This window comes from Perca fluviatilis, chromosome 22 (genome assembly GCF_010015445.1).
Source record: "Perca fluviatilis chromosome 22, GENO_Pfluv_1.0, whole genome shotgun sequence".
In the NCBI taxonomy this organism is placed as follows: Eukaryota; Metazoa; Chordata; class Actinopteri; order Perciformes; family Percidae; genus Perca; species Perca fluviatilis.
Genome location: NC_053133.1, coordinates 23,088,182 through 23,376,539, shown reverse-complemented (window position 1 = coordinate 23,376,539; position 288,358 = coordinate 23,088,182). Strand labels below are relative to the sequence as shown.

The 288,358-nt window shown below is 40.0% G+C and overlaps 1 protein-coding gene across 3 annotated transcripts; it reads left to right on the top strand.

The window, feature by feature from the left end:
• The first annotated feature begins 68,504 nt into the window (after positions 1 to 68,504).
• LOC120552656 (cadherin-18) lies at positions 68,505 to 247,896 on the top strand. 3 transcript variants are annotated; one of them, XM_039790844.1, is made up of 12 exons: positions 68,505 to 68,640; positions 177,328 to 177,889; positions 195,356 to 195,650; positions 200,159 to 200,278; positions 210,462 to 210,629; positions 211,841 to 212,028; positions 212,986 to 213,239; positions 218,366 to 218,502; positions 221,775 to 221,896; positions 223,953 to 224,070; positions 237,791 to 238,042; positions 247,060 to 247,896. In XM_039790844.1, the coding sequence occupies exons 2-12, from the start codon at positions 177,659 to 177,661 to the stop codon at positions 247,563 to 247,565; spliced, it is 2,391 nt and encodes a 796-aa protein (XP_039646778.1). In that variant the 5' UTR covers positions 68,505 to 68,640; positions 177,328 to 177,658; the 3' UTR covers positions 247,566 to 247,896. The 3 variants fall into 3 exon arrangements, with proteins under 3 accessions (XP_039646778.1, XP_039646777.1, XP_039646779.1); XM_039790843.1 differs by lacking the exon at positions 68,505 to 68,640 and adding an exon at positions 154,486 to 154,724; XM_039790845.1 differs by lacking the exon at positions 68,505 to 68,640 and adding an exon at positions 156,258 to 156,275.
• Positions 247,897 to 288,358: the final 40,462 nt, after the last annotated feature.

Genomic DNA, 288,358 nt, shown 5'->3' with positions numbered 1-288,358 from the left:
AAAGAGAGGGAATGACATGCAGCAAAGGGCCGCAGGTCGGGTCCAAACCCGTGGCGTCGAGGACTGAGCCTCTGTATAAGGGCATGCGCTCTACCAGGTGAGCTAACCAGGCGCCCACGACCTTATATCTAAACCAGAGAATGTAACAGTCACGGTTTTAAACACATCGTTGAGGTGTGAAACAGGCGCAGTTTGGTCAGGTTTAAGGACAAAAGCTACTTGGGTATGGGTTAAAATTAGGGCTGTCAATCAATTCAAATTTGTAATTGCGATTGGCCGCATGAATGTCCTAGTTACCTTTTTTTTTTAAAAATCTGTTCTAAATGTACTTTAAAAGGGATATTTTGGTAGCATGGCTTGGTAGCATTGCATTTCCCCTGACTCATTTCCTGGTTCTCCTTCTCCATAAACATCATGAAATCAAAGAGAGGGTTAACTTCTCCTGCTCCAGATTCCCCACCGTGGTCAGAAAGCTCAGGGGAGACACTTTGTTTCTCTCACTATGACTCTAGAGTCGCTACTGGCTCCGAAGCTAATCGCCGTCACTCTCTCACTTCTCCCTCGCTCTATCCCCCACTGCCCACACACACACACACAGACATGCCGGCACGACGCACACACCAGCGAACAAGTATAAACATCAGGCCACTTACGTAAGCTATGGCGAAAGCTCTGCGTGGAGCCTCCACAGAACCATAAACCAAGCTTTACAGTATGTGTGTTTTTCGGGGGAGGACCATCTTCTTTAGTTGAAATGTCCACACCAATCCTTCTGTACACCAAAATAACAGCGACAATGTTGGCTAGATAAAATTCCCTTATGCAGTTAGTGGCCATCCTTTCATGGCAGGTCTGTATATCTCAGTTCACTGTTGACAACAGTCAACTGCTGTGCAGCTGAAAATAGTTACGCATTGGCTCCAGAGCAATACCCTTTCAACAGTCCTCAACTTTTTTGCTTTTGTTCCGGCACCTTTGAGAGATCATTTCTTTTATTTCAGTTCCCTTAAGATGCCTCCTGAAATCATGTCAGTGTTGAAAGCAACTCAGGCTGATGCTGCCCTATTTCAATGACAAGACAGGCAAGGGAGCAGTATTCTACTCAAAAACAATGATCCGCTGTGGAGATACTCTCAATTCTGTCTTTTTGTGGGTTGTGAGTGTGGGAGAGCGGATTCACTCACAGTGCTACAAAGCTGAGCTTCAATAAAGTTTTGACTTGAAGAAGGAATCCCCTCACTCAAAAGACTATCTTTGAAAGTGACGTTCTTATCCTTCTCCGTTTGTGGCTTCTTAAACTGCGATATCATCCAGTCAGACTGCCAAACACTCAAACATGGTGAAGGAGAGACAAAAAAAAGCTTTGAAAGCAAACAAAGCTGACTTAGCCTACTGTAAAGCCATTTTCTGATGTGCCATCACTTTCTCTTCTCTAAACCTTCACCCTGCTCAACCCCATATTAGTCTTGTCTGAAAACCACCTTATGGCAGTGAAATTCACCACAGGCCACCCGCTGACACACTCTCCTCACGCAGGCTAAAATTAACAACAGTCCACTCTGTCCGCGCTCCAAAAGGAAGTTTTAAAGCCAAGTAATTATCGATGGAGGTTTTTATGCCAAGGGCAGCAGACTCTCTCTGTGAAGTCTGCTCAGGCTACAAAGCATTGTGACCTCTTATGCAACACACATATTGTGAAAGAAATGGAGTCTATGTGCTGCAGTGGTTTCAGCTTCATCATTTAGTGACGGAGCCAGAGCCTTTGAAGACTGTATTTTTTATTTTGAAGTGGCAGTTGGTTTTTGAAGGAATAGTTAATTTAGGGAAATACACTTGTCAGTCCCTCAAGAAAAACGCGATTATGTGACCGCATAATTCAATGCATAATCAGCCAAAGGCCGCATTTTTTCAAATACGCTGCACTTTCGCCGCATAAATTGCCGGTTTCCACGCAATATATGCGGAGCTTGCATGATTTCATAATCCCCGCATTTTCGTTGCAAAAAAGTCATATATATCTTAGCAGAAAGTTGAAAAATTTTGCGTTTACTTCACACAAGAGCAGCCATTTTCCCCTGTTGCCATGGGAACATCATGAAGTGTCGTAATTACGCAATGTGAACATCATGGAAAAGCAGGGTGTTAGGGGAATCACTTTTTTTTTCTCCTCTTTTTCATCAAACCGCAATTTTTGCAAGTTCCCGCAATTTTTGCAAGTTCCTGCAATTTCATTGCATAAAATGGCATAAATATCCTGCATATTCCATCGCATTTTTTAAGAAAATGTGCCGCGTAATCAAGGATTTTTGCCTGCAACAATCACAAAAAAACTCCGCAATTTTCTGGAAGAACTGACTCGTTTTCTCTCTTGCCCTGAGTTAGATGAGAAAATTTATGATATTTTGATAAAAAATGTGGCAAGAACCGATTCAGCCTGTTTTCATGAACCGTACGCTCAAAAAGCTAGGAAGCGTTATGTTATATAATTCGTAAGTATTCAAAAAAATATTTCCCGCTCTATGCACCACATTGACTGCTGCTGTGAAAGAACGGCAGCTGGTTGTGTACGGAGGAGGTCGGGGTGGATGGGTGGGCATTAAAGCACAGGACTTTTATGCCACACTTCCCGGGAAAATGTGTGTTCCTTGGGAGTGTTTTAATCCAAAACGCGACATTTTTCTAAACTTACCTAACTAACCCTAATCCCTAACCCTAACCCCCATATCACTCACTTTTTGTGGCCTAAACTTCACCGTAATGTCCGCCGAAACGACCGGCAGCTTGCTGCTACATCGGAGAACCATGCGGCGCACCGCAGCTGGCATCGCAGAGCTCTGTAGCAGCTAAACAAATCTGCTAACTGCTGCTGATACAGCCGAGCTGTGATCGAGGTCCGTAGCCGACGTCACAAAGCTCTGTAGTGGCTTAAAACAACTAGCAACTGCCGTTTGGCATCATGGAGATCGTAGCCAGCCACTGTAGCCTGTAGTGTCACGTTTCCTAGTTCCATTACAATATCTCACGTTTTGGTGTGCATACATGTTCGTTCCCGTTGAATGAGAATGCGTTGCCTGATTAGCTTAGCTAGCAGAAATACTGGAATAAAGGGGAACAGCTAGCCTGGCTCTGTCCAAGTACCAGCACCTCCAAAGCTAGCAAATTAACACATATCTTTTTTTGTTTAATCCATACAAAGTATAATGACAACGATTAACCCTTTCACGTGGGGAACTATTTTGCAGACACTTGGGATATTAGAATCTCAAAGAAGATTCTGGAAAAAGATGCATTCAAAAAAGACAGATGGCTAATTAAGTCAGTGTGGAGCGATCATTATTTTTTTATTCACAGAAAGGAATAATTGACATGCGTAATTTATTCATTACAAATGATTGTTACTATTTTAGTTTGTTTAAGTAAAGTTTACTTTCCTTGGTTTTGACAAATCAGGGAAGAAGTTGGGATTTAAGTTGGGATTGTAGGATAATTAGTAAACTAGAATTGGGAATGAGAGGTTTAATTACCTTACAGTTTTCCGAGTGCTGAAACTTCTGTCTTCCACTGCTTACTTGTGAAAATGTGCCAATTAGATGCCAACACAACCGGCACCACAGATCAGTCAGTGTTTTTAAATTGCATATTTTCCAATACAGATAGAAATGTGTCACAGAGTTCCATCTTAAGAGTGTTTTAAAGCACCACAAAGCATCCTGAGGTTATGTTCCAACACCTTATTTTGAATTACAGCCCACATTAACCATGATGCTGCTATGTTCCTGCTCATACTCTGTGTATTACATCCTTTAAACTGCAAGGCATTAAAGACATGCCATTACAAGAGACAGCATGCAGGCACTATAAGTGCACAGAGAATGTCAACCAATCAAGGCTAAATTAGCATTTTCCTCTACACCAGCATCACATATTTTAATTTCAAATGTGAAGAAGAAAGGGATCCATGTGAAAAAAAGACTTCTAACATGCAATGTTTGTTCATTTCAGGGCTAAATTTATGTTTAGCAGACACTATTGTCCTAGGAAACCTTTTTCCGAGTGTTCATATATAACTTTAATGAGAGCGAGGGTGCATATGAATATGAATTAGCATTACACTATAAAGTATAAAGGCAGGGTGGCGGCAGATGATGGGCAGCTGGTTAAGACGGATACCATACAGCTACAATGTTCCAGCTGGAGACCTTTGTTGCATTTCCATAAAAAAGAAATTGCAACAGAAGCCTCTATAGCACCATACTTTCCTTCTAATCCTCGTTGTGGGAAGATGAGAGAAAAGAACTGCTCATTTAAGCACGATCGTCTACCTCACTGGACATACTAGAAACATTTATTGCAAACAATGAATCATTAAAATGAAAGTTTTGAGAGCATGCATCGTTTCATTTTTAGGCCAACATGCAGTGATGTAGCTAATGAGATTTTGGTAATGGTTCAAATTCCCCCACTGGTGCTGTAATAGCTGTGTCTTCAACAGTTTTGGTGGAACCAGGAAATTGCTTCGCCGTAAGCTTCGTACCCCCATGAGCTTTGATATCTTCAACGGAAATGCAGCACCTTTATGATCTCCGGTCCTCTGAATGAGGGTTGCACGTCGCGAAGAAGCAGCACTTGTCACTTGTTTTGTGTGCCGCGCAGACCGATATAGCCATTTTGCTGTCTGAATGTCAATACCACAAAAAACATTTTTGGATTTATTCAAACAGTGGTGTTTCATCTGCTGTTATACTTGAAAATATGTCAAATATAACTCTCACAGCATGCAGATGCCACACAGATTGTGTGTTTCTGTCATTTTATGTTGAGATACTTTTAGAACATATTATAAATGAAAGAATGCATTTCACACCATTTTACATAGTTATTTAAAGCCAATTTGCCACCTTTTAATCATATTTCTGCCTAATTAGCCAATTGTCATTTCAAATTAAAGGTTTAGCTGCAGTAGCTGTGTACCGTACCTGTTTTTAGATTTATTTACACTTCCATGTTGTATTCCCTCGGCTATTCAGGAGCAATTCACAGACCTGAATCACATATATACATTGGAAACATAACAGCTGCTAACTGTCAAGCCCATCACGATTATGCAATTATAGAAACAATACATCAATCGATGTAGAATTAGATCAGAAGGAAGAGTTGATACCTGTGTTCAAGAGCCCCACACTTGTACTTTTTTATGACATGGATGGGGTAGACTGTAAAAATAAATTGCCCCTTGGTTTTCTGTATCTGTATTCTATTCTATTCTATCTTCTTTTCTTTCATTAATGAGATAATCTTGCTCCTATATCCTCTATACTGTATACATTTCACAATCATTCTGAAATGTTTCTTTTACAATTTAGATCCATTGTTTCCAAAAACCTTCTTCTTTCTTTGGAATGTATGAAATATCTAAGTGAACAGTGAAAGTCTCTATGGTGCTGTTTTACAAAGCGAACAAAATTAAAATTTGCCTCTCTAAGGACTTGCCAGCCAGTGTTTATTTATACAGTATGTTCCCAAAAACATTTGTGAAATATTTGGGAATCTTGTAAAATGGAAAACAGGCTTAACATTGAGTGTACTTAATCTGAAGCCTTGTTTCAATACATTCAAGCACAGTAAAATAACAAACAGGGGGTAGACATAATAACGTGCATGTTGCTGCATTGGATTGCATTACATTCCAAGTTGTTCCTGTTATCTTGTGCATGCTCTGTAGGTGGACATGGCTGCTGATCCTGCATATGTCCCACAGAACACCTCTGGGAACACGATTGCAAGCAGTGTTAAGATCCACAAAAACATATCTGGACTGGATTAGCAAATTCCCCTGACGTGAGCATTTGAAACTGTTCCAATTGTCAAACATTGTAAACATAAAAAACACACACTGTAAATCACATCATTTGTTGTGTTTTCCATCTGGATAAAAATTACACAAACTAAGATAATACAGAGAATAAAAAAGTACAGCCACTTGAGTGTGTCACTGCAGAGTGTGGGTTCCAAAGTCCTATTCATCTACATGTCACACAGCTTAATTGTCATTCAGACATAATAGCCTGGACTGGAGCATATGGGGCCAGCAAAACAGTGTGCAGAAGGTGCCAACACATGGCCACTTCATGAGCCTAACAAACAGTAAATCTCAGAGGAACTTGTGAAATGTGAATGGCCCAAAAAACTGACAGCTTTAAAACTTATTTAGAGAAGGCGCCTGAAGATTGCGCATCTGCTTGACCAAACATAAACTCAGCTTACATTTCATATAGCCTCCATCCTTTCTTCCTTCGGCGGTCACTCGAAACGAGTATGACTGTCCTCTCTGTCGGGTTGTCTTATTTGTGGATCCTCAGGTGGCTGTAAAGGCCGATCCGTGATCCACAGATTCTGCGGCAATGTGGGCATTGGAAGGTTGAGGTGGTGTGTGGTGGTGGAGCCTGTCTCTGTTTGTCCTTGCGGTGTTGCCGCTTTGCCTCTGCGGCACGGCGGAGTTCTGTTTCATGGTGTGCTGCACCTTCCTGCACAGCTTTTCTCCAGTAGTCCCTGTTCAAAAGAAGTGTACATGTGGGTAATCTGAAAGAAATCCCGATTTGTGTGTAGTTGTGTGTGTCGAGGTGTCACCCTTTACAGACAATAATAAACCTTTGTTTCAATGCTCAGAGTTCAGGTTTCTGGCAACAGACTCAACATAATCCCCCAAAATTCAAGCTGTGAAAGTCTGAATAATAGCATCAGTGAAGTGCATTTTGCTACCTAAACATCAAGGAATCCACATGACACAAGCCTTCCATAATCGCGCCCCCCCTCCTCCCTCCTCCACGCAGTTACTTCTAGCCAAGGAGGACACACAGGATTAAAAAAACAGGATGGACTCTTCAGAAGAGGTAATTATCTTCGCTTGATTTTCATTGCACGAAAGTCGCCGCATGAAACCTTTTTCTGAACATAGCCATACTGAGAAGAGAGTTGTGTGGAGCTGATAGTCTTAATTAGCTTTGGATCAACTCATTTGGCAATAGCTTGAATGTAACAGACGTTCATTAATATAAAAAGTTATGCAAGTTCAGAAATCGGAGGAGTTTTGGCGCTCGACGGTGTTTTAAGCCCCCAACGTCTCCTTCCAGGCAGCACTGCGACCATTGACTTCAAGGCACCTAACCCTAAACATAACCCTAACTTTAACCCAGACCCTAACCATTGCCTAATCCTAGTGCCTTCCAGGCAGCGCTGCCTGGAAGGAGATGTTGGGGGCTTAAAACACAGATAAACAGTTTTGGCTGAGTAATGTTAATACCCAAATGTTTTCATTTTAACTTTGCAATGGAAAATTACAGTTAAAGTCATGGAAAAGAGAATACAATATATATATATATATATGTATGTATGAATGGAACTATGAACTAATATTTTTGGTATGCAATGGACATAGCTCGGGAGTAATTTGGCAGTTGCGGTGGATATCCTCATATAGGAACTGGTGTCTGGGGTAGTGTGCACAACACTAATGAGATCATACCTGCATTGCCTTAGGGTCTGCAGCTTTACGAGACTCTCTGCAAGTCTCTGAATTATACATGTACAAACAGACACACAGGTGAATATGCATTCATTTGAACCCATATGCTGGTCATCATAATTAGAATTTTTAATTGGAGCTACAGCATGTTGCAGAAGGGATCCATGTTCAGCAGTGGCACAAATTCAAATTAACTCCATGAATCTTTTTTTCTCTGGAAATTAATCTAAAAGATTCTCAATACCTCTTGTGGTCATCATGCAGAGCCAGTCAGATAAAAAAAAAACAACCTCTCTCTCTCTCTCTTTATAAATATGGTGACAAAATATACAGTAGCAACAGGTGCTGTTTGACTACACGTCCCTTTAGAATAGTTTCGGTTTTTTGAATGCCAGCCACTGCACATGAATTCAAGTTGATTCAAATGAAATACCCAAATGAAAACAGTGTGCTGTGTTTATAAAGTATGTGCCCGAAAAGATTTGTGAGATATATGCAAACGGGAATCTTACTGTAAACTGGAAAACAGGCTTAACATTTATTGAACTTAATCTGAAGCCTTGTTTCAGTACATTCAACCACAGTAAAATAACAAACAGGGGGTAGACATAATAACATGTACATGTTGCTGCATTGGATTGCATTCAATTTCAAGTTGTTCCTGTTATTTTGTCCATACTCTGTAGTTGTACATGGATGCTTCTTGGCATAGTCTCTACACGTCTCTGGAACTCTGTGCTCTGCGACACGTTTGGCCCAAACTCAGATATATTAATATAATTATATATAATTTAAGATGATGGACTGTGTGTTTTTACTCAGATTTCTTAAAAAGAAATATTTTTAAACTGTCTTCATGTAATAAAACAAATTTATTTTTATTTAATTATTATTTAATATATGGATGTCTCACTAGTCTATATCCACGACGTTTCTTCCGGTGCCCAAGACGATTGTGATTGGTTTAAAGAAATGCCAATAAACCAGAGCATGTTTTTCTCCCATCCCGGAATGCTGTGTGGACTAGCCAGACCCTCTTCTGCCGCGTTGTGGAGGGAGGTCTGGCACAGACTTTGCAGATACCTGCACTGGTCTTTCCGCTTCAATATACAGCTGTGCAATACGGCAGTGAACACCTAACACTTCCCTCCAAAACAAAAAAACCTGCAATGAAATAAAATACAGATGCCTCTCTAGTCAAATTCTTCTATTAGCAAATTGAGCAGTCTTTGACTAAAGCTCCTGCCATCCGTGACCTAAAAATTAACCTTATTTCTAAGTTACTTAGATTTCAGAATCAAGAAGACCTGCTCTGCCTTTTATACGTGTAACAGAGCATGGTACAGTAGGTCTTTGTCTAATGGAATCATGCAGTAAAACTGTACAGATACATATGCTTTCATTTTGCTACTTAATTGACGTTCTTCCTTTAAATCAATTGTTAATTTTGGACCTTAAAAACATTGCATTAATTTTAGATTTTGGACAAAGTGTTCAAAAGGACAGGGTATCTGGGAAAATAAGGCTGAGGCATGTTAACAGTTTGTGTTGAGGCCTTTTTTATCAATGGTTTTTGGACTTCAGCAACAAGTTGACAAAGAGAAACATATTAAAGAGTGCACATTATGCATATATTCAGGTTCATAATTGTATTGTATGTAGAGGTTATATCCGAATAGGTTTACATGGTTTAATTTTCAACAAAACACCATATATGTGTTGTACTGCGCATTGCTGCAGCTCCTCTTTTCACCCTGTGTGTTGAGCTCTCTGTTTTAGCTACCGAGTGAGCAATCTCACTTGTATTCCATCTTTGTTGGCATGTTGTTGTGGTTGTTGTTGTTGTTGTTGTTGTTGTTGTTGTTATTGTTGTCATGTGCAGTAGCTAGGTAAGGACTACCAGCCAGTCAGAAGCAGAGTATGAGGGCGTGCCACGCTAGCAGCTAGGCGAGCATTATTCCGTTTGTCTCTGAAGTAAAGGCTGGACTACAACAGAGCTGTTTGGAGCAGTTTGTGAAAAGTGTTTTCTGTTGGAGATGGTAAGTCCCTTTGGGGTGGACTTTGGACTTTTTCACTTTGTAAACATATAACATGCACAAAAAAGATATACAACACAATGAAGGAAAGGGAAATAGCCAAAAAGTATGAGAGCTTTAAGAAATTTATAAATAATCCTCACCTCAACATCCGGTTACTACTTAAATGTGTACACCCTGTATTTTAATCTGACCTGAATCACTTGACTGGTTGTATCTCAGTAAAGGAACTTCATTCAAACACTTGAATGATTAAAGGTTCAGCAGTAAAAAAGGGAAAATATTTGGTTGAATGTTTTTGAACTTCTTAGAGGAAATCCAGGATAGGAGAGATAAGAGGAAGTTTTGATTTGGATGCGCAAAACTAGCAGTTCACTCACAAATGTAAAAAAAGATTATTCCAGGACAAATATGATAATTCAAATGCATAACAGAGACAGAAAAGTGTTATCCCTGACTTTTTGGATCTTGTTTTCAAATGTTACTACAAAATATCCTACGCCAAATTAGATTTTTGTTAGACCATACCAGAACATGACTTTGTGTGTCCCTCGCTTAGACTTGGTAATTATTTATTTCAAAGAAAAACCCTAGAGATCTTTAATATTGAAAGACCTCTCACCATACCAAGGAAGCATTTCACAGTTAATTTCGCTGAGCTACGTCTGTCAGAAAGGCGGCACTGTGTCAAAGACTTACATTTTTTATGAACGTTCATTAATTTGATTAAATAATTAAGCAATCGCTTTGATGGAAGCGACACCATTCTTGTTGCGCTCATGATTGTCAGTTTTCACACTTTGTCTAAACAAGAATACCCAAGTGCATTATGCAACCCACATGTGCTGTACGTGACCAATCAGGTTTTTCCATCAAGCTTGTTTGTCCTATTTTTGTTCTTATAATTTTAATTAGCTGTACAAAGGCCAGTATTTGATATGTCTGTCAAATTTAGAAATATCTTCAAATGATTATGTTGAAGATTGCAATAAAGATAGTTTAACAATATTTCTATATGATGCCTACATGATGTTAGGTGTTATTTTCTAGCTTAGAGCAGATTTGTAAGAGAAGGGTGAACTCCTCTCTGGAAAAATGACATATATTACTCTTATTCTTACATTTTCAGTCCTTGAGCAGGTCATTATAATTTCACAGGGAATATATATAGCTCATATAGACTTGTTCTGCATTAATATGTCAAGGTTTTCTCATCTTGTAGTTTTTGCCTCATTACTATCCCTCCATATTTTCCTCAGGAATAAAAAAATTATAAAGTTGAAACCATTCATGTGACCTTTTGCTAATAATATTGTCTCCAAACCAACACAGAGATTACTCAGTGCAGTCTAAACAAGTCTTTTTCTCTCCACATGTCGTCCTCTAATTTATGTTGGATTCACAAAAACAAAGTGATCCAGCATTATTGATATGAGAGGACATAATTATATTATGGATTTCTTTTTCCCATTTAATGCCATGCTGTCAGCCATGCCTGCTAACCCATGCCTGTTTGCAGCATCTCATGTGTGAAGATGATATGTACTGCTCTGTATCTGCTATAAAAAGCAAACTCCATGACAGAATCCAGACTTCCAGTGTTCCAATGTTTTCACCTTTTTCAGTCACATTGGCAGGCTCTCTACACTGCTGTAGATTGCATTGTAATAATTGAGAACTTGCCCTGTCCAGTCCAATAAACAAACTAAAGGAGCCTGCTCTGTGGGTGTGTGTAAAGAACTTTTTCTCAAACTCGCGGCCAATCCAATTGCAACCTTACACTCCACACAGCCCACCTATTCAGTGGTCTCTAACTTGATTTTCTCCAGACTTCTTGGAATGAGCCGGTGCTGTGGCTACGTCAGTTTACTGCTGGTGTGATAGATGGCCAAGCCGCTGATTGAACTGATTCAAAGTTTGTTTTTGAAGGGGAAAAATGTTTGTGCTTCCTCCACAGGAGTAACTTAAACTGTTTTGGTGAACCCTTTCTTTTTAGAAGTTTAATGGAATAAACGTAAAATACATTTTTGGTATATTCATCGCTTTATGTGTTCACAATCTGACTTAAATCCCTTCAACAACAATCACCTCTACTTATACTGTATAGGCTAAGGCTGATCAAGAATCCCTGTGTGCATGAAAATAAATGGTAGTCTGAGAAATTAAATGCACTTTTAACTATTTAGCAAATGGAGAATGCTGAATGGAGCTGAAACACTGTTCTCATCTTCAAGCAGATTGATACACTGCACACGGGGAGTTTTGATCTAGTGAAGTCAGTCTCGAGCCGACACTCTCCGTACAAGCTGTCTGCTTAACGAACTGCGTGCTCCCTGGGAAGTTGCAGGAAAATGCTTCTATTTTAATGGATCTTTAACTCACAGCCATAGGCCTGCATGTAACCTCATACCCCCCCCCCCCCATGCTTTCATCATTACACCTTGGCAGAGAATTTGTTTGTTTTGGATAGCAATGTCAGATGTGGTGTAGAAGAAACACAATTAAGCTTTAGTTTAAGAACCTCCAAAGACAGTGTTAACAAGCAGCCTTTTTTTTATTTTTTAATGATTGACTCAACGCCAAAGGGATAATTACTGTGGTGGACCAGCAGAAGATTAGAGATCAAAGTTTTGCTTAAAGTGCTTATATTATGCTTTTTGGCTTTTTCCCTTGCATGTGCGTGTTGCTCGATGGTGTTTTACGCCCCCCAACGTCTCCTTCCAGGCAGCGCTGCGACTGTTAACTTCAAGGTACCTAACCCTAACCCTAACCCTAACCATTGCCTAATCGACTTCAAGGCAGCGCTGCGACCGTTGACTTCAAGGCACCTAACCCTAACCATAACCATTGCCTGATCCTAGTGCCTTCCAGGCAGCGCTGCCTGGAAGGAGACACTAGGGGCTTAAAACACCAATAAACGTGCATGTTATAGGTTTACAAAGTGAAAAAGTCCACCCCAAAGGGAGTTACCATCTCCACAGAAAACACTTCACCAACTGCTCCAAACAGCTCTGTTGTAGTCCATCCTTTACTTCCGTGACGAACGTGCGTCACTTTGTAACACACGTTATAATGCTCGCCTAGCTGCTAGCGTGGCACGCCCTCATTCTCTGCTTCTTAATGGCTAGTTGTCCATATCTAGCTATTGTGCATGTGCGACTCCCAACAAAGATGGAACAGAAGTGTGATGCCTCACTTGGTAGCTAAAACAGAGAGCTCAACACACAGGGTGAAAAGAGGAGCTGCAGCAATGTGTAGTATGACAAAAATATGGTGTCTTTTGAAAATTAAACCATGTAAACCTATTCTGATATAACCTCTAAATACAATTATGAATCTGAAAATGAGCATAATATGAGCACATTATGTGGGTTTTTATGAGAGTTATAACACACACAGCCAGAGTGAAATACCTCATCCACGGGGAGAAGTGACATTGAATATGCAGACTGCCTTGACACGTTCCTACAATTTCTGATCCAAGCATTGTCATTTTCAAACTAAATGACAAAATAGGCTTTTGCGTGTTGTCTTTTATCAACTGGCACCCCTTTTGTCAGGTTAGGACGGATTTCCTGAATGTCAAAAAATTTATGAGTCACACAACCATTTTGTGATCTACCATGCTATGTTTGAAGTTTTGTGTAATACAAAAACTACTTTATTATTGTTATGAAAAGATTGTAAATTAGGGCTATAAGAAGGCAATGTCAATGGTTCGTAGTTTTGCAGGAGTATAAAAATGCCACTGTACTTTCCCTCAGAGATACAACACTATTGACGTACAGTATGTATCATTTTTTTTGCATTTGAACATGAGCCAATGCTGTTGGTTTGTAGTTTAACTGATACATCTGATAATAAGAAAAACATAATTTTATCTCGTTAGTAGATGGAAAGATTACAATGTTGCAAACCAACATTTATACTATGTACAATTGAAGCATAACAGTATATATATACTACAGCTGAATCTCTCACATAGTGTCAAGGGGGTTGCTCGGAGAGATTTCCAAATGCAAATGCTGTATAGGCAGAATATGAATAGGCTTATAAGTATGCAGAGCATATATGGAATTATTAGCCAGGGATCTTTATGAAAATGCTGCAGGTCAATGAAGCCTCAGTGTGAAAACTAGATCCCATAAGCTTTTATTGCTGCATTCATGTAACGTGTAGCATGTATAAACACTTTTTGGGGTTTTTGAAATGCTGCATATTTTACTCAAAATGAAAATGAGAAAATCCAAACGCCTTTACATATTTAAACAGCGTTAACGTTTGCAAACAGGTTCAATAATAGATTAGTGAATTGCTCAGGTGAACCAGGTGCTTCTTTTTATGACTCTAAGCCAATTTCATTGAAATAAAAGGATTATGAAAATGTGCATCAATGATATCTGATGCCCAGAAGCAGCAGAATGTACTACAAACATTCATGAGGCATTTTAAATCAAGGCTCAGCCATCGTCATTAAAATTACATCCACAGAATAAAGAACAGAAAAGGGAAAGACAATGGCCTCAGGCTGACCTTTTACCTTGGTGTGACATTGTCTGTGAGCACCCCCATTTGCCTGAAGATGTTCATATCCTATGTTCATATCTTATGTTTATATCCATGAGAGCTTCAAGGAAGCACTGCTGATTTTAATTTGTACCTGTGGGGGTGTTTCCCCAAACAGGTTCTGTTCTTGTTATTTTTTTATTTTTTATTTTTTCATTCATATCCCAGCGTACCAAATCTTCTTAACCTGAAGTAGAACAAGCAACAACCATTTCAGATGTAGCCGAGCAGTTCTTTTGAAACAAGGTTCATCGGCAATATTTCAGCGCTGTGTCTTTATTATTAATTTGCAAATGTCACATCTGTGACAAATCCCAATATATTGTAGTTAAAAAGGTTGTTTCTTTCCACTTGAGCAAATAAGTTTGGCAGAATAAACAATTGAATTCAAAGAACAGAGGTTGGGGATGGTGCTCTTATTATTAATATGTTGTGACATATGTGACAGGGATGGCTGGGTGGCTCCTATGGATTTTATTTTGATGCACCAACTTGTTCTCGTCAGAAATATCATGAAAGAGGGGCCTGACAGTTATTGGCGTCAATAACACAAAAAGGCTTGCATCGAGAAGTTTATGCTGACATATTACTTATATGTCAAGGACTAAGACCCCAAACAGAACATTATAAATATATTGTTCAGGATCCTGGAGACCCTAGGCCCTCTTTATCAGCTCAAAACATACATATTTCCTTTAAACGTGATTTAAACTGATATTTCAGATGTCCACTATGACAATTAGAAAATGACTGTACTTTAGAGATATCAGCCGTAAAACATTACAAAAAACATTCGATTTTCGTATGCAATATCCTGGATTAGGGTTGACAAGACTTTTTAAGCAGCAATACTATGAGGGTAGTGTTGCATGCTGCGTCCTAAGTCTATTTGGATTTATTTTATTGGAGTTTATTTGTCATCACCAGGTCTAACCAGTTTACAGGGAGTTAATACACTCCAAACATAAGTAATGTCACTACTGTATGTAGGATAACATACTGCATTTTAATGTCATAGCCCATATAACATATAAAACAAGAAACTGTTCTTTATTTGGTGTAATATGAAAACTGATTATTGATAAATTGTGGAAATGGAGCACAGGGTAAATTCTTTCGGGAAGACTTCTAAAGTGAATCACTTTTCTCTCTCTTCTAACTGATCAGCTGTTCACTTTAATTTTAACCAATCAGAAGCGGCCATGAATTTCACGAACCAATCAGAGCATGACATCCTTGTTTTAAACCTGTCTCTCTCTGCTGCTCAGTTGTCATTTCAGGCTAAGAGCACAACCCTCCTCCTCCCATTGCTCCTCCGGTCTTCTTCATGCACCTGGGTCCTCCTCCGGCAGGCCACTGACATTCGCTCCTCGGTTCGGTCTTCGGGTTCCTCACACCACCATCAGTGTCTAGACTCCTATAAAAAATATAATTTCATAACGATGGAGTCTAATCTCCAAAGACTGTACATTTCATATAATGCATATATACAATAAATCTTTGCATATCTGCAACAAAGTCTCTCCTGATTGAAATACTACTACTACTACCACCACTACTACAGTCTGACTAGTCTATATCGACAACGTTTCATTTCTAGGATTGTTCAGGTGCTGCCGGATACTCCGCTGAATGTCCCTCATTTCTACCGGATGTCACCTTCCACTTTCCTTGTGTTGGCATTCTAAACTCCGGTGGATTTAACTGTTCCTCAGATCTCTACAGGATAAATCCAGACAGCTAGCTAGACTATTTCCAATCTGAGTTTTCTGTTGTACGACTAAAACAACCTTTGAACTACACATGTTCCACCGTAACAAGCTCCTTTCCAGAGGCTATTTTGCAGAGGCACCGTTACTCCATCCAGCGCTTAGTGCCGCTCAAGACGATTGTGATTGGTTTAAAGAAATGGCAATAAACCAGGGCACGTTTTTCTCCCATCCCGGAATGCTGTGTGGAATCGCCTTCCTCCACAGCACCGCAGAGGAAGGTCTGGCAGTGCGAGACTACAGTCTGACTATATGTGGGGACACATTTCCTGTGTCTACTGTATGTAGGACAGATGTAATGTTGCTGGCTTTCCGGGGGCTGTGTGCACTGTATCAGATCTGTCCTTGCACACTGAGACAAGGAGGGGGAGGTCACATACGAGTCCCAGGAGAGAGCATCAGTGGCACGATGCATGTGCGCAATAGAGTGATGAAGCAAGAGGGAAGAAGAAGTCTGAGGGAATCGAAAAAGGTATAAAAGAGGATGGAGGGGACAGGGAAATAGGGAGGGGTGGGGGTGGGGTGGGGGTGGGGTGGTGGGGTGACCTCTCCTGTCCCTGTAAAGCTGCAGTTTACTTTTGTAATCCCCCGCAGAACCGCCAAGGGGGATATTCACACTGTGAGGAAATAAAGGTTACAGTGGGAATATTATTTTTTTGTGCTCCGTGGGTTAAATGTGAGATTGCTGCTCAGATAGTCATACTTTACTTGATTCCTGTAACTAGCACAGAAAATCTTCCAACTGACTTGCATACTTAATGTTAGAAATGACTAGTGGCTATATGAAAGTGAAAATAAACAATAAAACAATCACCATCCTTAATGAGCTGGAAATAGTGAATAGAGAAGTACAGTCAGCGTGCTTGCTTTGCATTTATAGCGTGGCTTGCTTGGTAATTGTTTTTCGATCTGTTCTGTGTGTCTATTATTATTCTAGTTTAGTAGCACCTTAACGCTGAGGCGCAGGTCTAATGAAAATCTCCCCAAGCTTGCCTGTAGCTAAAGATGCCAGATCTCCCCTTAACTATACGGTGTTCATATGGGCCTGTATGTATCCAGCCACTTTATTAATGTAAAAGGTTATCATCTACATAACGGTATAGAAACAGCACTACTTTGGAGTTGTATTTCAAAACTTCCTGTGCTTGAACCTGAATCACAGAGTATCCCATTCTAAATGCTCACATGAAATTGGAATTCACTGGAGCTGGGTCCCTAATCACTGTCATCCCTAAAATGAACCATAACAAGGTTTTGTTCGCAATCTCTTCTGCACTTGTAGCTACTCATCTATTCACTGCCCCGTTCTTTTTGACCTGCCAAAAGATGCGGCAAACAATTTCGCAGACAACTGCAGGGAAGGCGGTGGAGTTCAGCAACATCAAGGTGTTGCAATGAGATACCAGACAACTCAGCAAGGTTGATGTGCTGTAGTGGGGAGAAAGAGTAGAAATCTCTGGGAGCAGATCAGATCGGTCTCAAGCTGCATAACCCCCAAGAATCAGCTTAAAGAAAAAAAAATGTCAGCACTGGCAACTTGACATCAAAGTGGAATCTCCCCCTCAGATGTTTTTTTCTCCTTTTACCTGAAAGGCCACATGATGTTCCTCCTGTTGGAATGGAAAGAAAGTTGGCGAAAGCTTGCTCAACTATTGCAAAAAGAAACAGAATGCACAGAGTGAAATAAAATCTGATCACTCTCCATGAGATTAGTTATTGATTTGTCTTCCAAATGACTATAAAGCGATCTCTGTCTAGATGATGAGGTATTCTATACTTCATACCATTATTTCCTTTTCCCCCATGTCCAGCATGGATTCAAGAATCTGAAATGATTGCAGACCTTATGGCGTGGAAATGTGCATTCAAACTAAACAAAACAAGAACTCATTTTTATTTATTTATTCTTAGATGTGTTCATGCACCATACGCTTTTAGCCACTGTATGTACATTCATTGAATGTAACTGATTTCCTTTTCCTCTTTTTTTTTTTTTCTTTTCTTTTTTGGTTCTGCAGCTACTTCCCTTTGACAGAATCTGATGGAGGAGTTTAGCACGGCGCCGTGACCCTGAAGCGCTCTGCTTTTTAAATCTCATTTCTCCAGCCTGGTAGAGAAGGGATTACTCTGGAAAAAAAGAAAAGAAAGTAGTAATAACCACAGAATATGGTGAGTCACGTGGGCTAAGCACTTCATGGACAGTCGTCAAAAGAAGATGCATCAGCACATGAACTCGTGCTGAAGATCCAAAACTAAATGGCACGACAGCAGGGGCACAAAAGTGTGCTGATGAGTCATGGACGTGGGATAAGAGTCTATAGGAAGTTACGCAACTTTTTGCAAGGGAACATATCTCACTAGAACTTGACTAAGGTGAGTGATGGATTGATTGACTGACTGGTGCAGAAAACAAATATTTGGTTCCTTGCATTATTTGAGCTACTATATGCAAAGAAGCACCCTGATGCTGAATATACCAACCCTTCAGCTGTTTGCATATTATGAGTCATGAAACATTTTTGGCAGGTAATTCTAAGAGACCTAAGGTCCATACATTTTTCATGTGATTCATTTTTCCTGCAGCAGCGTGGTGGCTAAACAAAACAAATTACTCTTCTTCAAATAGGGACTTTTTTTGTGCACCTTAGTTTGTGAAATCAAAGCAGGAGCCAGTCTGGTTTCCTGTTCCTACTAAAAAGGTGAAAATAATAAACACGCTTTGACTTGTGTACATTCATGAGAAAGGTTTAATTGGACAGTGGCTTTAAGGTTTGGACAAGTTTCATTGCACTGATCAGAGATACACTTCATCCTTCTTTCCATGTAGAATGGGTTAATCAATAGTATTTCAAAGTATCTCTTGTCTGTATATGATACCATTCACCCAGATGCAATGAATATTGAGGCTATTTTCACACTTGTTTTGACAATAAAAAGTTGAATAGGGCGCTTTCGTAGTGAAAAAAAAAGCTGGCAGCGTTTTAATTACAAAAACCAGCAGAGGGCGTCTTTTGTTGCTATAACAACAGCTACTGCTACAGTATCCTAGCTAGAGCGCTAAGGTGTTAACGTTAGATAAAACAAAGCGGTGGAGCAAGCTAGAAAAAGGACAGATGGGGAAAGCGCTGCTAGCGTTACATAAAACAAAGCAAGTTCCCTGTACAGGGAGCACCCAGTCATACTCACTGTGCTCCGACTCCATTTTTTCTTGTTGTTATGAAAACGACAGGTCTGGCCACTCCGCTTGTCATTGGTCTGCTGTCAAAAAAGCGCTTGACCTTGGGCTTTTTTTTTTCAGAAAAGTTTAACTTTTACAACTTCACAAAGACGCTACGAGCTGCAAAAAAGAAGTTGGCGGTGGCGAATATAAAAGCGCTCCCGACCTTTTTGAAAACACAGTTTACTCGGTAGGATTTTAATGTAAAACAGACGTTGGCAGCTTAAAAAAAGACGCCAAGTGTGAACATAGCCTAAGACACATCTGTGCATTCATTATGTTTTCTACCAAGAAATCAGACACTAGGTGTCTTAAGTCGTATAGCTCAATTACTGGATGCCTATGGGATCATGATTGTGTTATCCGATATCATAGACACTCAGAAATTGAGCCAAGATAGCCTAATATGGCTGTTTGGAATAACTTCAGACTACACCACATATATTAAGCAGGTCTATCCTAAGGCATTTGTTTGTTTCTGACTGTAAATTTCCTCAAAACTGCTGTATCTCTGTAACCAAATCATACACATGTAGGCTATTCTATGTGATCTTCTTTTGATAACTAATATTTTTTTTCACTTTCATTTCCTGAGCCTCCCCTGAAACAGTTTGGAGCGTGTCTCCCGCTTTGAAACAACTGAAAATGATTATTCAAAATATACATATCTTTTTATTCCTTTGTGTGACAAAAGATTTAACTGAACATAATCCAGCCAGTGACTTTGTTTGCCACCAAAAGGTAAATGTGAGTAAACTATTTAGTACTATTAACATCATTTCTAGGAGATATGGTTGATGAATGAGTCTACACTGGGTTGAACACACATTCAAATGTCCCATGGACATCTGCTATATGGAAGGGGTACAAACCTCCAGAGATACTTAGCAAGTCTATGTGGTTGTTGTACAAACTGTACTGTCAGAATATGAACATATCACTTATCATTAAATTAAAAAATAACAAGGAGTTCCATAGCATGCCTTCAGAGGGTTAAACCGGAACCCCTTCTCATGGTACAGTATATTCCATCCGCTACTTTATTTTACTAAAGTGAAAGTGGCCACAGAGGAATCGTCCTTCACACGAGCCTGATCTCATTTCACAGTGACTGTCAGGCTGACACCATGTGCTTGTCTCGCCGCACCAGCTAGTATTGTCAAGACAGTCAAAAGTGCAGATTTTTCAATTCAGAGGAAGAAAAAAAAATATTTTGAGTGTAAATCAGAAGTGTGACAGCCTGTTCTCAATATAAGGGGGTGAATTATGAAGGACTTGTTTCACGGAGGTTAGTTTAGCTGCTTGAGTGGAGAGAGGGGGTTTGGAAATAAACAGTCAGTGCTGAGTGACCTAAATTAATTGACTAAATTAATACAGGGAACATTCTTGATTATTCCATTCATTGCAGCTATTTTGGAAGGGAAAAAGCAAAAGCATCACAGAAAACTACAAATGACACATGTCAACACTTCTGGAGGCTCAGCCTTTGTTTTTTCTTTCCTGTCTCCAATTATTTCAGGACATTTCCCCCCTCACTCACTGGCACCGTTTCAGCACACAGCAACCTTGGTGAACATCCTCAGGCTATTTTTGTCATTTTCTTTGCTTATTTATTGATGTAAACGAACATGCAGAGATGTGATGCGTGGGTTTGAGTGGCGGATGGTAAAGAGGAGTGTTTCCACAAAAAAGTGAGCAGATTATTATTATTTCTTTTTGGAAAAGAGCCAGCCTCATGTCGTCTACTATCAGGTTTTGAGAAAAAAAATGTTTTCCAATCACTGTGTAGTTTACAGAATAAGTGTCGGGTGTAGGGGAAAGTAATAAAAGCCATTTATCCAGGTGGCTTTCCACATCTCTGTGCTCTTGGAAAACCAGAGGAAGAAAAAAAAACAACCACAGTGCAGTTGCTATTTGACCCGTTTGAATTTCCTCTGAATTTAAGGAAAGATGCTTCTGTGTTTGAAAAGCTTTACATCTGATGTAAATCTTCTAATATGTTTAACTTATGCATGACAAATTAAATTGAAGTGAGGCACGTTCAAGTGCCAAAGAAAAAGCACACAGTGGATGAATTTCAATACCTTATTTAACCTGTATGCAGTATTGAGCGGGCCCTCACATCTTCCCACATGTCTAATGGCACGATAACACACCTTTAGATCTTCAAAACTGCGATTCATTCGGCAGAATGATGAGAATAATAATCCTATCAATTTCAATAGGGCCTTCCCTCACCACCGCTGTCGGGCCATGAATATTCCAAAAACAGAGTAAATATATATAAAAAAAAAAAATATATATATATATATATATATATATATATGTATGTATCCGTATGATATTGTACAAAAATGTGTGCACACCAAAACAGATGATATCCTACGAAATTAGGAGACCGCCGGCTGGTCACGTGACGGCGGGTGGTAAAGTGACGGCGGCTGGTCACGTGATGCCGTGTGGTCATGTGATGGCGGCTGTCTACTAGCTCCATGAGGCCGAGCGGCAGATGCTAGTTGTTCAACCCTCTACAGAGCTTCGTGACGCCAGCTACAGACCTCCGTTGCGTCAACCGTAGTTGGTGGTTCAGTTACCCGAAAATACATGACTTTGAGGTGGGTACAAAGCACCGCAAGCTGCCGGTCGTTTTGGCGGACATTGCGGTTAAATTTAGTCCACAAAATGTGAGCGTTTTGCCACAATGAAAATTAAGATTAAGCACAAAAACGTCCAGTTAAGATTAGGATAAAGATTGTGGTTTGGATTAAAACACGCATTTCCTTGGGTGAAAGGGTATAGTTTCCCCCAGGAAGCAAACTCCGCACTCTGCCTTGAAAGTCCTGTATGTTAACACCCACTCATCCACCCAGACCTTCTTACCTTTGCGGCCAGCCGCATTTGTGTACAGCGACCATCAATGTAGTGAATACAGGACGAAGAAAAAAACGTGGAATGTTTACGAATTACAGTGCTTAACTTTTCGGAGCTTTTTGAAGGAATGGTTCATGAGAACATGCTGATGTGATCTGCGTGTTTTTTCTGCCACCATGTGGTCTCAGCATACAGTTAGTTAAGTTTTATTTCTGTGTCATGCCAAACATTTTACAAGACACCACAAATTTAATTATTTAACAAACATCTTCCTGTCGCATATACAAATCATTCGGAGAAATACATTAATACAAATATATTCATATACACACACATATACACATACACATATGTATATACACGTACACACATACCACACACAAACAACAAATTCTCATCTACAATTCATCTCGATAAAGAGCGGTTTTCCTCTTCTCCCAAGCTTTATCTAGATAATTGGCTAATTTATATGTTTCATATGTGAACAGCCAATGGTTAGATGCTTCTGTGGTTCCTGTGAGATCAGTTATTAAATGACAGGGAAAGGTCAGTGTGGAGGAAGGTAAAAGGGAGGTGGAGTAGAAACATCCATGGCAAGCAGAGCCCCTACTATGGACTTCACATCTTGCCTTTGGCAACTGCTGGGAGAGGCTTACAGTGGAAACACATCCCCCTTACCTCATCATTATTTAGCTGTATACCACATACCCTTATTCCAATTCCAAAGGAAAAAAAAGGTTTAGAATTTCTCATCAGTACCAAACATGAAACCCCAGCTTCAGATATTATATGAAGCCCTGCTCTATATCAGATAGCGCTGATGAATAAATATAGACTAGGTGTTCCTTAGAAAAGGTGCATTATTCACTTTGAGGTGTTATCTTATAATGTGGACAGCTAGTGCAGAGCATGGATTTGCAGTGTTACTGGGCTGCTTCCGAGGACATCCCAGTCACACAGCAATCTGAAGAGGGATCCCAGGGAATATCATCCAAGCAGAATGTGGATTTGAAGCAAGGAGCCAGGAGATGCATCTGTGACTATCCAGCTGTATCCGTTACCCCTGTTGAATAAATATGGACAGAGTGTTCTTGGGAGAAAGTGCTCTTTTAAATGAGTGGGGTTTGTTGTACGAATAAGAAAAGCAGAACATTCCTACTGGCCCATTACTTATAGTGGCCAAATAATGATATCCGTCGGGCCATAGTTTCCATTCAGGATACTAAGGTCATGTCTGTTTTGGCGGTAGGTTACCTTCCTCATTTAGCAACTTAGACTGCTTTTAGGCCAAATGAATAATAAATAAGGCATAATAATGTTTCATCAAGGAGTTCCTGGCAGTGTGGAGAAGGTTGGAAATAAGAATAAGATCTTCATGAAGGGCAATACAATTTTCAGAAAGTAGTTTTGTAAATAAAATAAAAATAATAAGAAAAAAAATTTTGGTTTCTGGTCAAAACGCTTTGGGAGTACATTGGGAGAAAGGGACTCACATCCTCAGTATTTCTAAAATCATGGCTACGGCCCTGAGTATCTGCAAGTATGTTGTAGATCATAACAAATGAATTAACAATTACCTCATTAGGTGCTAAGATTTATAGTTTTCTAGCTTTCTAGTACTATATATTTTGGAACACAAACTTCTCAACCATGCAGCTTCAAAATAATTCCTGTCTTCATGGATGAAGAATGACACTGTGAGTGTCACAGAATATTGTATTCTCAAGAAAAAGGGGAGAATTGCAAAGTATTATTGTTGTCATGCTTGTATGGTGTGTTATCTCATTTCACTTATGGAAATGGATAATAAATAAATATATAATAAATAATGGAGTGCAAAATTATAATTTGTAGCACCTTTTTGAAAAGATATACAGATATACAGTTTTTGCATACTTTACAGACTTTATTGAGTGTTATTTACTGAAACATTTTTAGATTTATTTTGGAAAAAATATATAAAAGCCGTTTTTAAAAAAGAATAATATCAACAGTTTGATTGACATTCCTTTGAGTACACAAAAAATGATTAATAAAAATTGGAAAACGAAAAAGAATTGCGATATCTAATGAAACAACCCAACACCATTTTCATATTCCCTGGATTGCATACACAAAATTTTTTTTTTTGTTGGAAAATAAATAGAAAAGGATATATCTCATTTTGCAATTGAACCCGTCACACAATCAATTATAATTTCTTATATCAAATAATGGAAAGAGTCTACTTTTATCAAAGCTTACACATCTGCAAAATATTTATAAAAAAACACATTTTGGTTGAGGAAATAATCTCACTTCAGGGTTTTAACAGCTCTGGAGTGAATTTTGTACTTAAAAACACCAGAAATGAGACACCCGACAGTCACAGTGATAGTGAGACTCTTCAAGTGTTAAACTATGAACAGATTTTTCTCTGTCATAACACATTTTTATAATGGGTGATGCATAATAAATTAGTTTAGTTTGTACTGTTCAAAAATCCTGATGTGCTGTAATTTCTGCAAGTAAAAGGTTGGAACTACCTGGAAATAATAATAGTCTTCAGAACATAGGCAATAACAATGTACAGCCCTTGGGCTGTTTTTCAAACGAAAGGTTTGCCTTTAACTGACTTTCAGTTGTATAGTCAAGCCACACTGGGTAGTTACGTGTACTGTACATATAAGATAGAAAGATAGATGTTTGATTATCGAACATTTGACTGTCCTACCAGTTGCACCTCTTGATTTTTAACCAGAGTCAACGCATTCTATTCTTTGAGCAGGAGAGTTAGTCAGCAACTGCCTTGTCTGCCCAACGCACAAAACATATCACTTGAAAAGTGATCTTTTGGAACAAAACCACCCACAGTCCTGTGTTTAATTCATTGGTCTAGAGGTCAAAGTAAAAAGCAAACATTAGGGTTAAGGAAGCATCCTTTCAAATAAGGTCAGTCTGGGGTTAGTCTATATCGCCGAATATTCGGTGCCGTCAGAAATTCCGCTGGATGTCCCTCTTTTCGGCCGGATGTCCGTCACCTTCTGCTTTCTTTGTGCTGGAATTTTAAACTCTGGTGGATTTATGAGGACGATTTTTAAGTGCTCCTCAGATTTCTGCAGGGTAAATCCAGACAGCTAGCTAGACTGTCCAATCTGAGTTTTCTGTTCCACGACTAAAACAACCTTTGAACGTACACGTTCCACCAAAACAAGTTCCTTCCCGAGGCTATTTTGCAGAGGCACTGTGGCTCTGTCCGGTGCTTAGCGACGCCCATGACGATTGTGATTGGTTTAAAGAAATGCCAATATACCAGAGCACATTTTTCTCCCATCCTGGAATGCTGTGTGGAATAGCCAGACCCTCCTTCGCAACGCTGTGGAGGAAGGTCTGGCAAAGCAAGACTAGTCTGGGGTTGACAACAATAGGCCACTTACATTTTCTCACACATTTTACCAAGTTTATATGTTGAGATTGATTGGGAAAAAGTCTTTTGAACCCTTGCTCCATGCCCATGTCAACAAGGTATATTATTATTATTATTATTATTATTATTATTATTATTATTATTATAATATACTATTTTATTACATTTCTTAAAGTCTTTGCAAATCCTGGTCAACTAGACTCTCCTTTGGAATTAGGACCTGGTGGATGGCAGAAATCCAGCAACATCTCTACAGGACAAGGTATAGTAGAAGAACCATAGAAAGCATTTCTTGACAGTAAAAAGGGCCCAAACTATCCTCAATATTTTTACTGTTACTATTTACTCAATAACCCGAATCGGCTTTTATACATAGAAAAAAAAACAAAAAAAAAACTTTAATCCTTTATCACTCAATGTCATCCTGAGACTACTGCCAGAGCCCCGCTGGGAGCTAAACCTCCCCCCCCGGGAGAGGTGCACCTGCATCTTAACCTGTTCCTATTCATCAATCTTGGGCGACAAACCATCACAACAAAACACCCCCCTGCCTGTCCAAAGCACACACATACTGTATGGATGGATTTGAGCACATTCTTATACTTTGATTTGGCATTGAATTTGGTAATAAATGTTATTTGTGAGACTGTGAAGGTCCTCAGTACACACACACACACACACACACACACACACACACACACACACACACACACACACACACACACACACACACAGTTTTAGGTACATCCCTTCTGTATAAGGAGAGCTAACCAAGAACCTGCCCTACTTTTATAATTAAGCAGTTGTCACAAAATGACCCAGTGCCACTCGCTGGTCTGGAACAGTTCTCTCTAGATTTAGTACAGAGTAGTGCAGGATTTGGGAGTAATAAAATTAAAACGTTCGGTGAGGTGTGGGAGGATCAAGGGACAGGAACTTGGATCTGTTTTAGGCCATCGATGGCTGGAGGTGCAGATGGCCATGGCTACAGCGAAGGTGAATAGCTAGTAGACCTGTCAACCATTTCATTCCAGGGGGCTCCAGAACCACCTGCTTGACGATCTCCTCCATGTTGGAAATTCCCACCTGGAGCGACCACCTGCCAACTAAGAAAAGCTGCAATGCATAAAAAATGAATGAAAATGAAAAAAGCAATGCAATGCCAGGCATTCTAAAGTGCGTTCCATTTACCTCAGAACTCGGAAGCCGAAGCTGGGAATGACGACACACCCGAGTTGAATATGTTCCATTTACAAGTCGGACTTTCATTTTTTTCATTAGCTCTAGCCAGATTAGCCATTGTTAGCAATGCCAGTTTATAACAACGCATTACGCTGTTTTTTTGTGCATAGAAACAGCATAACAACATGTCCACCGATAGAATATGGACAGCGCTGGGTGTATGACTGATTTAGTGAGACACAAATAACACAGAAGTGCTAATAACGGTATGTTAGTACTGCTGTCACAACTGTTGATGCACGGAGCAGCCATGTTGGATATTTAGCTTGGGGTACTCGGTGGTTGCCGAGTTCCGAGCTCGGAAATCCGAGGTCAGGGGGTGTGTTTCCGAGTTCCGAGTACAAATGTAACGCACTATAACAAGCATCATTTGCTTTATTTAGACAGCCTTCACTCAAATCACTAAAATCTCAATTTTCTTCAAGTATTTCTTAAATTGGTGTCACTAGTTTGAAATAAGAAAACCGTATTAAAAAAAAAAGAATGAAAACATTTCAACGATCCGTTCCAAATGACACACATACATTGCAGTACACAGCACAGGGAAGAGGTTTAAGACTTGTTAAATGTGTGCTAGGCAAGTCTTTCATATAAAAATATGTGTCCTGTTAGATTTAATCTCAAAGTTGGGTCATCCTCATGATTTATGACCTTATATGTACCCTGTTGTCCTATATGCCAACTAATTACCTTTGTTTTTAATATATAAATATATATATATATATATATATATATATATATATATATATATATATATATATATATATATATATATATATATATAAAATCAGAGAAGTACACCTCCAGATATTAAAATTGAATTTTCATTTCAGCTGTGACATATTTGACCAGTTCTGGTGTGTAATGCATTAAAGGAGTTATTTAAAGTGCTGTAATTTACCATTTTGCTGGATCCACTTTCTCTCAAGCTGTCACAAATTATTCTGCACCAGGTAAGTAATAATATGCTATAAAGTTTTTGTCTTTCAATCATACAGTAATACATTATTTGTAAAAAAGAAAAGAAAAGAGGATTGGTGCATATGAGTGGCTGCTAATATATTTTTGGCATTGGCCTGGAGGTTGGCGTAAGTGTTGGGGGGGGGTCACTTTTGTTCTGCGGTTACTCCTTTTTGAGATCATGGATTCAAAAGTTTTTTTTCTCAATTTTTGAGTGCGACATTAAAACCAGAAAGTCGGGTGTTTCAATCTCAGATTAGAAATATTCACAACCAAACGGTACAATGGACCAAGGAATCTACAGAATGCCCATGTTGTTTATTTAGGCCCATTTATTTATTTTTAATCATCCAGTCACATCTGAGTGAGTGTGACGACTATTTAGGCTTTCCAGTTTCAGCAGTCCAGCGTGCTCTGCTGTTTATCATCACGTGGCTAGCCCCTGCAACTGAACTGTCAAATGCTGCAAATGCTGTATGATGTTTCTAGCATAATAACGTGGGAGCAGGATGGATGCAGACATACAGTATACAGATGTTGCGTCTGGTTCTGGCAGTGGAAGCTCAGCTTGTGGTCTGTTCTGCTGTGATAAAGGAGATAAAGATACAGACCAGCTTCATGAAGACACACAGTTCTGGCTTGAGCACAAAGATTAACACACAGTCGCAGCAGTCTTTACAATGCAGCCCAAAATCCTGATTCTAACATCTGAACAGCGTGTGACAGTCTTCTCTGCGTTGGTATGGAAAGATGCTGAAACTGAATTTCAGGTGTCAATACATTATATTTGCATCAGAGTGATTTAATGTGCACCTTATCCGAAACCTTGTCATGCTTGAATGGTTCTACTTTTGGCACAATCTCTTTTGCTATTTTTCTCTCTTCTTGATGCGATTATGAGAAGGGGGTTTTAAAATATTAATGGTGTTTGAATTTTGGTTTTGAAGGCGAAATAAAAAAGAGATGGACCAAAAGAAACCGGAGGTCCTTTGTTCTCCAGAGACACGTTGACAGGTTTATGTTTATTTGATGAATCTGAACTGAAACAGAAAAAAAGGAGCTCTGAAGCTGAGCTGGACATCCAGAATTGGATAGTTATGATCCCCATGACCATATGATAAAATGTGGTGGATATGAGGCTTAATACAGCATCCACTTCCATAATGGTTAATAGAGCTTCTGACACCTTAAATGTTTATGAGGATAGTTTACTGATACCAGAAATGGTGTGCTGCCTGTTTCCAGTATAAAAGGTGAAGTAAGCGAAGCAGCGCAAAGATTGTTGATATATTCAATTCAATTACATTTTTTCAATTCAATTTATTTATAGTATCAAATCATAAAAACAGTTATCTCGAGACACTTTACAGATAGAGTAGGTCTAGACCACACTCTATAATTTCCAAAGCCCCAACAATTACAGTAATTCCCTCAAGAGCAAGCATTAGCAGTGGCTGTTGCGACAGTGGCGAGGAAAAACTCCCTTTTAGGAAGAAACCTCGGCAGACCCAGACTCTTGGTAGGCAGTGTCTGACGGGGCCGGTTGGGGGTGTGATGAACAGTGGCAATAATAGTCACATTAAAGATAATGGAACAGTGACTTCGAAGGTAGTCGTTGTAGTTCATGTCATAGCAGGGCACATTGTGTCATACTGAGTAGTGCAGTCTCCTATACCGGATCCTGACTACTCTGTGTGTATGAACATCACGGGATGTAACGTGGCGCTGCAGAACACGGGTGGATGCAGCGGACGCAACAGGACGCGGCTGGGCATTGCAGGGAATCAAGAAAGAAGACACATAAGGAGCTAGGTTAGTAACAAGCAGTTCTGGGACAGGATGCATACAAAAGGAAACAAGTGAAAACAGAGATGAGAGAGCAGCTCAGTGTCTCATAGGAAGGAAGGAAGGAAGGAACTTCCCCGGTAGTCTAGAATTATAATAGCATAACTAAAAGAGGCAGGTTAGCTTAGAGAGAGGTGCTGGATCGGGCTTGAACTCTCCCCTGCCGGATCGGGCTGTACTGGCCTGCCTCCCTCTACTCTCACTATATTATTGATTATATGATAAATAAATCTGATGACTACGAAGAGAAGCAGGTGGGCCGGGTTAGGCGGACACCGCAACTCCTCACTCCCTAACTATAAGCTTTATCAAAGAGGAGGGTTTTCAGTTTACTCTTAAATCTGGTGACGGTGTCTGCCCCCCGAACCCAGACTGGGAGCTGGTTCCACAGGAGCGGAGCCTGATAGCTGAAGGCTCTGGCCCCCAGTCTACTGTGATATATGATATTTGATATTCTCAACTGCCAAACAAATACAACACCCCCCCTCCCCTTCAGAAGCTCCGGCCCCCCAGATTCACGGACAGATAACTACTGGCCGGCCGGCACATTCACACGCTGCCTTCCCCCTCCTGCCCTACCATCAGCTGCCACCGCCTGTTGCTGATTGGCTGGAATAGTGTTTTGTGGCTTGTGCTCTCCTGTGTATTAACACCAGTTTTTTTTATTGCAGCGTCCACAGAAAATAGAGAGCTAGGTGACCAGGAGGAGATATTCGCTGAATTTGACAAAAAGTGCATTGGATTAAAATCACTGACTATACCTTTTAACCGTCTGAAGGCTGAAGTGTGTACATGCTGAGCACAAGGAAATAATGCCAGCGATGATGCAGACGGTTTGATTACATACAATATTTAGGAAAAGTGGACATCAATTCATTATTAGTCACAACCATGTGGATGCTGCCTTGCTAAGGTTTTTTTTTTATTTTTATTTTTTTATTTGCCCATTTCATTATAAAATACAATACAACTATGCACCATACATTAAAAACAAACATCTTCAAATGTGAGCAATCTTTAGGTTTTTTAAATCATTTTTAAACTATAACTTTGTAAACCTCTTCTGCAGTGAAACCCTAAATCTATAAAAAGCTTTCAGGCAAGTTTGCACCAGTTTAATTTCTAAATCTATTCTTATGTTTTGGCCTGAAGATCTTCGGAGTTCCCAACCTATTATTCACAAATTTGTAGGTATTATTTCTGTATGTACCCTCTTATTAATGTCAGCTTATTTTTGTACTAATAAATGTGGATTTTGCATGAGAGGGCACAATATTTGCCTATCATGAACTTCTTGTTAATTGTATATTATTTTTGAATAGGCATACGTTTAGCTTTGTAGTTGTTTTTTTTTAGACAGTAAAAAGAATGGACACAGTGACCCCATAGACTCTGGACGGAGACCAGTGAAGGATATTAGAAGCACTTTTCTGGTGATGGCTGAGCGTTACTGCGCAGCCTCCAACTGAGAGAGACGATGTATATGTGAAGTTGTAGCTGTGCCAAGAGAAATCGCCATCATTCCAAATTTTGCAGAGACGGAGAGCGTAGGTATATGTTAGGAGAGAACATAGGCACAGGGTAATTATTGCTAACTAAAATGCTAGTTAACATTAGTAATTAAACTTAAACAGCTAATGTAAGTCGAAACTGCCTGCGAGCTTCTCCTGCACTATACGGTAATTCCTCTACTATGCGACAGTAAGTCACGTGGTTATGACACATTCGTTAGCCTATTTTTACAAAAACGTCTAATGGTGTAGACACATATAGCCGACGGGCGACCGTTGACAGAAAACCCCGTCGATATGATCAGTCGCGTCCCCGAGGTCCAAAAAACTGCCACAGAACAGACCAAAAAGACGAGAGGAGACGAGACTTAATACATCTCTATAACAGCAGGCGGCGCTAATCTGTAATGTTGCCCAAGAAATGAAAACCGGCAGCTGATTGGACGAACGCGTCACATGGGTTTGTTTTCTCCGGAAATTCAGAGCCAGACTGTCATGGCGGCCGTTCAGAATACGATCTCATATTGTACTAAAATAGTTCACTGAAACGTGTTTCTGAAAACATTTTAAGTGAGAAATAGGCCATGCAGTTGCTGAATCTGTCTTCATTTCAGCTCAACAAAGGTCAGTTTAAAAGATTTTCATCAGAGACTGTAGTCACCTCATTGCGCTCGTCATTTCCGGGTGAGTCCCGACTTCCCTGCCGCCGACCGAACATGTCAGGTCGGCCAAAATGAACGCCGACAGCCCCCCAGACGGACGACGGCACGGGACACACCGAACAGATTTGAGTCACTGACCTCGCCAGACTGTCCCACGGCCGATAATCGGCCTGATGTGTCCCGGCCTTAAGGAGCCATAACGTGAGATACAAGGTAATGGAACCTTTTATACAATGTCCTGTTTCTTTAGAAACAGGACATTGTATAAAATAAATAAAGTATAAATAAATAAAGTCTTTAAACGCTTCAGATGTAAAGTTATTCGCTGTCAAAGTGACGCCAAAATGAATGGCAGTCAATGGGATGCTAACCGGGGGTGATGGCTTGATATCAACAAAATGGCTCCATAGGAGGTGCGCTTTGTGGAGGCTGGCGTACCCCCTTGGTAGTTTCCGTACACTGCAGTTGTTGAATGAGTTCTTTTTTTTTTTTGGCTAGTTTAATAATCATACAATCATTTTATTATGTTGTATCTGAATACACTTCTGTGACTCTTTGGGGATATCAAAGAGGTGTGAGTGACTTTTACAGAAAAAACTTCTTTTGTATGCACCTCTGTTCAACCCTTAAGGCAGATGTTTTTTTTGTTTTAGCTCCTCCAAAACCCAAACTATGTTTTGGTGACAAAGAAAGAGGCACACTGGTGAGGATACTAACGGACAAAACAACACAAATTAATGCGGCCATCCTTCACCCAGACGACCCAGATTCAAGTGCTCATGACAGCTAAGTCCCTGCTGGAGTGTCCTTGAGCAGGACACTAAATCCCTACGAGGAGCGATCAATGAGTTTGGTCCTGCGAAAAAATGACCTTTTTAAAGGATTAATTTCCCCCTTGGGACATCACAGTATCAAATACATAAAATCACATTTTTAACTAAAAAGATGTAACTTTGTTGTTTATACTGTATCGGTCACAAGCTTCACAGAACTCTGGACTGTCTTTGACTACAATATTGTGCAATGTTTTCCTGTTATTACATCCACCACCTGCAGAGAGTTTCTATCCATCAATCTTTTTTCTTCCGTCACCACATCTTTTCAAACGGTCGCTTTGTCTTGTAGCGGGGAAAATCGCTCATGTGTTGTATCGACGTGGGGAAAACTACCTGACTATTTCATTGTCATTCTGTCATTCAATTGGAAAAACATGTTGCAACTGAAAGGATGACCCGCTGTCATCCCTGTCACTCGCTGTTAGAGTCTGTGTCCACTAGGAAAAACAGAGCTCCTACTATTATTAAAGGAAGGGATGCACTATAGTATATTCCCTGACAACCTTCATTTCTCTTACACGTTGGCTTCAGGCTGGGATCTGAGATACACAGGCTTATGTTGCATTATACTGACAGTTGGAAGTCAGACATTCACAGATGGAAGGTGGTATTTACAGCCTCTGTGCGTTACAGTGTTACAACTTGGAGAAAGAAAACAGGAGACAAACATGGATGCCCTTAACTTTCCCAACAAATATAATCCACTGTTTTCAACAGCAGTAGCTAAAAGAAAATCCCCAAAGGAAACTTCTAAACATCCACATTGTCCACAGCTACTCCTTTTTGTCCCCCACTGTGCTGATACATGTTGTTACTTATTTATTCTGGCTGTACATACATACTGTATAATTGAAGGTACACTTTAAAAAGATTATCCAAGAAACAAGGTCCAAAATTATCCAAGAGTTTAAGTATTTTTATTTAACAAGCCAGAAAAAAAATACATTTCTTATGCAACAATAACCATTAAATGTCTGTTAGAGTAACTTAATATGTGTCACCTCACCAAACACAGGCTCTTATTAACTGTTAAATAAATCTTATTAACTGTTAAATAAATTCAATTAAAACTAAATGGTCTCCTCAATTTAGTTTCAGGCAAAAATATAATAGCCGTAATTGCTTATTAAATCAAGTATGATTGATAGCTTACATCCTGTTCATTCTATTATTGAATCAAATGATTGACAGCTTACATCCGGTTCATTCACACAAAAGAAAAAGGTGAAGAGGGCTAAGGTTTGTTCTTATTTTAGTCAGTAAAAGAACTTTCTTCCAACGCTGAAGACAAGGACATCATCACTTATTATCTGAGTTTGGCATTAACAGAGGTTTTCTTTAACTTATAAGAATGACAGCAGCATAAAACAACATTGTTAATATTATAATTGGGCAGTTGGCAGCAGCTTGAGCCACTCTAGCCCCTGTGCATGCATGCCTGTCCCTGTGTTTACCAATATCCCACCAAATTTAACTTTCACAGTGTAACTTGTAAAATATCTTACCATAAAACTCGTCATTTTTAAATTTCAGTGAATATAACTTTCACAAAACGATAACGCTAAAAACAAAAAATGTGAAGGTAAAATAAAAGGACTGCTGGTGCAGCTTTTCAGTGAGAACTTTTGGAGAGGTAGTTAACAACTGTACATACAATGTTGGTATAACAAATGTATATCTTTAAACACAAGTTTTTCAGATAGTTTTACAGGACATCACGTTAGTACATGATTGTTAAATAATAACATTCATTATTCAGCACATATTTACAAGCCTTATATCCAACACATCCTCATCCCTACGACAGAATAGTTAGATTTTCAATGACTCCCTAAACAACATATATGACTGTTCTAATTTAATCCCACACAATTCCCGCTTTAAACATGTGACTGTAACACGTAACTCTGTTTTAATCATGTGACCCTTCTATTTCATGCAATGACAGCCTATTTAAACACATACTTAATTTTATGAAATGGAACTAGTTAAAGGTGCTGTAGGTAGGATTATGAAGAATCCAGGACCAAAGAATTTGAACATCGACAACTTCCCAGTCCCTCCCCCCCTTTGTGCTGAAGCCCAAAATGGTCTCCTAAGCCCCTCCCCCCACAAGGGAGAATTAATGTGTGTGCATGAGCAGTAATTGACACACAGTTAGACCCCCTCCGCCTCCCCCCCTCCCGACCCTGATTGGAGGATCTGAACAGGGAGCGGTGGATTTTTGCAAATTGCACTGCAGACTGTAGGTGGTGCCAGAGGAGCTGGATTTTTTATTTTTTTTTAATTACTTGTCTAATGTAGCTCTACTCAAACATAGGGGCAGGTTCAACAAATATGACAGAAAGTTAGTTTTATAAGCCTTACCTACTGCACCTTTAAGTTTAGACAACAAAAATAGAGTTAGGAAATAATCAGAGATTGGCTTAACATTTGTCACGTAATCAGTGCAATGTCAGTTCATTGAAAAGTGAATAATGACTTTTAGTTTTACATGGAACAAGAACCCCTGTTTCCTCAGTGAAATTCAACAAAGTTTGTAGGACCCATCCACCACCCTAACCTGCCTCCTTACGCATAATTTGGCGCTCTTATACTTTGTCACCTCACTTCCTTGTTTGCTCCTGCGATAATTACTACGGCCATGCCTAACAGCAAACGTAAAAATGGGTCGTTATGAGTTGCTTGCAATCGACCTATACGGTTGTTTTCTGGCTGAGGACGGTGTGCTTATGTCCTTGCATTATAAGTACAGATAGTATAAATACAGGAAATAGCTGTGGGAAATGCACAATAGTTTATATTCACTCAAAATAATTATTTAATTTGAACACATTAATAAACAACACTTGCATGTGTGTACAGGGTTAACAGGGTTTCTTGCACAACAGAAATCCATATGAGAGCTTGGTAGCAGAGACCTGCACTGCAGCTCAGTATGCAGCTTCAGCACTGAAAATGTTTTGGTTTCTACCCCTTGCAGGAATGATTGATTTACTTGGCAAGCAGCATATTCAGAGCATGTCTCTCCCCATAGCCAGATTTATGATGGTTCAAGGTGCAAATAGGAGCAGAGGTAAAAAAAAAAAACACAAAAAAATCCACCACAACAAGACTGAATTTCAAATGTGGAATTACTGAGATTCAGCTATAGTTTAGAGACCTGTAAACATTTTTACAAACGTATAACCATTAAAGAGACGTGTAATTACTTCTCCGTGCTATACCCGTGTCTCTGTAGCCGGTGCTGAGATATCCCTTCAGTTGTTGGCTGGTTGGGAGCGAGACATATCTTTTATCTCTTTGCATTTATTTCAGGCTTTTGGCTCACTGCTTGTGAAGAAATATGGAATTATTAAGCAAGTAGCAGTCAGTGTCCCTTTTAAAAAGGAAATGTGGGTGATGAAGAATAGTTCAAATTTGGGACAGTCTCACAAGCAAGTAAGCAAGTGGGTCACTCTCACAAAAATGCATCTGAACTGTCCTGGCAACAGAGACTTTAATTAGAGCATCCAACAATAACACTCAACATCCCCGGACTATCAGCTGCATTGATCCGATTTTAATACTTTAATTAATAAATTGTCAAATGTTGTAGAGTGACTTGGCCGAATAACAATGTTCACACTGGACAATTCTGATATAAACAATTAACATCCAATGCCAAAATCCAGCACCGGGGTTAAGTTCATATTGCAGTAAAAATGAAGGGTGTAGAGGTTAGGGTGTTGGATGAGGGGTTTGTAAGACCTGTGGAATCCCATCTGAAATCACCAGTCATCTTAGGCTGTTTTCAGTATTTAACCATGACAATGTTATTTTTCGAGAAACAAGTATGGCACCTTCGGTCTTGCATGGATGAAAAACGTTGGAAGTAAACTTTCAAAAACACCTGAATGTTAAAATGAATGTGGGGTTTTGCAAAATTCTTCATAAATCAACTTTGTGATTGTAGCATGGGATGTAGTCTATATCCTTAGCGTTCCACTTTTGGGATTACTGCGGTGCTGCAGGAAATTCCGTCGGATGCATGTATTTTCCGTTTCCGCTTTCTTTGTGTTGGAATTTTAAGTTTGGTGGATTTATGAGGACTATTGTTGACTGCTCCTCAGATCTCTGTTTGGTAAATTGAGACAGCTAGCTAGATTATCTGTCCAATCTAAGTTTTCTCTCGCATGACTATTTTGCAGCGGTTCTGTGCCTGTGCGGAGTTTAGCACCGCCCATGACGATTCTGAATGATTTGAAGAAATGCCATTAAACCAGAGCACGTTTTCGTCCCATCCCCGAATGCTATGTGGAATAGCCAGACCCTCCATCAATGCGCTTTGGAGGAGGGTCTGGCAAAGCGACACTACATGGGATGTTACTGTCATGATCAGCTTGTAAGACATGGCAAATGTTGGGAGAGACACAAAGGTGTACAAAATTACTTTTATTTACAAAACAAACTTTAATTCAAAAAGGGATTTGACGTGGAAATTGGTGCAAGTACTAAATCATAAAACAACCAAATGCACTGCCTGGCGAGAACCTTTTCAGAGGGAACTCACTTGATAGTTATACTAGTGGTTGAGGATCGGGGGGGGGCTCCCAGGTGCTCGGAGTTAAAAGCCCTGGCTACCACTTATATGTAAAGGTGCAGTGACACGTGATTTCACTCCCAATTCTTTTCTATAAGGAATGGAGCGACAGGTAATTGCCTCCAGTCTTGAACTGACCCTGCCTTGTTTACGTCACATTCAATCTGATTTAACTTTGACACATGAAAATGCATGCTCTCAATGTCTAGCCAGGGTAAGCGAGGAGGCTAGACTGAACTCTCTTTCAGGAAATGATTGTTTATCTCCTTGGTTATTCAACTGCATGGTAAAATGATACTAGCCTGTATGGCTGCATTGATTGCAGAAGCAGTAAAGTTTGTGGACATCTTTTATTTGCCCGAGAGCCATGGTAGCTGCTGCATGCCATTTATTTTCCCAATGTTTCTTAGCTACACGATTAAATTTGGCCCGGCCAAATCCGCACCTTAAGGAAGCGAGAGGAAACTAGTCTCGCGTTGCCAGACCTATCTCCACAGCGTTGCAGAGGACGTTCTGGCTAGTCCACACAAGTGTTCCAGGATGAGAGAAAAAACCTGCTCTGGTTTATTGGCATGTCTTTAAACCAATCACAATTGTCTTGGGCACCGCTAAGCGCCGGGTGCAGGTACGGTGCCTCTGCTAAATAGCCTCGGGAAGGAACTTGTTTTGGTGGAACATGTGCACGGAGGGAGGTGAGCTCTGCAATTAAAATGGCTTTTCAAAAAAAAGAGATAAATACAATTTGATTGTCGCTTGGTTCAGAGGATGTTTCCTGAATCGACCGGACTTTAAAATACCAACACAAAGAAAGTGGAAGGTGACGGACATCCGACCCAAAAAATGAGGGACATCCAGTGGAAACAATCACACGAATGAAACGTTGTTGATATAGACCAAGAGGAAACCAACAGGGACATCCGAGCCACCACAATACTCACACTGGCGGTCTTTAGCTGCTGCTCATTAACTACCACATCTTCAATGGACTCAGTTTCTTTATATTTTGTGTTAAAATCTGGAAAACGTTTTAATTGAATGGTTTTCTTCCATACCTGTTTCAGCATCTAAAGATGAAACAGGTTTGACACTAGTTTATTGCAAATATTGTGAAGTACTGTAGGTTTTTATGTTATTGTATTGGGAATCGTATACAGTGTTGTGAATATTTCATCACTTAAGGGCACTGAGCCCTCGAGACATAAATACAACCCTTGCATAATTTTCTCTGGGGTATTTTCACACTTTTGAAGCTCCATGGTTGAACCATTTACATACAGTATATGTACATGCTAATTCTTTGGTCAGTGTTTTACAAAGTCTCATTTTATTCAGCTGCAGGGGAAAATGAGGATACATGCTTAATGTGATAAAGAAACTATTAACTGAAGTTTAATTAACTATTCATTTACCATTTAATTAATGATGCTTTGTATAAAGTGTTACCCATGTTTCTCCCAAAATGCAATTTCTTCGTGACTGCAGTGTTGGCAGCAGGACCCAGAGGTAATTGTTTGAAAACTTAAAACCTTAATTCCCAGAAGTGTAATGTCATGTCAGCAAACTGCACACTCATGTTTACTCCTGTGATCACTTTTTTAACCATAGGGACAAGAGAGAAAAAATGTATAGAGATTGATCGAACAAATGGAGTGACTACATTTCATTTGGGAAAATTTACAGAATCTCATTTAGTGGGGATGGGATGATTTCAGACACAATGTAGGTCATAAGAAAATAATGGATAGCAAAACAGTGGATTAAGCACAGAATGTACTGAATGCACAGAACCCGTATATTTTCTTTGCTGCTTTAGTATTATTTTACATAAAAAATGTGCCCATGTGCTGTTTTAATGAAGATGTTATAGTCAATTTGATTGATCACAGTATGAAGTACATCTCAAAATATGCTGATCAAACTGCTTTAGAATAATCGCAGAGTGATTTATGTACAGTATAAGCTGGCCAATTTTGCATACTGCTAAACTAATTATCCTCTCTTGATTGTGCAATAAAGAGAAAATTGAAACCAGCACAAAAAAAGATGATTCATCACCCAAATGTCCATTTCTTTAGTAGCTGCGAGAGATGCAGTAGCCACAGTGCTGCAGGATAAAAATCCCTTTTAAATTTATTGAAACATCAAGCTGTTGAAAGTGTACGACTGAGCGCAGTGCTTGCACTGTGAGAAACTGATGTGACAGTTAATTCATATGGCTTATATATTAAACGCTGCCTCTCATTATGCATTGAATGTGCAATAGTGGGTAGCCTGTGGTCAGCCCTGAAATATTAACATGTATAATTAAAGTGGAGGTCAACTTAATCTGCTGATTTTATTTTTTAGGGACAAAAATTACATGCACAATACAGACCACACTGAGTTCATGGCGGTTACTGTTGCTGTGCTCTCCAGCACACACACACACACACACACACACACACACACACACACACACACACACACACACTTGAAGAGTGTGTGATGTATTTATTCAGGTTCTTCTTTGTATTCCTTGTTTTAATATCCATTTTTTTTATCTTAGTTAAAGCATTCCAGTCTTTTGTTTTCTTTAGAACACTTTTTGACAAAGCTTTTTAAAGTGCTTTGAGAATGGATTTGACCTAATTTGATTTGACTGCTGGATATGAAGCTCCTCAGGCTGCATTTAGCTCAGCAAATCAGAGTGAAACATTCCATTGAAGGATAATAGTGCATTAGGATAAACTTGGTTGTGAAATTACATTTCATCATTCACTGAAATGTGCAGTTCTCTTCGACAACACAATGACAGTCAACACGTTCTGATGAAAAAGGTTCAGCAATGATACTTTTTTTTTCTATTATTAATTTATACTCTGAAAATGTTTTCACCTTCTGAAATAAACTGCAAGTAGAGTTTTGAGTTAATTCTGTTACTCCAGAGCCAGTTTGTATTTTATACTGTGTGTTGTGCATGGATGACCTGCGGCTTGTGATACCTGTAAGCAGCTTTAAAAAAGGAATGATACTGAGAAGAAGTGAAATTTGAGAAGATGGATCGGGTCCAGTGAACGATCTGTCACACTTGTAGAATAATTACTTTCTCCTTAAGTTCAAGTTGTCAAATTGAAGAAGATGCATTTTATCAAATCGTTAATACATTTTTTTTTATATAAAGGCTGGACTTTGTAGCTAAGAGGTTTAGTGGTGAATCTACACATGTACTGAGAAAACAGCATGATGTGTTGGAAACTGGGGATAGTGATGCTTTGACTCTTCATTAGTCCATCCAGGCACACTGACTTAAAAAGTCACTGAGGTGATGCTTCTGTGTAACATTTGGAAGCATATGAAAATTCTGTCCTGGGTTTAAATGTATTAATAATCCAAATGTAAAAATCACAAAAACACTTAGGCTAAAGGTCATGAAAATTCATCTTCTTTAATTATTAAAAATTATTGGTATTGTATCGGTAATACTGGCCCTGCATTTACTTGGTATCCGATCGATACCAAATATTGCAGTATTGCACACCACTAGATTCTATCAATGGCCCCCAGAGGATGGTTACAACAAGTCCTCTGAAACATTCAACCATATACTGTAGGTTATTTACTTCTACCCTATAATACAGCAGGATCATATTTATGAATTGGCTCCCCTAGCGGTGGTAGTAAATTCGACCCCCTGGAGCGTTTTCTGTCCTCATTCCTAAACGTAACGTTCATGGTTATAAACACGTTAACGTTTGTAGGTTTATGCAACAAAACTACTTGGATTATGTTTAGAAAAAGATTGTGGTTTGCGTTAAAATCAGTACATTAGTTATGTTACTTCACTTCCGGTAACACATGTGACGCAGTTCAGTTTGTTTCGTAAAGTTATATGTTTGACCAACACCAACCTGATGCAGAATTTGGTGCTCTTATACTTTACTTCCTGCTTTTCTCCCGTCATAATTACTACAGCCACTAGAGCAGTGGTTCTCAAAACTTTTTTCACATCAAGGACACCTAAACCGACACAAATTAGACCACGGACCCCCATCTGATAAAACTCCCAGGGTCCCCTACCTGATAGAATTTTTGCCATGAGCAAAATTGTCATACAATCTGTCATCGTGTTACTTATGGATGACATTATAGTGAAAATAAATGATTCCCCTTTTTGTTGGAGACCCCCTGGAACCGCTTCAAGGACCCCTGGGGGTCCCCAGACCTCACTTCAAGAACTACTGCACTAGAGGGTGCTGCCACTATAAACGTAAATATGGTTTGTAATTGCTGCTAGAACAAACTTATGGGATTCTTTTACCTGCTTTAGGAAACAAAACAGGAGCATATCAGTTTTAATGGGGCGCTATGCAGTTTTGGCCATTTCTACGCTTTTTGCTCACAGGTTTCTCTATAGAGCTCCCCCTACAGCTTTGGAATAGATATTTGGCAGCTTCTATGTTGACTTGTGTCTGAGTCCTTGCTCGGTCAGTCTGTGGTTTCCTCTTTCTCTGTTCCTCCGACAATGCTTTTCCTAGCTTCTGCCTCTTTTTTTGCCAGCTCAGCCATGATGATAGTGTGAAAAACTGCATCGCTACCTTGTTAGCCGGTTCCTGAATTTGTGAATGTGAGCAGTGCCATGAAGCAATTCACTACATCGCGAGACCTGATATCACGCGATACTTCCTGACACTGAGGGCGAAAGTTACAAGGGTGGTTTTTCCAATTAACAGGCGCTAGGGGGAAGTGAGATGACCACAATTCAACTCAAAAAAAGTCATAACCATTCCGATGACTCTGAAGCTGTTCAGTTAAGGTAAATTAAGCTAAAAAAAACCTGCATATACCCCCTTTAATATTTTCACTAGGACTTTTGTAGTGAAGAAAGTGGTTGGGGCTTCATAAAGGTTATTTGAATTTAAACGGAACAAGATTATATCAGCATATGATGGCTAAAAATACTTTTTTAAAATGTTTAATAAGAGTCAGAAGTACAAGAAGTGTGCTTTGATCTCAGAGGATTAAGAACACATCCAATACATGATACCAACTTTTTCTTGTCAGGTGGGCACATCGTGTGTAACTGTGAACAATTACTGTATATGTCCAATTATACATCCAATTCATTTCATCTTGAGTCATCAGCACTGGCTCACAAAGTCCCATCGAATTTTACACTCTGAAATGTAGCCTGCTGCAGAAAAATGCACTGTAGCTCTAAAAATGTCAGCCTGCTCGAAAATGAAAGCTTATTAGTCTCTTGACACTTTAATGCGTGGGCTCAAACAAGCCTGTCATAAACCCAAAATAAAATCAAAATAAACTTAAATCACAATGTAAACACCGAAGGATTATACAGAGGATGCAAGTTTCACCTCATACATCCCTCGGGGAGAGAGGGACGCCTGCTTGTTCTCTGTAATATCACAATGACAAACTGCAGCAAAGTCAAAAAAGCAGGGATATTTTTGTTGTTTCGAAGTCAAGTGTACAGTTAATATCAGCTGGAACCTTAAATGAAGACAGCTCTGTACTAACGAAAGACGTTTTGTGCGGGAGGAGAAAAGAAGTTTGAACCATTTCTCACACAGAGCTGTGTTGTGCACAGCAGTGTAGGTGCTCTTCTGACCAGTTTGTATTCCCTGCTATGATGGCAAAAATAGGAAATTGCTATTTTTCTAGAAAACATAATACACTAACTCTGATGAATTCTGCTTTTTCAGAAATACATTAGGAGTTTAAGGAAGTTCATTAAATGTTTTTCTTTCCCAATAACCCCTGGCTATTGTAATGACATGGCTATTGTAGAATTTTGGCATTAGAACTAAATGGATTTGTGGAAGTTTAGCTAATGGAAGAGTTCAGGCAATTTGAATGGCTTTAAGGGTTAGGGTGAAATTTCACCATTTAAAAACAACAGTGGACCCAGTTGGACACCGTGCTTCGCTATAAACATTTAAATAGTTGAATGTTTTGTGGAGGGCGCTTAAACATCATTCACGGACACATGTTTCTGTGCATGTCAGTGACGTTGAAAGCAAATTGGCCTTAATTAGAAATAAGCCACAAAAACATTTGGTTCAGGTTTGTTTTAAGGCCACGGAAGTGCTAAAATGAACACTTCAAAGTTTCGACGCATTGGTTTGGAGTTAAAAACGTGGGCTGCTGCAGTTAACCTTGGTTCCCATTGTTCTGATTTATCATACTTTTAAATTACTTTTAATTGTACTTCATCCATATACATATTTTTTTCTTATTTCTAAGGCCATGACCCCTCGAATTATTAGATGTTATTGTTGATTTTGTCACTTCGGAGTAGAGGGAGAAATGTGAAGTGCAAATGTAAGACTCTGTACAACTTCAGTACCCTATCTTGTGGCTCTGTCAAAAGGCTACCACTAAATCAGCTTTTAATTTCCCTTGATGAACAACTTACTAAACAACTAAGAATGAATGAATTGAATGAGTATAAAAAGTACTCTCAGATATTTTTTTAGGATGCAATGGGACTCATGGTTAGATTTATACGTTTATAATTCATTTAATTTGACTAAACATTAAATTGACATTTGTTGGTATGGGAATTGTGATTTTCCCAAGCTGTACACCTATTCTCATAAAGTGATTAGTACCAATAAAAAAATCCTTTCATAATAGGAGGAAACGTTGTATTCTACATAGAAAGAAATGTTTGCATGTGTTTATTAGAGAGATTTGGAAAGGACAGTGTTTTCAGTATATATGTTTTCCAAATCCAGGCACCTCATCTACACACAGTACACGTGCACAGTACATTCTGGTAGTTATGTAAAATGATGGTGATTACCTGCGGGAGGATTAAGACCCACAGTGGAATCAACCACACTGCTGAGCATATGGGAAAGTGACTCTGAGCTCACTCTGCATAGAAGAGAAGGGAAACATGAAAATGTGTTAAACATAAAATGTATCACAAAAGTAATTATAGAAATGCAATTCAAGCAGCTGGTTCCCTCAGATGGTGTTGTTCTGATGGTAGCTACTGTATGTATGTTGTGCACATGTATGAGAGTTCCTTTACAAAACGAAGATACATTTTGTTGAAAGAAAGGAGTCTCCTAAGTGCCAGTGTCCTCCACAAGTGTCTTCCACAATCCCTGCAGTAAGTATTGATTTTTATTTTTTTATTTTAGTTGGTGTCACTTCCTGCTTGTAGTGGACACCATGTTTTGTGAGCAGACTTCTAAATAAGATGTAGTTGTCTGGGAAGGAGCCACAGCGACTGTCAGTCAGTTTCGTACAGCCTCACAGTCCCTCAGTTGAACAATAGGCTTAGTGCGGCATCTTCCATGCCATTTTCAATTAAAGTCATCCTCATCAAATCTGGTCTGCCAAATTCTTCTAGTTCAATATCATGGTGCCTGGACGCTCGCTCATGTTAGAAAACAAACAATAAAAAAAAACAGACCACCCTGCTAAGCTGTGCCATTTTTTTGGGAAATTGTCGCCACATGTGTATTTCTTTTTTCCATGTAACAGGTGACAAGAACATAAAAAAGGGAATGAAAGACTTTAAATTGCTGCTTTAGTGTGGAAAAACAATTACTGATCAGTCAGATTTTTATGTCTTCTGTCTAGGGGAAACCAAGACATAACATTTTCTGTTACTCCTCGCTTTCCACTCACAAAACTGGCAAGCTGCACAGTGAATCGCCGTTCAAAGTAACAGTTTATCATAAAACCTCAGAGATGAGCACTGCCCAAAACTAAACTCCCCTAACAAAAACTACATTTAAAACTAATTACATGTCTTTAACGTATCCTCCAGCTTCTTTGGAGATAACAATCCCGTCAAAACTCCTGACACATGTCAGAAAGCTGCTACCCTGTGTATTACACAGAGGACTACATGCTGCCTTCAACTGTTAGAAGTTGTAGAGGTGGAGAAGGGCAGGTTGCTCTGGGCTGGGGTTTAAATGGAATGATGTCACCAGCTTGTCCAATCCAGTAGCAGCAATCATAGGGCACCACATGTTGCTCATTACCCCTACACACGTACAAACTCCAAGCTAAAGGGGGAAACAAATATTTAAAATCAAACAAACATGACCTAGGATCACATCAAAGTGTTGGATTTTGTAAAACATTAGTAAAAAATTCATTTTTAACTACACAAAATAAATGTTTCCTTGAAATTAAACAGCTCCCTCATTTGCTAGTTGATAATATGCTAAAATATTTAAAACATTCTAACACCTCTAACACCATCATGTTAGCGAAAAGCTAAAAGTTTTAGTTCTGACATAATGCATCAACAAAACTCTATTAGCTGCTATAAATATTTTTATTTTTGGCTTACATTTTGAATTTTCCCGTTTTGTAATTTCTGCTGTCACATATAATAAATACCATACAGTGGGCAGCACATGGAACCCTGCCAGTGTAAATAAAAGAGCCATTCGTCTCGCAGACATGACAAGCCAAAGATGTTAAGAAAAGTTCAATTACCATGTTTACAAGTGAATGGATTTGGTCCACTGGTGTATGTGATGCGGTTTTCTGTTATGACATTGCAAACTAAATTTCTCTTCAGTTGATTTGTTGCTTTAACCTGCCAACATAAGCAATGCAGTGTAGTCTATATCAAAAAGAAAGAAGAGGCAAAGTGGTCCAAAAGCCAATACATGTTCAGTACTCCCTACTGTAGATAACGTTCAGAAGGAGAAGAAGTGTTCGCTGGAAAAAATTTATTTCATTAATAGGATTTTGAGGTGTCCTTTTCGGTTTCCAAAAGCTCCATTTTTAGTTTCTCCCAATAAATACTGACTGGAAGGCATGAATTGACAACTTGGTAACAATGCTGGCTCTATGAGAAAGCACTCATTATGAACCTAAAACTGCACAGTTTATTGTAGCACTCTGTCACAAATCTGAATTTAAATGTAAATTAGTAGGTTGAAGTTTTCAAAGGGAAGCACAAAAACACCTTACACTCAGTGGGGTTACACATAATAGAACACTACACATGCACTTTCCTAATGGTGATTCTGTAAAGAAAAAGCAATCTGCTAATTTTTCAGACACACTTAACAGGTAAGCTAATGATTCAAGAGTGAGTAATTCTAATTCTGGGTCCACATGGGTCCAGCAGCCTGCTGGTTTACATTCCAGCCATCTGATCAGGGACTGATTTACTCCAGGGGTGCAAGTTGAATGCAATGGTCTGTAATCAGCGTCCCGGTAGGATAGACAATTAGCTAAAAGCACTGCTCACGGTGTGATCATGTCATGTATTGTGCCTTTTATTGGATAATACCAAAGGATGATTCATAAACATTTATTTTTATAAAAACCATCAGATTTGTGATTTGGTTGTAATTATACAATAAAAAAAAAAATACAAAGTATCCCATAAGGCACTATTACATGAGAAGAGAGTTAGTATTCAGTATCAATATTAACTTTTTTTTTTAACTTGTCGCATTTTTCTTAGGTAGAAACAAAAATGTGGATCAGCTGGTCAGCTTTGCCCACACAAGTGTCCCAAATGTTTTAGCAAGCTCCTTGGTACTAGCCGCATCACTGTTGTGCCAATAATAAGACGTGAAATCAAACCCTCAAGTGTAATATTGCCTGTTTAACGTTAGTCAAGCAGCCAATTAAGCTAACGTTAGCTTTGTAGAGATTGTGGGATTTCCCAAACGGAAAAAAAATACCACACATATAAACACTAAACTGCTTTGCTAGCTTAATCATGTTGTAAGTAACTAAGTACAGTCTGCATGAGGTTATGATATGATCTCATGACTCATGATTCCCTGTCCATAACAAACAAGGGAGACTCATGCTAGATTGTCCAAAATGAATCAAGAAAGCAAGGATAAAGGATGCAATGAGGCGGAAAAGTCAGTACTGGCAGTGGTAAATGCAAATGCAGGAGTGCAGCTACCCACATGAGATTTATATTGTTAGAGTAAACAAATTAAAAAACACAGCACAAAAGCCACAAGCCTTCATGCGAGTTGAGGAGAAAACATTGACATCTGGGCTCTGCAATGCTGGCCAGATGCTCCCAGTTACAGAGGCACTGAGCTCCACCCAGCCAAGAAACAAACGAAAACACATACATGTACAAGGCAAAATGTGCTGAGCCCATCACATTGTTCGCTGCGTATTGATCATCTGTTTTTGTGCCATTTCCCTCATTGTGAACTGCGGGCAATTTTCCAGACAGCGACTACAACTAAATTGCAGTTTTCAAGCAAGCAAAAATACTAATTGAACTAAAGGAATAAGCACTCCTGGGTTTGAACGAAACCAAACTTTACAGTCGAGAATCTTTTGTCAAACTTGTATTTCCTGTCTTTCAGAACCAAAATCCCCCAGCTTTGTACCTTCAAACGAGGGCACAACATTTCAATAGAAAATACTTAAGCACTTCAAGGCTGTAGTTTGCAGTATGATATCTCTTCATACATGCTATGTTTCTAAGAATGATTAATGCTTTTTGGATGACTCAGAACCTGAAGCAAATGTTGGACTTTTGCCTTGTAGGAGACACAATTAGTCAAAGTTCATTCAGAATCACGCTTCATTAGCTTTTGAGGTTTCAAGGGTCATGAAAATTGCTCAACACACACATGAGCATTAGTGCAAGTAAGAAATAAAGAAATGAGCCAAAACTGCAATTCTGTGGCTTTTACACAATATTTGATTTGGAAATCTGAATTGGCTCTTTCATCTACAGTAACTAATATTGTTACAGTTTGCTCAAAAAAAAAGAACGCTGTAAATATATGGCTCATTGTGAGAAAAAAATAATAAAGAACCCATATACACAGTGCCTGGTGACAGCCATCCTGACTAAACTGTACAGCTTTTATTGTGCTCCCAGTTGCTCTAAATTGACAGCCCCGCCCACCAATAACCTGCAGGAAAAAGGGCCGTCATATTGTTATTTCAGTGCTAAAAACTAAGGCAAATACTTGTCTGCTGCAGCTGAAAACATTTAAACCTGAAGAAAAATGCTCAATCGTTTATGTTGCTACGATAGAAAGAATGAAGGTCTTTAAGACAATAAAAAAAAAGACGTGGGGCCATATGTATGAGCTGTATGTACACAATTTTAAACAAACTATCAAAAGTAAACGCGGACTTTACTTGATGAGGGGCAGGGAGCATGTGCAGTTCACGAGTCATCAGTTGACCTTTCTTAAAGGTACACAAGGGTCACAGCTGAAGCAGGAAATGTCCAGAAGCTCACACATTGCAATCATTTGAGCCAGATGAGTCTCTGCAAGCCAATTTGAGGCAGAGAGGCTACAGCTCTGACCCTTCTCTGTGGTGACTAATGGTTTAGATGTTACTCACTATCAGTGCATCTCATGTCGCTTAAATTGCATGCCTGACTCCTCCACTTGCCTCCCTTCCTCGCGTCTTAGTCTTAGTCTTAGAGGAAATCATGGGAGGGGAGAGAAAACGAGCAAATATGTTTTAGAGGGATGAGATGTCCTTTCCTCTGAAGTGTCACATGAATTCAGCTGCACAGCTTCCGGGAACGCTGCTCTTGTTTATCCTCAGCTATAGCTCCTCTGTCCTCGGGGTAGAAATAAGGGCTTTGAGACGGCCTTCACGAGGAGGGACAGAACAACTTCCAGTTCAGCCGAGGAGCGAGGAATTATCATATAAGGGACATGGGATGTACCCATTGTCTCATGGGCAGAAGTGTGTCACCCAATCTAAAAGACCTTCGGTTGTGAAAGCTAGAGGAGCCCATGGCATACATATCACCCCACATTGTTCTGTATGTAATAAAATTCAGTAATTCCTTTCCTTCTGTTTTTAAGCTACCATGTACATGAAATTACTATTATTCTAAGTTTTAGTCCATTTGTAAGTTATAAATCAACAAAATCCTTATTGATGATTGCTGTTTCTGCATTGCACTTGATGGGTACTGGTTAACAATTAAAAAGTTGAATACCAAATTCTCCTTTTTACTGCAAGAAAACAGTATGTGGCTGCAGGTAAAATGTGGAGGCGGAGGACAGAAGAGAAAATGCAAAACATTTGGGACAATTGTGTGGGTAAAGCTGACCAGCCGATCTAAATGTTTGTTTCTACTTAAAGCAAAATTGACAAGGTGACAAGTAAAAAAAAAAGTATATATATATATATATATTAATACTGAATACTAATTCTCTTCTTATTTAACATAAAACACAAACATATAAACAATCAATCATAAACAAACAAAGACACACAGGGGGGAGACATTTGCAGGTATTAACAAATAATTAAGTATAAATCAGCAAATTATACTCCGTTAGGTCCAATGGAGCTTATTGTTGACCATTCACTACCAAAATACAAACTGACGGAGGACGTCAATCAGATAAGGTTCCTTGTAGTACATTCGTCATTTTCTTCTTACGTTTGTAAGATATACATAACATATTACATTTATCCATGCTAGCGCCCTAACCATTTTGGTTACCCTTGATTTTTATTTTCTCTTTTGTCAATTGGTTGGATTGCCATGGAATGTTTTCCACACGATGACTTGTGTCATCTAGCAGCATCATTAGGTCAAAAATTCAATTAGCCCAATATGTTGGTTTATGACCGAAAACCTATAAAAACTAATTATGTTTCTATCGGCAACAAGCAACATTATATGAACATACATTTTTGGGTCATGCAGGCAATGATTTACTGACCTTTCGAAGCACACGCACACAGTGTTAAGAACAGGAAACTTAAAACGCTCTCCAGAATGGATTTAGGTCTACTTAATGCACCCATTTCAAATGTTAACACTCCATTGAATGGGCGTTATCAGTGGTTTTCAGCCTCCTAGATATGTATCAGAAGAGGCCTGCTACACCTACTAGTAAGTTCAGAAGGCTGTTATCATCTAATCACATGATAATGGTCACTGTTAGCACGGTCTTAGTTTATATCAATGACGTTTCATTTCACTGGAAATTCCGCCGGATGTCCCTCATTTCGTCCGGAACCTCGCTTTTTTTGTGTTGCCATTTTAAACTCTAGTCGATTTATGAGTACTATGGTTAACTGCTCCTCAGATCTCTGCAGGGTAAATCCAGACAGCTAGCTAGACTGATCTGTCCAATCTGAGTTTTCTGTTGCACGACTAAAACAACCTTTGAACATATACATGTTCCATCAAAACAAGTTCCTTCGCAAGGCTATTTTGCAGAGGCACCGTTGCTCCGTCCGGCGCCTAGTGCCATCCAAGGCGATTGTGATTGGTTTAAAGAAATGCCAATGAACCAGAGCACGTTTTTCTCCCATCCCGGAATGCTGTGTGGATAGCCAGACCCTCCTCCGCAGCACAGTGGAGGAAGGTCAGGCAATGCGAGGCTAGCATGGTCTGGACCGCTTGGCATCACATTCTAACACTTTAGGTAGGTTAAGTAAAAGATCGGGGTTTGGGTTAAAATATTTTCAAATAGACATTATTGTCGCTCTTCATACTACGTCATCTTACAGCACCACGAGTGCCGAAAATTGGTGTGGATGGGTGGTCCAGCGAATCAATAGATGATGAAGGCTTACTAACAGATTGTGGCTCAGAGTGCGTGGGCCCTCAACCACAAGATTGGTGGTCTGTTCCCAGGCTCCTCCTGCCACATGTCAAAGTGTCCTTGAGCAAGACACTGACCCCAAAGTTGCTCCCCGGGCGCTGTATGTGGCAGTCCACTGCTCCTAATGCTTAGGATGGGTTTCACTAGCAAGGACCACATCATCAACAGGATGCGACCTCCCCCACCCCCCCCCCACACACACAGACACACACACAAACAAAAGCCACAATGTTTATGGATGATAAAATCTTGTCATGATTGAGCCATAGGTAGCTCAATTAGGTGCAGGCGTAGTGGGGGATGATTCTGTGGGGACAATTGCATTCAGAGTGGAGGGCTAATGCTTTTTACAATGGGTTACAAATGGAGGAGCAAAGAGGTAGGCCCCCGATACCACTGATTGGCTTCAATCATCATGGGTGATTGGGAGACAGGATGATGGAGGGCTTGCATGAGAGTGTCCTGCCCCTTCCTCACTCACCGTTCCTCTTATAGATTCATTTATTTTTGTCAGGGACATTCAGTGTACTGAGTAGAGTGAGTGGACGTATAGATGCAGGCAGAGAAAAATGTATTTAGGTTACTTTTTGTAGTATTAGTGCAGAGTAGTTTCAATGCAGTGTTCTGTCAATACTGAAAGGAGCAATGAAGCTTAAATGAAAAGAGAGGGATAATTTACTGTGCATGGCGACCTCAATAGTAAGTGTGTGCCACATTTTAGTCATTATGTTTAAATTGACCTGTAATGATTGGCTTATTTTCTAGAACAAGGTAGTCACATGCCTGATGGAATAAAAGCAGGACACAAAACGTTACTAACAGAGCAGAGCGAGCGAGTGCAGACAGTGACCTTGATATTGTCCAGAGAGAGAGCATTGGCGGGCAGAATACACAACACACCCAGTCACTCTGCAGCTAACGAGTGAGTGCATCACTCAGCTTTATCTTCTTAATTAATGATTGAGACGTGACTCGTCAATTTCTCCTGGATACATGCGCGTCAGCTCCTCGGGGATGTAACAGCAGTGAGTCATGAGGGAGTCTACTTTTGGAAACAAAAAGCAATTATCAGGTGAAAGGTTGTGAAGTGTAAAAAGTGTTTTGCCATTGAATTGTACATTTTGGGACCAGATTACATTTTTGTGTTATTACACAATTTGCATCTTTGTATCTAGTTGATTAAGGGTTCACATATCCCCATTTCAAGGGAAGCTTGTGAAGAAACATATGGACTCAAAAGGATCTTATTTAATAGCAACTTCTAGTGGAGTATCTGGTTTAAGCAGTCACAACAAATCCCATTCCAGTTGACACGTGAAGACATTCTTGCCATTAATCACTTTCTGGAATGGTGTTCACACTAAAACAATATGAATAAATATGATAAATGACTTTGCTTTTCAAGCTGGCCTAGATTTTATCATCACTTTGTACCCAAACTACATGTTAGTTCTGGCCTCTTTTTGTTAATTTGGGCTTCTTGAGTTACCTGCACATGCCTATACAAAGCAAGATGAAGTTGTAAATGCTGCATAGTTTAAATTAGTTGCTTCAAACACAAATTTTCAATGCCCCCTATGTCTTCTGTAGATGAACCATATGTGTTTTTAAAAAGGTACATTCTGGTTAGGTTGGGGTTTGTGATGCAAGTACTGTACATGTGGCTGAGCCCTCTGGAGGTGTCATGAAGTGAAATGTGCAGAAACCGTAAAGTTAAGCATTGCCTTTTGATGTTCTAGTGCACCTTTCTTTTGCCTCAAAGGGTTTCTCAGCAGTGTTGTGCTTGATAGGAGGTAAACCAGATTTGAGCTGTTTAAGATTATTTTTTGACATTTTCGCCTTACCAGATAATTGAGAGTAGAGAGTTACAGAAAACTAACGTAGTTACAGATACATCCACTACATCTCAGACTGCTGGCCCTACAGGATGTACAGGCATTTCTTATTGTATCTGTTCACTTGCTATAAGACAGTGTTCTCCCAGTTTGTGACTTGTTGCTGTACAAGCAACACATCAAAAGTGGTGCGGGTGCAAGCAAGACTTAGAGTACTGTGCCAAGCATTATTGCCACACTTCTGTCTGCTTCAGCATTTACTCGGTTGAGTGGAATCGACAGTATAAGTTCAATGTCAGCAGCTCTGACTGTTCACTTTTTAAGTAGAAACTATCTTACTATTTTTCGGTTCCATATTTTATACTGAGTATGATGTCTTTCACACTGCAGTGTACCAAAAATAAAGACATCACTAGAAGCACCTGCACCCGCTATGCTTGCAAGAAACTGAGCTCCTACACTCCGTATTTCATTAAATAACCAGGTCTATTACTTTTTCTTCGACACCAAATCGTTTTTTCTGTTGTCACCGTGACTCGGTGAAACGCCTGCAGGCACGAAAGAGCAGGTCTCGTTGTCGCCTGGGCTGTCTACTCGTTTGGAGAATTCCGCTAGCATGTCTGCGGCTAATGGAGTGGTGGCTAATGTGAAAACGTTCTCTAATATGGAGGAATTAATCGACCGGGTCTTGGAGAAGCAGCTAAGCGTGCTTAAATCAGTGATATTCAGCGCAGTGAAGGAAGTGCTGGCCGAAATGAATGCTTCACAGCAACACATCGGGCCAGAACCTGAAAAGCAGGAAAGCATGGTATGTAAGCCGGACCAATCTGACTGCGTCACACTCAAGATCCAGCGGCTTCGGCTGCCTGAAGGGATACAACACGAGCTGGCACTGCACGCTGAACGCAACTCAGACTCGTTCATCTGCCGCCATGCCCTGGGAACGACCCGCGGGGGTAGAGAGTTCGCCTTCGCTGCAGCTGTGAAGCCCGGTATTTTCTGGCTGGAATTGGAAGAAGAGGAGGACGCACCGTCCAGCGCTGCAAGGAACTGGAGAGCGACCGTGGGACTTTGATTCGATGCCGGGGGCCGCGACTGGAGGACTCAGAACCTGTGGACTAACGGTATTTGGGCCACTGTACCGTGTTTGACTGGAGGACGCTGTGTGTACGTTTTGAAACCAACCATTGGAGGGACACCTAACCAGACTTTTTTTTTTTATTAACCTTTATTTATTCAGGGGAAGGTTCACTGAGAGGCAACCTCTCTTTTTGCAGGATCACCCTGATCACATTCACACAGTTACACATTCATACCTGGAAGCTGCCCGGTACAACCACAGTCTGATCTGCTGGCCACTGAGCAGCTCCACTGGAATGATGAATGCTGGCTACTCATTCTACAATCTATATTTTTGAGGACACTTAATCGGGCTGGAAAAAAAAGGGAACATGATGAATCCTGAAGATGCGCTATGCAAGTTTCGTAACTAAGCTTTAAAGGGACACTTAACCAGACTGAAAATACATGACAAATACTGGCTGGTAATCCTAAGGATACTGTATGTAAGTTTCAGAGCCGAGCTTTAAAGGGACACTTAACCATACTGAAAATACATGATAAATGCTGGCTGGTCAGTTTACGTTTGTTAACAACTACGCTAAACTGAAAGAACATGAGGGATACGGTCTGCTCAGCTCATAGTCTGCTTATTGTTCCAAACAGATTGGTCTGTTTCTCACACAGTTTAGTCCAGAAACTGTTTGAAGGTGTTTATAATATTGTTCATGTTTAACATAAGAATTCACTAGACCTGTTTCAATTAACCTGTGACTTAAGACAGGAGGTGTAGTTTTGAGCTGGAGTTTTGCACAAACTGCTTTGATGTGGTCACGCATCTTACAAATAGGGGAGGGGGTCTGCGGTCTCAGGGTTTGGGGATTTATTTACTTTTTATGTTTTGTCACACCTTGCTCAGAGCTAACACAGAAAAATCCGGTAGGGTATTCGAGACACGTATGCATTTCAATTTTGAAGATGGCTGAGCTTTCAATCCTTTCAGTTAACATTAGGGGGCTAAACGGGCTGAACAAACTAGCTAAATTCCTGGATTATTTAAGAAGGAAAAACATAGACGTGGCACTTACACAAGAGTCACACTTACGTAAAAGAGATGTAAATCGTCTACAAAATAAATACTTTAGGGTTGCTGCCTCATCTGGTGACGACACCAAAACCAAGGGCTCCATCGTGTTGCTGTCGCGGAAATCCGCACTTACCGTAGACAAAAGCAGTAAAGACATTTCAGGCAGGATATCTTATATATGTGCCATGATAAGGAGTAGGAAAATAGCCTTTGTTTAAGTATATGCACCGGCTACATATGATGAAAGTTTCTTCCTACGCCTAACCAATGAATTGCTCTCTCTCAATGAATATTCACTGATTATAGGGGGAGACATGAATGCAGTACTAGATTTAAACCAGGACAGATCAGGGGTCAATCACACGAAAGCCCAAAAACGCATATTGGACATGTTTAAAGCAGTTGTGGAATCCCACCATTTTACAGACAAGGATTACACCTTCTTTTCCAAACGTCACCTCACCCATTCCCGTAGTGATTATATTTTGTGCTCCAGTGAGCTTAAGGCAATGTTCCACACGATAGCAATAGAACCAGCAATTCTGTCTGATCACAATGCACTGATAACCACATTCCGTTGTGATATGTTAGGAGAAAGATCTAGGAGATGGCAATTTAACAATTCCCTTCTCCAAAACACAGCTTTTGATACAGAGTTTAAAGCCAATCTGGTGGAGTTTATATCAATCAATACTGACTCAGTTTCGGACCCGGCGTACATTTGGCAAGCCACTAAAGGATTTAGAGATTTCACATCTTCCTTTGCGGTCAATTTGAAGAAAAACAGTGAGGCAAGGATTGCAGAGTTGGAAGAACATTGTAAATCATTAGAACATTCTCTACAGACGTTTTTCTAAATCTACACATACTCTTTTAGTCACAAATAGAGCAGAGCTAAATGATTTGCTAAGAAGGAGAGGTGAGTTCATCATGCACACAGTGAAAATTACTATTTTAATGGTTGTAAACCAAGCAAATTGCTTGCTCTGAAATAAAAAAATGCGAATCCAGCTGCTATCAACAGCATCCGCACGGACAGAGGTATCTCAACGAATTCTAAAGATATCACCACCACTTTCCAATCCTTTTATTCAAAGTTGTATGAATTCTCCTGCAATCCGGATATGACACAGTGCCAAACGTTCCTGACAAAGCTAAACCTGCCACTTCTTGACCCAGAGGAGGCAGAACAACTGGGTCAACCTATAATGCTAGAGGAACTTAAATCAGCGTTAAAAACAGCTAAGAAAGGGATCACACCAGGGTTGGACGGAATTCCATCAGAACTTCTGCTACAATACTTTGACATACTAGGACCTACCATCTTACAAACGTTAACCTCGGCTATAGAGAGGGGCACCTTTCATCAACAAACCAGCAATGCACTATTTTCAGTCATACACAAAAAAGGGCAAAAATCATACAGAGTGCTCAAACTACAGGCCCATCAGCCTCATTGGGACAGATATTAAGCTTTATTCCAAAGTCTTGGCACTACGACTAGAACGCTTTATTGAGAAGCTAGTCCACCCCGACCAGAACGCTTTATTGAGAAGCTAGTCCACCCCGACCAATCAGGGTTTATACCAAAGCGTCACGCTGCAGACAATATACGTAGATTATTCCATGTAATAGAAGAAGCCAAAAACCTTCCAAAAATGGCAGCAGTTTTTTTTTATTTATTTATTTTTTTGTAAATTTTATTTATGCAGATTTTTATATATACACACAGGCACACATAATACAAAACAAAGAAAGACAGTAAACCAGACAATAAAACAAAACATACAGCCAGCAGTTACTCATTACATAGAAAAGAGAGAGTATAAGTATACATGACAATTCACTGAACAAATGTCCCAGAGAGTCCATTCACACAGATTGAGTCAAGGAGGTCTGAGCCGGAGGGGAGTGGCAAGGTCTCGGTATGGATAACTAACAAAAGTTAAAAAATAATAAATAAATAAATAAAAAAATAAGCAGTGCATTTAGGTCCCAGATTGTGATCTGTCCCTCCTGATGTATTCTATGAAAGGGCCCCAGATCTTCTTCCACTTATCTTGAGAGTTAGACATGGAAAACCGAACCTCTTCAAGGTATAAACAGGAAACCATATCATTTAGCCACATCTTGAAGCAAGGAGGGGAAGCTGACTTCCACTCCTTTAGGATAGCCCGTTTTGCAATGGTCATACCAAACATGAGGGCTTGTTGTAAAGCGGATGGAAGAGCCAAAGAACCGTTGGAACAACCCAGTATCACTAAGAGACAGTCAGGTACCAGTTGTCTATTGTAAACAGCACTGTACAAAGTGAAAATGTCAACCCAAAACCTTGTAAGCTTAGAGCAGGACCAGAAAAGATGCCCAAGAGTTCCATCAGCTGATTTGCATCTATCACAAGTGGGGGAGACATCAGGAAAAATTTAGTTCAGTCTAGTCTTGGAATAGTGCAACCTATGAACTACTTTAAACTGAATGAGCTGAAGTCGCGCATTAATAGAGCAAGCTTTTATCCTGTTTAACCCTTTCGCCCATAGCTCGTCGGTTATTACTTCGCCGGTGTCCTTGATCCAGGCCTCTTTAATATGGAGAGAAGGGGGTTGCCACAACGAAGAGGTTAACAAACCGAGAGATCAAATGTTTGGAGGTGGGAGGTTTGGTCATAATATCAAAAAAGTTATGTTGCACAGGGGCATCTAGGCAAGAAAAAGAATGCTTGACAAAATTCCTAATTTGTAGATAACGAAAAAATTGATTAGTAGGGAGTTTGAACTTGAGCTGGGCAAAAGAAACAAAATGATTAGCAATATAGAAATCCCTGATAGTGATTAAACCTTTATCTGACCAGTGCTTAAAGACAGCATCCATCAAACCAGGTTTGAAACAAGGGTTCTGACATATGGGGGCATGAATTGACTTTTCTGGGAGGTCCAGAATTTTAATCGAGTTGCAGAGTAAGAAATTATTGCGTAGCGATTTAATCTTAATATCAGGTTTTGAGAATAGAATAGCTGACAAGGAGGCACCAATAAGTGACACCGCATTACTAAGCTCAATCTCAGGCCATCTAGGGCCGGGTTCGCCCTCCTCTGCACCACCAGCCGTGGACTGGTTACAGAAAACCCAAGCTCTGGCGTTACAGGCCCAGTAGTAATGCCGAAACACAGGCAGGCCTATAACACCCTCCTCAGTGGGCTTCTGTAAGTGGGCCTTTGAAATACGGGGGGGCTTGGAGGCCCAAACGAAGGACATGATAATAGAGTCTAACGTCTTAAAAAAAGAAGAAGTGAGGAAGATGGGCACGTTCTGAAACAAATAAGTAAATTTAGGGAGCACGACCATTTTAACAATGTTGACACGGCCAATCAAAGAAAGGGGGAGAAGTTTCCATTTATCGATCATACACTTGAGCCTGTCAATCAGATCCATATAATTAAGTTTAAAGAGAAATTTTGGATTTCAAATAAGAAAAGCGGTCAAGGGTGACTCTGAAGGGCAGATTGCAAAGATAACTGGAGTCAAGACCATTGGACAAAGGCATAAAAACAGACTTCTCCCAGTTAATAGTAAACCCAGAGAATCGCCCGAAGCCATCTATCAGATTAAGAAGGGGTGAAAGGGATGTTTTTACGTCTGAAAGGGTCAGAATTACATCATCTGCGTACAGACCGATGGTACACTCAGATGTGCTGCACCTTATACCTGAGATTTGGGGGTTGGCTCTAATGGCTATGGCCAGCGGCTCAAGAGCTAATGCAAAAAGCATTGGAGAGAGGCAGCAGCCCTGCCTGGTGCCGCGGTGCAACGGGAACGGGGGGGATCTTTCGTGGTTGGTTAGAACAGAAGATTGGGGACCAGCATTTTTAATATATTCATAAATTTCGACCCAAATCCAAATTTGTCAAGAGCAGCGAACATGTATCCCCACTCTACCTGGTCAAAAGCCTGCTGGGCATTTAGTGAGATCACAGCAGAGTGGGGCAATTTTGTAGAATACATTACATTAAGCAAACACCTAGTGTTTGAGAAGGAGAATCTATTGGGGATGAAACCGGACTGATCAGGATGAATTAAAGTGCCAATATGTTTGTGTAACCGGTTGGTCAGGACTTTTGCTATAATTGTTTGGTCAGAGTTTAGCAGAGACAGGGGACGATACGAAGAGACATTTGTTTCGTCTCTGCCCTTTTTTAAGAGGACACAGATATGGGCGTCATAGAGAGTATGAGGAAAAGTACAATTTTTCACTGAGCAATTGACCATCCGAAGCAAGAGGGGGGCGATGACGTCAATGTGCATCTTGTAGAATTCTATCCCAAACCCATCTGGACCGCATGCTTTGCCACCAGGAAAAGAACGAATAGCATTTCTGATCTCCTCCAGTGTAAATTCAGAGTCCAATTCCAGTCTAGCAGACTCAGAAAGGGCTGGAATATCTAAAGTATGAAGAAAATTGGCAATGTCTGTATCCGTTGCAGTAGATCTGGAAGTATATAGCTGCCTGTAGAAACTAAAAAATCTGTCATTGATCTGCTTGTGATCAGTTAATAGCTGACCGGTGGATGAGGAAATTTTATGTATTGCCCTATCAGATATGACCCCCTTCAGTTGCCTAGCGAGCAATTTATCAGCCTTCTCACCAAGCTCAAAGTGCTTCTGCTTTAGTTTACGAATATAGTTCCCGACCTGCTCGCCCAGAATATGGTTGTATTCATATTTCACTTTCAGAATAGAGCTAAGTGTATCTTCAGAACCTGTGTTTCGATAGTCCTCTTCCAGTACAGCTAGTTCAGCCTCAATATCTGTGCGACGCCTGAGCCTGGCCCTTTTGCGAGATGACTGGTACGAGATGATGTGCCCTCTAATCACGGCTTTAAAAGACTCCCACAAAATACAATCTGAGACGGCGTCATTGTCATTAATGAGCAGAAAATCTGCAATCTTGGTCGATATGTAGCCACTGAACGTGGCATCTAAATATAGCGAGGGGTTCAATTTCCAACTATATTGAGGGGCATAAAGATTGAAGTCAATCACCAATGAGAGGGATGCATGGTCGGAAATTAAGATACTATGGTAAGTGGAGCTTATAACATTTGAAATAAGTCTAGAATCAACCAGCATATAATCAATTCTTGCAAAACTGCCATGCACGGGGGAGAAAAAAGAAAATTTCCTATCTAAGGGGTGCTGGTGCCTCCAAATATCAACCAGATCCAGAGATTTGGCAAGGTTATTGAGTACAGAGACAGATTTCAGTAATGGGGCCACAGACGAGGAGGACCTATCCAATTGCGGATCAAAATAGTTTCATGGTTTTTCTTCTGAAGCGATGATAGCGATGCTTCAATTGCGTCGAGGCGGCCCTCCAAAGATTTCTTTAAGCCATCTACGAGGGCGGTGATTTTCAGAAGCTCAGCCCCGTGGTTAGCAATACCCGCTAATATAGCATCGTTGCTAGCAGCTGACGAGCTTGTCTTGGATGTATCCCTCTGACTATCGTCTTTCTTAGGCATGTTGACATAAACCCACTTCCGACAGGCTACAGCACAGTTTTAAGAATAAGCCAGCATAAAATAGTGTCAAAGTGCAATGATATGAAAATAAAATTAAGGAGATGGCACGGAGCACTCCGAAAACACGTCTACTCCATCACTGTGCACGAGCGCCCCCCCCCCAAAAAATGGCAGCAGTTTTATCACTGGACGTGGAAAAGGCTTTTGAATGCCTAGAGTGGAACTACTTGTGGCAAGTAATGGAGAGGCTTGGTTTGGGAGCCAAATTTATTGACATGGTACGTACTTTATATGCGAGTCCCACGGCCATAGTCTCAACCAATGGCCTGCATTCACAGCCATTCCCCGTCGCACGGGGCTCGTGACAGGGATGCCCGCTATCCCCCATGCTATTTCCGATCTTTCTTGAACCATTAGCCCAAGCCATAAGGCAAAATAAAATATGTAATGTCTAGATTAAATCCAATAACAACTCAATATTGTTATTTGCAGATGATGCTTTGCTGTACATCTCTGACCTTGAGGAATCTGTCCCAAAAATTCTTAAGATCTTTAACAAATTTGTCTCAATCTCCGGCTATAAAATCAACTGGAATAAATCTAATCTTCTGCTGTTGAACAACGGACAGGCAAAATCAGCGATTAGTGATACAATACCAACCCAAAGCAAAATTACATATTTGGACATCACCACTCATGCATTGATAGAGTGAGTTGTCCAGGACAACTATGAAACTATACTAAGTTGTGTTCAAAGAGATCTGGCAAATTGGTCTACGCTGCCGGCATCGCTACGGTCCAGGAATGCTGTCATTAAAATTAACATAGTTCCTCGTGTGAATTTCTTAAGTAAAATGATCCCCTTACCCCCACCAATAAATTTCTGGAATAAACTTGATACTGTAATTCGGCAGTATATTTGGAATAATAAACAACCTAAGTTAAAATGCATGGGAATAAACATGGGAGTCCTGGCCCTCCCCAACCTTAAAGTGTACCATAAAGCTTTTCAGCTAAGGGCCCTCAGAGTGTGGATCTACAGTCCCATGGAGAGAAATAGAGCAAAACCTCACTGGAAGTCTAATGCTGCAAGACCTTGCCTTTACAGGTGTGTATCCAAAAGAGTGCCTAGCCTATGGCCCTATTATCACCAACACATTTACCAACTTTAAACAAGTCGAGGAGCAACTACGCTACACCAATAAATGGCATTTGAACATACACTTAATGTCTGGTAACAAACCTTTTGTTTACAACCTGTGGAGTGACAGAGTTATTTATACTGTAGACCAGCTGTTCAATGATGAAGGTATGTTAAGTTTTGAAAGCTTGAGAGCTAGCCTTGAGGTCCCTAGGACATCCTTCTTCCTTTATCTTAAGATCAGCCCTAAAATGTTATGGAGTACCATGGGGGAACAGTGAGATACACCCAATCATTAAATGGCTCCAGTGAGAGGATTAGTGTCCAGGATTTATGCTAAACTGATGCAAGTATCTGTAGGAGAACTCCCAATACTAGAGAAATGGGAGCGAGAGCTGAGCCCGGAGGGGAACGTAATTAATTGGCTGACAGTTTGGGACAACATCTCCCACTGTTAGAAGAACGCAAATCACCAGCAGATCCACTTCAACATATGTCAAAGGACATATTGGACTTCTCAGAAGAGATATGTCTCTAAAGCCATTCCTACTCCCTATTGCACGTTCTGCCAACCTGAACAAACTGGAACTTTCTTGCACATGGTCTGGGAGTGTGAACAGGTACATGAGTTTTGGATTAAAACAACATCAATAATATCTGATGTGATAGGATGTCGAATTGTTTTGTTACTTAATGATGACTCTAAGGGTTGTTGTTCTTGTTCAATTTTGTTTGACTGTTCTGTTGTTTTTTAATGTAATCTTGATGGACACTTTTGTCCCTTAATGTAATGCACAATGGTGATAACGAGCCACGCACAGCTGAGGTAATTCAAAATAAAGTGTGAAAGCATCAGAAATATCTCTTAAAAAACTTAGTCAAATCTAAATAGTTTATATTTGCATTTGGAAATACAGTTTGTTCTGTCTGTTTCTGTTCTATTGTATGGGATGACACAGCCTCTAAGAACAAGGAAGTGGATCATACATAGAAAGAAAAATACAAACACAACATTCAAAACAGTGGTTCTACAAGGGAAATAATAATGCTGAACTGCAGTTCTTAATTGTAGATCACTGAGGCCTCAAAACAAATGAGAAACTCCAAAAGAGAGAGTCAATATCAACTGAGGGAGTACTCTTCACTGAAATATCTTCTTATAACATTTTTTTCTAAACCTATGAGCATGTCAGTCGTTGTTTTCCCTTTCAACAATATATTAAAATGTATGATTATGTTTCTTGCAGATGTATTGCCATGTGTACATAATAAACATGTCTGGATCTAAAACGTGGCTGTTCTATGAATAAATCATAAAATAGTGAGTGACAGAGAGAGCGCTATAGGGACAGTGCAACGTTTGGTACAGGAAGCTGTCTATCTGCTGTCACATTGTGTGAGAGAGGACAATATAAACAGTGGTGGAATAAGAACTCAGATGCTTTACTTGAGTAAAAGTACTAGTACCACACTGTAAAAAAATACTCCGTTACAATTAAAAAGTCCTGCATTGAAAATGTTACGTTAAGTAAATGTATGTCAGTATCATCAGGAAAATGTACTTAAAATATTAAAAGTAAAAGTACTCAATGCAGAAAAATCTTCACATTTTAGAAACTGGAAATGCAATTATTCTGTGTTTAATCATCTGATCATTTCAGCTGTACTTGTAGGCATGTATCTTGTTGGGTAGTTTAATTAATAATAAAACATATGTATTTTATAAACTACATGTTTTGTGTGCAAAAAATCTTATTTTGTAAAGTAACTAGTAACTAAAGCTTTCAGATTTATGTAGTGGAGTAGTTCACTGCCCGCAAACTCTAGCAACATCCCGCTGATTGCAGTTACAGTGCATTAGTGTTGCCATAGAAATATTACCCACTCCAAAAGTTGTGCAAAGTTGGAAGCCAGACTTTCGCAGAGCAAATGTCAGCCCACAAACCCTTATTGATGTTTGGCACTGCTTCACTGTCAGATATGTTGTCTTTATTTCATTATGAGCACACACAGAGTGAGAAATCATTTAAAAACAAGTCATCATTATTATTATTATTATATCAAATGATTACATTATTTAGGATCAATGTTGAAAGTGAAGGGGGAGAGAATTGATTATTCAAAAATGGTGTATGGATCAATACACATTCATGGCTCTTTTATTTCAATTAGGAGAGAGTTAATCTAAGAGTGAAATAAATATATTGACATGGTGCACATTAAAGTTGTGAAGAGTCTTTGGTGTTTAGACAATATCACAACGTCATCATATTCTAAGGGGTAGAGATGCCATGAGTAGTACAGAAATGTTGCTATGGTGGTAAAGGGATGAAGGGAAATGGCTGAAGATCTGAATGGATGTTTTATTCCAGGTGAGTTTAGTTTCTCTGTGCATTCGAAACATAAGATACATATATTATGTGTTAGCAAGTTATGTAACATTTCTGTCATGTTTTTCTTTGGGCTAGAAATGTATTTTAATTGGTGCTAGAACATGGGATGGTGGTGGTGCACTTCTGCCTCTTGTGGTCAAAATAAGTATTACAACAACACACTGAAAAAAAAATGATCCTAACAAAAAATTAACAATTCAACTGCCAGAACTTTCTCATTTCAACAGAAAATTAAAAAGTAACTTGGCACACCTTTTTTCCCCCAACGGTTCTTAAGTCATAAACACAGTAGAATTTAGATCAGACTTAGAACATGGATCATGCAAATTGATTTTCTTCTCATTTGCCTCACAGGGCTTCCGTAATGAACAGAAGCACACAGAGTTACTTAAATAAACTACTTAAATTTGAAAATGAAAAACAATCGAAACAGATTGGGAAACTGACTATTTAGTCAATGTCATTAAATAACTGCTTAGTGCTTAATAACTACTTGGACCAGAGTATCTGAACTCACCACAGAACATGCCTGAAACGTGCAGACTTCAGAAGACACAGTCTGCCACTTTTAAATCCATATGAGAGAAGGCGATGTAACAGATAACATGTAACATGTAAAGCCCTCAAGCATTTGGACACAACAAAATCTGCAGGCCCTGATAAACTGGATCCCTACTAGCAGGAAATTTTATTGCCGTGCCCTTAACTAATATTTTTAATCTGTGTTTGAATACAAATGTCATTCCTCCCATCTGGAAATCAGCCTTTGTGGTTCCCCTGCTTAAAGGTGGTGACCCTAACATCTTAAATAACTACAGACCAATCTCTAAACTGTCTGTCCTGGTCAAGGTTCTAGAATCCCTTGTCAGTGATCAGTTAAATGACTTTTTTAACAGTTATAATGTGTTGTCTGACTTCCAATCTGGTTTTAGAAAAGGGCATAGTACAAAAAAACAAACAGTTCAGTTAGGCTGAAAATCAGCAACCATCCTGCTCATTGTAGACAAAGGTAAGAATCCTTTTTCAGATTGAAGTTGTACAATATCCTATACCTCTTATGTCTCCATTGTTTACACAGACAAACCAATGGAACTGGTTGGTAATTGCATGTTTTTGTTGCTTTGTTTTGACAAATCCATAACCTTTGTGAAAATTAATTTGGTACTAAATTGATAATTTCGCAGAAGGATTGAACGTTTGTTACCTTCAAATTTAACAAGCCTGTGCATCATCAGAGGGAGAGTTTTGTAAGGTAATATTCAGCTTAAACATACCACAAACATACCACATTATGCAAATGGTCAGAATGATCTCAGAAGACATCATCTGTATAAGACTTCTTTCCTAAAACAACCTTAGGGGTTGTTTTACAAGGGCTGCAAAGTGAGAACATGTGCCCGTGTCACTGTGCTGGAGTGTGTATCCCTGCAAGCTGTGCATTATCCATTCTGTTGCTGGATTAATGAGGCAATTGATCAACGGCAGACTTGTGTATCCCAGAGAACGGCTGATCACTCACCTACAGCAGGGCCTGACACTGGAGCACCAATCAGCACTGCAACAGCCAGAGTGATTACAGACGCATGGCTGGGCCTAGCAGCAGAGAAGCCATCGCAGACTCCCTCGTCCTCTGACAGCCTGACATTGATAGGGGAAGGAGCTGCCGCGGGTAGCACAGGAGAAGCAAGAGGATAGGTTCAACAATGCAGAAACAGGGATGAAAACACAGGTGTAAAGCTCAATCTCAGAGCCGACGGCATGCACAGAGGGAGACAAATGTTCCTTAGTGCCGTCAATATAATGATGTACACTTGAAGAGGCATCACTGTTGATCATATAGATTGAGATAAAGATAGAACCAGTTTGTGTCAATGGCTTCTGCTGGAATGGAGGTGCAAACAGAGTGATTGTTTCCACCTATTGGTATTCAATAGGCACATGTGTACAATTATCTCTTAGACTGCAATCAGCTTAATCCCCTTCATTTCATGGTAGATAAGAGAAATTGATATGAAGCTTAGAACATGTGACCTGGATTTGTGACTTTGAGTCACAAATAGCACCGAAGAGCTTTATGTCCTTTTCCCAATCGCTATGGCAAGGACTACAGATATGTGGAAGGTATAGGATAAGTGTAAAGGGTTTCTTAGCACATAACGGAGCAGTAAAATGTGGGATTTTAACATTATTGATGATAGACACTAAAACATAATGAGTAAAATGGAAGCACTATAAACTGAATTCAAGTGGTCAAATGATCAGTTTTTCATTTGTCTCCATCTTTGCTCCTAAGCATCCCTCGCTGTGGCGTCCTTCTCTAGCCCCCATGAAATATTGTGCTCTCAGAGCTGAATATTACTCCGAGATGGAAGACAGAGAGCTGTAACCCTCACAGTGCACCGCTATAATGCAGTGTTGGGTTTGTCGAGACATTCAATCGATGCAGGAAATGATCGCTTGAACCAGCTTATTCTACTGTATATTATAGCTTTCACACTGAGCACAGTGGAGGCCGGGAAGCTGCTTGATAATGCAACGTAATGTAACGAACACTGGAATGAAAGAAGAGAGTGGCTTTAAGTTGCAAACTACATGAGCTCTTGTCTGGGTTGGGCAGTAGTGGAGATGAATTTTATCTTGGATTTTGTGATGATGGAGTTGCCATAAATGCTGCTAAACAGAAGTGAAATAGATTTAAGAAAGATAAATCTGTCCCGAGGACCTCAGAAACTTTTCAAGACTGTAGACCCAGACAGAAGATGTTTGAGGCGGTTTAAAGGGAAATGTACACATGGTTATTTAGGGACCAATATTTATTAGATCTGGACTCGCAAGCAGCAGAGGACGATGGACTGCAGAATAAAGACCACGCAGGAAGTGGAACTGCTAAATTCATTTGTTGTTTGCAAATATAGGCTGAATCAGACACTGGTTAGTGAATTAGCTTGCCAACTTAAAGCTGCACTAATCAATATGTTTATATTAACAATGGGTGAACTGACTAATGAGTGAACGAGGTCACTCATAATGATGAACAACAGAGAATCATCACCCAGCTCTCCCGCATACCTGTCAAGTTTTGGATTTGAAAATAAGGGAAATTTTCCGGCGCCCACCTCGAGCAGTCCCACCACCCCAACCAAGCCACTTGATGCAGAATGCTGAAAACATTTACAATTTATAACATTGCTTGTCTTTACATTTTATTTTCATTCCACACATTGCCAGTGTTGCTCCTTGACTGCTGCATTTGTAAGAAAAGGCACAGTGTGCATGTCAACTTAATAATGTGATGTCAATTGTGTTTATAGCTTGTTTTGCTGACCCCAAAGGGTCAACTGGGCTATATGAATACATTTTTAAAACACATTTAAAAACAAGTCCCATCATCTACTCACTCTTGCATTATGACCACACACCACACCACAGGGGTATTTCATAAGAGAGGAAGTGTATGTCTAAAGCCCTATTCGCACGGCATAAGTATTACCTGGGGACCTCTTGTAGTTTATAAATTACCCCCACACGTCTGTATTTCGTCTGGCGCATTCACACGGGATAACTGAAGTCTGTATTTTACTCAAATTTACAGACATTATCCCCCGGATATGATGTCAAAACCTTTCATTTATAATTGACAACGCAGCCAGTTAGACCCCAAATCACAGAGATGCCGATTCGCACGGGACTAATATTATCACAGGACCTCCGTTTTCGGCGAAATATGGTAGGTCATTTGCGGGGGAATTATTACTTTACAAATTACAGACATGACCGATTCGCACGGGATTAAGATCACAGACAACCTCCGCGATTATTACAAATGACTGGAGGTCACCAGGTAATACTTATCCCGTGCGAATAGGGCTTAAGACATTCTTACTCCCAGCACGCCAAAAAGTGACGCTTGGCCAGGTGCCTCAGATGCAAAACGTCTCTTTTAGCATCTAGCACTTTGGTGTTGGGCCACATGTGAAAAGAGACAATAGTTCTGAACAGCAAGAAATACTGACAGACTGAAAAAAGGGAAGGATTTAAACCCTGCCTTAAATAGTCAAGGTAATTAAAGCAGCTGAGGAATAATCATAAAAGATGCAGGGCAGCTGTGGCGAAGGTAATCCATGAAAGATTGAGGGACTGTAATGCGATGCATGAGGTCTGAGCCATGACACGACTACCTGTCAATTTAAATAAATCAAAAACACAACCAGATTTCAGAGAGCAATTAAACATTTCCAACAAATTTGGACAGCTAAGAATTTAGCAATAATATTAGAAAAATAAGAGAATAAAAGAATGATATCAAAAGCACAGAATAAACGTCTCATGTGTGAAACTAATTCATATGTTGAAACTGTTGGAACAAACTGATTTAGGGAGTTGGGGTGAGGAGAGAATAAATCGTTCAAGAAGGAGGAGTGGGATATTGAAAGGCAGTTGCCATAAAGAACCCCAGGTATTGATTACCTGGTTAAAGAGAGGACTGTTAGCTACAGTCAGACAATAAACTGATTAGACAGACTGAGATTGAATATCTATGTGTGCAGTAAAAGGGGAAGAGATAGAGACAGAAAAACTGTTTAGCATGATGCTGAGTGTTTGAGCTGAAGAACGGTTTCCCATACTATCTGTAACACTCCTGTGCTGTACCCCCCCCCTCCCCCTATTGCATCCCATCCCAGCCTCGGCAGATACCCTCTGCTCTGTTCACTGCGCCGACCCAGCCCTTCAGTGGACTGTGCCATTTGATCCGTGCAGAAGATGATTCACACTCTGCGACCTGGGGAGTAAGAGCGGCAGAGGAATCCCTCTCTCTCCCTCTCCACATCCATAATTCAGCATTTGCGCCTTCGTCCTCCTCCCTCCCTTTTTTCCTTCCCTCCTGTCTCCTTCCTCACACAGCTTTTGCTGCTGCTACTCACTGCCGTGTGCACTTCAGCACAGCATCCACAACCTGAAGTATCAGTCTTCTGTAAAGCACCCATCTGGAACTCTACGTCAAGCTGCACAGGTAAGGTGAGAGCGAAACAAAGTGCTACTTTTCCTTTATGGGATTCAGAGTTTGTGGTGTGTGAAATATATGACAGCTGCATTCATCTTTAAAGTCTTGTGGCTGATTCGCTTGCTAATTTATTGCATAATTTACCTTTTTGTTTTTTGCAACTAGATGATTTTTGGAGGAAATACATGGTGATACTGTTGCTATGGTAGCTTAGTGAAGCAGCCAAAATGTTTTAAAAAAGAGTGCGGTACCACATCAGGGGGTACATTAGGAAGTGTTGGAGCGTTGGTTGTTGGCATGCAATAAAGTTTAATGTCCCCATGCGAGACACTAATCCCATCATCCCGACCTAACACATACAGTAAGTACACACACATGCACAACCACACATTCCCCCATTCTGCAGGCTGCTCTACCTTTATCCACTCATAAAAGAGAAACAGCGAAGCTTATCATGTGAGTTCAATAACTGGACTCTTGGTGGAGCTCAAAGGAAACTGTACTGTGCTGTTTTGCCAGACAGTAGCACACTGATCTATGTTTAATGGCGCACGGACACATCCTGTTGCGGACTGAGGCTTCACGGTGTGGTTTGATTATTGAAAATATGCTGTGTCTGCATTGTCTATATACTTTTGACCAGATATGTGTGTTTTGTATTTGAAAAATGCATCTTGGGTTCGACTTTTGATTCAAAGTATGTCTATAAATGGGCTACATAGTCACTTTCTTTTTATTGCCTTTTTTTCTCCTGCAGATTTCTTTAATTAAAAACAAAATATGTTGAATAAATAAAAGATTTGGCAAAGCTCATTGATCATATGACCCTGTTGATTTCCAATTTTGAGTAGTTGATAGTCTTAGAACATACTACAATCTACAGATTGTTACTTCAATAATGGTTAATAACCTGTTCGCAAAAACATTTTGAAAGGTAACATACACTTTTTGTGAACTCTATAGAAATACACATTATAGTCTACTGGCAGTTAGTTGAATGCATGTTACCTGAATGTTAAAACAGTGTTGTCAAGTGATACACTGTTGACATGCTACTGAATAGCTACTGATAACTTGCAGTGTCAACAGATGGACTATCAAAATGAAGTGTAATATTGTCTTAAATGTGTCTCAAAATCATAACACCTTATGTCAGCAAGAACAAAATGTATGTGGCCAGAGATTGATAAGTGATCCCTGTCTGAGGGAAGTTAACTGATTTAATGTACTGGGGCACACCTTTATGTTTTTTTTTGGTGTTTTATAATGCAGCAAGTGTTGAACAGGATGGTGGAGATAGCAAAAAGAAGAAGGAAGAGAGGCAAAGAATATGTAACATCTTAGTGAGGCTGGCGGTCGATGTGCTGCTACATGAGAGAGTGTTGAGGCTCACTGAAGCCAAAATCTCACGCAGGATTGTCAACACAGCTGGATTTCAAAAAGGCAGGTTCAGTGTGGGATGCTGTTGAAATGTTGCAATTGAGTGAGACAAGAAAAAGTAACCAAAACAGTGATGTTTACTGCGTAAAACAGCCAAAGAGAAAGCATATTTAACCACTCTTACACTGTAATGGATATGGGCTCTTTGTCATATTAATTTTACATGATTTCACTGTGCCTTACATTGTAATACATTTTCACTGCTGGTGAACTGCATTGTTAAAGGCTGAGGATCTAATGCTAGTGATAGATGATGATGATGAGTTGTAGAGTGAGAAAAATGTTGCCTTGGCTTAGCTTATTTTGCTTTGGTTTGAAAATGCCAATGTTGTCATTAAATTAAAGGCATTCAGCTCTTGAATGTTTACCATTTAATATTGCATTGGACAGGTTTTTAATGAGTTAGCCAACAAAAATAAAAAGTTGTAGTATTTTTTTTTGGCAATATTTTAAGTGCTAAGTTGTCACAGATAAGTCACAGATAATTGGTCTTCACATAGGTGTTTATGCACTGCCCTTCCAAGAGATCAACTGTCAATCAATCAGTGCAAGTAGATGTCTTTTTAGCTTCTATTTTAAGTTTTCCTGTAATCGGGACAAGGGCAAAGCTAATGTTGCACCTTGTAGATGCTGAGGCTTAATTTGAATTTCCACCACAGAAATATGATTTCCTGTGTTATTTTAGCCACAGTACATTAATGAAAGCTGGATTTAATTACACTTCCTGATAAACATTTGTAGCTTTAGCAGTGTGAGCGCTCATGTTAGTGAGCTTCGGATTGATGTGTACTTTTTATAAAATTAGCCCAAGCCTACGATGGAGAAAATACATTTTTAATGGGGCAGTAAATACACATTAGAGTAACCACACAATGTTGTACTTAAAAGTTTTGGTTAAAGTACAGCAACCTGTTTTATCTCCACTCTTTGTTTACGAACTGTTCTGCTGCAAGTTCTCATCTCAGTGTTTCGACCTTGAATAAAACCACCGCACTGCTGTAATATAGATAAGCAAATGAAACAGTAAAAATAATAAGAATCTAGTAACTGAATCTGAGACAATCTTCAAAAACAACTGTATAAAAAACATTGGTCATGCGTACAAATGCTTAGAACAAGCTTTGTTAGCGTGTTTCTGTTATGTGAACTCTCACACTAGAATGTGAAAAATGACTGCTCTCTTACAGTATATTCTTACAGTGGAGTTGGCATGGTGTTAACCTCCTGCAAAAGGTCTCAGGGCTGTGTGCATAGAAGTGGATGTGCTCGTGGGGTTCATGTTGGTGTTTTTTAATACTTTTGGTATAACACTCATTTGTCTTTTGGAAGTTGGTAAACCAATTAGCCTGACTGACAAGCAGGGCACACTGTGTTGTTTAAATATGTAAGGTGTATCTGCGAGCTTCTGTGACCCACAGTTACTTATAACACCTGTCTTTGTGTTGATCTGCAGACAGATTTACACATGCATAACTCCAGCTTCAAGGCAAAATGAGTAGGATTGTCGGTTGCTAACACAACATCTATAGTTGGCCCATCCTGTCCCTTTTAATGAGGCTTACGGTGCTCGGCAGCGGGTGAAAGCAGACGCCAATTCACTCTCGTTTTGGAACAAGCTCTGTCCTTCTGGCATTTCACCTTGCTATATTTGTGTTATTTCTTTGCTGTGGCTGCCATTTTGGTAAATGTAAATGGACTGTATTTATATAGCGCTTTTCTACTTTAACAACTAATCAAAGTGCTTTTACATAGTACAGTAACCATTCACCATCCACACACCATTCATACGCTGTGGCCGAGGCTGCCGTACAAGGTGCCACCTGCTCATCAGATAAACGCTCACACACATTTACACTCTAATGCGCATTTCGGGGGCAACTCGGGGTTCAGTCTCTTGCCCAAGGACTTTTCGACATGGGACTGCAGGGCCAACCTTCCGATTGGCAGGCGACCGCTCTACCACTGAGCCACAGCCACCTCTTGGATGCATGCTTATGATCTAGCATCCGGTTCGCTACGTTTCGAGGTTGACGCTCAGAAATGTCTCAGGCACAGCAAAATAACAAAATACAGACGGATGGCAGGGTCTTCATCAGTGATGATTGTGAAGGATTATTTTCATATTAGTTTATACATCGTTTTGTTTTCCTGGAAAATCCTACTCATTGTGCCTTTAAGGCTATCATAGGCATACAAAGCTTTAGAACCAAGAACCATAACTATGTACTTCTAATTGTTTAAACTTAATTAGACCTTAAGACCTTATAGAGGTGGCAGATCAGAGAGCACACTCATATGTCATGTCGATGTCTTTTTTGGAAGGAAAAGATAAAACATATTTTTTCACATAGATCCAATTATTTGCTTAATCAGGCATTGATAAATTACTAAATCTTGACCTTGCACAATTGTATCCAGCTCACAAGAGGTGCAGGAAATTTCATTACTTGTATGAAATCATGAAACACAGAGGCTGAGGCGTAATTCATTAATATTAAACATAATGCTGCTCTTGTTTGAATAGAGCTATTAGCAACGGATGGTCTGCATCTGGGTTCCAGAGTTAACAGGATTCCATTGTTGCACTTTCCATATAGCTGTTGATTAAAAATGCCTCCAGCAGATATGTGTGATTACCCAGCTGCTACCTGATAGTGGAATACAATAAGAATAATGGTGGCAAAGCTGTGTGGTCAAATTACTTTGATTCATTTCATTTTTCTGTTGCTCACGTCACAAACTGAACACGTTGAAAACTCAAAAGGCTTAAATTGCTCATATTATGCTCATTTTCAGGTTCGTAATTGTATTTAGAAGTTATATCAGAATAGGTTTACATGGTTCAATTTTCAAAAAACACCATGTTTTTGTTGTACTGCACATTGCTGCAGCTCCTCTTTTCACCCTGTGTGTTGAGCTCTCTGTTTTAGCTACAGAGTGAGGCATTGCACTTCTGTACCATCTTTGTTGGGAGTCACACATGCGCAGTAGCTACAAAGTGATGCACTTTCGTCACGGAAGTAAACAATAGAGCTGTTTGGAGCAGTTTGTGAACAGTGTTTTCTGTTGGAGATGGTAAGTATCTTTGGGGTGGACTTTGGGCTTTTTCACTTTGTAAACATAAAGTGCACAACAAGATATATAACACAATAAAGGAAAGGGAAAAAGCCAAAAAGCATAATATGAGCACTTTTAAAAAATGTCAAAAATCCTTGCAAAGCAATGCAAGATATGTTACCTTTTTTTGCAGATTTTTACAAAAGTCTAAGAATAAAACTATTTTCCATCACAAATTAATGTTTTTCTTTTCTCCATACAATCATTTGAATTGAATTTTCCTTTGTCCTTCTCTCTCTTAGTCTGTGTACAATAGATTTTCTTCGGATGTAAAAGCTGCCAAAATGTCTTTCTTCTGACATGTCATCTGCATTCAAAAGAAACTGTTTCAGACGTAGTTTTAGAATAACACACCAAACCAGCAATTAAACACTTCTCAAAATGCCTCTTTACCTTCAGCAACCTGGTGTCGAGTCACCTAAAAGTGTTACAAACTGAATAGAAATTTGTTTCTATATCTTAAAGGTGCTAACTATCCCTCATTACTATGGGTAGCTCTGTAAGCGAAGTTGCCGTTGGCACTCCCAGTTTTCTTCCAATTCAATTCAATTAGCTTTATTGGCATGAATGTAACAACAAAATATATTGCCAAAGCATCATGCAAAATTAATATAAATACAAATCTTCCTCCCTAGCCTTCCCTTCCTGATCCGCAGATCGGCACTGAGATCCATATGAGCACCAATCTCCCACGGATGCCCGGCCTGGGTCATGTGCATTGCAGAATGGCAGCAATTAACTAAGCAGTGTGAGCACTATAAGCGTTGTTAGTTTGGCAGTGCTAGCTGCCACCATTATGGCTCTGCCACATCCATGTTTGCTTGTAATGTCAGAAGTGACTTTGAATGTCTGTCAAACTCAAACTCAGTATTTGAAGTACAGCACCTTGAAATAGTATATATCTAAATTAATATTAGTGGGAAACCACGTAGAATTTGCAGAAAGTGAGGAAATGTATTTAATCTTTTTGAACGAAAAGAAAATCTAGTTAGAAAAGTGTGCAGCCCTGCATTGTGTTCCGCCTTTGAGGTTTTGCTTGCTTTGAGAGCAGGTTTTAAAAAAATGTGTCCCTGGGGAGCATCATGGCACTGAATCCTCCGAGTGTGTCAGGGCAAGTGCCCTTTTAAAGATTACTTTGATGGCATTTCATCATTAGTCAGCTGGAAGTGAAAAGACAAAAAAGGATGTGTAAGAGGAGGTGTAACAAAGTGACGGTTCCAGGCAAACGCTGAGACGCTGCCTTTATTTTGTATACACCTTCCATGGTTGAGCCTCAGTTATTCATATGTTTGCCTCTATTTTAGTGGGTTATGATCCTAGTAATTCACACCAGCTTATTTTAGTTAGATTTTGAACTAGAATTTCGAGCGGTATCTTTTTCAGTTTTTTAAGAAATTCATCTTGTTTATTATTCTGCTGGGATACATTTCTGGCCAGGCAAATCGACCTTTGATATTTAAAGGCTGTAGCCTGTTTAGTCTGATTTCATTGATCCCGATTGATTCATTCCACATTGGGCATCTCTCGGAGTGTGTTTACTTTGATTAATGGATCTAATGGGTAAATATACATTTCTGCTATCTTTCTCCTTCTTCAGCCAGTTCATACTAATCTCCTTGTATGGCTAGAAGGTGATAAGATGTCGCTAAGATACTACTCTCTCTGTTTTAGAAAGTACTCTTTTCTTTGTGTCTTTCCTTTCTCTTCTTTCATTCTGCATTAACACTTCAGGTGGGAATATAGGCTGTAATGGCCTTAGTGTCCAGGGGGAGGGAATGCTGTTCCCTCACAGCCCTGTGGTGGCACTGGTTTTCTATTTTTTATCCTTAGAGAGATTCTTCATATCTCCACTGAGCTGTTGGGGATGAATTCAAGGCAAAAGAGAGAGTAACACACAGCAAGGGTGTGGGGGATAAATGTTGTCTCTAGTGTGTGGACATAATAGAATGCAAATATTTTGATCTCAGTCTGTTTATTTCATTAACATTTCACAAAAAAAACGTTCAAACATTGACAGATTGGGCTCATCTATGAACACATGCGCCACAAAGTTGTGATGGTTTTTTTTTACAATATGAAAGTGAATGCTGCAGTCCTCATTGAATACATTTTCAGAAACGACCACCCCAACACTAGAACGTGACTGCAAACAGGCTTGAAGTAAGTTAATTAGCATGAGAAACATCAAGGTTTTTTAAACACTTTGGGCCCTATCTTGCACCCGGCGCGGCGCAAAGCACGACGCAAGTGTCTTTGGTATTTTAAGACCGTCCAGCGCCCATGTCAATTAAATAGCAAATGCACCTGCGCCCATCTTTGCGCCCATGGGCGTGCTGGTCTGACAGGGAGGTGTGTTCAGGTGAATTCTTGGTGTATTGCTATCTTGAGGCAGCAGGAAGTGATCGTGCCATTGACCAACAAAAACCTGGTCTAAAGTCAATAGCGCAGCATTTCATTGTTATTTTAACAGCGTATTAGTAAAATGCGCCTAGGCTTATGCACGCACACTCACACTATGCTTGTTACACACACAGGGAAGCGCAGCAAGCACGCAAACATGCAAACGATTACAAATAAAAATATTACGGTGCAAATCCGCCATCATAATAGCAATGCGCCAAATTGCAAACGCGCCTGGCTTTTAAAGGGAATGGGAGATGACACTGATTGGTTTATTGCATGTTACGCCCCAAAACACACCTCAGAATTAATGAAGACACTAATTACAACCCTTTTGAACCATGCGCCCGGCGCACAGACTGATTTTTCTGCCGTCAATCTAGCAAAAGTGGATTTGGACACGCCCTAAACACACCTGCGCCAGGCGCTTCACGCTGTGCGCTTAGATCGTTAAAATAGGACCCTTAGTCCTCAATTCAGTGATTCCTCATGGTGGGTATACAGTATTTTTACAGACCTTTGGCATCTCATCAAGGATTCCTAAGTGAGCCTACAAAAGCAACGTATGCACACATTGCTCAGATAAAAACGCTCTAGGTAAAACTAATCACCAAATAGCACATGCATGTATTGCATTTTATTTTTATATGCAGGAAAAGAAGAGCAGGGTGACCATGTGGTACTTGACCCTGTCTAACAGACATAACAGCTGTCACAATAGGCTTTGAAAGCATAAGGTGATTTTACGTGCACCACTGACATCTTAAATGCTGCAATGGAGAGATAACGTCTCTGTTTAAATTGCCTCCAATTCTAAATTAGCTCTGAATCTAAAAAAATGATTTCCATGATTTCTTTTCTCCACGAGAGAAGTCATTATCCGGTATCAGCACATTTTGTCAGCAAAATTGCCAGCTGTAGCGATGCAGCAGTTTTGTATCAGGTCAGAGACTTTTGACAGCATCTGGGCTTGTCAGCTATCAGTCTACTCTTTTAAAGATTAAAAGAACCCATAGGGGCATTTGCAGGACTCGTTCTGCCCCCAGAATTTGGCAGAGTGCAGCAAACAACAAGCAGCAGCAGTTGCAGTATGTGTGTGACCTAATTTTATCATAATCTGCCCTGCCATGAGCCTGTTCCCAAACATCACCATGGAATAACTGCATTTTTGAACATGGAAATTAAAAAAGCTGCCAAACTGAAGGTGCAATACAAAAACTGCTCATCTTAACAAGTCATTTTCTCTTATCTTGAAACGTTGCTCTCCTCAACACAAGTGGTGAGTGTCACTTGTGTCCAAGGCAATTTCACTTGTGCAAAGAGATTTCGTGGATCGATTGGCATCTTGAAACGAGTGGAGTGGCCTGCCTTGTTTCAAGATATTGACATGAAACAAATCACGGCGTTGTAAAAATGAATATGCCTGTGCTCCATTTAAGAAGAATTGGAGGAGAATGATTGGCTTTAATGTCGTTTGTTTCACGATTCTTATGCTTTATTTGAGATTTTTCAAACAAGGGCATTTTTTTCTATTTGTTAAGAGGCAAGTTGTGTTTTTGCCTTTGTCACAATGAGGTCAATGTTTCTTGTATTTTTAAGAGAAACAATGCACAAACCTAACATAACCTCTTCCTAACATTAATGTAACCAAGTGTCACGTAAAAACGCAATTCTAGCACACTGAAAGCACCAAAATGGCAGATGAATCTCATGAAATGAATGCAATTTGTATTAATATACAGAAAAGAATTGTAAATTAAATCTGTATTCTGTGAACAATGCATAACATTGTGATGAATGGAAACAGTTGAGTAACTTGGACTTGACGTAACACCCGTAAAATCTGTTTCTTTTATCCTCCCAGTTAATGCACTGGGAGTACCTCAAATTAGGGGCAGTAGAGGATCTACTATCGCGTGTCATAAGTGTTGAAGAGCCAGGAAAGCCTTGATTCTTACGTGGCCACTTCTTCATTATTATTTTTTTTATTTTTATTTTTTGACAACCACAACTCAGATAATTTCACAGGACAGCTGCTACAAATCAGCCCAAATGGCCTTGAGTAGGCGGAGGGGGATGCATATTCACCTCCAGTGTGGAGGTACAGTCTTTAGCCATGACCTATTCTTTTTGGCCAATGGGAAAGAGAAGTGTGCCAGCATGATTAATGGTCATGATTACCTACTCAGAAAATGTGGTTTTCTGGCCCAGCAGCTTCACTTTTATGACTTAAACCTGGGGCAAGATGCTTCATCATGCAGGCAAAGCTCACAGTCAGTGTGTGGTGAAGACCAAACATATCACTGATAAAGTGTTTACCATCAGCTGTTTGGATATAAAGGGAAAGCCTCATGTGGACTGTTATGTAGACATCTACGTTGATGTTTAACATCAATTTTGGCCTCGGGAGTTTGTAGCCAGTGCAAGACTGATGCTAAATTTCAATCTTGCATTGTGCCCGTGGGTATATATGATAACAAAACAGTCTAATTGTATTACAGATTGTAATGAGCAAATCATCAAAAGCAGGAAGGCGCTTGGAGGTAAAAACACTTCTAAAGTCTCCTCCAATATCTGATCTGAATTTAGAGGGGATGCTTCATATCAGGGAGAAGATGCTGACCAAATAATCTTAGAGATCCTCAAGGGTTCAACTGATGAAAACACAAGATACTATTTTACACTATGCATTTACTAAACGCTCCACTCTGTCTGTATGCGTTTGTGTATGCAAGCATAACAGCCTGTGCTTCTGTGGGAGCTTGTGTGTCTGTTTGTACTTGATTTTGTAGCACTTGTGCGCTACGGAACTCCCAGATGACACCCCCTGATCATTAACCTAAAGTTAATTTCTGTCACAAACACGACAGCAAGCCTCATTACGACTCAGCACTACTCCACCTCCACCAAACGACTCTATATCTTGCCACTGAGGCTCAAAGGTTAGCCCCTCTAAAAAGGTTACAGCTCCCTGTGACATTTCCCTTGATGACATATTTGGCCATTTGTTTTTGATAAATATAAACTAGCTTGTTGTTGCCACTTGGAAATACTTATTAAACCATAATACGAGAATTGGTCTGGGATCAAAAAGAACCAAGGAAAAGAGACCTGTGATTCATGGAAGATTTAATTAGGCATGGTTCTTGACACGGGCAGAGAGCCATCTATGACTTGTCAAACATGAAGCTATTTTAACATCAGCAGTGGATGTTTCCAACATCAACAGCTTATAGCACAGTTTATGGTGAACTGCACCTGACATAAATATTAAAGTTGCATGTATTAGAGCGGACAACAGGAACATCAAGTGAAGAGGAAATCTATCAAATGCTAAGTACTCTAATAATCTTCCATTTGCTTTTTTGGCTAGGGAGCAAAACGTCTTGTGGCACTCACACCATCATCCATCACTGAGCAACTGAAAATATGAGAGCAGCTGTGGTTGTTCCAATAGTACAGGCAGAGAGTTTTGAAAGTGAGAAATCTCTGTTCCTGGCTCGGTAGCAGCTGACTCACTGGTAGTGATCAACAACCTTATCAAACCCTGCAGATATATCATGGCCATTTTTTTGCTACAGGACCTTACAATCTTACTTATTGCACCTTAAACACCTTTAAATATGTCAGTAGCCCCCATAACATCTGTCAGTTGATGCTTATGCACATAACGTGTGGCTGCAAATTCAACTAAACAGCAATCCTATCTCTAAAAGCAGAGGCACATGACTTGTCTGCATGGATGCCAGCTTCAAATACAGAGTTGATTGAAATTGTGACTGGGCTGTGGTAAAGCCTAATTTAGCTATGAGTTTTGGGGTTACAATAACCCCTTTAACTTTTAAAGAACCAACTAGAAACCTGCAGAAATTCAATAATGATGAGAAAGAAGAAACTTTTTTATTTGTCACATAGAAACATATAGTACAATGTAGTGAAATTCAACATCTGCATTTAACCCATCCTAAGCATTACGAGCAGTGGACTGCCACATCGTGCTGTGTGTGGCACACAGTTATTGGGCTGTAAAATGCAGGTGAGGGAAACATATCACCGCAGAACCTCCATTTGTAGGATGACAAACTTCAACAAGTCCTCCAAACCATACGACGATACAGGTTGTTTATTCTTACCCTCTAATACGACAGTTTCCTTTCACAAATCTAAACCAGGGAGCGTTGGTTGCAATTTTGAATGTAAGGGTTGCAGTTTTAAACACGTTGTCAACATTTTGAAATGGCTGCAGTTTGGTTATATTTAGGCACCAAAACTACTTAGTTAAGTTTACAAAAAGATCATGGTTTGGGTTGAAATCAGATGTTGCTTCACTTCCGCCCACGCACATGACACTGAATGTGACGTTTGTTCCGTGAAGTTAAAAAAAAACAAAAAACTTGCCGTTTACATTTATTTTCAAACGAGACACGAACCCTGTTCAGTGAAAGTCCTGTGTTTATTTGAACTTGGCGCTCTTGTACTTTGTCACGTTACTTTCTGCTTTGCTCACGTTATAATTACTTTGGCCACGAGAGGGCGCCACCTCTAGAAGCGTAAACATGAGTCTTAATTGCTGCCTGAACAAATTATGTATGGGAGCCTTTTTCGTGGGAAGGCACACTCGAAAATTTCAGGAAGCTAGGCTTCATGGCAAAACATCAGAGAGAAGAAGGACTGCCCTGTGGTTTGATGTGGGTAGTGTTTTAGTTAAACAAAACCAGTGGAAGATAGTCAGGCCATGACTTCTCAATGTGTGTAGAATGTCATGGAGGGTTCTATTGGAGTGCTCACACTGGCCATTTCCTTGAGGATGGTGGAGGGTTGTTCTGGACTTCTTGATGCCATAAAAATTGCACGTTTCTGTATGATTGTGCTTTCAAAACTACAGCCATGGTAAGAGTGCAGTCGAGCTGGGTAACTAGTCACTAGTACTAGTCGCTAGTACTTGTAGAACCACTCCTTACTAAATATATCTGTGACTGTACCAGCCTGCCGAACGCAGGTAGGCATGACCTGGGTAAGCTTTGACAAAAATGTCAGTCAAAACCAACACTTGTTCCCTTCCATCTTTAACAGGTTCTGACAAGGATAAATCAATCACTGGCACATACACAGTTTGTCTGGAGACAGTGACCATCGCTGGTGAGATCAGCACACACTCAGGGACAGGCAGACATCAAGGGACATCAGTCTCTCCTTTTGGAATGAATGAGCCAGTCATTTTCAGGCTCTACCATTTCTCTACTGACTGGCAGCTCCTGTGTTGCTGCCAGGAGGCTGACTGTGGCAGCTCAGCTTTGGCTTTACGTGCTGCAGCGCCACTGGGGCAATGGAGTTTGCTGCTGCCATGCATGTGGTGTGTAGCTTCACCAGACATTTGTGGTCTCATCCCTTCCCGTGCCTGAGATTGTATTGTGGCCTGCTGTTTTTCTTTCTATTTCTCAGTACCTCGAGCGAAGCAAAACTTTTCCAATAGTGCCACTCAGCACAATGGCTCAGAGAGTGGGATGTTTATACTTAAGACTGGAGACAATGGGTTTCTGTCTTAAAGAGTGAATCATGTGCTGTTGTGCATCGCATGTGTCCCCAAAGTGCTGTGGTGGAGCTACTCAGTGGCTTCAAGCACTGTAGACTGTAGTGTGTGAGACCATTTTATAATCTTCGAAGTACAGTGTATGTGTGATTGTGAGGGCAGTGCTGGAAAAAAAGGAATGTATACTCAACAAACCTTCCCTCGATTAATAAATATTATTGTTGGGGTGTTTAATTCTTGATCCCATGCTGCTCGATGCAGTCGCCGTTCCTCTGAGCCACATTGGTGTTTAAGTTGATGGTGGTGTTTTTCATGAGGCAAATTAAAACCACACAGCAAAATAGTGTAGGTAAAATCAAAGCCATGCAACAATTTATCTCCATCATAATCAGAGTTAATTTTGCTCATTTTGAACTGAATCCGGGCTGAAATTTGTATTGAGTACTGTGAAATAATCACTGAAAATTAAAAATGAAATATATATATATATATATATATATATATATATATATATATATATATATATATATATATATATTTCATTTTAATTTTAATATTTAATATTATATATATATATATATATATATATATATATATATATATATATATATATATATACACTGTATATAAAACACAGCAGCTATTTTTTAACACCTTATTTCTTTCTATAACCCAGGCTATGCTGGTTTTGAATCATCAGTGAAAGAAGAACAAGAAAAACAAAACATCAAGTATTTGACAGATATAACTGCTCGTTTACATAACATCCATTCAGCAGGCCACATTTGTATGAATTGCACTTTGTATTTAGTGCTGATGTGTAATGATTCATGGGATTATACCATAATCATAATCTCATTTATGACCCACTCTCAAATGTGTTCAAGTGTAGCCTGCACATCATTGACTACTATGTATAAGTACATTTCAACAGGTTGTGTGGAGGTGAGCATATGTGATGGTGAGCATGCTAATATGGATAAATGTGTTCATGTTGCTCTAATGTAGAGGAACCCCTGGTTTATCTCTCCCACAATGTGCCTCTTTTAACTGCACTACATGGACCATGAAGTTATAGCCTGTTGTTATGGCTTCCCTGGTGTGACTCTAATCCCATCATAGAGCGTGATCACATCGGATGCAGCAAGTTCATCTGGGGCACCATGTTGATTATACTATCTATAAACATATACATATTTTACTGCAACATAACTATTTTTTAGGACACCCATCAATTTATGTTATGATCCGATATCAGAACAATTAAATGCCGTAGTTAAGCCATTTGAGATTGTGTATCTAACAAATGTCAACATGTCAGGAATTGAAGCATCCCCCACTTGTTTTAGTGAAACATTCAAACCCAGTCTCAGGTGGTCCATGGTGCTGAAACCTTAAGTCCAGTCTCTCCATGTGTATCTGTCCATGGTCCTGGAACTTTCAAACACATCCTGCGTTCCAATACCCATACTACTATACTATTAAGTATGCCAGAAAAAGATTTAGTAGGTCCCAGTACATAGTATGTTAAATCCAGAGAGACCACAGGGTTTGCTAAAGTTAGCTTCTTGTCTCACCTTGGGGTCTGATAAACAGTAAATCCTTCAAATTCAGTGCCTAAACCACCACTATTTTCCAAGCTACTGTCGCTGTGAGTGCGGTTTTCACGGTAAAACAGCTGTCAAGGCTTTCTTCGCTGCTTGTCACTCTTCCTGAGTAAACAAATACTGTCCTCACGGTGTTGTTGATTTGGTTCCCATGACTTCACGAGTGATGACGTCCTGTTACTGTTCCAGTTGCTCACCCTTGAAGAGAAGAGAGAGCAGAAGACTGCTTGCTGCAGAGTCGTGTAATTACGACTTTATGATATTTCATAAAATGCTGACACCCAGGTACAATCTCGCTGTGTGTCTCTATCCATGGTGCTGAAATACCCAGGCGCAGTCTGTGTATCTGTCCATGGTGCTAAAACACCCAGCTACAGTCTCTCTGTGTGTCTCTATCCATGGTGCTGAAACACCAAGCTACAGTCTGTGTGTCTCTATCCATGGTGCTGAAACACCAAGCTACAGTCTCTCTGTGTGTCTCTATCTATGGTGCTGAAACACCCAGGTACAGTCTCTCTGTGTCTCTATCCATGGTGCTGAAACACCCAGCTACAGTCTCTCTGTGGGCCCTATCTTGCACTCAGCGCAATTGCCTTTGTACACCGACGCATGTATCATTCCTATTTTGCACCCGACGCACAGCGGACTTTTCCCTCCACAGACACACGTCGGTAAATTAGGGAATATATTTGCGCTCCTGGGGGCGGTTCAGCGAAAAGAGGAGGTGTGTTCCGGCGCAAAAGTCCTATTCTGCAGTTTCAGAAAACAATTCCGCCACTGACCAGGAAAAACCTGGTCTAAAGTCAGTGGCGCTAGTCTAAAGTCAGTAGCGTGTTATTCAGATGCTATTGTAGGGCCTTATGCTTGGCCATAATGTAGCGTGTGCACAACGCGCATACACTTCTCTCATCTTAATGGATGCAGCAGTTCCCATTTTTGCAAACCATACATAATTACAAAGGAAAATATTACTGAAAATGCGCTTCAGGTGTTTGGATAGGTCAGGAGGCACTTTACAGTACATTCCTCAAAAATTTGCAGCATTCTTTGTGGCTTGTTGTGATTTACACAACATTTCCACGAATCATGGATGTGTTGATGACATAACTGAGGAAATATTAGAGGACTTGGAGCGGGTGGACGGAGATGGAGTGGGGGGAAGAGGAAGGGGCACAACAGGTGCAGGTGGTGCGTTTGGAGGCCCACGCTCCATGGCTGCAGCAATCCTCTCCAGACTTGAGGAGATGCGCCCGAGGGGCCGCAGCAACATCGCCACCTGGCCAAGACGGGCATTTATTACTTGCCGCATCCCGGACAGCTCCCGCTGGCGTGCGGCAGGCAAATCCGCCGTCATAATAGCAATCCGCCATGGAACAAGTGCGCCTGCTCTTAAAGGGAATGTGAGATGACGCTCTGATTGGTTTATTTCACGTTACGCCCAAACCACACCTAGCTACTTCAGACCAACCCATTTTAGATTTGCGTCGGGCGCAAGAGTCATTTATCCCGCCGGTATAATAGCAACAGCACCTGAGATCCGCCCACAAAGCTACTTGCGTTTTGCATTTCATACTTGCGTTTCAGATCGTTAAAATAGGGCCCTGTGTGTCTCTATCCATGGAACTGAAACATTCAGGTCCTGGCTTTCTCGCTCTCTCTCTTTTTCTCTGTTATACATAAGTATATATTAGATTATCTTTACTTCTAACACAGTTTCATAAAAGTAATACAGATATTACAAACAAGAGAATATATTTAATCCTTCAAATGAAATATATTTCTAGGCTTAGGCATTTCGGACATTAAACAAACAACAACAATAACAAATGTGTAGGTTTTTCAGAGTGTAGTACACAAGTCATTATTCTTGAGCTCTGAAAAACTGCTCTGGTACAGAGGGCATCTGGAGCCTATGGGATTGAAAACTAATTTTTAAGTTTCACATGCCTCCAGGAAACCAGTGGTAGAAACAAAAAAAAAAATGTTCTTGGCAGCCCGTGCATTTCTTTGTGAAAAAGCCTACCAACACTGGCTATTTATCGTTCAAAGAGTCACTCAAACTACTCATGTATGACAGCAAACCTTGTTGTCAGGGTATGGTGGGCTTTGTCAACATTTAACAATGATGGATTTGAACTTTGAGGGAAAAGTCTGTATTTTATGACAGATGAAAGATATTCTATAAAACATGTTCTGCTTCTAGTAGAATTTTATTGTGCATTATGTGGCCCACATATGACTGTATGTAGAAAAATTAATAAAAAAAATCAAAAGACAGCAGCGTCCACTTGAAAGGCCTTTAAGTGGTAGTGGTAGCTTTGCCTTTATGAAGCAATAAACCTCTTCAAAAGGCATAATATTACATAATACAAAGAACGTCATTCTCTTAAATTAATATTTTATACAAGCCATATTTAAACTGTTATAATAACTGATATATGGAAACTGAATATATTATTGCCACTGATAAAATAATACAAGAGGTCCCTCATGCAAAAATCTTTAATAAGAAATGAAAACTGTGCCGAGCAACTGAAAGCTTTTTGGCTTAATTTCAACTGAAATCTTGACAAAACATTCTAAAGCAGGGGCATTGCCCTTAAAAGACTGATAATGCATCTCCCCACTCTGAAACTATCCTTCTGAGGTTTGGGGACCTGGGGTGAAAAATTAATCTGATTACCCACGCTTTAATCATTCGGACATAAAGTGGCATCATTATTAGTGGTCTGTGTCTCAGATAAATGTCTGTTACAGGCATACGGATGTGAATGTCAAGGTTACATTAGTTGTGATTAACAGCCGTTCTCAGGCACAATGCTCTGTTGCCTTTGAGGAGAAGTGTCTCTTAATGCTCAAAGTTTTATGAATTTTACATTTAATAAGTATGTCTAACAAAACAAAGCTATTATATGCACAACAGATACATATAAGCAATACAATGATAGTCCCTTTCTGACAAAATCCAAGTCAACCATTTCCTACCTGAGGCACACTGGGGCTTGATTTCAGGGACTTGCGATGTACGTGACAACTCCAAGACAGAGGGTCTTTGTCAATTTGAATCATTTCCCAGTTCAATGATTGCCCCCTCAAGTCTTTGAGCAGCCTAAATATTTCCCACCTTATTACTCATAAAGCACTACGGATTTTATTACTCATATCTGGGCAGATTGGATTCTGGTAAAGCCCTTTGACTCTATCATTGTTGATTTCCCTCGATGCCATAGAATGAACTTTAATGAATCTCCATTTTTTTAACCAAAAATCATTGATGTGAAGTGCCTTAATTTGACATGCCATGGGTAAGAAATGAGTCAAAAGCCCAGACATTTCAAATGACTTAAGGTGGCAGGTTTTGACCCGAGTCAGTCATTTCTGATTAATTTCCATCAAGACAAAGTCCTTAATCAAACAAATTGCCATTTGCCAAAAGAAATTTAAATATTTCAAGAAGGGACGTAGTGCATTGCTGAAGACTTACAAGTGAGTTCAATTGGTTTTGGGTTAGGTTTAGGGTTAGCCCTAGGGTTAGGTTAACCCTAACCCATTGGTGGATCCATTTAATAAAGCCAAGATGTATAGCTTCCGATTCAATTTATTTAGCAAGTGCAACAATGAAACTCTCTAGCAACAAAGAGCAATGTGTGCAATAGACAGAGGCTGTATTACCAGTATTTATCCAACTACATATAAAAAGGCCATATTTCACTGCTACTATACATGGAAATTCAATGTTATGTTCTTAGTTTCTGTGTTGTTTTGGTTGGTTTTCTTCATGCAGCTTGTTTTGGAGAGGGACTGACATCTGCATGTGTTATGACGTGTGTATAATTTGGGCTACTTTGAAGAAGCAGAAATCTCAGTCATAATTGCTTGAAGTCTTTGGAAGGTTCTGGCCATGTCTAAAAAGCATTTCTCTTTAAAATAAAAGCCTCACTCACAGCAGGAAACATTTTTCGCATTAACTTGAGTTGTCAGACTTAAAGGGCCACTTATTCCACCCCTCAGTACATTCCTACTTGTGTAACCACAACATAATCCTTTCATTGTTGGGAAATGTATTCCTCTTTTCAGACTGTGCTCATGTCATGCTGTCCTCTAACAAATGAGCACTTGCTTTCCACCACATATTTTTATCATATAATATTTATGTCTGGTACAAAGCCGGTGATTGCTAGAGGAAATTTCCAAGGTCCCAACTAGCCATCATTCATTATCAAGCACATTTCTGTAATACATGCTTGGAATTGACAGATGTTTGTTAAATGTTTTCCTAAGACATGGCGGTTCTGAACCTATCGCTCCTTATTTTGTTAGTTGCTTGTTGGTGATAAGAAAATTCAAGCTTGTTAGGGTCAGTTGTTTTGGTTAACAGCAATTGACTCAAACTTTAAATGGAAAATGCAATCGTAGGAGTACCGGAACTGAAATCTAATCAAATAGACAGCGGTGACCTGACATTATTCTTCAACATGATGCAACTTGGTTGCAACAAGAGTTAAAATCCAGCATGTCTGATGCAGGGATTAAATCAGCAGTGCGTAAACCATCAATAGTCACTTCTTCGCTGACCTCCACACTGCACACTGAGGTCATGTCCTAATTGGACAAGCTTCGACAAATGTTTGCTGCTAAAGTTACAGACTTAAATCTCCAAATGATGTAGTTATAGTATGTATCTTGATATAGTCTCCTGTATAGTCAACATTTGTGGGTTAGAACACCATTATTTTGACACATGAATTGGACTTCAGTTTGAATGCTCACATTGCATAAAGGATTGCAATATCAAATCCCATTGGTACATTCCATGGTTCCTAAATTATTTTACTGTCAGATGGCTCATGTCCCAGACTGCCATGGTTTTTATTTTTGTTAAAGCTCTCATCAAAAGTAGAACCGATATGCTTTTCTGTATTAACACTGTCAAAGCCAAAGAACCATGGTAACAGACATTTTCATGTACAGTATATGTTCAATACAGTGTTCACATGACTAAAAAAGTATGTATGTTTGTTATGATGCATGTTTGTTAGGGTTAGGTTTAGGGTTAGTGTTTGATTTTTAAAAGCAAGGGAAAAACATCAAGAGGCGTTTTGAATTGATATGCAAGAATGACTTTATCTATATTAATTCTGAATTTTGAATTAATTTACAGTCTCTGGAGATTGCAGCTCCATCATCTTGACCTTGAAACAGCTTGAAACCAGACACAGAGAAAAACATCTCAGATTAGCAGTAAAATAAAGATGCAATTTATTAACTTCAGATTGTTACTTCCGCCTGTCTACCGTCCAGAGTCTGCTGTGAAATGCCCCGCCCTAAAAGTGACCTAAGAGAAAATTAATAAATGATAGTTACTGTAATATGTTATACCTCGTCATTATGATGTACTGTCATTCCTATACTCTACCCACTCTTGCTAATATGAAACCTCACTGTAGTCTGAATAGTCCCAGCATTTTTTTCCAGGGTACTTACTTTTCAATCTGATAACTTCATGGAAAATAATAATTTTACCAACTTTCGAGCCTGAGAATGCAGAATTGATTTTTTTTTTTTTAGACGGTGCATTTGTTTATCTCAATGGAGTAGGGACCAGTCATGGTGACAGCATGTCAATTTCAAGATCAATTGTTGCTTCCTTGCCTCTGGCCTTTGCATTGCATTACCATAGTAATGCCTTTTTGACTCTCCTTTTTAAAGTGGAGATCTACATTCCTAGTTGTGCAGACAAATGGCTTACCTGAAAGTCATTTGTCGTGTGTAATGAACTATTCTCTACAGGATCTTGTGTAATCACACATCAAGCAAAATAACTGACCAGCAGCCACTGAATTTAAAAGGTTATGATTAAGTGTGAAGGTGGCAGTCTGAAATGTCTTCCGTTAGCTGTGAATCCTGTATTTTAAATAACCTGCTACATGCTTGTAAATTAAACTTTTGTTTGGGATGTCTGGAACACCATTTTAATAGATAGGGACCTACATGATTTAAATATTCTGATTTTCAGACTCCAACAACAATAACAATAGTCACTCACAAAATATGTACGTAATACTGGATTAATCAGAATCAATACTAATTACGTAATCTTGCCATCTTGCCTTCTTTAGCAGGCTTTGGAGATAACATTAGCAAACTTCCCTTTCCCTCTGCAGTGGGGAGGGGGGGGGGGGGAGAGATGGGGTTTAGGGGGGCGACCATGAACCGTAACATTCCTGGTTTGCATCTCTCCAGGAACCTTTCTTGAATGTCGGTCCCCATCTCTCTCATTCCTAATTTCCTGTCATATGTCTATTGCCGGTCATCAAATAAAGGCATACAATTCATAAAAAAATCATTTGAAAAAGAAGAAGAACTAATACAGTTGTTCTAGCGGAACAATGTCACATTACGTATAAATCTTTACTTCCATAACAATGCAACAGCTATGCTGTTGAGCAAGGCTTAAGTGTAAAACGGGTCATTGCTGAAAATAAGGTCTGCACGCTTGGCAAACCTTCCCTGGATTAAAAAAAATAAAAAATTTTATACAAAGGATTTTTGTGGATTGAATGTATCCACTCATATTATATCTGCAGCATAAGTGTTCTGGGTCATTCAGTCTGGGGGCACTGCAAACATCATGATGGTTGTTTCAGATTGAAACCCCTCGACATCCAGAATTTCACAGAATTATCAAACACCTTTGACAAAGTGCTCCCTTTTCAAGTATTTTAATCAGAGTGTGCATAGTGCGTCTTCAAATAATGTCAGGCAGTGTGTAGTGGTTGCATGGAAGCTATAATAGAAGGCATCGGCAGTTTGTATAGTTTGGGCAGTTGAAAAAGTGCTGGCTGAGAACAGGGAGCGGGCTCTAATTAAAAAATAAATAAATAAATAAGCTCATCGCCTATTCACAGATGGCTGGAAGCCTGCCATGCAAGATGTCCCTCAGGATATAAACTTGTCTTTACTGCCAGACAGATATTTGGCATTTCAAAAAATGCCGGTAAGCCTAATTTGCTCTAACACCATCCTGCGCTCATATAACTGTACAGCCCTGGCTGGGTTAAGGAAATCCTGCCTGGGCTGGGAAGGGAAAGAAGCACGACCAGTACTGTATGCCAGAAGATGTCCTCAGTAACATGAAAAACTGTGATGAGATGCTGAAAAGAAGACCTTTTAGTCGCCAGGATAATCATATGTGAAGACTTAACATGTTCTACTTATACACAGCAGTTGGATGGAAATTACTCCTGCTGTTGGGTAAAAGTCAACAACCATTTCCAGAAATCAAGACAACAAAATGTTTTGAGAGGTATGAAGTTTGTTTTACATGTTTAAAGACCCCAAGTGTGTGTGATACAACACTCACATAACACTGGTGTTATATTTTACTGAGGGTATAATGACATATGGCATTGGTTCTTCAAGAGATAATCATTTATGTCACTGACTGATTGAACAAATAAGCAATTTATTTGATTCATTCAATCCCAGCAGCCTTTGTTTTGGCTCAATGGCAGCAAAAATAATTTCCCTGTAATTCTAAGAGCTTAACTGAACTTAACTTAAACTTTCTGTCTGTAGTTTGATTCGGTCGGTCACTAATATCTTACGTTGTCGTTTCCTCTGTGCTACCTTTTGTGAGGAGCTGAAAGGAAACTAAAGCTGTATGTTCCAGCTGTCCAAAGATATCACCTTGCGTCACCTTAAACCAGAACGACTGGCTGATTGATTTTCCTCAAACAAATCGATGCATTCTTATTCATCCAGCCTTGCAAATGTTGCAGAGTTGTTTTAAAGAACTGTTCTCAAAATTGAAATTCTGCCATCATCTTCTCAGTCTGACATCAGTCAAATCTCCAGTGAAGTTCGTGCGGCCAACCAAACAAACATTATTTCATGTCTTTTGTATTTAAAGAATTGTTACAAATGTTTTAGTTAAAGGATTTCATTTTGTTGGTCTGTAATGTCTAAATCATTAGTTTTCTTTGAAGGCTTATGTTACACAAAGTTGGAATATCTGTGTGATAATCTGTAATCCATGGGACTTTGGAGTTATTGAAAGTGTGTACTGCACAATGCTTGGTCTAAAAGTTCAGCGTCTACCAGCCCATTGGTTTCTTGAACACAGGTTAGGGAAACAGATTCTCACGCCCATCTAGTAAAATACAGACGCTTGGTCAGGTGCCTTTGTCGCTGTTATTGACACTAAAAGTCTCCTTTAGCGTCATATAACGCACTTTAACTAAACGTCCTTGGTCGGTACTATTGGCATCCCTTTTGACGCTGTTATGTTAAGGAACGGGAACGGGGAACGGGATGGTTGAGTTTAGGAAAAGGTCATGGGTGGGCTTACGTTTCCGTTACACGCGGGAATAACGAGACGGATGAAGAACAAAGCGACTTTAGGAAACAAGCGGGACACAAACTGCGGTCTCCTGGGTGAAAGTCCTGTGTTTGACCCATCTGCCACCCCGACCAACCTCCTTACGCGGAATTTCGCCCTTACATACTACTCGCTAAACCCCGTGTAGCTGCCAAATGTCTTTATTTTACGAGTTCGGAGTGAGGTTGGTTAGGTCCCATGACCTTGTTTATCTCATTGACAGTAGCTGTTGCAGCAATCACTGCATTTTCCAAAGAACATTTGTTAATCATGTTAGGTCAGAACTGCAGCACATTTTCCTTTGATTTTATGATGATATTCCAGTCTTTGTAAATAGTGATCTTTAGTTTGCTTAGATGTGGCAGTTCAGTGACAATCCAGTTCTTCTTTTAGTTACTCCAAAAAAAATCATTGTCGCTGCTGGAAACATAAAACTGTTCATTTCCTGTGCGCCAGAGGATTTCTTTCCCTGAACGACCCAGTAGACAGTGGGTGGTTAGAACAGTAAAGCTTTCATTTACTTCCGCTGTGTGTTCATTCCTGATGTTACAGTTTCCTCAAATAGCCTGTCTGCAACCATGTGTAGAAACCCCATCAGCAGCACTTTACCTGAAAAGCCAATGACATCCTTTTATGGTTTTCTATGCTATAAAATACTTTTTTGCGAGATTTTTTTTTAAAGAGGATTAAGTGTATTGTTCCTTGATAAAAGCTTAAAGTTAAGACTTTGACCATGAAGCTAGCTGTGGTCAAATTTAAATGAAGCCCCGGTGGCAATGTTTCAATTTACTAATGAAGCAAGTTCAGCGAATGACAATGAATACACGTTTTCCGATTCACTCAATAACACATTTAAAAGCAAAACACACACCCACAGGCCTGTATTAACTGTGTCATCACTAAAATAAAAGGGATTCCTCTTGTTTTCAGGAAATATTGAATAGTCTCAATACACACATGTTTCAAAAGCAGTTCTCTCTCAGCACTATAGACACTTTTCTGCTGTGTCTTGATGAATATATAATAAATCCAATTTCTCTCATTACAGCTAACAAAGTATTTAGTATTAATTTCAGTATTATCTATGGCCATGATGCGGGTATTAAAATAATGCTACTACATTAACTGTTTTTTAAACACCCTATGATTCACCGTGACTCAACATTGGACTGGAATAAAGGGACAGTCCTCAGGAACACTTAAGCAACTCAAACAACTACATCTAAATGCATTTTGTGTGTATTCCCCCTGGGCTTGACCTACTGTATTCTTTGGAAAACTGGAAAAATGCCTGACTATGTTTTAGGTCATCAGTTCACATCTTATAGATAAATTTAATATGTTGTAGTGTAATGTAAACATAAAAGGTATCTTAAGTTTTGCCCTTGGCACTCTCTTTCACTTTTGATGCTTGTTGTTGTATTATGTATTATCCCTATGTCCTGATTGTGTTTTATTTAATATACTGTATGTATGCAGTACCAAACCATTCTAATTGTTTATTTCTTTGGTGAAAGAAATCAGCAAATCTGATAATTCCACTTGGTTAAACTGGTCACACAACAAGTGATCATTAATTACCTTAGTATGAAGGAAAACTTTGAATTAATGTAAAAAATTATTAGTCAGAAACATCAGCACTGGATAATTATAAGTTGGGTCACTTAATAACAGGCAAGACATACAGTATACTTATTGATTAACCAGACTCTGTGCTACCAACAAATTAGTATTGTATAGAAACATGATTAGATTCATATTTAAATAGTTTCTCTGGGAATCGTTTTTGTATAATTGCATTCTGTTGATGTTACAGTATACTGCATTAGATGGAAATGTATGTTCATTCCTGAAATACAATCATCATACATAAAATGCAGTATGTTTTGTATTTCTGTTCCTATGATTCATGCATCCCTTAAACTTTAGAGACACGGAAAAAACACCATGGTATATAATTTCCTGCACTCTGAGGCAGAAACAGTACTTCATTATTTCAATATGTTCAACTATACAGTATTTGATTTGGATTCACATTTAGTGGCCTCACAGGAGTGCAGTGGAGAACCGTTTGCAGATCGCCATCTCATGGCTGGCTTCCACAGGAAATGAAAACAAAAATTATAGAGAAAAACATTGCATTGTATTATGAAAAATATACGCTATTTCACAAATCTGAAGAGGTACATTTATTTTGTGTTGTTATTTTGTGGAAAATACAGCAGACCTTGCAGCTGATGAAACTGCGGACGAAGTAAACATTCAATCCGTCTTAGGTTCCTTTCAACAGCAATTCAGAAAATAATGTTTTCTCTTTCTTTTTCACCTTGCCTGGTGTTGACTGTTGGACTGATTATTTCACAATAATGGGCCTTTTTAGCCTGACAAGACATCAAGATGTTGGGTCTGGGAACTCACCATTGGCAGGGTTCAAACGGTTGTCTTTCAAATTCTCTCTGCACGCAATAGGATAGCGCTACAACCAACCAGAGCAACGAAGAAGGTAATGTAATCAGAGCGAACTCCGAACACATCTTCCTTTTTTAAGAATGACTTCAGTGCCGTTCTTTGCTCTTTTCTCAAAGAAAAGCTTAACTCCAAGTCTTCCAGAGTCACGGCCAAAGCCCATTCGAAAGACCTCTGTTCGGCAGCAGCAGCTGCAGCCATGGTGTTTGTTTTCAAGTAGCAGCGAATTCACGCGTAACCGCCGCAACTCTGCCATCATTATGTTAAGCCCGCCCACCGACTCTATACACAATGTGATTGGCCTGACTAGAGTTTGGTTTTTCCAGCTCGCAAGCCAACGTAGAGTTGCTAGACGACCCTTACTAGGGTAAGTCTAGATTTCTAGGCAAAGGCCTTTTCAAATTACAATGAGCTTTTACTTTTACACTACGAGGAAGAAAAGCACATACCGAACCAATTTCACAGTGCATGAACAAGTATATCTCCTATGTATTTAACCTTTAGTCAGCCTCAAAATAATTAAATAGAATATGTATTAATATTCCGTATTAACTACTCATATATAATACATTGAGTGAATAATAATAAAATTGAAAACAGTGGTGATAACCAGTAGGCAATTTGTTCATTTTTAACTGAGGGTAAAGAACCTGGTTCATTGCGTTTGCCAACAACTAGCAAACTGCCCCATGAACGACTTTATTTCAGCTCCATGGACAGCGCCATGGATTTATCAATACACAGTTAGGCTACTGATATTTCAGAGCCGTGGTCGGGGCCAGAGATTCTGACTTCTGCACAAACCTCATTCAGATAAAGGTGTAGTCCATCAGACTACACCAACATATTCAACTACCCAACCCCTCTGTCCCTGCACTCTCTGCTACTAGGGGATGGAAAGGGGGGTGGCAGGTTAACAAGGGCCCTGCGCATTGGTCATTTTGCTTACAAGGGGAATTACATCCCACTTTACCGACCGTCAAATCGCCTACTGTTGATAACAAACAAAAATAAACCATATTGGTACAGCTAACCCACACCAAATTGGCAGTTTAAATACAACTCAAATATGCATCATTGAATAATAAGCATTGGGAGACTACAAGTGTAATTATACAGGGGCACTTTATATGTCAAAGTCAATGTATTAGCCATGAGGACTACAACACAGCCCAAGGAAACAGTAGTATAAAGTCTTCTGTGGCTCTAGTGGAGGTCTTTAAATCTGAAAATGTTACTCAAGCGATATCACCTGGGTATCTTGGTTTGAGCAACAAAACAACATATTTTTAAAACAGACCTGCATTACAAACTGGGCATGTGGAGATGAAAGATGTGGCCATTTACCAGGCATGGAAGGTCTAATGAAAGATGCTATTGAGTTGCAGGGTCTGTAGTGTGAAAAACATCCCGATACTGAACTCCATGGCCACCTTACATTGACTAAGTACCTTGCTCAGACTCTGAATTGTGCAACCTTGCTTTTTTACCTGTTGTTGTGGGAACTATAGAGTCTGATTATGCTTCACGGCGTGGCAGCACACACATTAGTGAACACCTACAGTGAGTTTCCATGCCATTGATTTTTACCTGTGTGCAAAGCTCTGTTTCTAATAGGCAATTTCAGTTGCCAAAAGGACAAGAGCAACATATTAACAGAATGATTAATGTACTTTCAACTGCTTTTCACACATTGCTCTCTTTACACTCAGTATTAGTTTAGGATGTTGTACATATCAAACCATCCACATTAATGGTTAGGAATGAAGGAACCAGCTTTATGGTTGAACACCACTGAAATACCATCTCTGACGTCAAAGTCCAAACCCATTACCAATGAGGCTTTGTTTTTAATTACTAAAATGTAATCAGTAGATACAGGAAAGATGGTTAAAAAATAGCAAGTGTTCCATTAAAATGCGTCAGAAATTATAGCAGTATGTATTGTAGTCTCGTGATGATTACATTAGTGATTTGAGTTGCTTCTGCAGCCATACCAACATCTGAATCAGCCAAGTGCAGCTTTAAACATTAAACCTGTAGACAGGGAGCAATCAATAATATACATCATGAACATAGTGCAGGGTGATTGAGGAACCAGAAATCACACAGACTGGTGGGAGGAAAAAGTAAAAAATCATAAGCAGGGACAAAAGCATATTCATCTGCATGAAGAATCGTTCTGTTTGTTGATTCATTCCACTCGGGAGCCTCTTGACTGTTGGAGTTCAGTATGTGATGAGTGACAATCACTCAGTCTGCCAGCTGCTGTATTTCCCATAGGCTTAACATGAGAAGAAAAAAGATATACAGCATAGTTTGACCAGAGTATTAATAAGTCAGTTTGATCTATATGTATAAAATGTAGGGGCATTCTGCATTAATTTACACATCATCCCCAGCGTGGCTGCATAATAAACAGTGTGAGTAAAAACAGAGAAATCTCTGTGAAGGAAAGGCATAGTGGCATTTATTACATGTATTAATAGCACATTTGATACAATACTGACAAAAATAATCTTGCATAGCTGCAGCTGTGATATTATTGGATGTTTGCAGTGCAATATCATGCATTTTATTGTCCATTCATAAAAAGATGTGTGTATAATAATAGATAATGCACGGCCGCTGGTCAAAGCATGGAATCCTGAGATTATTTCTCAACCAGTCAGTGGTTTGCTAAACTAAAGTAAATGGCAGCAAACAAAACTGAGTTTAGATTATTTTTTTGCATCACATAAATACGTTTTAATTATCAGTTACTGCTTGGTGAGAAATTAATGTTACTATATTGTACCACAGTGATGTGATCATATCATTGTGTGTAAAATGTTAAAGGCAAAATTAAGGATGTAAGACGAATATCAACCACAGTGAACTGCTTTGGATTTGATTATCATACATGGAATTTTGCATATTTTACTACTTTTGATCATGGGCTATTCATGGTATTGGTTAGATTCGTTCCAATGAAGTGTAATCATAATTCTATAGCATACATTGATATTTTAGACAGTGTACTTCTAACTCTTTGGCAACAGTTTCCTGTTTCAATATGACAAGATTCCTGTGCAAAAAGCCAGGTCCACAAAGAAACAACTTTGGGATGAACTGGAACGCAGACTGTGAGTCAGGCCTTATCGCCAAACATCAGTGCCCGACTTTACTAATGCTCCTGTGGCATTGAAGCAAACCCTGTAGCCAAGTTCCAAAGTCTTGTGTGGAGGTTGTAATAACAGTATATTAATGCCCACGGTTTAGAAATGACGTGTACTTGGGTGTACTTCTTATAGTCCATATATTGTATTTGGTTTACGACATACTTTTGGCATACACATTGCAATTAACAGCCATATCGCAAATGTCGATATCAATATTGATAAGTTACATACCAAGTTGAGTCAAAAATCATTATCTGTGGGGCATCCGCAGCAGCCTTTTTTTTTGGAATTAACAGAATTAAGAACTGGATTGTTAGCATGAGCAGTGATAGCCATGGAAGAAAATGGCTACAAAGACTCAAAGTACATCATAAGATTTATCATTCCTGTCAGGGTCATGTGACTGAATCTGATCCTACGGAATGCCAATTGAGAAAGGCTTCAGCAATTTTGGACCAAATATGTCACCAAAATACAGAATACATTTGACCTGAATAAAAAGCGTCCTCTTTCTAATAGCTCAAACTCAACAAGCTGCCGTACAAACAGTGATAAGTCAAATCCCTGTCAGGAACTTTCCTTCTGGGTCTCACCTTTTACTGTGATGGATTGTAGCAGCTGAGTTATGATCCGTCAAAGCCGAGAATTTTTGATTTTTCCTGAGCTGCATCAGGTCATGCCCTACTGTCACAGTCTATGTGAAATATTGATGGCAATTATCTTCTGTTGCTGGGGGCCACACCGGGGCGTCACACAGGGGCGTCTGTGATTTGGGCGACAACTTGTTGCATCACATACTGTAGGCCATAATAGAGCGATAATCGACAGGAACTTGTGGTGGCTTTCTTGCTGTGCTGTCTTTGCTGTGGTGCTTTTGCACTGTACTTTCCAGTCACTTGTCAATTAAAAACAGTGTGGGTGGTACTGTTTTGTATTTTCTTTCCTATTTTCGATAAATTTTGAGTTTTTGTGGGTGGTGGCACTGATTTCTTTGTTTTTTTAGACTTAGCTATTCCTTCTCAAGCTAATTATACAGTTCCGCCTTCTTTTTATACCCCAAAGTTCAGTGGGTGTTTAGATCAGAAATATTTTCTGATGAAGCTTTCATGAACTGTATTAAAGTTCAGTCACTCAAAAAACAGAGGTAGCACTAGATTTAGTATGGACATGTTTGGACATTATTGCTTAAAAATTAAATAAAGAAGCATGTACACTGGTTACTCACTTACATTCACTTTATTATTAACATGTACTGTAACTTCTTTGGCTGACAGTCTGTGGTATTGTTTGTCTTTTCTCTCAAGCACAAATATGTCCACCATAAAGTGTGTTTGTGTGACCTGTGTCCATTTTGGTTTAAACATGTTCGGAAGACATTAAATAAGATCTGCTAAAAACTACATTTGATCTGGTTGTTATCTTTTCTTTTAGATTATTCCTAATTAGTTTCTTCACATTTATTTTGTAGCTTGGGTTTCACAGACGGTAGGCCTAAACAGCACCCCTGAGTTATTAATGACAAACTTAATTGTATGTCTGGCGCCCAACTGTGTTAACGACATAACCTTCAGGCCTTAAATTACACTACAGAGTAAAATACAAATTTGAAGATGTCACCTTGGGCTGTGTCAAATTGTTTTCACAGTTTTCAGCATTCTCTGACACTTTACAGAGCCAATATTTGGCGCCTAATTGGCAACCAACGGCAAATAAATTACGTTTTTTTTCTTTTGTTTTCTTCTTGTGACACTAACATGAAGCAGATCATTTTACATCTCGGGTGCCGTGCCACTTCACTTGCATTGCTGTAGACTTATTTGATAGCTTTATCATGCATTTGTGTTTTGTGTGTGTGTTTTATGCACAGTGCACATGCATAACATTACGTAATAGCGACGGACCAAGGGGCTGCAAATGCCCAGATACAATAGAAATCCCCATACTGGCTCAAACAAAATGAGGTATCGATCGAATTACTGACAGTGATGAATTGATAATGAAAAATCCCTACAAATTAGTACAACAAGCTCTGATCTCTCATTGTGTCCTGATTGATCATTTGGTTGCATGTTGCCCAGCACTGGAAAGACATGTTTTGTAAAATCCACATCCTTTATAGAGCTGAGGAAGGGTGGGAGCTATGAATAAGAATACAAATTCTGCTTCCTTTGACTCTGCTGCCTCATTCAATGGCTTTAGCCGATGACAATGAAAGCAAATTCCACAAACCAAACATGCATGCACTCACACAGACACACACACACACGCAGGCTAGAGGTCAAAACAAAGTAGTAACGCCAGAGGAACAGATTAGAATGACAAAGGAGAATGGCACTGAGTCAGGGAAGCTGTGGGGAGGAGGACAGCAGAGATGGAGATGCTAAATAATGGATCTCTAGAGGATAAAATATAACCTCTGCTGAAAGAGGGGAAAGTGGAAGTGACCATAACATTTTAGAGGCAGGGTGGAGAGAAAGAAAACATAGAATGCTGAAAGAATACCCCTAAATCAACATTTTATTTTACTCATGGGATACAAGCCAGTATGTGTATAAAGAGTGTCCCTCTAAAAGCATTTCCTGTCAACACATCAGGATACGTAGATCATAATGTTACCTAAAGTGCCCCTACTTTGTGCAAACATTTCAACATATCTGATCATTTGAATGAGTCAACATGAATGGATATCAGGCTTCCTGAGGTTACTTTTTTTTATATGAGCAAATATTTTGTCAAATTGAGATTCACATATTTATTTAGATGGGGTTCATCTCTTTGGATGGAAGCTGTGCGGAAGATGTGCAGGTTTAATAGTAGACAGACTGAGAGGATCCGGTGCCTTTCATCATCATTGCAGCTTGTACTTAGGGAACATAAATGAATTGGTGCCCACAAAAAAAGCAAAAACATTTCTATTACTAACTGGGGATCTCGTAACATTTACAGCAAGGCCAAAGTAAACACACAGGGCTGCAGTGCATTTGAAGCTCCTTTATATTCAATTAATGGACACCCTCCATCTATTGCTGAAGACAGTTTAAAAGAAGGTCAGCCCTCTATTTTATGCATGTCCAATATGAGTAATAAGGTTATTAATCCTCTCACGTGACCCAGAAGTAATGAATGTTCACTTGCTCTGCTTTGAGATGAGAAGAGGAGTCGGGCTATGAACTGTGAGTCTTCTGCTGCTGGCAGAGAGGAGCAGTGGAAAAAAAAAACAAGAGGGTAGATAAGAGGATGGCAAAAGACAAAAATTAAACGAAAGACAAATGGAAAGTGGTCAGAGAGGATGTGACTTAATTTGTTATCTGTAAAATAGATAATGTTAAAAAAAACGTATCGCTGCATCAAAACACTAATAGGGATAAACTTTCATGCTAATGACAAAACAATCTCCACTTGTCTTTATCAGCATATGGAATTTGTTAGGTTGTCATGGAACTGCAAAAACAACTTAGTTGGGTTAGGGGTTGGGTTTAGGGTTAGCATTTCCAGATCTAGACAGGGTTAGGGTTTCTGATCTAGACAGGGTTAGGGTTTCTGATCTAGACAGCCCACATAAAAACTGACTGGGTTGTTTTATTTGACAGTTTGTGGATTGTTAGGCACTACAGATACTTAATTGTATGTGCACAAGCACTGGAAAAGTGAGTTGTTTTTTTTAATGCTATGCCCCATTTAAAACTTTACATTAGCAATTTTAGGACTTTTAATCCTTGTATAACCTCCTTGGCAGTGGTAGGATTTCAAGTGTTTTTTATACTTCAAGGGCTCTATCAACTCAGGTGATGCTACTCTGCACCTCCCAAATTCTCCCACTACAGACTTGATACACTCTTCAGCGCCACTGTGACATTATTAACGAATGACCTAACACAAGACCTCCCATAATTGCCTGTATTAGCCGCCCAGACCCTTGACATGGCCATGTGGATGTCTTAAATGGCGGGGGAGACTCTGACCAAAACAGAGCTAGAGTGGAGGAATTAATAATATTGTAATCAGGCGTCAAAACCATGACATTATGCATGCACAGTGGGAGTCCATCCCCTATCATGGCTAAGCAGCATGTCAGCTCCTCCCTTAGTGGAGCAGTGGGGTGGGAATGGGAGCCGATGTCTGTCAGGATACAACAACAAGGTCAACTGCCGTTTAGCGGCGCAGTGTTCCTCCATTGCCAGTAAAACAGATCCCTCTGCCCAGGCTGCTGACCTTGTCTTGTTTAATGAAATGTAGTGACCATGCGTAACTTTGTAGCCTGTTAAATAGCCTGTGGACTCGCCTGCATTTGAACAACCCCGGACTGGGATTCTAAAGCATATCACAGAACGGGCCACACCAATGAGCTTGCATGAATAATGTCCAGGACTGACTGATTTGAAAGATTTGAAATGTGGCATCGATAATAGTCCTTGATAGTGAAATATTACCTAAATGTGAGTGATGCTGCTGGGAGGGAAGGGGGCGTCATGAACACTTTTCAGATTTCCATTCTTCTGCTGCGGTAACCAGTGTAATCGGATATGCTAACAGTGTTAAAGGCCACCAAAACATTGCTGGTTGCACTTGCATAATAATACTGATGCAGGAGTGATAATAAGATAATAACACACTCTCCCTTCCCCTTGTCCTCTTACTCACTCTCACATTGCATCTATACTCCTTACACCTTTCCACAGATATCGTGGCAGACTTTACTGCTGCTGAACATGAGCGTCTTTTGACTCTGTAGAGAATGAGCACTCGGAAGGAATCATAACTCAGTCACGTGTGATAACTCGATGCAGTTTGACACTTGAGGAAGAATTTCATCAAATAATGGAATCCACACTGACAATTGTTTCGCTCCTAATTGGGTCAAAATGTGACTCAGCAGACGGATGCTGATTCTGCATGAAGTACATTTTTAACTTTTCCTTTAAGATGGCTTTTGTGTCTTAAAACTATTTGATATTGCCATCTTACCATGAAAGTTGAAAATCAGTTTTTGTCTAATGAAATTTCATGAATGCAAATAATCCAAAAGCAAACAAACAAATCAAACCGAATCAGTCAACTTCTAGCTTAATGTTGTCTGATTTTGAGTCAGTCAAGGCTTCGGACCGGTGTACATTTTAATAGATGTATTGCAAATGACTAACCTTGTTCTCCGCAACCTTTTGACAATAATACTGATATCATTCATGACTTATATTAAATTGCACTGCCATTTATTTGTTGAGATTAAAGGGCTAAATTGACATTTTTGAGATATCTGCTCCTGTATCCAGGGACTTCTGACCACCAGCGGCCTCACCTTTAGGTCAGGCAAGGTTGACGCTCCATGGTTAGAGTTTCCTGTGCTTTGGTCCCTTTGGCCCGGCCAGTAATCCATCCTTCAATGTTGCCCGCTGGCATTATGGAAGGGTAGAGGATGTAGTTACTTAAACATGCAGTAAAACCCATTTTACTTCACAGTAGGGAGCTGGTGATAGAGCTAAACTAGTTGTATTAATTATGGATCATGGTTTAAATAGAGAGGTCTTACATTATGTTTTTTTTTTCTTCTGAGGATCCCTTTGAAAACTGACAAAGCTAAAAGATTGATTGAACACAAAGTATCAGCTATCAACAGCTTCTGACCTAAATTCAATCATGAGCTGAAACAGCAATATTAAGAGTCAATTATTAAATAAATCAATTCCCAGTGGCAATTGTGAAACTGTTTGCTGCTGCTGAGGCACCTTCTGTCTCAGAAATGGGACTATACCCACGACATGTGCCTCATCTCATTGCGACATTAGCCTTGAAAAGCACTCAGAAAATAGTTTGAATGTAATGTAATTTAGCCTACCATGTCAGATGCCTTGACGGCTGCATCCATCATTGTCAACAAAGGCTACATCAGTGCAGGCCCCAAGGTTTCGCCAAAGGATGCTTGAATTGTGAATGTCTCACTCAGGTGTCTGAAATCATTGTGGGGAGGAAGAGACAAGTCTAAGTGAAAGTGGCAGGGAACACCAAGCCGTGCTTTTATTTTGAACAAGGAACATCTACACTTGAGCTATGAAATACCCACACATAGAAAAGTTTGGTTGTACAGTATGCACCATGGGAAACTTTCAAGTTTGGATTTAATATACTGTAGGTGTCAAGGTAAGATTGAATATTATACCCTTATCATCCACTCAGGGAACAGGCTCATAGAAAAAAAAGATCTGTGTTTTGTTTACTGTTGACATTTAAGCTAGGTAATGGCTAAGTGTCCTGTTATTCAGTGGGAGGCTATTTTATCATATTTCATTAGTGCGGCTCATTAGGATTAGATGAAGGCCTGGATCGGTTATTTCAGAGGAGATTCCAGGCTGCTGAGTGATGTCTGTGACTTCTCCCCCCCACCTCCATCTTCAAAAAAAAAAAATCTAGCTAAAAAAAAGAACATCAAAGACTTTTATCTGCCTTTCATCATGTGGACGTTGGCAATTTCACAAACCAGTCAATTAGAGCTTGTTAAAGTTGTTGAAGTCACCACACTGTTGCTGTTACACCTGAAGCCATTTAATAGATCAGTGTATGTGTTTTTTATTATACATTTGAATTTGTGACATTATTATTGGCTTATTAATATGAATCAAACATCCAAGGTGTCATTGTTCCACATTATCTTTGTTTCCATGGCAATCATTTCATCAGGGCATGTCAGGATTATTGCCACATTCAAATTATTATTATTATTTTTTTTGTGTGTGTGTGGCATTTTAGGCCTTTATCTTTGATAGGACAGCTTAGACATGAAAGGGGAGAGAGGGGGGATGAAATACAGCAAAGGGCTGCAGGTCGGAACCCAACCAGCGTCCGCTGCGTCAAGGACTGAGCCTCCGTGGGCGCGCTCTACCACGTGAGCTATCCGGGCACCCGCCACATTGTAATTTGTTGAAATAAAACTGATCAAAACTAGATTCTGAACATTTCTTGACAAATTATTCTCGGGCCTCCGTTTTCACATTAGGATGGGGCAGATTCTTGCATCCAGAAAACCAGAAAACAATAAATTCCTCACAAACAATAGATGGATAAAATGATCAAGCATTTGATCTGCATGGGATTAGAAATATCAGGGGACATCTGTCTTCCCCAAAATATTTCGTAGATTTACAAATTACAGGCATGCAAACTCCTCATGGGATTTTATTTATCAACTCCCCATGATTATTATAAATCCCTTCATCACCTCAGGGAATATAAGCCAGCATTAGTGCATTCAGACTCTCTCTTTTCAGGAATTTGAGCATGAGTGCATTTACACCATTAGGAAAAACAAACCTTAGTTTTAAGGTAGAGTGGTATGGTTTTTTACATTTCTTTTTTGAATCCCCCAAAATGAATACACAGCATTATCTCATCCAACCCTGTATTTCACTGTAGTTGTCCTCTCACAGAGCTTGTCTGAGGCGTACCTTTGAACAATGTTAATGTGCCCTCTGCTGGTTCATCAATTTCTGAGACTTTTTGTCACATATTGGTTCCACCTTGAACTGGTTCCTTGGCCCACTGCAAGACATGGGGAAGATTAATGTCACTCCTATGAAATCTCAGTCACAAAGCAGCAGCACCAGCTCAACCATGGAAATAAATCTTGAGTTTGCCATCTGTCATCATGTTGACTTATATCCAGGACCAAAATCTAGCCTTGATTTTTACCCAAATGTAAGGGAGAAATGAGAGAGAGGGAGAGACGTCTATGAAGGTTGATTTTATCATTGTACAACAAGCAATGTTTTGGTTGCCTAGGCCAATGTCAACATTTCTGCTAGGTTTCAAATAATTTTCGTTGTGATGCTTCTCTGTTCCAACAATAAAAAGTCAATTAAAACACTGTAGGCCTGCCAGTGAAGGGGGAAATTCAAGTCACCACTATCATATATAAAGACAAGTCTTAATAACGCAAAGTGTGATTCAAAGTCTAAGATATATGTATATACTGCACTGACGTATGGTATTTGTTATATTAGAATCAAACATGTATTCAAATGAAATCAATAAGCTCCAGGCAAGGCATTCCAGGAAAGTGTGGCCCTTGGAGACCTAAAGATATTATTAGATTTCCCATTCCTATTTGTCCATATGTGTGCATTGATGATGCAAATGCTCTGACTTGGAGGGCTTCGTGACCAATGTAATTGGTATATTATTAATCCTAAGAGACGCACAGAAGACTACCTTGCATATGAGAAAGAAATTGTGTAAAAAAATCCTATTAACTTTTTTCTGCCAGGTGTGTTTTATAAACATGATGAGATGCAAATTTATGTCTCAAATAATCAACTGCAGCAAGAGACATCAAAGGAGTATGTAAGAAAGTTGCTCTTGCGTCCATATGTTTCAGAAGCTTTTAACTTGGGGGGCGGAACTTTGAAGGCGTCTCCTTGTCCTGCTGCTTGTTTTGGTTGCTTCCAAGGTGCATGATGATATTGTACTGCAGAGGGAAAGACTTTCACTGCTGGGGGTGCACATTACAGACCAATGGAAACTGACCAATGGACAGTTTTATGGATCCTTGTGAAAGTTCGCTGCAGACCGAGGTGAACTAAGCTTTATTTGTCCATAGAAGTGAATGGCTGTGATGTCAAACAAAAGTCTTAAATGTGCACATTGTTTGTCTGCTGATCCTTGGAGAGATCTGTGCTGCTTTTAGACTAGAATCTAAGAATCTACAAACATATAGCCTAGCCCACTGTGTGTGTGTGTGTGTGTGTGTGTGTGCGTGTGTGTGTAGTACCTCTGTGCTGCTTTCAGTTGTTTCATAATAAATATTCATAACTAAACTGATATGTATATGGTATGTCATGTTCTCGCATGTGATAATGAATGTGCTGCATGCGTGGGTGTGTGTGCATTTGTCTGTGAACACGTAGAAGCATTTGTACTGTAAAGTGTGTCGACTGAATGTTGATTTGCACACATTCGGGGCGCTTAGGAGTATTATGTTGCATGTGATGTGGCCATTCACGCAAACAAATCCACAAACATTTCCCCTGCAAGTAGCAATGTTCTTAATTATTTAAGAGGGAGCATTGATTTCATGAATTAGCAAACAAAGGCAAGGCTTTTAAAGAAACAGGATTGTAGTGTTGTACGTTTGTTGAGGGGAGTAACTGTACATCACTGCTTATCAAGGTCTTAAATACTAATAACACTAGACCTGCCTGGTATTATGTACCAGTTGAGTTTTGAAGGAATTTAAGGTAAATAAATGCATCACAAATGTTACATTATTAAAATTGGTATTACATTATTTTAGGGAAATCAATGCAAGCATTGGTACTTGAGATAGTACAAGATTGTGACAGATTTTGTGTTTTCTATCCGATCAATTTAAGATCCAGGAGCAAAATTGTGCTTTTGGAGCCATGTGTCTGTATGAGAACCAAAGTAACCCTGCCCACACATTCAGTCTGGCTCTTTATATGCCTGTAATGGTTGGAAATTCTTTAATATTCCCTGATGTGTAATACATTGCATACAGAAAGCAAAAAAGTGCCTCTCCTACAACTAGACCCCAAAAAACATGTTGCAAACTTGATGGCAGCATATTTAAACAGGCTCGTAAATACCCAATGTGTCAGCATAGACTTAAGCCATGGCATTTTAGCTCTTGTAGATTTACAAGACATTAGCAAGCATACTATGACGGTCTTAGGAATTAAATGAGTGATTAAAGAGAGTTTAGTAATCCAAATTTCACACATATGAATATTTCTGAAGTGATGTTTCAAAGTAGCCTGAGGGACCAGATGGTAAATGCCATTTTAGTTGGTGGAGAGAGAGAGAGAGAGAGAGAAAATAAGCTTGCAGTAGTCCCAGTTTACTTTAATTTAATTTTGCATGTTGTGTGAATTGCCTTTAGTTCCATAGTAGACTTTATTAATGGAAATAAAGGACATTTGGCCAGTGGTTGCTTCACATGAAATGTATGAAATTACAATAAAGTACCACAGCCGTTGTTTTTGAAAGTGAAGCTATTGCAATTATACAAAATTAAAGAAGAGAGACCCGAGTGTGGGATTCATCAGTGTAATAGGAAAGTAACTAACAGTTTTTGTAATTGTGTAATTATAATTTTGTGTCTACGAGAAAGGCTTGTCAGCTTGTTTGCATCTTTAAATAGCTTCAACATATTGCTGATGTGATATCTGTCTAGCAGCCCTGAAGTATGTGGATACCCATGTCCACATATTTTGGGTTACTTATGGTTGATGTTTCATGTTCTGGGCTGGACTGTGTTGGAGTGATAATAAGTCTATTGGTATTTATTCATTTCATTGTAAAAACAAACAAGATGATTTGTATTTACTTTATTTTTCTATTTCATTTCTAAATTGTTAAATTAAATTTTGGACTTTGAATCTGGAGAAATAACTTAAAATAATTACTAGAATACGGCAACCTCCGCTCCTCCTCCTAATTAGGTCACCTTGGCAGGTATAAGGAGGTGCTTGGTGACAGCTTGGGGAGTTCTTTCGATTGATCTCCGCGAGTGCTTATTTACCATACGAGTCACAATCCTCCTCACAAAGGCGACTAAGGAAAATAAGATGAGAAAAGGAGTGGCTACAACAGACTGCTCAGGCCCGTTTCACACAGCCTGCGTTGCGTGAGCATGGCGTTTCTTTTGCGTGTCAGTTGCGTGGCGGCTGCGTGGCGTTTTCTATGTCTTTTCACACCAGAAACGTGTCTGACGAGGCGCTGCTGCTGCTAGCCTTGTCTGTACACATGTATGTTTCCCATTGATAAACTGCACTCAAGTAGTATACTTCATGTTAAACATAAATATATACTGATTTGATTACAGCAAAGACAATGTCGGCAGTATTGACGGCAACATAGGCTACAGAATATTTCATTCTGTATTGAATATTTGAAAATCGATAATTATTTATTATTATTTTTTAAATTCAATTTATATCTGCATTTATGTCAAGACCTAGAGACTTTCAAACATAAAAACGTCATTTATTAAATGTGTTCGTGTCAAATTGGCATATAAACATCTTTTCGTATTCTATTTTGCCTGGAAACGCTTCCAACACGCCTATCGCGTGAAAAATAGGCGTTGGTCCTATTCCTAGCATGCACGCGTTTTCGCCGCAGCTCGAGCCGTGCCTGGGACGTGCATGTCACACAGGCAATGTGAAAGCTCTAACCTATTAACATGGGAGCCGAAATAAAAACGGACACGCCACGCAGCTGACACGCTCACGCAACGGGCCTTAGCCCCAATTAAGGCTAATTCCAATGCAACAGCATAAAGTGATATTTTAAGCCAGTGGTTCACATGTTGTCATTGCCGGTGCCACGTCTGTGTCATACTAGTACCACATTGCACATCTTGGACCATGGCCATGTAGCATTTCAATATACATTGTACTTGTATAAGGATGTACTTCGTTAAGCTATGCATGCTTAACTTCTAAACTAAATTTCGATCGATCTACAGTATCATATCCTAAACAATTTACATTTTTTATATTTTAGTCTGCCATTTTGCCCCAGTCTTTCTTGTAAAAGAAAAGCTGTAACTGAAGTGGTTTACTGGATAAATCAAGGATAAATAAATCAATAAAAACGTATTACAGTTAGCAGGTATCACACATTTCACATGCTTGTAGTTATTTCCTGCAGAGCTGTCAGAGATGTTCAAGGGTTCAAAAGACTTAATGTTTTTATACAGGTGGGAATACTCTGGTGTTAAATACAAGCAAACGGAGGGATGACAAAGAACAAGGTAGCAATCAAGAGCTAAGATGCAATAAACCGAATGCACATTATATGAAATAGTGCATCTGATTTCCCCACACGTAATGCCACATGTACGCAGAAGTTCTACACCTGAGGACTCATCTATATGGCTCATTGAATTGACATTGACAGATGGCAGCATTACTCATTTATTCCACTTTATTTATTTACCAGCAAAGACAAAGGAAAGTCACTCTGGCAGTTAAATGAAACCACTTTGAATTTCAAAAGGATGCATGTGGACATCTGCAATTAGTTTTATGTCTGTGCTTCAAGTTATTGTGAATTACATCTTTCTACTTAAGCAGCCAAAACAACCATATTAATCTTTTCTGCCATGCAGGATGGCAAATTGAGGTTGTTTTTTTTGCGCCATGTTCAACTTGCACCTGGCTTGGCTTGCTGAGTCGTAGCATTTCCTCCTGACGACACCATTCATCTTCCGCCAGTGTCAAGGTTGAGGACCTGCTCACCTGACCACCACGTATCATTGATTGCGGTTTAACGCCGCGCGACTGTGTGAGAATGCATGTCACACTTTGGCTGCACATCGCTGGTTCAGTTGGCGTAGTGTGAAAACATTTACAGTTTAAGGGCCCGCTGGGAGCCTTGCTTTACAGCGCTGGCTTCATTTCCTACCTATTTTGAATGGAGCAGGAGGACTGTTGTTAGTTTCCAGAGAGAGGTGCTCAGACAGCAAAGCAAATGCAATTTGTTTTGTCGAATCGAGATATTTATGGATGACTGTCCACATTGTGTTTTACAAGTGACCAGATTGGGTTTGTGAGTTGCAGCACTATATGTCTGCTGTCATTGCCACAATGATAAAGCTGTTTATTCTGTTTTCATGACACAATTTTCTCTTTCAAAAGTGAGGAAAAAGTCACGAAAATCGCATCACTTTCCAAGTCTCACTCTGGCTCTTCTTCGTGTGTTTTGATCTCCATGACATGTGATATCAAATATCCACTCAGGTGTCAGTTTATTATGTAGACTATTGTGTCCACTTCACTTAGATCAATAAAGGAAAGACTAAAGAAAGGAAATAAAGATATATATATATATTATATATATATATATATATAATATGTCAAAACATCACATCTCAGCCACCTGGTGAAATGTCTTCAACATATTACTGATGTGATCTCTGTCCATCTGGTCAAAAGTATGTGGACAACCAAGTCCACATACTTTAGGTTACTCATGGTTGTTTTTCATATTTTGGGCTAAACCACTTATATTCAATTAAGGTTAATTCCAATGCTACAGCATACAGTGATAAAAAAGTGGTTCACATGTTGTCATTATTGGTTTGTCTAATATTAGTAGCAAATTGCACACATAGGTCCATGGCCATCATTGTAATACAAACAATGAATAAAACATGTTTTCTTTGTAGTTGTAAACTTACATCTGATCCACCTGGTGTCCGTTATCACAGTAAGAGCTTAGCATGTTTGTAATGATTACAGTGTCAAGTACCCTTTTTTAGCAAAAGACGCTTCAAATTGATTTTATATATTCGCTAAGCAACAACAAAAGCCAAAACCATCACTTCCCACATACAACCTATTAGCACTATTGGCTAAAAAGTGGCACCCTGTGCACACAGCTGTTCTAAGAGTGGTTGTTTTAGGTCAAGGCCACATTTAGCACTGCAATTAATAAGTGTTCTATAAATTATATGGAAGGGTGAAGGGTAAAGGAAAGGAGAGAAGGATGATGCAGGGAGGGAGATAGATAGACAGACAGAGAGTGTTAATCATTTGCTGTGTGCTCTGTATTACCCTCTTCATAATCATGCTTTTCATTCAGGGCCACATTACTATGGCACACACCCTACAGGCTGTCTGATTTCTCAAAGGGCCTTTGCATATTGAATCAAATCAAGTGAAACAGAGCCAGCACAACTTAATGGGAAATGTTGTGCATCCCGACAGGCAGAAAGGCGTTGTCATCATTTTAGAACATCAGAGAGTCTTCTGTATGACCACAAAACACATTCAATCACTCAATCCGAATTGACTAAACATGCAGACAAATGTTATTACTGATTTGAATATAAAAACAGATGAAATTGATAATGAAATGGTTTTCACAGGAGTCATTTTAGAAGAGAGGCGTTTGGAGTTCTCGGCATCCTTCTGATTCTTTGTGCTTTTAGATGGTGTCGCTGTACTGCTTTGCAGCGACCCTAACCCTAACCCTCTATAGATGAGCAGGATTTGTACCACTTTCTCAATTGTTATCTAACTATTTGAATAACAAACCATCTTACTTGCCTAACATCGGTTAAACTCCTCACTCTTGGCTTTACAGGTTTGTGTGTGTTCCCTCTTCCCCTCAACCTGCTAGTGATTATTGTATCTTGAGTAGCGATGCTGTCATGCTGTATGAAAAAAAAAAAGAGCCGCGCCGGCCTTTTTTTTTTTTTTTTATATTATTTTTAAAAAAAAAAAATTTAAAAAAAAATGGGGGTTTGGGGGGGGGGAAAAAAGGGACAGCTTCCCAATTCTCTGAATAGTCGTTCTCTGCCTCTCTTTTTGGGGACACAGTATATATCTATAATTTGTGTATCATAAGATGGGGGGTGGGAGCAATAATTTGACCAATGGCTACAAGCCAACAAAGACATCTCTATGTTGAGGAGGAGGCCCCACTGATAACGCTTTCCAGATGTTTCCTGTGGAAGTGGGGTAAAGTTAATTTGAATCTCTTTATCTTAAGTACAAGTTTATAGAATGTTAAGATACTACATGATTTCCTGCTGCTACCAGTATTTAACTGTGGCCTATATGTTCTAGAGAGGAGTGTAAAATGCAACACCATGTCTTTTCGATGCATTCTGGTCTGTTGAGGCTTCTGGTGGTCTCTTTTAATCTATTTTTCTCTTTGTGTCTGACTTGCTCAGTGCAATATGATGAGTTGTCAGTACAAAGAAGTGCTTACTCTTTGTCACCAACATTGCCCATTGCTGTTTTTCAAGTGTCCTATGGGAAGGTTTTCCTTCACACGACAACAAAAGACTTAAATTGACCAAAGTGAAGATAGATTTGTATTCATTCAGACAGTGTGTAGGAGCTCTCCTGACATGTAAAGACTTTCAGCTAGGTCCATCAGTTACAAGAGCTGAATACAAAATGTGAGATATGAAACAATAATGATGCCTTTTATGGCAATATTTCTCACTTGCTTCTATGAAACACAGTCAATACTAATGATGTTTTTTCCTGACAGAAAGGCAGCCGGCAACAGTGACCATAATTGTTTAGCCGGAATCAAATCAATCAAGCAATTAATCCAGTAAGTGTATTATTCGTGGGCAGAATAATACAATTAAATTCAACAGGGAAGTGGGATGATACTTCTGTAGAACCCAGCACAGCAAAAATCAATAGAATAAGTTATTTAAGGTGGCTGTATGTCTTAAAAATATAGTTAAAAATTAGTATAAATAAACGACTTTCTGAGATTCATGCTGCTTTGGCCCTCACAACCCTGTCTTAGTCTTTATCATCCCTTTCTCATTGGGTCATACCCTTCGCATCCCCTTTCCAGCTACCGGTCGATTAAACAAGAGACAGAGAGTACTAGACCCCCATGCATGGACACAAAATATTGAATAGTTTCAATGTGTTTATAGAACAGTATTTCAATCATGCTCTTTGTATTAAGCTTGTACATTCGTTGGCAGACATTACATCACCAGTTGGCATAGTAACAGCACTAATACCATGTTACGTTTCCAACTGTCTTTCATGATGGCATTTACTAGTCACGTTGCAAAATGCATTTGCCACGTGAGGCGAACATCAGGACTGAAGAACATCCACCACGCTCTTACGTGAACTGAAATGTTGTCCTTTACGCAGGCCCCGGTGTTTTCTTTTTTTTTTGCTGGCTCGCCTCCACCTTCTTCGCTCCTTCAGTTTCAATGTGCGACATCAAATGTGTGTGTGTGTGTGTGTGTGTGTGTGTGTGTGTGTGTGTGTGTGGGGGGGGGGGGGTCAAAAATCCATACCATGTTCAGAACCACAAATGTGGTTTGGTTGTGGTCTGGAAAGATTGGATTCCAAACAACCTCTCTGTTGTTTTAGCTACTCATGTATTAGCAAAATATAGTGTTTCTATCTATCTGAAGTGGTTTCTGTCTCATCTAAATTCAAATTCTTTAAAGAAGGGTATTAAAATGTTCTCTATCACTCCTTCACTCTCTGGCACTGGTTTATCTCCCCCCCCCCTTCGCTGCTCCCTGCTGGGTTCTTAAACATTGGCATCTGTGTCTCTGTGGCAGGGTCGGTGGATCAGCTCAGCCGCCGCGGTGGCGGTCACAGCAAAGCTGCGAGCTCCATGTCAATAAGACCTAAGCTCAGCTTCGAGGCCCCCAGGCAGTCAAAGCGCAAGTCTCATCAGACTACATTGGGACCAGAGAAAACCTCAGCAGTTCATGCAAATGTGCTCTGGTTTCGATTTCCTCTGCAGTTATGTGGTTTGTGTGCAAAAACAGACCCATTATGAGGATGCTCATTGCACCAGGGTGTTCCCACAAAATCATATCATTACATGCTGACAAAATGACGACAAACAGTGGTCTGTCATATGATGTAAGGGCTGATTTTTAGACAACAATCAGAGAGACAGAGGGTCTGTATGCCTTCCAGACCTGTTTATGGTGCAGACACAGCTCACAAAAAGACAAATCGATGCAGAGCTACTCACCGACTCCTATTACCCTAACAGGAGAATGATGATGGAGGATCATCTCCTGAGCCATACAAACCCCAGTGAGTTGCGCCTGAAGGCCACATTGTTCACTTATTTTCTCATTTTTCACTCAGGGTCTCATATACTCCAAACTGTTACAAAAGCTGAGTAACTAAGCAATTAAGTTGGTTTCTTGTTGGTCTGTGTTTGTTTATTGGACATGATCATTTGATGCGTGTGGAGAAGCGAAACAAAGGATGCCGAACCATTTTTTTAAATTATTAAATGGTGAGAAAACATTTAATTAGTTGGTCCACTAACAAAAAGAGACCTAGTTCTCGCATAACCCCACAGGTTAAATCAGAAGTCACAACTATGGGCATTATTCTAGACTCTAACCTACATTTTAAATCCCACATAAAAAAAGGTCACCAAAGCAGCTTTCTTTCTTTTAAGAGATATTAGATTTAAATGCAAACTATCACACAAATAAAAAAATCAGCAGCTCAGCCTTTTTTTAACACCAAAACTATGGAACTCCCTACCCAAGGCTATAAGAGATGCAAGCGACAATTGAAAAAAATATATTTATTCAGCACTGCTTTTAAGTAATTGTCACTCTTTGTTCGCTTCATTATAATAGTTTAAATTCTTTGTTGTTACTATTCTTTCCCCTGTTTTATTTTGATCTTTCACATAGTCTACAGTTCTTGGCATATCTTGTCGGGATATTTGCTGCCTCTTATTACTCATTTGTTTGCTTGGTTGTATCACACAAGTGTCTGCAATTGTTTTACTTTGCGTGATTTTGTTTGCTTTGTGGTTTCTTAGGAATTGCATGAATGACGACCACAGCCAAATCTACTAGACCTCCTGTTTGCTTTACCCAAAGCATGACTGTGGTGCCAAAAACTCAGAAGCTATCAAAAATAAGAAACAAGAAAAACACACTGTCAAAACATTTTTTGACAGCACTGATACTAGACCGTCTCATCATCATGGTTGTTAAATTCCTAAATAACTGACGTTTTCACCATTCCTTATTATTTTACTGATGTGGTAAAAAGTCATGTAGAGACCTACATGAAAAATAACAATCTCAAATTGCACAGCTTTTTTCCAATACAAACAAATCGTGCCTCTCATAAACCAGACTATAAATTTTCTGTGTAGCCTAACTCATCCTGGAATGACAATATAGGGTTAGCCAAGACAATGTAACAATACCATAAACCGGGCAAAAAGAAGTGTATAAAGTCAAAACTGTATTTTTCAGTATTTCATAAAGTCGCATGTTTGGAGCCTCTCTTTACTGTGAGAACAAAAACTCTCACAGGACGTACTTTTTCTATCCTTAAAAGCGGAAGCCAATAGAGAAGCAAGCCAGTATTAAAGAGGCCGAGCAAAAATACAGCCATTAGCAAGATTGGAGACGAGAGCCAAAATGTATGTAGAGCAAAGCAAGAGGAGACCTCTTGATTTAACAAACTGTAAACACAGCAGCTTGTGGCTTCTGTGTTGTGGCATGAGATGGCATCTATCAGTAGGAGATGAATTAATAGAACAATTCCACAGAGAATCTGAACTCATTTAGAGACATCCTACTGAGTTCACTACATGCATCCCCCGCAGCACGCACGGACACACACGCGCACACACACACACACACACACACACACACACACACACACACACACACACACACACACACACACACACACACACACACTCATGCACGCACAGACACATTTTGTGTGAGCTATGTTGTAGGTCATGGGGCTAAGAAGCTTTCTGATTTACTTTGGTAATCCCAGCTGTAAGTCCCCTTATGACTGCCAGTGTGCACTCCTAATGATAAATAAGAGAACAGAGTGGTAAATATGCAATTACTCTAAATCTTTATTTAGTTTTAGGTAATTAGCAATGTGACATTACAACCTTGGGAAGGTTTGTTTTTATGCCACCATTTCGAAATTAAGTGCTATTTACTGTACATTTACGGTCCTGGCAGTGCCTGCTAACCATAACCAATTACGCGTGATTAGCAGTTTTGTGCTTGCGTTATAAATGCCACTGTTAATGCTACTGAGCAATCTAATTACCGTATAACTTTTGAAAAATGTTTTTTTTTCTTGTCTTTTGCCCTTAGATGTGTTTGTTTTTCATTTAAAAAATGAAAATATCCAAACTCAAACACAAAAAAATACAGATCCTCTGTTCTCATAGAACATGGATGCTAGCAGATTAATGATTATGAAGAAGGGAACATACTGTATCTTATTAAGAGTTACAACCTCTCCCCTGGAAGGGACGATCAGGCTTGGCTTGCATGTAGGAAATTGTAACTCTGAGGTTGAGTTGAACATAATGAACGGCAGCTATATGCTGCACAGTAGCGAGAAAAAAAACGACTTTCATTAAGTTACACTGAAGTTAATATATCAGTGATGATAAGCTCTCTGAGGGGCCAGCCATCTCACCAGCCACAGGATTGAAGTATCCCATCTCCCACAATATGAGGAATGAAATTAAATATGCTATTCCTTTTCTGCAGATGCATATGTAAAAGCAAATTAAATAAGAGGGTAAAGAAAAGGCAAAGTGACAGGCGAGTACAGGAATTTATTATGTTGTGCGTCAAATGCAATAAGCACATAGTATACTGGGATAGAAACACAAGGATGCAGGTGCTTGGACAGTCCGCTCATCGCCTACACAGTGGAGCTTAATAATGAGTGTTATTACAAAGACCAGATGTTCAGTTCGTAATCCATCGTCTAATTTGATTAGCAAATTGTCAATACAAAGTCAGGCTCTTTAGGGAGACTGGATCGAGTTGCATCAAGCTCTAATTTAGCTGTCTGATAACCAATGCAGCATGTAGCAGCGGGGGCACTGGGTCATGTGCATTTGCCAGCTTGTTCACCCTTTCACAGCAAATTTCAAGCATATGCCATACAGTGGTGCTCTTGTCACCCAAATATTGGAAGAGAGGTGTCATTACCTCTGTAGTCAGCATGCAAACCCATGCAGACAATGAACGGCAGTTACCCTGGATGCTTGTGAGCATGACTGTCCCACCATCAATTAAAGTGTGTGGCTTTTACATAGAGAAAGAAATGCCACAATGAAAGCAGGAGCGCCGTGCCATGATGGTTCCACAGTTGATTTCTAACCAATTAAATCAAATTGACTTTGCTCCGGTTTGATTGTCAGTTACACAGCTTGCATTGGATCTTCATCAACAGTAATTGCACTGCAAAGAGGTTAAAAGAGTGAAGGATCCGCCGTGACAGCTCAGGACACGGGTAATAGGCATGTATGCAAAACAGTAGTAGTGGGGAGCAAAAATGGAAAAAAAGATAAAAAGCATGGCTGCAAGATGAGGCTAAAAATCGGGTTTCACACTTGCTCGCGTTCATCATCAGAGAGAGAAAGAGGCGTATCTGACAGGCTCTAAGTGGTTAAAGCAATCTGAACAAGCCAGCTTTCGGAAAAAAAAATTACAAAATGTTAAAACACTTGACTACCATTTTGGACATAGTGAATTAGAAGCATCTCAATTACATTCTCGAGCTCTGCAAAAAAGAAGATGGATGTATCCAAAAGCTTTATGACTTAGTTTTGCAGTTTCAAGGGATAACAGGGTCCTTTCTGTGTCAGGAAAACACACTATTTCCTATCCAAGTTTGTTGTCCCCATAGTGGCTTCGCATAAACTACGTCTGACTGGAGAAGGCTGAGTTGATTTGATAGAGCCGAGGGTATGTATCGGTCAAGATTCATCACCTGCCATCTGTGGATCACTTTTCAGGGTGAAAGTATTGTCAGTTAGACTCGACTGAGCTCCCTTAATTTACACTGCATCAGGACACTGTGTTGCAGTAGAAAAATGTTACCAATATTCCTGATGTGTTGTAAATCCTAAAGGTTCTTAAGGATGTGGTCGCAGTTCTCCAGGGCCACAACAGCATTCAAAACTTAACTTGTGTGACTAAGGAAGTAAACAAGTGGACCTAATCTATGAAACCTGCATGTTATAGGCTATATTAGCCCTCCTACACAATCTGGACTGTGGTCATAACATCTATATCTTATAACTTATTCCCTGTTATATATTGTTCTTAAGGTATATTATTTATTTTCTTGTTTGGCAAGCAATTCTATTATGTATACATTCTTGTCTTTTCATAGTCATATTTAATAATAAGCTATTGCACTGTTCAATCCCTGCACGGTTCACTTTTGCACTACCACCATTGCACACACTCTACCATAGCACCATATAATAGTCATTGCATCACATGGTCAGTCCATACCAGACCTTAAATTGTTAACTCTTTAAATTTCTGTGAGTTATTTTTACGTATGTGAGATATATGTGTGTATGTGTTTTTGTTGTGTCAATCTATCTTATCTACCTACCTATCTATCTGAGTATCAATCTTAGGTGTTAAAGTTAATGTGCATTACTGTTTTGTAGTAAGTATGAATAGTCAGCTGCAAATATGGCTTGACCCCAAAAAAATTCTAACAAAAGATTTTTCAGTGGTTTACAGTAGTATCAGATGTACCTAAAAACATACTAAAAGTTTACCAAAGTTTGACTTCAAGAAAGGCCCCATTTTCAAAATGGCGGCCGCCAGGTCCTTAAAAAGACCATTACTCCTTTGTATTCCTACTACACCATGGTACCTTATCACTTACCTTACCTTAACACTGGTACCTTATACATGTTTTGGCCATTTAATATTCTAATTAGCATATTTGTATGATAAATAAGCACACTTTTATATATATATATATATATATATATATATATATATATATATATTTATTATATATATATTATATATATATAAAATTGTAATTGTAATTATAAAATTTCCCTTAAGTAATTGCATATTTCTCATATCATTTTGCCTAGTGTTGGTGGTTTCTCCCTTCTGATGAACCTCTACCACATCAGAGCCATCTCTTAAGTTTTTACAGCAAATGTGGCAAGTTTCTTGGTTTACAACAATATGACTCATGTTCAAAGTTGGAGTGTACTTTTTCCTCAAGCTAATCCAACAATGTCATCCTCTCTTAATACACTCACATTGTTGGCCATTGTCATGTGTTAGAAATCTTTCTAATGTTCTTTTGACACCCCCATAAAATGACACTGAGCATGTGTCTGAGAATAAGACATTTGTGCTGTAATATACACTACCGGTCAAAGGTTTAGAACACCCAATCTTTTTAGTTTTTTAATTGAAATTTGAGCAGTTCAAGTCCAATGAATAGCTTGAAATGGTCCAACGGTAAGTAGTTAACTGCTTGAGGTTAAAAAAATAAGTAAGGTTACTCAAAACTGAAAAATAATGTACATTTCAGAATTTTACAAAAAGGCCTTTTTCATGGAACAAGAAATGGGTTAACAACGTAAAGCTGTTCTGGAGGTTGATCAAGCTTTGAATGTTGGTGCTACCAATTCCCACAGGTGTTCCAACTTGTCTGGATTACTTACAACCCCCTCTGTTTGTATAAAAGTATTGTTGGAACACACTGTGGTACCATACCCTCGTGAGCATTGTATGAACAGTATTGTACTGCAGAAAGTAGTATGTTGCTATAAAAATGGTGGGAAAAAGAAAATTAACAATGGAAGACCATCATAACACTTAAGAATGTTGGTCTTTCCTACAGAGATATTACGAAGAAAGTCAAGGTGTCAGTGAGTACAGTATTCTTCACCATCAAAAGGCACTTAGAAACTGGGGAAACTCTGACAGGAAGAGGTCTACAGAATCAGAAGACAAGTTTCTGAGAGTCAACAGCTTGCGTGATAGGCGGCTCACAGGACAACAGCTTCAAGCTCAGCTTAATAGTGGTCGTAATAAGCAAGTCTCAGTTTCACCTGTAAAGAGAAGACTTCGAGCTGCAGGTTTGATGGGTCGAGTTGCAGCAAGAAAGCCATTGGCAAGACGCCCTCAGAATAAGAAAAGAGGCTTGACTGGGCCAAGAAACATCGTCAATGGACTACTGAAGACTGGAAGAAGGTGCTATGGACTGATGAATCCAAATTTGAAATCTTCGGTTCATCACGCAGGATTTTTGTACGCCATCAAGTAGGTGAAAGGATGGTTCCTCAGTGTGTGACATCAACTGTCAAACATGGAGGAGGAAGCGTGATGGTCTGGGGCTGTTTTGCTGGATCCAGGGTCGGTGATTTGTACAGAGTGAAAGACACCCTGAACCAAAACGGCTACCACAGCATTTTGAAGCGCCATGCAGTACCCTCTGGTATGCGCCTAGTTGGTCAGGGGTTCATCCTACAGCAAGATAATGACCCAAAACGTCCAAGCTATGCCAGAACTACCTTAGCAAAAAAGAACAAGATGGTAAGCTTAAAAACATGGAGTGGCCCGCACAGTCACCAGACTTAAACCCCATGGAGCTGGTTTGGGATGAACTGGACAGAAAAGTGAAAGCAAAGCAACCTACAAGTGCCACACATTTATGGGAACTTCTGCAACAGAGTTGGGAAGAACTTTCTGAAGAATATTTGATTTCCATTGTAGAAAGAATGCCACGAGTGTGTTCAGCTGTTATATCTGCCAAAGGGGGCTACTTTGATGAGTCAAAAATTTAGACTACATTTTGGTTTATAAATTGATTCCATGATTTCTTTTTTAACTTAAATTTGTTCTATTCTTTCATTTGAGAGTACAATGAGACATTGAACTGCATGAATTTCAATTAAAACCTGGAAAAACTGGGGTGTTCTAAAACTTTTGACCGTAGTGTACTTTTTTTTTTTACCCACCACACGGAGGAGGGGTGTGGTGGTGGGGGGTAAAAGTCATTTAAGTTACTTTTGGGTGGAATAACCTTTACATTGAATGTCAAGTCTGTGTTTTAGCAAAAAAAGGGTATGTGTCCAAAAACGCATACTGAATAGGAGTTACATGACATAGGTTAAATCGTTTACATCTCTGATTCACCCCCAAAAAGATAAAACCTTACAGTTATCTCACAAAATGTATTGCATAAGTATGTCATCATGTCAGTGCAATTTAGACAAGTCCAATGGATTCATAGACCCAGAAAACATGGGGTTAGACACCAAGATTACTTGGCTAGGTCAAATAATGAAGGAGTTAGGATATTTTGAGGGCTTCCTGCCCATCTTGGACGCCATCTTGAAAATTACACTTTTATAGTGCTCAAACTTTGGTAAACTTTTAGTATGTTATTAAGGACACCTAATACTACAAAAAACAGCTGAGAAACCTTTTGTTAGAATTTTTTTAGGGTTAGGTGTTTTTTTTTCATATATGCAGCCGCCTAGGAATGCAAATGTATCAGGCAGACTTTTGTTATGCGGAGCAGTGTGAATTTAAAGACAAATGGTCATTGAAGAAAATTGGAAAGATTTTGCCCAAAGTGTGACCCTTATCTTTGCTCAGAAACTTATTTCAGCTGTCTTATCAACGTCCTTTTCATTCATTCATCATTTCCTGTGTAAGCTGTTCTCACACATGGAATACCAGTTCAAAGGAGGATTAGTTTACCTGGTACCTACATTTGATAATGTGCAGCAGTTCACATAGGGTGGAATTCATTTTGCAGGTAATCTATTGCAAAGGCATCATATTGGATTGTGCGAATATGGATGGAAAAAAGAAGAAATCTTTATTTCCATTTACCTAGAAGCCCGGACATAATAGACTGTTTCACAAGTTAATGTGTGAAATGACTTTGTCGAGGCTGACAGCTCTGATCACTAATGAGGATTTGGCTTTGTTCTGATTGAGGCACCCCCATTCTGAGTCAAACAATCGCAGATCAAATGGATGATGTTGTTTGCGTTTGTCGCTTCCCCTGATGAGGGGGCAGGAAAACAAAATCTGTTTGTGTTCGAGTCATTTAACAACAAATTAGTCATAAAGCTTAGGCTTTAAGCACAATTCAAATGGACAAAATGAAAGCTCACAGTCCTCCCCGCCAGGCTCCAATAAAAGAGCTGTCTTACTTCTGAGGCTCTTATTTTCACGCCAAAATATCATTAGCATCAGGTATAAAAAGACTCAACTCCTCCCATAGGAGCAAAGTGGTCATTATCAATGGTTAACACATTATAAGCAGCATGCTTGTCAGTTCTCTAAGGAACAGGTTGTTATTCTGAATGCAAGACCCTCATCAGGGAGCCTATGATTCAGTTTCTATTTCAGAGTCAATGTGACATGACTTATACTCCCTTGTCATCTGCCTGTGAGGATTATGTGTTATGGCTGTCATACCAAATTGCAACTTTGTAGAGAGAAAAGGAGCATGAGCAACGCTTAGGTGACGGAGAGAAATAAATCAGTTCAACTCGCTTCTGTGGCAGAGACATTCTCCGTGTAACTCACGTAAATGTTGCTGAAACAGCTGGATGTATCTGTCGTGACCTGACACTCAGCAGAGACAAACCCTAAAGCGAGGAAATAACAATGATTGAAGAAGAGTTAAGTTGGGTGTTTTGCTTTCAAGGTAATTGTTGAATGAATTGGCTGCAAGAAAATGCTTTTTTTGAAAATGACTTTTTAAGTTGATTTCTTTTGTCACAGTAAAGAACAGTTTTTGTAGACTCAACAACACACATCTCATTTGTCTCTCTATGACCCCTTTCCCTCTCCTTAAGCAGTACCTGACAGTTGTTTATTCATGCATTAGTAAGACTTGCTGATGTAAGGCATGCAACACCAGCCACAAAGAGCATTTAAGAGCTGCTATATGAATACAAATGCTAAAGATGGTAATGATTTCCTTATTATGACTTGCATATTTCACCGCACAAATGTTTTGATGGCTTTGAGAGAAAACAGCATGTTGAGATCATTTTTGATTCAAAGCTGCTCAATGATTGCAAGGCCAAACAACAGGGCCGTTTCAGGAGTAACCTTGGTGTAATGTGCTGTGATTTTTCAGCCCCCTCTCTATGAGATCTTAGTGCAAAGTTCCTGCTTTCATTAAAATAGCTGCCATTTTCATCACAGCAGATGCCCCTGCACTCAGCATATGTGCAAGGTCATAAATCCAGATTACCTACTTCTTGTGTCGCTTCTTGGGCCATCTGGTGTGATTTAAGCAGTGCGCTACACTGTTTTCAACACCAGCTCCTCCCCGACCAAAGAAAAGGATGGCAACGGCTCAGAAATGACTTGGCCACAACTTCAGTCAATTAAAAAAGAGCAAAACACCAATAGTGATTTAATATGCTCCCTAGATTTTTCTTTTTATTTATTTGTGCAGCATGTGTTGTGAATTGAAAATGTTAATATTGCACCAAGGACATTTTAAGAATATTCTTTTGATTATATTATATTGCAGATTTTTATTTTTTATTTTATATTGAAAAGAGTGACATTTTGCCACAGGAAGAGTATTAAGAACAATCGTTGTTATTATATACATATATAGGCATACTGTATATAGTTAAAAGACAGCTTTAGACAGTAGTAGTATTAGTAGTAAAGTTAAGACAAGGACATTTGACTGGGATGTGTGTGCTCCTATTGAATTTTCCATTAATTTCATGATATCATAGAGGATGCACTTTGAGAAAATCTATCAACAGAGATTTGAAACTTGATTGAAATGTCTTCAGGTGTAGTTTTTAACCAGTAACATTTTTGAAGGATATATTTGGACGGCCTATATACAGTTGCTGGAGTTCCTGTATTGAAATGTACCCCCTGGCTACTCTGTCTCATGATGAGCCAATGAAATCAAATAGAAAAACAATGGCACTGTATCAAAGCGTCTGTAATGCTGGCTCAACCCAAAATGGAATCTAATCTTCTGTCTCTCCCTGTCTGGACAGATAACTAGCCTTGTGTTAGCAGAAACTTTATTTCCAGATGTTAAGTCACTAGAAGATGAGAGACAAACCTGCCACATTGTGAGTGAGAATCAAAAAGTTTTAAATGCCAGCTAATGTCAGTACACCAAATAGGGGAGAACCGGGACGAATGAAACAGTTTTTAATTAAACGTCATTTACAAAGACATTGTAAAACACTCAAAGCTAATATTTTGTCACTAGCAACCTACATCTGTCCTCTGTCAAATACAGTTGTATTTTCAGCTCTGAACGAAACTGTTCGGGAGTTATTTAAGCAGAAGTCGGACGTGCGTTTTGTTTCATTCATCCCTCCTGGCTTGGACGAATGAAACAAGCATGGGGGACGAAAGAAACATACAGTTCAAGCTATGTACACTTCCCACAACTTCAATATTTGGCAACATATCATGAATGGTAATTCCGATAGGTGTTATTTCAGATAGATTGCTGCAGGGCTATACGTCTTGGTGAATGTCTGTTAACAAATCATTGCCGTCATCGTGAGGCGCATATCTCGCGGTTATGGAAATACCATGCACATTTATATCGCTAGAATAATACATGTTTTCTATTATATAATGTTTCTATAGTAAAAACATTTATTTCACTCTGTTCTAATGTGGGTAAGGCCACGGCACATCCAAATAAGTGCCCTTCATGACCCACAGCCATAGGTTAACATGGCAAACTCGACCCCCTACCTGATAGCCCCAAATATATTAACATCTTTCTAAAAGCACTTTTCCATGTCTCACCTGCATAAAATATAGTATAAAACATAGATATGTGTGCAATTACTTATAATACATGGGGTTTACTGCCTGGTCGGGACGAATGAAACCGCTGTTTCATTCATCCCGCCATAGACATTTAGCATTATAGTCTGTTTTGCATCTATTGCAAACAAACATGCAATGTGAAAGTCTGGGATTTGAGAGAGCACTAAATGATCTACTGAATAAGCATGAAGTCGAACCTTTAGATGAAAAACACTCTTTAATAATCAAAAAAATAAATAAACCGCTAATGAAGTTTACATTTGACTATCAAAAATCGTTTATCGCCTGTAACTCCGTGATAAAACGACGTAACAGGAAGGTATTTTGGCTGAGCAACGGAGGTTAATATCTTCTATGTTTTGTCCAAATGATGTCTGTCTATGGTCGTTGCACTCGGAGAAAACTGGAAATTTTCATTCGTTCCCCTTTTCAATCGTCCTGGTTGTACCCTAAATCTAGTTTGGTGGGTCCATCTCTCTCTAGATGGAACATATGCTCGCTGCACTTCAGGAAATTTGGGAGACTTTGTATTTCACGCTTAAAGGGATAGTTATGATTTTTTGAAGCGGGGTTGTGTGAGGTTCTTATCCACAGTCAGTGTGTTACCTACAGTAGATGTCGGTCGGCACGCCCCGAGTTTAGAGAAGCAAGCAGGAGTGCAGACATGGAAGCTATGAAATGTACTGCTGTGGACGGGAGGCAGCAGCAAAACACATTTTAGCCACCGAAAAACAGTAGTAACCGTTTAAGTGTACAGTTTATTTAGAATAATTTTAACGGCATGCCTTGGTGTAAGAAAGTGTTTCCCAACAGGGGACTAAAGTCGTTATATCCATCCATGTTCTCCTTAAAGCAACACTAAAGAACTTAATGTAATGTAATGGACAATTCCACTTCCAACCTGTAGGGGGACCGAAGCAGGAAAAGGTCTTTAGTGTTGCTTTAAAGCCATCGGTCTCCTTTCACAAAAACAGCAATTTTACTTCGCAGAACACAGAGTTACTGGTCTTCCGTAGCCTCGATCGGTTACTTTGTTATAGTTATATTTATTGGTGAATCTGAATGAACTCTTTTACAAAATACAAAGTCTACTTACTATGTTACATGCAGGCTCAGTAAAATACACTGTCTCCCATCTGTGTAACTCCATTCATGGATTGAAGACTGCTTTTGCAAAGGTGCATGCAATCAGAGCGGACTGGGCTTTTTGGTTGGGAAGCTTATCGAGGCAGGTGTCAAAACGGAGTGTTTCCGACAGAGGGTAACTACAAGTATAATCAAACATGCATTTTGAGAAAAAAATATTGTGCGTTTTGAAGATTAAAGCATGTAAACATGTTGTAGTAGAAACCAAGGGTGGCTGTGGCTCAGGTGGTAAAGCAGTCGTCTACCAACCGGAAGGTTGTGGTTCAATCCCTGGCCCTTTAGTGCTATGTTGAAGTGTTCTTGGGCCACCAGTGTATGAATGTGTGTCAATCGTGAATGGTTCCTATACAAAGTAAAAGCGCTTTTAGTGGTTGTTAAGTCTAGAAAAGTGCTATATAAATACAGTCCATTAAGAAAATAAAAGTATGAACCTGAAAGTGAGCGTGATATGTCATCTTTAATATTTAGATGTGTACCCCCAAAGCAGTGCTTCTTGTCACAGAGATAATCTGGTTGGGATCATTTTCTTTCTTTCTGCCAATATCCACAGACCTTGTCATACCACGGAAAATGAAATCCTATCAACCAAGTTAAAACCTGAACACACCTACATAGACACATAAACCCAGGGTCAGAATGTATATTTTCAAAGTGCTAGCACTGCAGCTCTCCTGGGCCTGGTTTCAGGTGCTTCACAGCATGACACTGTGTGTCCTTGTTACATAATGTTCTTGCTTAGAGCAGCTTTGATTTTGGTCACTGAGTTTAGAATAAAATCACACATTACAGTCAGTGCAGTCAGCAGCGTTAACTATGCCAGAAGGTCTTCAGTATCTGCCAGGGACCATTGAGGATATGGCACTTCTTCAATGTAGCGGACAGGGAGAGCTACTGACACCTTAGTAACCCTGGGCCCTGTGATGGAGCATCTTGCCTTGCCAGGTGGACATACTCATTGTCCGGCTGCCTTATCTCTTCAGGGCCATTCCTCCTGAAGATCACTGGGATTGACAGAGCAGAAGCGTTCCTGCATTCCTACAGATTTTTTTGGAGCAGGCAAAGCCCTGGGGAGAGTGTTGGCGATGCAAGCGGGGAAAATCTAAGGCATCTGGACTAAACAGTCTTTATGAGATTCAAAATCTAGTTTGTTAATTACCATAAATGGGATATACAGTATTAGGGATGTTTTACTGATAAGGACAGTGAATGGAGGCTCTCAGCTGGACGCATTCTCTCTCGCTGTTCCTGCTATAATCTATAGTGATAGTTGAAGAATTTAAAGCACCCTTGGGACTGGATCGATGAGACGGCCCTCCCCTTATGTCCTGATGCATTATATTTGACATGTGATTCCATATCTCAGGATGGATTGCAATTGCATAACCTACGCAGGACTGTAGTTTGATGCGACGGTAAAATCATTCCATTACAGGAAAAAAAACAATTGTCTTAGATTAGTTCTGACATTGTGGCACTCTCCACAATGCATTTTATTATTTAATTTGGTATGTTGATGCCTCAGTGTAAGATTTAGCACAAGACAACCATCCAAAAGATATATGAACATGTCACTCACTGTGGCTACCTTTGAAACCTCCTAATGATGCATGCCTTGAGTAGAGCAAACTGAACTATGCTTACAAGAAAGGATCATCCCGTATGTATGTAATACATATAGGTGCATAACGTCAAAACTTTAACATTTTTGATTGTGAATGACCTGTGCAATGACATTTGGTAAAAAAAAAAAAAAATAGTTGTATGTGTTGTGTTGAGTCCCCTTTTTGGCAGTATTACCAACACATTTGAAACATATTTTCAATGTATGCCGACAGAGTTGCTCTGATTTAGATCAGGTCAGATCTTTATTGTCCCACTAAGGGGGAATTCTTTTTTTTGCAGCAAGGCAGACACAAAAACTAAGTTACACAAGTTATTAGTAACCAATTGCAAATGGAAACTATTTTGAAACCTTGAAGCTTAAAATTGAATAAATCAGCAATAAAAAAAAATATTTGTACATTCATTATATCTGTTAAATAGGTTTTGACAGAAGCATTTGATGCTAATTATCTTTAAAGACAAATTTTATTTATTTTTTATTATTTCTAAAATAGATTATTTAACAATTAAATGAATGAATAGAGGGTTCAACATCAAACATTTAGCCACAGTTTTATGTGATTATGTTGATGGAGAAACCCCCATTGTCTTGGCAGTGAATGACAATGACTTAACATCATCTATGTACGTTTTATTTATTTAATTATTTTTTAATTGTTCAAGCTGATAGCACAACAAAGTTACCTGGGAGACTGCCCAGTAATCAGCAGATTAGAGTTAAAATGTCTTAAAGTGCTCATATTGTGCTTTTTGGCTTTTCCCCTTTCCTTTATTGTGTAATATATCTTTTTGTGCATGTTATAGGTTTACAAAGTGAAAAAGCCAAAAGTCCACCCCAAAGGGACTTACCATCTCCAACAGAAAACACTGTTCACAAACTGCTCCAAACAGCTCTATTGTAGTCCATCCTTTACTTCCGTGACGAACGTGCGTCAATTTGTAACACACGTTATAATGCTCACCCAGCTGCTAGCATGGCACTCCCTCATACTCTGCAACTGACTAGAAGTACTAGCAGTACTAGCAGTACTTACTGCGCATGTGTGACTCCCAACAAAGATGGAACAGAAGTGAGATGCCTCACTCTGTAGCTAAAACAGAGAGCTCAACACACAGGGTGAAAAGAGGAGCTGCAGCAATGTCCAGTACAACAAATATATGGTGTTTTTTGAAAATTAAACAACATAAACCTATTCTGGTACAAACTCTAAATACAATTACAAACCTGAAAATTAGCATAATATGAGCACTTTAATATTGAATTTAAGGTTGTTCATACAAAAAAAGATGTGTTAGGAATTATGAAAAGGCATGTGTTTATATCCCTAAATCGATAACAGGGGTTATTCAGGTATTAATAGGAAGCCCTGGTAAAAGTGCATGGTTGTAAAGACATAACAAGCCGCCTGCTGCTGCTGCCCATGTGGGATTTTACCATCACTGCTACAGACTCCGAAGTCAACGCTTTCCGCTTCTGTGCCTGGAATGGGAATTTTATTGCACATTATACAGCTTAATGAGGTAAGAGATTAAGATGTTGCCCTCACATTGCAAAGGCTGTATTAGCACACTGGATTGAAAATGACTCTGCTCTGCGGCTACCTCCCGCGGCATTGTTTGGGGTGAGAGTGATGGAGTAGTTGGTGATTACTCCACAAATTTCTAATTTGGATGTAATTTCTAGCTGTGGAATTTGGAGTTAGTGGACAGGAATTTCTGTTGGCCTCATAGGTCGGCCAGACAGCGTTCATTTGATTTAAGTCAGAGGTTATTGCATGATGTAATTATACTATGATGATGTGTTAGTACTTTAAAAATAATCTGTTTTTAACCTTTATATAGTGCTAGGGAGTTTTCTTCTTAAAAAATATAAGTGTATTTATGTATTCATATACATCTTTTTTTCTTGAACTAAAACTATATATATATATCACACAATTCATGTTACAATTCCACTAAATAAAACAGTTTTGATACTATTCATGATTGTATGTTTCTTTCTGCAATATCCATTCAATGTACTTAAATTCTGTAATTACCATTCTACAACGTTTTCATCAACAATGGCGGAGTCCGCCATACCTGCCCTGCATACCCACAACATTTTATTTGCATTGTTAGCATATACTTCAGTTACTTCTGTTGTATTTCTGATAATTTAAATGCTTAAGGAGTGTTGGGTGTAGTTTAAACCACACTTGCTAAGGTAACCATGGGTGTCGCGAACTCAACTAGGACTGAAATCTTAAGGAATACAACATTAAAGGACCTTGTATGACAACAGTGACAATGACATTTGGGACTTTCAAATATTTCATCATAATTTCATGAAAAAAACAGACCTTGTATCTTGGAGAGAGCAAGAGATGATAATTGTACCACATATTGTCTTTTCATTGTCTTTTCTTGGCCCAGTTGAAAGCTTAGAGGTGTTTTGAGCAGAAAGCTTCCCCAGAGCTGTGGCTGCAGACTGAAGGAAAGGAGGATTGTTTTCTGCTGCTGTATTAACCTGGGAGGTAAAGGTCTGCTCCTCCTTGGGTCAGGATGCAATCCAGTGCCTGTGTTACATTACATTAAGGCTGCAGGGATGTTATGGGTAGGAAGTATTGATCGGGCTGGGTGTGAAGGCAACTGGCATGGAGTTCACAACCAATATACTGTAATTCGCCAATTTTTATCTGGATGCGCTCTGTAGAGAGCCTCCAGTGTTCAAATGTGATGTCTGGAGGTCTGAGTTTCTTGGAGTAGTGGGGGTGGGGGGGTAGCGTGACACTTCCTCGGGTGAGATGTTGACTCTTGATCTTTCTGGCAGTTTGAACAGAGTGACCTTTTGGAATCTGAGTTTGGAAGAGCTGCTCTCTTTTGTGTAGAAAGATCAGCAGGGGCGGCGGTTGACCTCATAAACCCTCGCATTGATTACATGTTGTTAAATGTTACAGCCCTCGTGAGTGAAGCACTTATGTTTAGATTTATGGAATTCCTGAAGGGTTGACTGGAAATGTAAAGGTTTGGACAGGAGAATGCACTATAAACACTTTGAGGATATTCGTAAATCTACTGGTGGACCGCCCAACAAGGCCAGATTCAGTGACCTGACTTAAAAACCCTGCTTGTTAGGGTGGGTGAGAAGCTTATCCCACCGGATTCTTCCTGTCATTCTGCAGCACGCCGGCTGGAGGCCATATTTAGCAGCAGACGCTCACATGCTTGACCTATGCTGGCAAGACACAGAAGCTGGATTACCTGGTGATTCCCTCCTGATTCTCTAATCCCAGATCTGTGGCTCAAAGATTAGCACAGGGGAAATCAACCACATGCAAGGCTAGGAAGTGGCAAGCCTTAAGTGCCCAACACCCCCGACCCCTCTGTTTGTTGGTCTAATATTTTTTTTCTTCTTAAACCACACTGAAACTAGCTCATAGTAAATAGCTGCTGGAGTGAGTGGCTTTCAAATATTCATTGAGCTATTTCCATCTTTCCCAAACATTGCTCTCATTAGATGATGATGATTTTTCCCCACAAGCAGGAGAAGGAGGGAAGTTGTTTTTGTTGGGTTTCATCAAAACAAAAACATCAAGGAGATGTCATTTTTACATCTTTTTAGCAGCTGGTGGAACACTTTGATCTATGCCTGGACAGTGTATTTTACTTTAAAGCAAGTGAGTTAAAAATATATATATTTCATTTGGCATATATTCTTGCCATTACTTGGCAGAGAGACATACCAGACTACACGTTGGACCCCGGAGACTGTCCTTCCCCAAAAAAACTGATCGTCGTTTGTACAATCAGCAGTTACGTTTTATTTTTGGGCGGCAGCTCCCTCTAGTGGCCATAGTAATTGAGACAGAAGCAAAGCAGGAAGTATAAGAGCGACAAACCTCCGCATAAGGAGGTACGTTGGGATGGTGGATGGGTTAAACAAACACAGGACTAGTACCCAGGAGGCTGGTGTCAGTGTTCCGTTTAAAAATCAAAATGCAATGTACCTTTTTGTTAGCCTGGTCCTACCAGACTCTCGTACATTTCATTTGTACAGAGAGTCTGGCCCCTCTCCATTGACAAGTGTTGAAGGCGGTTACTCTATTGAAGTTTAAAACTATTGGATCAGCAGATCTAAGATTGTTCTTGCTCGGGCTTTAACTTCTGGATATTCAGCAGCGTTGCCACAACGGACCGAATGGCTTCGCTCGCATCTTTCTCCACCGCCATTATGGAACTACAACTCAAACTAGCACACAACATCAATGTCATCGTTCTCAGCCACTCCCTCTGTTCACTGATTGGACCAGTAAAGATTGGCCAGAGAAAAAACGCAAATATTCCGCCAACCCAGACGATGTACTGAAGGTAAATGAAAATTGAGCGGAAGTACGTTGGAAGGAGGAGCCAGGCTACCTTTATGAAACTTTCCGGAACAAATGGAACTCTGCCATGTTCTGCGTCAAGGGGTATAATTCAGATGTGAAGTATCGTAACAAATCAGGGTCTTTTTCTAAACTTAACTAAGTAGTTCTATTGGCTAAACCTAACCAAACTGCGACTGTTAGGTTTAGATATTACGTTACAACTTTAAATATAAATACACTATGTACTTACTATACACTATTATTAACATTGTTGAAAATGTATAGTTACAATGTCTTTTGATGTTTTCCTAGATAGCACACAGTCACAGTAATGTTCAGTATGTGCTTGTAAATGTGAGACATGTTCAATGCATTTAGAGTACTTTGGTGTTATAGAACATTTAGAGTACTTTGGTGTTATAGAACATAATGAGTGCTGCCTCCAGAGGAACATGCTGTGTGGGAGACGAGAACTAAAGCAGGACCCGCACAGATCAGGAAGCTTGAAACATTTGTGAACAGTCTCACTTCTCAGTGGGAGAGCATCTTTTTGCTCCAAGATTATGGAGCCTTATTGTCAAAGGAAAAGAGTGTGTACTGTGCCAAAGCAGCCAATACTGAAAGAGTGTATAGTTGCAGTTATATTGCAGATTTAAACCACACCTGATCTGCACAGTAAATGTTGCAGAGGGAAGTAAACTTTTTCTTAAGATAACTTTTGTGCATGATGTCTTTTTGGATCCAGATTTTTGCTCAAAATGCTTATTTTTCTTTACTGAATGAGTATGAAAATGATTTTTGTATAAAACAGGCGTTTTTATATATATATACATAAAATGTGATCAGTATGTAAAAATGCTCTTTTCTCTGCATTTGGTGTAATTGCGTGCTGACCAAATTCAGTCTCTAATCTGCAGAGCACTCAGTCTTATTTAAACAACTGTTGATAATATTGGTAATATAGGTCAGCAGAGCCAGATATTCCACCTAAAGTAGATTTTTGTTGTAACTCTCATTTAGGTTTGTGTTGTTGGGCACTATAGGGATAATCATATAGAAGGCACAAGGTCAGAAAACACAGCTGATCCTGATGCTGCAGGTGTTGTGGGCTTCTGGGTTTGTTTCACACTTGTGCCATAACACCAAAGACAAGCCAATTCTCACACAAAAAGCCTTTGGCAGTGTGTGGGGGGCGGGGTTGTTGGTTGGCAGAAGGTGTGATAAATGTATGGAGAAGTGACGATGTGTTCTATACCAGTCCATACAGTTATTGTCACTGGTGGGACATCATTATTCCTGACATCTGAACTTCTTACACCTATTCTATAGCTTCACTATACTCATTCCACAGCTCATTATTTTTTTTGTTTTCAGCTTTATATTTTAGAGGGCATTATCAAGCTTTTTGTGTTTTGTTTATTATTGTGTGAATCTGATTTCTAAAATGTAATTTGCAGAAACACTATCTCTATCATTTGTGGTTTTATTATTCACTTTGCTAATGAGTCTGGGCTTACAGGTCATTTATACTTCCTATTTTTGCCTTTGCTTTATGTTACCAGAAGATTTTTCCAAACTGTTGCCATTACAAGCGGAGCCTGATTACTGTGAACGTCTGTGGAAAGTTAGAATTGTTTAATCCGTGGGGACATATAATTGGGGTGTACATTTATCGCTGTCAAAGTTTTATTAAATCTGGGCTTTTTCTTGTGTGAAAACAAGTTAAAAACTAATAATAATGAGCCTTCATTGTGTGCACCAAACCTTTTTTGTTCTGTAAAGACAAAAACCTGTCCCATTTCCTTACTGTTTATTTCTGTTCATGGTCAATGGTGGGCTTGATTCTATCCCAGCAGACAAAAGGTAAAGAAACTCCCCCATTTTCTGTTAACAACAACAACAACAACAACAATGCAGTTCTTTTTAAATAACTCGAGGTTATACAATGTGTAATCCAAATGAGGCCGACTGGATTAATATGAACATTTAATAGAAGCAGAGCTGCTCTGTTGGCGCAAGTAATCTAATTAGTTGAGTTTGTTATTGAACAAAATTGAAAGCAGGAATTCTCAGAAACATATTCATTAGAGCCTCTCCGGGAACCATCACCTTATCGTGGTGGAGAGGTTTGTGTGTCCCTATGAACCTGAGGGCTGTGTTGTCTGGAGCTGTGTGCTCCTGGTAGGGTCTCCCAAGGCAAAGTGGTCTCAGGTGAGGGGCCAGACAAAGAATGGTTCAAAAACCCTATGAGCCAACGAGGAAGAGGTGAAGTTACCCTGCCCGGAGGAAGCCTGGGGCCCCCGTCTGGAGCCAGGCCCAGATGGCGGGCTCGTCAGCGAGCGCCTGGTGGCCGGGTTTGCCACGGAGCCCGGTCGGGCACAGTCCAAAGAAGCAACGTGGCAACTCCCTCTCCATCCCATGGGCCCACCACCTGTGGGAGGAACCGCTGGGGTCGGGTGCGCTGCCACAGGGGTGGCAGTGAAGGTCAGGGGCCTCGACGGACCAGACCCGGGCAGCAGACGCTGGCTCTGGGGACGTGGAATGTCACCTCTCTGTGGGGGAAGGAGCCGGAGCTTGTGCGGGAGGTGGAGCGCTACCGGTTAGATCTGGTGGGGCTTACCTCTACGCACAGTCTCGGTTCTGGAACCATACTCCTGGATAGGGGTTGGACTCTTTTCTTCTCCGGAATTGCCCAGTGGGGATACTCACAAGCCCCCGGCTGAGCGCCGCTATGTTGGAGTTTACCCCGGTGGACGAGAGGGTCGCCTCCCTACGCATGCGGGTTGTGGGGGGGAAAACTCTGACTGTTGTTTGTGCATATGCACCAAACAAGAGTTCGGAATATTTGGCCTTCTTGGAGACCTTGAGTGGAGTCCTGTATGGGGCTCCAGTGGGGGACTCCATAGTTCTGCTGGGGGACTTCAACGCACACGTGGGCAATGATGGAGACACATGGAGAGGCGTGATTGGGAGGAACGGCCTCCCTGATCTAAAACCAGAGTGGTTGTTTGTTGTTGGACTTCTGTGCTAGTCATGGATTGTCTATAACGAACACCATGTTCGAACATAGGGATGCTCATAAGTGTACTTGGTACCAGAGCACCCTAGGCCAAAGATCAATGATCGATTTTATAATCGTTTCATCTGATCTGAGGCCGTGTGTTTTGGACACTCGGGTGAAGAGAGGGGCGGAGCTGTCAACTGATCACCATCTGGTGGTGAGTTGGGTCAGGCGGTGGGGGAAGACTCTGGACAGACCTGGTAAGCCCAAACGGGTAGTGCGGGTAAATTGGGAACGTCTGGAGGAGGCCCCTGTCCGACAGACTTTCAACTCACACCTCCGGCGGAGCTTTTCGTGCATCCCTGTGGAAGCTGGGGGCATTGAACCCGAGTGGACAATGTTCAAAGTTTCCATTGCTGAAGCCGCGGTTAGGAGCTGTGGTCTTAGGGTCTTAGGTGCCTCAAGGGGCGGTAACCCACGAACACCGTGGTGGACACCGGTGGTCAGGGAAGCTGTCCGACTGAAGAAGGAGTCTTTTCGGGATATGTTATCCCAGAGGACTCCGGAGGCAGTTGCAAGGTACCGAGGGGCCCGAAGGACTGCAGCCTCTGCCGTGAAAGAGGCAAAGCAGCGGGTGTGGGAGAAGTTCGGAGAAGAAATGGAGAAGGACTTTCGGTCGGCACCAAGGTGCTTCTGGAAAACCGTTCGCCACCTCAGGAGGGGGAAGCGGGAAATCATCCAAGCTGTGTACAGTATGGATGGGACGCTGTTGACCTCAACTGAGGAGGTAATAGGGCGGTGGAAGGAGCACTTTGAGGAACTCCTAAATCCTAAAAGCCCTCTATGGTAGAGGCAGAGCTGGAGGATGATGGGGGATTGTCGTCAATTTCCCTGGTGGAAGTTGCTGAGGTAGTTAAACAACTCCACAGTGGCAAAGCCCCAGGGATTAATAATATGCGTCAGAAATGCTTAAGCTCTGGGTGTGCAGGCGAGAAGGGGTTGTCTTGGTTGACACGCCTTTTCAACATTGCGTGGAAGTGGGGGACGGTGCCTAAGGAGTGGCAGACCGGGGTGGTGGTTCCCCTTTTCAAAAAGGGGGACCAGAGGGTGTGTGCCAATTACAGGGGTATCACACTTCTCAGCCTCCCCGGTAAAGTCTACTCCAAGGTGCTGGAAAGGAGGGTTCGGTCGATAGTCGAACCTCAGGTTGAGGAGGAACAATGCGGATTCCATCCTGGTCGGACCAGATCTTCACTCTTGCAAGGATCCTGGAGGGGGCCTGGGAGTATGCCCAACCGGTCTACATGTGTTTTGTGGATCTGGAGAAGGCGTATGACCAGGTCCCCCGGGAGATACTGTGGGAGGTGCTGCGGGAGTATGGGGTGAGGGGGTCCCTTCTCAGGGCCATCCAATCTCTGTACGACCAAAGCGAGAGCTGTGTCCGGGTTCTCGGCAGTAAGTCGGACCCGTTTCAGGTGAGGGTTGGCCTCCGCCAGGGCTGCGCTTTGTCACCAATTCTGTTTGTAGTATTTATGGACAGGATATCGAGGCGTAGTCGGGGTGGAGAGGGGTTGCCCGGTTGGGCTGGGGATCTCATCGCTGCTTTTTGCAGATGATGTGGTCCTGATGGCATCATCGGCCTGTGACCTTCAGCACTCACTGGATCGGTTCGCGAGCCGAAAGTGTGAAGCGGTCGGGATGAGGATCAGCACCTCTAAATCGGAGGCCATGGTTCACAGGCAGACAAACCGATGGAGTGCCTACTCCGGGAGGGAATGAGTTCCTTACCCCAAGTGAAGGAGTTCAAGTACCTTGGTGTCTTGTTGCGCAAGTGAGGGGACAATGGAGCGGGAGATTGGTCGGAGAATCGCGCGGCGAGTGCGGTATTACATTCAATTTATCGCACCGTTGTGAGCGAAAAGGAGCTGAGCCAGAAGGCAAAGCTCTCAATCTACCGTTCAGTTTTCGTTCCTACCCTCACCTATGGTCATGAAGGCTGGGTCATGACCGAAAGAACAAGATCCAGGGTACAAGCGGCCAAAATGGGTTTCCTCAGGAGGGTGGCTGGCGTCTCCCTTAGAGATAGGGTGAGAAGCTCAGTCATCCGTGAGGAGCTCGGAGTAGAGCCGCTGCTCCTTCGCGTCGAAAGGAGCCAGTTGAGGTGGTTCGGGCATCTGGTAAGGATTCCCCCTGGGCGCCTCCCTAGGGAGGTGTTTCAGGCACGTCCAGCTGGGAGGAGGCCTCGGGGAAGACCCAGGACTAGGTGGAGGGATTATATCTCCAACCTGGCCTGGGAACGCCTCGCGATCCCCCAGTCGGAGCTGGTTAATGTGGCTCGGGAAAGGGAAGTTTGGGGTCCCCTGCTGGAGCTGCTACCCCCGTGACCCGATACCGGATAAGCGGACGAAGATGGATGGATATTCATTAGAGTAGAAATGGGTATGACTTTTCTTTCATTCATGACCTACAGCAGCTATGGGTCAAACAGAGAACTCCCCAGCAAACTTAAAGGAATACTTTACCCTCAAAATGACCATTTGTATTACAATTACTCATCTAGGGTTGCCTTGAAATAATTGACGAGTTTTGATTCTTCATTCACCGCTCCATGGGGAATGGAGAATCAAAAACTGGAGAGGTTTTGCTGCATTGAAGAAATAGGGGTCCATGTTTAATAACAGAAAAACTATATCAACCCCTGGACCCCTAATTTGTCAATGCATCAAGACGTTTCTCCGTTTCTTTGATTCTCCGTTGAGTCATACGTCAATAACAAAGATTTCTTCATGAATTCAAGGCAACGCTTGGTGAGTAATTGATGTACAAATGGCCATTTTAAGGGTGAAGTATTCCTTCTTTAAATAGCATTTTATAGTTACTTTCTTCTTTCCTGTTTTGTTTTTATCTTTTGACTTTAGCCCTAAGAAAAGTGTGGGTCTTCAAAATGTAACTTTGTATAGTGTTTATATACCTTAAACTCTCAAACTCTGTTGAAAGGAATGCAGTGCTTTCCCGTTGTTACGTGACTTCTGTATTATCACTTTCTGTCACCATTTCCTGTCTGCGGACTCTAGTCCTGGGGTCTAAGACAATTTGAGTGACACAGGTGTCTCTACATTGCCTCCTCTTTACGTGAATGACATCTGACAGTGTCAATTTCCACTGAAAAATTTGGTTCAGTCTTCAGGCACCTTCCTGCTCCTCTCGTCTACAGCAATTCCCTTTCAGACGTTTAGGTGGTGTTGCTGTAGAAAACACGCTTGTCACTTCATGTTTTATCAAATGCTCTTGACTCAGCATAATGAGAGAAGCTCTTAAAGCCACTACCAATATGTAACCTGTATCCATGCCAGTGATGCCTTCGAACTACAGTAACTGTGTTCAACCATATAAGAGGCTGTAAAAGATACTGAAAGTCATCCTCAGGCCTATCAGCGTTAGTTTCTGTTTGTGGGACACAAGCTGAGACACAGGCTGACTGAGACTTCAACACTAAAAGGTTGGTCCCTTGAATGTTCCCCATGTATTCCTGCAATTCTAAGAACATATTGCAATTTCAACTGTCACTAAATATTACTCTCATTTATTTCATGGTACACAACATCCACTAAAAGCTTCAGAGTGCTTATCAAAAGTACCCTATATTCTGACAAATATGAGGAAGTACTATTTTCTGCATGTTCTCCCATCTAAAAGGTAGCACACTATGTTTTATTGTAAAGATTTGTACAGTAAGGGTTTGATATGTGTCATCCTTTCCTGAAAACTCCATTGCTATACTATTTTATAGAGTTAAACCATGTTTCACAAACAGTATAAAATGTTAGTTGCAGTATAAGATCTATTTCACCAAGCTTATATATCTATCAATTATGGTTAAGGGTTAAAACATAGTATAGCCTAGTAAAGCTGATCTGCAGACAGAGACTGTGGCGAACCCTGTCTGCCAGAGAGTGAAACCTTTTGACCCATGACCATCCGCCATCCATAAATCCAACCATAAATATTACTGGACCTCTTTCTCACATAGGTCCCTTAAGATCTTTCTTCTTCCCTGATAAATGTCTAAAAAATCTAGAACAACATTTATGGTCTGCAATCCTGAATGTCTGAAATCTTGAATAGAATTTAAGGTACTTTCAATTCACACATACAGTACAAAATACAGTTAACTCAATTTTATTTTAATTTTGTAACCCTTTTTTTCCTTTATTTTTAACAGTACAAGGTTGAGAAAATTAAAGGAAAGAGAAAAAAGAAGGTGACATGCAACAATAGTCCTCGGCTAGGTTTGGAACCGATGTTGCAGAGAAATAGGATGTGTCTTAGGTCATTGTGACGCTCTTAAAATACAGTAGACTGATCTGTTTCTACACATGTGGCCTTTAGCTGATTCTCCAAATTTACTTGCCATGTAGCCAAATTGTAAGCATAGTTAAATCATAACTGGCTACCTTTAAAGACTTAAACATGATATCCTTATTTACTATTGTGTGGCAGCAGCATTTTTTGCAGTCCCTGATTACAGAAAGTGTTTTATAAAAAGATATTTCTTAAATAAAATGTATTACAAGTTGTACTATATGTGATACTTCAACCAAATCAAATCTAATTAATAACCCATTATAGAAGAGAAAACAATTCTAAAATTTCACAGAAACTTGTCAACCAATCAGCTAATAATCCACTTGTCCACTTATTAGCTATGTTCCCAAATATGTCCCAAACACAAAATTTCATAAAAATATGACTAAATAGTTGTCACACATTCTCACTCCTAGCACGTCAAAAAGCAACGCTTGGTCATGTGCATTTTGGCATTTGTTACTTACGCAAAAAGTCTCCTTTAGCATCTAGCCCTTTGGCGTAATTTTTAGATGTGCTTAGTTGGGACTTTTGGCAACACTTTTGGACGCTTTGGGTCGGGACGTACATTTAACTGACGTCGATGCGGCACAAGAACGGGACAGTTCAGGTTTAGGAAAAGATCATGGGTGGGGTTACAAAATGTATGGTTTAATTACATGCAGGACAAGAGCGAAACACGAACAGTGGTCTCCCGTTGTTTGACTTCCTGCTTTGCTTGCATCTTTTTCTTACTTTCTGTGGCCACTAGAGGGCGCTGCCACTTCAAACGCAAGGATGGGTCGTGACTGCTGCTTCAACAAAAGACATATGGGGTCATTTTTGGGGGGAGGACAGTCTCGTTTGAGCATGGTATAGTACATGTTGCATAGTTAATCTCTCCAAGTTTATGATTCTGATGTCTAATATCAATCCCTTGAGCAAGCGTGTTGTTATGGTTTGTTTGGTCAGAAATGCTTTTTTTTACCCTGCTCATTGGCTAGCACTAACCTAGTGCTCCGATTTGTAATAGAAGTGCAGCGTCAATAAGTGAGCTATGACAGAGCTTTTCTCTACACGAACAGTAATGCATGTTTGGAGTCACTTCTCGTTCATGTGCATTTCAACAATGTGGAGTCACTTAGTCAAAGATATCCACTATTATTGGCTGCACCACAAGGTTTTTGACCCTAAAGATACAATTAATTAATTCTAATACATTAGATGTTGACCATCATCCGCCATGCAGTCTGTCATGCAGCTATTATTATGGAGGATTCAATGCCTTGTGGTCACTGTGCCTTCCCTGATATTAAAAATCCGACTTGGATTTCATCCGCAGCTGCTGTACTCGGACTCAGTATTGATCACATCAATGATTCAAAGGGCAGAGTGAGTCACCAACAGAAATGAAATGACAATAACAAACACACATACTATTATTAATAGAATTTAAATTTAGGGAGCCATTTTATTTCTATTTGGAGCTGTCAGCAAGGACAAAATACCTATAAACATTCTTACTTACTCCACAAAAGGATTAATTAAGTGGAGTGAAGTGGATCATTTCAAAGGCCAAATGTGGTTTTGTGCTGTTTGCTGGGGCTGTGACTTCTCAGGAAAGTGTTTGTCTTTGTACAAACAGCAAGTTTGTCTAAATCCATCATTCCTCAAATAACTAAGGCACCGTGTCAAGAGTCCTCCAGTTTATCAAGCAAGTTCTGTGTGTTTTTGGAAGGCGACTGACCTTAAAACCACTACCCACAATATTTGAGATGACGGAGGTGTAAGCCCTTTAATCCTGCTAAATGAGCTCTGTCTCCTTCACTGTAATGAGCACAAAGCAGGCAGTTGTACTGCACAGCAATTTATATAACAAAAAAACCCATGTTTATTTGGATTAGAAAATATTTATCTGTCATTCATTATTTAATATTTCAAATATGATATAGAGGCTATATGTTTATAGGTTTTACTGGATATACTGTAAAACATATGTTTAAGCATTCATATTTATAAAGTTTAGAGTATAAGTAAGCCCATGCATTTTTATTAACAATATACTGTATATCCTGAGATTTCAAAATGTTTCAAAGTATATATTTTTAAGCTCACCACTGGGACTTTGAGTATTTTTGAGCTTGTTAACTGAGACATTAACAGACTGTCAGGTATTTACTGTAGGTTAACATATTTATAACACATGGGGACGCTGTGAGGCGGCACTGTTCGCGCAGTGGGGTACTTATGTTGTGTAAAAATGGTCTCATATTCTGTGGTTGCCACGCTGTGATACTGTGGTTGGGCACCAACTCATTACTTTAAATATAATGATAATATATAATATGGGCCACACCAATACAAACAGCTGTGTTCATCAACATGTTAACAGCAGAGATTAAGTGGATTTGTGTTTCATAGCTTATGTCTTGTAAAGATAATTTATAGGAAAAAGGGGTTACTTATCAAACCTTTTTATCCCCAATTGTTCAGAAGTCAAGTTTTCTATTAACTGCGTATTTGTCTTGATGACAAACTATCTGCTGATGACAGCCCTGTCGTTGCAGTTCATAGGATGTAGTTGAGATCGTGTTACTTGTGTTCAAGGTGTGTCACCGACTGTTGATAAAATTTTTGGCTGTTTATAAGCCCATTGTTTTATGAACATCAACCATTTTATGGATTATTGATGTCTTTTGACCACTGTCTTTTTGCAAAGAAATACAATTTTGTATGTACAATTAACATAATGCCATTTAGAGGTGAGCGACATATACCCTGATACAAGGCTGTGATTAGATGTTTTGCATTGCAATATCAACAGTTGGTATTCATTATTTAATCGTTATTCTTATGAAGTGGGTTGGCTGAGTACATGCTCTTTTACAATGCCCTGTAACTCTTTAATACAATAACAGGAGCACAATAATAACCGACAGTGGTTAATTATACAGAAAACAGACAAACAACAAGCTCAGTGAAAGCAGTTAGATGGAGAACAGATCAAATATGTTTCATATAGCAAACATCACCTGGATATTCAATTGAAAAATCATTTACAGCTTAAAAAACCCCAGATGCTTTTTCTTTTAGGCTAATCCAGTGAATGAAATACCTGCCAAACGAAGGTACTTCGTCACATTGACGTAAAAATCCTTTAAATCCACTGTCACCATAAGTTATTAAATGTATAAGTACGAAAACTAAGTATTCAGGTCATTTAGTGAAATAATCACATAAATTGACATGTCATCTAAAACTTTTCAGAATTTGATTAATTTTTCTTTTTTTACAAATAATTCTCACTTTTTGTCTCAGCAGGAAACATAACTCTTTGAGTCAGACCTGATACTTTGGGTCTCTAAATGAGCTCTCTGTGCATGGGAGGACAGAGATCCTCGGGGCGCTGCCAGAGGCAGGAGCACACAGTAGTGGAGAGTTTACAACATTAACCTGCGAAACATGTATACTTTGTGACATACTGTTATCATTTCATCATCTGGCTGCAAATGTACCATTATTCACTCTAATGTAAGAACGACTGCAAGAAAAAAAAAATTGTCTGCCTACAATGTCATGCTTCACACAACATAGCATATCTAATGCTGTATACCTCACCATGTGAAATGTTAAATAATTCAATCACAGCTACATTTCAGTCTTATCAGACACTATAATTGGAACGGGTATGTTTTTCTAACAAATCAATGGGTAAGGGTTTAGGATGCCATGTTACAGAAATAACAATGTGACCTTTCAATTGGAGTAAGACACAAAATAATACCACAATTGCATTTACATGTTTTTATGAGACAAAATCAAACTAATCTAAAAACAGTGGTAGAAGTAGCATTTACATCCTTTACTTTGGTAAAAGTATTTGTAGTACCACAATGGATATATGCTTAAGTAAACATTTTAAATTTAATTAGGTGAAAGAGTGTTATTTTATGTTTAGTTATGTTTTATTTTTGTTTAATTATTACTTTGGTATTAGTAAGAAGCACTTTAGTGCTGCACGCAGTGGCGTAAGGTAGTTATGAGGGGCCCCAGTGCACACTACTATGAGGGGCCCTGTTCTGTTTCAAAGGCATGGCTGCTTGCTCGACAGATGTGCTCATCCAGTCTTGCGATATGTGCCTAACTAGCTACTTATTTTATATAATTTCGTCACATGATCAAATAGAGACTTGACATTGGACAACATTACCCAGCAATCATCACTGCATATCTGTATGACCAAACGACCAATGAAAATAAGAAATTATTGATCTAATTGATTATTTTACTGAAATAAATTAAAGCCATTTGTTTGCCTCCTCAAGGGCCAATATAGTAAATTGTACTTGTTTTTAAGTTAACGTGATTTCTTCTTTGAACAGAGGCTTATATATGGAGGTGGCAATCTTGATTATTTGCAATGTCCCATTCTCCGCCGAACACATTGTCGAAGGGCCCCTCTCTATATTTACGCCCCTGGTTGCATGCTCAAGGTGGAGCAGGGATGTGCTCCCATTCAGCCAGCCACAAGTGAAGTCTGCCACTCCTGTTGCGCGATAAGGTCTGGCTCACAGTCAGCTTTCCAGTTCATGTTCGATGGAGTTGAGGTCAGAGTTCTGTGTAAGCCATTAAAGTTCTTTAACATCACAGGAAAACAATGGCATCAGTCTGGGGAAGGCCCAAGTACAAAGCCAGATCCATAGAGAATATGATTTTTCTTCATTGGAATCAAACCCAAACCATGAAAACCGGCTTAAGACCAAAAGCACATAAAACATGTGGATAGGGCTATCCACATAAGTTTGGCCATGTTTATCAAATTAATGTATTTGAGAAAAAGTATTAAGTAGGATACCTCACATTTGTATATAAGTAAATGTAAACATAGGTTATCCTTTCCTAATTATATTCCTGCAGCCACTTATTGTAGTACTGTAGATGTCTTCACATGTCAGTTTTTGTACAAAGTGTCAACTGATTGGAGCTTCCTAAGATGTGAAAAAGCACCAACTGGAGGAGGTGAACATGGGTTGGAGGACAAAAACAGCATTCCAGGAATATCTGCTGTTATTTCACAGCTCAAAGACACTCATCAAGGTTGCCAGGTTGCCATAGTATTTCTGAGGTTAGGATGAGGGTATCCCGCAGAGTTAAGCCTTCAGGTACAGTAGGATGGGAATGAGAGCGCTGGGGCCCGACTTCTTATTGTGCATTATAGAGGTTTTCAAGGTCATTGCCTTTTCCTCTCTGCTTCATGTATATTTCACTAATCGACTGTGAAGTATCACCACTTTAGTAAATGAACAATGTATCTTTGACATACATAAATTAATCATAATGAATCACTTATTGACTAATCTCCACCAGGAAGGTTATGTTTTCGGTTTGTTTGGGTGTTAGTTTGCTTGTTAGCAGGATTACAGATAAACTACTGGCCTAATTTTATTGAAACTTGGTGGAAGGTTGTAGCATGGGCCAAGGAAGAATCCATTTTATTTTGGAGCGGATGGGAATCACAAGGTGGATACACTACTTATTTTTCACTTTTGTCAACATTGCCACATAGAGTAATTGTACTGCATTCATGTGGTGTCAGAATAATCGGAAAATTCACACTGTATTAACATTGTGAGAGGGGCATGCCTTGGCGGAAATCTGCATTCCCCAAGTGCACTTCTATATCGTGAAAGTGATATCTCTGGGCATTGTGCTCTCGGACTGCCGACCGTTCACTATTTTACATTATTCATTCAAGCAGTTCCATAAATGTGAGCATTTGCTGATTACTTAGTTTCATATCCTTGTAAATAGATTATCTTTGGGTATTGGACTAGTGGTTAGACACAACAAGCAATTTGAAGGTGCCACCTTAGACTCTGGGAAATTGTGTTGGGTACTTTTTATTTTTTTTATCATAAAATAATTATTTTATTATCATGATTATATTATTATTATAATGATCACATATTTCGTAAGATTGGTGGTGGTCACGAATGGTGGCCATGTAGAATGTAAGCACAGGATTTTGACACCAGGTTGACATGGGTTAACCCTATGAGCCTGAGCTTGAGCTTGACGTATACGACAAAAAACTGCATAGTTTTTTGGGGTCTTTGTGCAACAAATCCAAACTGTTACAGCCAAGATTGATACACTTTATCTACACAATTTTTGGTCGTTTATCGCCACTAGCTTTGATGCTAACTGCCGTTTGGATTTTCCCATAATGCTCTGGGAGACCATTCTGACCAATCAAAAGCTTGTTTACGTCGTGTAAACCAATGGTTCTGGTCCGTCATTGCAGATGACACAAAGATCGTATATAGTGAAGAGGAATCAGCCAAGGGCAGAACTAGTTGGATATGACCATCATTTGTCAAAAATACCGTAAGGCTCAGAGGGTTAAGGTTAGGACGAAATCTTGGTTTTGGTGATTTATTAAAAACATGTCCTTTCTTGTGTCATTGTCGACTTTTTCAGTATTCAACTAAGATCACCATCTTCCCCGAACCTTATTCAAGAGATTTGATTTGCCTGAATGCTGAATATGATTCAGTTGCCAGGAGCCAGAGGAAAAACTAATTAAATACATTGTCAGTTAATGTTTTGCAGATACTTTTAGTAAAGGAGTTTGTGACAGATTGGCGATATGTTTTTTTCGCTATGTTTTGAAATTGTATGAATAAAAAAATCAACAGATTCATCAATAATGAAAAGGCATCATTAGTTGAAGCAGTTTATTTGAATGAGTTCTCCATACTTTGATAAGGAATTGAATGTATTGACCCACTTCTATAAATGATAGCTCTTGATTTCATTAGCAGCAGCTACATCGTTCAGTCACGAGTGCACTCGGCCCATTAGGAATTATAACTCTTGACAGAGTCTCCCTACTCACACCATTTCCTGTGTTTAGTCATCACTCAGAGCAACAGAGCTGAGCCAATGCTGCCTTTTGATACACAAGTGCAAAGAAACTCAAATTTGAAAGTCAATGACTCTATTCTCTCATAGGATTGATTTTTTTTGTTTTTTTTCATAAATTTCTTGTTCCAGTTGTTATATTTTCAATTATACGGCTATTATTGTGTCATATGATTTGCAGTTACTGTCAGTTACTCCAACAGTTGCACTATATCCATATGAGCTGAATGTAAATAAGCTGCATGTAAACTTCCCCCTGTGTAAAACAGATTGACTCTTGACATTCTCCCCTCCTTCTCACCCAGCAGTGCCTGTGTTTGTATTGTAAATCAGATCGTGTGAATTCATAATTAATGGCAGTATAAAATGTGGGTTGGGAATATGAAACCCTTGTGTTTTAAAGACAATACAATATATTCATCTGCTGTTTTAATTGATGTTTTCGGTTAGAAAAAACAAGTTAAATATTCAAAAGTTATGGCTTCACCAATGTCTGTGTTCTTTTAAAATGCTGTATTTCCTTTACCTACTGGCAGCACATTTCCTGAAATGTTAACTGTACAAATACTCAGTGTTCATATCTAACTGTAACCAGCCCATAAACCATTGTGCATGACTACCTGCCTCTAAAAGGCTGCATTTTTTTCAGCAAGACGTTTGATGCATTCTAACGAGTCAGTAGCTGAAACCAACTATTTGTTTGATACCTGAGCAGTAATTTCTTAAGGCTGGGTAAGTGCTCATGGGTAACAGTAATGACAGTACAGTATTCTCCACTGAGGGAAGAGTTGTATTTGGATTTTTAATGGCGAGGTAAGGGGTAACCTTGATGCTCGTCAACCACATATAAATTAGATGCGTTGCGGGAGGCAAACAAATTCCCAGTCATACCCTGCTGATATGTGTCTCCCAGCTCCAGCGGAGCTCGCTGCCTCCGCCATTTGTCTGTGTCCACAGCAGTTCCCGTGCACACACCCACCCAAACCAGCAGCTTGAAATGAGATTCACTCAAGTGCGTAATCCCTCAATTCTGCTTAGCTGAAAATTAATTGACCAAATATCTCTTATATATGGGAGCGTCCACAGAATCAGCTTGCACCATTTTAAAACAACAACATACACTGGCTATTTGGTATGTCCTCGCAAGGTAAACTGCTTGCAGACTTGTCCAGAGAACACATTGTAATCTCAGTGTATCGTGAAAGGTTCTTCAGCAATTAGCCCCCACGGCTAAATGATTTAACGACCTGTCATTAAAAACACGTCATGCAGAGAAATGGCCTTTTGGATCGATACCTGAGTAACCCTTAGAGCACTGTGCAGCATATTGTTAGGGAGATGCATTTGTGTTTACAGAGTTTCACACTCATGTTAAAAGAAGCTCTCCTTCATTAATAAACCATCATTGAAAGCACTTTGCATCAGTGTCACACAGGTTTTTAGCCTGCTTACTACTATTTCTTTTCCTCAAATCATTTTTGTCCATCCATACACTATGTTTTAACCTAACATCAAACCCAGAATGAAATGAAATGCTGCTGTAAGGTGATAGTGGCAGGTAATTGACAGGAAGTTGAGTGTGATGCACAAAGGGTGTCGGCTATTAGTACAAGGTTTTGTCTCCTACCTATATGGGATGTTCCGCTGTGACACATACATCGCATAGTCTGACTAATGCATTGTGCCTGCATGATGTGCAGAGTCTGGTAAACCTTCTTTGATCTACAGACAGTATTAAAAGGAATAAAGAAAGGGGCTGTGGCCCGATACCTTAATGTGAGATTCTTGGCACTTGGATATCTCTATTTTGAATTTAAATAAACAGTATGTGCCTCACTTACAGTATGTGCTGGTAACAACAAGGAAGAAGTGTTCAGATACGAGAACCAATCAAAACTCTTGCACAGTGGCTGGTTAGATACTAATTGGGGCAGACAGAGAAGATACCGTTTGCTTTACCAGTCAGAGTTAAGTAACACACTCTAACATTGCTTATCCAATCAATGATTTTACAGTATTTTATGAGTCAATGACATGTTTCTGAACGCATGTACTGGTAAGAAAACTAATCTTAAACAATGATAAGAAGATAAAAACCTAACAAAATCAAGTGAAAGTGAAAAAGGATCTTGCTCATACAATGTGAAGCTAGCAGTACACATTTTGTTTTGGACAGAACAATGATAAAGAATGTTTCTTCAGCCCTGCATAACATTAAAGGACTATGATTTGGTAAGTTTAATTAATCTTACATTATTGACATTGCACCTGCATTTTGGCTAAGGGCTAAGGCTAGGCAGTAACAGGTTTGAGAAAGATCATGGTCATGTTTTCAAAAAGCCAACCTAGATTGTTGGTCTGGGATGTGACACAGACTTTGAACAGAACATGGTACATGCCCATCTACCACACAGTCACACCCTGACATTCACCAATAATGTAAAATTGGAATATAAGAAAGTGTGATTCTTCTTTTTCTTTGGGTGCTGAGAATGAAAACACCTGTCTGCAGTTTCAAGGAGAGTCATTACATTTTTTGTTTTAATACACTGAGCACATCCACTTTAGAGCGTGTTTGAAGCTGTGTGCCAACTGTGGATGAGGACCAGAGACACAGTTGTGTTGGCAGGAAGAACTAGGCCTGGATGATAGATGAAGCTGGAGGCAGTGTGCTTAGGAGCCTCTGACGTCTTCAAGACCCCTGCCTCTCCATGTCCACTTCCTTCTAACTCTCATCTCGCCTTGTCTCCGATGCCTAATCTGTCTCCTCAGCAGGCACACTCTTTAGTTTATAGACCTAGCCCTCCCCCCCCCCTTCCCCTCCCTTGGTCCATGACGCATTACCCTCCATTCTCTTCATGTCTCCTCTGTGGCCTAATTGATGGGTGAACACTAACAAGTTGCCCTTCCTCCATCCCTCCATCGTGTCCTAGTCCTGAAGGGCCTCTCTCTCTCTCTCTCTCTCTCTCTTGTGCTGTCCATCTCCTCATCCTACACCCTCACCCTCTACTTCCACTGCTCTGTTCATTATTCATTAAGTTTCCCTTTGGATCCAGAGTGAGCAACAGCATGGCTGAATTCATGGGCAGACTCAACAGCCGGCCCAAGGGTACCTGAGTGAAATGAGAGAGTGTGTGTGTGTGTGTGTGTGTGTGTGTGTGTGTGCGTGCGTGTGTCCATGCGAGTGGAAGAGTGGGAGGAGGAGAGAGAAGTTGAACGAGAATGACTGACTGACAGACAGATTGACTAATCGATTGACAGAAACGAAGAGAATGCTGAAGAGTGAAAGTCAAAGAATAAGAGCGTACTGTCAAAAAAGAACTAAAAAGGACTGTGTAATTGGGCTTAAAAATCAGGAAACGCAGTGCAGCCAAGCTGAGAAGTGCTGGTTGCAATAGGTGATTGCATTTTGAAAGGAAAAAAGCCGTTGACATGAACAGGAGGACGGAAGGTAAGAAGGGTCTGAGCCTAAAAGTTTGAATGTGTTTAAAAAGCAATGCTTTGTGCAAGACTGGATAAGTGTGCCATATATAAGTTTGATAGATTTGCTGTAGAATAGAAACAAGGTTTCCTAAGATATGTTGGATTTTGTAATTATTCTGAAAAGTGGATAATGAAGGGTTAAATTGACGTCATGAAGTCATCCATGCTAGACATTAAGTACGTGATACTGAACACATTAGATGTCCATTATTGCTCAAGATCTATACTGCAAAACCAAGATGACGAAAGCAGGTATGCCTGACACAGGGTAGATGAAGAAGTGAAACATGTTATTGTGGATCACATCTTTATGCAGCTTTATGTGTTGGTCTGCAGAAGAACAATGAGTGCCAGGGGCGATCCTAGGATCAGACCTTTAGGGGGGCTCAGCCCCTAATGAGAATGTGACGCGGATACAGTGCCTTGCAAAAGTGTTAACACGCCCTGCTAAATCAGTAATTTCATTAGCTGATAATCTCTGAGCTAGCTACTGAACAACAACGTCAGCGAACGTTTTTTGACACTATGTAAACCATGATGGAACAGAAGTCACAGTAATAACGACCAATTTGACACAATGTTTTAACGTTCTGCAATTTTAGTTTGCTTACATTTCATTTTGGGTTCTAATCTGCGCCATGAAATTACCAACTTCTTCTCTTTCTCTGGGGACTACCAACGTTAAACGTCACAACCGCACTCCTGCTCTCCCTCTGACAGATCAGATAGAGCGAGACTCAGACAAAGGCGGAAGTCTGGCACCACAACCTCCGATTTGCCAAAACTACGTTTCTGTTCTTGACGGGGTTACAGGTGCAGAGCATCGGCTACAGCGACACAGGATTTTAAACCTGTTTCAAGCCCTTTCAACCTGTAATTGTTTGTCCTAACAGACAGATTCGTAAACTCTAACTTGAAGCACTAAAATGGATTTTTTTTTTTTGAGATTTAAAAAAATATATATATATATTATTTTTAGGGGGATGAGATGTGTGTGCTGTTAAAATCACGGTTTGGACACTCTTTGTTATTGCTACCATTGTGTGTCTGTGCATTCAATCCCCGGTCAGATTATGGTCATACATCGAACATCATCGTAATGCCCCAGGAGAACAGACCCTGTGACAGTCACACCAGACGTGTAGACGCCTGAGAAGAAAAGTGTTTTTAAAGATCCATTCATGGTTGCAGATACAATTTTGAATTTCAGAGAGCAGTTCAATGCATTTTCGAAAACATGAAAAACAAAACGTAATTCGTATTAAAGTGATGGTTCGGAGTAATTCACCCTAGGGTACTTTGCACCATGACCTCGAGCCAAACACCCCCCCAGAAGCTTTTTTCACCTGGGTCTGCTGTTGTTGCTGCTGTAAGACGAGTGCTTAGGGCCGTCTAGAAATTACAACACCGAAAAGAGATGCAACAAAAATATTTTTTAATTTAACTTTTTTTTTTAAAGTAAGTGCTGTAGTATAACTAGCAGGAGACAAGTAATAATTGAGGTAAGTTTGGAGACATTACCTTATTTAATCATTAAATTAATAAATATTTTTGTTGTATCTCTTTTCGGTGTAGTAATTTGTAGACGGCCCTAAGCACTCGTCTAACTGCAGGTAGCAGCAGCAGAAACAGAGAGCTGAAGAGAGCAGGCAAGTGTTCATAAACTTCTGGTGTACTTACAAACATTCCAATCCATCGTTTTATGAGAGCATAACCTATTTGTACTACTTGTAGACGTTTGGTATCATTTCGGGCATTATTAGTGGGGTAACTTACGAGATACAAACGTGGGTCCATTAGCCCCTGCGCTAAGCTATTCAGCTGATAACGCTACTCTACGCTAACTCTCCCAATGTTCGACCCAGGTGAGAAAAGCTTCTGGGGGGGTGTTTGGCTCGAGGTCATGGTGCAAAGGACCCTAGGGTGAATTACTCTGAACCATCACTTTAAACGCAACGGCAGACTACTGATGCACCCTGTTGTCTGTGAACAGAAGCTAGGTATTGTGGGCAGAGCGGAACATTTAATGAGATTAGTGATTGTAAGGATACTGTAGTTCCACAACAACTGGACAGTTGTGGTCAATTTGATGATCTATGCCATGTGTGCCAAACTCAAGGCCCGCGGGCCAAATCCGGCCTGTCGCAAATGTCGATCAGGCCCGCAGATCAATTTAGGTTCACAATATATTTTATCCCGCATAGTTGTGCGCAAAACCGAAGAGACGGGAAAATGTTTGCAAACCGCAATTATAAATAAGCCAAATTTAGCAGATTTGCCGACTTTGAGACTCAGAAATTCCCACAGAACCAGAGAGTTTTCATATCCAGGCTGTGAAAACAGGTTGTTGTGAGTCGGCTGTGTGGTAGCCTGCTTTTGAAAATGTAATCAGAATGCATTGTTTTGCTAAATTCTATGATGACTAAGAAACATTTTTTTGCTTAATTTTTAGGGCTTTATGTGGAATGTATGTGGAAACATGCAATAATACAGTCATATATATATATATATATATATATATATATATATATATATATATATATATATATATGGCTAGATATATATATATATATATATATGGCATGGATATATATATATATATATATATATATGGCATAGATATATATATATATATATATATATATATATATATATATATGGCATAGATATATATATATATATATGGCATGGATATATATATATATATATATATATATATATGGCATAGATATATATACAGTGCCTTGCAAAGTATTCGCCTCTGAACTTTTCGACCTTTTGCCACATTTCGGCCTCAAACATAAAGATATAAAACTGTAATTTTTGTGAAGAATCAACAACAAGTGGGACACAATCATGAAGTGGAACGAAATTTATTGGATATTTCAAACCTTTTAAACAAATAAAAAACTGAAATATTGGGCGTGCAAAATTATTCAGCCCCCTTAAGTTAATACTTTGTAGCGCCACCTTTTGCTGCGATTACAGCTGTAAGTCGCTTGGGGTATGTCTCTATCAGTTTTGCACATCGAGAGACTGACATTTTTGCCCATTCCTCCTTGCAAAACAGCTCGAGCTCAGTGAGGTTGGATGGAGAGCGTTTGTGAACAGCAGTTTTCAGTTCTTTCCACAGATTCTCGATTGGATTCAGGTCTGGACTTTGACTTGGCCATTCTAACACCTGGATATGTTTATTTGTGAACCATTCCATTGTAGATTTTGCTTTATGTTTTGGATCATTGTCTTGTTGGAAGACAAATCTCAGTCCCAGTCTCAGGTCTTTTGCAGACTCCATCAGGTTTTCTTCCAGAATGGTCCTGTATTTGGCTCCATCCATCTTCCCATTATTTTAACCATCTTCCCTGTCCCTGCTGAAGAAAAGCAGGCCCAAACCATGATGCTGCCACCACCATGTTTGACAGTGGGGATGGTGTGTTCAGGGTGATGAGCTGTGTTGCTTTTAAGCCAAACATAACGTTTTGCATTGTTGCCAAAAAGTTCGATTTTGGTTTCATCTGACCACAGCACCTTCTTCCACATGTTTGGTGTGTCTCCCAGGTGGCTTTTGGCAAACTTTAAACGACACTTTTTATGGATATCTTTAAGAAATGGCTTTCTTCTTGCCACTCTTCCATAAAGGCCAGATTTGTGCAGTATACGACTGATTGTTGTCCTATGGACAGAGTCTACCACCTCAGCTGTAGATCTCTGCAGTTCATCCAGAGTGATCATGGGCCTCTTGGCTGCATCTCTGATCAGTCTTCTCATTGTATGAGCTGAAAGTTTAGAGGGACAGCCGGGTCTTCGTAGATTTGTAGTGGTCCGATACTCCTTCCATTTCAATATTATCGCTTGCACAGTGCTCCTTGGGATGTTTAAAGCTTGGGAAATCTTTTTGTATCCAAATCCGGCTTTAGACTTCTCCACAACAGTATCTCGGACCTGCCTGGTGTGTTCCTTGTTCTTCATGATGCTCTCTGCGCTTTACACGGACCTCTGAGACTATCACAGAGCAGGTGCATTTATACGGAGACTTGATTACACACAGCTGGATTCTATTTATCATCATTAGTCATTTAGGTCAACATTGGATCATTCAGAGATCCTCACTGAACTTCTGGAGAGAGTTTGCTGCACTGAAAGTAAAGGGGCTGAATAATTTTGCACGCCCACTTTTTCAGTTTTTTATTTGTTAAAAAAGTTTGAAATAGCCAATGAATTTCGTTCCACTTCATAATTGGGACCCACTTGTTGTTGATTCTTCACAAAAAATTACAGTTTTATATCTTTATGTTTGAGGCCTGAAATGTGGCAAAAGGTCGAAACGTTCAAGGGGGCCGAATACTTTCGCAAGGCACTGTATATATATATATATATATATATATATATATATATATAGAGCTTTCAAGAATCCCAGATTTCCATCTTAGTAGGGATACAGAAAAAAAAAATTGTCATTGGTAGGAAGAATTGTGTTGACAAAATTATTTTGCTCCACACCTTTTAAAAGCATAATACTGGACCATAACATCCTATCACCTTACGAAAGTGGAGGTCTTCCCCTTGCTCCTTCCTTATTTCACTCTATAGCCACGCTCAGGCTACACCTCATAGCCCTTAAATTGCCTCCTCGAGTCTTCCACTTGCCTCGCTTCCTGGCGTCTTAGTCCCTCCCACTGAGGATGTATTGGGAGACGCAAGGAAATCATGGGAGGAGAGAGAGGCAACGAGCAAATGTGTTTTAGAGGGATGAGACGTGCTTTCCTCTGAAGCATCACAAGAATTTGTCAGATGTATGGGCGGAGTTAGCAACTCCTTCAGCTGCACGGCTTCAGGAAAGGCAGCTCTCGTGCTTCCTCGGCTATAGTTCCTTGATGATCCCTCCTCTATGCTTGCTCCTCGGGGACGGCCTTCACTGAGGAGGTACAGGACAACTTCCGGTTCAGCCAAGGACAGAGAAGATCAAATAAGGGTTATGAGACGAAGCCACACACAGTCTGCACAACTGCACTATATATTTAACCCTCAGTCCATCTTCTTAAGTAAGGCTTGCACATGATCTAATTGGTGCATCTCTCTGTCAGTCAGCATACTTCTTACAACATAGTCCTTATAAGCAAAATAAACTATCACACTTGGTTAAATCTCCTCCTTGTGTGTTGTTATGGAGATCCATTCAACACTGTAATGAGTTCACTAAAGAGTTGCCTATGGTAGCCTATTGTTTTAATGCTTTATTGACATCCCAGATTTTGACCTTTAACCTGTATAAAGAGAGGTTGACGTAGACTATTTCTTCATTTTAAAAGCAGTCCAGGTTATTCTAACGTTTAGTTTTTTGGCATGGTTAAAGGGCTTTAAACACTTCATTTCTAGTTTTAAAACGAGAACAAATCTATGCAACATTTAGTCTGCAGCTCACACAGTTCTGAGCTGCTGCCCAGACTTTGAGCCACCATACATGCAGCGTTTTTTTTTTCAGTCTCTTTCCAATTGGGACAGTCAGGGAAGGTAGAAAATGGGATAGGGATAACGTATCGCTTCCTGATCTCTATCTTATATAATCACGTGTTAACAGAGAAAGAGAGGAGCCGAGGAGGAGAGGGAGATAATGGAGAGAGAGAGAGAGGTAAGGGGGAGGCCGGTCCGAGCCTGATAGCCATTGATTGATCTGGAAACCAACCAATCGGGAGCCTTTCTCGGCCTGAGTCGCCGCAGTACCCGGGCAGGATTGGAGGATGCTCTGGAGGAGAGATGCGCACACGTTCACCGGCTCGGCTCGCTCGTCCCGTCGCCCGCACACACGGAGAGAGGGAGAGTCTCGGCTCTCCGCAAGCCGTGCAGTCAAGCTCTGCCCTGGAGAAGGATGGCAGCGTTACTTTGCAACTGAAGGTAGAGGCGGAGGGAAAGAATAATGAGGGACAAACCCAAACACCTTTTTTTTGCCGTTAATCAGCTGCCGTGTGTGTTCAGGGGAGTTCACGCGGACAGGTAAGAGAGAGAAATAAGTTTGCATGGCTTTGGGCTGTTATGCGTATTAGAGTGTTAAGTTTTGCGTTTGCACCTGTGCGCGTGACAGAGGCACGGGCGTGTGCCCCCGCCTATACTGTGTTGTGGTTGACAGAGCTGGCAAATGAATAGGAGTCTTGTGCGGGAGAGCATGTGCGCGCGCTCGTAAGCGGTGAGTTTAACTGTGCGCGCATTTGTGCCCCGTGAAATTGGGCACTAACAGATAGAAGCACACAGGCGAAAAGAAGCACAGGAGTGCGCACTTTCTCTCACTCATTCTGTCGGCTATAATGAGTGGATTTGGCTCACGCGCGCGACTCCGTCTTTCCTCCTGGGGTGTTGTTGCACCCAGCGCCTCGGTGGAGTTATGAATGATAGACAGGCTGCTATGACAGAGTGGGAGTTGGAGACTATCCGATACCTCTGATGTGTGTGCCGCACCAGTGTAGCCAGACTGAAATTTACGCGCACTGCAGGAAACAGGAGTCCACTCTGACTGCAGACACTCTCTCTCTCTCCAGAAGTCGAGCTTTCTCTCTCCGCGCCAGATCCAATCTCTCTGTAGAGGGATAGTCTTTGAGTTGAAAGCCTCAGTCATAATGCATTGACAGTCGTGTGTGTAGAAAGATGCGTGAGCCAAGTGCCAGCCGCTTATAGCTGTCCCTTTTAATGTTGCATTGATTGGCTTCTGGTGAGCACAGAGGGAATTGCTTTTTTTTTTGCAAGGTGATCACCTCTCTGGTGTGTTTGCAAATGTTTAGGAAAAAGATGGCAAGTGCCATGTCATTCAGTAGCATGTTGTTGTGTGGAGGGAAAAAAAAAGCTGTGGATCTGTTTTTCCCATAATAGCTGGATAGTTTACAGAATGGCTCTACTATAGGAATCATTTGTTTGCGATGGGCTCTGACATCGATGCAGACAACGTGTAAATGTTATTTACATGTATGATCAGAAACACTGTGCAGAAGTAGAAGTTTAAATTATTTTATTTTCTTGGGGCCTAGGGGCATTGGTAGCAGTTCCAGTTTAGTCATGCGACTATAGGGCTATAATTAATTGTTATATTCATTAACACTTAATCTGTTGATTATCTTTCAGATAATTGGTTAATTGCTGAGTCTAAACCATGTCTGAAATTAGTAAAAAAAAAAAAAAATCAATCAAATGTTGCAGAATCCATTGACAATAATATAAATAGCAAAAATACACAGATTTGAGAAGCTTTATTCTTCAAATGCTTGCATTTTTGCTCAATAAATTTCTCAAAGAATATTCAGTCAGTAATTGGTAATTTTGCAACAGAATGACATACCATATGTAATATCACATATGCTTGTGTAGCATGTGCTTAAGGAATCAGCCTCAGGCCCCCTGTTGAACATCCATCCTTTCACTGGTAATTTATTCCCATGTAAAAGCCATTACTACCCACTTTTCCCACATTCGAAATGTGCAAAGATGTAACACCTGCAGTACATAATTACTGACATGAACTTTAAATTAACCATCACAACTGCTAACACATTTACAGAGGTGAGTCATGTGAAGTTGAAAGCCACAATGCCGTGTTAGCTTTGGAAGCAGTCTGACGATCATCACTTCAATAGATGTTGTTAAAGCAAACGGGGCAGCTCAATGAGTTCCAAAGAAGCCTAATAGCTGGTGCTTGAATTTGAGATTCACTGCTCATAAAAAGTAGCCTGGTTGACACCAGACCCTTCTCAGTTGTAACTGAGAGTGGGTCTGGGGAAGGTTCATTGACAGTTCATTTCTAAAGGGGCGTCACCAACGGACGCCACTCAAATGCCTCTGGGCACATTGGATAGTCCTTCAACCAATCAGGACCAACGATCCGGGTGACGCTTTTCACATCCAATATCTAACAAAAAAAATGTGATTTTGGTTTTTGGTGTCATCCCTCCACGCCCTACTTTTTCCTTGCAGGTGTTGCATATTGGAAACTTGTTATCTTCTGCACACATGCTGAAGAACGTCCAAACAGCTGACATGTTGCAGGTTAATTCATAAGGTTCCCTACGTAATGCGCAGAATAGCGCGGCACGCCCGCGTTCACACTCACGAAGCAGGTACGCCACACGGCAGAAAAGTTGCAGAAAAGAAAAGGAAAAAGAGACTGTCTCTATCCGTTGTGCAGCGCGTCCTTGAGAACTGTAACTAGTATAACTTCTGTTGTCAGTTAATTGTAGCGTTGACCTCCATGAAATCGCCATATGTCAGACTGACCTGCAGCTCGCCGGTCATGGCCGAGCACGTGAAGCACGGCTTCGGTAGCCGTCATGTTGAATGTAAACAAAAAGCTGCTCGCCGTTGCTGCACTATCGTCGTCGCGTTAAGCCCGCCTCAGCGGTTGTGATTGGTGTAAACCCCGCCACAGCGGTTGTGATTGGTGCCTCAATTTTGAGAACATTGGAAATGGGTTTGAATGGGCTCTTCGCCAGACTGACCTGCAGAGCAAATCTCAAATTTGCCGGAAGTTCATCAGGGTTTACCCAGGCTACATAAAAAGGTAATCTGGCGAGTGGAGCAGTTTGGAATTGCATGACAACATATGAAAAACTAGCCTCGTGAGACCGTCCTGATCTTGTGAGCTACAGTTTCCAATTTGGAGCCGTTCGCCAAACGAACGGGCCAATCAGCGTTGGTTTTGAGGCGGGTTTAGGTGGTGATAGACAGATGGTTTATCCAATCAGCTAACCAGTATTTTCAGCCAGCTGTAGCCCTAATTCTGTTAGCTGCTCGCTAATGCTTTTTTCTCTTGGATCCTTCTTTTGGAATATGGACCGGGAACCTGAAAGGGTGCCTTTTATTTGTAAATTCTCGTTACACAAACGGCAAATATCCTTTACCGACATGTTGCTTGCTTGCTGAGCTAACGAGCTATGCTTTGCCTGCAGCAGCAGGGGCTTGTGGTTGTATTTTCATACGCTTCGTTGATCTGATTGGTTGATTTGGCCCGTCTATCACCAACATAGGTGATAGACAGATGGTTTATCCAATCAGCTAACCAGTATTTTCACCCCTTCCCAAAAGTTCTCCAACGGAAAGTTCCCAGATGGATTTGCCGAGCAAATGCGAAGCAATCCATCTGGTGGAGTCAGGTTAATGAAAAACAGCCCATCAGCTGAACTGGCAAAAGAGACGATGACTATGTTTAAATGCAATTAATATTCTGGTTTTTGCCCTTGTTCCGAAAAAGACGATATTCTGACTAAGTGGTTTACATTGCTAATGAAAGAGAGTAGTCCACTTATATTCCCGTTTACATGCAGCCGTGCATAACAGGATTTTGGAAGTTTTCCACCAGTGGCGGACTTGTTTGACCATTCAAACACAGCCTCACACTTTTATTCCTTTAATTAACCACCTTCTTGAAAAGGTTGGCGTTGCGATGTTTGTGCCTTTATAAAAAAAACTGTTGATATCCAAGTCTTTCATAATGTTGAAAAGTAGTTGTTTTTCTCCTTTTCTTTTGGGCATGCTTCCAAACTGTTGGCTAGCTGGTTTGTGTACAACAACCATAGCAACGGAAATAGCTGACAATAAGCTGTAAACTGGCCGCAAACTGTGGTAAAAACCCCGATTGAGACCCATATTCCGGATGTGCTGTACTGTATAGATGTCCGAAGAATGCTTCTTAAACCAGAATAATACCAGCATATCCCACATCTCAAACGGAAAATGCTAAATGCGGAAAAAAGGTTTTATTCGGGATATCCAAACGGAATATGCCGTTTACATGACCTGTATCAAATTTGAAACGTTGTCTTATTCGGAATAAAAGTGGAATGTTAGTGTACATGTAAACATACTCAATGTTTAGGCTTAGAGGAACAGGAATTTATGTAAGACTCAATAGCAGCTGTGAGTAATGCTCCCTTTCATTGTTAATTGGTCTGATTTTGATAAATATGACAAAATCCAACAAGTTAGTACAGCCAAAAGAGAGGCCTTCAAATGACATAGGCAGTCTGACCAAACAAGAAATAAAAACTTCAACAAGATCAACAAAGAAAACCCTTACAAAGCTGGTAATTTTTACTTGATGAATGTTAAATTATAGAAATTGTGTTTGAGAGATTTTCTGGATAATCAGTAAATCGAATGATTAAAAGGTCCCATGACATGGTGCTCTTTGGATGCTTTCATATAGGCCTTAGTGGTCCCCTAATACTGTATCTGAAGTCTCTTTTATATAGACCTTAGTGGTCCACTAATACTGTATCTGAAGTCTCTTTTATATAGACCTTAGTGGTCCCCTAATACTGTATCTGAAGTCTCTTTTATATAGACCTTAGTGGTCCCCTAATACTGTATCTGAAGTCTCTTTTATATAGACCTTAGTGGTCCCCTAATACTGTATCTGAAGTCTCGAGGGCGGGCAAAGCAGAGCAAGGGGGTGCTCCTTATGACCTCATTTATGGCTTACGGTCAGCTCATAAGGAGCAAGATTCCAGATCGGCCCATCTGAGCTTTCATTTTCCAGCAGAATAGCAACTGTATCAAATGTATCTTGGATTTGGATATTTCAAATTGTAATGTTAAAGGTGAAGGGTGGGGGTGTGGCCTTGACCAACTGTCACTTTGCTCGTTGCCATGATGTGTCTCTCTCATGGGTGGGCCAAATTCTCTGGGTGGGCAAAGCAGAGAAAGGGGAGGTAACCATTATTTAACCTATGGGATGTTTTGATTCTTGCATTAGTGATTTGTAGGCTATCCCACTAGAATATCCCACTATACACAGGTCAGCACCTGCCTGAAAGCAATCCAGAGCAAACTACAAATATTCTAAAAGGACAAAGGTGGCCTCACTACCCTTTATTAGATACTCTTTGTTGATATAATCGTATGTGTGTTTTCCGAGCCTGTGGATGTTTTCTTTCTTGTAAAGGGCACTGAGCTAATTACACCATCATTAATCGAACTGAAGACAGCAACTCAGGAAAATGTCAGTTTTACCTACAAACAGACTCAAGTGTTTAACTATGTGTTGTCAATAACATGATAACTGCATTAAAGGTGCTGTAGGTAGGATTGTGAAGATCCAGGACTTAGCCAAACAATTTGAATGTTGACAACTTCTCAGTCCCTCCCCCCTTTCCGCTAAAGCCCAAAACAGTTGCCTAAGCCCCTCCCCCCACAAGGGAGAGCTGTGCACGATAGAGCGCGTGTGAAGAGGGGGGGAAGGGGAGGAAACCTATCTGCAGCTTGTGCGCAGGGAAGGAGGAAGGGAGGATGCTACGATATGCGTGTGTCTGAGCAGTGATTGACACGCAGTTAGATCCCCCCCGGCCCCTGGTGCATCTGAACAGGGAGCGGTGGATTTTTGCAAATCGCACTACAGACTATAGGTGGTACCGATTTTTATTTTTATTTACCTGCTTCATGTAGTTCTACTCGAACATATGGTCAGTTTCAGCAAATATGACAGAAAGTTAGTTTTATAAGGCTTACTTACTGCATCTTTAAGGCCAAAGCGTACGTGTAACTTGAATCCCTCATTTGACGCCAGTTACACAAACCCTACACTGAAGTTTGGGACAACTTAAGTGTGGACAATTGTGCAATTATCAAGTCGCTTATTTGCAGCCATCTTAAATGGTGTGAATTGCACTGCATGGTGGCAAGTTGCAACACCATAAAATAATTATTCATCAAACTTTGCTCAATTTCAGATCACACGTTAACCATTATTGTGAAAACTAGGGCTGCACCTATGATTTTCATTGTCGACTAATCTGTCGAATATTTTCTCTTTTTAATAGATTAGATGTTTGGTCTATAATATGTCAGAAAATTGTGAAAAATGTCGATCAGTATTTTCCAAACCCCAAGATGACGTCCTCAAATGTCTTGTTTTGTCCATAACTCAAGGACATTCAGTTAACTGTCAGGAGTGAAGAAACTAAAACATAGTCACATTTAATAAGCGGTAATCAGATAATGTTGAATTATTTTTCATAAAAAAAACGGTTTGGATCCTGAAAGGCTAATGTTGGAAGGTTTTTGATCAGAAGTTTGCGGGCTTGGTTATCAATGCTTAATATGGACACAGGTTCATATTAACATGGATTTAAAAGTGTACTCCACCAATTTTACAAAGATCTGTTTCTGTGGGTCTGGAGGAGTCGTAACCCTGATCATCAGGGATATCTTCTATCTTCCATTAGTGCCTAACAGAAGTCCTCCATTGCAAAGTGGAGGTGTGGACACATACTAGGGTTTAAATGTCAGGGCATCTCTGCATCTGATGCTTGGATTCCTCTCACAAGTACCCCAACATCATAGAAGTGCAATACTAAGTTGCTGGAGCACCCCTGATAATAACACATTCTCTCGATCGTGCCAAATCAATCTTAAAAGCAAGAAAGATGCATCAAGAAGTCACGGTCCATGCAGAAATGATTCACCCCAGGTTACTACAGTGTGATGGCCGCCATAGTGTTTTCAATCATATCACTAGCAGACTAGACAGGAAAAAGAACAGTGGATTATGGTTCCAACAGTGCGGTCGGAGGGCCATTCAAAAGATGAATCATGCTTTTGTCCATTAACGGTCTCTTCATAGATAGCAAACAAAGAGTGGTTGTTCACTGCCTCTGTCTGCCAACCAAGACTGGCAATGTAGGGGTTTTTGGCAAGTAAGAATTATAGCTTTGAAAAGGCAAGTGTTGAGCAGTCTTGTCAGTCATTTCATCATCTTTTAAATCCAGGATGCGACAAGGTAAACTAATCCCCTGCTTTTAATGCTGCAGTGCGATGTTATTGTGTGGTCTAAAAAGATAAATGATGGATACATTTTGTCATTCAATTTCTTATCAGACATGCTTCCCTGATGGGAATGTTTACACACACATACTCAAAAATGAGTTCTCACATTGAGCATTAAACATGCACGAAATATTGTATTTTAGATCTCTTGCACGGGTTGTTTGGAATAAATTTAAGAGACCAAAGCCTAGCGTGAGCAGGGCTGATTGAGAAGAAAAAAAAAAAAAAAAGAGTGCCACGTTGTGAAATTTCTATGATTGTTTTTGCACCATCTATCACACTGTGATTCTCTCAGATTTCAACTTTCATCTACCTGTGTTGCTGATTCAATCTACAGTAAAACAGCTTCTCAGACAATATATGACTATCAGTGTTAACGAGACATTGAATTAGACAGTTATTTATCTCTTTCTTATTCTTATTCACTCTTAGGGAATAGTATAAATGGATAAAAACTGCTGTGCCTTTGCCATTTAAGACGTTTAGATTCAATCAAAATATAAAATAGAAAAGTGGTTGACTTTCCACATTAAGAGTCACAGTGTAAAAATGACAAGTGAAAGCTTTGTTCGTAGGATCATCATCGGCACAACTTACAGAGCATGTGCTTCTAGAGGCTTAAATTGGCCTCAGACAAACAGCAATTGCCAATCAGGTAGAAGGTGTTTTCCATAAACTCATCAGCTAGGTAGATGTGGCCAAAAGGCCTACATGGCAATCATGCAGAAAGTGAGAACACCTTGGAGGCATTTGGCTTCTCATGCTTTGAGGAAAACAAACATTGAAACCTGGCTCATCAATACCATTAGGAAAGGAAAAAAACAGCATGACCTGTATGTCTAACTTGTCTTTTTCTGGCCCATCGTCATCTATCTTTTCCTTTTTTTTGATTTACTTTCCTTTAGTATTGTGGGACACAGAGCAGACTGCATCATGCTGACATTATTGCACTCTGGGTTTCTTGGTATGGGTGAAAGCAACATTAGAATGATTCATCTCCTGCTCACATTGTCAGTGACGAATGGGCAGCAAAGCGTTTCCTTAAAAAACACTCAGCACTGTGAGAGGAACTCTGAGTTTGATCGTGGCAGAATATATTTATAAGACCATGGCATTAGGGTGTTGGAATTTTGAATTTAGGAAAAACGATAGCTGTCCCTAATTGTCTAATATAAATTAACTAATACATAGTGAATGGGCTTACTAATTTTTGCGGCTTGCCTTTTCATGACATGATATAGTATTTATGTGGTTTTTCAAGACTTTAGGATATATTTATCAATATGTTTTCCATGCTAAAAAATTCTGAAAATATAAATGTGTGCTCTTCTTAACTTCCTGAAGTTAAGACTTATCCAACCATTAAAAAAAACAATGTCTTACATGTGAACAAAGTCTGCAAGACAACACTGTTTAAGTAAGCAGAAAGGCTTTGGGTTGAGTGCCATTTAGCAGTGTGAGTTAACACCTACAATCAGTTTTTGCAGGATCTTTGATACAAATGTAGACAACAAACAGCAGCAAAAGCTTCAAAGTGTGACGTAAAAGAGAAAGGAAACGCAGCTGCAGAGAGATGTAAATGAGAATATTCTGCATATTTGTCCACTGTTTCATAGGAAGAATGTTTTTGAAAACCATGAAAGTCATTTTATTGCCAACATGCTGAATAAAAAGTGAATGTACTATTCAGGGATCGGGTTTCCAACTCACATTTGTGAGTGTTTGCTCAGAGACTTTCCCTTTTTTAAATAGCTCTTTAAAATGAACTGTCATTATGTAATGGCTGCGTGTTTCTGCCTGGAATCCTCGGGGCTGCCTCAGAGTATTTTATTTTGTTCTCTGTTCAAAAGCATCAGGGTGGAGGGTATGCCTTTCGGTCACATTCGGTAGGTTTCAGCTTCTTCAAGGGAAAGCCTGTGTTTTATTCACCTGGGCACATCCTTTATCTTACTTATCCCCCTCTAGATTTACATTCTAAGCTTTAGGCATTGCACTAACACGTTTATACTCAACAGTGTACACAAAATAAACTGGTAGACTTTTGGCATCTTGCTCAGGGAGATTAGCAGAATCTAACCGTGCTAGTAAAAAATGGTTCAGTGTTTTCTCTATAATTGTAATGGCCCACCATGCCTCGCCAGGCCAAAAACAACACCAAATATCCACCGTGTTTCCCCTATATTCATTCTGCAGCTGCGCAGTGCCATGAACTGCAGCGATGGATTGCTGGGAGTCACTGAATGAGACAACTGTCGGTGGTTAGTTCACGTCTGTAACAGCAGGACAGTCAAGTGTGTTATCTAAACGGGAGCGTGCCTATGTTCCCACAGCCCTATGTTCCCACATAATTACCACTAATTTCAAAATTAGGCCCTATGTTCCCACAGTTCTCACATTTCTAATATTTTTTCCCAAAATTAGGCCCTATGTTACCACATTTACTTTTTCATAAATTTGTACCAGATTGTATCCCCCTAACCCTAACCCCTAACCCTAAAATATTTTGTGGGAGGATAGGTCTTAAATTAAAGGGAAATGTAGGAACACCATACCTCATTTTTAAAATGACGTAGGGCCTAATTTTAAGAAAAATCTTAGAAATGTGGGAACATAGGGCTGTGGGAAAGCACGTATGCTTTGGCCTTAAAGATGCAGTAGGTAAGCCTTATAAAACTAACTTTCTGTCATATTTGCTGAAACTGACCCTGTGTTCCAGTAGAACTACATGAAGCAGGTCATTTAAAAAAAATCTGGTTCCTCTGGTACCACCTACAGCCTGTAGTGCGATTTGCAAAAATCCACCGCTCCCTGTTCAGATGCACCAATCAGGGCCAGGGGGGGTGTCTAACTGCGTGCCAATCACTGCTGAGGCACACGCATATCATAGCGTCCTCCCCTCCCCCTTCCCTGCGCATGAGCTGCAGATTCCTCCCCTTCCCCCCTCTTCACACGTGCTCTATCGTGCACAGCTCTCCCTTGTGGGGGGAGGGGCTTAGGAGACTGTTTTGGGCTTTAGCGGAAAGGGGGGAGGGACTGAGAAGTTGTCGATGTTCAAATTTTTTGGCTAAGTCTTGGATCTTTGCAATCCTACCTACGGCACCTTTAAGTCTGAAATTGTTTTGTCTTGGATTTGGCCTACTCTTGTGTGCAGGGGGGTCTCATCAGCGTGCTCCCTGTTTCAGCTTAGCATGCTGCTTGGTTGATCCAGGGAGCATCATTAGAACAGAGCCTTCATCGCCAAGTATAACTGTATTTCCATTTGTTGCAATAAATGGTTACATCTATAACGATAACGTCAGTAACGTTAGCCTGCCGGTATTGTCGCATTGCCAGACCTATCACCACAGCAATGACAGATTCGGTGGTTTTAGTTGCGCTACACCAGAGAATATGCCCTTGTTGTTTCCCTTCAAGTTTGCTGGCAGTGATGTATTGGAGCGTTTAATGTGGAGCGAGCACTGCGCCGGATGTGTTAGCATCTCAATAATGGAGTTGTACAATAAATCTTTTTTTTTTATTTTTATCATCATCGCAATATTAACTGCCGCAGTAAACACATCGCGAAAGCCTGCCACATATCGCAAAGCCACTCACAAAATATCAGTAGAAAACTGCACTTTAAATGTAACTGTCATTCTTTTTTTAGTGGGGCCTTTTTATGTTTAATTCAATGTTCAGTTTGTTCAATGAATGTTGTATATGGTTTACTTTCATTTGTTTTAAATTCAACAAGCAATGTGGTGTGTTTTAGCAAAATATTAAAAGCAGCAGAAATGCAGAACTAAGTACATTTGGATATCTGTTTATTTATCGCAAGTAATATCGTTATTGCGATATTCAACAATTATGCCTTTAATCATCAGGAAAGGTTAGATATGAAAGGTGAGAGAGAGGGGGAAGACATGCAGGAAATTGCCACAGGTTGGATTCAAACTCTGGGCCTCTGCATCGAGGAATAAACCATACATGGGCACGCTCTACCAACTGAGCTATCCGGGCGCCCAGAATATTCCCTTTTAACACCTGAAAATATTGCTTTCGGTGAATTATGGACTCTAAGTTAAAAACCATGTAGTATCGTGACGGAGAGGAAAGGCCAGTCACGTCAGTTAGTTGTCGGTGTCACAGTGCGATGGGAAACCCTGATGTGTGGCACTGATGTGTGGCACTGGTAAAACATTAGTGTGCTGCGCGCCTGTCAGACCTGCTCACCCTTAACAGGAAGTGTTGAGATGTTTAAATGTGAGAGAGATGTTAATTGGACCAACGCTTTATGAGAGTGAGATGGACAGAGGGGGAAGAGATGGACAGGGCGTCCCCACTGATTCACAGATCTGAGACTGATAAAAGGCGAGCTGCGGGGGAGGGGGCTGTCCGCCAGAGCGAAGACGACAACTGGAATTTAAATGCTGCTTGAATACCTCTGCAAAAGAATGAGCTCAATGCTGTGTTTTATAAACACGCAATATATATATATATATTGCTATATTCATGAATTTTAAAATATTATGTGGGTGGTGTGTATCAGAATGGACACAGGAGCAAGAATAGTCAAAAAGTTTTCTATTTCGAGCTAGGAACGCAGGTCTTTGCTTCTCTTTTGATACATTTACACACGATTTCTAAAGCAATGGAAAATAATGCCTAATTCATCAAACTGTCAGTCAACACTGATGTAACTCGGCCGCTACCATTGCAGTTGCAGTAGTGTGTAAGCAGATTTTCTTCGAACTGTCTCCAGCACAGTGATTGAACCATTCACTTTGTAGCAACATCTGCCTGCTTCCTTGCCCCAAGGAATGTGCATTTAAGCTACTGCACTGTTGCCAAACTGTCAAAGCATGTGTCGGACAGCTCTCCATGTATTGAAATAAATCTGCCAGGAGCCCAATTATCAGAACAAGTATTTATTTAAATTAGTTTCGTTATGAATAAGTGACTGCATGTTAATAGTAATTCACCAATAAAAAAAGTGAATTTAGTGTTATGCTTGAAGTTCGATCAAGTAATGACAATGACTTGCATATGCACAGGCACACTGAGTAAAAATGAAACTTATCTTTCAAATCTTCCAGCTGTCAATAACACAGTGAATAAAAAAAAAGAACAAAAACCAAAACAAGATGAGTCAGACACCCCACTGGTGATTTAGATAAAAAGGTAATACATTGTGGGAGAATCATAATCTTAATTCTACTAAGGAATTCTTAATTCCCATGTGGCCTATAAATGTGCTCTTTTTCCTCATTTTCTTTCTTTTTCATAGTGCAATAGATTCAGCTTTTAACAGCATTTGTAATGATGGAAAAGAAAAAGAAAATTCAAGCGTGACTACACTGTACACCCTCCTCACACGACCCTCCAACTCTGCAGTCATCGCCAACTTATTCTTTATTTGGACGATGAGGTGGAATATTTGTCTGTTGCGGCTCCTAACAACCCCCACAAGTCTCTGTGGGCACTTGAAAAGCAGTCTGGCGAGCATCTGTGAAACCCCCAAATCTCTTGCACTTCATCCTCTCACGAGGGAATTTACCTGGCAGCGAGAAAGCAAGCTTATCTGTGTATGAAATGCTAATGTGAATAGCCTCAGCTCTACTTTGTGGATGAGAACACGCGGCACTCTCTCCTTGTTGTAAAACCCACCTGCTCTGTGTGTGTTAGCATGTGTGAAACGGTGAAACCTGCCAAACTCCGGTAGCCTCAGCCTGAATTTAGACTTCTCAGACACGAAGAGAACCAAGAGCTGGAGGTGAAATGAATATATTTCCATTCCGAATCTACTCTTGTGTCTTTCTATTTGGGAGAGGATGACTTAAATCCCAAACACATTAGACCCTCAACCAAGTAGTGCTGAAATGATTAGCCAATTCATGGATTAGTCAATTTAGGAAATATTTATCAAGACCTATTATAACTGATTAATCATTCAAGTCATTTATCAAGCCGATATGCTTAACAATTAATTGGTTTGTTAGGATAAATCAATCGTGAACAGATGAATCAATAAATAATGAACAGTCATGAGTTGGAGCCCCACAGCCAAACATTTGCCAGGTTCCTGTATCTTATGTGCATAATTCTGATGGACCCTTGTCTGGATATTGTGCCGCAGTGAGAGAAGAGCGAAATGATGATGAGGAGGCAAGTTGAAAAACTGCGGGGGGGGTTTTCCCTTGCAGTGGCCAGCAGATGGGTGCTGTCTGCTCCATCCTGGCACTCCCGCTGTATGATTAGATCTCAAGAATCCAGCCATTAAACACACAACAGATGGGACATTTTCCATCTTCCACCCAGCTATCATTAAGCAGCCACACATCATATAGTGGGGTTGACGAGTGCAGGCATGTTTTTTAATTGGACACCAACAAAAAACCCCGACATAGAACTCCTCCTTTACCGATATAATAAAGGTTGTTTAACTTGGCATGTAAACATGAGGAGATGAAACCATCAGAGCCTTCCCGCTCTCATCTCGACAACCTTTGCCTTGCCGAGCCGTGTGAGGAGTGGTGTGTTTGGATTCGAGGTAATCAAAGCTGAGGGTTAGGACAGATGGTGTTTGGAGGGTAGTGTACTGGAAGGACAAGTCGCTGTTGACTTTGGGAGACATGGTGGGAGGAGGTGACTGACAACACCATTCGGCCCACATGACTCAGTGGGAGTCATTACTGCAATGGGCCTAATTACCTTCAGGCCTAATCTGTGTTTAAAAACCTGCTGCTTATTGCTTTTTATTACCCACAAGTGTTGGAAAAAGATTGAACTGCAAGTTTGGAGCATTTGTTTGTTTTGTTTTCTACATTTGTATGCACATGAGGGAGAGAAGAGACAGGAACTGTTAGAATATTTTATATTTCCAAGCTTCAGATGGCTAATTGTAGCGTCAGTGTAGTCCTGAATTTTTGGACTGTTTACACAGAGGGCTTTAACTGTCCTTGTACTATACAGCACAATTGTGTTTGGGTTTGTTTTTACTTTAAAATGTTACTCAACTGTTGTACTGTCTGCAGCCTGAAAACTAGATTACCCTCAGCATTATCACTTTAGACAAGAAGAAAGAGAGTTGATTCTCAGATCTTCAAATATCATTATCACTTTGACAAGAAGACAAGTCAAGGGAAGTGTTATAGAGCTGGGTCATGATTATTACTAGATTATTTTAACGTTGTCTTTTGACGACCATGCTTGGCTTATGCAATGTGGTCAAAGCTCTATTCTTGCAGGTGTTGGAAAATGTGCTCAAATTAACTTGCAGAAGAAAATATCAATCAGTCGCTTGTGGAAAAGTCAAACTGGCAGAATTTTAGTATTCTAGTGAAGATGCAAGCAATAATTGTTGGGCTTGGGAAGCAGGAAGGTTGGGAAAACTGTGGCCATGTCATGTGGGTTGCTTGTCTGAATCTCAAGACATATTTCTGGATCACCAAATACTCTTAAGGTGGGAAGAGAAAGTGTGATATTCCAGACAGCTTACATCTGTTATGTGGCTGTGTGGACAAAACTGTCATCACATCAATAGTGGGTGATGCTAATTTGCCAAAAAAGACTCCTGATATTACTAAAACATGTGTTTCACAAACCCTAAACTAGACCAATAGCTGAAAAGTGCTCGCTTGCTAAACAGTTTTTGTAGAAAAACAAACCACTAGAACAATTCATTCAGCCAGGATGTCCTGTGTGTTTTCCAGTATGATGACATTGTGGAAATCCTACAGTCTGCTTGGCTAAACCATTGAATCGCTGGCACAATCTCTCCAACCTATTTGTCTCCTCCAATTTCGTGGAACCTCAAGGGTGTGCTGCACATTCAGAGGATTGCCCCGCCTGTGAAGCTGATCGTACTAATCTGCTTCCTTTCACAAACAATGAGCTGGGTCAAGTCATCCAATAGACTCAGGGCAAAAAGCCTTTTATTTTTAGAACAGGTCGAAATCAATCAAATGCATTATTGTAGTTTTGACAAACGTGGCATTATCACTAGGGTTGGGCATCATTTGGATTATAACAATTCTGATTCCGATTCTTCCTTTCAATTCCAGTTCTTTGAGGGGTGGAGTTGAAACGGGTCACATGCTTATTTCAGAAATAACAGGAATGTTTTATTTTGACTAAATGGTAGTTTGCAGTTTTACCGGGTTTTTCAACGTAAAACAAAGCCACACTAGAGCGCCGCTTACTGTGCTCCATGGCTGCAACACAAGTGCCTGGCCGCTACGGAAACCAAAACTTGCGCATGTTAAATTTGGAACATATGATCGGATTTGAAACGAAATCCTCCAAACGAATCCAATAAAGAAACAATTCCAATGGAATCGTAACTTTTGGAAGAATTCCAAGTAGGAATCGGTACTCAATGCCCAATCCTTGCATTGACTCTGAACATAATTTTACACAGCATTTAGCTCAAACGTTCTGTGATGCATGCAGTCCATGAGGGATTATATTCACACTTCAGCACTTGAGGTATATGATAGGTAAAGCTGCTTTTATATGTAATAACTGTATAATAGTATATCACTTTTTGATGCTACAGAGAGCCAAACCGAGATGGGAATTTTTATTTATATGGTCCTAATATGAAATAAAAATCCTAGAAAAAACTAAAAGTTTTAGGAAAACTACTTATAATGTAAAACTACATATAAAATGTTAGTAGAAATGCAGTGCTATCAGGGTTGGAGTGGGATGAAGTGAAATATCTTCAGGTAAATACAGACAGTAAGTCTGGGCTAACAATGGATGCTTTAATAAAGCCAACAAGACATCGCTTAGAAACAGGAAACTGTTTTTGTTTTGCTGGCAAGGGACCAAAATACATTTGTCAAAATGAATTCAAAGTCATTGTTTAGGTCAATGCAGAATGCTGAAAAGCTTTTACACAGAAACAAAAAGAGATTTTAAACAACAGAAGAAAGGAAAAACTTTATAGACAAACGTGTGCTTATGAAGTGACTCCCTTCGGACTCATTTTATGACTCAGCCTCAGACTCTACTGGGTCTTATAAAACATAGCTCTATCTATTGAGATTTCCAATTGAACCCAAGAGCACTTGCCTCTGCAGATAAACTTGCATAACTCTTAACTCAAAACAATACCTTCCAGGAGTGGGTTATATGGATGAAATCCGCTTAAAGCATGTCCAATTTTATATTGAGATTTTTTTCTTTAGGCTAATCCTGAACCAAACCTGGAAATGTAAGTGACTTCATCACATTGATGCAGAAATCATATCAAAATTGATTGTTCCCATAAAACAATCCTGCTCATTGATTTGCAACATTGCAATAACAAAAAACATCTAGAAATGATAAAAGATGATTGCAGTAGAAAGAAAACCATAGTATAGGCCTATTCTTCAGTATGAGTGTTGTTTAATCACCCAACCTCTGTGTGAATTGACAAGTATAGTCCTGGTAAGTCTGATGCAAGGAACATTCTAGTACTTTCCTTATATCATATAAGAATGGAATAACAGGATATCAGATGGGAACATGTTTACTAAGAGGTCAGGTTGAGCTGGACAAGCCAGTCCTTAAAGGTCCCATGGCATGAAAATGTCACTTCATGAGGTTTTTTAACATTAATATGCGTTCCCCCAGCCTACCTATGATCCCCCAGTGGCTAGAAATGGCGATAGGTGTAAACCGAGCCCTGGGTATCCTGCTCTGCCTTTGAGAAAATGAAAGCTCAGATGGGCCGATCTGGAATCTTCTCCTTATGAGTTCATAAGGAGAAAGATTACCTCCCCTTTCTCTGCTTTGCCCGCCCAGAGAATGTTGTAATGTTGTAAACAAGCAAAGTGGCAGTTGGTCTCCCCCCCCTCTCTCCTCCTCAATAGCATTTAAAGCTACAGACACAGAAATGGCACAAGCTCATTGTGGGACTGGCTCTAATGGCTGCAATTCTGCACCAAGGCTGAATTTCAGGAAAGAGACTTCAGATACAGTATTAAGGGACCACTAAGGCCTATATAAAAACATCCAAAAAGCAGCATGTCATAGGACCTTTAAAAATCATTTCCCATAATTTCTTTTTAAAGAATTGTGTTGCAATAACAAGGGCCGTATGTGACTTTTGAGAGGGGATAGCATCAGGCAGGTGGGATTTGATGATTTAATACTCTTCACAGTTTATAATAACTTGTATCTTGCACTTTTGGGACAGTTGCTCTGCAGACTCTGTTTTCAAGATTCAAGAGGTTTATTGTCATGCACAGTAAAGACACCATTACACCATGCAATGAAAATATTGCTTTTCCAGTCTTCCTTACACAACGAATGAAAAAGGAGAAAATAAAATAGAGCTTAAACAAACAATAAAAAAGTTGTAATAGTTTTGAAAAAAGATTAAAAAAATGATTTGTTCCTAAAATGAAGATCTCTATATTGCACCATCTCTGCCTCCTTGAATAATTCGTCAACTGGGGAACCTCCAACATTAGCCACCACTATTTGATTTAGACAAATGTATATTGTCTAACTATTAGGGATCGACCAATTATCGGCCTGGGCGATTATTGGGGCCGATATTTGACAATTTGCATATTATGTGTATTGGTGTTTTATTTCACAGATAACCGATAACGTTAATTAATAAAAAAGTGCTCTACTTTAACTCCGCTTCGGTCTGCAACACTTGCAAACTTGAAATACTTTAGGCATTTAAACAAACTAAAAAAGATTGGTTCCAAATATCTGTTATCGGTTTCATTAACTACTAATAATCGTATCAGTATTGGCCCTGAAAAAACAGTATCGGTCGACCTCTATTTACTATTTATTGTTGTATCACCCCAATGACACAGCTGCATTTGTTCCAACGCAGCCAAATTCAGTTGCCTTTCCCTGTTACAGTACAGTCTTTATAAAGCTACGTGCTATAAGGTAAAAAAAAATTTCAGATCAGATGCTAGAGCACACATTGCATCTACTGGTGCATATGATATTCTTAAGCTTGCCATCCATTACAGCAGGTTCATAGAGACCTCCTTCTGATTCAGCAGAAACAACAAAGAAGAAAAATAAATTCACGTTCAGGCCTCAGGAACACTTCGCAGCTGTGTTACAGTCTGATTTCATACGAGTACATTTTGCTGTGTCAATAATTTTCTCCTGTGCTGTTTGTGTCTTCCTGTACTTAATTTAACACTCTTGTTTGTTTACCTCAGCTCAGTGTAACATAGCCGGAGAGTATAGAGGCAACACACAGGTCCTTTAAATGGGTGGAAAATGTTTGTATTTCTTCCTTTTTCCAGGTGAGGTGAAACGTCAAGAGGCTCTTTCAGTGTGGTCTCTTTCAGACTGAGGATAGAACAGTGGTTCAGTGATATGTGTTTTGACCGGCCCCAGTCTTCTGCTATCTGGTGTTTGACACTGGCAGAAAGCTGATGCTGTGAAATCAAATGCAGTGGGTGAGCTCCCAGCAGGAGCCCTGAAACATTAGCTATTAGCGGCAGGTGACAGGAGCCTGTACTCCCTCTTTGCCGGACTAAATTTAGGTGTCTCCCTGTTGCTCTCTCAACATCTCTCCCTCTCTGGCTGTCTTTCATTTTACTTTATCTTTCTGCCTTTTTAAGCATTTTGTCACCTGCGGTGTCATCAGTGGCTGGGGTAACATACAAGAGCTGTTGGATGTACTCCGGCTGAGGTCTTATTCAATTTTAGTTATTTACGTGACCACTTGATGCCATGTTATTGAGTTTTCCTGTTCCCATGAATAAGTGAAGAGACAAAGACACTGTTTTTTTATCTGCCTATAGTGTCCTAGCCACAGGTTGTACAGTCCACCAGTAAGAAATTAAAGTATGAAAAGGTTCAATGTACTACTGGGGGTTACTAAAGAGGGCAGGAAAAGGTACAATGCTGGGAATGGTTCTCTGGAAAAATTAACAAAGACTGGTCATAGGTGTTTTTGTGCAAGTGCACATATACAGATGTGATAAATATGTGATGTAACCTTTCTCAAAGATATTAAATTATTCAGTACAAAGAAAAAAATTTGCAAGGTTTAATGGATATCTTTCTGGGAAACAAATGATCCAGCAACTATACAATGGAAGTCTTGAGTACAGGGTTGCCTCTAAATAACATTTTCATCACTGATGAAAGGATTGAGGATTTGAGGAATCATTCAGTGAACGTATTTTGAAAATTGAAATTCGCACATCTTACATATAGTTACGATAAAACAGAGTAAAGTTAGTCCGTCTCTCAATATTTTCTAATTTCCCTACTGCGTCTGTGACTCTTCAATGCCAAGTACTTATTGAAGATGTACATCTTTGAAAATGGGTCACAGACATGTAATTTCAGTTTTTACAACAGCTTGGCACTGTAGTTTTTAGCATACGCTGCTCAAGCAGCAGTAAAAAGTGCATTTGTCGGAAACTATTCTTTTTACAGTAGATAAATAGACATTTGGTGCGCTAACAAGTGTTTCCAGCAGCAGAATGGTTCATGTGGGAAAGTAAACTACAGGCCCGTGTTGTAGCATGTCATCTAATCAACGATTTGTCCCATTAACACAGCCAGATCAAAACAGAATTGCATGTGCATGTACAGTAAACACAATCACTTGTGCGTGCATCCGGCCAAAATCTCTGTGGGTGCCGCTGTCCATAACCCATCCTGTTAAACGCTGCACATACATAAACATGCCATGGGCAGAAGGCTGCACAAAACAATATCATCATCATAAACAGGGGGACGTTATTTCCATTGAGAGAGCCAGATGCTGTTGATTTCATGACTCCCTGAAATGTGTTTTATTGTGTGCTTAGAATAAGCATGATAATAAGATAATTAAAAGACTGATTGAAGAGAGCCCCAGGAGGTGCAATTGAAACAACTGGAAAATATATTCTCGATCTGAAACGGAGTCCGACTCACTCAGGTACCAGGATAGTCTCGCTGGTGCTTTGACTATGTAGGGAGATTTGCCAGTGTGGTTGAATCGTGACATTATTGAATCACACTGAACCGGGAGTAAAAACAAACTTAAAACCTCTGATATATATTTTCCAAAGAACTCCATCAGTTTTCTTTGCAGGGCTTGGTATCATTTTCTCAGTTACTGCAAGAGAGTAGGGGAAGCAGGATTTGGGCGTAGCTCTACCTATGCAGATGAGAATCTTTTCCCAGATTACACGTGTTTAGTGTGTGGCTGAGTATTTATCGCCAGCTGCTTGAATCTAAGTCGATTTGGAACAGCTTGACTTTGCTTTCACTGCCTGGGCTGGCAGTAGGAATTACCAGTTACAACCATCGCACCTAGTCAACATCACCAACAACTATAGTTGAGCTGCGTAATTTGCATGTCGAGATGTTTGAAACATGGGGATTAGTCAGGGGTTCTAAGCAAATCTTAATCCATATATGTGTAGAAATATTTATATTTATAAAGAGAAATACATAATTCAGTGAGTATCCTTCAAAGTATGTGACAGCCGTAAGTTGCATTAATGTCTCGTTTTAGCGTTTTTTTTCCCCTAATGGTGTCACATTCATTGTATGAGATGGAGCGCAGCAGCCTTTGAAGTCTGTCAGCTTCTATATCCTATTAAATATCAAATACATGTGTTTGTCCTGCCGATAATCCCCACAAAGCTGCTATTCAACTTGAGCACTTTGAATGTTGGACCAACTCTCCTGCTTTAAGTCAGCTTTTGCGACTCTGGTACATGTTATTATTATGATTATTATTATTATTTATTAGAACAACTTCATTTTACTTTGTCGTGTTTGTTTTAAATTGTTGACTCACAGTTCGCTCAGTTAACAGGTTTCCCTTGCTAATGCAGAAAGTTAGCTTTCATTATTTAGGGGTGGCATTTTCCTGGTGTGATAACTTGGTGGGATAACTGCATTTCTAAGAATTACATTGGGGACATTTTTTTTTTTACCAAAACAGACAATGTGACTAAAACTCTGTGTGACTGTCATGCTGCATTCTTTTCTGGAATTAATGTCAGTCAAAAGCCAGAGTATTATCCCAATTCAAAGTCTGCATTCAGCCAACAGTGATCCAAATCCTTTTAAGTGTTCTTCCTTCACCTTATTTATTGAGGATGTTTTGGAAACTTTGTAGCTGAGTGGCCATGGCCGAGAATATGAGCCAGACTTATACATTTTGAAATACTTTTGTCCTACATCGGTTACTGTGTCAGACCATTGAACAATTTTGAGACCAACAAGGGAAATTAAACCATATACATTTTGAATATGTGGTTGATTTGTCAAAGGAAACCCAGCTTCTCCAACATTTTCCTTCCTGAACTTCAGTCTCATTGTTAAAATCTACTATTTGTTGCTGATAAAATTGGGCCCAGGGTCAATTTAAAGTTACAATTTCAATGATCTCCATTTTCGTTCTCTTATGGTGATAAGCAGTAATTGGTGTGTTTTTGGATCTCACTTCCCAGACATTGCCGCTTTGTGATTTTTCCCAGGAATATTGCCACAGATGTAATTGGTAATACAGCAAATGCAAAGGGCTTTTATTAGCGAGCCATAGGCTCATTACCATTGTGTCATTCAGTGATAGATAGTGACTCAACAGACACAGATTTATTTAAATGAATATGTTCAAGACTATTACTTTAAGGTTCATATCTTCATTGAAGTGTTAACAATGGACAGTGCTGCTGCCTCTGGGTACTTTTGGCTGTACAGATCTTGCCACATTTGATAAAAAATAGAAGAAGAAAAAACGGCGTCAGTTCAGTGTTCAACACACTTAGTTTTATTTAGAATGCAGAGTCTTAGTTTTAAGAAAAGGGCTCAAGGAATTCAGTGTGCTTTCAATCCTTTCTTGAAAAGAGAGCGCCATTTAGTGGGCTCAGAAAATAAAGACAATGGTTCACAAAGCCTCATGAAGCTCCATTTAGCCATCACTACCTGAATGATATTCATGGAATCTGAATTGAAATGGTTATTATATCGCTAGTTGTCACACCGAAGGGCACCTCAGAACAGCAAAGGTCAAATGATGCAATCTCCTCTCATCCAAAAAAAAAGTCAGCAGTGAGGACCGATTTCATGCTTCAGCAGCACATAAATAATACATCTAACTTTAAACTCCATCCCAAGACTAGACACCTCTCCATAATACCTCCTCTTTAAAGACCACAGAGTTGCACACGCAGGTCTAAAGCACCTTCTTGCAAAAGACGAGCAGAGCTACACTTGAATGCTGAGTAACATAGAAATTCAACAAAGCTTGCAGTTGTTTTTTTACTACTTTAATGTCGTCTTCAATATACAGTTTTGATTTAGAACAAATGGTTTTCTTCTTTTTTTTCGCATTCCATTACACTGCCTTTTAAAAATCACCCTCTTCCTTACGTCTGAGTGGTTTGATTTCAGATAAGATAAGATTCACAGGATGCCCCGGTCATGTTAAAACATACAAATCAAACTTTTTTTTTTTGGGGATGTTATTTTAATAAAGCCAACTCATCCTTTGAGTCACGTGGCCGGCACTGTTCTGCTCTGACGCATGACCTCACAGGGCCGGATCAGTCACCACGCGGACATCCTTTTAATAGCACTGTGACTCCTCAAGTCTAAACTTAGTTAGTATCATCTGCATAATGGCTGGAATACTACACTAGATGTCTTGTTGCCTGTTTGTACATTTTCACAGTTTTCACAGAGTTTGAAGTGCAAGTCCTCGTTTGTAAAAATTTATGTGTTGCAATTTAATTGGAGGGTATTAGTGGACATTTAGCTTCTAATATCCACCAAATTCATCTCTAAGTCTGTGTTTCTCTTTCCCCTCTTCTCTCTCTCCCAGGAAATCCAGAATGGCTTTCAGGATTAACCTCTGCACTTGGTAGAACTACCCAGAAGTTCACGTCTGTTTGCACAGCATCTCACAGCCTGGAAAATTCCATAATGTAAATGTATCTTGCTTGTTTTTTTTTTCTCCATTAAACCTTCCGCTTTTGGCCATGAACCTTAGAGGATCTACCGGGACCGCTATTTCCTTAGTTTGGATATAGATTCCTCTTTTGCTTTGACTATTGCACAGGCCTGGAGCGGTGGCAAGTTGTGGCGGCGGCGGTGGTGGGAGGACCTTACCACTTTGGAACACGGGGATAACTTTTACAAAAGCACGCGCCACCATGAGGATATCCACCACCTCCTGTCTCTGTCCCTTTCTGGTCTGCCTCTGTTTCATCCAGAGGTGCTACGGGGCGGGCCACCACGTCCCCGCCAAAGTGCCCTCCAAGAACCAGACCAAACTGGCCAACGGGGAGACGGAAGTGCACCACAGGCCCAAGCGTGGCTGGATCTGGAACCAGTTCTTTGTTTTAGAAGAACACTTGGGACCAGATGCACAGTATGTGGGAAAGGTAGGATGTTTTATTGAACTGTACAAAACAAAGACATCTTTTGATCCCAGGGAACTTGCTCTTGAACAGCTTACTTGGCATTTTTCTCTCCCCGCTTGTTCATTGAGAAATGGGTTACAGCAGGAGCAAGCTGTTCTATTGAGGTAGATCGCCACGTCGGCATTGTACACACTTTTTTTATCTTCTGATGTGGAAATTCAGGGCTCATTTGTTGAAGGTGTTTTTTTTTCTTTTTTTCTTCTGTCTTTACGATGTCGGACCGACTACCTGTCATGATAATGTCCAAAGAATGAACTATTCTTTGTAATCAAGGAGTGCCTCTCAGCATGTCTGCCACTCGGGGAAGCCAGCTTTGCAAGAGTGGATTAAGTTTGAAAGTGAGAATAGCCCTCTACATCAAGCTATCTTTGAACTGAAATATCAGATTGGGTGTCTCTGTGGGAAATGAACCCAAATGTGATCTCTTGGTGGGAAATGAACCACCACAGTAAGAAATAGGACAGCAGTGCAATGGGGTTATAGTAAGCCAGGGTCCCTCATAGTTAGAACATTTTATGAAGGTAATTTCAAAGTGACGGATGTCCCTTACAGTGGAAAAGATATTGGTGGGTATTTTTTTTCTATGCCTGGGCGTAGGGTACGATGTATCCTTGTTGTTGGTGGTGATTTTTCTGTTAGCTCCGCAATAAGCCACAGGGCGCTGGTTAAGTCCTCTGCTTGCAGATTGCCTGTCCTTATCTTCTGAAATGTTAAAATGTGTTTCTCCGCTGCAGTGATCATTATTCTAGGCACTCAGGCACAAACTAATCCCCTCAACTGCACTCCGAGAGAAAGAGAATGAGAAAGGCACAACGCTCCTCTGACTGCACATATGTCTGTATTTCAACAGCGGTATACCATTTGAAGGCGAAATGAAAGAAAATAGGGATGACATGCTTGGAAAAAAAACTTTTGAAAGGGGAAGAAAACGCCAACAGTAAATATAACTTTCTGCCTCAAATGTCTGTTTATTGAATAAACCTGGGGGTTTTAATCACACATGTCCTTGCTAAGCCAACAAAGTAGAAGAGAGGTTATTTATTGGTGATACATGTTTTTGCTAATATTATTTGACGCATGAATGAACCATGAAATCCCACAGTGCCAACAAAAACAATCCCTCGGCATGTATGTATTTGACAATAACAAAGACATTTTGCAGCATATTCAAACTGCACGAAAACATGGTTAATCATTTAGACGTTAAATTTGTCCACTGCTGGGAACTTCTTGATTATTTGGTTTGCTGGCTGGTTGGCTGATGTGCTAGTTCTTCAGTACTCCTACCTTAAGGGTGTTGTTGTTGGGTGTGTGTGTGTGTGTGTGTGTGTGTGTGTGTGTGTGTGTGTGTGTGTGTGTGTGTGTGTGTGTGGCGGTTGCCGCTGATGAAAGCAAAATAAACATAAACAGCTAATCCTGGATGATAATAAAGCACTGAGAAGACACATAAACATTATTAAGGATTCAATTTGACATGCATGTTTAAAGAGATGAGGTCTCCAGATGGTTAGCACAAAAACACATTTAATTATGTGGGTTGGGACCGGTGTGCTGTGTCCTAATGTGACCAAGAGACAGACTGACCCTTAATTAGACGAAGACAGGAGAGGAGGAGGAGGAGGAGGAGGATTAATGCAGTCGGCACGTATTGCGCTGTATTGTGTTTTTTCCGTCCTCCCTTTGCTTGATTAAAAACTGCACATTAGCGAGCAGCAAATGAGCAGTTCCACTACAGGGACTTGCCAACACAGTCTTTGTCGATAATTACTTTCATCAAAAAAATTAAAGTTTTGAAAGAGACGTTTCATGATAAGATGCCATGGAATATTGCATACAGACATGGTATATTAATTATTGCATGGTCAACATGAAAAAGCAGATGTGTGCTAAAACAAATTGCAAGGTCAAACATTAAAGGTGCCCTGCCACACATATTTCATAACTTTATGATAATGTCTGAAGTTCTACCATGGACTCTGTAACATTTTTTGTGGGAAAAAAAATGCCTTGGTTACCTTGTTTCAAGCCATTCTAGCGTGGTATAAAAAGCCTGCAGGAAGACTCGGGTCGATTTGTGCCAGTTCTCATTAATATTGAACGAGCTAAGCTGCTTGACTCTGATTGGCTAACAGCTAGCCAATGAGAGCCTGGCTATCAGCGTCCTTTACCCAGCGCAACTGGGCGAGCTCATGAATAGTAATGAGCTCAGGCAACATGATGTCAGACTGACCAGCTTTTGTAATTGGCCTGATTTCTCCGCTTATTTCTTTTCAGTGGCTAGAGCTGACAGAGAAGGTAGCAATTCATTTTCACATTCACGACATAACACAAACACATATGGACCTAACATTTTTCAAAAAATACAAGTAAAAACGGTTTTGTGTGGCAGGTCACCTTTAACACAAGCATACCATAATGTAAGACTTGGCCTTGGCAGTTGGTAATGTTGTGTGCACTTTTTACTACTCTCACATAAAGGATAGCGTAGAGTGACTTCTGGGAATAAGTGAAGCGGCCAGTCTGTCAAGAACATTTTTAATCCCCCTGAGGTATCCCATAATCCCCAATGACACCTTTCTGGGGGGCTGATACTTTTGGGAAATGACAGCTTTGTGCATGAGTGAGACGCAAATGCTTGGTAGGGGACAGAGCTTGTCCAGATACGAGACAGGAGACAACCCACTCTCCCACTGGGAGGTTTGAATGTCTTCATGTCAATCAGCTCAGTGTGGTGCTTTGAAGTAGTCGGGCAGGTTACAGACTGGATGGTAATTTTTAGAAGAGATGCAAATCCCCAAACCCTGAATTAATATGAACTAGGGGTGTTGAAATTAATCATTTCATTGCATCGATGCAGTGACAGACTATAACCGGTTATTGCCTGACAATGTTACTTGTTGATTTTCCGTTTGCTGCTTTTTGTGTTTTTGCCTTTTTGTCTGTTGTGTTCAGACTCCGCTACATTCAGGAACTTTTTTGAGAGCAGATACAATAAAAAAGGGGACTTTATTTATCTTGAATTTGTTGATGAAAACCATGTGTTGTGTAGCAATATATAATAAAATTGAGGAGGTGACGCATCATGATGCATCGAGATATTGAATCGATTTGAATCGTTGACAGGAGAATCATAATCGAATCGTGAGACCAGTGAAGATTCACACCCCTAATATAAACTGCAGTGAACTGTCTGCTGTAATTTAGTTGGAGGATGTAGCGCCGCTGTTGGATGAAAAGAAATAGATCCTTGGTCACAAATTCTTGAGTGGAACCATCATTGGGTGTTTGGCCCACATATACTATAAACACACAATAAATAATGTGAGATTTGACAGAATAGGTGCTTCAGCCCAGACTAGGAGTCATACCCCTTGTCTTATCCTGTCTTCATTTGAAGAGCAAAGTAGCAACCTCTAAGAAAGGTACCTAAATGTTTTATTCATACATCTAAAAATAGATTGTTCTGTGACAGAATCAGGCAATTGTCTTGTTGTATGTGTAGTAATGGCTCGACAGTGGGAGGAAGAAAAAAAAAATGAAATGAGAAATGAGTCTTTACATAAAATTGCTTTTCACCCACTCTTTGCAACGCAGGAAACAAGTGCATGCTGATTGGAATGTTTTCAGTGTTAAAGCAGTGAGGTGTTACACGAAATAACAAGGAAAATTTCACAGCCAATGTCACATTATTACTCTGCATTGTTGGAAAGAGAAACATCCTGAAAATTGCTGAAATGTTATTTATCAACCACAGAGACATTTTTATGACATGCATATGTGGGTGCGGAAGTGCCTCAGTGTTTGTATGTGTGGTAGTGCTACAACTAAAACTTTTTCATTATTGAGTACCCTTTTATTACTGTTTTTTTTTTTATAAAACAATGTACAAATGTTCGAAAAAGTTTACATTCAGTGCGTGCACCAACATTCAGTAAGAGTTGTGTGTGCGTGTGTGGCAGAGAGAGATCCATTGATTTTCCTCGGCTGTGTTTAAGGCAATTTGGATCAACAGTCTTCGTATGGAATGGCTAATCTTTATCTGGTCGGGCATAGAAATACATCTGCAGTGTTGTGTCCTTGATACGGTGACACTTTCACCCAACACAGATGATCTCGTAAAGTGGCGTATGTATGACCCGCCAATTCATATGCCATTTTGGCGTGTTATCAAGATGCATAATCGCTTTTTAGCGTGTTTATCAACGCCGTTTGGCCGCCCGTTGACCTATATCACGTGTGAATTTTTCGCCGTAGCAAGTAGTATGAAAGGACGTAAGTCCGCGGAGGGAGGGAGTTTGGGGTGGTGGATGGGTAAAACACAGGACTTTCACTCACACTTTTTTTTTTTAAGCCTTCCCCAATGTTTCTTTCCTAAACCCAACCGTTTATTGTTGTCCTAAGCATGTGACGTTGGTCACCGTCGCGTTTTTGTGTTTTTTTTCGTGTTTACTAAAGCCTTTCCCAATGTTTTTTTCCTAAACCCAACCTTTTTTTTTTACGCGCGTGTGATGTTCTCGCGATAGTACGGCACCCGCTGACATACACGTCGATAGCTCAAAATGCGTACACATAACACGCCATTTGGCTTTAGGAAAGTGGCGTGTATGTTAACAAGTCATAAATTAAGTCATGAGGCCATGTTGCCCGACAAATGGTTATGAAAGAAATTAAGCTAACCCTTTGAATGACACGTCATTCCATTGATTCAGCAATTGCAGAAAATAATACAAGCCTATGTCTGTGCAGGCATGCATAATATCCTAAGTGCTTTCCCCTGTCCTCTGGCTGAAATGTTCAAACATATTAGCACCATTAAGACACTTGAGACTAAAGCCATGTGCCCTCCCTCACTGCCAGAGCACCAGGCAAAAACTTCATGTTTTTTAAAGCTCATCTGCTGACGGATTCATTTCTGTCTCATTCTGATATCAATTTTTAGCAGCAGTTAGAGGCAGAGTCATTAAATGAGTGTCAGAGTTGCTTCCGGGAGTCTAATAATCTCATTATTGTACATCAAGAAGTCAACCATCCTGCTGGGAAGACAACGATTCATTCTGTTTCTCCCCGCAGATGTCAAAACAGAGGACAACTATTAGGGCGGATCTCCGTGATGTGCATCTGAGGCACATCTTCAGCACGCCCCTCATCACTGTCTCTTGATGTATGGTCATTAAGCGGGCGCTTCATCATCAGGGTTTACTGTGACTGTTGCAAATCAATCGAAGAGAAGGGGGCGCTCGGAGGAGTTGATTGGGAGGGAGCATGGTCAAAATGTGGTGATAATCAGACAATCAAGCACGCCCACATAAAAAATGATTAAGTCCTCTTGAGTGAAGCATAAGAGCCGAGATTTAATCAAAAACGAACCCACCCCCCTCCACTAATTGCAAATATGAAGCCAAAGCACTGATCATCAGCTAGGGCACACAGCCTGCTCATTTCTCCTTCTCTTCATCCCCCCCACACCCCCTCCCAGCTCCCCTCACCATGCACATTGTTGATGGAATAAATGCTCCACATCCTGACTCCAACCTTCAACTCCCATTTCCGCATCAGCAAGGGCCTGCTTTCAATATCAAAGCAATGCAGTTTTAATGAATCTTATTGGAAACAACATGAAGTTAATGTTGCTATTGTTTGTCCAGTGCCAGTCTGATTACATGAGTTGTGAAATCACAACAAAGAACACACAGATAAACAAAGATATTGAGCTTGCAGTGATGCATGTGCAGCCATTTGGTGCATCTGTACAAATGTGCGGTGCGCTGGTGTAGCCCCTAGGCCCTTTTAGCTGTGTCATAAAGTTGATGTCTCACTGAAAGTCGAACTCGCTGGGAAATTGATTATAAATCAGCATGGGATCAATCAACTGAAATGTAGCCACCATTGTTGCATTTTGACATTTTATGAACATAAAATGTCACCTGTGCCATAAACAATATAAATAAATTAAATGTTACCAAATAAAAAAATGACATAAATGCAGATATAAATGTAATTTTAAATAATAATGAATAATTATTTTATTGCACCTGTCAGTACAGAACAAATTCTGTAGCCTATTTTGCCGTCAATACTTCCGACGTTGTCTTTGCTGTAATAAAATCAGTATATATTTATGTTTAACATGAAGTATACTACTTCTTGAGTGTAGTAAATCAAGAAACATACATGTGTACAGACAAGGCTAGCAGCAGCGCAGCGTCAGATACGTTTCTGGTGTGTAAAGACAGAAAAATCCACGCAGCAGCCACGCAACTGACACACAACAGAAACACCACGCTCACACGCCACGCAGGCAGTGTGTAGCTGCTTGCGTTTACACTTGCGTGCATGGCAGGGTTTAAAACATTACTGACAGAGTCTAAGTAGCCTGTTTAACATCCAAAGTAGTTAATAAACAGTACAGACTTGCTCACCGTACTGGTGTGGATGTGAATTACAGCGAGCCGTTTGAGACAGGAGACCAAAAATAAATAATCTGTCAATAGTAAAACGACGACTAAAAAAATTGCTGTTGACTTATTTTAATGGTTGATTACGTCGACTAAGTCGACTAATCGCAGCAGCACTCATTTTATGCTTTGGGTGCTCTTTAAGCGTGGATTTCATATAATTATCACATTCAGAATTTTATGTCGTACTTATTCCTTTTCTGCCTGCACCATAGATGTATTCTTCCATAATGAGTGGACATGACAGCAGTAAAACCACATCCTTTTATAGAAGCAGAGAGCAAACAAGGGTAGCTAGGCACATACATTATGTGGATCTATACTCTGAATTGGACCAAGCCAAGACAAATGGCATTCACCGATAATGCAATCCAACCAGGCACATACATTACCAGGATCCGTACAATCAAAAAGGACAAAGCTGGTACAGAAGAGAGAAGAAGTAGAGGAGCAAAATACATGGAAGGTTAAGCTATGTAGCAATTCGTAATGTATCAGGTTGGCACTTAATAGAGCGTATCCTCTGCTGATGCTTAAGTTTCTTTGTGAGTTATGTCTGTTTGAAAAGCAGCCACTTCTAAGCATTTTGGCTAATTAATGCAGGATGCAGGACTTCTAATTTTTTTTTTATGATTATGCGGCACATTATCTTAAAAAATGCGATGGAATATGCAGGATAATTATGCAATTTTATGCGATGAAATTGCGGGAACTTGCAAAAATTGCGGGAACTTGCAAAAACTGCAGTTTGATGAAAAAGAGTTAAAAAGTGATTCCCCCAACACCCTGCTTTTTGATGATATTCACGTTGCGTAATTATGTCACTTCATAACGTTCCCATGGCAACAGGGGAAAATGGCTGCTCTTGTGTGAAGTAAACGTAACATTTTTGAACTTTCTACTAAGATATATGTGACTTTTTTGCAACGAAAATGCGGGGATTATGAAATCATGCAAGCCCCGCATATTTTGTGCAGAAATCGGCAATTTATGCGGCGTATTTGAAAAAATGCGGCCCTCGCATAAATATGCAGACTTTGGCTGATTATGCATGGAATTATGCGATCACATAATCACATTTTTCTGGAGAGCCTGTACATTTGTTCAGACGAAAAATTGGCTGGGATAGAACATATGGCATGGTGGCTAGGTCTAAACCAAGACCGAATCCTGTGATTGTGCATGCTGGTCTATTGGCCCAGAAATGAAGCATTTGAATCTTCCTTTATCTGCTATGGGTGAACAGGTTCATTGGTGGTTGTGCATCATTTCGGAAGGTTTGTGCTTATCTCTTCATTAATGTTTGTAAGACATTCAGTTGTCAATAGTTGGTTGCAAGGTAGCTCTGTTTGTGGACTAAATACTTGCTCGGTAAACAATGAATCAGCAACTTTAATACAGTATATGAAATAGAACACGCTTTGATTAGGTTTAAAATATGATCAAATGTTAAAGAAATGCTGCTACAGATACAATATCATTACAATATTATGTTATCTAACAGGGCAAGATGATCCATCAAATTATAGTGTGAATCTTTTGCCAAACTAAATGTATTATGTTTTACAATGTAATATTGTAATTTTAGTTAAACCAGCAAAAAAAGTCATGCACTGATATATTTTAAAAATCTACATATCACATTAAATATAACGAATTGGTACTAGATCCATCCTTATAATCTACTTATTATTTCATAAACATTGTCTCAAGACTTTCAATGAAGATTTAAACGATATTAAGTCATGCAATAGATAGATGTAATATATGCAAATGTGGTTATTGATTCATAGGCCTGTGTTGTTATTGAGTCAATAAAAACAGTTAAACAAATATCACAGTAATAGTGATTTTAAGAGGGCTGATTCTTTATGAGGTGAAAAGATTAGTTGATCAATTTGTGAATGGGAAACAACATTGATTGCTTAGAATTCTGATAATTGTGTATGTCATACAGGTGCTGCTCACAGCTTTTCTTTTCATTCATCATTGCAATTTCCACTCTAGCTGCTCTAGTAAGTCAAAATTTGTGACTTCATTTTGAATTAACTCTGACAGACAAAATGACTGACTAAATAACTCTAATCATAGGTTACAGCTCTAGTTTGATTACATTTGTGACCCATTCACATTTTATGTTATTTTATCTAGCATTACTACACAAGTAAAAAAAAACAATTTACTGTGCAGAAATACTGTTGTCGCGGCAGATATCTGTCAGGTTAGACGACTGCTTTCCTCCTCAAATGTCTTCTCCCCTTAGCTGACATAGACACCTGATAAATGGTACGACCGGGCCAAAAGCAGACTCTAAGCACCAGTTAGCTTGTGAACACAAACAGTTTAAGGCTGCTCTCGACAATGAGTATACAGAGCCCAAACAGTGAAAGCACATAGCTTTTTGACAAAAGAAAGTGAAGCTACTTTTTCTTTCGGGTTGCTCCTCTGGGCATATGATGAAATTATAAGCGAGGTTTTCCTTGAGATTGGAGTGTTTTTCGCCAGCGACTTTAGAGCTCCAATATCTGATAATCTCTTTAAACTCCTCAGAAATGCATTGCCAGCTGCCAGCTGCCAGCCACATGCCAGTCATCTATTCCACTAGGCTTTAATAAAGTCACCCATAGAGACAGAGAGATAAACACAATCCCTTGTTTTGATGCCCTGTGGAGGAAAAGGATTCCTCTAAGTCCTTGCAGGGAGACGACAAAACAACAAGGTTGCAGGGGTCATAATTTCATCTTTCTCATGATGTCTTGCAGGACTGTACCAATCCGTGTGTATGAGAGATTTCCATACATTTCCATTCATTATATATTGCATGGACTGGACGTTACTGCCATTTTCCTTCCAACACAATTCCAGATTGCCACCATAGCTGATGTATGTAACACTCATATCAAGCTTGCTCTGCGGTGTAACAAAATTGACACTAATTACATCAAGGCCTGTTGCCATGAAATTTTCTGTGTGATCAAAATTAATGATGTATGAATAAAATATCCCAACGCTGAAGTCAAAATGCAGTAGCAGCACACTCTGCAGAGAAGTGGAGCCCTGCATTTGAAATCATGTCACCAAAATTTGCCCCAAGCCCAGTTTTGTACAATCATCTTTGACTAAAAAGGGAACTACAAACTGTCCCCCAAACAACAGTGAGAGAGGTCTCTGTCCAGAGAAACTGCTCCAACTGCCTTTTTTCTTTCTTTTGCCTCTCCTCTCTTTGGTATCACCAAGCAGTCAGTTAACATGAGAAAGTTGCACAGCTTACTTACTTACAGCCACGAGGTATATCAGTGTAAGATCTCTCAATATTCATTGTTGCATGTTGTCTTTTTCTGGTCCTCCATGCTGCAGTTGACTAAAATGATTTTAATTTACTTGACTGTTCCAATCAAGTTAACAGCAAATGCTTTTACCTGTTTGATCCTTTTTAACTTTTTGTCTGACCAAAGCCACCCAATATACCCCAAATATTATTAAAGTACTACAAGTAGGGCTGGGCAATATGGCCAAAATCTTTTATCCCAATATAGGTCATTTCATATCTCGATAACGACATCACAATATAGCATGTTTTTTGGTAATACAATAAATAGTCTGTTTGAAATAACCACACGGTAAAGCCTATGAAAACAAGTGAAGGAGCTTTCTCAGATATATATATATATATATATCTGAGAAAGCTCCTTCACTTGTTTTCAACAACAATAACAGACTGATTAAAAGAGAAAGAGTACGCCTGGATAGCTCAGTTGGTAAATATAGAGGTTTGACTCCGACCTGCAGCCCTTTCCTGCATGTCATTCCCCCCTCTCTCTCCCCTTTCATGTCTTCAGCTTTCCTATCAAAATAAAGGCCGAAATCTTTAAAAAATAAAATAAAACAGAGAAAGACAAAGGGAAACAGAGGTAGAGAGGGGAAGTGTGATGGACTGAAGCATGCTACTCACAGAGTGACAGCTGACTCATTATGAATGGGTCCAGCACGGGTCGAATGCACTTTGGCGGGTCAGCGGCGTTACACACGTCTTGTCTTGTGTAGGCTATGAAATGTCTGTAACGTCACTGCGCTGCATTTTTATAAATTATGATATTCTGGCCATGGGTCACATCTCTCGCCCAGGTCCAGCAGGCTCCGCACGCTATTACTCAACGAACTGAAGTTAGTTGCATTTAAAGTGATGGTTCGGAGTAATTTACCCTAGGGTCCTTTGCACCATGACCTCGAGCCAAACACCCCCCCAGAAGCTTTTTTCACCTGGGTCTAACACTGGGCGAGTTAGCGTAGAGTAGCGTTAGCCGCTGAGTAGCTTAGCGTGGGGCTAATGGACCCACGTTTGTATCTCTTAAATGACCCCACTAATAATGCCCGAAATGATACCAAAGGTCTACACTAGTATATATAGGTTATGCTCTCATAAAACGATGGATTGGAAAGTTTGTAAGTACACCAGAAGTTTATGAACACTTGCCTGCTCTCTTCTGCTCTCTGTTGCTGTTGCTGCTGCTACCTGCAGTTAGACGAGTGCTTAGGGCCGTCTATAAATTACTACACCGAAAAGAGATACAACACAAATATTTATTAATTTAATGATTAAATAAGGTAATGTCTCCAAACTTACCTCAATTATTACTTGTCTCCTGCTAGTTATATTACAGCACTTACTTTAAAAAAATAAGTTAAATTAAAAAATATTTTTGTTGCATCTCTTTTCGGTGTTGTAATTTGTAGATGTCCCTAAGCACTCGTCTCACAGCAGCAACAACAACAGCAGAGAGCAGAAGCCAGCGGGCAAGTGTGATTTACATAAACTTCTGGTGTACTTACAAACTTTCCAATCCATCGTTTTATGAGTGCTAACCTATATTATTTCATTAGGATTATTAGATTATGGGGTTTTAAGAGATAACGATGAGTCTATTCGCTTCTCAGCTAGCAGCCTTAACCTTACTCACAAAAAAATTCTGGAGGTTATTTCATGTGTCAAAAGATAGATTATTCGAAACCATCACTTTAATAACTTCTAATGTGTTTTTCGCCGTGGCGGCCGCAATAACAGAGAGGTACCAGCGGAGACACTGGTACCAATACAGGTTTCCCTCTCATACTTAAAAATATACAGCTGTGTTAATAACAATTAAAACTGTAGACAAATGTCAGCAGTTTGGACCGGCGCTGTGTCTCTCCATGTTGCAGGGGAGCAGTGTGAGTGAATGGGGGCGGGGCTGCGCGGAAGAGAGATCCAAACACAGGCAAGCCTTTACAGAAGGAATGGGTCACGTAACGCAACATTCAACCATATCGATATAAACGACAGCGGATGCAAGGATGTTATGTGCACCGGTGCGACCTGGGAAAAATCTTCGTTGCACCCTTACAAATTTTGGTCGCATGTGCGACCAAATTGGTAGCACTCTAGAGCCCTGTTATAGCTCTTTTCTGATTTGAATGTTGAGTATCCTCATACACATTCTTTACTCCCAGCTGGCTTGACACTGCTTTACCTTTGGCTGTGATGTTTGTGTAATAACACGCAACCTGTTGACACTTTTATAACCCATAGATTTTGGAAGGCAGTCGACGCCATATGCATCAATGGCCCGCGCGTTGCAAAGCGTGATTTATTAGCTGCTGCAATGGAAGTCAATGGTTAGATTAACACTCTGACTGTAGGCAAAATTACATTCATGAGCTAAAGTTGTTGGAGTGCTGCTGAACAGAATTGGATATATCCTAGTAGTAGTTATGGACATGGTCTGTCCTTAAGTATCAAGTGTAGTTCTCTGCATTTAAATGATGTAGGAATGGAATGTATATGTAGGAATTGACTTTCAAACTAAAGCTAACACTGCAATCTACTATTTCTAAAAGTCTTTCACTACATTAAAAATTCAAAGAGTGCAACAACGGGCCAAAGCGTGTCAACAAAGTAATTGTTCCCATCCACACTGCATTTGATGTGTAAACATGTTCTGATTTCTTGCCTTGGAGGTTGTGTTTCATATTAGTACAATCTAGCAACTGATTAACTACCTGATTCAACAGGATCTTTGACTCCTCATCTAATTACAGGCTTGATATTTACTGCGGGAAGGACATACGGCTCTCATCAAAAGTCAGGCCTGCAATCAACAGCGGCTTCCTAATTTATTCGCTAGTCCAGGTTTTGATTAGATGTGGCCTGAGGACCTTCGCCATTCAACTTGTTAAATAACTGGTCACTGTTAATGGTTGTGCATTTATACTAATAGTATTGCTTTTTTAATATAAACTCATCTAATTACAGCCTTGATATTTACCATGGGAAGGACATACGGCTCTCAAGTCAGGCCTGCAATCAACAGCGGCTTCCTAATTTATTCGCTAGGTTGTGCATTTATATGAATAGTACTGCTTTTTTTAATATAAATGTGTACCTCTGTGGTTTTACTCATTTTTAAGTGATTGGAAAATACAACCAGGTTGACCCGAATTGAGCCTCAGGATCAGTAAGGTAACACTAATTCAGTAAAGTGCTCATATTATGCTCATTTTCAGGTTCATAATTGTATTTAGAGGTTGTACCAGAATAGGTTTATGTGGTTTAATTTTCAGAAAACACCATATATTTGTTGTACTGCACATTGGTGCAGCTCCTCTTTTCACCCTGTGTGTTGAGCTCTCTGTTTTAGCTACAGAGTGAAGCATCGCACTTCTGTACCATCTTTGTTGGGAGTCACACATGCGCAGTAAGTACTGCTAGCTAGTCAGTTGCAGAGTATGAGGGCGTACCACGCTAGCAGCTAGGCGAGCATTATAACGTGTGTTACAAAGTGACGCACGTTCGTCACGGAAGTAAAGGATGGACTGCAATAGAACTGTTTGGAGCAGTTTGTGAACAGTGTTTTCTCTGGAAGATGGTAAGTCCCTTTGGGGTGGACTTTGTTTTTTTTCACTTTGTAAACCTATAACATGCACAAAAAGATATATAACACAATAAAAGAAAGGGGAAAAGCCAAAAAGCATAATATGAGCACTTTAAGTTTTTTTACACATGAATCCTAATGCACTACAGGTATACAGGCTGTCAAGTCATGTTATATCTCCCAGCAGAGATGTCTGATGGATGTCCAATGGCAGATAAGCAGTGCTGAAATAGTAATGAATCATGTAACAGACAGACATTCAATCACAAATCAGTCAATAATGGGTGCATAGTTCAATGAAGCTCAGCGGAAATCCAATCAGGAAGATCCTCTTTACGCTCTCATTCATTCACAAATCACTCTCACTCTGCAGGAAGATTCCTGTACTAACCATGGCATCACTACCCCCATAAATATGACTACGTACCGACTGGGTCTAAGACAACTTTTTTCATTCACTCTAAATGAAGTGTCTCCTGATTAAAATGCTCATAACAACATTGGACAATATGATGATTGATTGTTTCTAAAGTTGGGTCACTGTGAAAGTATAATGTCCTAATTCAGGTACGTATTCACAACCAAATCATTGCAGTTGGTTGTCCAGTTATTTTTGCAAGCTTTGCAAGGGAACATCATGTAAATCCGTATGTATCAATTAAATGTAGGGCTGGGCGATATGGCAAATAATTCATCATGATATACTGTATAAAAAAATCAGTTGATATTACTATACACAATAGCACAATATAAATGATGTCACTATTTATGCCGATCTTAAAGAATCCATTAACCTTAAAATTCACTCGTGTTATAATCTGCCTACTCCTGAGATTGTTGCAAATGTTTTTATTTGTTTCATTTCATTTGGGTCCTTCACCTGCTGTGTGTTCTCCAACTGGGACAACTGAAAGTATATTCGGAATCTAATTAAATTAATGCATTTACAAAAAATTAACAACATTTTTCAGTCTTGTCAGTCTGAACCCTGAAAGGTGACATTTCTACAGCCAGGAAGCTTATATATTGGGTCAGTTATGTTCTTATCGGTTCTGTCTTATATGTTCTGTCAATTTCCTCATTTTCACAAGGTACCTATGGAATTGTTACAGTTTGTAGCTGCTGTGTTTCTCTGAGAACCTTGCTATGTATTTTGCCTCATTTATCCACAAGAAGTCCTTACATTTAAGGTTTTGGTGACTGTTGAGCTGTTGTTTTTTTATGCTTTCACGAAAAAGTTCCCTGAGAGAATGCTCCGTCTTACTATTCGGTTTTTGCTACCAAGCAATGACAAGACTTTAGTTGAGCCACCAGCTGTGCATCAGCAAAATACAGTGAAATTACAGTGGCATTGCAATTATTTCCAATCAAAGACAATGCAGAAGTTACATAATGTTTTTGCTGAATCATATGTTGAGGCATCTAAATTTGAATTTAAAATAAATTCAGTTAGATGTAAAATAGTGGGTTACCTTGTAAAAACTTCACTGGTAAAGTCAAAACATCCCTGTTGTGTAGTCTCAACTTGTGACTGATGTTCCTTTGTTGTTCATACATATTTTTTATTTTATTATTTTACTGTTTTATCAAATACGCCTGCAGTTCGAAAACAGATGATTTAGCCTGTGTGGAGCTCTGTTAGTTGTCTGATAGCAATATGAAAGTGCTGAGTGCCAGACCTCTGTTATATGCGACAGATGTTGCTAATTGGCATTAAACAGAAAATGGTCCACCTTTGTAGCAACGGTTGTAATTGTGATTTATCACTTTGAAGTTAAAGTCCCTTTTGATGCCATTTTACCATTTTTTTTGTCCCCCTCTACATGTTGGTACTTTGCACACAGGTTTTTATTAGGGATGCATGATTCAGAAAATTCATGATTCAATTCAATATCGATTTTTATGCTCAAGATTTGATTCAAAATCGATTTTCGAATCAAGAACGATTCTCCATTTAAAAAAAACAATTCACAGTATGTAAATGTAGTTACTTTTCCCATGTGATTGTAGTAGACATACATTTTAAAAGAAAAGAAACACAACAAATTAAATGTAGTTTGATATTACTTTATATGTCTTCATACAAAAATAAAAACTTTTGCAAGTAAAAACTGCAAAGTGCCAAGCTTTGGCCAGCTTTCAAATACATCTAATTCAGGTATAAAATAAAAACTTTTTTTTAATAGCTTTTCGTTCAGAGTTCGGTGGGTGTTTAGAGCATTGAAAGAGTGCGTTGGTTGACTGGCATGTTAGGTACATTAGGTTGTTGTTCATCCTTGTCTTTAATGTTAATCTCTGGGTGATGGCGTACCATGTGAGTTCTCAAGTTTGTGGTGTTTCCAAAATACTTATCTTTGCAAAGCCTGCATATAGCATGATTGCTATCAAGTGCCGTCTTCCCCTCAAGGTTATAAAAGCCCAAATGTGCCCAAACTCTCGCCTTCAATGAGGATGGAGCAGGTTGAATAATTCTTTCTGTGAGGTTTGCCAATGTTTGCGCCGAGTAAACTACTTCTGCTGCACTCGTTCTTCTTTTGATTATAACAAGTGCCCAGGCGTCAGTGTGAATTCGACACAGCGCCATCTATGTGAATGGTGAGCTAAACTCATTTCAGGCAATAGTGTACATGCGATTAAAAAAAAAATAAAAAAAAATAATCGATTTTGAATCGGTAGAGCTTGAATCGCGATACGAATGTGAATCGAGAGTAACATCTTACCGAAATACAAACAGAGCATGATTTATTTATTTGCTCCATGTGTATCTAATGTTCTCCAAAGACTTGCAGAAATCTTGTTTATGACAATACAGAGTTGGAATTCAAAGATTGTGTTCACAACTCATTGATGTGCATCTACAAATATGAAATACAAAAATACCACCGGTACCACCAGTGCGTAAAGTGTCGCCAATTCACAATGAAACTGGATTGTTCTGTTATGTTCAGCTGTGACACTTCCCTGAGGAAAAGCTCACAAAAATAAATAGAATTGTGTTTCTTAACATGTTTTATTCATGGGCGGAAATAAAGTTGTTTCAATTATGATGTTACCACAGCATGTACTGGTTTGGAAATTCAGTTTTTTTAAATATATTTTAGAAGTCTAAAACTACAGCCATCTGAGAATTTGGCAGGAAAGTCTTAATCCTCTTGGTATCAATTATGGCTGAAAAAGTTTCTCGGTCTTTGCTTATTCCCCCTTCTCTTGGTAAGAAAGTGTCTTCTCGCCTTTAACAGTCTTGTAAGGATTTCCCCCAAATCTTTAATCTATTAAAATTAATTTCTTCAGCGATGCTCGGGTTTAGTTAAGCCTGAAAGAGAATAGCGCATGATGTAATGTCAGTTAGATGCTGGGAGTTTTTGGAATCTTAAATGTGGGCTGTGGACCACCATGCAGTGCAGTAATGCAGCAGAGGTTACTGCTATATAAAGCACAGATGTTTTAAAATGGCCTTGGGAGAGATTATATCAAAGTGTAGTACTTTAGATGCGTATCATAATTTCTTAATATAAAAACCCAGATTCATGCTTTTGTACCAAGCATTTTTCTCAATATTGTAATTAATCCCTTGATTTTTTTCTCAAATAGTAATCTAAAAAATGTCAAATAGTTGTGAAAATGCCCACTACAATTTCCAAGATCTGAAGCCATCATCTCCAATTGGCTTTTGTTTTGTCAGTCCAAAACCCAAAGATATTAAATTTACAATTACATAAGATGGAAATAGATAATGTTTGGTATTTATTTCTTGAAATTGATCGACCATTTCCCAATACTTACAGTATGACAAACTATATCAATTGACTAATGGATTAATCAACCAGACTAACCCTAACCCCTAACCTTAACCCCTAACCCACCCTAATATGGACACCATAGTGGTCCCACTTCATGCATTTCTCATGCAGCTATTCCACAACAGTGCACTGTGGCCATTGTAAATTTTACAACCATGAATTTTGAACATTTTTAAACCGTGAATCTAAAGCAACTCTAAGAAGTGATTTTGCCAATGTTCTAGTCTCTGTGTTCACACAGTCTGTGTTTGGTTTGCCTTGCAGCTTCACTCAAACTCAGATAAAGGCGATGGATCCGTCAGGTACATTCTGAGCGGGGAAGGAGCTGGAACTATATTTATCATCGATGAAGTGACAGGAGATATTCATGCCACTAAGAGTCTGGATCGCGAAAGGAAAACACATTATGTCCTGCATGCACAAGCCTTGGACCGCTACACAGAGGAGGCGCTGGAACCAAAGTCGGAATTCATCATCAAAGTACAAGACATCAATGACAATGCTCCCAAATTTCCAGATGGACCCTTTGTAGCTACGGTGCCTGAGATGTCTGAAGTGGGTGAGTAGTGCTACAAAATAAACTGGACCTTGAAATGATTGTCAGCAGCAGTGAGCCTTTGTTTGAATGGGTTGGAAGATGAAAAACCTGTGTGAACTTGCATGGTATTTTTTTTTTGCTTTTTAGATATTTTTCATGTTTTAATCCCTTTTATCTCTGCGGTAAAGAGAAACGTATTATGGCAAGCCCTTTGACTACAGGATATTTTGTGTAAGGTTCAAGTAGACTTATGGCCAAGTACTGCTCAGAGCTGGTTTAAAAGAAGGAATTAGTATGAAAAGTCGTGATCAAATATGTTATTGTCCTGTGCAGAATTCTGGTTTGTCCTCTCTATAATAATGTTCTCCAGAATGTTTGATGTTCTGTAAGCCGGCCTAGTCCTCTTTTTCATCTTTGTTTTCTGGTTGCTGTGATGGTTTCCCGGGTGGGAAGGTCTTTATAAAGCACTCAATAGTGCCTCCACAGCAATCCCCGCCATCGAGACTGTGGAGTCCTCCACATCATAGAGGAAAGAAAAGCCTATATCCACCTCCTCTGAGACAGTTGCTCCTCGTCTGCCCAGCATCATGTGGCAAACATCTATTTTTTATTTCTGTATTGTACCATTCTTTTTTTAGCCCGGGTGAACAAAAGCCTTCGTTTCCTCAGTCCAGTTGATTCTGCATCTCAGCACAATAGCTCAAAAGTATGGTACTTAACTATTTCACAGCACTCCTTCAAAACATATGTAGGTTGTGGCCAAACAGAAATGGTGGCCAAACTGCTGTCAGAGCGATTTTCCATCACATATACGAAAAGGTAGTAAGTTTGTGACAGTGACACTTTGTTGAAAACATTCCATTTATATCTGTTTGTCTAAAATAATCCTTTTAGTTGCTGAAAAGAAGCAGAAATACTAAAAGAGAGAGAATGAACAGCTTCATTGGCTTCTTGCAGGAAGACGATGGAAATATGTAAAACCGATTAAATATGGAAACCCCAATAGACCTGTAGGCGCCCTCTTTATAAACAGTCAATATCTCCCTGGTTGCATTCATCAATATTCATGAACAGACAGGCCTGTCACACATACAACTTTGCCAGTCAGTATATTTGTTCCTAAATTGTATGCGTCAAGTACATGTCTTAATCTCTTGTGAGAGTGCTAGACTGTATGTTCCAATGCTTTTTTATGTGGAATATTTATTGGCACATACTCAATATTTTTTCTTCAGGTTTACTTTAAGCTAGATAAAAGTTGCTGTTGCTACTGTAAGACAAATAATGTGTGCTTTAAATCTAACATAAAAAGATAATTAGATACATCAGTTGCTGTAATCTTTATCTCTGAATGAGTGCATAATAAGGTAATGAGAATATATTCACAGCCCTAAAATGTTGCATCCTTCGTTTAGTTCTAACGAGACAACTCATTGTAAAGTTTCTATGTTCGCTGCAAACTTCATCATTGGGTGCACAAAAATAATCAATCACCATTGATGACCCAAGGGAGGAAATCAAGAACTGTGAAGGGGAAAATAATTAGCCTTTTTTCCCGCCCTCTCTTTTGCTCATGTCCATTAAAGTAATTCCTGTTTGGTTCGGCATCTGCAGCGTCAAATCGGCTGTAACAATCAACTGTCCTCACACTCCAGAGCGCTAATCCCCCAGCATTTTGTCAATACTGGTGCTCCCAAGTGAAAGAAGAGGCTGTCTGGGAGTGTGGCAACTAATTTGCTGTGATGTTCTTTTTTCCTGTCTAAATTGATTAGCTGGGCATGTGCCACGTAGTCCAACGTCACTGTTTCATACCTAATACAATACAATAATATGTTTTAGAGTGCTACATGAAAGGAGTATCGTATTCCAACTACTCTATATTTCCCAGTAGATATGTCTATAATGGGCATACTGGAGATGGTATCTCTGCATTTCCTATCAACCATTTCACTTCTGGGAAAATCACTGGTTAATAGTCATTTCAAAACACAGAGGCGAGGTGGTTGGATTAGATGAGTAGTTATGATAAAGTAAGTGTTATCAGAACCAATGTAAGGAAATTGAGCCAAATAGCACACGTTGAACCTTTATAAACAAAACAAAAGACGTTCAGGGTTGTGTACAAAGGACTGAACAAATACTTTTGATTCATTTTCCCCTATTTTGTTGTTTCCAGTAGATGCTGCTTAACGTCATAAAGCACAGATCAATTTTTCTAAAAACAAAAAAACAGACTCGGCTGTATATTGACATATTTTATCCAGATAAGATGGCATCTTATTTCACCCCATTAAGTCTCAACCAACATTTTGCTAACTAATTGCTGCTTCATTACAGTACTCATAGAGGAAATGGGTTTCTTTCATTTCATGAAAGTGGGAATGTTGCAAATGGCACAAGAGCCGGCCTTGACTCAGACTGAGGGAGATTGAAGAGAACCTTGTGTTTGTAATCTACCTTCAGAGACCAACCTAGATCTTTTAGAAGTACATCATGTCTTGTGGTTGCAGCAATGAGTCCAGCAGGGTCAGCAGAGATAGATGGATTGAAACCTAAAGGAGGTGATGATGTAAAAATGGGAAACAGCATGTGACTTGCGCTGTAACTATTTCACATTTTGCTGTACAAAATTGTATTTTTCAAAGCCTTTGTCAGAACCTTTGACTGATTGTATTGTGTGATTTTACTCTCCAGGAAGCCTGTAACATAAAAACATTAAACATATTTTTACAGTGAATGTTTAAACAACCTGTGCATACGGACTATTGACTGTTTTAATGTGGCACTCATCATCTTAATAGTTCCAAATACATAGTACTTGAACACTTCATTGAAGTGCATTGTGAGCAATAGAAAACACATTTTACGAGTGCATAATGAATGTATTATCAGTCAGAATATGCAATGGTATGAATCTGTTTCCACAGGTTTAATAACCTGGGAAGATAAAAATATATAGTGATAAAGTTACACAGAACATTTTATTTATTTATTTATTTATTCGGGACAGTGCACATTAATGAACAATCTAACATTTCTGTACAGACTGTAAATGAGCCAGGTTATAGAATAAATGCTAATTTTCACCATTTTGCAGTCAGATTCTTCACCAAGCTGTTCAGAGATATTAATCAAACAAGGTGATCATTTTCTTTACTTAAGTCATTGACACTGAACAATTCAAGGTTCATCAATTAAATTATGCACTAACTAATAAGTTTTCCTAGACAGATGATTTGGAACCGGCTCGGCTTCCGAAGCAATCCCAGAATTGATTAAGTCCAAATAATTCCCAGTGCAATTTTCGCTGCAAGGTTGACAGACATTCAGAGTGCCCAAGCATACTGTGGAGTGCATGGCTCATTATGGGTGGCATTTCACTCTTCTCCTTCGGGTTTCTAAGTCATATCTGGCGAGACACCGTGGAGTTTCACTTGTTTAATTTAGTTTTAGTCCCATAGGAAAAAAAAGAAAAGTGTCCAGAAGACTTGCATGCTTTAGGATGCATCACATAGCTCATATGTCTCCAGACACAGTGGGACTATGATTTCAACAAATACTCATGCATTATATAATGTTGCAGAATTACAATGCACTCACCATGCAATCATAATGGGTTAATGAAGCCTGTAATGCTGTTGAGCAACAGTTGTTACAAGAGTTAAATAGAGCCACCATGGCTTTTAACACCGGATTTATAAATAACAGTGTTAGTAATGAGCTACCCTTCTAAGTTTTTAAATCATTTGTCTTTGTTTTTGTCACTTTGTGCAATGAAGCCAGAATGCCAGACTCATACCACTCCTATTTCCCATCAAAGGTTTAACAGCTGAAACATGTCCTGCAATTTAACTTTAATGTGACAAAACTCTCACTCACTCACACACACACACACACACACACACACACACACACACACACACACACACACACACACACACACACACACACACACACACACACACACACAAACACACACAGCAGTCAGTGCCTGTGAATAAGTGAATGTATTCCTATATAATTACTGTCTGTCATTACACAGACAGTTAATTTCTGTTCCAATCATTTTTCATGACCTGTTAGCTAGGTAGCTAACCACAATATCTGCACGGATAACATACATTTTTACATTTATTTTTTTAGAGATATGTTTTGTGCAGTGTTCTATTGTGTGAAACACTGTTAGTATTTGCCAAAGCATGCTAAATTAGCATGTTTTTTAGTATGCTTTTTTGAGCTAAATAAGGTGATCCTCTAAAAGCTACAACTCTTCTGTTTTTTTTTTTAGTGAGGATGTGTCCAGCATTTTAAGTAGCTGTCTCTTTTTAGTCCTGCTATCATATATTCAGATTTTGTGCACAGCAATTACCCTTGGATCTAAAGGCACCAGACATGGTTGCTAAGTGATTTCCAACACATAGTGTAGCCATTGCCCGGTTCAAGCGCATCAATGTACTTCTTTTAACATTTGATAAACTTTAAGAGAAACAGTAAATACCTTGAAATAATTTTGCTGTGTTCTTTTGCAGGCACTTCTGTGTTGCAAGTCACAGCGTCTGATGCTGACGATCCCACCTATGGAAACAGTGCCAGAATAGTCTACAGTATTCTACAAGGACAGCCATATTTCTCCGTCGACCCCAAAACAGGTGTGGTATTACTGCGTGCTTGGGTAAAAATGCTTAGACAAAGTAAGCACTCCTGCTCTTGAAAGCATGGTAACTATAACTATAAATGGAAGTAAAATGTTGCTATAATCTTTATTGTTGATCTCCTAAAGTGATGTGTGTATCATGTGTGAAATATGTGCACCATACGCTTCCTTCAGTGAACATCCTGTTCGGTTATTGCAGCACGTCTGACATCATGAAAGCTTAAGCAGCCACAGCAGAGTTATGGACTACTCATACGACTGCTATATTGTTGAACACGCAATCTGCTTTTTGTGGGCCATAACTAAGTCCTCAGGGGTCAAAGAAGACATTTGTAGAGATGCCTTCAGAAAGCCATTGTTTCCTACCTTTTGAAAGGAGGAGGGAGGGGGGGGGCGAGCCACAACAAGACACACACACACACACACACACACACACACACACACACACACGGCAGTGTTCAGTTTTCAAAGTCCATCTTTTGTCTTAGAGGCCTCTGCTGGAATCTATTAAATGTTTATAAACCTTCCAAAGTGCAAGACATATAACTTTGATATGATGTAAAAAAAATGTTGTGAGTGTGTGTGCATGTATTTTTATTTCGGATCTCTCTTTGTCTCACAAGGAAGTGGGTATGTGCACGTGTATGTGCACATGCACATCTCAAGTCTTGCATGCTTGCCTCTGTTTCTGCTGCTGCCGTCGGTTAACACGAACAACAATCCACTTGTATGAATTGATTCATTGCCGTCTGGAACAACTATTGGCCCCTTTGAGACCGTACCGCCCATGTAAAACATGAATTCTTTGCTGAATGAGCAACACAAATGAATTGCTGAATATTTTGACTTTACCTCGAGGGAAAAGGCGGTGGGGATTGATGAAGCAATTTCACAGCAGTGTATTGAGGCAGAAGAAATGCCATTTTTTTTAAAAGAAACTGGGCTTTCTCACGCAAAACCACATATTTTGTTCCATCAAATATGTTGTTTTAGTTAACATCTATTTTAAATCACGTTTTGACTGTAAAAATGATTATTGTGCAGTCCTTTTCTGTCAATTTTCCCTAAGGCAGTGTGCTGTTGGACACATCAGATGGCTTGCTTTGCTTGAGCTGACTCGGCATCTTGTCTGCATTGTAATTCAGCATGGGGCGTGCAGAGTAGGAATAGGGAGGTGATCGAAGGCCTAGCCAGCTGCGCTCCCACTAGTATTAATTTATACAAGTCGGCTGTTGTTTTTGCCACTGGCAAACCAGCCTCCACCCTCAAATTAGGACGAAGGAACTCCAGCGGTCAGTGGAAAATGTGCACATGGAGGAAGCTGCACCTGCATGTGATCTTTAATATGATAAGCCCAAGTCTTAAAGCAGTTGTGTTGGCATGCTGCCACATTTGAGCACCACACTGGGGAGCGGACACTGCTCCTGCATCTGTCTCACAGTGCATTAGCTTGTTTACATCTCTTTATAACCACATGCACCTGGCTCCCACTCAACACTGACAAATCTCCATTTCCATTTGACCTTTGTCTGGAGGCCTGATACAAGAGTGACAGATGTTACATGACCCATGAGGTAGACGGAAAGATCATTTAAGGACAGAGGGTAATGATAGCATTGGCCTACACATATGGCGCTAAAGGAATCCCCAAAGGACCGTCTTAGACTTGACCCAAATCCTCAACAAGCAACAAAGTGAACAGTTTTACCTGTTTCTTCTCCCTGGCTTAGTGGTTTTATAGCATCATCTCAAACCTACCAGTTACTGAAATGACAGGCTTGTCTTAATGTTTGTAAATTGTGGTAAATGGTAAATTCACTAAAGTTTCATCCTTAGAACAGGACAAATGTATTATGTAACAGGCTGCCTTGGCAAATCAATCATTAAGTTGAGTTTCAGCTCCTGTAACTGTAATCAAATATCCCATTAAGTATTTCTGATGCAGTCAAAATTAAAATATTGTACATTAATGTCCCTAATCAAACATGTGCAGGTATTGTTACAATATTGAAAGACTGTATTGCCATGCTATAGCTTAATTAGAGTTAAGTCCGTTTATTTTTTTTTCAACAATATGTCAGACTCTTACAAAAACAATAAAAGTAGAAATACAAAGTGACACAGACTGTGCACACATACATCAGCATTTTCTGTATGAGGTTTACAATCTTATACCAATTTATAAATCCACTCATATGATCGCCCCGTACTTACATTTGCTCACAAGAACAATAAGAACATAACAAAAAATGGTGGTTTAAAGGTTGCTTTCAGTAAAGGCATACACGTCCATTAGAGTCCATCCAAATGACATAAAACAATCCAGATCTGCAGGTAATATGACCACTGTTAAGCAGTGTGTGTGGTTACTCTACTCCAGTCCTATTCTATAAGTGAGATAAATAATTGCTTTTAATATAATCTTTGTATTGTCCCAAAACGTTTTTTGAGCGGCTGTTTATTTTGAAAAATAATGCATGAAGTTTACTTGATGAGTAAACTTACGTGAAATAAGCACATTAAAGTTTCAAAAGCAAAATCAGCCCATGGCTTTACACCCTATCATGCCGATCCTGTAGATCCATTGAGTCCATTCACTGAGTCTAAGATTAATTTAGGCGTCCTAGATTGTAGAGACATCAAATATGATGTTCATCAAGACAAGATCTGCAAAATAACCTTAGAAAATGTCGCAAAGCACAATTTCCATTTTATTTGCCTGACCTAACACCAGATACTAAAACACCAATAACTCTCTTTAATATTTCACTAAACCAGAGGCATTTTCCACTGGACATTTTAAAGTCTGATAACTCAGACAGACGTGCTTATAGCTCAATACGAAATAACTATGTGTTCATACTTCTTAACTGACTAATTAACTCAGAGAAGAAAATTAAGGCAGCTGCTTGTCTGCGCTGGAAATAAGATTCAATCACGGATGTAAAATTGAAATTGATGCATCTATGGCAGTGTCATGCAGCATGCAAACAAGGAGGGATAGGAATTTAGGATTAGATTTACTTGGCTGAAGAAATAAATGAGCATGACACAGACTTTGTAAATACAGAAATATAACTGATACAACTGATAATGATGGAAGGCCTGAAGGGAAAGAATGTGGGCAGAAGAAAACAAATGTATCAGCTTTGCACAGTGTTAGAATAATTTGACATTCCAAAATATTTTGTATGCCTCTACAGTTCTTTTTCATGAATAATGTTTTCAAAGTTGTACATACAATGGCAGAGTTGTCTGCAAATATGTCTGATTGACATTTTGAAAGCAATACGAGGTGCAATTCCAATGATTTAACGGGATTTCCATTGTGTCAGTACATATTATGTGGTCGTGTGAGAGATTTAACATGTATATCTTAACCACTCTGAATGACCAATGGTGAGTGTGGTCAACTACTGGTCTTTTCCTTAATGAAAAAAGTTACTAATTCATAAAAAAAGTAATTAAAGAGCAAATGTGAATGTACAGGTGCTTGCTAGCAACGTAGGCCACTAATTATCACATGTTCAAAAAGAGTAGAGAGGCTAATCAGTGAAATCACCAGGTGCAGTTTTCGGATGGAGTGAAAACTTCCAGACTCATTCAATACCATTTCCTGCTTTCCTTTTTGACATGGAGTTATTGCATGTCCAGTTTTTAATATTCAATCACCAATAAACAGGAATTTATAAGTTATTTCGTAGAAATGGATTAAGAGGAATACGTAGAACATTTGAGAACATATTTGCTGTGAATTATTTCTTTTGTTGCAGAGAGTTAGTTGAGAAGATTACCATGTCCATACCCTAATATGACGCTATACAGCCAGCAGGCGATTAGCTTAGCCTAGCAAAAAGACTGGAGACAGATAGCCTTGCTTTGAAAGGTAAAAGAAAAAAAAATTCTCCCAGCTAACAGTGGATCAGTCTTCTTGGCTAACTTTACACAATTATTTTACATTTTCAACATGTGTTGCATTTTACAAAGAAGCTGGATTGTGACAGAGCATGGATACATTCAAGAGTTTCAACAACCGCTACAAATCCTGGCAAGGTGTCCTTTATAAGGACCCTGAACTCCCTACCTGCTGCTTATGTTGTGACTTGTCTGGGGATTTTGGTCAATAACAAGTGTGGATGCACAAGGACAACGGAGTATTGTGTATGTAATTGACTCAGGATAAAATTTGCAAATGGTGCCTAATGTACATTTGACAGGTTTACTCTGGCAAAGCCCTGTCACTTTTACAATACTAGCTTGACACATCACCAGAGAAGTAAGATTTGCTAAGTAACATGCTAACTGTGGTATGAACATTTGCTGCAATGGATTTACTTGATTAAATTGTTTGCAAATCTCAAAACTGCAAGCCAGCAGTTTTATTAAGAGCTTTCCATTTCTCAGCAAAAGTACATCTTAGGCCATGGCTGCATTTATCCTTTTTACAGTCGGGTCATAACTCCTGTCTTTCCCAACACCGCTGTGCATCTGTCACTTACTCGCCGAGACATCAAGGTTGTTCCTCTTGAGTCTCGTTGTCGAATTTTCCCCCCAACCCCACCTCACATCTGTACTGGCTCACGCACGCATGCAAAGACACACCAAACTGCAAAACCCATATCTCCCTTTTGCATTCTAAATAGGCTAATTTCTCTGCTGATCTGGGATTTGGGAGTGTTCGAGTTTATTGAAGGAGCTGACACAGATCAAGTTTTTGCCGTTTATGGATTAAGTCTTACCTCTGGTTAAATCAAGGAAAAAGCTGTCACTGTGGCAATCAGTCGTCTTGAGCGGCCCAACCAATTATTCTCAATCAGATATTTGATCCGATAAATGAACAGAAAAAAAAAAAAATATTTGTACGAGAGATGTACTATTATGATTGCTATGATTTTTATAGCTGCTCTGGTTGGTGTTATCTACCTTTTTCCTCCCGAAATGCTGTTAGAGTGCAGACACACAGGGATAACATTGTATTGGATGAGCCAAAAACCAAGATTCCTGAAGCTGAAGATTGAAGAGTGCTTTCGTAATCTCCTATAATCCTTTTTGTTCACCCAGGAGATTGTCCTCCTTTAGAAGTTTCCAGCCAGACAAAGAGGTGGATAGTGTGATGGTATCAACTCTAATAGACTGGGGAGGTTGAGGAAAAGGCTAACCACCTCACTATGTCAAACGGGCCCAGGTTCAAGGAAGTCAGCTCTTTCTCAATTATTTTCTAAATTAACTGACGAGCTCCATAGAGATTTAGCTGCAACTATCTAAGGTATAACGGCTCAGAAATGGTCAGAAAGGAGAGTTCAGGGGTGTGATCCCCATGTCAAAGTACTGACATACTTCTCAGATACTTGCACTTTTCAACAAATACCTTTGTAGCCTTTTCCGTATTGTTAAAGAATTCCATTCAAGAATAGTTCAGTGAATGCACGTTTGTGATGTAGCTGCATTGCGTCAGCTGTGAATGTGTTGCTGCACATTCCTCTGTGGTCACAAATCTCTCTTCCTGTTGAGTGTGTTCTTTGTTTTTTAATTGTTCCGAAACAGCAGGGCTTTAAATGCGTTTGTTTGACGACAAATTATTGACAATGGATCATTCTCACTGGTGTGGACAACAGTGGAGTTCCCAAAGCCAAAAAAGAAAACCTCATACTTTTGGTGTGTGGACTTTGTTCATAATCCCGCTGCTGTGAAATATTGTTTGGGAGCGATGCGCCCTCATGAGTACGGGGGTAATAAGAGATTTGAAAGGTCAGATCATCTGTCTTGGTGTTGTTTTAATGGAAAGTGTGGCCACTTGTCAAAATCTGTGTGTCTCAAGGACCCCCAGGTTAAGTAATGTTAAGTCTCCAGTTAATAACAAAGGTTTTCCAATAGAGTTTACAGAGCCTTCTTTATTACAAGAAGTGGCTGCAAGCACTTTGATTACTTTTGAAACTAAGAAAAGCAGCGGATCCATGCTGAGACCTGACATTTAAAAAGAACAGCATGGCAAAAATAAAATGCTTATGTCCTGATTGTTGGGAAATGTTTTAATACACATGTAGGGTTGTGGAATGTAAAAGACAGACATTGTATGCTTTTCTTTCCCCAGGCACCCCATGAGTTTGATTGAAATCAAATAGATTAAGGATTCAAAAAAAATAAAGCAGTCAGTTGCATGAGAAGAGTCGCCAACTGATGATCAAAGGGTGTTTTAAATACAAAATTGTGTAATTGGTCCATTATCAAGAAATTGCTTTCATTATTTTATTTTCCCTGCAACAAGGAGACAGATATTTCAGAGTATTCATACAGTGGGTGTATATTGACATGTTGGAGATCACAGAGAGCACATATTATGTAGCTGTATTTGACACAGAGTTCTGACATTTCCAACAGGGAGGGCAGCATAATATTAATCTGTCTCGTCGACTCGGTCAGAGTTCAAACAGAGCACAGTCTGTCACTGTCTGCTTAGCATTTGAGAGGCAGAATGTACCAAAGTATAATTCACCACCAACACAAAGGTCAGTCGGCTCCCATTTAGTTAGGCTAATCATTAAACTAGGACTAGAGTTACAATATATAACCCCTTGAATCAAGAACTGAATATAATATTGAACAAAAGCTGTTATACACGTACATCTTATCGTGTCAGAGAAGAATCTGTCAGTCAAAGCAAATTATTTGCTTCGATATCCCCAGGAATAAAGCCCTGCAACACAAAAGTGTCTGTCTAGCTGGCTGCCCCACTGTTATTTTGCAAGCAGAACTAATATACACAAAATGACACCAGACAAGTAGTAGACACTGTCAGAGCAGGTAAAAAACTGAATCCCTGCAATATGTTTGAGAGTACCTAACAAAAAGTGGCTACATTTTGTTTTGCTTTGTCTCACAGTATCTGACTGTTTCTATGTAGCATTAAAGAGGTATTTGAGGACACACAGTATACTGACATTTTACATTGAAAACTCTTTCTTAACCAGTCAACTGATTCTGGCATCAGCCAGTAGAGAAATATGAACAAGAGGAATGGGTTAGAGTTGATTCACATCACTGTTGATGCAGCGGTAGAGACTCTATTCACAGCTCATTCACAGAAACTTTATTACCATGTCAAGTTTATTTTTTTTTTGAAAGTTTACATTTTAAAGATTACACAGTTATCTGACATTAAGTGAAGTCTCGGATGCAATTTTCAGCAGAACACTGACTCCTTTCTGCTCTTATAACTTTTCTTTTATTTGTTTTGCCTATTACAGTTATATATTCCATTCTGGTCTATAATGCCATTTATAATAGAAATCCCCTTTTGGTTGATTGACTGCTGAGAGGTTCAGGTTCAGAGGTAGACTATGGGACCTCAGCCACAGCTCAGTGTGACAGACGATGTGTAACCTAAGATCCCCTGGATCTTAATACTGTTGGCTGCCTTGCTCCTCTGACCCACTTTTAATGATTATTCTGCTTCAGGCGAGTGGATTAGTTTCTGTCTATAGTCTTGAAGAAAGAAAGAGGAAATAGACCTATTGTATAACAAAGCTATAGCTGCCTCTTTTGTGAAATTAGGAATCCATAAAACTGCATGAGTTCACTCCTAAATGTTTTTTTGTGAAATTTAAGCTGTTATGGTTTGGACTGGAAACAGAGCCCTGACAGAAGTGTTTTCATACATAATCATTTATCATTTAATTGTGAAATCAACTGAGTCAGTTAACACTGTACTACAAATGCTTTTTAAGAAATATACACAACATTAATTCATTATGTAAAAGTATCTGCATTTTAATAGTTTGTCCAATCACAGTATCATCATGAGAACTTTGAAGATCATTACCATAACTGTAAGGAGAACTGTTAGTGGATCAGGGGCGTCATTTATAAAACCTGTTACGCAAGAAAAAGTTGCGTGAAGCAGGGTGAAATTTGCCGTCGCAACATTCCTTACAAAGGTCGAGATTTATAAAGAATTTCCATGCGTACAAATGTGCCCAGTTTTCCACAACCTTTTGACCATGCGTGTGATCGTGCGTAAGCTCCAAAGGTTTTGTAGACTGCGTTTTAGTGAACTCCAATGGTAACACGAAATATCACATGGATAAAGTACTCTGGATGCATAGCGCACAGCCTGCATGTGAGCACACTCTAAATTTTTATTTAGTTTTCGTAACAATCAATTAGGTCTATCCATGAATTATAAAAATGGATATTTATATTCAACAAATAAATCTATTTAAGGCCTCCAAACAGGATTTTGTTTCGGTGTTCTATCTCTGTTAGGAGCACCTCGATCTCACAATCACTGAATCGTGTTTTTCCCCCATTTTTCCAGTCATCAAGGGCTTCTTTACAAGGCTGCAATATTCATTGATTGATTAACATGGACCTTATTAGGACAAATATGGGACAACCTTGGGAGGAGCGTGAGGCTCGTGCACGACCACATAAGGTAACGCACGTCTGTATTTATAAGGAGAAGAGTGCGTACCGTTGTGCGCCGCAAGGTGTTATAAATCAGAATTTTATTTTTGCGTACGGAAATTCTGACTTTTTGGCGCACTAAATCTTTCAAAATAGAATCTACTCACAGTTTTATAAACGAGGCCCCAGGTCTCTGTTCATTTCACTGTGTATAGATGGTTGCTTTGTCTTAACAATAACAATTACAGTTTAAGTTGGCCAGCTAGTGGCCATTTACTGGATGGTTAGGGTTAAATATAAGAAGAGTTATCAAGGGCTTCTCCAACTTCGAAACGTGTTATTAACGGCGTTAACACAAACCCATTTTACCGTCAATTTCTTTATCGCGAGATTAACGTTCTTTTTGGCCTAGCAAACTTTTTTTCACATGCTGTTGCAACAACTAGTAACATAAGAAAAACTACAAAACCACACCAGATCAAGCTAGACCAGAAACAAAACAACAGGCATGCCACACACACTTGTTTGGGCTTGCGAGCCGGCCAAAGAGTAGTAGGCTAAAATTACGTTTTGAGTGGATGGCGAGTGGATTTGCTCTTTGAATCATATTCTCATTTGCAACATTTTCTTCCATTTTTTGTTAGTGATGCCCAATTCATTTTCTAAAGCCCTCTTATCAAACATCGTCTGCTGTTGGGTTTTCCACTCACAACACGAGGAAACAGCAGTCCATATTCATTTAACCTTTATTTATACTGGAGAAATCATTGAGGGGCGGTTACAATGAAATCGAGACAATTTAAAAAGACAACAAAAAAACAGACAGATACCTGCTCCCAGTCAGCCATTGTGTTATTGCAGGGTTCAGAAGTTCACAGGAACATAATTGTTCAATGGTTGCCAGAGGGTGTTGTCTCTGGGAAAAGCAATATTTGCAATGAACACTGATGTAACTGTTAGAACATATTAAATCAGGCTCCATGTGGTGATGTGGTTTCAGTAGCTAAGCTGGCGAATTAACCCTCCAGCGCAGATAGAACTAAAAAAAAAACGAATATAGACAAACAGACATGTTAAGACTTCACACAAAGACACACACACACAGACAAAAATATATGTGCATAAGTACGTAACATATTCAAAGAAAATACTCTTTTTGGCTTATTACTGTGTTGCAATGTACCTGTGTACAGTTTATCTGTAGTGGGCAGAGGTGCAGTCATATTTCACTGAGTTAGCATTGTGAAAGTTCATGGTTTTTGTTTGCTATAGTATTGCAGTAATAAATGTGATTGAGGGGGTGCCTTTGCAAGTTGCATTTTCCCCGATCCAAGGTTGCATAGTCATTTCCGATATAATGAAAAGTGAAGAAAGGCTAACCTTGACAATAATCCAAAATGAAAGAATAACCGTTTTATAGTGTTTGTCTTGAGAGGTAAGGGTGATACGGCGCTGTATGAGTAGTCTGTAACTGAAAGAGGTTTTGATGGAGGAAGTATTGGTACAATGACAGTAACATCTCAACAACAGTAACAGTGTTATCTTCACTCTCTAAACAGTGATATATTTTTATGTCTTCATAAAAAAGCATTATTATGATTTTTTTGGTTGATTTATTTTTTATTTTCAAAATACCTAACTTTTTTATGGTGGGATATGTACTTTAATTTATTAATTGAAGGTAACTACAAACTGATTATTATTTTTTATCCAAAATGTCTGGTGCCTATGTACCTATTTTAGCTCAAATGGCTTGTTTTCCTCCATCCATGCAGGAATCATCAGGACTGCCTTATCTGACATGGACCGGGAAGCCAGAGAACATTACACCGTTGTTATCCAAGCCAAAGACATGGCAGGCCAGGTTGGAGGCCTCTCCGGCTCCACCACCATCAACATAACTCTGACAGACGTCAACGACAACCCGCCCATGTTTCCCCAAAGTGTGTATACATCATCACCTGAAAATGACAGCCCAGCTAACAAAATACAGGCTTAAGTTAACTATTTTGCAGAACAACCAGTAAAAAACAACAGTTAAATGATTAATTATTAGGTTAGGAAAGACAAAAGGAAGACACTACATTGTCTTTGGCCATAGCCTCTATTTGAAAACTCTTTACCCTGAGGAATTTGTATTTTTGCTTAACTAGCCAGGAGGCTAATTTAGTAAAATAACCAATATTAATGTGTTACTAGATAGCCTATTTAATGGCCAAGCTGTGCCTGCAAATCTAATCAGCTGTTCTCAGCCATTTTGGCCTTGAGCAGAAGACCTCCACTATAGATGCCTGAGGCAGTTCCATTACCCGAAAAGCATTTTTTAAAAGAGTTCTTTACTGTAAGTCCCCCGTGGAAGTGGAAATATAGCAAGCAACTGTAAGAAAAACCATTTTTCAAATCATTCACACTGTAGAGCCAAAGTCCTAATAGGTCTGCACATGAAAGGCAAGCAGATTATCCTTTACAGTGTATTCACTATTCTAGCTTCTTGAATGAAAAGAAGAAACATCAACATCAGTATTTGCAGAGACAAAATTATTTTAATTATAATTTTTTCATGCATGCAATGATTAACCATATATCCATCCCCCGAGGGTTTAGAGAGCAAATCATGGATTATTGAGGCTTCCCCTTGTAGACCTACGCAGCATTCCTCACTATGATGTATTATACTTCATTATTGTGTGACTCAGTAGTCTAATATTGCAGTTAAATTTTCCATATTTAGCTACATTAGACTAGCATTCATCAAAACCCTCTTTTTTGCAGTCTGAATTTTCTCCATTTTAATGATAAATTTAAGTAATGATAAAGTTGTGATGCGTTGTCTTTGAAAGTGCCTCATCAAGCACAATCCCCCACAGCTCAGAGTTTTTCATTTTGTGCTGCAGTGAAAAACTATTTCAAAACCATCAACATTGTCTGAATAATCATCTGCTCCACTGCAGTGCTATGAACCTCGCCTGGCATTTAGTGTCAATTGAGGCACTGCAGAGTATTTTTAATGACATTCCCTCAGGAACAAATGGTGACAAAATCAAATTGCTTAGCTAAGCCTTTTAAGGAGAACATTCAGACATTGTGGGGGCAGGTCAACTTGTGTTTAAAACAGTATTTTTTGCTATCTCATCACATCATTGTTCATCCACAGAAAATTACCAGCTGTACGTCCCCGAATCAGCTCAAGTAGGGAAACCGGTGGGGAAGATCAAAGCCAATGATGAGGACCTTGGCATCAATGCAGACATCAAGTACAGCATCATTAACTCAGAGGGGGCCAACACGTTCTCCATATCTACAGACAGGGACACGAGAGAGGGGATCATCAGCCTCAAAAAGGCAAGAACATGCTGTCTGCAAGACAGAAATGTGATCTTTCAGAGACTCCTCAGGAGGAAATAGCCATGAGTCAATTGCTTGGACACTGATTTAAAGGTGTACTGTGGAGAGTATTGACCACAAGTAGTGCTGTCATATTGTTTGTATGAATTAATTTACCAGAATATAAAGACACTCATTCATACACAATTCTGCCATCTGCAGAGGGTGGTACAAGTTGGTGGAAGAAATGTACTTTAAAAAGGTAGCAATAATCCAATAAAAGAGGAGTAGCTGCTGATGTACACTGTTCCAAAAGTTCCAAATGATTAAAAAAGTAGGATTTGTTAGGGTTTATAAGAAATGCATTCAAAATATAGGTCTAAGAGGCTTACAATTTTGTAGTAGTGTTGAGTTTAAATAAAATAATTCTGTTCGCAGCGAAAACTCCACAGGATTCTAACTAACATACACTAAAATCAGATTTCTCATCAACACACATGACATTAAACTGACAGCTCTCAGACAACTCATATTACATCTGATTTAGTTTTGTAAGTACTGGTCTATCAATTTTTTTATGTTTGTAATATTACTTTAGGTCAGTGGTTCAATTTGGGTCAATTTTGTCCCAAGGTCCCCCATCTGATCTTTTGCTTTAGATGTTTTATTACAGGAAGTGTATGAAACCCATGACCAAAATAGTCATACATTCTGTTATTGTGTTACTTATGGATGGACTTAATAAATAATTTCCCCTTTTGCTGGGGACCCCCTGGAACCTTCTCAAGGACCCTTTTTTTGACAACCACTGGTTCAGATAAAGAGTGTAAAATAGCAAAAACATAACAAGTTCTATTTTCTGTCCAGTAACTTAGTGAGCCCTACGTTAGCATTCACTTCTTGGTCTATCCTGAAAAAGTGTAACTACTTTGTACTATATAATTATATTTCCCCATGTTGCCTTTTCCCCAACAGCCTCTGAACTACGAGAGAAAGAAGACCTACACTCTCCACATTGAGGGGACGAATACACATATGGATCCTCGTTTTTCCTATCTTGGCTCTTTCAAAGACACCGCCACCCTCAAGATCACAGTTGGGGATGTGGACGAAGCTCCTGTGTTTTCTATAGATCATTACATCATGGATGTATATGAGAACTCACCGAGTGGCACAGAAGTGGGCGTCGTAACAGCTCGAGATCCTGACAGCAGGAACAGTCCTGTCAGGTAAGACACTTTAACTCCTACATATCAATCTGCATAAATGAGTACAAATATTCAGCGGCAGTGCAGCTCTGTGGGCATGCTGTCTTATTAGTTTTGCATCATTGGCTATAATTGAAGATCTACAGCTTTTCTTGTTAAGAAATATCAGACAAGCCCACTGCAAAAGCAAAGGGTAAGAGAGGAGGTTGTGAATATTATGAGGCTTATTTTGAGGCTCAGTGCTCTTTCAGATGTGACCAGCAGCCAATGGAACTGTCACTTTGTCAACTAATTGGTTGCCAAAAACGTCATATATTTCTTTTTAGAAACATACCAGTCTTCGCCAGATAGATTTCTATGAAATTTCCAAATAGGCTGGTTACCATATCTGCTTGGATTAGCCTAGGTGGTAAAGCATATGTACTTTGATAATGAGAAATTCCATTCTTGCCAAATTTGTCCGCAGCTTAAAAGAAATGGCTTGCTTATTTATTCATCGTTTATACCAAGTTTATTTTTTGACATTCAGGTTTACCAGTGAGATGTATTTTGTTGCAAAAAAACGGAGGTGCTTTTTTATTTTCCCCCTGAGGTTTAACCAAACTAATAAGATTATTTCTGCCTCCAAGAAATGTTTTTCTAACTAAAACTCCAATTTGCATGCCCCTTATAATTGTACCATCTGTTGAAAAGCATTTTAAACTATGACTTCAGACTGTAGTTTGCACATGTATATGTCAGCATACACTTATGAGTTATGATGCATGTTCAACATATGCAGTAGTCTATGTTTTTCGTCTTTAAGCCCAGGATGACAATATTCTAAATATTGAGTCTGCCAAATTAAGGATTTTTCAGTCTTTGAACGATCACTATAGAGCATAATGTTAAATAGATTAAGAGCTGTACTGCATTATGTTTAGTAGCCTCGGCCTTGTGTGTTCCTCCTGCTTTACATTCCCTCTAAAAATTAGCAATATGAAATTAGATAAATTGTTATTTTGTCTGCAAGATTGTGAAGTAACCCTAGGCAATACAACTGCTTAGCACATTTGTATGCTACCTAAACACATACTTGTGAACTGTTGAAAAAAGATTGATATTGGCCTTAGGCAGTTGAATAATCCTAGGTTTAAGCTATGCACACGTACCTTGTTCCATGACATTACACTGAATCAACTCTGCACTGCTTTTATTAATTTGAATTCCCTAGATTGCCTCTGCGTAAATGATGGAGTAGCTGTAAACATGGAACTCCTCATGACAGAAGGATTTGCTGATATATCAATAAGAAGCAATCTTCTGTTGCTGTTATCACAAAGGTTATAGGATCACAGTTTAAAGCCTTGCCATAGGCTCCGGAGCCCACAGGTTTTCTAAACAGCATTAAGCACAGTCAGACATACGAGCATACTAACTGTCCTCCCTGTTTTGGAGAGGTGAGCTCTGTGGTTCTTATGTTTTTTTAAAGATTTTTTGGGGGCTTTTTGCCAATAGGACAGGTATAGACAGGAAGGGGGGGGGGACATACAGCGAATGGCTGCTGTGGACTGAGCCTTGGTACATGGGGCGCTTAAGACATGGGGTAAAAATGATTCTTTGATTCATGTCGGAGTCTTAAGAATTTGCAAAAGACTTGTTGTAAACAAGAAGGTAATCTACATATGAAAGAGTTTCCTTGCTCTCCTTGTGGGATACCTCATCCTCGACCATTCCTACAGTACATCACTACCAATGTTCACCACATAAAGAAGAAGGCAGCGGGAGGTATTTCCATGACAGCCACTTGAACCCAGAAGAAAAGCTAAACAACTGTGCCACTGCTCCCTGTGTCAGTATCAGAATGCACAAAGCAGAAGGGATCAGTAGGCTATTTGGCTCTCTTTGATCATCAGAAGTCTGCCCATGCATGCAATGAAATAAACATGTCACTGAAGTGACATTTCAAATGTTAGTCTGAAAATGACATCAAAATAGTCAAACAAAGTCTTGATGGCTCATTACCTCTGGTTGCTCTTTTACATTATCATAATCATCTCAGCAGTTGGGAAACTTCTTGGCCTGGTTACTTTTAACTTGCATGAATTCAGGTGAGCCCCGTCTTGAGTTTGTATTAACTTCCTTGAAGTTGAAACTGCTGTACTGTCAAATAAACTGAAAGTACTGAGTTTTGAATAGATACCAATGAAATGCCAGGGAAGACTACCAAACAAGACACTTGATTACACCCCAGTTTTAACACATTCTAGTAGTTTTACATTGAAATGAAATCGTAGAAATATACTTCTGAAAGATTAGTCATTTAAAGGAAAAGTTCAACTCATTAATATTAATGATCCCCACGGAATAGTGTAAATCCCAATGACTTTAGAGATTGGTACTTCTTATTTAGTGCCACCAACAAGTCAAAATTCACTCTTGTCTGAAACTACCTCTAATAGTACTACATTTCCATCAGCTATCTATTTGTGTTTAGATGTCATCCAAGCATGCTAACATGCTAACATTAGGCTGACAAAATGATACTGGTTGAACATGCTTCTCCAGGCTGCACATGAGTGAACCTGCATGGTTTCCAGATGTGTCTCTTATACAAAAGTGAATATATTGTGTTATGTTTTTTGTCTTACAACCACCTCCTGACAGAGGGTTGGATCAATCATTCAGTTTGTTTGTTGCGTAGGGCTGCATGCCGTGCTGTTCAGGGGTGGAAAGGGTACAGCAAAGAACAGCAAAGTTCCTTTTAGTTTTGTTTTTTATCCATCTAACAAGTTTGTTTTTGTGCTGTGTAATAGGCATAACCGCCTCACTGGGCTTCAATACTAGGCTTTTAGTCTTGCTGATTTTTGGTGCACTCTGAAGCTTTTACAATTAGAAAACGATCTATCCACAATTACTGTATTGGAATTGGATTTCCTACATTTACCAGAATGCCAGAGATGGTGGCTATGTGTACAGTGTGCAGTTCTTGTTGTTTGATTCAGGCGTTTCTGATAGTAAACCTGATGTTAACTGAAGAAAAGAAAAGACTTTATGCTATCAAGCAGTTTTGGAAACTAATGTGACATATTGTACTTTTGGTTAGTTATCTGAAAGAATAAGAGAATAAATTACCAAAACACAAACTTAACATCAAAGATTTCTCACCAGTAGCAGTAATTAAATAGTGTTGTTCAGTGGATATTTCCCTACAAGCTATACAAGAACACGTTTCTCTTCTTAACAAAGCAAATGCTTAGCACCTAAACTCACACTTTTACTGCTGAAAAGCCTTCGTGCTCTTATGGGCCTGAGTATTTAATAAATCATGACAACATTTCTACTGAGGCTGTAGGCTACTCGTGTAAGCAATCCAAGCTAAAAGAAAATAGTTCATTATTTAAAATAAATCCAATACTAGCATTAATATCCCTATACCGTTTTTTTCTCTCATGCCAATTGAAAAGTGTCAGCTATATTACTCAGGAGAATGAATGCTGGATTAAAGGTGTAAATAGGTCATTAAGAGATAAATTAGGGAATACACAGTCAATGCTCATTTCGTGCTTGAACTCATGAAGGGAGCAGCTAAGCCCATTTTCTGCTTTGTATTCCACAGGCTGCTTTGCTCCTAGTTTGATAACCGCGTTGCTAGAAAGCCATTACAACAGTGTAAACATTGCCAGCAGAACATTGCCTTTTGTCATTATTAAATATTGAAGATAATTGCTCTTGACTTAGAAATATGTATTTTCAGAACATTCTGTCAAGACCTAAAGTCCGTTTGAAAGCAGTAAGGATTATTCTATCCGTGTGCTTTAGAGCTGGGATGACACTTTGAAGATCACAGAAGCATAAGAGCATCCCCTTTGGCTTGTGCTGCGTTTGCACTTCATTCATTTTACAGCGTGGTTTTGGTTGACAGAATCTCGTATCATTAATGTAAGGTTTAGTTTTCTGGTGTGATACATTTTGTTACCTAATAAATATATATTACAAAAGTACGTAAATATGTCTTTTCCAAGGCCTCAATAGAAATTGGTGAACTAAAGCCAGGACTGAAAACACATCAAGTACCTGCATTGTGTTTTGAGGCATTTAACTAATTATTACTATTTGGCTTTAAAGTGGCACTCCACTTTTACACAAGGGTGAGTTTACTCGTAATGAGCAGTAATTTCCGGTCTGTGAAAGCAGTTGTTTAATGTGCCCTGGGGCTCTAAAGGGAGCTTTCCCAGATACCATCAGTTATCTGGTGTTTGGTGTTTTAAGCCCCCAACGTCGTCTTCCAGGCAGCGCTGCTGGATTAGGCAATGGTTAGGGTTAGGTGCCTTGAAGTTGACATTGGGGACTTAAAACACCATTGAGCCAGTTATCTCGGGTTGAGCTTGGATTGGATTCTGCTAACTACTAACAGAAGGAAGAGAGACACCACCGTGTTGCAGGTCACAAGACATGTAAACGTCTTTGTTAAACGTATAAAGTTACATCTAATTTTCAACAGCATTGCAATTACCATCATTTAATTTGTCTTCAAGTTCAAATTTAATTTAAATGCAGTTGAAAAAATGATAATAGGGCTGGGTATCGTTTAATTACGATACCAATACCAGTACCTTTAAGGTCATTGCAATACCAATAGAGTACTTCATTTGATACCTTTTTTTTCTTCTACCTCATTCAATATCTCATCTTGTGAATGGAAGCATCTCAGCATGCTGAACTGCCACCTCTATTAGATACACTGTGCTCGACTTTGTATACGCTGCGGTAGTGGGCCAATCACACGTCACATTAAATCAAAAAACGCTTGCAGTGATTGGTTGCAGACAAACCCATACAAATAGTCTTTTTTTTCTAGATACGGGTACAAAAAGGACCGAATGCAGGTACCGTTGGTATCGAAGTTCCTATACTACTTGGTACTGGGTTATTTCTACTGATACCTTGAAAAGGTATCCAGTCCTAGTAATATACAACCTTCACTTCACAACTACATTTATCACAATTTTAACCTGAAAGTCCTGACATCTTTTGACCCGTAAATCAAGAAAATTCATGCTTGCTGGGCACGACCACCTAACTGTGCCCTGTAGCCTGCAGATTATTTACTGCAATCTTTTCCATCACTGTATTTTTTTGAAAATATATTTTCCTTTTCCTAATAGGTACTTTTTGGACAGCAAAGAGGAAGGAGTAAGGTACTTCAGAATCGATGAAATCAGTGGACTTATACGGACGACGCAGCCTCTCGACAGAGAAGACATGGCTTGGCACAACATCACTGTGATGGCCTCGGAGGTTGGTAGGTACCCAGGTTGCTTTCCATTAACAGAATGTTTACAAGTGGGCGAGTAAATGTAATGCACCTGCTGCGTCCGTTTGCTCTTTTGTGATTCTTCATGAGTGAGCAGATGAAGATTTTCTTGAGTTCTGATTTGCTTGCCATGTTGACATGGTTCTTACTTCCTATTGCACAAACAGATTATGATTTCATTTTCATCTTGGAAAGTTAAAGAAAGTCTGGAGACTTGAAGATATTCCAGTTCTGTCTCAGTGCTAATGTGAAATAGCAATTTTATGTAACAGAAATATATGTATATAGTATTTGTATATTTACATTAGAAATTAATTTTACAATTTTGTAATACAGTATGTTAAATAAGCAGATAGAGGTACACACATGCATACATACTGAACATAATAGACATACCATTCTCTTCACCTTCTGACATATGCATATTTAAAATAACCACAGTATATTTCTCCTATGTTTGACACCTTCAGGGACTGTAGTAAACACATGAAATACTATTATCCAGTTGCCTGAAAGAGGCAGTTAAAAGAGATTGCTCTCTTTCCACACTCATCTTGTTTGGCCCCAAGCTAATATGAGACATTCTAAATTGTTATCAGAATTGCAATGAAATAATGGGTGAGCTTTGTGCCACAACAACATGCTTTAAAGAATAGAAATTCAAAATAATGGTAGGTGCTATAGTTCTACCCTGAAGCCCCCCGCCCCCCTTTCCTACAAGATAACAAGACACCCTGAGGGGATCATATAGTCAGAGAATAGCCCAGGTCTTAAAATCAATATCAATAAAAAGGACATTCCATAAAAAAGAATGATGTTATGAATCTGCACTGCACACTCTCCCTTTACCTATGGAATAAAATCATTAGCACCATTTTACCACTGAGCAGATTCTGGACTCTGAGGCTACATTTACATTGCTACGTTTTGGTTTAAAAACTAATTTATTTTGCTACTTTTACACCTTGCATTCACACTGCTCTGGCATTTCAGAGCCCCTAACCGGAAAACGTGTTTCAGTCTCAACGGCCGCAAACGGAGACCCTTGGCAACACCAACACTGACGCCAAAGTTTCGCCACCTTCTTGGGTCTTATCGGTCATGACGTCTAGTTCACTGAGACTAAGCTAATAACATTACCATGGTAACTACCAGCAACGGGCAGAGTATACATGCTGCCTACTGTTTATCCACATGCACATACCCAATATACGAGAATGTTGATGAGATGTGTGGTTTGGGCGTGTTAGTTTAAAACGGAGATTAGTTCTTCTACTGGAGCTAAAAAACACGTGTGTGCACGGAGATCGCATAGCAACGATAATGTAGCCGAAGTCTATATAGCCTAACTGCCAGGCCACAATTCCACCAATTACAATATTTGGAAATAATGCACAAAAAGAAGAACCAAAAGGCTTCACCAAAACTGTAATAAGCAGATGTTGCCTGCAGCTATTCAGCCAACCAGTTTAGTGTCAGTACTTTCCTTTAATCATTCCTCCAACTCTAACTAGTCTGCTAAATTGTATTTATAGATGAAGAGTATGCAACTCATTCCGCATAGATGCTGGTATTCTGCTCATTTTCTTCACTAAAACCAAGTAACACTCAAGTCTTTGTCACAGAATTACTTTGTTGAATTTAAAGAGTAAAATTGGGGTTATGCCATGAAAATATCCCATTTCAATGGTAAAATACAGCTTTCAACAAGGATAAATATTCGTTTTATTTTGTATTATCATGATTCTTAATCACTAACATGGTCAATCCAAGGACATTGCTTAAAATGTCCATCACTGGTCAATAGTTAACAATAAGTATGGTGCAGTTCATCACAGTGTTCCGCTCCAGTTATTATGGTAGTAAGATGTTTAAATAGCATTATTTACAGTAATATCACAATCACTAACGGTATTTAAACACACCCGACACCAGATGAGTTAATAGTGAAAGTAGCAATTAAAGTCTGGAGAAAACAAGGATGAAGGAGATCATTTGCATGTTGATTAGAATGTTTTCAAATAGGTTATAGAGTGTATTTTTCTTATAATTAACTACAAAATCAAATTAGTCCCAATTGTTAAAGTGTCATTGTCTACATTGGAAATTAATTAAATCAATGCAGGCCCTGCTAACTCCAAGAATTGCTATCAGGTAACTTGGTAATTTGTAATCACAATTAGGCAAATCTCTTGCCAACTGACAGAGGTGCTGCATGCTAATGTTTCCTTATCTCTTCACCTCTCCTTAGAATTCAAGGATACAGTTAAATGCCAAGACACTGACAAAAAGGATACATTTTTACCACTTTGAATGACCAGGGACAAACAGTGTCATAGACAAAAAGCAGCCTGCAAAGTTCACTGCAAACCATCCTTCAGAGACTTTACACTGATGGACACTAGATGGACCATAGTGAGTGAGTGGATTAGAGAATTAATGCATGATTGAATTAGTTGTTAGATCATCTGGTACTTGTCATAAAAAAGAAGAAAAAATTGTACAGCAGGTGCAATGTAAGACTTGTCTTTAGGCACTGAAAAAAACACCATGCATGGAAACCTTCATGCACAAGATAAAGTAAATAAAAATCAGGAAACATTAGTTTAATAGAAAGACTGCCTGCATGACTTTTTTCCTATTCAAGGAATTGCTGAGCGAGCATGCTATTTTTCAGCTCTTTCCTGCTACACATGCATACTGTAAAGCATACTCACACCTGGAAGCTACCGAGTAAAAGCAGTCTTCTTCTCTTGGGGACTGAGGTGCCCCATGAGTTGAGGGTTAAATGCCTTGCTCTAGGGCACATCAGTAATATTTCTGGGGTTAGGGTTAGTTTAACATCTTAACGTCAATTAACATCATAATTTAAGTGCTAAAATACATATTTTAAACATTTGTAATGGTTATTTTATATTAAAATGATGAGGAGGCAGAAGAGGAGGTAAATCATATGATTTACATGCTTCATGAGTTGCTCATGCAGCACAAGGGGCAAATAAGGCATCACAACCAAGTATACCAACTGGGACAAGAAAGTGCTGCATGCTGATGATCAGATGTGCTTGATTGCCTTCTGCAACGTTGCGTCCTTCAGTGCTTTTATAGTGGCACAGCCTAAGACAAAACCCATAAGTAGTCTAACAAGAAGAGCACAGTGTGCCCCAGTTTAAAATAACAGTGTTGACGCTCCACTTTGTTATTAAGGCTTACATTTGACTTTCATCTTCTCTGTCACTTGTTCTCTCTCTCTGCTACAGACAACCCCAGCCTGCTCAGTCACGTTCCTGTTACCGTCCAGGTGCTGGACGTGAACGATAATCCGCCAGAAATAGCTACAGACGAGGAGGTCATTGTGTGTGAGAGCTCAAGGCCGGGGCAGGTGAGAAATCTGCAGCACCTATCTCTGTTCTATTTCTCTCCCTTCATCTCACATATTGAAATCTCTTTACACCGCCGACACACCTGAGAGGGTGTTGAGAGCTGTGCGTTAACGTCAGCTGCCAACCTGACTCCATGCATTCTGCACTGAACTATTGTTTTCCTCAGCAGTTTGGGTTGCTCACTGAGAGCTGAGCTGTAAGAAACTGTAAAGGCATTGGAGAGAGCTGCTTAATCATCCCTCATTCAAAATGAGTATCTCAGCAGCAAACCATGACGGCTCTAAATCGAAGCTCATTCCAATTTGCTCTCAGTAGTCTTTGATTCATTCGAATTAAGAAGGTTTTTTGAGATATAGAGCAATCAGCAGCATGGAAATGGCTGAAAGGGCGGTTCGGCAAAGGATGATGGAGTAAAGACCGGGAAGCCACAACTAAATACATTTTTATAGGTTTTAAGCTTGTGGAAGAAAAGTTTGAATTAAGGTTTGCATTAAATATGAATTAAGGTTGCAATACAGCCTCAGGGTTGTTGGTCCAGGGGATTAAGTGGGAAGAATTATAATGTGTTGAATGAGACAGTGGCACACCACCATTAAAATACAACATGTATGAAAGGATAGAGCTGCTCGTTAATGTTTTACAATCTGTTTGTATTTTAGGTTCTATACCGCAGAAATGTATTTCTGATTGGTGTCCATCAAAATTAAGAGATAAATCTCTTTTCTAGATCAATGCTCAAGGTATATTAAAAAGCAGGAAACCATAGCAACAATACATCAGTAGAACTGACTTATCCATTAATTAAAAAGACCACAAACACATGATGATAATTTTAACACAGTATCTCTTTGCCTATTAACATACATCATTATCACTTGTGTAAAACATTGAGTCCTCATGAAACAGAGCTTCAGTGTTAAAAGGAACTACTGGGTTAGCGTGGTGTTAGCTAAATTATAACCTTATATCAATGTATGACAATTCACAATATTCACATTTTAACTTAATTCAAATTTGGCAGTGTGTCTCCTAATAAATAATGAAATGAACTGATTTAGGGTCGGATTTTTTGATCTGGAGAGTGCGGAAATACAACACCTAGATGTGCTAATGGTGAGAGGAGGAATCATGAAACGGTTAATCCCTTAATATGTGTATTAGAGATATGGTACAGTACTTTAACATCAGACCTCTATATCTACAATTTCACCGAAATTCAAATTAGAGCAGGAACTCATTAGTCAAATTCTTAAAAATGGCATTATGGACAACAACTTTGCACCCATTTAGAAAACAACCAAGGGGTGATGCTTCCTCAGGCATGCATTTTCAATCTTACCGCCAATTGTATCACTTCCTCTGGTTTTCCAGACATCCCAGTCTCCTCATTTTTAAGGGTAACCAAGTGGCAGTTCGTACTGATGGAAAACACAATGATTACAACTTAACTTTGGAGCCACTGACACTAGAAGAAAGAGAACCCTACTCTTTCCGGCTAGAATCTTCCACCATTTGCACCCTGTCAACCATGACATCTACATAAGTAAACTCAAGCACCCAATAAGTACATCCTAGTACTGCTCAGTTAAAGAAAGAGGCTTGTGCAGGTATACCAGGATCACAACAACACCCCCAAATCTCATATTGAAGATAAGAGCTCCCCATGGTGACAGGGGCTATCGGGTCGTTGTTCTCACAAGGCTGGCTCTCTTGCACTCTCACTGTCTCTTTTAACAATTAAGGGCAAAAAGCTGACAAAAGTGCCAGTGAGGTTGCCCTGTGAGCACCCCTGTCATTGTTAGATGACAGTTCCTCCCCTGGCACAAGCCACATATTTTGAAATCATAGCACTTCTTTTGCAGTCAGCATACAGGTAGAGGAGAAAATGATACAAGACCAGTTGGCTGTAGGTCAGAGAAAAACTGATTCTGACCAATTAGGAACAACAAGACACGCATCAGACACTAAACAGGTGTCCTGCATGCAATTAATGTGTAGAAGGGATTCCAAACTGTGCAGCGGCTAATTCAATGTGTGTTTGTCTCTTAACAACAGGTGATCCAGACTGTCACAGCAGTGGATAAGGATGACTTTGCCAATGGACAGCGGTTTTCCTTTGCTTTGCCGAGCCAGCTACCAGTTAATCCCAACTTCACCCTGAAGGACAACGAAGGTAATTACAGAGATCAATATGTTTGTTTGCATTTCTTATGAGTGTTGCGCTCTGCCTTCAGGGCAGGACTCCATCCTCATTGTTCACATTCCAAAGTCCAATAAGCTGAACTGATTTCCGCATACCTTGAAGGTGCAATGGAAATATGTGCTCTGTCAACTGGGTGCGGTAGATATCTGGAGATTCAAATGCCACCGGGATCTACTCTGAGTCTGGTTTCATGAAACACAAGAGTCATAGGGGTTTGGCATGTTTGCACATTGTGTTTGAAATGGATAACCCGCGCTGGCGCTCCCCTTCTTCCCTTCCTGTGTGCCTTATTTTGTGCCGGCACATGGCCAAAAGTAGGCATTACCATGGCAACCATCTGAGTCTCAGGTGAATACCTAGCGCTAGGTCGGTCTGCAATCACAGGGCTTTTAAAAGCTCTCAGCCAGAAGATCTCACAGTTGCCCACTGAGAGGAGGAGTTCACAGCACTCCAGATGAATCTCTGAGCCAGAGAGGGGGAAGAAAACAGAGAGGAAGGGAGCGCGAGAGAGATCAAAAAAATCGATGTGATAATAGGAGATAAGTCTGTTTAGCCCTTGGTCCAGTTGCTTCCCACCACAAGCCTTGCCTTGCCTACTTCAACTACATTAAGTTACAGAGGCAAGTTTTGCTGCATTCATGTGAGTGGCACATAGAGACATACCTCACCTCCTGCTTACCTCCACTCCTAAGGGGCAGATGAATCAAACAAAGCAAAGATCGACTGCTCCAAAGTACCATATCTCCTGAAGGACAACACATTATAATTTTTTGAGAGTGCAAATGTGGTATAAATAGTTTTATTCAGCAGAGGTTTGCTTCTGCTTTGCACATATTAACCCAGTAGAGCAGCTATGAAGTGAGCTGTTAAACATTCCCAAGAAGTGTGATGGATTTGGGGGGGAGAGGATATAATATTTAGTTTTCCATGATGGATCATTCATATTTTTTCATTCATTAGTTACAGTTAGAGCTGCAAAAAATAATTTAAAAAATAATCAAAATAATCGATTAATCAATTCGATGTCAACTATCAAAATAATTGCCAACTATTTTCATAATCGATTAATCGGTTTGATTTTTTTTATGAAAGTAAACGCTTTCTGTTTCCAGCTTGTGTAAATGTAAATATTTTCTAGTTTCTTCACTCTGATTACAGTAAACTGAATAACTTTGTGTTGTGGACAAAACGAGACATTTGAGGACATTGGGCTTTTGGGAAACAACTAATCGATAAATTGAGAAAATAACTGACAGATTCATCGACAATGAAAATAATCTTTAGTTGCAGCCATATAAACCGTATATTCTATATTTATTATTATAAATATTACTGTCTACTGCAGAAGCCCACATTCCCCATGGGGTCCAAACATTTGACTTCTCCAAAACTTTGAAAAAAGAAACATTGGAAGTTTTCTTGGTATAAAACCTGAAGCCACAATCACACCCTTTTTATCTCAACTATTTGAGGACTTATTTTGGCATCTCTTCTTGGCTGACTATGCTGTATATGTTGTGAAAAACACGTGTTAAATATATATTTCTTATCTTCGTCACTTTGTTTCTCTCGGGTGTTTCTGTGAAACACGCAGAGATACACCTCCACTGTTGAATGCAAAACATCTCTCGTTGGCTTTCCATATGCTGTGTTAGCGAATCACAGTGTGGACTTGAGAGAAAGCTAATAGAAACAAATTCATTATTTGCTGCTGCTGCTCCTTGTTCTGCTTTCTGTATAGTACAATGTCTGCCAGATAATGTCAAGCATATGATAGTTGTGGACGGTACAATTTTAATTATGTCCTCCATGTCCACAAAAAGTAGTAATTTATGTAAAGATATGGGGTAAATTTAAAAAAAAAAGATTTTTTTTTTATTTTTTTATATTTTCGAACATACAGAACAGACAAACACAATTGAACAAGAACAACAACCCTCTCCCTCCCCCCACCCTTTGTGGTCTCGAGGAAAGAAAAACAAAAAAACAGGAATCACACCTTGCCTAGTCGCTTTCCTCTAATTCTTGTGATGCTGAGGTCATTAGGACTGATACTTGTGCTGCTGCGTTTTTCCATAGGTCTAAAGTCGGACTTGGCTTTGTTAATCCTTGCTGTAGGGAGCTCAAGCATAACAATGTCCAGAAAGTACGCCAACCACTGTTTTATACAAAGCGAGTGGGGGGGGGAGAGCCAGCGCTGAGCTATCATTTTCTTGGTCGCAGTTGATCCAGCTAGCCAAATTTTCTCTCAAATTGTCTCCCAAGTAGGTGTCATTTAGAGTAGGGCTGAAACGATTCCTCGAATAATTCGATTACAACAAATCCTCGATGCAAAATGACTTGCCTCGAAGCTTCGTCAAATCAATGTTACCAACGTTGTATCGCTGACGGACGGTGTTTCCGCACGGAGCATTATTACTGTCGCACACCAGCACGGCTCAGTTATATGTCAATGGTCAGTCTGCTGCTGGCGACACATGCCAGAGCGTAAATAGCGAGGGGCTAAGAGACAGGCTGGAGAAAACAACAGAAAGTGTCCAAAGTTTGGAATCAGTTCAAACGTAATTAAAACTAAAACTCTGTACAGTGTGTCTACTGCAAAATCAAACTAGCTTACCACGATAATAGCACGACGTCAGTGCTTTAGCATCTCAACAGAAAACATGGAGTCTAACTTAATCATCCATTCCACGAAGAGGACCGACAAAAGTAAATAACAAAGTGCACCTGTTCGCACTCCCAGATCATGTGTAGGAAAGTTCCAGTTTGTTCAGGTTGGCAGAACGTGCAATGGGGAGTAGGAATGGCTTTAGAGACGTATCTCTTCTGAGGAGTCCAATATGTCCTATGGCATATGTTGAAGTGGATCTGCTGGTGATTTGGGTTCTTGGAACAGTGGCAAATGTTGTCCCAAACTGTCTCCCAATTAATTACGTTCCCCTTCAGGCTCACCTCTCGCTCCTATTTCTTTAGTATTGGGAGTTCTCCTACAGATACTTGCATCAGTTTAGCATAAATCCTGGACACTAATCCTCTCACCGTAGACTCAACAAGCCATTTAATGATTGGGTGCATCTCAAGACCCCCATGGTACTCCATAACATTTTAGGGCTGATCTTAAGCGAAGATCAAGGAAGAAGGATGTCGTAGGGACCTCAAGGCTAGCTCTCAGGTTTTCAAAACTTAACATACCTTCATCATTGAATAGCTGGTCTAGAGTATAAATACCTCTGTCACTCCACAGGTTATAAACAAAAAGTTTGTTACCAGACATTAAGTGTATGTTCAAATGCCACTTATTGGTGTAGCATAGTTGCTCCTCAACCTGTTGGTTGGTCAATGTGTTGGTGATAATAGGGCCATAGGCTAGCATACACTTTTTTGGACACACACCTGTAAAGGCAAGGTCTTGCAGTCTTAGGGCCCTATCTTGCACCCAGCGCAATTGACTTTGTACACAGACGCATGTATCATTCCTATTTTGCACCCGACACACAGCGGACTTTTCCCTCCACAGACACACGTCCGTAAATTAGGGAATGTGTTTGCTTACTTGGGGTGGTTCAGCAAAAAGAGTAGGCGTGTTCAGGCGCAAACATTCCCTGGTGCTATTTTGCCGCCACAGACCAGGAAAAACCTGGTCTAAAGTCAGTGGCGTGTTATTCAGATGCTATTTTAGGGGCGCATGCTTAGCCATAATGTAGCGTGTGCACAACGCGCATACACTTTGCTTCTCTCATCTCCCATTTTTGCAAACCATACATAATTACAAGGAAAAATATTACTGAAAATGCGCTTCAGGTGTTTGGATAGGTCAGGAGGCACTTTACAGTACAGTCCTCAAAAAGTTGCAGCATTCTTTGTGGCTTGTTGTGTTTTACACAACATTTCCATGAATCATGGATGTGTTGATGACATAAATGAGGAAATATTAGAGGACTTAAGGAGACGTGATGTTGAACAACAGCAGGATTGGACACTCTGGCGGGATCTGGTCCGGGAGTGGCAATGCGCGATGTGCTCCTGATGGAGCGGTTGGACGGAGATGGAGTCGGGGGAGGAGGAAGGGTCACAAAAGGAGCAGGTGGTGCATTTGGAGGCCCACGCTCCATGGCTGCAGCAATCCTCTCCAGACTTGAGGAGATGCGCCCGAGAGGCCGCAGCAAAATCGCCACCCGGTCAAGACGGCATTTATTACTTGTCGCATCCCGCATCCCGGACAGCCCCCGCTGGCATGCGGCAGGCAAATCCGCCGTCATAATAGCAATCCGCCATGGGACAATCGCACCTGCTCTTAAAGGGAATCTGAGATGACGCTCTGATTGGTTTATTGCACATTATGCCCAAACCACACCTAGCTACTTCAGACCAACCCATTTTAGATTTGCGTCAGGCGCAAGAGTCATTTATCCCGCCAGTATAATAGCAACAGCGCCCGAGATCTGCCCACAAAGTTACTTGCGCTTCACGTTTGATACTTGCTTTTCAGATCCTTAAAATAGGGCCCTTGGACTTCCAGTGAGGTTTTGCTCTATTTCTCTCCATTGGACTGTAGATGAGGGGTCCATCCACATTCTGAGGGCCCTTAGCTGAAAAGCTCTGTGGTGCACTTTAAGGTTGGGGAGGGCCAGGCCTCCCGTGTTTATGGTACGTTGCAGGGTAGAGTATTTTAGCCAAGGTTGTTTGTTATTCCAAATATACTGACGAATTACAGTATCAAGTTTCTTCCAGAAATGTATTGGTGGGGGTAAGGTGATCATTGTGCTTAAGAAATTCACACGAGGAACTATGTTCATTTTAACAACAGCAATCCGGGACCGTAGTGATGCCAGCAGCGCAGACCAATTGGCCAGATCTCTTTGAACACTACTTAGTATAGTTTCATAGTTGTCCTGGACAACTCGCTGTAGCGATGCGTGAATGGTGATGCCCAAATATGTCATTTTGGGTTGGTATTGTATCACTAATAGCTGATGTTAGCCAACATTATCTTGAGTGAGTGTTTCATATTTATATTTTTTATATAATACATTACAGACATTGTGATCCTGGCAGCTATTTATTTATTTTTTTAAGATAAATTATTAGGGCATTTTAGGCCTTTATTTCCATAGGACATGAAGACATTAAAGGCCCAGACGTCGGAGTCGAACCCGCGGCCGCTGCGCCGAGGAGTAATCTTCTGTATATGTGCACCTGCTCTACCAACTGAGCTAACCCTTCCACATGATCTTTGCAGCTTTTTGTTGGGGCTAATAGCGCCTCCTAGGATCTTTCAGGACAAGTCAATGTCCATGTGGGACCAGAGCAGGCACGGATTGGCCTTTGGGAGTACCAGGGGATTTCCCGGTGGGCCGGTCTATTTGTGTGGGCTGCATGTGCTGCACGCCGGTCGAAAGCTGTTTTTTGTTTGTGATCGACCCATAGATAGAAGAGAGACGACAAGATTAGCCCACTTGTTGACTAACAACTTATCCACAGTCCACTAACACAAGTTACATACTTTGTTCACAATGCAGCTTTAGCTGAACTTACAGACTTGTCACTTGTTTACTATACAAGACATCTTGATGACACCCATGCTCCACACTAAACCTTTAGCCATCTAGCCAGCAAGATCCATGCAGCCTTTTTGACTCAGTGAGTACACTATCAAACTATTTTAATTACCACTCAGTATTAGGGGCTGGTATGTACATGTGTTGAAGGGGAATGCAAGCATTGGTGGTGTCCGGCTGATTGTGGTGGGCTGGTCTGGGTCTCAAAAGTCCAGAGCTGATTTTTATACCCCAGTCCAGCCCTGGGCCAAAGTAAGAGCAATTCAAAGCCCTCTATGGATCAGTCTCTTTGGAAAGGTCTGCTTGGATCAGGGAAACCAGGGCACCCTGGAGCCAGGCCTTACAGACAAGTGTCTGGTGGGTAGGTTTAAACATTGGGACAGCTTGAGCCGGATCTACTTGGCCTTAGCCTCTTTAAGTGCATAGAAACTCTTAAAACACTAGATATTCAACCCAAATGTATCCCACACTCTTGCAAAGTGATTCTCTCAAAAGTTGTTAGATGTATTACAACAGAGCCATCTGCAGCAAAAAAATATTCCCAAAGCATTCAGCAAGGAAAGCCTTCTTTCTGGAAGGATTGTTAGCAGTTTTTTTTCTGTTCATGCTGTTTGAGTAATGGTGCCTTTCAATTTGGATTCAGCTCCTGCTGCACACCATCCCACAGGATCTTGTTTTTCTCAAACTATATCTGTGATAAAATTCCATGTGGGATGGGCTGATTATGTGTCATGACATGGAAATAAGAAATTATTCATATTTGAATAATTTGTCAGAGAGAGCTTGAAAGAAAAGTGAACTGGTGATGGACATGGAAATGAATCCCTCAGGGATAAATTATCCCTCTGGAATAAATAGGTCGTCCTTAATTACTCACAATTGACTTGTGTTTCCTCACACAGTGTCCGTTCTTCAAACAAGAAAGCTGTTAAAGAGCTTGTTCTGATTTAGAGCAACAACCGGGATGGGTAGTTGACCACATGAAAGGGAGGCAGCCACCCAGCAAAGACTTTAACTTGTTCTGTTGACCAAAGAGTAGCTGCACTGGAGCAGTTAAATGCCTTGATCGAGGGCACTCTTTAAGCTATAGCTTTTAGACAAGAAAGGGGTTGTTTCTAGAACCACACACTATCAAACACATACATACCAATGTTATATGCAGCAGCTTACCAATAAAGGAAAGCACCATTCTCAGGCCAAAAAGCCCAAATGACAAACCATTATATTAAAGTGTTTTGCATCAATATTACCTTTCCCCTATCTTATCTGATTAGTTCTGCTGTGTCATTTGCTTGCTTACTCTTTTTATATTATAATTCCTTGTCCACTTAGAATGATTCATATCACTTAATAATTACTCCTTGCTCATCCGCACTTTCAAAGCCCCAACCTCCCCCTTAATGTTAAGAATCTGCACCCCGAGTTCATGCTGCTTCAGTCATCTCCAGTCACCCGGGGCCTGCATTTGTACTAGCACTGAAAAGAGGTGTCGGAGTCATAAAGCGTTCTACTGCCACTGAGTATTAGAAGTTATTTGCTGTGTTCACAATATCTGGGTGAGAGAGAGGGGCGCAGTGCTCCATACTGTTGACTCCTGTGTCTGATAATTAAAGTAAGCTCTTCACAGTCAAAACATGTTCCTTTCATCGCTGTTGTAGCAGTCCAACAGTTGGGAGCTGCTCTGTGTCAGCGCCTAATACCTCCCTCTGTTGTGCAACTGACGAAAATCCCTCTCACACGACTAACTCTCTCATGACCTCCTTTCCTCCTCACTTACAGATTGCTCGCAATGGAACCTCATGAAACTTGGATTTTTTTTTTTTAGTTTCTGCAGAAGGCACTCTGATATATAGGCATGATATCTGCAACAGCTCCAGCTCTGTTTAACAAAGTCAGATCAGCAAAGGGTCAAATTTTAGTTTTAAATGTATTCTGATGTGTGATGCAGCTGAAGTGCTGGATGTGCTACCTTAAATGCAGGTCAAACTCCTACAGCGTATTAGGCACCATTAAAGCTGAACAACAAGGTGGATGCTTGTGCTCATCTGCTCCCGGGAAAGCACTTTGTGACAAACCTGTTCCGTTAAAAGCCCTTTAAATACATTCAACTTGACTATGCCTACTTTACAATGACTGAAAATTGAATGCCTTTTTGATCTCGTTATCCGTCACATTGTGATGACATTTGCTTCTAAAAAGGCAATTAAATGGGGGCTATGATCTCTAAATAACCCACATACTTAAATAGATCAATTGATTTCTGAAGGCATCTTCTTCCAGTGTGCATTCAGAAGACCTTATAATATTACAGTTAATGGGCTGTGTTGAAAGAAGCGATGTTAAGCCATTGATATGCGGGACGTTTAATTAGCTTCTATGTCATTCACACTTCACTTGCAATGGGTGTTATACTGTACTTCTAGATTCCCATTATCTGCTGAAACAGCATGAATGTGCGAAGAGGGCTTTGATAAGCTTTACTATTATTCAAGCAGTTCAGTTCAAGATATTTCCCTAATTACTCTGTGTTTATGATTTAGGAAAAAAGGAATAGAATTTGTTTTTATTATTATTAAATAAACCAATGTTTGTCAATGTGTGTGCAGTTAGGCCTCAGCAGTCGTTGGTGCCACATCGGAGCTGTGGGCCAATTTGTTCCTGAGGAACAGAGGAACATATTAATAGTACTCTGCAGTCCCCTTTGAATGTTACTGCAGAAACGTACAATCCAACCCCTAATTAACTCAAATACACAAAACACAACCTTATGGAACAAACAAACCATACTGTGACCGTGTGAAACCAATGCAGTGGATAAACATAATAATCTTTTATTTAAAAGCAGCCCGATCACTGGCTGCTATCTCTCATCACTGATGCCATGATGAAAGGAGAACAAGCTTATTATTTATAATATATTTTTAGTGTATAATAAGATTAAGGACATATTTTAAGCATCTTATATGATGCCTTGTATAGTGTTTTATGATATTATTTACTACGAATTATAATGGTTTTAATAAGATATCTGGTCAATCTTGAGATTTTTAATTAGAAATTACAACCCGTGAAAACTCATTTAAGAGAATTTGATCCATTTGGCCCGATAAAATTTGGAAATTCTAGAAGAGCTGCTCAATTAAATCCTTTAATCTCTCTTAGGGATTAGTTAGCGAAGGACTAGTCTTGCATTGCCAAACCTTCCTCCACATCGCTGCGGAGAAGTGTCTGGCTAGTCCACACAGCATTCCGGGATGGGAAAAAAAAAAGTGCTCTGGTTTATTGGCATTTCTTTTAACCAATCACAATCTTCGTGGGCGGCGCTGAGCACCGGAAAAAAGCCTCAGGAAGGAACTTGTTTTATCATAAATCAACCAGAGTTTAAAATGCCATCACAAAGAAAGCGGAAGGTGACGGACATCCCGGCAAAATGAGGGACATCTGGCGGAATTTCTGGCGGCACCTGAACATTTCCAGAAATTAAACGTTGTGGATATAGACTAGCGGAGGGCTAGACCTGAAGTAGGTGGTGGAGGTCTCTAGTGCGTTTTCTCAATGAGAAAGCAGTGCCGGTCATCCGGTTCATTTTTGGCTCCCAATATGACATTATATATGATATTATAATAAACCTTGATATTAGGTACGATGATAATAGTGGGTTCACTGATGCAGCCCAGTCAGTTCAGAGCCTTGTAGTTAAAAAGATAATCCCAAATGATTGTACCATTTGCAACAAATGCAAATTCCTTACACTTATGAAAAAACCTTAGAAGATTCTAACAAAAATATGTTGCTATTTCTGTAAGCAGAAAGAACAATGATGTGGAGTTAAATAGCTGCAACACCTACACATTTGACATTTGCAGCCTGTATAAACTTGAGCCAACCTCAACATTATACCCACCGTTGAATTGACCAAATATATAGTCTACCCCAAAATAGTGCCACCACAATGCATATTATACTCCAAGTGGCAACTTATGGAAGGCTCGTGCTGAATCCCAGAAGCGGCACCTACACACACCCACTAAAGTTCACAAGGAATTCAGCTAAGAGCATGTGTAGGCAAGTGTGAAGTCTGTATAGATGTGGTTGTGTCGCATGTCTATTGTTGTTGGTATATTTTTGTATATCTTTTTTTCAATCACACTTCATATGTTTTATAGTGAGCTCTTTGACAAAGATATTTGCAATCATCTTACATATCTTAAATCTAAATGCAATTGGGCATTTTTTTTAATTGTATCAATAATGTAAATAATGGCTATTATGGTTTTACATGCACTTTCCACATGGCAAAGTTCAAATAGCTTCGTTGTCTTTTCATGACCATCATAATATGTTTTCAATCCAGAAAACAAAGCCTCAGAAAGAGTAGAAAGTGACCACAGGGATCCAACTGTTTTCTCTGCTGCTGTGAAATGTCACTCAATTTTGAGATGTAGAGACAGGGATGTGTATGTGATAAAAAAAACAAAACTTATGTAAGTACGCACGTACATGGCCTATCATGCTAATGCTTTTGGAAAAATACAAAAATTAAAGTCATTTTCCAGGAAGTGGCTAGTACTCTGGCTTAACGAAACCAGTGCAGGGGGAATTCCACAGGGTTGTGATGAACCTCAGACACATGCATATTAATGCCCTTCTTTCATTGGATGGGTCTGTGCTTCGAAGTGTGAAAGCTGTGACGGCGGACACCGCGTACACACAGCTTGTTTGTCTCCCTCTATCTCAGCCTCAGTCTTCGTCCTCTCTGCTCTCTTTGGCTCACGCACAACCTCCTCCATTCACCCCCCTTGCCTCCCCCCCCCCTTCTCCGCTCATCCTCCAACTCCCCATCTCTCTTCCTTGTTATTTGCATCTCTCACATTGCACTCCCTCAAACCCCCCACCCATCTGCTTGCTGATACAGTGATACTGCGAGTCTGACTTAATAAAGCTTGAAGTACGTGTTGTCATTCCAACTGTCGATCATTGTAATTATTCATAGATGGAGCAGAGATTGGAGTGGGAGGCGAGGTCTCAGAGCAGCAGCACGATAGTACAGCGTGGCGGAGGTGTTTTCGCTGGGAGGAAAAGAAAAGGTTGCCCTGTGCACGATTCAGCATTTTCGCAACTCAGAATATCTTGTAAAAATATATCAGCATGTCATCTGCAAGGTTCTAGTTAGTCAGTCATGTGAGGCACAAGTTAGTCATGCAGGTACCTGATTCACACAGCAATACACTTTGAATGAACAGGGATGGATGAGAAAGTACTGTAGCTGTTAGTTTTCAAACATTATTTGATGCCTTTTCTCATAATACAACTATTTAAAAAGGAACAGTTTGCTTTACGTTATCCATATGTCAGTCTGGGCTGTGTTAGTGCTCTATTAAGTCCATAAAACTAAAGCTATTTGCACGCCCTTCATATTACAGACTGGTGATCTCCCGCTGAGGTAATCTCGCTCAAAGATCCATTAAGCATCGCATGTTAGGATAAACCCTCAGACAAGCCCAGCATGTGAAGTGGTCGTGTATTGGCCTACGTCTTTGTGTGAGCTTCTTAGCATGCATGCCATTTGAAAAGAAGTGTCTTAACATTCCATCATTTTAGTCAGTACTGATGCAAAAGGAGACAACTGAACAGCGTCTATTTTTGTGCAGATTGAAAGGTGCAGATGAAATTAGAAACATTGTTGTGTGAGTTTGAGTGTAGGGGGCACTATAGAGCCACTTATGACCTATACATAGTATAGTTGTGACATCACAACCGTACAGAAGTCCTGACAGCTCGTTTAAAAAGGTACAGTTTCTGAATATGGGCTGTGTGCATTTCAGAAATCTGAATCATTAATACGAAATATGCAACCAATAAATACAGAAACAAATATGTACATATAACTATTACATTAAGAAAAAAAAGAGGCTGCATGGATTAGTTCAGGATGTGCAAACATGTTGTGGGATATATAATTTGTACAATAGTACATTTTTATAATAGAAAAATACATGGAAATTTATACTTTTAAAAAAAGAGTTTTTTTTTTTTTTGTATTTTAGTAAAATTTTTTTGCTTTTTTTTTAATTTAAATGTCATTTCAAGCTCTGAAAAATAAATCTCATCTTACGATATACTTTATCTGTTTATCTGTTTGTGTACATTTAAGTTACAGATGCAGTGAATCAGTAGTCAGCCAATCCTGTTGGCATTGGTAGTTCCTTTGGCTCAGCTTTGGTAGTATTTGGTGAGCAACCGGACCATGAATGCCAACAGATGCCTAATCTTGTGGCTCCGTCAGCGATGTTAGCCCTGTTGCTGACCATGCATGAGCTTTATGTACTTCTCACTGCTGGATTGTTTTTGTAGCATATACACACATTAATATATGTATATTTATGTGTATACATAATAATACAGCTCCTTATTTATACAATCTCCATGTAGTTCCACAATGCACTGACTTCAAAATAAATTAAAGCTGCAAGCAGCGATGAACAGGCCCTCGCACTCCGCGCACGTCGGGGGTGCCGGAGGCTCCCAGTCGACATGGCCGTCGATAATGTATAAATGTATAAATATGAGTGTTGGACACTGCACGCAAGAGTTAGAATTCATTTCCTCCATGGAGTGCATAGCGTTAGAAATATGTAGGAGGAGTTCGTTAAAGTACAACCCCTGAAAATGGTAAAAACCGTCAAATTTTTTTTATTTTCAATTCAAATTGGCTGACTTTCTGTTGGGCTTAGGGAATGGCTCCGAAAGGTTTTTTCTATATTATGTCTGGATATGATATACATGCCTACCAAATGCCATGCGTCTACATGAAAGTTAAAGGAGGGGGCAATAACTTTACTGAAAACTGATAGGGGACGCTATCGAGCCAATTTGCCACACATCAGCCCGAGACCCATATCAGGCCGCAATTTTCACCAAGTCAAAAATGCGTATTAATTTCAGTGTGTTTTTGAGTAGCCCAAGCACATCAGTTCTGTGCTCAAACACAGACGACGACTAATAATAATAATAAGAAAAAAAACATTTGAATTTTAATAGGGTCTGTGCTCTAATTACGCCTAATTAGCTACATACTGGCTACAGCAATATATAGGATATTGGCAAGTAGCCTGCTGTGCATGTTATAAATTAGATATCTTTATGACAAACACATGGGAATAAGACTGCCGGCGGTGGCTGGTATACACTCATTTTGAAGAATTCAGAACAGCTTTCATCCAGCATATTGCTGTGGAGTGGTTGTTCACAGCTAGTCTGCTACAGGTGTGAGTTCAAGCCAATTAGAGTAGTTTCATCGCAACACGTCATTGTTTCTTTGCTGTCACCTTTTTTAGTGTTACATCTGTGTTTATTTGCTTCCTCCTCTTAGCTGAATGTTTTTCAGAAAACCTTCCTCTCGAGTTCTCCTGTTTGCTTTTTCTTCTCTACAAATTTAGCCTTGTCTAAAGCAAAAATAAATGTACTGAATGTATCTAATAGATTTGACCCCCAAAACAGCCATGCGCTTTAATGAAAAGCCACAATAAAAAAATAGTTGTTTTTAGACCATATTTAAAAATGTTAAATTTATGATAAGGAATCTTTTTACAGTGGTTCTTGGTATGGCAAACCCTGACCTACTTTTTTTTACGTCTAAGTGTTGCATCTGTGTGTTTATTTGCTTCCTTCTCTTCGCTGAGTCTTTTCAGAAAACTATCCTCTCCAGTTCTCTCGTTTTCTTTTTCTTCTCTACAAATTCAGCCTTTTTATTACCGTTTATCTGCATGACATGTTCCATTAACAGAAGTGTTTTCTGCAGAGGCCAAGGTGCACTGCTCTTTTGCAGCACATTTAAATAGTAAACAAACACCTTTGTAATCAGTTAGCCTTGGCACACAATGAAGCCGCTATATGACAGTGAGAGATCTACCAGCTTAAGATATTTCAAAAGCAAAAGGTCCAATTCACAATGGGAAATGTTGTGGATTGGATTCCCCCCCTTTCTCTTTAGCTGACAGTTTTTACCCCTTACCTAAATGGCTCTGTATAAATAGGCAATTGCAGGCGACGCAATTGAGAAGAAAGAGGAAACCATCAAGCCAATGGGTCTTATTTTCCTAAGCATGATTCTTTTTTTTGTCATTCTATAGACAGCACAGCCAGCATCATTGGCAGGCGGCGGCGTTTCAACCACCTGACCCAGGAGCTGTATGAGCTGCCCATTGTGGTGTGGGACGGTGGGGAGCCGTCGTTGAGCGGCACCAGCACCTTGACCCTCCGGGTGTGCCCATGCCAGCGCCACGGCAGGATCCGGATGTGCCAAGGCGAGGCGTTCCTCTCCTCGGCGGGTCTCAGCACGGGGGCTCTGATTGCCATCCTGCTGTGCATCGTCATCCTGCTGGGTAAGTTGGGGACAGCTGCTGTGGGGACTGCAGCAACCTCCGTGCTGCAGGGGGAATATCCTGAGGGTGTGGAAGAAGGAGATGAACCATAGAGGAGCAAGGAAGGGTGGAAGGGTTTGAAAGGGTTTGACAAGGGCAGAGGAGGAGAGAGGGATGAAAAGACATATGAGGACACAGGTAGAATTAAGAATGAGGGTAGAAAGAGTCAGAGAGGGCACAGGTGGATGAAAAAGAAAAGGGTGTGAAGGACACAAGAGAAGGAGGACACAGAGAGAGGAGGCTGGAGGGGGGGGGTGACTTGAAAGAAGATGGCGGGGACAAAGACAGCAAAGAAGAGTGGAATGGAGATTGCAGGGTCAGTGTGATTCAGAGAGGAGGTGCAACTGAAATACCAAGAATAAAACGTACGGTGGTTAGAGAGTGGAGACTCGAATCCTAGAGAAGGGAGGGGTCATATTCACACAGGCAGCTCGAATCAGAAAAATCAAGATTAGACCTAAATCACATTTGTTGACAATGTTAAATTCAGTTCTCCTACTACGCAAATGAATCTTCTTCCCCATTAGTCCATGCCCGGCACATGTTTGCCATGGCATGTTGTGGCTAGTAGAGCAGAGGACAAACATGGAGGAACGTGGTGACAGCCAACATAGAAACCACTCTCGCTGAGATCATGTGTGACGGACGTGTTCTTCGCCATGAATATAAAACATCAGAAATACAGTGAAAATAAACAGGAGCCACATCCATGTTACCAGCTCCTTGCAGCACCCAGAGAACATGTCCCCAGTCAATGAGTGTGTGCGCCTTGTTACTAAGGCAACCAGTCAGTTGCAGCAACAGCATATGATTATTTATAAACTTGCGAATATGACCGTGGCACTTTGAATTTGAATTGTGGACAGTCAGCTTTACAGGTGGGAAATGTGTGAAAGATGGCACACCATCTGAGATCAAATACACCAAAGTCAACAATCTTCTGTCGGCTAAAGTTAGAAATGTCACAGACCGATTCCTTCCCTCGGAGAACCAAACTGCAGTAGGACATGATTAGACAAAACTGTCTAACAACACGGCCTCACCACTGCGGCTCTCCCCTCCTCTCTTCAGTGATTGTCTGTGGACATTAGTGCGTGAAGGTTATGCATATTCATACTGGCTGTCTTCCTCCTCCATGCCCAAGCCTCTGGCTGAAGCGAACAAAAGGCCATCACCATTGTTCGGAAACAAACGCTTGAGTGAGAGACACACGCTGAATCCCTAATCATCAGCACAAGGCAGATACTAGTTAGGACAGGGAGAGAGGAAGAGAAATGGGGAGAGACAGCAACTGATCACACCTTCTTCTTTTTTTTTTTTTTCATTTTCTGACCCGTGTTGCATTTAGGATTCACACTTTCTAGTTACAAGTGAAGTGTCTCACACGTAGCTTTGGTAACCCCCAAGACATTAGAGATTTTGTCCGTGGGTGGTGGTCAAAATAAATCAGATTCCACTCCGTTTAACAGGAAGTCATTTGACTTGCCTGCACCATTTTTCATAATTCACCATCTCTAGTTTTCAAAGCAGGTACATTAAGAAATAGCGGAATGTGGGTGTCCTGGTGGAATAGTGGTCTAGGATGCATGCTAAGTAAGTGCATTATCCCTTTTGTGTTTGTTTCTTAACTGTATATATATTTAACCCATTACCTTTTCTTTTTTTTTTTTATACATTTTCTATAGTTTTGGAGAGGTGAACAGTGACACCACAAACTAAAAACTCCCTAGCTCCTATAAGGTTAGAGGTCTGGAATTTTATACAAAAGTGGTTGACAAGATGAAGGTGTGTGGTGATTTTTTGTTTTGTTTTTATTTCCCTTTTTCTTTGAGATAGCTACATTCAACTGAGGTAATCGTTAAAAACATAGGATAGGCATATATAAACTTTGCTTTAGCCTAATCCTTTCAATCACTATTTACTGTTGGAGTTTACACTGTGATATGTTTATAATTATTGTTTTTAGGATGACTGAAAAAAAACAACAACAACTACTATTTGCATAGTTCTGGCATAAAGTGCCTAGTTAAATGTCCTAGTTTCATATATATATATATATATATATATATATATATACACACACACATCATAGATGAAGACCAAAAATATGTGTTTTAGCCACATGCTACAAACAAGCACACTTTCAGGAACTAGGACCATGTTACCTTTCAAATTAAGCCTGATTCATGTATTTTGGCCTGGGCATTTTATTGTGGGCTTGGGTAGGTAGCTTTATTGACCAAAATGAACTTCTAGAGCAAACTGCTCAAAGCTGAACAAAGAGAGTGAAAGTGTGCCAAGCTGTTTTTTTAATTTACACTAAAGTTGATTGGACAGATTGAGAAGAGGTCGAACATAATTTATATTTTGCTTTGCCTGTCCGATTAATGTCCATGTTTTATCTCTGTGCCCTCCAATAAGCCTCCCTAATTAAGCCTGCAGCAAACCAGAAAACCGATACAAACTATCTCTTAGCTGGCTCAGTTGATAGTGGCCTTTTACACATGACTTAAATAACATAAAATATTCATAAGTAGATCATTTTGGGGATTTTACTAATTAAGTTTCAAAGGAAACTGTACAGTATTACATTATTAATTGGGTTAAAATAGGAATTGGATTAGAAATGCAAGCATTACTTGCTTAATGTAGAATTAAACCAAGTGACTATGTATCAACACAGAACTAAATACTAATGGCACTTTAAATACCATGTATTTGATGAAATATAAAAAGTATTGTTAAATTCAGGAACTTATTTAACACAATAATCCATAAGAGTTCCTTCTCATTCCAGTGCCACGGCAACAAGTTAAAGGGCTAGTACGCAAACTGCCAGCATTAGTCTGATTGGGTCAAGATTACCTTTCAAGGACTCTTATTTTTCAAATATAAACCACATGTAAAGCTGTTTTAAAACCGATTGTTCACACTCAAATGTAGGTGATGAATGACACGGTTTAAAAATTGATTATAGTAAAGAAGTAATTTACTCTTCTCGTATTTTGAGAACCTGAGATTAAAAAACAAGAGAAATGGACCCAAAATATTGCAAATGTACTGTATTTGAGCTGAGGTCTGTGCCTTGAGAAGTTACATGGAATGGGCTCTTATTTAGATTAAAGACATTAGTTTATGAAACAGTCCTCTAGTCTTTCAGTGTAATCTTCCATAACCAGGATAAGTGCAGCATAATTTGCACTTCTGCAATGGCTACTGCTGCTGCAAATGTATATGTATCTGTAGACTGGTGTAATGCTCCCTGGTGCCAAAAGTAGTGTACTGAGCAACAGTTAGACCTCAACTGGCCTTAAAGGAACACGCCGACTTATTGGGAATTTAGCTTATTCACCGTAACCCCCAGAGTTAGACAAGTCGATACATACCCTTCTCATATCGCGCAGTTGCCGAAGATTTGCCGGAAGGCGCAGGCCAGCACATAACATGCAAGTGACTGGTTCCAGTAATCCTACTGCTCCGAATAAGTGACAAAATAACGCCAGCATGTTCCTATTGACATGTTGTGATTTGTAGAGTCACAGCGTGTACAAAAAACAACGTAACATGAGACACAGCCGTCTTCTAACCGTAAACAAACCGGGAACTATATTCATTCTACTACTTGGGCGGAGTGAGACAGGCTTGCTGCAAAGCAAATCACTCTGCCCAAGTAGCAGAATGAATATAGTTCCCAGTTTGTTTACGGTTAGAAGATGGCTGTGTCTCATGTTATGTCGTTTTTTGTACACGCTGTCACTCTACAAATCACAACATGTAAATAGGAACATGTTGGTGTTATTTTGTCACTTTTGTCACAATTCGGAGCAGTAGGATTACTGGAACCATTCACCTACATGTTATGTGCTGGCCTGCTGCCGCTCCGGCCGTCAGACAGCTTTACAGCACGCACGGAGATGAGAAGGGTATGTATCGACTCTGGGGTTTACGGTGAATAAGCTAAATTCCCAATAAGTCGGCGTGTTCCTTTAAATGAAATGACCTGAATACACCATTGAGGGAGCAGCAATGTAGAGAGTGTAATACAATACGGTGTGTACAGTGGATAGGAATACATAAATAAAAGTATCATGCATTGTGAAAAGTGCATTTGGTGTACGAAATGCAAGGTAAATAATAAAGTTGCGTTATCTGAGTCATTGTATTATGTCTGTGTACCTCTAAACCACAGTGAAGTCTTAAACTGCAGATAGTGGCCAAAACAATTTAGCAGCTCAAAAATATGCATACGGCAGTAAATGGAAAACCAAAATTCTTTATTTCCTAGTTGCTGCTCACAGTGATTGACCCAGCTCACCCCGCCCACTCTCACATTTTTGCATTGTGTAATTGGTTGCTTGAAACAAGTTGAGCGATAAGCACTGTCCCACACAAATTGCATTTTTCACCCTCTCTAATCCCACTCGGGCAGTGCTAGTGCACCAGGTGGAGTAAAGTGAATTTGTTTTTTGTTTTTGTTTTTTCTCCAGAGATTAATCACATGCCGGTTAGGGGACATTTCATCAAAAATAGGGGCAAGGAACCGCAATGAACAATGAAATATATGTAGATAGATGAATCTTTGCATAATTACTCTAGTCAGGGGCAGGGACGACACTAGGATTTAAAGACAGGGGGTGCTAGACCCCAGGGTATTTGTAACATGCGTTTGCAAAATCTTTACACAATCTTTTGTTACTGTATTAGAACTACACTTATTTCAACAACCAGTCAAGAAACCAAGATGTTAACAAGTAAAACGTGACAGACATATCCTCTTTCTACTAACAAAAGTTAGTGTAATGTTAGCTTTTAGACACATCAAAGCTGTATGGGGGAATTTACTTAGGCCAGACTTTGCTCCTGATGAGTTGTTCTGTAGGCAGTGACTTAAATGGTATCTGTCTGCTCATGTAAATGTGTGATAAAGTAATAGCATACATTACTATATCTAATTCCTCTCTCTATAAGATAAGTTGTCCAAAGAATGCTATTTAATTACACTAATTACTGCAACTGCACTGTGGATTGGTTCAATCAGTCATTTCGCTGTGTAGTTTGGCTTGCATACAGTATAACCAAAGAACCAGAATTGTAAGGCCTACATTTAGGCAACATGTACATATTTATTTAATGTATTTAATAACGACGAGACAAGATAAATCCTCCAGTTACTTGCAACGCTCCAGTCTGCAACGCTCCGATAGCTGCCAGTTCACAGACCAATGCAACGAGACGGTGCATCATCTTGATAGCACAACGACTCTTTGTACTTCTGTCTAACTTCCGACTTTTTGGCTATTTTGTAGCTAGATATATATCATTTGTTGTGTCTAAATATGAATGGGGATACAGTTAGTGATAATGAGATGCTTGATGCAGTTGCAGAATCTTTGATTCTTTGCTTTGTTTTCATGCCGCTTGGCTCTCTTCAGCAGCTAACTCTTTCCCTCGCTCGTCCACATACCGTTACCGTGCACATGGGCGCTCGTTGAGCCTCTAACACTGCCATTTCGACCAGCTGACAGTTGTAAAGTAGAATTAAAACAGACACACTACACACTGACACACGGTGCATGGTGAAGGAAGATTGATTCACCGTAGTTGGTGATACAGAGTGCACTGTAAAAAAAGCATTGAATTATTATTGTTGTTCTTATTATTGTTTAGGAGGGCTTAGGAACATTTTAGGGCAGCATCAGCACCCCTAAAATAGGCCTAACGATGTCCCTGGTCATAGGGTGTTTTAGGGTACAGTCAAACAAGTTTTATACCATAATGGAAAAGTTTACTTTGTTGCAATTTTTCAGGGCTTGAGGAAGATTCCTCATGGCCTCATAAGTAGTTCAGTTACTACCACAGTTAAAACATGAAAAAGAAATAGCTGTAGGAGATTTGATTCAGACTAAGTTAATTCATTTTTTTTTATTTTAGGCTCCAAGCATAACTGCTGGCTATTAAATGGCAATTATCTGTCTGCTCATACCTGGGCCTGGATTATGTGTTGAGGCAAATACTAATGAACTTTGCTACTTGGTTTGAGGTAGTCTCGCATTGCCAGTCCCATCTCCACAGCTCTGTGTCATGTATTCTGATATAGATGGTCCAAACCATCACAACCATGCTGGATGGGGCTAAGCCCCGATAGGGGAGCAAGTGAGAGGGGAGGGAAATCCGGTGTGTCTCTCACTCGCCGGATGTCAGGCTTTATCTCAGCAATGTACTTCCGTTAAGCCAGACTAGGTTCGAGGTTACTTGATTAATTGTTGAGAATTGGGAGAACCCCGCAGCAATAGTGTACAAAATCGGAGTATGAAAGTATATTTTTAACTGTCCTATACAAAAATCTCAAAGCCTTGCCTTTTCTTGCATTCAGATCCAAAATGGCCCTGCTTTACAAAATGCAAGGGTCTGCGTTGGTGGGGTTGTTTCAATGCTGGCAAGTTCATAAAGTACGATATTGGAAGTTTAAAGAGTAGCACCCACTGAAAATGGTGTCTCTGTTTACCTCAGTTGGTTTCACTTCTCACCTTTCTGCAGTGATGTACAGATGTACTCCAGGACAATGTGACATCACTGCTGGGTGTGGTTACAAGTGCGACAAAAAAAACTGAAAATGAAGTCTGTTTCACCTTTGAGCACAACCAACATGACTGCTGAGTGTGTTCAGAGATTGAAAATCTGAACCAAAGAAGGCAGCAAAACCTTACTTTTCAACCAGGTGTTAAGTTACTCTTTAAGTAATGAGTTTTAAGCCAGTCAGATGCCAAAACACTGCAGAGCAGTTTGTAACACTATCAGACAAAGTTTATCACGGTGGCAATAATTCTATCTATCTATTATTGGGATGGCAGGTTATTTATTTTTTATATTTTATTTACAGCGATCATGCATTGGCACCACACTGTCTGTGCAGTGGTCTCATTCAAATGTGACCCAAATGCTTTACAGTAGTAGGGGACTACATCTAATTTTTGTTCATAGGGGCTCCCTGACGAGTATCTGTATTGCCCCCATAAAAGGGGGATTTATTGCACTGTATAGGTTCCCAGTAGTTTTTCAGTGTGTTTTGGTCCACTTATTCAGTACTACTACACTTTGAATGGAGTTATTCTTACCCGCCCATGTGAACTGAAGGAATAAAGGCTCCAGTCATTTTCATTTAAAACCATTAAACAATGGAATCGACTCCCAGGCAGTCTAAAGTTGTCTGTAGATTTGAATAATTTCTCTCAAAACTTAAAGAAATACATCCTCGATAACCAGCTGTGTGAGCATCAGCACACTTAAAAGTTTACAAATGTAATATTGAAGTAAATGATTTTGACTATGTTGTATATATTTTAGGCTGTGATGGTTTTTTGATTAGTTTTTTATTTAAACATCTGATTAGTTTAATCTTGCATGTATTTGTTAGTACTATTGACAGTTATTTGTTATATATTGTTTTAATATTGTGTGCACCTGCCTGGGGACTGCAGATGGAAACTAGCATTAGCTAACTCTGGTACAAAACATCTTTTCGTAAGATTAATGTATTTTGTACATTGTCCCTGACAAATAAACTAATTAAATACAATTAAATAAATAAGTAAACAGTTGAAGCTTGGAGTCAACACACCTTTAGTCTTAGTCTACTCAGGGGGCTTAAATCTTCTCTTTGAAATTGCTTTATATAGTCTGTCTACATCATTCCTTATTTAACACAACATGTATAGAAAAATGTATTGCGTGAGTAAATAAAGTAGATTAGCCAAATGCATCATTGCATCCTTGACATTATAAAAGCTGAAACCTCTACCTCCTGTTAATCCACCACCACCACCTCTCTGTCTCTCTGTCGAGCTCTCACCTTGAATGTGTTATAAAGAGTCTCATCCTGAGAGGCTTATTTAATGCAGTAGTGTTGATGGTTACGTAAATATAGCATATAACAGTTAACGGATGTGGAACGCCAGGATGCTGAAAACATTTACATGCACCTTTTAAAAAAATAAATAATAAGGGTTGTTCATCAGTTCAATTTCTCGTTTTTCCCTCCTGCTAATATTCAATGCAATTTGATTGTGAAGCAAAAATGCCTCTGCAGTAACACTGATCTAGCTCGCTCAATGCAGCATAATGAACTTCTTTAAGATATTGCACTGCTGTACTTATGCACTTCCCTCGCTTATGCCATTTTATTAAATGGATGTTAGTGTTAACATCAGTGCAGTGAGGGTATCATTAACCCAAAGAACTATAACTCTCATTAGTTGTAGGAACAAGTTACAAGCTGTAGCATGTCAGCGTATATTACTCGGCTTCATGACATAATAACCCGTTGGAAAATATATTTCACACTGGAAGATTCTTATCTGCAGAGACATTTAGCAACATCATGCTATATTTTCTTTAATGTGGCACAATGGCTCATTCTTTTCCATCACTGGCTTCACCTTAAACTAAAAGATGATTACATGAGACATTCCTCCACATGCTGACACCCTGTTTTGCATTTTGGCTGGATGTGAGATCAAATTTGCTTCTGCAGATGATGATAGTGTGTATATTGTCATCATCTCAACAGCTTGCATTCAAAGTTAAAGTACATCAATGCTAATGCCGGCTATTTCGAAATTATTGATTTACAACTCTTTAACGCCTGGTTAGTTTTAGTGTCGGAAAATAGGATAAATATGCACATAAAGTCGGCTCGTCTTTATTTGGTCGGCTGTTTACAAAGTCATAGCTGAGCATGGTAACCACATTCAGCTGTTCTGTATTATGTGATGTGGTTCTGCTGAGCTGTTTGTCAATTTCAAGTGTTGACAAAAGCAATTTTCTTTTCTTTCTGACTTTTGTCTACAACTATTAAGTCAGTTTATTGTATAAAGTTATTTTCGTGAATTATACATGAGAATTTTTTTTAAGGATATTATCCTCAGAACTTTTTTTTAACTGCAAGTACTGATACAAAAAAAAAATCTTCTCCTTTGCAGCAATCGTGGTTCTCTTCGTCACACTGAGACGGAGCAAGAAAGAGCCCCTTATTATCTCCGAAGAGGACATCCGAGAGAACGTGGTCACCTACGACGACGAGGGCGGAGGCGAGGAGGACACCGAGGCCTTTGACATGATCGCCCTGCGCAACCCAGCCGCCGCCGAAGAGCTCAAGTTCCGGCGGGACGTTCGCCCAGAGGCGAGAAAACACTGCGCCACGCCCCGCAGCCGCCGGACCAAGGCGGTGGAGCTGGACGAGGTGGACGTGCACGAGTTCATCAAGCAGAGACTGGTGGAGGCCGACGTGGACACCAGCGTGCCGCCCTACGACTCCCTCCAGACCTACGCTTACGAGGGCCAGGGCTCACCCACGGGATCCATCAGCCCTTTAGACACTCCCGGGACACAATCAGAGCAGGATTATAACTATCTGGACGACTGGGGGCCTGAGTTCCAGAAACTGGCAGAACTCTACGGAGAGGCAGATTCAGATGTGACGACCTAGTCGGCGATTTCGCTCCTGTGCAAACCAAATCTGTTTGAAATACGTTTTTTTTTTTCAAATTTTCAGTGGACACTATAAACAAACAGAGATGCTTTCACACTGTTCTGGTGGTTTACGACTTTTACTGTTGAACTCAAAAGACTGCTATTTTTTTTTTTTTCTTTTTCATTTTGTCGCTTTGGATTATTGGTCGTTCATCTGGAAGTATTAAAACAGATTTTAAGATGGAAGAACAACAATATGGGGGAAAAGGAAAAGGAAATTTTCCTTGGTGTATATTTTTTATTGCTCAATAAAGTCCTAAAATCCACATGAGTGGATATGTGAAAAATGTGTACATTTGTCTTCTTCCTCCACAAATGGATATACAATATAGCATACAGTTAAGTTTATCATGGTGGGAGGCATTACCAAAGGTGCTTGTGATTCACCAAGCAGAGGATGATGCTATGCCAGCCATATGCACAATAATGACATCTCCAGTCTTCCAATATGTTTTGCGTCATTTCTTTCATGTTGCCATTATCTTTTAAACACTCAGCAATCAGCCATATGTGTTAACATATGTTATTTCTTTCCAAGCTTCTTTGATATTAACTGAAAAGAGGCAAGTGGCAAATCCAACTTTATGTGGAACACATTGCCACAACTAGCATCTTTAATATATACAGCATTGTACTCATCAGTTAAAGGAGAACAATGAATATGATTTGACTTTTTCCCAAAGCCAAAAATGTTCAGCTAAAGCTTAAACCTGCAACCCAACCAAGATGTAAAACATGTTGCTTCCCCACAAATAGCAGCAGCAGACTTTTTTATGGAGCCACAGAACCAAAAAATAAAACCTTGCTATCCCACAGTTTCCCCCGGATCTCCTCATGGTCAGCTTTCCAATTCATGAGGCGTCCGTGAGCCCCTCTATACGAGCCAGTCTCTCTGCATCGGCTCATTAATTTTATTTCGTGCGTGACGCTTTTCGCAATGGGACTGCTTAAGGAGATAGTGGGTATACACTCTTTAGATGGTGCAGAGGAACTTTGTGCTGTGTCCTAAAATGAACACGTACTAATATGAACAGGCTTTTCAGTGACTACGTTTACAAGCTGTCAATTTTCGGGTTATGGTCGGGTTAAGGTCACTATTCGGGTTTCTGAAACATTTGGAATAACCCGTTTACATGCGTGAGCAGAGAGAGTTACTCCTGTATACATGGCATTTGTAATCAATTGGCAATATCCCGATGTACACGGCGACGCATGGTTAGCGTCTGGACGTACGGACAAACCCTGCTTCGCGTAACTTTTCGGTTACCTTCTTATAAATCTCACTATCTCGGTACTTTCTGCCGTCAACAAAAGACATTGTATTCATGGTTTTCACCACACTAATAAAGAAATTGGTTTCCTCCTCGCTCCAAAAGTGTGGTCTCGCCATGTTTACCTCTACTTCTTGTTTACTTCCGGTATACTGCGCGCAGGTTTTCTGGCGCATACAAGAAGTTCCTCTACTCAAAAGACCAAGATTCCTTGCGAATAGAACATGCGCAGAACACAAATCAATGTTCCTTTTGATGGGGATATGCCGATACGCGTTTGCATGACCAAAATTTCAGGTTAGAAAAGGGGTAACCCAGGGATCATTTTCGGGTTTTTAAAACCGGAATATGAGCATATTCACGTTTTTGCCGGTGTTTACATGGCTGTGCGCGACCGGGTTATTGCTAATATTCCGGTTTTGAACGGGTTATTGGCTGCATGTAAACGTAGTCAGTGTTAAGTGTTGACGCTGGAGAAGTGAAGTGTAAAAGTGAGTATACTCAGTACACATACTAAACTTGCACAGTTGTGCTGATGTTCATTTCTTGTAAGTAAGTAAGTACAGTATAAAGAGTGTTTTAATTTCTTGTATTGAAATTGCCAAAACAGTATATTACAAAATTTGTATTTTGCCTATACTGCATAGCACTAGTATATTGTTTTAATTTGGGTCATGCAAAAGAGGAAGAGTGTGCTGAGCAAACTTGTTCAAACTGCATTTACTGATTATTCACCACATTCTCACTCCCAACTCGTCAACTGACGCTTGGTCAGGACCCCTTTGTGTGATTTTTAATGCTGTGGGTGACGACCCCTTGGCGTCACTTTTTAAGGCTCTGAGTATAACTCTTGCGTAATTTTTTTCAACGTGCTTAGTCGAGGGTGGGGTTTAAAGGTGTATGTTTAAGTAGTCTATATTCACGACGTTCCACTTCCAGGATTGCTCCGGTGCTGCCGGAAGTCCTACTTTTTGGCCGGATTCCGTCACATTCTTCTTTTTGTTGGAATTTTAAACTCTGGTGGATTTCTGAGGACTATGGTTAAGTACTCCTCAGATCTCTGCAGGGTAAATCCAGACAGCTAGCTAGACTATCTGTCCAATCGGAGTTTTCTGTTGCACGACTAAAACTTTTAAAAGAACACGTTCCACTAAAACAAGTTCTTTCCTGAGGCTATTTTGCAGCGGCGCAGGGGCTCCTTCCAGCGCTTAGCCCCGCCCATGACGATTGTGATTGGTTTAAAGAAATGGCAATAAACCAGAGCACATTTTTCTCCCATCCCGGAATGCTGTGTGGACTAGCCAGACCCTCCTCCGCAGCGCTGTAGAGGAAGGTCTGGCAATGTGAGACTAATGTTTAAGTGACAAATGGGACACAAACGGGACACGAGCCCCAGTGTCCTGGGAGAAAGTTCTTTGTTGTTTGCGAAAGTGCCTCGTGCGTCGGTATCTGACGCTGAGGACCACTGACCAAGCTTCAGTATGTTGACGAGTTGGGAGTGAGAAAGGCTTGGATTTTTTTGGCCACTTGGAGGCAGCTGAAACAAGCTGACATATTATCACCTCTTGATATGGCAAACCTCTTAGGGTTAATTATTCAGTACCTGCCAAATAAAACGTGAAAGATCTTCGTCACGTTTTAATTTGCAGTACATGATTTCCTGTCGGTGTAATAGTGAAGTCTTGCCTTCTCTATAAGAAATCTTGTCTGACATGTCCCATTCAAAGTACCAGATAGTGACATCTTTATGATACTTTATAGGACATCAAATGGAAGGAACACCACCATCCCTGACATCCATTAGGGAATAAAGAATCATCGCGCCATTATTATGTAATACGTCTAAGAGACAAGAAAACTAAAACTTCAAAGTGCTGTCATTTTCTCGGCGGGGGGAGTTTAAGTAGCCAGTTCACCTCCAAACGCTACGATGTGCTTTCATTTTGTGCTATTAAGCATTTTCTAAAAAGGGGTCATGTCTGCAAAGTTCAGTAGCTGCCACGAATGGTGAATGTCTCATTTTGCAACGAAACTCCCCAGCTCTCTGTGTAACAATGACGGGAAACAAGGAGTGCTCTAGCACTAACTTTGAAATTTGATCACTTATACAGTACATGGTGTTTCTGTACATGCCGATTAGTTATCTCCACCCAACCCTGACTCTTCTGACCTGTCATGCTCTTGTTGAGTGTTGTTTCCTTCAGAAACTCCGACGATGGTCTCAAGAAAGACTCAGAAAAGATGATACATATTTTAGACCCTCCGCTCGTACCTCTTGACATAACAACTCTCTTCTTTCCATAACAATCCTGCCTTTCGCTCTTCTTCCTCGTATTTCTCGCTCATTATTTCCCTCTGCTCTGAAAATGACTGTGTTTTTCTCTTTTTCACAATTGGATTGAAACGAGGAAACGAGCACAGAAATTCCTCCAACATTTGAGAGGAGCCTGAGGGCTGGCCCACGGCAAAGGTCATATAAGGTAGCCAAAGGCAAGCATAGAAGTTCTCAAACGGACATTCAGTAGCTTTTTCTATGCTTGAGTTTCAATGTGAGGCATTGTGTATATTGCATTGCAGTGCTCGAATTGTGTTTGATTGGACTCTGAATTAATTATCAGATGAATGCAGCCGCAGCATCAAACTATCTCCCCCCCTACCTTTTTTAAGTATTTATTTCCCATTCTTCATAAAAAAACATTTTCTCCTAGTGTGGTTGTCAAGGGAAACATAGCCCACAAAACTGCAACTTTTCTTTCTCCCTCAGGCAACACATAGGTGAATACCTACCCTGGATGGTGGTGATTGTAAACTGGAAATTTCTATGGCAGTTTTGGAAAAAGGGAGACTTGCTCTGGAAGATGGATAGCGGCCCCCATACAGCAGAAGAGTGTTGGGAATGGTAAAATAGTCTGTAAGCTATAAAATACAATTATTAAATGTTTGTGACCTGAATCAAAGCACTGTCATTTATTTGTGTTGGGATTCCCAAGGGAGACTCTCAGGTGCCTAAAAACTCATTTGTATATTGGTCTCAATAACAAAATAAGCATTCAAAGGGCAGTCCACCGATTATACACATTGTAATCATTGTACTTCTTATTGTGTGTACTACTCAGCCAGTGAAAAGCAGTGGAATCATTTCTTCTGTGGCTTTTTAATTTTTTAACAGAACAGATATTTTGAAAGAAAGTTATAAACCATAGAGGTGGAGTTTGAAAGATGAGTGTATGTATTTACCAGGCAGGAAGGGTTTAAAAAAAAAAAATTCCAAAATGCATTAGTATAGGATCCAGCATATGCAGAAATGTTCACCATTCTTGAAATCATTGGAGCAAAGCCTTTTGAATTATTCTAGTGGGGAAATTATGAATATTAATCAGTTAGTTGGGAGAAAATTGACAATTTTGATAATCATTTTAATTATTTGTCAAGCAAAAATACCAAACATTCTCTGGTTCGAGCTTCTCAGGTGTGAGGATATTCTTCTTTTCTTTGTTTTGTATGGTATCAATTGAATGTTTGTTTTTTGACTGTTGAGTGGATGAACTAAGCTACACTGAAGACATCTTTTTTCAGTTTTGAGTGCTTGTTGTGGGTCTTTCTCACAATTTCTCCGAGGTGTTCTTTGAAAAAAGGAATAATGATGAACGGATCGATCAATAATTGAAATAATCAGTAGTATCCGTGCTAATTTCTTTATTTAATATATACAGTTTCTGTATTTTTCATACTTATACAGACAGTTAAGGTTGGAGCTATGTTTGACCAATGAGCACAAGTATCCAACAGCAAGTTCAGTATTGTAGCTCATAATTTTAAAACCCTAACATGAACTGACTTTTGTACAGTTGATGATGTTTAAGTCAATAAACAGCCCTAGAGCAGGAAATCATTAACTACTTCTAAATGATTTAGTTGCATGCCGATCTTACGATGTGTAATTAAGGAGCCTACTCGATTCGAAGGCACTGAATTTGACCCTTAATGGACACTGTAGTCTGTACACTGCACTGCAGTATCGCTGTGCCAGACTAATGACATGAAATCAACATAATTTCCTCGTCGGATGCAGTGACGTTCCATTGTACACAGCATGTTCTTATCACATCCATAGGCATGCAATTTGTGTAGACGATAAATCTTGTGAATAAAGCTTTTTAAGAGGGGAAGAGAGGGGAGGGAATTTTTCATCCATGACTGCAAAAACTAATCTTGTGGCAATTAGTTACTTGTTAGGTAATTAAGCATATGTGACACTTAACGGAAACAAGTTTCAGCTGAGAAATGTACTCAAATGTTAATTAATTAAAAAGCGGTGTAAAGTTTCCAGAGTGCCAAATTGCGCTTTTGTACAGAAAACGAATGGCAAGATAAGTGTTAGACACCGAGAGGGGTTTACATGGATTAAACCGTCACTCCCTGAATAAAGATTTCTTCCTTTTAGAGCCACAATCTATCAAAGCTCTGCCCATATGTTTCCCAGATAAGGCAAGGGTAATATCTCACAGGCGTATGAGGATATGTGTTGGGGAAATAGCTCCCGAGGTTTTATCTTTTGTCAAAAGAAGCAGAATGGATTATCTAAGAAAATAGCAACCCTATTGCAAGTGGTGATGGTTCCCATAATGTTCCGTTAAAACCCCCGTATCTTTTGGTTGAGCAGCCATGCATCATACAGTAGACTTTGTTTGCAGAGCATGCTTGCATACCAAAACGGCTTTAATTGCACTTTGCATATCAGGTCAAGGATGGATGTGCATATATGGTTGTGTATCAGGCTGCCTGAGATGTAAGGGGAGATTTTTGTTTTCATTTTTTAGTTTTTCAGTGTGTTGTGTAAGCTAAGACCTTAGGGCCAGCAGAGCCAGCCGGTGCTACTTTTCATATCGTTTGAGGTCAGAGGCTTCTCAGAAGGTTTGAAGCCTTCACATAGGGGTATGATTTAGTGGAGGAGGGCTTTGCATATTATAAATGTTCATGACTCTGGAGTATGTGAAGGTGAATTGAAAATAAAAGATCAAAGAGACTAAAAATCCTTTCAAATTCAAGCTTGCGATCATTAAAGTTGTTTTATCCAAAAGTTTGGGAACGCTGAGGTTTGTTTGCTGTTGAGAAAGTTCTTTGTACAAGTTGGAGTTTTGACTTTAAGATGCAAAGCGACTTCATCAGTCACATCTTCTTCCATGACAGGTGAGAGGCCATAATGTGCAAAAACTGTATGCCTGTGAATTCAGGTTTTGAAAATAAGTCTATTCAGAAAGTACAATTACATAACTGATTGTGGAGCTTTTTCATGCCTTGGGAAAGGGTAAAAAAAAGGCTATAAATTTGTTGATTAGCATTTGTCTCCCCGACACGTTACCTCTGCCTTAATAAATAATTTCCAATGAAATGAGAGAACAAACAATGAAGAATCATGGTTCAAAACAGCACCGTTCAGTGAGACAGCTGACCTACATAGCCTTAAAAAGTTATGCAGGGGAGGCGTGAGGACAGGCTGCTGCAGACTTTCTTCACTAGCGTGTGACTAATAAAAAGCTACATCATGAAACTGAAACCTCTTAATGAATATGAGACAGATTCATGTGCTGCTTAATGCACATATAATGAACCACAAATTCCCTCAAAATGTTATTCAGTTAGTATGTTAGCTAGACTAAGATAATTGCATTTGCCTACAGAATTGTATTCGTTTATTTTGTAGAATCCTGGAAGTTAAATGAAAGGATGAAAACTCATTTTGTATGTACTGACATTTGGTGTTGCTAATTCCCCATTAATACCATTATATACAGTATTAAAGATAACCAGCTATGCCAACAACACATGCTTGTTTGTACCAAACAGGCAAAACACTGATTGTTAGCTGTAGCTAGTTAGTTATGGACATACAGTATGTGTGTTTTTGTGTCAAAGCCTCTGCATGAGCTCATAACCTACCAGAACTTCTTTAATTATCCTCCAAAATGTTCATGAATTATATTTATCAAGTCTCATGAGAACTTTGTTTGCTAAAGTTGGAATATTTTCAGCTTGTGTGAAGGTCTTAGAGAAAACTTCTAAAAGAATATTTTTTTTAAATACCACAACGTATGTTTACTTTCAGTATGTTGAACCATGTTAAATGGAATTATTGCTGATTATTTTGACAATTTAAAACCTGCTTTGTCCACATTCGGGTTTGCTGTAGTGTCGCATTGCCAGACCTTCCCCCACAGCGCTGTGGAGGAGGGTCTGGCTAGTCCACACAGCGTTCCGGGATGGGATAAAAACGTGCTCTGGTTCATTTCTTTAAACCAATCACAATTGTCTTTGGTGCCGGAAGGAGCAACGTTGCCTCTGCAAAATAGCCTCAGGAAAGAACTTGTTTTGGTGGAACATGTGTACGTTCAAAGGTTGTTTTAGTCGTGCAACAGAAAACTCAGATTTGACAGATAGTCTAGGTAGCTGTCTCGATTTACCCTCCAGAGAGCTGAGGAGCAGTTAACCATAGTCCTCAAACTCCATAGTCCATAAATTCACCGGAGTTAAAAATACCAACACAAAGAAAGCGTAAGGTGATGAACATCCGACCAAAATGAGGGACATCTGGCGGAAGTTCCGGCGGCACCTGAACAATCCCGGAACTGAATCGTAGTCGATGTAAACAAGGTTTGCTACTTAGCAGTCTTCTACTTCTTTACCCAGCGGGTGTATTACTCGGTGCATTACATCCACTAACCGTCAAAGTAGTGGAAGAGTACATTTGTATTTACTCTATATGCATTTGCACTGCCTCCAAAATTTGCAACATGTTTGTCTGAATACACCTTTCAACTTACTTTTTTTCATAGTTAAATCAGTTCATTTAGTATTTAGCGAATGCCTTGGCGTGTGATACATTCACTGTTGTCCTTCATTACAGCTTAAAAAATGTCGAGCATCTGAAGCTTGTTTGCTCAGAGGGGTGCATACCACCAGGTGCCTTCTCTGATACACAGTAAGTCTTTCAATCTGAGGTCTAGGACTTCATGAGGGTGTAACATGTTCAAAGAATCATGTTTCACCCACTCTAGTTACCATCCCTCGCCCAACATGTGCCCTAAGAGATTTCTTAAGGCTCCAACAAGGATCCTCAGTGGCCTCACACCCACAAACACTGCCAGTCCATTTTGATGGAGCTCTAAGCTCAAAGCTGGGGATTGAAAGGTGTGGCGGTGTGTCACGGGGCGGAAGTGGATGTTTTTATTTGAGCATGCTTTTATTGGATTGCTGTGTTTTTATTGTTTGCTGTGGTTTTATCTTTTTATTGCATGCTTTTATTTTGAAATGTGTGAGTGTTTTTAATGTCGGTCACTTCCGCCAATGAACATTTTTAGCAGGCCTAATCAGGCTAAATCACTTGCACCTGGGAGCCAGAGAAGACTGACTGACTGGTTTTCAGATAAAGAGGCAGGACAGCAACAGGAGAAGAGGACATGGGAAAAGAAGAGACACATGGGAAGAGAGGCCATGGTGAACATGAGGGAGGCCTGAGAGATCAAGGAAGATGTGGAGATACGACAGAACACTTGGAATGAGCGGCGAAGCAGATGGGAGATCAGACAAAGACACAAAGGGAAACAACCTTAGAGCGGCCTGAAGCTACAGTGAAGCAACCCAAACACCGACCGCTAGCGGAGAAAGTGGGAGAGTGTGGGACTCTCCCTTCCGCGTAAGTCCCGTTTGAGACCGGTGTTAAGTGGGGATAAACGTGATGAAGTGATAACAGTTGCTGAGGACGTGTTACTGGCCGGAGTTTTTCTGTTGCAGGTTATACCCGGGGAAGGCCGCACAAGGAGAGGAAGCTGGTTGCCAGTAGAAACCTGTGGACTTTGTAAAGTCAAGACTCCCGTTCTGTTGGACCATTTTAGTTGATTTTTAGTTAGTTGGTTTTAGTTTTTTTTAAATCCCTTTTTTAGTACATTTTATTGTTTTACCCTTGTTAAAATAAATGTGGTTTCTTAACTTGTTTTTATTCATTGTTTTGAATGCACCATTTTTACTGCTCTCCCCCGACACAACGAACCTGTTTTAATCTTTTACCTGTTGTAGTTTTAAAGAGGTCCTAGGCCTCAAGCAAAACCTAGGTGGTGTTGTCGGCCCTTTTTACCCCCATTTTTATATATTGGATATTTTAGCTTTAACGTGCCAGAGAAATCCCCCTTTATTACAGGTGGAGTGTTTTTATTCTCCACCTGGGCATTGTTGACCTTGTCCCCCAAGGTTCCTGAATACATCCAACAAGAAAGCAATGCAAGTCAGAACTCCTTACTCTTAAACTCAATACATGTGGAAACTGGTACAGTGCAAATTTACAGTCACTTTACAGGAGAATGAATCTTCTTTCCCACAGCTTTTTGCCTCAGGGGATGAAGGGCCACTGCCGAATGAAGGAGCAATTGTCTTTGGAGTGAGGACTGATTCTGTGTGACTACTAAGTAGGCAAAACATTCCTGAGTCTTTCCACCAACATTAGGATTTGCTACACTAATTAGTCCCTGTTGTGGATTTCTTCTAACGTAAGCTCTCCAACTGAAATTAGAAAGTTCAAATTTTGATTCATCATGAAAAATGACTTCATATTGGTTCTCAGTAGTGAAGTTTTGTGGCATTTTTTAGTGAAGTAGTTTGGAAACTGATACTCTGTTGTTGAGGATGCAGTTTGCCAGTAGAAAACCTTTTGAGTATCTTGGCTTTTTTCCATTTGGCTTGTTCTTGGATGCACATTGCTGTTATGGACTCAGACTTTTGGTCCCCGCTCTTATCACACATGTGCAGTATCATAGTATAAATATGTAGAATGAAAGATTTACTTTACTAATGATCAAATGTTCAACCATTAATGTGAATTTGGCAAATCTAATCAGATCACCTGATGTCTACTTTTTAACCTGAGCTATTTAAAAGATCCCCACATGCTATGAATTTACCAATCAATACCTTTTAGTGTATAACAGGCTATAAGTATTTCCTTTAACCTGTCACACCATAGCAACCATAAACAACACTGGCTCTAGCCGTTTGCTGCTTCCTGTTTGGTGCAGGAGGGAGCGAACCCTTTGGTTGTTGAAAATGTTCACATGATTTTATTTCACCAAGACTTAAAACTTACGATAATATCAAACATGTTCAAGAAAGGAAAAAAGGCTGACTCGGACTCTTGAGTTTTATGACCACCTTACACCAAATGATTGAGACGACGGAGTGCCCCCAACTCTAGCAAGACTCTTATGATATCATTCAGATATTGGAAATTTGTCTGCGACAGTGGAATCGCTTGAAAAGTTGTTTGGTGTTACGCAGAACTATCTGAGAAGCCATCATTGGAAATTGTTTGGAAAAGGGCGTGCAAAATACTTAGCAGGTGATTGGATGACCCATCTGTCTATCAAACTCCTTTGAAACCAGCCGGGTGATCGCGCTAAAACATATTTTCCATGGAGAAAAGCCTACAGTACTTCTGTACTTCTTCTTTTAATAAAGAAAGTTTTGAAATAACTGATGCTATTGCAGCATTGGCTAACGTCTTTATATGCGCCATTTTTGAATTGAACGAACAGTTGCCTCTCTGTGTCGTCACACACACCTTAACCACGTCCTTAGCTGCCAGTAGCTCCTCATAGGACACTGAGTGGTCTGCTGTGGTTCAGACAAAAATGCATTACTTGAAGCCTAAAAAGATGGATTTTTGTGAGATCTCATGATCCCGTGATTGTCATGTGCAAGGTAACAGATAATTTGCTCTATAGCAGGAACCTGTGGTTAAAGGACAGATATGGTTCTTAAGTTACTCCATGTCTTTATCATCTTCTGTTAGAGCATGTTAGATATGAAAACTGTAATACACGAGCGATGGCAGCTGCAAGCAATTTTCACAGCACTTCACTAATAAGAGTGTGGTGATATCTTCCCGACTGTCAACAACCACATAAACAAAACAAATGATTACTGCGGATGCATGTTAAACATTTACAATTCATCTAGGTGCTCTGGTATTCCCCTCTGTTCTGACAGTCGCGAGTCACAACAGTTTAAATGATGAAGTGTGAAAGAAGCCACATGTACTGCACAACATGGAATCTCTGATGTATCAGAACATTATTCCCAGTGCTCAGTGGGTGGATTCATGCTTTACTGCACTGATTTCAAATGAGGTGTGTTTTTATCTTGATAATAATTTGGCCTCTTGTGGGCTTAATATAAGCCGGTGCACTGTCAGCACAGTATGAGCTTGTCGAGGTCTGATCGGTGTTCACGGGCTAAATTCAGTTAAACATCTGTGATGGGAGGTTCCCACTTGATACCCACAAGTACACCTGCCATCTCTCCTTAAAATTCCTTAAGAGCAACACTAGGTCAAATTTTAATGTGACTTACTCAATAAAGAATATATGCAGTGAATCATGCAAAAATGATTCACGCAATAGCTAATCTGTGACTTCACTCCCAGATTTCTAAAAGACGTTTTTGAAGCCTGGGGTTTGGCCAGGAATTATTCATTTAAAAAGGAATGAATTACTAATCTAGCGCAGGCATGCTCAAAAATTTTACTCTCATTACCCTGCTGGGCTCCAAAATCCTTTGCCCCACAGGCGGTAACTTATCAAAACTTAACCAAATGAAGCTCAGCGTAAATTCTTAAAGGAAGACTTCATTCACTTTTCCATCACTCATAATGATAAGCTGTTTCACGGTACGTCACTGGTCAGTAGTAATCAGAACAGCTGTGTTGTTGTTAGTTAAACCAATCAGGGTCGACCATTTGTCGACGAGCCTATCACAGCTTGATACCCTGCTTTAAATCTGCTCTCTCTTCCACGGTTGGCAGTTGTCGTTTCAGGAAATAGAGGCGTGTCGTTTTCCTGACCGGGTTGCATGGCATTCCTGTTTACGCTGTCTTTTGTGCTTTTTGTGGCTGCTATGTCGGATTCTGAGTTGGATCCGGGGTCGGATGGTCCTGGTGGGTGTTTGGACGTGGAGGCTTCCACGGGGTCTCCGGACGGCGTGCGTCGGAGCTCTAGATTGACCGCCGTCTCTGGTTCACTTTCGGGGGAGGCTGACCGGATGTCTTCTCGGCTTCGGGATCGGGGCGTCGTGGCGGCTCCGGGCGTGCTTTCACCGGAGCTTCGGGAGCTGGCTGCTCTTGGCGACTGCCTGTCGCCAGCCCCGTCTGTGGCCACGCCGGTTGCCAGTGGTCGTGGTCGGAAACGGACCAAGAAGGCGGATCCGCTTGCCAGGGCCCCGCGAGACGAGAGCTGCGGCGGCACTCAGCCAGCCGGCTGATACGGCTGTTCCGGGGGTCTCGGATTCCGGGCCTCATCCTCGCGTCACTGCAGTCCCTCGCCGGCTCGATGCAGGCCATGGAGGCTAGGTGCGGGGATGGGGAACGGGACGGCGGGGGTGGCGGTGTCTGGTACTATTACTACCGCTCTGGCTTCCCTGTCTGTGCCAGCGGTGGTCGGTGTTCAGCCGGTGCCTTCTCCTTCCGTGGAACATTGTCATTCCTTGGCCACTGCTGTGCCTTCTCTTTCCCTAGGTAGGCCTTACATCCCTGTGTCTGCTAATATTTCCAGTAGGCTGCGCTCTAAAATTCTGCAGGGCCGTGATGTTAATCTGGTGAGTCTTATTTTGCCGTCCCCGGAGTGTGATAAGTCTCTGGGGGGGGGTTGCGGGGGATTTTCGGCGGTGGTTAAGTCCGCTGACCCTCGGCTGAACAAGGATCTTTCCTTTGGGCAGTTCGTGGTGGCGTTTGGTATATTTCGGGACGTTATTTGTTCCGTGTACCCAGACCGGAGGGTGGAGTTGGATTCGTACCTGGCGTTGGTGGGCGATTTGTTCCTGAGGTACGGGCGGAACTATTTTTGGCAGTACCATAGAGCTTTTTCCGGGAAAGCTGCCGCTCATATTGCCCGTGCCAACGTTCGCCTGGACTGGTCAATTCTGGACACTGAGATCCTGGTTATGGTCGTGGGGGGTGCTCAAGCTATTTTGTGTTCTCACTGCGGGGCTGCGGGACATGTTGCTTCGCTCTGCCCTGGGGGTGTGGGGCAGCCAACCGGCCCGGCCCAGTCGCACCGTGGCGGTCTGCGGTTTCCCGTGTCTGGAGTGGATGCTCGGGGGCGCCAGGTTCATACCTCCAACAATAATCCGATTTGTAATAATTTTAATGAAGGTGTGTGTACTTATGGGAATTGCTGTTTTCTTCACATCTGCAGCGATTGTCGGGATGCTCATCCCAGGTCGGTCTGCCCACGGCGCCCCGCCCCTCGCCGGAAGCCTCGGGGTCAACCTCAAACTGGTTCCAAGACATATTGAAGCTCCATCCCTCTACCCCATTAAATTTACGTGTGTTGGCATCTGAACTGTCTAGTCATCCTAATTCTGTGTTTGTCGATCATCTGCTGTCTGGGCTTTCCCAAGGGTTTCGGGTGGGCGTTCTCGCCGATCCGGAGGTTACATATGTGGCGAAGAATCTTCTTTCGGCTGTTTCTGACCCTGATACGGTGGCTAGGTTGGTTGCGTCTGAGGTTAGCAAAGGGTATATAGTGGGGCCGTTTGATTCCTCTCTTTCGGTGTTTCGGCTACTAGTCCTTTGGGTGTTGCGACTGGGAAATATTCTGGGAAGAAGCGCCTTATATTTGATCTGTCCGCGCCGCGCTGCGGGCCCGTGTTAAGTATCAATAGTCTCATTCCACCGGTCCCTTTCTCCCTTCATTATGCCACTGTTGATGATGCGGTTAAACTTATTAAGTTGGCGGGGAGGGGGGCCTGGCTCTCCAAGGCTGACATTACTGATGCCTTTAAGATAGTCCCTATACATCCTTCGCAGTGGCCTCTTTTTGGCGTCAGGTGGGATTCCAAATACTATTTTGGTGTGCGTCTGACGTTCGGGTGCCGGAGCAGCCCGTGTATTTTTAATCATGTTTCCGAGGCACTTTGCTGGATCCTGCTTAACAGGGTTGGGGTTCCAGCGGTGATTCATTTGCTGGATGATTTTCTTCTCGTTGACCCCCCTGGGGATAGTGTTGGGTCGTTGGGCAAATTGAGACGGTGTTTTCTTTCCCTCGGTGTCCCTCTGTCTGAGGCTAAGACTGTTGGTCCGGTTACGCGGTTGGAGTTTCTGGGCATCACCCTCGACTCGGTGCGCATGGAAGCGTCCCTTCCGGGTGAGAAGTTGGAACGCATTCGTGCCATTGCTGCGTCCTTTGTGCCTGAGTGTCTTGTTACTAAGCGGCGGTTGCTCTCATTGCTGGGGCATTTGAATTTCGCTATGCGCGTTATTCCGCAGGGGCGCTCTTTTATATCCCGGTTGCTGGATTTGGCATCTTCGGTGCCTGGGTTGCATGATGTGTTGTCCCTGGATGACGGGTGCCGGTCTGATTTGCGTTTCTGGTCCCGACTTCTGGATGACTGGAACGGCATTTCGTTTTTCTACGACGACGTAGTATATTCTTCTGATTCGTTGAGGTTTTACACGGATGCTGCACCTTCCGCGGGGTTTGGGGGGTATTTTCAAGGGCAGTGGTTTGCTGGCCACTGGCCTCCCACTTTTTCCCCGGCGGATTCCATTGCTCTATATGAGATTTACCCGATTGCTATAGCTTGCCGCGTCTGGGGCGGTCTGTGGACACGGAAGCGGATTTCAGTCCTGTGTGATAATCAGAGTGTGGTTGACATTATTAATAGAGGGCGCTCAACATGTTGTCAGATAATGCCTCTGATGAGGAGCATCACCTGGTCGTCTGTCACGCACAATTTTATTATTACTGCTTGCCACGCCCCGGGACATCATAACTCTGTGGCTGATGCTTTGTCTCGCTTTCATTTTCAGACCTTTTGGAGCCTCTGCCCGGCAGCCTGGCCTGTACCAGTAGTGCTACCGTTCCACGGAGCTAGCAGTGTATTGATTCCTAATCCCGTGGATGCTTATTTAGTAGCGGCTAGGGAGTATATGAGGAAAGGCTTAGCTGTGTCTACACTGAAAACATATGATTTTGCGTGGTGTACTTTTGCTTTATTCTGTGTGTCTATTGGTGTCCCCTTAAACCTGTTCTCCTTACTAGTGTTTGTGCTTTTATTTGTTATTGTACTGATACTCGTCACTTTAAAACCCCAATATACGAGGGGTTACTGGCCGGCATCCAATTTAATATCAGGTGTTATGATCCATCGTTTCCTAGCTTATTTTCTACCCCGGCTGTTAAACTAATTTTGAAGGGTATCAATAAAGCTCACCCTTCTTCCCAACCATAGGCAACCTATTACTTTGGGTATATTGCATAAATTGGTGGGTGTTCTTAGGCAGGGGGTATTTTCCGCGTATACTGACATGTTACTTGAGGCTGTGTTTATGGTTGCTTTCTATGCTTTCCTTAGGTGCGGGGAATTCACTACGCAGTCAAAATCATTCAACTCCAGTAGAGATATTACATTCTCTGATCTGGTATTTCATGCTAGTCATTATTGCTTGAAACTTAAGCATTCTAAAAGAGGTGGCGCCTGTTCTATTGTGGTTGCTCGCACAGACTCACAGTTCTGTCCATTCAAATCTATGATTAGTTATTTGTCACTTAGACCACGCACTGATTCCCTCGCTCCACTCTTTCTGATTCCTGGGTTCTTCCCTATGCATAGATGTTGGTTTAATCAGCAGTTGAATGCAGTCCTCCTCAAAGCTAAGATGTCCACCCAGCATTATTCTGGGCATTCATTTAGAATAGGAGCTGCTACTACGGCGGCTAATCAGGGCATGTCGAGGACGTCTCTGCAACAACTGGGACGATGGTCATCCTCTGCCTACGCATCCTACATCCGTCCGGATGTCGATAACGTTCTCGAGAACCAGAGATCCCTGAAACCATAATGGTGGGTATGCTTGCATATAACTGGTGGTGGTGTATTTTGTGGGCTTCTGTCAGTCTTATCCATTGTACGCATCATGCGCTGTCAAGCTGCTTATACCTGCATCGGCCGTGTGCATCAGGCTTCAGGCATAATAGCCTAATGCGTGGCTCTTGAACCGGCTTGGGTGCCTGTTATTGCATGATGTTGCAAACGGCTGTGTGCCTCGTTACATCTGTAGTTACATTTATTATTTTGCCTTTCTTATTTTTCCCCTTCCCATTGCCGATTTTATTTGCCTTTCTTATTTTGCTTTTAGTTCGCCACTGTTCCCGTGGCAGATTTTTATTTGCCTTTCTTATGTTCCGCCCGCCGGCGCGTTGAGGTTTGGTTTTGCTCCGGCAGTTGCCGAGTTTTGGTTTACGGCTGTCGCCGTCTTTTTATTTGCCTTTCTTATTTTGCATTTATTTTCACAGGTCTATTGCTGTGGATGGGCAAGATCCATGGTTTACTATTTGCGCCGGTCGTATGCCGAGGTTTGGTTTTGCATTCGGTGGGCACCGAATTATTTTTATTTCATATTTATTTTGCGCCGGTCGTATGCCGGGGTTTTGTTTTGCTTCCCACAACCGTGCCGAAGTTTTAATTTGATTAGGCTGTGGCCGAAATTTTTATTTTCATGGTGTGGGCAGTAATCTTTCTGCTTTTGGTAGGCTAGTTATTGTACTTTTATGCGCAACTTTGCTTGCTCGTTCGTCTGCAGAGTCCTGCGGCTCGTGGTAGTATGTATCGCCCCAACTAGTTTTCTCACTAATTGTCCTTTTGGGGGATTTGTTTGGGTTCCTTAAACCCTTTAGGATATTTGGGTTCGATGGAGTCCAATCTCCAGAGACTCGTACATTTACATGTTGTATGTACAATAAATATGTTCATAATTGCAAAGAAGTCTCTCCTGATTGAAATGAAGCTCAGCGTAAATTCTTAAAGGAAAGACTTCATTCACTTTTCCATCACTCATAATGATAAGCTGTTTCCGCGATGCGTCACTGGTCAGTAGTAATCAGAACAGCTGTGTTGTTGTTAGTTAAACCAATCAGGGTCGACCATTTGTCGACGAGCCTATCACAGCTTGATACCCTGCTTTAAATCTGCTCTCTCTTCCACGGTTGGCAGTTGTCGTTTCAGGAAATAGAGTGCGTCCCGCCTCCTCCCCTTCTGCCACCGGTGGTCACGCCCTCGGACCTGGGTTGCATCTCGGCTTGGCTGTTGATGGTCCCTCTATTTATTCTCCACCACCAGTGTCTGGACTCCATCAGGGGATTTGTTTGGGTTCCTTAAACCCTTTAGGATATTTGGGTTCGATGGAGTCCAATCTCCAGAGACTCGTACATTTACATGTTGTATGTACAATAAATATGTTCATAATTGCAAAGAAGTCTCTCCTGATTGAAATATGAAAAGCGTCCCATCCGAGAAAATCTGAGCTTCTTGAAAGGAAACACCAATTAAGATATTAGGTTTAAGCTGTCTGTCCAAATACTCGCTATTTTGCGATTGGAAGAATAAACTCAAATTCCATCAATATTTTCTGAATAACACAAATTGGAAGAATGATTGACAAATTTTACAAAACAATTATAGTTACACAAGCATGTTCAGCTTCTTGGCAGCAATTGACAGAGATGCCCACAGACAGGATATTTGAGGAATAGCAATATGTATGTATCTTCTACATACAAATTACGATCATCTGCAAATATTTAAAATTGATTTGGAATTTTGAGTTGACCACAATTAATCAGAAAAATTGCAAAATTTATCATCTTAAATAAACAACTTCAAATGCGGTAATTTTATGCCAACATTTTTAGTGTTATTTTCTCGCCTTCATATTGATCTCAGTTTTGTATAATGAGTCTGGGAGAAACAATCAATCTCACTAATTTAAACTGCAGCAGAATAATGTGCATTTTTTAACCTTATTTTGACTTATTTTACAAGAGATGATCAGGCCAAATGCAATGGACAAACATCATTTATCTAGCTTTTATTTGCTCTTCATCCAAGACCTATTACTATTGTTAAGTAATAGAGGAGGTCCCAGGTAAAAGCTGAACCCAGTACAATAGCTCCAAACAGCTGAGAAACCAAGGACGCCTGTACATGTTAGGAAAAACTAGCGGAAACACTGGGGAGATCCTCTTTCAATGTCAAACACAAATAGGCTGCACCACAACAGCATGGCAGGACATGGTGGATAGCATGTGACCCATTTGTGAATATGAATGAAAGCAAAAATAAATAGATAGATGGGAAATTCCAGTGTGGCAGCAGCAAAATATCAGACACACAGCACACATACAAAATATACCTGGAAATAATAGGATATAATATACATGAAATAATAATAGGATAGAATATGAGAAGAAATTTATTTAAAATATATACATTTTGGGAAAAAAGTACATCTGTTTAAAATTGCAGCTAGATGCAATAGAAGAAATAAATGAAAAAAAGGTTTGATCATCAGCCCATTTATCTCCAGTGAGAGAAGTGAGGATGGCACAGTCTCCAGTGTTCATCATTGACAGGTTTTGCTTGGATGCCAGGTGTACTCATTTGTCTTTGAAATAATTGGAAATTAAGAGGATAATGAGGTCTGTGGGGAGGCACCGATGAGCATTTCTGACATTCAGCTGAATGAGGGACAGAATATATATACACCACTTTGATTTGCCTTCACCAGAGACAAAACCAGTGAGTTTTCTCAAGCTGATGCTTGTAAAAGGAGCGCACTGCAGCATTACGCTTATTGTCATAACAATTACAGATAACAGAAACTGAATGGTCAAGTAATACAGTGCACTGTAATGGTGGATGTGAATGGAAGATTTTTCTCTTTCAGCACCATTGAGTGTCATGGTTGAAACAACATTATTATTTATTATAGGCCTAATTCCTTATTGTCATTTAAAGGGATACGCCGCCCTTAGCTGTAGATAGGTGGGCCAACGCATTTTTTTGTGCATGCATTGTTTTAATCCGGTGCAACACCGGCAGCGCCGCCGCTAGTTAGCTTAGCGTAGTGAATGGAATCCTATGTTGCCGGTTAGCATGTTGTGAGTAAAAGTGAGCCAACAAAAGACAAAAAAAACAACCTAATTACTTGCACTGAGACAAAAAATGCGTCGGCCCACCTATCTACAGCCAGGATAGACCGTGATAAGCCCTATTTCAACAAACGGTGACATATTCCTTTAAGATGTGTTTAAATATGACATCAAGGTGTAAAATCTTACAGAGCCATAGTAAGAGGAGTGGTTTTAAATGCTTCTGCTTGTGCTGCTGTTCTGTCCTTCCAGCTCGTTAACAGTTAACTGGCTTCACCTGGTGTCCCAGGTGCAAATCAGCCAATAATCAGATAGCGCCAACATCAACCAGCACGCCCCTGAGCCCGGCAGCCTGTCGTTAGGGGTGGAAACACACCAATTGCTTTCAGCTTGATGAAGGACCCAGCTCGCCTAAAGACTATTATCGGATATGTGGCTGTCACAAGGCCTGATATTGCAAGTAAGTAAATAAATAAATAAAGGAAACGTGACCTAAGGGTCTGGAAAAGTAAACAAGGCTACCGAGATCAATTAAATAATTATTGAAAATCATACATTACATGTTACTGTATGTGTCACATGGTAGTGTAAGGTCCTGTTTTACTAGCAAAAAAGTATTTCCACTGTTAAAAGATATAAGCTGCACAGGATGACTCTTAAATAAAACGGGTTACTGTCCAGCATAAAAACTACTGAAACTAAGACTCTCCTCCAGCCGTTCACACCCAAGATTCTTTTACTTTTTTTGTCCTTTTCCTCCTTCTCATCACCTTGATCCCACAACAAAAACACAGCAAATCCACAAAACCATGCAAATAATAACTGTTAAAACATGCAATATATCTACCAATAAAATCAAATGCAAAATACACAAGCACTTATAAAACTCAAACTGGACAAAAAACAAACAAAAAGAACATGCAATGTTAGGATCAAGATCAAAAGCTGCTTAAAGTCACGTTCTGAAATATGTCCCAGTATAACCAGCTGTAAATTGCATTTGGATTGACAGTTTCCGGTGGCCTCATTACATTAGGTGTGTTTCTACCCTAATGCTACACTACTTTCACTGTTGACTCATCATAGCAGGAAAATCATAGGTGGAACTAATCAAATAAATAATTTCTCCACTCCATTTTAAGTGTCTCAGTAAGCCCATGTCATTGAGCAAGGAGGCACAGAGTGCGCTGGAAGTTGAATACCTAGCATGTAACCACCATTAATGTTTTTAATTACGGCTGAGCTTTTCCTGCTTCATGTCAAAATGTCTGCTCTGAAAAGGGTCCATTTTCCCACAATTAAATGCTGCACAGAGACACCAGATGGGCTATGTCCAGCTGCAAGAAAATTAAAACAAATTGCAGACGGTGGTGAAAAGTCCAGGAATCTTGGGGCGAAAATAAATATAAAATCTTTGGAAACAGATTTGATTTCTTCCTGTGAACTTTAATTGGCTGTTACCACAGTTTTGTAAAGTAATGGCACATATTGTATGTGTCATTGACTGCCATTACAAAATGATTAACTACATTGAGATCTTGTATACTAACTATAAGACCCAGTATATTTTGACTTTTTTTATGAAGCCGTTCTCACACCCATCTAGTCAACATACTGACGCTTAGTCAGTGGCCCTCAGTGGCAGATACGACACAGGAGGAACCCCTTTCACATCTGTATGGGACTAGTCTTGCTTTGCCAGACCCTCCTCCAAAGCATGCTGAAGGAGGTTCTGGCTTCTCCATATAGCATTTGGGGATTGGAGGAAAACGTGCTCTGTTTTATAGGCATTTCTTTGAAGCAATCGGAATCGTCATGAGCGACGATGCTAAACTCCTCACAGAGCCGCTGCAAAATAGTCATGCGAGAGAAAACTCAGATTGGAGAGGTGGTCTAGTCTCAATTTACCCTGCAGAGATTGTAGGAGCAGTTAACCATAGTCCTCATAAATCCACCAAATTTAAAATTCCAACACAAAGAAAACGGAAGGATACATGCATCCGGGGAGGGAAATTCCTGCAGCACCGGAGCAATCCCGGAAGTGGAAATGCGTAGCCTATAGACTAGTATGGGACGCACTGGGAAGAGCAACTGCTAGCATGAAGACCGACAATAGGGAGTAGTATTAAAGCTTTAGTGCGTATCTTTTTGATAACGGACGTCTGTTACATTCAAGCCATTGCCAAATGAGTTGATACAAAGCTAATTAATATCTATCAGCTCCACACAACTCTCTCTGTATTTCTCAGTATGGCTATGTTCAGAAACTGGTGTCGTCCAGCGACTTTCGCGCGCAGACGCTCAAGTGAAGATAATTACCTCGTCTGAAGAGTCCATCATGTTTTTTTAATCCTCCGTGTCCTTGTTGGTAACAAGTAACTGTGTGGAGGAGGGGTGGGGGTGGTGCATGATTACGGAAGGATTGTGTCATGTGGATGCACCGACAGTGTTGTTGCCATTACTTAGAATTCCTCATGGGGTAGACAGAAACTCTGCATAAGGAGATAAGTTGGGGTGGTGGATGGGTCTAACAACAGAGGTCTTTCACCCAGGCGACCAAGGTTCATTTTTCACTTTTTAACCCCACCCACGGTCTTTTCCTAACCCTTACTAAGTGGTTTTACTCTGCACATTGAAAGATTACGCCAAGGCTTCCTACGTATTTGGCGAGTTGGGAGTGAGAATGTGTTGGTATAGTAGTGTGGGATTGAGGCACAGCTCATATTTTAATTACTGATTTAGGTAACCTCCATGCGACAATACTAGTTGGCCAAGAACACAGTATTTAATAAAAGGACAACATCCATAGCAGCATTTGAAATGAAATAAGCATGGAAGAATTCCTGTGGATGACAGATGCCCCTCAGCAATATTTGTCTGTGATGTTATTTGTAGAGTAGAAAAGTGTAGCAAGTGTAACATGCAGAGATCTGTGAAAACCTGCTGGGAGAAACAACAACATGCCATAGGTAATGCAAAGGACCCGTGTTCATCGCTGTTTGCAATCTCATGATTATGTATAATCATGTGGGGGTCTCGTGATTATCCCGTATTAGTATTGATCTGTAGATAAAAAAAGCCCTCAAGGGATGTGCTTTTACCGCTGCGATCCGTGTTTCCTGTGGCGTTCACGTGTTGCCATCCAACAGCACTTGCACTCCCTGTGAGCTAAATACCCTCTTACTGCCTCCAAAATGAGCACGAACCTCACAAGATGAAAAGCAAAACGTACAGAGATTAAGAAATAACATCAAATGGATAGAAATGGGATGGTGATTGTTGTTGAGCTTTGAGAAATTGTTAGCAAAATTGATTTGAGGATTCTTTTCACTAGGCTTGTCTTCTTTTGCCTGAGGCATCTGTCATGGGAACATCACACAAACATTGCTCGCACATCAACTTCCAAGTGTTTTTCTTAGAATATTTTGCAAAAACTTACAGTGCAAGAAAGAAACTAAAAAGGACGAAAGAAAGAATTATTAGTTTTCAGGGGATTTCCCTGAGGAGAACAGGTCAAGATCATTTTCATTATCATGTGTGAGGAACACAATGGGTTCTTCACACTCCAATTCCAAGGCTCTGGGGAAATGTTTGCGACCCGCATGTGTGGATTACATATTGAAAGCATACGGCAGTGTTGAATCTTGTCGTGGTTACTCAAAAGCTAATATGTGGAGCCTGCAGGGCGGCTGCCTCGGAGCGCATGTGTGTCCCAGCTGACAAGGCAAATCTCCAAGGGAAGTTTGATATGATGCTTGGCAAGGAATAAACAAATAAATGAAACAAATTAAATAAATAAATTCCCTCATGATGACAGCAACCAAAACAAGAAAAACAAAAAAGGGGCAAAAGAAGCAAGTAGCCAATTGAAGACGAGAGCAGCCAGAGTCTCCAGATTGTTTTTGATACTATCTCCAAAAAGATTTTTTTTCACATTTCACAGAGTAAAACTGCTTCTATGTGACTCTGGACAGTTTGGAGGACTGACTTTACTATCATTAAATACATACAGCATAGTTTGCAGGTGTTACCTTTGGGGACAGTATATAGAAAAACTAATTAAGCTCAAAGCTCTCAACAATTCTATCTTTTAGGCGCTTTCAACTCCAAACAGCGCTAGATGTGGCCTCCCATACACCGCCTCCTGTTTCTTTCTGTGCATTGTGAATTCACTAGTTATAAAGTACATTGTGCTAATTAAATAAAATGTGCTATTGCTTAAGTACTTTTTTTGCTCATTTTACCTAATAGGGCATCAAGATAAGCACTCTTCACTTCACTTCACTTTAAGGCCCCTATCATGTGAATGTGTTCCAGTGGTACATTAGGTATTAACAAAAACAGTTGTGATTAATTTAGTCACCATGGAGTAATTGTGACACAACACAGAGAGTCTGTACACTGTACAGGGAACACACACACACACACACACACACACAAATCTATTTTAACACATCTTAAAATCAGGGAGTGGTGAGGATCCTTCAACACAGAGCAGAACATCCTGTCAGTGAGGTGGAGTATAGAGACAGGACAGTGCAGCATATTCAGGGGGGAACCGTGCCCTCAGGAGGCAAGGGCTGACACTGGTGACTCAATGAGGACCTCCAGGAACAGCCCAGTGGGACTCCCCTATGTGGCCGGGCTGTCGGAACGTCTACAGATAGAGTCTTCAAGTCTTCTATTCACCCTGAAAGACAAGAACCCTGAGTGGTGTATGAAATCACGTGTTACAGCTGTGGGGAAACCCAACATTGGTGAAACAGCCCTGGACAAGGGATTTAATGAACACGGGAAGAGACAACATCAGCTGTCTGTGAACTCCAAACCACAACAGGTCACAGCATCGACTGGCAAGGCATCAAAGACAGTGACTGGTAGTCAGTGGACAGCGGAGAAAAATCAAGGAGGCCATCGACACACAATGCCAAGAGACCATCTTTGAACAAAGACAGGGGTTACGACCCCCCCCCCTCCCCCAAAAAAGAAAAGAAAAATTTAACTAATCAAAATCCCAATATGATCTGTGTGTGGATTGAACATGTAGTTTCAGCTGTACATTGTTACTTGCTCTATGTTTAGTTTTTCTTTTAGAAAGTGACATTCCATCTGCATGGGGAATGTATAATTCGCAGAGTAAAAAAAAGCCTACATTGCAACAACAGCAAGCATGTTATGAAAAAGCAAACTACAAGAAGAAGCACTGAGACATCCCGGACTGATAAAAAGCTGACAGAAAAAGTAAATCCAAATGCTGTTAATATTGTTGGCTGTCTTTCACTGGATTTCAGACTGTGATCGCTGGAGTGATAAACATCGTCGCCTGTCTGATTACTTTATTAGGAAGCTAAGTCATCTCCTCTGCTGCACGCTACCTCTACTTCAGCATGGAGGCCTCCCACTCAGAATGCTTCACAACTCTACGTGTCTATGAAACTAATCTCTCATCAGGCGCCATCAAATACAGTACTGCACATGCAACATGGCAGTGCATTCAACACTATTCACAGACCAAAGAAAGACCAAATTGAGGCGGAATGAGTTTGAACTGAAATACCAGCTCAAAGTCTATAAATATGATTGGCTACGTCTGTGTACCACCTCTTTTGGCTGTGTAGCCTTCATCAGTGGAGAAAACTATGTTCAATATCACCACCAGAGAAATTGTGGCTCATAAATCCACCTACATGTAGTTTGTAGAGGAGTTTAACCAGCTTTTACAGCTTAAATAGGGCTGTGCAGCAGAAATGTGTTGCATTCATCACAGAGAGCAGAATCAAGCCGATGTGAGCCACATGAAGATAAAAAAGCCTTGTTATATTCGTGGGAAAAGTATGTGAACAAAAATATCTTTATTTATTTTTTCCAGATATTGACATTAATCAATCATTCATGAGACAACTTTAATGAGACACCATCATGCAAACAGCCATGATATAAAATATAGAAATTATGAGTCTCATCCAACAAGTCCTCCGACCCATTTGACCATTTAAGTTGTTGTCTCCTAACCTCTAATTCGATCCACAGGAGCGTTTCTAAATTTAACGTCCTCATACCTAAACGTAACAGTTGCAGTTTTTAAATGTGTGGTTGGTAAGGTTTAGTAAAAGATCATTGTTTGGATTAAAATAAGTATGTGTGCCACATGACTTTAACTATGTTCGTAAGCGAGTAAGTAAATTAACCCAATTTCCACCAACTGCGGAACGGCTGCGGATCCGCTCCGGAACGTCGGCGGAGTCAATAGGTTTCCGTTAAAGTCAGTGTGTGTATTTTCACTGATTGCGGAACGGCTGCGTTCCGACTCCGTCCCAGCTCCGGCGATCTGCAGCCCTCCGGAGCTGATACGCAGAGCTTCTATTTTTGACGGATGCCGGAGAGCTCCGCAGCAATTCAGCACACGGCAGATTGTGCGGGACAGGAAGTCGAGCACAGAAACAAAATAAAACATCCGGTTAATTTTCAAAATAAAATACACCGGGCTCACGGCTGATCATATTTCCCTGCACTACACCTTGAAAACGTCATAATGGGCGGAGACAGGTTTTGTGGTTCTGTTTATAGAAACTACATCCTGTTATATTGCGCGATCATACGTGAATTCGCGAGATCTCGTGGGTCCTTGTGACTTCCGCTGTCAGTCATGGCCGCTGCCGTTCCACAACAAATCCGGACCTGGTGGGTATTGAAGGACGGCGGAGCTGCTTGTACAAATGACCTATGGGGTCGTTTTTATCATATATCTACAGTTCTCGTGCCGCCGGAAATTAAATGTCTTTCATTTCTGCCGTATGATGTCCTTTGCCTTCCGCTTCTTTTGTGTTGGATATTTCAAACTCCGGTGGATTTGTGAGGACTATGGTTACCTGCTCCTCAGATCTCTGCAGGGTAAACGAGACAGCTAGCTATCGGTCCAATCTGAGTTTTCTGTTGCACGACTAAAACAACCTTTGAACCTACACATGTTCCACCCAAACAAGTTCCTTCCCCGAGGCTATTTTGCAGAGGTGCCGTTGCTCCGTGCGGCGCCCAAGACGGTTTTGATTGGTTTAAAGAAATGCCAATAAACCAAAGCACGTTTTTCTCCCATCCCGGAATGAGACCCTCCCCGGCAGCGTTGTGGAGGAAGGTCTGGCAATGCAAGACTAGGTTTGGGGCTGCATGGAAATCTTGACACTATACAGTGGTTATTTTGGCAATTGCATACTTCCAGCTTTCCCAGTTTGTTGTGAAAGAGTTAGACTGGCCTGCACGGATCCTTGACCTTAACCCCATCAAAAACTGTTGGGATGAAATGACCTAGCGCGAGCCAGACCTCATCGCCCAACATCCGTGTCTGACCTCACTAATGCTCTTGTGGCTGAATGGGAGCGAGTCCCTGCAGCCAGGGCCTCCCTAGAAGAGTGGACGCTGTCATGGCAGCATAATAATGCCCATGAGTTTTGAACGAGCTGTCCATGTTGTATAACCATAAAACACCTGGTAAATCCTTTTGAAATATGTTTAAACCCCTCTAAATTCATTAAAATAGTTTTATTACCTGTTAAAAAAAAAAAGCTTTAAAATCTATTACAGCCTGTTAGAGCGTGATCACGCTGGCTGCTTACAGCAAATAAAACACCCCCCATCATATACCTGACACAACTATAAACTGAGCCCTGGTCTGCTCATAGCAAGCTGAATCCATCCTGGTGGTTGTTTGTTATATGATGACTTTACCATTATATGACTGATCACAGTATTGAGATGCACTTACTAAGTATATATGTCTATTTTTCTCATCTATTTCGGTGACATGTCAGTTTCTTTGGAACATTTTATTAAATAAGACCGGTAGCGTTCTATTGCTTGCCATCTGTAATACATAAATAACATCAAAATTTCACAGCTGGTGTTCAGTAGTGACAGCTATGCTGTAAGTATGGTTGGGTGAACACATCAGACAAACAAACCAGGAAAACACTAAATCTGTATTTCATCTATACCAACAGAGTAGAAACATTTCAGGGAAGCTTCATATTAAGCTGTAAATCTGTATATACTGGATATATACTGGATCTACAGATATTTGTGTATATATACACTGCACTCAGCTTCTATACTGTAGTGTTTCCTCATATCTGTATTTGGTACACCTTTTTTCTGTTTTTGAGCAGTACTCTGAAAACAGGATTCCTGTTTTTGCTTTCTAAAAGAACTGTGGTATTTCTTTTTTGGGTATAACAGTACTGTAAATTTAAAATTTGATTAAAATGTTAATAACCAGTGCAACCATGTTCACACTTTGGAAGTTGGACTCAAATGCAGACGTTCAAAACTAAAGGAATGAGCATGCAGAAGTCAAATAGAAAAAATAAGGCACACTTTATTTTCAAATGTCTATGCAATTTCATTTTTTGTAATCTACAGATTACAAAAAATCCCCATATATATATATATATATATATATATATATATATTTCCTATTTATTTGATTTGAAGGGGAGGGTTTACCTGTGTAGCAATTTGGGCAGAAAGTGGAAATAGTATGATTTTTCTTTTTAGCCTTGGAAAGATGAGGTAGACACAAAAAAAATTAATAAGTGAATATCTGGTATTTTCTCCAAGAGATGACTCCAGGTCGGAAAAAGATTGTGATGTTCATGAATCTTTCAGCAAAACAAAAATCAGTAGCTCTTTGTTCTCATTCTATTTAGGTTGCACTCAATTAAAACGATTATTAGCTCTCAACAGAGCAGCTCTGCCTCATCTGCTACTTGTTGTAATCTTGCCTTGTTTTTCTCTTTTGGAACAGATCAAAAGTGTAGTCATATTCCAGTGCACATGAAAATGAAAATGCCAACATTTTTGGGACAACACTGGATGCTGATGCTGACTTAGGCTCTGAGTAATGAGCCCTGCAGCCGTTTCCTCTTGAAGTGAAGACACTAAACTAACTAGTCACTGATTGTACCTAAGTCACTCTGGTTAAGATGCAATGTAAATCGCAGGCTTTAGCATTAATAGCTGTCCCTGTGAATGACACAACTACAGTACGTCTTTAAAAGACATCAATGCAAAATAGTGTTTCATATCCTGAGCCCTGACACTAAACCCTTAACCTCTGAGTGTATTATACCTGACCCTTGCAAATTACACCGTATCTCTTTCAAGCCATCACAGCTCGGTGAAGTCCACAAATCCAATATCCACAAAGAAAATGCATACAATAATGACTACAGAAAGAAATACTTTACTTCTGTTGAGTTCAAACACAGTGGCATGGTAATGGCTTAGAGCTACCCCTCTAAAGCACTAATGTGTTCAAATACCCATGGGCCCTCACTGCAGCAAGATTGAACATACCAGCAGTGACTCTTAGCCCTGCACTTAAATAAAAAAAAAGGCCTATGGTTACACTTTGTGACATGTAGCATCTTAATGGTGCTGTTACGATGAGAGGTATGGGAGGAAAATATCTCATTTGAGCCCCTGTTGCCAGACTTATCATTGCATGACAGATCACACAAAGCCAAGAGCAGTGCATAGTATGTTGTAACGGTTTATTCCAAAAAATCATCTGAGGCTACTAACTATTCTACTAGATACATCACTCATCAAAACACACCGTTTCATTTGCATTGCTATGCTTCTTGGCATGTTACCGCCACACATGTAAGCTATATGACAGTGATACATCATAGAGCGTACGTGCACTATATACAGTATGTGTATTAATGCCCACATGCTTGTACGTGTGCATGAGTGTCCTCATAGAAAATTTTCTCAATAAGATCATTAAAAGGTAAAAATCCCACAGGGTGCTTTTTTAAAGCCTGGGTTGACACTTTTTGATCAGACTTGCTTTGATAGCTACAGTGAATGATGAACTTTACATCACCCATTTTAATGTTTTTTTTTGTGTTGCAATTATCCATTAACTGTGATCACAAGCGTAAAACAAAAGGGGAAAAAAGCCAGCTCACTATTTTGCTTTTTTATCTGAATCAGGAAAATGTACGATCCAGTTTCCCTAAGACATTATTCACAATCATTGCTCGTACTCACCTCGTAACCTTTAATTTGGTGATTTGCTGGTCTAGACATCTTGGCGTCTCCGTTTAAAGAGTCTAGCTGTGGTTGCTTTTTCATGACCTCTTTGTTTACATTACCATTTGAAACTAACATTTAAATATATTTCAACGGTGAATATGTCTATATGTTGAAATAAAGTCACTGAAATGCTGTTGAATCCTTGGTAATCCTTGAATGTCTAAAAATATACCAAATTTACCACAATAAAGACATGTCTATATGGCCTGCAACGGTCGAACTAAAAGCTCACTTGGCAGAGAAAAGATACTATGATAGAACAGAATACATGAGGTTGGACTTGTTAACCACTGGTGTGTTACTGAATGAAACAGATTTGGGCACAAACATTAACCATATTCACGCAAAAAGCCCTGCGTTTCCCTATGAAATCATGCAGGATATTATCAAAATTGTCTTGCCATTTAAAAACACAGATTAGATTGCAAAACAATGGCCAAGCTGCTGTGGCAGCACAGGCCATATTACTCAGAAATGGTAACAAACTGACAATACAGACGGGTTGAGTGATGTGAATCCAAACCCCCCATAATGCTCTAATAACAGCTTGGTTTGCAAAACACTACAATACTGCAGGATGTGAATCCACACTGGTCAGAACACACGTTTGTACATGCATACAAAACAGACTGAGACAAACACACAGGCAATAATGGAGTCTTTACATCTGTCAGTTTTGTAGGTTATTTTTATACTATCGTTATTTATGCTCGAGGGCAGAGGTTTTCACACTCCATTATTTCCAACAGGCTGTTCAATTTCTGCAGGGCGTGCAACTGCGGCGATCAGGTGGCCACATTGTAGTGTATTTATGTGTGATTGTAGGAACACGATGCCTCATTAGACCTTTAGTGCCCTGGCTCGCCGCAGTCCCATCCAAACACAATAGCCTATCTTATTATATCTATCTCTCGCCCACCTGACCACTCCATGGAGGGTGCTGGCAGCCATTGTCAAGCTGTTCGAGATCATGGGGGACAGGGACCTTTTGTACATTGTAACATCTGCACACTGGCTGCCTGTGAGAAGGTCTGGCGCTGTGATCTCCCCCAAAACAGCTATAAAATCTTTCTGTCTCTGTGAACTCTCTGTGCTCTCTTTCTCCCTCTTATTTCTCTCTTTAATTTTTTTTTCTTACCCTCTACACTAGATTGGCTATATATAACCACTGCCTTACCGTCCTTGAAATTACTCAACATTTTCCCCCATTATTTTGTTTTCCCCTGACCATCCTTATGTATCCCCTCTGGTTTTACAGGCTCTTATTTTTTACCTATTTGCTTTTCTACCCCAATCCATTCTAGTTCTTCCTTTCTGGCAATGCAAGACTCTTCTACCCCCTTCTATGCAGGCATGTATGTCATCTTTTCTTAAGTACTTACTCCCTCCCTCCCTCTCTCTCTCTCTCTCTCTCTCTCTCTCTCTCTCTCTCTCTCTCTCTCTCTCTCTCTCTTCTCTAACACACACACACTCCTCTGTCTCCTCTATCACCCTGCCTGTGAAGCTAAAGCTGTCTGGCTCCCCACCTGCACAGTCCTTGGAAGATTGCTGACTTACAGTACAGTATATTCTGCCATGGAATGCAGCATGGGGAAATACTTATATACGAGAGTGGGAAAGGGCAGTAACAGTGTCACACTTTTTACATATGACAACTTTAAGTCTAAGGTCAAAATACCAGGGCTACCATGCACGTCAGTGTCATCTGGCGAGCTATTGAACAGCTTGTGAATAGTCAACTAATCCCATACTTCAACAAAGCTCAACTGCATTCATTTCTTGTTGTGAATGTTTTTGAGACAAGTTGTGATTGAAATAATTAAAAAAACATTCCTCTTCCGAGTGAATTTTACTAAGAATTGTATGGTTATGAGATGGATGTTAACATCTGATATCGAACACCTGCTCATGACTGGAAAGACGACATAATGGAATCAACCAAGGTCGGATACAGTTTTGATTAATGTGTCCTTAATTGGTATGAGCACCGGAGAAGGTAAATCACAGCAAAGAGCGCAGACACTCCATCACGTTTAGCTGAAGTTTGAGAGGCTGCAGTCAGATTTGTTTTGACACACCCCTGCCGACAAAACCTGTAGCCTGGCAGGATGACACATTACCAGTTTTTACAGAGCAACTTGTGAATCCTGAGAAGCTTGTTTGTTGTAGGCCCGGTTTTACTCATAGGTGGTAAGAGTGAATCATATCAAGCCAAAAAGAACAACTATAGACAACATATCATCTACGATTCAGGCAACTCTGCAATATGCACCATATTGCAAGGCTCAAGATCAGAAATGAAGGTGTAGCTGAGTTGGAATGTGTTCTGGTGCATTGCAAAAAAAGTCAAATTGGGTAAACGTTTTTGCCAGAGAACCATACGTTTTCTTCTCTGCATATGGACCTCAACTGTGCCAGCGCAGTGGTCATAGTGGAATGAATGATGAAGGTGATACATGCCAATGTCAGCCTGGACACAGCTTTATAAAAGTCTATCTGTAAGGGCGGCACACTGCAGCGCTGACCAAGGTCCTGATCCTGCAGCTGTCACTGGCAACTGAGCTGTTCTAATCACTGATTTCACCGATGTGTTTGTATATAGCCTACCTTTCTTCTCCTGATTGATTGGGCTTAAGTAAATCGTCTGAAATATCTCTATGAATAATCTACAGTCTCCTCTGCACTTGGATCCTCTGGGCTGAGGCTTACAGTGACACGTTTGCACAAGGTTATTAATAGGAGAACACTGAATATATTGCTGTATTACACATTTGTCCCACCACTACACACTGTAAAGTGTCACATATCTAAGATTCAGGCTATGTGAACACAATCACTTAATAAGTGAGAGTGCTATCTGATACTGATGGCAACCCCAGGCTGACACAGATGCTATCAAATACATTTCAGCTTGTTTACACTTCAGCTGCCACATGATCAAGCATGTCATACTGTAGAGTAGTGAGGCTTTCCTGTAGAATCCATGTTATTACACTGTTGATTCTGCATGTGTACACTCTTAGCTGCCTGGCATACCGCTTTCAGCACACTCCCTGATTAATGAGTCACTGTGTCCGGGGGGCCATCTCAGCTCATGTCAACGACACTGACTGTGTGTGCTCACGCTCCCAGCTCTCCATCACACACCGATCACGCTGCACAGTCCAAACATCACAGTGTAGTGGAGGAACTCGTCTGCGGGAGATGTCCAAGCCAATTACCAACTTGGAGGGGGTTAGAAAACACACCACTCCCACATGCAAAGACCCAAATTAATAGAATCAACCATGGATAGTGTGAAGAGAAAGGTCTATCCATCTCACTTTCTTCTGTCTGATAATGGCACCCACTGTCTGGTAGTAATAGCCTCTCTCTGCCACGCAGAGAGCAGTCACGTATTAATGAATGCTGCCATTTGCATGCACAAGCAGCTTCTGAGGGTCTATCAAACCAAATTGCTTCATCTGGAATGAACGTGACCCCACCAATGACTGGGTTTTGTAAATAAACCATTATACATCTAAGGAATAATTACATCGTTAATGTTGCAGTGCCTTACTGGCCCCGTCTAGACAGCTACCTGAGCCTAAGTGATGAACTTAGCATACTATAGAATGTACACAGGCTGGTGGATGGAGAGGTTGCTGTGCTGAAAGCTAGGTGAACAATCTACCCCTGGATATTGAAAACAGGTGCCAGAGATCAACAAAGTTATTCCGATAAGATGGGGAGGCATAGCAATGTGTGTGCAAGGCTGCTGCCATAGCAATACCAGTTTTTGTGAATATATTTCCCAGCAATGCTAATCTCCAAGTAGATAAAGACCTGCTATTTTATTATGGATGGTAATTGTCTCACATTGGCTCAGTTTACATTTTCTCTACTTGAACCATGTTAAATTAAAATTGAAGCAGGGCATATCGGCAGTTTTGTTTAAAATTAAAAAGCAAGTATTTAAAAAGTGTTTTATAGCATGGTAGGCCTTTGGTCGTACTGTAATTAAATGAATATTGTTTTCATGTTTTATTATTACAACAACAAACATTTCAAATAACCCCAATCTGTTTATTTGGCAAATGTATGATGTAGTCAATATGAGAAGGTTGCATCAATAACAATAATGTTACATTGAAGGGGTATGATGAACAACAATATTAAAGTAAAAAATAATACTTGAGTAACGCTGGAATATTGTCCTTATTTTTAACGACATCAAAAGTGCTGTTTATGACAAATTCTACTCAGTTGCTTTAGTGTTTACTATTTTTCCTGTTTGAAACTCAATGATTTTATTGTGAAGCACTGGAACATTTATTTTGAAAAGTGCTATATGAATACATATGTATATACCGGTACTTACTTACAAAGGCAAACTGTTTATCCTTTTTGCATCATAAAGCTATAATGAATAAGGCATATAACAGACAAGACATATAACACATAGGTGTAAGGGCACAGTGTATCAATGCTTTACTTTTAGCATATTATGCAGTTGTACTACATGTATAAAACATGGCAGTACTCCTTTTTTTTTTTTTTTTTACATATGATTATACCATCTGTGTGTTTTCCATTGATGTTTGCTTGCATGCATGGTTGGTCATTCTGTTGTGTGGGTCTGTGTTTGTATGAATGAGAAAGAGACCGGGCAGGCAGTGAGAGATGTTTTTTATCACAATGGCCTTCACATATTGCCATGCAGGAAGCCATAGCAACACAGCTTCAAAATCATTATGCAAAGAGTGGAAAACTGTATGCGTGTGATGGGACCTCTCCTTTGACCTACAGATTTTATTTTTTATTTTAGTCAGGCAAAATAAAAAAAAGGCCTTGCAGACAGAATGGGGATTATTCATGATATTAATTAAATTCCCTTTTTTATCTGACTTTTGAACACCAATGTTTATTTTGCAGACAAGTCAGAAACACATTTGACTTGAGATAAAACCCATTACATATAGTTTAAAATCGTCTCTTATTCTGTGTTCTTTATCCCGCTGAAAAAATGAGGAGAAAAAAGGTAGTAGAAAGATGATGTTGACGATGATGAGGATGAGGATGATAATGGTAAAGGAATAGAACGACAAGAAGGCTTAGGAGATGAAAGAGAATAATAGACAGGCCTGTTCAACATGCAATGCAGTCACTGCTTTTCATTGGTATTGTATGAAATGCAATACCCAGCAACCAGGAATGGCACATTATGTTTGCTTTCTTTCAACTGACACTTTTTCTCGCCTAGAATAAGGATACTTTGCATCCACAAACGGTGGATGTAAAAAATATAAACCATGGTCTCTAGGATTTGATCATTTCATCACAGATTTATAATATAACTGTTTGGGAAAAGTCCAAGGGTGGAATTTCTTTCAACATCAAATACAGCAAGTTCATTTTACTTTAAGTAAATGCGTTGCAAGAAAATGTTATCCCTTTCTGCATCCAGCATTGTACATAAGACGATCTGCTGAGGTACGCCCTGTTTCATACAAGTTAAGAGCTAACAGTGTTAGTGCACATCCAGACGCTCTCCCAGATCCTATTACATGCCTTTGGCTTCTCAACAGAAAACCCTTGCTGGATTAACCTGAGTGAAACCTGACTAAGTGAGTAGGAAGGAGGCCCTTGGCAATGGCCTGGTGTTTACATGTGTTAGCAGGCGCTATGAATGAATGAATGACTGACTCATCGCATTATCAGGTAAGTGTCAAAGTAAGGGAACACAGCAGGAGGAGAGAAGCCTGACTGCACTATGTCGATGGTGTGGTAATCAGCATGCTATCACACAGCCTGTGTGTTTAGAGGTGTCACCACTAATTAGGTCTTTCCAGCTTCAATTGTTGGTATATTCTGACTGCCACTGCTGTGAATTGTAAATAGCCTAATCACACTGCTAACGTTGTGAAAGTCTGTTGGTTTTAAGGAGGAAGAAGAAGGATCTTTTTTTTGGCATGGATGGATATTAGTTGGTGTTTACACATGCAGTGTGGAAAGGGAACCTATTTTTTCCCCTGAAGTGTTGTCCTGAATTAATAATTGCCTCAAGTTGAGAATGGTTTGTTACTTTGTTGGCAATGTAATTGGATCGTTGTATGATATAAAAGTGTTATCCATAATGCACACTACCATTTCTCCACGCTTTTGATGTGTTATTCAATCCCCGTCCTTGGGCTCTTTGTTGTTCGTAGAGGTAATTTCCTAACTGTCAAATTAGCCATTTGCCTTTTATAGTCAATATACTAATAATGCTGTATCGTTTCCCCTTGCCAGGTATAATTTGGCAGCTTTTGTGATTTCAGTATGGCCATGCAAATACTTACAATGAAAGAAATATGCACAAAAATGACTTCCAATGGAGGTGCATTACCTTTTTTTTTCCCCAGGATACAAAGGCTGTTTTGGAATAATGTCATTATTGGTGGTTTTGTGCTCACGATAAAAGACTGTGTCATATAGTCTTCAGAATAAACACGCAACACCATTAAGACTATTCATTCATCACTCATTCAATTCCATTGACTCAGCACTGAAATTAACATGATACTCTGGCACATAAACATCTGTGTGCATAATGCAGACGGTGCTCTGCGAACCCTTTGATGAGCAAGAGCAAAACAACACATCTCTATAAAAGACGGCACAAAAGAAAAATGGCTTACAAGCAGCTGAGAACAGAGATTATGGGTCAGAACACAGAATCCTAGCAGGCAATTAAAAACACGAGTATGCAAAGCATGCTGCCTGATGTTGTCGGTGGGAAATGAAGTGAGCGGGAGAGCATACACACGCTGCTTTTGTGTTATAAACAAAGTGATAATACCCTGGTTGTGCTTCACCTGCATTTAATGTCTATGCAGGCAGCCAGATATGCTAATGTGACACGTATGTGAGGAGTATGAACAATTGCTCAGTCAAGCCCTTCTCCCTTGGGGAGAGTGTGCTGTGGAGTGGTATTCTGCAAACAGTTCTGCAGCCAGGGTGCAGTGAGCATTCTGAAGTAGTGGGTAATTAAATGCAAAAATGGGATTAGTGCAGTACTCTCCATTCCCTGTTTCCATGTGATTCTGACAACACGAAATGGGCCTGCTAAAGCCGGGGATAAAGGAGAACTGCTGTGTTGCACTGCAGCGTAGATTACATAAGATTAGGACACACACACACATATTTTAGCAAATACCGCCCACTTGCTTTTTTTTCAATAGATTCCTCAAGCTTTTTGTCACTGCACTTTATTGTATCTTGTACAAGTGCTTTTCATGCAGTAACTGTGTGTCCCGACAGGAGAAAATGGCAATAATGGTTGGACACTTTTTTGCTTAGGCTGCACTATCACAGCTGGTGCCAGGGTGAATTGCTAGCCTAGATCTATAGAAAGCACACAGCACACTGACATTGTCCTTCTTTTTTTCTTCTTCTTTCTATCCCAGTCGGCGCTAAATACCCTTCATACACTGATGAGGACAAGAGTAATTATATATTAGCATGAAATTCCTTTATTATGAACCTATTTCTTGTAGCACATCAAAGACAACCAGGGCTTCTGAGTTAAAAGGAAAGCGTGTAGTAGATGTGACTAATAAGAACTGTCTTTGTGTATCCTTCCAGGAAGGTTATCAACCCAAATAAAAGGTAGCCTCGAACCTGTTTCTTGATTAGATCGGAATGTAATTGACACAGTTTCATCAAATGCACTACAAATTGTGAGTTGGAAATCAGCCTCGCTTCAGATGAGGCATTTTGATAAAACGACTGCTGCAGAGCTATTTAACTCGCACACTGCTGGACCATGAAAACCACTTATCCTTCGATTATTGCTGTGCACGGTCTGACTGTGGCTGACCATGACTTTCCACCCGTGTCGTGTCAGTTTTCTCTTCACACCAATATCTAAACTAACAAGATCAGTAGTCAATATTTTTGTGAATAGCAATGGTCAATTGTAAACAATTCCATTGCTCCTGTGTTTTTTTCTCAGCCTTTTTCTATTTCACAGTCACTAGCTGGGCCTGACAGATAATGTTCAGTCTCACCTGGCTATCCTTACATTCCTCACTACTGGAGATGCAATGATAGGATGGCTCCCATATTAGGGAAAGCTCTACTGGGCAGCATACAGATGCATACTCCCCTCATCCATAAACATCCATAAAACCGCACAACCCCATGCAGTCCATAATCACAAAGTTTAAGGTCGACGGGAGACATTTGCTCCGGCAGGTGAAACGGGAGCAGTAGCAATGAATGCATGGCTATAGAAGGTGGAATTTCTTCCTTCCAGTTATGTGAGCCACTGTGCAGGCGAGAGATCATCAAAGCATATAATCAGTAATCAAAATACATGCTGGCTGTAATAGCTTTTGCCTGCTGGTAGATTGAATTTGAATGTGCCATAATGACTGGGTTTTGAAAGTCTTTCACAGTGCTTAATCACCTTGGGTAATTAAGACCACAGTCTTTAATGTACAGGCAGACATTCCACTGGTTGCAGCTGAGACATTGGACATAAGTTGCTTCACCTATGAAAGCTTTTATAATCATACTGCATGTACGTTGCTCATAAGAAAAGTATGCTTCATCCATTGGACATTGGACGCTTTGAATCCGAGTAGATTACTGAAATGTTCTGCAGTATGCAAAGTTTTGCACAAAGGACTTCAAGAACAACTCAGCAGGAGTTCAATTGTAGCACATGTCCAGGACATACTATACGGTTCACCGTATGCCTGGGGACAGCATGAAGAGGATAATTACTGACTATCGTTTAGTAGTTTCTATTTGGCGTTTACCATGTAAATGCCCCCCCCCCCCCAACAAAAAAAAAAGAAAAACATACACCACCACCCACACCACCCACACCACCCACACAACCCACGTCCCACTTTATGGAAACAAAATCACTGAACAATATTCCTTACAATAACTTCAGTAGAATATATGTCTAATAAAACAAGGGGAATGTGTTGCTCTTAGGAGCAGGCTGGCTGGAAGCACATTGGCGCAAGAATCTCTGGAACCATCTGACCAGTGTAGTATTAACATATTATTATATAATGTTAAATCTCATATAATTCCTTTTTTTAACTTTACCTGTCATGCAGGGACGTGCACATGTAAGGGCTATTGTTGCCCGGGCCCTGATTGGCTTAGTTGCCCCTCTGGGGAAATAGCCTGAATAAACTTTTCTCTTTCTTTTTTTCTTTTCTTTTTTTGCTGTTGTGGCTGCATCAATACGATAATACGCCGATCATTACTAAACTTAAATCAAATTAAATTGCTATATCATCCTTTTTTTCAAGATTAGAGCAAAGCCCCTCCAAATGTCGTCCCTGCCTGCACTCAAAATCTAGAAATCTGCTAAAATCACCCATTCAACAGAAAGGGGAGGAATATTGTTTCCCAACACTTTCTAAACAGTTGAGAAGTTGTAAAATAAGTATGTTTATGCGCTTGTTCCTTGCTGGTGGCAGAAGAAAAAAAAAATGAACCACTTATTATTCAGTCACTGGGTCTACATGAGAGTTAGTCTGCATCAAAGAAATGTGCAGTTCTTGCTATAGAAATGATTAGCCTGACATTTTTTTGCATAATCATCTAAAGCTTGGCTTTCCGGTGACATAACGCATATGTCCTCAAGTTCAAAATGTCCTCTTGGGCCACAGGACGTCCTCAGCTCGTGGGCAGCAGTGACAGTGAACAGCTGACTATGTTTCTAAACTAGGCTGTCTCAACACACCTCCCTTTTGTGCTGTTTTCTACTGGTAACTGATCATTTCTGAGGTTTTGGGGTACTTTGCAGCAGTCTGGGGTTGGGTCTATATCATTTTATCATAGTAAACCAAATGGACTACTAGAACACGCATACCTGTCCTGCTGTGTTTCCTATTTGAAATGTATACTGGTTGGATGTTTTATAATCAAAGGGTTTATTAACATTATGCAGCATTATGGTGCAATTATATGGTGCAATATACATTTCCATCCAGTTCCATTTTCTGCTTCTTCATGGAATCAACTTGTTACAAACTGAGGGACATTGGGCTGAAAACAGATCTGGGCCCTGTTTCCCAAAATCCTAAGACTCCCTTTTAAGTGTTAAATAATGTTATCCCATTATCACTGGGAAAAAAATATTTAGTGATCCCCTGGCTTGTCATTTAGCTCCACCAACAGGTTGGCATTTGTGCTTTTCAGTGTATGAAATGATTGCCATGAAATTCGGTACAGACAACTATATCAGGACAAATATATTTGTTGATCCCTTAACTCTTCATCTAGTGCCATAATCATACACATAACATTTTAATTTATCCAATACTTATTATACTGTTTTATAACCAAATACCTGCAAAACCAATGACATCCCCATTAGCCTCAACTCTACTTGGATTATTAGTGCTTATTAGCAAATGGTAGCATGCTAAAATGCTAAAATGGTAAAATACGTGCAATCAGGACCAGAACGAGGTTTATTACCAAATAGGTTTTTACAAGGAATTTGCCTTGGTGTTTGGTGCATACAATAAACATATTATAAATATATTATTATAAAAATAAAATGAAAAAATGAAGCACAAGTACTGCAACAGTCAAGAACATAAATATATCATAGAAATTCCCATACAAATGTATCTACTTTATACTATAAGACATACTTACTACAAATAATACCCAAATATGTAAAATATAACTGTTTAAAATTGGAAAGCTGTACTGTACATTTTGTGCAGGGTGTGCAAATATATAATAACATAACACCAAACCTGCTAAACAGAAGCATGTTAAAAAAGCACTAAAGTGCAATACAGGCCATAGGCTTGCAGTCATGTTGGTTTATAATTTTGTAATAAGTGTTTTTCTGCATGTGTTTACAAGTTCACTCGCTCTCACACCACCTCACTGTCCCTGTGGATCTGGCAGCTCAAATTTAAATTCTGTAAATGTGATTCATAGCACTAAAGGCAAACAATTACTGTGCATCCTGAGCTGCTCTGTAGGAATTGGAAAAGATCTGACAAAGAAACTTCAACCCCGGTGCGCCAAGGTCAATCTGAGCAGTGCTGCCCTGGAGGGCAATACCACAGTGTTCTTTCCAATAAAAAGCTTGAATTAAAAACCCATTCAGGCGGCCACAATTGCATCCTCCCACGTTATCAGCTGTCTGATGTGATGAGTGACCCTGTGGTCATCACCCCGGCCACGGACACCATCGATCCTGTCGTCGTGGTGGTCGGCAGAGGGAAGGCAGCGTTTCGCCTGCTGCTGCTACTGTGTTTATTGCTATTGCATCCCTCAGAGGAGAGCTTTAATGAGCTATGAGGACAACAAAGATGTGACATGTACACACACACACACACACACACACTGACTACCAGGGGCTGGGAGATCTAACTATGTGAGTCACCAGAGAGAAG

What these genes read in the sequence shown, in the direction of transcription:
- LOC120552656 (XM_039790844.1), top strand. Translation starts at nt 177,659, where the DNA reads ATGAGGATATCCACCACCTCCTGTCTCTGTCCCTTTCTGGTCTGCCTC. An exon ending in CTCCGTCGACCCCAAAACAG is followed by an intron (nt 200,279 to 210,461) that starts GTGTGGTATTAC and finishes CCATCCATGCAG; the next exon opens with GAATCATCAGGACTGCCTTA. An exon ending in AGCAGGAACAGTCCTGTCAG is followed by an intron (nt 213,240 to 218,365) that starts GTAAGACACTTT and finishes TTTTCCTAATAG; the next exon opens with GTACTTTTTGGACAGCAAAG.